The sequence below is a fragment of the Colossoma macropomum genome, unplaced genomic scaffold (genome assembly GCF_904425465.1).
Source record: "Colossoma macropomum unplaced genomic scaffold, Colossoma_macropomum, whole genome shotgun sequence".
Taxonomy (NCBI): domain Eukaryota; kingdom Metazoa; phylum Chordata; class Actinopteri; order Characiformes; family Serrasalmidae; genus Colossoma; species Colossoma macropomum.
Genome location: NW_023494786.1, coordinates 17233785 through 17506655, shown reverse-complemented (window position 1 = coordinate 17506655; position 272871 = coordinate 17233785). Strand labels below are relative to the sequence as shown.

Sequence of the window (272871 nt, the reverse complement as noted above, 5' to 3'; positions counted from 1 at the left end):
ATGAATATTAAGACGTCTGGGTGACTCACACTTGACAGAACAGGCTTCACTGTGCAATCCAGCAGTGCTGATCCTTGCTGCGTGTTGTAGTGTAGGATTAAATCTGAATGATAGTTTCCTCTATTGAAACCACAGTGCTTAATATACTCAGCCAAGTTTTATTTATAGTGCCTTTCCCAAGCTCAAGGTCACGTACTAAACATTTGTGTAGCTGTCCCCACCTCAGCACTTTATATTTATAATGTGATCTACAGAAGCATGTAATGCTAAATTTATTAGTGTTCCCTTAACCTAAAATAATCAAATATCTAAATTCTGCTCTAAAAAAGATCCAGGAGACAGAGTGATTACAGCTACCTTTCGTCTTGTCATGCCAGAAAAACTGTTGATAATTCCAATTGAATTGGTGTCAAATATTTATTTATCCAATAATAAAGTGGGTCAGTGCAATTCTCAAGGACTAACCACACACCTTAAAAACAAGCTTGGTGCTTGTCAGTGAACAGTGTAGTGTTTGCCAACTACACCAAACACCCACAGTAAACTGAGCGGTAGCAGGAACATGTTTGCCCACTAAATGCTGTCCTGCCCGTGTGCTTCTGACTAATTGTGTCATACAAGCCCTGAGCTTGTATTATCACATCTAAAAGCCCCTGTACATTGACTGCTGAGATATTTATAACTCCAACCCAGACAAAAGTAACATTGATCTTTTGTAGCTGGACATGTCTCATGTTTAAAGGAAAGAAAGAAAGACAGAGAGAAAGATAAAGGGAAAAAATAGACAAAAGCATATTTTGCGGGATGTGTTTTTATCATTTTTTTTAGTTCTGATCCATGTCATACATAAAATATAAAACATATTGAACTACCTTTTAATAAACTGTTTTAAATCATGGTGAAATATTATGATGTGTGCACTAAAGAATACTCAGCGTATTCAGCCTTCATTCTGCCTTCAAAAAACTCTTTACTATATAGCAAGTACATTTGTGAATGTGGGGTGTTATTTTAAGATAGACTCTTAAAACTGTAGTAAGAGATTGCTACTTAGGATTTGAGAGCTTGTCAGAAAGAAACTGGACAGGGAAGAGAGAAAAAAATAAATGTGTCTATGATCTACCTTTTTTTACATTTTGTGTGTGAATGACCTCTGTACAGTCCAGCACGTTTCAAAACACTCCTTACTTCAACATGAATAGGTGGGTCTGAACTGCTGTAAGCTGAATAAGTGGATATACGTATTGGTTTTCATGACACTACAAAAATACATGAATTCATACAAAATAAATTTAAAGTGGGCTTTTTTGCAGCTTAACTTCTATATATGGACTGTAAGGAGTTCGGAGTGAATTGTATGTTTTGCAACTTTAACAGTGTTTACATACTGCACCGAAATCTTTTTCTCAAAAAAAACATGTAACACTTGTTTTTCTGCTATAGGGGATCTTTAAATGTATGATTTTATATTAGTGTTCAGGGAATGAAACAACCAAGCTTAAAGAAAAGCTGAAATTAGTAAGAATGCAAGTTTTATTGATGATTGACAGTGTAAAGAATGGTAGCTGCCTGTGGGGTTTTTGATATTCGATGAAGCAGCAGTCATGCTGCCAGCACAATAAGTCATCAACCCCCGAATACATTATCTTAGACAGCTCCAGGTTTGGCTGATGTGGATATCAAGATATCATGACTTTGTAGAAATAGCTCTTGATTCACGAAATAACACTAGCCCTAGCCCTAATGTGATTACTCTTCACCATTCGAGATTTTGTGAAATGTGAAGTCTCTGCTGTTTTGGCATATTTTCCTTTCCAGAAAAGGCTTGTTCAAGCGGCCGTTGGGATTTTCATTACAACAAACTAGACCCTTGTCTAGAATAATCACACCCACCAACCCCTGCATTAGAATAACCACACCCAACAGCCCCTGCATTAGAGTAGTCACACACACCAACAATTACATTAGAATAACCACGCCCACTACCAAATTGCATTAGAATAAACACACCCACCAACCATTGCATTTAAATAACCACACCCACCAACCTTTGCATTAGAATAACCATATCTGCGAAACCCACCTTCACCACTGGCCTCTGCTGCTTCAAAAACATGAATGTTAGTTTCTGCATTTCAGTTCAACTAACATGATGTGCCTTCTGGAAAAATATGTGCATCCCTTTTGCTATTGAAGATGTGAGATCTTGGGTAAGGTCTTGAAAACTAATGCAATTACTAGACCAGCTAGCTAGTGATACATGTGTGATGTTTTACTGAGTACTGAGTTTTCTGGCTTTAATCAGACTAGTGATCCAAAACCGATATGTACGAGAAGTCTGAAGACCTTTGCACACAGATCTATTATTATTGACAGGACTTTATAGGACGGTTAACATTAAAGTCCTGTGTGTTTGCTAAGTTAGCAAGATACAAGCAAGACAAAACCAGACTATGAACATGAACCTAAACTCGTAACATTTGAAAGCATCCTGGTTTGTGGTTAACCCTCCACAGCAGCCTCTTCATGTTCTCTGACTCTGGTTCTTCGTGTTCTCACTTTGGTTCTTCGTGTTCTCTGACTCTGGTTCAAACATATAAGACCACTCCACACCAGACGCATCGCACAACCTCCAAAAATTCAATACCTTGCGCTGACACTGAGCATTGTTCGGTTTCAGTCGTAGCGTTGAGTTGTCTTCTCACAGTGGAAGTGTAACAATGTAGGCAATGAGGTTGGATGCAAGTGTGAGTTAGTTTTACTGACCTAAGATTTAACCAAGAATTCAAGAATTGTTTAGCTGACACAAGCAGAGCAGATATATTCATAGCAAAAGAAGTGGAACAAATGTACAACAAAACAGCGACAAATGTTTGGTTTCATGGAAGATAGAACATCATATAAATAATCACAGAGGAAGACAAACTAAAACCAGAAACCTACAAAGTAACAAATATAAACTAGACATAGGAATTACAAGCACAACTGGTCACTTTGGCCATGTAAGACCAACAGCACTAAGCAAACACAGGGGTATAAATACACTGAGAACAAACAAGAAACACCTTGAAGTGATAACAAGAAGGCGGGACTACAGACAGGATGCAGGTATGACAGAGAACAAGGTAGCAGTACAAAGGAAGAGACAGAAACCAAACAACAACAAGAGCACATGGCTAAGGACAGATGACAGACTAGACTGACCACATAAACAGGACAGGAACAGATCAGGGAAACCATGCCAGGAAGGACAGACAGAAACACACTGCTAATCTGATGGTGACAGTTTTGGTGGTCTACCAGGTCTCATTTTTTGTATATTGTTAAATCATTTTTTGAACTCCAGTTTTGGACATTCCTCTTTTTTCTTTTGCTTTCTTTTCGCTTTCCTTTTCCTTATACAAGTGGATTATCTCATATCTAATCTCCTCAGAAATATCTCCTGAAAAATGTATAACTTACTTAATGACTGTTTTGACTGGCAGTTAATTAAATGAAGGGTGGACTTTGACTTTTGTAGACCTCTGTAAATTTAAAGGTTTTTGTATAAATAAAAGACCATAGGACATGGCGGAGTTAGAAAAAAGGAACTTTATAAGGCTTACCTTCTCAAATTTTCACAAGTGTAGGAATGTTCTAGCTGGGGTTAGGAGGAATAGAAAACATAACATATTCACTATTTAACACATAAACCACTCTGATTTGGTGTATTTGCTTAAAACACAAAGCAATTACAAAAATAAATTGATTATTTGCAGAAACATATTCAAAAGGATCATTAACTTAAATTAATTAGTAATACACTGTAAACATGTATATCCATCACAAGAGAACATTTATGTTAGAGATTTAATGGATGGTAAAGTAGCTGCTGCATCATTTATTTTTAAAATATATACAGTAGATCAAACTAATAGCAAGCAATCAGAATATATTGTCGAGATTGTATAATGAATATAGTTTAAATCTCTTGATCAAGTAATGAACAATATACTATTCATTCATACGTCTGTAGACGCCTACTCATCCAACATTTCTCCTGAAATCAAGTGTAAAAATAGGGAGTTTGTCCTCTCTTTGCTGCAGTAACAGCCTCTACACCTTTGGGAAGACGACTTCACACTAAATAGTGGAACATTGCTCTGAAGATTTGATTGCATTCAGCCACAAGAGCATTAGTGGATGATTAGGTCTTGATCACTCCCCCCAAGTGATGGTGATCTATCATTCCAGAGAATGCAGTTCCACTGTTCCATATCCCAATGCTGGGGGGCTTTATACCCCTCTAGTCACTCCTCTCCATTGAGCACAGAGATCTTAGACTCATGTGTGGCTTTTCTGGAGCATCCCATTCTATTAGCAGTGCTTTTCTATGGATATTATACAAGCTATATTTGCAGAATTGAATACCTGTGTCACTAATGGGTGCATCAGAATTCACTATTTATTGTCTGGATACTTCCCACCTTTGCGCTCAAGTAATGGTCTGCTGAAGTATCTTTTTATATAAAGTTTCATTATTATTTTATTTTATTTTAATTATTTTATTATTATTATTTACTCATTTATTATTATTTGTCAAACATTATTTCATTATTTTTCTCATTCCGCACTTCTTAAAATATCAGCCAGGCTTATCAGGCTTATATAATACTGTTCAATTCTTTAAACATTCCATGGCTCCTTGCCAGTGTTATTTTGAGTACTGAACTTGTTCCCACTGCAGCCTCCTGTCAGAATACTGTTTAACTACTCTATTCAGCTGTGCAGACTAACCGGTTTTCCCTTTTGGTTCAATACTATATTTGCATGTGATATAGCACAGTTAGGTCAAAGGGGAATTCCACCAATTTTTAAAATTTTCTGCATAATTAAATTGTTAAGGTGTAAACAAAGTAATTCAGAGTATCTTGATATGAAATGTGCCATTCTAGAGAAACTTACTGAGTTGGAACTGTTCACAGTGGTGGTCGTGGGAACCAGACATGTGAGAATTTTAATGTCTCTAAAAGTTACATTGCATAGAGCTATTACATTGCTTTATGACAGATTTGCTTTTGATTTATATATTTTTGAACATATATTTTTCATATATCTTGTGGCAGAGATTACATGCCCGCAAAGAAAATAGTACCTGAGACTTAAACACTACTTTACTATCATCAACATTACATACAAAAACTCGGAAGGCACTCTGGTGGTTCTGCGTAGTAAACAAAATGGCTATATTTACATGGTAGACATTATGATCCCTGGTTCCTATCACCGCTGTGAAGAAATCAGTTGTTAAGTTTTTCTCCAATGCAGCATTTCATGCCAAAACAGTCTGAACAACTTTATTTTCATCTCAATTTTGAAAAATTTGTTAAACACGTGAAACCTAGACCTAGTTGGTACATCACAATAGACAATATCTCTGGAAAACGATGTTTGTACAAACTTTGGTATGATTTAGCTGTAGTTTTCAGTACTCAATAGCTCATAAACTGTCTTGCAAAAAGATTTATACGAGACAGGCTCCATTTTGGAGACGACAATTGTAATTGTTTGCTTGTGGAAGGTTTCCATTACAATTTCTGCACTCTAAAATAATGATTTCAGCCTAGCATTCCATACCACCCAGTGTAGTTCTATTAAAATGGCTTATTTTACTTGCCTGAAGTTTGTTTGTTGGGCTATGAGTAGATGGTGAAAGGAGTGGCGATCACTGAGGAAATGACCAGTGTGGAATGGAGGACCAGACTAAATGCATTACATATTGTACGCAAAATGTTTAAGAAGCTAACAAAATTCGCAGTGGGTTTTCAGATGCATTTTGAGCAGATACTGATATCAGTAGCACTGGGTCAAAATGTTGAGTGTAAGGCCTGATAGCAACAGCTGCAATGCAGTGTTACCAGAGTCAATGAAAAGCCTATAGCCACTTGCATATCACAACATACTGCTAATGGCTACTTAGCCCGACTGAGAACAGCTGGAGTGGCTCACCCTGTGCTCTGAATGTCTTATTCAAGAAATGCGATTACTGTTGTTTTGACATATGTAAAGCGAGAGCAGAGGCCAGTAAGGTGGTTATGAATTTGGATTGGCACATGCAGTTTTAAAGTGAGAAACAGGACACTGTTGTGTGTGGCCTGTCAAGGCATAGCTTCAGATGAAGAACATTAGTAGTTCTTTCCTGGAATTCAAACTGAAGCAGTAATGATTTTGTTTTTGCAACAATATACTGGTGAGTTAATCAGCCATGTTTCATAACCACTCTTTTTGTGTCTGCTAGCAAATGCTGATGGTTGTGAAATTATTCAATATAAGTGGAGAAGCATTAGATAACATTAGCTAACATAATTCTCCATTTTCTGCACATTTGTTTGATTTCCACTTTTGTGTTTCTGAATATCCGTGTGCATATTCTGGGTATGAACACTGAGGTGAATGATTTACCTCACCATTGCTATCTATTGTAATCTAATCTAATCTAATGTAGAAATGTTTGGGTTATTTTGAAATTAAACTCTTCTACCTTGTCCTGTGGTCAAACCTGTCACTGCCTTAATGTGATTTCCTGGCACTCCGGCATTTTGAAAACAACACAGAAATGGACTCCATGTTTTCATCCACAGCTCTGACCTCCTTCATATTATGCTTAGGTGAGTATCCGCAGGCTATTTCGCTCAGTGTAATTCCAAAATCGCTGACCACTGAATTGGACTGGAAGGGTAACAATAATAAAAAAATGAATTGAAGATGGTGATTCAAAGCAATCAAGTGGTCTCTGCCTCTTTCCCTGCTTCTTGATGCGTGCCTGTGCAATTAATATTTGGTTTGTGGAAAGCTTTTACCCATCCATCCATCCATCCATCATCTAAACCGCTTATCCTTCTGGGTCGCGGTGGGGTGCTGGAGCCTATCCCAGCTGTCATCGGGCGGAAGGCAGGATACACCCTGGACAGGTCGCCAGTCCATCGCAGGGCAGACAAACAGACATATACATCCACACACACACTCACACCTAGGGGCAATTTACCATGTCCAAATGGCCTGACTGCATGTTTTTGGACTGTGGGAGGAAACCGGAGTACCCGGAGGAAACCCACGCAGACACAGGGAGAACAGGCAAACTCCACACAGAAATGACCCTGGTCACCCGGCCGGGAATCGAACCCAGGCCATTCTTGCTGTGAGGCGACAGCGCTACCCACTGCACCACCGTGCCAAGCTTTTACCCACATTATTTAAATACATTTATTAAATATATTTATATACTTGTTCTGCCATCTTCTCTTCTGACAATCTTGAGCCATAACAACTGTGGTCTACGTCCAGTCCGTACACTGCCCGTGGGATCTTTGGTAGGTCCTGAGGTCCTGTAAATAAAGGTGTTTGGCTTTTCCAACAAGTATTAAGCATAGCACTATGCCAGCGTTTTAAGAGTGGGTAATGAACAGTGTGTTGAGCCTCATTTGCTTGCACTTGTCATGCAGGCATATGAGATCTACAGATTTTGCAATTTCTGTTGTTTCTCTTAATTAATTACTCTTAATATGGAATCAAATATATAATTTGAACATATGAATATATGAAAATATTGTTACTGTCTAAAGGAAAATAAGTAAATTTTCAGGAGACGGCAAAAGCGTTATTTACTTTCCATGTAAGTTAACGTAAAGAGATCAGTGCACACATCAACTCTGTAGTTAAAACCTCTTTTTTCCATCTCCGTAACATTGCAAAAATTCGATCACCACTCTCTCAGTCTGCTGCAGAAACACTTATTCATGCATTCATTTCTAGTCGCCTGGACTATTGTAACTCTCTACTTGCTGGTATTAACTCCTCCCACTTATGCAAACTCCAGATGGTACAGAACTCTGCTGCTTGCCTTCTCACCCGCACCTGTGCACATCAGCATCTTACACCCATCCTGCAACATCTCCACTGGCTTCCTGTAAAATACCACATACAATTCAAAATACTTCTCCTCACATACAAAGCTCTACATAACCTTGCTCCTTCTTACCTCTCTGATCTACTTATTCCCTACAAACCAACTCACACTCTCAGGTCTTCCTCTACTGGTTTACTGACTGTCCCACCTTCCAAACTACATGGGTACGGTGATCGTGCTTTCTCTAGGCTGGCCCCCCGACTCTGGAACTCTCTTCCCTCAAATATTCAACAGGCCAACTCTGTCTCCACTTTTAAATCTAAACTTAAAACCTACCTCTTTTCTATTGCTTATAACTGTTCTCAATCCTAAACCAGCCCTTTGCCAAGTCCTGCTATGTTTTGCTTGTGATGTTATGACTGTGCTTCATGTTCTCATGTTTGTCTTTACTGTTCTGTATTTCGAAAACCTGTAAGAGTATTTGAGTTCTTGAAAAGCGCTATATAAGTATAATGTATTATTATTATTATTATTATTATTATTATTATTATTTTATTCCAAGTGATTCTGGAGCATTTCTATTGGTCCATTCATCATTAAATTTTCACACAGTGTAAGTCTGCTGTGTTCAAATGATGTAGAAAAATAAAAATGGAAAAAAATGGATATGCATGTTTTCTTTGGAACCCAATATGTTTTTTATATCATATACTTACATGTGAAGTGTCTAAAACATCATGTTCACAAGTAAACACGTGATCATATGTGACATCATACCTGAAACAGTACATGATCACTTGTTTTCACCTGTGATAACTTGTCTTTTCATGTGATCACTATTTTTTCATGGTCACACGTTTTTACATGTATTTGAAAAATTACATGTGAGGAGTTTAAAACCACATAAGCTTATTCCAATGTGAAATGTGTTTCTGTGAGGAGAAAAAAGTTTGAAGTTTTGTTTACTTTTATACTACACAGTAAGTCATATTTTATCCCAAAACATATTTACAAGTCTGCAAACCTTAATAAAGACCTGGATTTGAGCAGGTTGAGAAAAGTTTTGAGGATGTATTTACAGAAAAGGTTTGGGTGTCTATTGATTTTTAGTGTTTATAAAGCAGTTTATAAAGTCAGCCACTTAGCTCCAGTGCTGAACTAAAAAAGTAAAATTTGGACACTAAACATTCTTGGCAGATTGACTACATGTGGGGTATGTGGAAAGTGCGTAAATGTGATTTTTCAATCAACCATTCTTTAACCGATGAGTGTAAGGCAGATTGTCAATGATAGACATGCGTACACATTGAGCATGGAAACCATATGGGCTGATTTCTGCACAGCTGACTAAACTGAATGGGGTTTGCATGGATCACAGCTTGTTGTAACCATTATGTTGCTTTAGAAAGCAGCTTGCTCACTCACCAGGTAAAGCCATACAGGATGGAACAGATGGAGCTGTTCGGAGTATTCAGTTGAAGCTGCTTCTTCCAGTCTAACACTATACCCAGCACTAACACCAAGAGAATGGAATGCACATTGCTCACATGAACCCTGTGAACTGAAGAAACCTGTCAAGCATGAAAGGAGAATGGCAGGGGTGATGTATGTGCTGCTGTTGGTTAAACAGTAGATTGTGTAATTACCAAAAAAACTGGCATTAATAAGGCCTACCTAGAAATGTAGACCTTTCAAATGGGTAAACGACACAGCTCCAGCTAAATAAAAATGCTTGCAATGCTGTCTTCAGACCCGGCAGTGACAGTGGAGTCCCTGTGGCTGTGTAAAACTCATTAACATGAGTTGTTTGACAGCTGCTAACATAGACAGGGGCTAAACCTCACATCCATAATCCAATCTGATATCTGCCATGAGCTCATAGGCCTTCACCTGACCATAGTAACGTCAGGTTTTAATGACCAAATCCGATGATTTATGGAAATAACAGTGAATCATCACTCTTCATTATAGGCTTCAGAAAGTGGGACCAAAAATAAAGCATTAGCATTTTCTCACATTCATCTTCTCCAGGAAAATACAGAGCATGAGGACCATTAGTTCGCATTGCTCGGTTCACAAAACAAACCAAGATATGGAAAGGATTAGATATTGGAAGATCCATCGTTTATGCAGACAGCTCAGACACTGACACATTCCACAAATGGATGGATGGAGACACTTGGTATTGGTTTATTCCATTCTAGACACGATTCCAGTCACCCACAGGACATGTCCTGAAAGCTAGAACACAGAGAATTGATTTCAAAAATGAATAGAGGGTTTAAACATGTGTGTTTGACAGCACGGCCTGTCCACCACATTTTGAGTCTTGCCTGGACATGACTGATTAGACGTAACCAAACTTGAAATGGCTTTTCTCTTCTTTTTGAAGTTGGAAGACTGATTCCAGTGTGGTGAAACGTGCAGCCCAGCCTATACCATGTGCTAAAAATCGAGGCTAATCTCATTCTAAACACCCACTCTTCACTTCCCAATAACAACAATCCTCTGTGTGCTGTGTGGCCAAGAGGGGTTACACTCTGGAGAAACAGTGGGGTGTTTATTTGTTATGGTGAACTCTTGCTAATTGGGGTCGAGACAGATACTCTATCAGGATCAGGAAGTGGCCTGAGAATTTGGCCCTTTGTGGATCCACATAGTAACAGTTTGAGGTCATGCACAGCCAAGGCTTTTCCAGTATCAAGTGTGACATGCCATCCTAGTGATACAGAACTGAGGGAATGTTTGCACATTGAACTAATTTTAGTCTGCAAGATTTTTTGTTAAAACTGAAAGGAGTAGCATTACTGTGTCAAGACAGAAAAAAGCATGTTAAACTATGTGTCTGCTGCTGTGAGTCACCCTGTAAAGCCTGAAATAACAATTTAAAAGTCAAATGTTTATGGTTCATTTTTTGCAGGAGTTTTTGGGCCCTCTCATACGTCTTTACATATTAATGTCACCTGCACGGTCTCAAAAACCCAATCTGGCTTGATGTTTAGATTTCAAATGCAAAATCAGTGTTATACTGATGATGATGACAATAGCAAATAATTCACTTATATAATCTGAAAACACGTCCTACACACGTTTTGACTGAGTTCTCTTTGAACACTCTTTCAACACACTCACCATTATCAGATCCATTTTCTTGAAGAAGGGGCCCAAAACACAACCAGTGTTATGAAACGGTCTTCTGCATGTTGTGTGCTGTTACACATTTCTGCCAAATCTCCACAACTTACATGGTGTACACTGTTAGAAATAAAGGTTCTGTGTAGGTACATTTTTCGTTCATCAAGGTACAAACAATTTAAATGTACTATCAAAAGTATGCTCCCTGACTAAAGGTACTGACATATACCCTTGACAGTACCACCCCAGTGACAGGAGGGGTACTGTCCCAGTGATAGTTTCATACCTTTTTTTCTGAGAGTGTAGCTTTAATTATTGGGGCCTCATAAGTACTTTTACAAACGCTATTGTGAAATAAACAGGTGGGTGCTGTAATATTCTGCTAATTTGTACATGCCATGCCCCTTCTGTGCAGGCCCATGCTCAGACATTTTGGTGGGGCAAGGTCTCAAGGAGAAAAATAGGCAACATTTTTTCCCAAGGTTGCCAAAAATGTGACCAAGGATAATTACTACTCACCAGGCTAATTACTATGAACTAACGAGTTATAATCTTATTTAGGAGCTCCAAAAACATAGCATAATCATAGTTTTAAAATAAGAAAAATTTGTTTAGTTATTAGTTATTAGGGCCTCTTACTACCATTTGTTTTAGATGTTGTTAAAAATAAACCACATTATGGAATGAAACACTTTTTCAAAGTGCTTGACAGGATTTCCAGTACTAAAGTGATGAATACAACCGTAAGAGGGTCACAATTATTATACAATATGACCAAGACTGGCACTTGTACAGTCTGAGGACAAACGGCCAGGGGCTTATTGTAGCATATTAACTGTAAACAACAGTAAAACATCAGCTGTGCACTGTGACGTCATAATCAATTGGCCACAAAACTACTTTCATGCAGCTATATGCTGTAATAATCTTCTGGTATTTTTATATATGAACCAGTGCCTGAATGATATTGGTTCACCAATATTATGATTCCACAGAATTCTAGACATCATCAACCCTAAAACAGAGTACGAGTATAGATTTTCCTGATACAAGCATATATTTCTATGTTACTTTTTATGCGGATATGAATGGTTCTCTGTAGCAGAAATAAGAACAGAGCATCTCTTCAAAGATAACCATTCAAATGCTCAGTAATGAGTAATTTAGACACGTAAGTAAGGAGCTTCAAGGTAAGCAGAAGCTCATTTTAATTTTAGCAATAATAGGCTGAACTGTTACACCTGAACATTAAACATTATCATCGTTAACATTCTTGGCCTTTGGCACCATTTCAGCTCTGATTTGTTACAGTTGCTGTCCAGTCCCTGTTAATACTGTGTGGTTTAGTTCAATTACAATTTCACAACTATTTGCACAATTATTTAACAGTGTAGCTGGACGATGCTGTTGTAGCTAATTAAATAGGTAAGTTGGAAATGACAATGTTGAATTTACCATGATGTTGATGTCACAGCCAATCCTAACCGTGACTTTTCATATACATGCAAAATAATTTTTTTGAAATTAATAATGCACTCTAAATTTAGGTATTTTGTGTTTTGCTCTACAATTTCTCATTAGATTAAAAGGGATTGTCACATTCTGTTAATCTAGCAACCCAGAACAGGTGCTATGAAATAGTACATTTATAGGATACATAATTTATTTGGTTAGACATTTACATGAGTGTTCTTTAAATGTATACACTATAATCTACAAAACTTTACTACCAGAAGCTTTCAGAGAGAGACACTCACCAACAGAGTCACAGTAATGTCAAGTGACACTGCTCTCTGAGTCACTGCTTGACCTATTTTAACCGTAGTGTCTCTGAGTATCGTCTGACATACTGTGCTACATTATGTAACAGAGATCTGTCATCTTGTTACTGTAATTTTCATTTATTATCTTTCTGTAATTTGCTGTCTGTATCACCAGAGCAGTAGCTTTACAGGAGAGGAAAAACATTCTTAAATGTCAATACAAGTTAAGGTAAGGAAATTTTATTCCAAGACATTTTAGAGCATTTCTATTGGTCCATTTACCATTAAATTTTCACATGATGTAAAGGATAGCTGCCATGTTTAAATGAAAAAAAAAGAAAATACATGTTTTCATGGCTACAGAAAAAAATATTCTAAGTGATATTGCCTAGAAACAAGCAAAAAGGTGAAATATTGGACTAAAATATTATAAAAGACAAGACTGCTGTTTAACTCTGAGTTTTTGCGGTGTGAGTCTCTTTAAATGTAATTACACAGTTACTACACAATTAATTACATAGTATTTACATTCTTACATTTATATTTTGTTTACTTTATGAATTAACAAGTTAAAGTATGCAATTTCAAATTAGTTCTGTTTGTTCTGTTGTCAGGAATTAAAAATGAAACATGGCAAAAATGTAAAGAATGCCTTTTTTTCCAGAAAAAAGACTATACAACAATGATTTTTAATCAAATTTAAATTATATTAAAAATAAATCCTATTCTACTTACAAACACAAATTTAGTACTGATTGAATGTTTAGAATCCACACTTTGGCAGATTTTCTCCACTTGTGTAAATGAGCTACAGATTCATATGTAGTGCTGTTTGATGTAGCTGACAATAACTGGAACCTCTAAAGGTTAAATAGCTACCTATGTGTGATACTCTTGAATTAAATGCTTGTGGAATCTCCTCTTAACCACAGTCATTGTATAGACTGAAATATGCTAATTGATATCAGCAGCTCATTGGTAATGTTATGCAACTTAATGTAGCTTAACTTGTCAATTGTAGCTGATTTGCACTGATATAATGCCCTTCTAAATCTCTGACTCCACTGATTAAAGGCAAAGTGAGTGTCCCAAAGGGCATGTCTGAATTGCATAAGCTGAGAAATTCACTAGACTGGCACTTTCACGAGTCATTCCTCACCTTATTAATAAGACCACTAATTCCAGTCACATGAGAGGAGGCTGGATGTGAAGCATAGTAACAGAGACAGCTTTTGGTGCCTTGGGTGATGGAAAATGTGTGCAATCAGTCTCTGTTAAGGAGCGTGTGTTGCACTTTAAGTCTGTGAATGCAGGTCGAACCTAAGCATGCTCCTATACTGTGGCCATGTTTAAACACACTGAAAAAGAAACATCGTAATTTGAGCTAGCGTCTTGACAGCTGTGAAATTTTCCATAGCACTACCTTAGTGCACTCTGGCTGACATAGCAACTGTTTCCTTTTTCTTTTTTGATAGGCCCTTGCAATGCCTGAATGGACATAGAATTGAAAATGTTCCTAGAGTTCAAAGCCAGCATTGTGTAAAGGGTCATTAGAGGTTTTCAACCCTGATTTGTTTCAACACTTTAGGGATAATCAGTGTAAGCATAGTAAACAAACACTATTATAAGCTAACCTCCCCTGACCCCATCCACAGACTGTGAGGAATTAAAATGTCACAGATTTCCTCATGTGGGAAGCATTAAGGATTTGTCATGTCAGCTGCACTGTCTGTTTCCTCAGGGCAGTTCCATTTCTCTCTTTCATACAAAAGTCCTGGTGTCCTGGTGCCTCCAGTCATATTTATGACATGCACGCTACCAGTCAAAAGTTTGGGTGCACCTGTTCATAGAAGGGCTTTCTTACTGGTACTATTTTCCACATCTTAGAAAAGTAGTACAATTATGACATAACAGTTAGGGAACAGTTAGGCAGAAACAAAACAAAGTCCGAAGAAAAATCTAAAAAGTCCTAACAAGTGGTCCCCATGCCCTCATGCAGCTTATGTAGGTATATACAGTACATATACAGTACTGTGCAAAAGTCAGAGACCACCTCTCATTTACTTAATTTATAGTCAAAACATTAAATTCAGGTTATGCATGTTCAGGAGATATTTATGTGGAGATGAGATATAAGATAATCCACCTACATAAGAAAGCAAAAATTCAAAGGAAAACAAGTAAAAAAGATAAAACAGATAAACAATTCTTAAAACTTTTATCTTTGAGAGACAGGACAAAATCAAACGCCACTCTTGCTTCACATCTGAAAAATCCTTAGGTGTTTCTGTCCATCTTTCTACTGTGAGAAGACAATTCAACACTATGGAGCTATAAGGATGTGTAGCTTTCGAGAAACTGTTACTGAGAAACGGAAATATATATAACAAAAAGATGAAAAGAAGCTGCTGGTGTTCTCTAAACAATGGCCTATCCACCCCAGGATCCAGGCTGTAACAACATTGGATTTTGGATTATTTGCATCATGAGAAGCAGAAAATGCAACCCACTTCTGGAAAAATCTGCAGCTATTTTTGATAAATGCTAAAAGGTTATAAAAGGTTACTACATCTACAATACAACTACGTATACTACATTCAAATTTAAAAATGTCATATTTTGGAAGTTTTGGAAGCGTAGGCCTCTAAATCTAAATGTCCTTCGCATTATAAAAAACATATTCAACTAGTTCTGTCTAAACCTTTTAATGGTACTGTATATATGCCTAATACAGATGCCCTTGTCCCTAATTAATTTTTTATGTCCTCATTCCCATTATAATTGCAATATGTCTATATGCAAAATGCCTTCTTCCAACTCTGGTAATGTTTACACTAATAGAAATCTATGATTATCTGTGATAATTGTACTTGACAGATAACCTCACGTTTACTTCCTTGCTGGATGCCTATCAGAAGATCCCTACTAATATTTTAAGATCCTTTGGATTGACAAGCTCTTAATCCCTCAGACAACCTAATGGAGTTAGCTGTGCAATTGCAAAACATACAGTAAGGCCCTTGGTATTCAGCTGTGTTTGCAAATATCCGTGGCTATTAATCTCATAAAGCCCAAAGCAATCAGGCTTTGGACCAGTCGCTCCAGACACAACCATTATGTAAGCTTCAGCTGTCTTCAAGACAGGGGTTGACAAGTAAATCGTTCTAATCAATGATGGTTGTCCCGTGCTTGTACAAGAATGAGTATGTATGCCTCAAGCTGGAGCTACATGGAGAAGATACACAGTTTCTGTTTGTTTTCACTGTCACATTTCATCCATCCGCTTACTAGAGTTGAGTTGACAACTATGAATACAAAGCACTGGCCACACAAAGACAGCAAGCCACAGTTGCGTGGTAAGGTCTGTGTACAGATGCTTTGGGGAATGTATGTTAGTGTCAGGTCAATTTCACTTGACTTCTCATCATTGTTTTGGACAATAATTCAACTCCTTGATACAATCTCCCTTTCCTCCAGATCATTCACTTTGGCATTCAGCGCTTTCTAAATGGAGTTAATGGGTGTGTGTGACCATGAAAATTAAATTAGAAATTAGGATTTATTAGCAAAAGTCACTATGCACAAATCCTGCTGCTGATTTAATATCCGATGATTTTCAGGAACAGATTCTCCATCTTTTCCACTTATTTTATGTAATTGAATCCTACTCCAAATAACTTCAGTCTTGAATACCTGTAGAGGTTTGTGGTTAGTTGCTCTGGCAGTTCCAGTGGAAACTATAAGTGAGAGAAGATTCCTCTCTGCAGAGCCAAGCACCTGTCTCCATCCTCAACCCCATCCTCAACCCCAGCAACAGCCTGTTGCCTGTGGTGAAATCTCCCACCTTGCTAAAGTGTTCAGATTGTAAATCTCCAGTATTAAGCCATTGTTACATTCTTACTGCACTGTTAAAAATTGCTGTAAATCAAGAGCCAGTTTTCAATGGTATTATCCTGTTATACACACAAAACAGCTCTTTACTGTAAAATGAATTGTGGCTGTAAATTTACAGCTGTGCAGATGTCATCATGTTTTCATTAAAAACAGTTATTTCTTGTAAAACTAATGCATTACAGGAGTTGCGTGACATGAAGTTAGCATAGCAGTAGCTTATGTCAATGCCTAGTGATTTTCATCCACCTTCATGTTTTACATTAGAGGTTATACAAAACCAGTATCACCAAACTCATTTGCAACATTTCCAACTGTCTGGATTAACATTTTGTAGGAGACTGCTTTTTTGTCCTTTTAGCACCTTCAACAACTAGCCGTCGAATGCTGGCAAGAGTGAATACTGTCTTAGCAGTGCATTTTCCCTTAAGCTTGCCTTTCCTTCCTGAGCAACACTGGACAAAGTAAGTTCCTTTTATAATAATGTCTAGTAGTTAATATATCAATTGCCCAACACCTTTTTTTGTTATATTTGGTTTGTGTTGGCTGAACTTGATTCACATAGGAGAATTCATGGAGAGGGAGCATTTGAGAAGTAGCTAAAATTAGCTAACAACTGAATTCTGTGGCCATGTCCGTGTTTTCTGAAACTGATATCACAATTTTGTTAGAGAAAATGTCTTATGTATTCCATGTTTGGCCTGAGTAAAGTTACATCATCTCTCTGCACAAAATACCACCATAATGTAATTTGGCTAGTTGGTGTCTGAAAGCATTTGCAGCATGCTAGCCTATGGTTGATATTAGACTGTTTCATATAACTAGCTCAGGACAGGGGAAATTAGTGAATCTGTTCAGTGGTGATACTGGTGCTTCAGTGAGGGACAAATATATGTGTGTGGTGCATGCTGTTGTTTTCTGCTTAAACTAAACAATTAAATTGATGTGTTCTAGTTGTTTGCCACTGCAGCTGATGTGAAGAGGATGCTCACCCTACCGGCAACTCCTCAGCTGCTGCTACTTGCAATGTTTATAAAAAAAAATCTGCGTAAGTCAACAACAATTTTGTATTTCAGCAAAATGGCACTATCCTTGCTGCCAGTGGTTAACTCTTCATTTGTTTTGTTTCAGGTGAGAAAACAGCAAGCTGTATTGAATGCTGGATGGTCAGTCATGAGGGACACATCATCTGTTAGGGCATACAGCCAACCAGACTTGCTTCAGTGCTTTCTACATACAGCTTCAATCTTCAGTATCAAAGAGAAGCAGCATTCACACTGAAATTCGTTCAAAGGTTAGGTATTCACACCCATTTCACATGGAACCAAACTTGTAAGCTTTTATATAACTTAGTCCAGTCCAGTAGTATTAAAATATGTTGTATAAATCAATAGTGAGTCACTGTTGTCACAGTGTGATTCATACAGTTGCACTGGACCTTGCACTTGGTTCTTGTCTATTAAGGGAGAAACAGCAAGCACTCTTCCAATCAACCTTCTTAGTTGATTCCAGGTGTTTAGCTTGCCATTTCTCAATCAATGAAGGAAGCCAAGTGCTGAGTCCTGTGCAACCATGTGACATCACTCTCCCAAAGTGCACTCCAACGGCAGTCTACCAGTAAAAGGATTTAGTCTACTTTTAATAATAAGTAAAACTAGAAGAGGGAAATTTGTGGTCAAATTTTGTGTTGACTTGACAAAGCCAGCTGGAGACGCTTAAAAAGTAAAAGTAGTCATAGCTGATGTAACGTGTTGGGAGACGAGAAGGCAGGATGCGCGTATGAGCTAGCAGTTTTATTGTTGTCCATGGAGAAAGTAGCAAAGAAAGAACCAGAAACAAAAGAAAAGCAAAATGAGGCAAGCACTAAAGAAATGAAAAGACCCACCAAAGCAAAGAGCAGAGAACAAAATACATGACAATAACTACTCAAACTAAGAATCAGCAAAACACACTACAAACATACCACAAACAACACCAAGCAAGGAACAGATCAAACCAAGGAGAATAAATAGGCAGAAGAACACATGAGAAACACCTGGGGCTAACAAGAGGGTGGGGCTTCAGACTACACACGGGTGGGACAGATGACTGGGGAGGAGACAGACCAAAACAACAAAAGCACATATCAGACATAAACAAAAGCACATGGAACAAGATGCAGACAGGAAGATAAAGGAAACACAGACAGAAACAAGGAAAGAAAAAACAGGACATGACAGGATTATTCAGCTGTAGACTGTTGTATAAGGATAACTGTTCATGTTTGTGCTGACATGACATCCAAAGAGAACAAGCTTTACAATACATATTTTTATATGGGTAAAGTCTAAGTTAATTTGCTGTTAATTTTCATTTCTAAATGCTTTCCTTTGTTGAAATTACATTTTCTAATGTGAAAAAATGTGCAAATGGTTTGCAAGTGGAATCACCAAGACTTTATTTACAATAAAGCTACACATTTTGCAAGATATGCTCTGCTTTTGTCTCATTTTTTTAACTCACATGATTTAAATTGCCATGTCAACTGTTCGCTGAAATAATGAACCCTTTCACGCATGTTACGTTTCTGGCAAGATTAGTAAGCAGTAAAAACACAATATTTTTTTTTTTCAGTACCAGGAAAGTTAGTGCACCCCATCAAAAAAGGTAATTGTTAACCTCTATCAGTATTATACTGTAAACTTACTAAATTACAGTTATATCCTGTATTTGTAAAAACGGTATTAAACCGTACATTTTACAACAGTAGGATACCATTAATTTAACTGTAAGTTCCTGGCAACCCTGCTGCCAGTTCTTTACCGTTTTTTACAGTGAAATTTTTTTACAGTGTGTGAGAAGTAGAGGTCAGTTTGTCCACATTTATGTGACTGTATCACAAGAAAATAATGTGTTGAGTTCCCAGCCTTCTACTGAAATCCTTGTGTGGCAGCTGAATGTCAGTTATCTCTTTCAAATAGTCAGTGTAACAGTGCAGTTAAAATACTGCCTCTGCATTGTATTTGAAACCAAAAGAACAGCACTTTTTCATTTGACGTTTTATTTTCTTCTTTCCTTAAATGTAGTCAATCAGCCAAGATTGGTTTGTTAACCTGTTACCTTTGTGCAGACTGTATGCCTAAACCATTACACATTCCTCTCAAACCGTCTCATGTTTAAAGAGGAATTGCTCCATTTTAATGAAATGCTGCATCATTTAATCAATAGAATTTAGACAAACTTACTGAGAACTGTTTATAGCAGTGGTGATAGGAACCAGACATCTAAAGCACTTATTTCCTCTAAAAGCAGCCTCACAAAAAGTTATACATTGTTACATTATACATGGATACATTGTCTGTTGCCTGATATGCCTGATTTGAGGTTTTGACCTAAAATTGATGCATTGATCTATCTATGTGACAAAAAGTTTTGTTATTTTACCAATTCTCAAGTATATATTTTGTCATTCAGTTTTGAGACCTTTCTTACAGTATTTTTCTTACATTTTTCATTTTCATATTTTCATTTCACCAGTTATTAAACCATATGCTGAGTTTATGATTCATACCTGATTCTTATAAAGATGATTTATCTGTTCATGATCTGTTAATACAGTGAAATAGAAGTGAATTGCAGTATAGAATTAGCATAATTTCTTTCTTCTTGAGGATGTTTGTGAAAAAGTTTAAAAACTTTTTTCCATCTGAACATTTATAATGTATTCTCACAATGTCATTTTGTATAGCATCTTCATGTGATATTCACTTTATTGAGTACATTCTTCATGCTGTGGCTTACTGAACTCCCCTCTTTATGAAGATCATAAACCTTTGATGAGAAGAGCTTGCACTGACTGCAGATTTACAGTAGGCTGCTTTCGTTTGGCTCCCACGCTGGTCTTCGTGCTGATAACTCCACTCTTGAAAGAAAATCTCCACAGAGGTCTTAAATAGCCCACTAACAGCACATTTCAGCATTGCAGTAATGTGCTGTGGGCTAGAATCGTCTTTGCACTGGAATATGGTGTATTCTGGTGCTATATGATCTTCACACTAGGTGGAAGGTGTGAGTTTCTGCTGTTGAAAACAAATGTCAGCTTTATGCACTGTGAAGAACCTGACAAGCTGGCATGACAGAATCAGGCACTGTACAGATGAACCAAGAAGAAAGAAGATAATGAAATGAGGCAATCTGGGCTTTAGGGTGATTTCAGTTGTAAAGTGTGCTTAACAGATGAATTGATCTGACGATTTTGTGTAATATTAAAGTGTGCATACATTTGCATGAACAGACTCATTACATGACCATGTCACAGATATTTCTTGCATTTTGATCTAAGGCAGTGGGACATGCTCTGGACAATGGATGATATTTTCTTCTGGTATTTCTCTGCCAGTGAATGACTGCCCTCCTTATTTTTTTCTTTCTGCAATCCCATCTGACTTCCTTGCTCTGCTGTTCAAAAGTGCGGAATTGCTTTTCAAAAGTTTGGAATCAATGTCGTCACATGCCATGTTAAAAGAAGCTGAGCTTTACCAATGATGTAAACAAACTAAATTGAACATATTGTCCTGACAGAGATGATATGCTTTGTGGCTCACTATGACTTCCTTATTATTGTAATAGAAATATTATATCACTTAAAAAAACATAAAAAGGTGGATAGGCATTTTTTTAGATGTGAAAAATTCAGTGTTAATATGATTACTGTCACTGTTTAATGAAATATATGTGTAGGGATAAGTGATACACCCTCAGTCCTGCAGGACAGAAGAGGAGAAAATTTATGAGGCTCAATCCCATTTCAAACCTGGCAGGAGCTGTTTCTTGAGACGTGCACCCTTGCGTTTTTCTTGGAGTCGCACCACCACACAGTCCGATGTGAATAATTATTGCGGTCTGACAATCTGTTTCATGGTTGAGCAAGAACCTCTAACACCACTTTCTCCAAGACTATTCCATATTATTACTTGGGTGTTGCCTACGGTAATGGTATTCTAGGAGAATGACTTTGCCCAAAGTTTCAGACATCTGTGCAATGGCCTTTCAGGGCCAAATGCTCAGCAACAGATACAAGCATCACTCTGAGCTCTCCATCTTTCTCTAACAGGAAAGACCATCTAGGAGGTATTTTGAGAAAGTGAGCTCTGTAAACTGCAGTTTAGTGGCACTGACTGCTAGTTAAACTGCACTTTTTAACTAATATTTTGCAAAAAAAACAAAATCTAACTAACTAACTAAATCGTCCTGACAACTCATCCATATAACTGATTGATTTTGGAAATTTGCTCTTGCTGTCAAATAAATTCTTCCATACTTGAGGCATGACAGCAGTCACTCTGAGGAAGGCACAATCTTGTGGAGAATTTCCACAGACAGCTGAGCTGAACTCAAAATAGTTCCCCAAAGCTCAGTGGGAATATAATTTTCCATATCAGCTTTTTACACAACCTTAGCCTTTAGGCAAATCCTCTTTAGTTACTTTCAGAAGACTCCTAGTTTCTTTATTTTTTATTTTTAGGTTCTTAATTTCATCACTGTCATATCAAGAACACATTACTTTTATCTGAAAACACCAGTTGCCATTGTGTGCCCAATTCATGACAAATAGACCAATAAAATGGTCTTTTGTTATTAAATGGTTACATTAACTTCACATCAGAACCTCCACAATTTCAAAATGTGTAATTAAATCACTAAGATGTAAACAAAGTCAGTTTGAGTGTGAACTGTGAACAGTGGTCATAGGAATTGGACATGTGAACCATTAAATACCCCTTAAAGTTTCTTCACAGGAAGTTATTACACAACATGATCGTGAATACACTGCCTTCCCCCTGAGACATTTTTACACTCGTTTTGAGAGAAGATGTTTTCCAATGACGTGTTTTTTTATTCAATTTATTCAGTCCCCTTTTCAATACCCTTAGTCACGGATCATAATTGCATAATAATCTACTGCAATCATGCTTTTTAAGTTGTATTTATCCCAAACTCCCTGTCTCGTCTCCAACCTTTTTTATTTTATTGTTCTGTTTTGAAGAATAAGGTTATGAAAGGGTGAACATATATACCTCTTTCTTGGGAAATACGTACTAAAGGTACACAATTGGACCATAAAACCATTGCTGTACCTTTGAGGTTACATTTATCATTTGTACCATGATAAATGAAAAATGTACCAGGACAGTACCTTTTTTCTGACAGTGTCAGGCAAAATAGTCCCCAAAGAAATCTTATTTGTTCAGATGTCTTACTGTTTTATTATTGTCAACATTACATTTAAAAAGACATATTGGAAGACATATGCAGGTTCACTTGTCATTTTGGATAGAGAATAACATGGCCATATTTGTGCTGTAGACATCACAACTCCTGGTTCCTATCACCACCACAAGTCTCTACCATGCACCACTTCACATCAAACCACTGACTTTGTTTGCATCTCAACAATTGAATTACACAGAAAGTGTTTCCTTCCTCTTGTGCCATCAGCTTTAAATGTCTTGAAATGTTCAACTTTGCTCCATTTTGTCAGCAAATTATTGTATCTCTTATGACATTTGTAATTGTTTTGTTGGTCTTAGATAATCAGACAACAGAACAAGATATAAAGATAGATGAGAACCTTCAAGCAAACTTAACTGGAGTGCTAGTTTTAAAACAGAGGACTTACACTAGTCTTTATGAACAAAAATGTTCCTATAAAAGTCATATGAGTGAACAATGCTGCCAGGTTTGTGCAGTTGAGCATCTTTATTAGTGTCTGAGACAAAGAACAAATGGTGTATTATGTAATAGCTTGGGATGTCATTTTTATTCAGATATTTACAGTTGCTCATGTGGTGTATTCATGAGTGAGCAGGCAATGTTAGGACTGAGTGGGGTTTTCTGCACGTTAGTGCGTTATACAGTATACTGTTCATGACGCACATGACTGAACTACTGTGTAATGATGACCACTGTATATTGATCATAAGCTTGGGGCAATGGAGACTGCCTTGCTCTCCCCAGAATAAGATGCTATGCTGTGGATGAGGAGAGGTTGTTTTGCAGGATAAAACAGAGTGGAACTAACGTGTTTATAAGTGAAGAGTCAAGAAGAACTGGTGAGAGATGAATACAGCTTTACACTTCCTGGGACACCAGATACTTCCTAGGAGACTTTAATGAGTTATTATTATCCTCTCTCAGCTCTGCTCAATTTCAGTTTTGTCGTTGCAAGGTATTACATGCGTTCTTAAGTTTAATAAATTCCATATTTAGCTGTTAGAAAGAGTTCTTTTTCCACTTTCAGCCAGAGAAAAGAAGCCTGTGGTAAGGTGTTTAGATAGTCAGGTAGCTGCCTCACTAACTTTAGTTATTAGCTTGTTGTCCTCCTCATGTGATGAGTCATTTTTGTTATTGAAGTATTTTCACCAATTCATTGCTCCCTTTTTTATCCATCCTAAATTTTATCTATGTTTTCCATCTGTTCACTTCCCAGCCCTCCATTCTTCCATAAACTGCTATTACTGTTCCATAAATGGCTTTAACTCTAAACTCTATAATTAACTCTTTAATTTTTATTTAGCTTGTTATTTAATTATTATTTACCCATTTATTTTCAGCTGAAAATACATGTTGAAACCTATGTGCACTTGTATGCAAAAGTTTGGGTGACACTGGTCAAACTACATTTTGTTCATTTCCTAAACGAAAAACATGTTCTCTACTGAAAATATAAGTCTGCACATTTGAATGCACAATTACTGTTTATTTGCAAATAAATGTAAATTGTATAGACACATGCATATTTCCTGAACATGATGTGTTAACTTATTTTCATAATTAATGTAATTTTGCTGAGGGTGTTTTAGATGTTGGTTACCTTATTTTTTGTACCACTTTAACATGGTTTACAATTATATTTACTCTGCTCTCCTCTGTTCTCAGCTTTGAGTTACCATTCATTTCTCATTTGATTGCTAATGTAGCTAGCTGCAGAGCTTGTAGCCTAAACTGAACAGCTACTGCAACTATGCTAAAGTTACAACTGAATCTAAATCAATAAATCAATAAATAAATATAGAGTTTATATTGTACAAGAGTTAATTATTCTCATGAACTCTCACATTTATAGAATAGCTATGCCGTATGTCATATGTGTGTTGCATAGCTGTACATCTCAAATAGTCAAAGTTGGTCTGGGGAGTGTAGCATCCTGTTTAAAACCAAATACTAAGTGTATGGGCAAACCACAACTGTCCTGTGATCAGCTAAGAATGAGTCATGTCACTGCTGACTGGATAACCTTGGGATGCAAGTTTGTCTGCGTAGAAGGCAGAATCGTATTATCAGAATGTCTCCACTCCATTTCATGATTACACAAAAAGAAAAAGCAGAAAAAATCCTTCTCAAACTACTGAGGTTCAGGGCCTGGCTGAGGCAACAACTGAAGGTATTTTCTTAGAATTTTGTGAACAAAATAATAAACAAATAAAATAAATAAATAAATAATAAATGTAAACAATGATAATTTATTTAAATAGTAAACAAACTACTGTTCTCATACACTGTAAAATGGAAAAGGGCAGAGAATGATTTAAAGTGTCTGTTAGAAATTAAAAAATGTAATTAAGTTTGAACAGATTTTAGAGTAAAACTAGTTAAACAGTTTGTTGCCACTTTACCTACATTTTCTTATTTGAACTGACAAATTCACAGTGTGCTGTCTCATTTAACTTGGAATATTGAGTGATCGGAAAACTGATCAGAAAGCAGAATCTTATCATTGATCTATCTCTCGCACACTTCAGCGCCTTTAGCCTGAGAGGTAAAGGTCTGCTTCTGCACATGCATACGCCACTTCCACTGTATCTTTTTGAAATCAGCCATGCTGCATTGGCAGGTGCCTCAAACTCATGGAGAATGCCAACAGCTCTCCTAAAGCAGCCATGCAGATGCCTGAGCTGAAGCATTGCTTAGCAACAGGCCAAATGCATGGACCCCTTGATGAGGACATGGCCAATTCTATCCTTGGCTATGAACAGTGACACAGGTGAGATTCAAACCTGAAGCACTGATAGCATAAACTATAATGAAAGCCAAATGGAAAGAAGTCAGTTAGACAGTACCATCCTCATTTGCTCATTAACACTGAGATGCCGCTTGGCAGGTGACTCTCTGTGTGTTCGTTCATCCCATCAATTCTAAACACTGTACCCCTGTACACACCCATTTTAATCTCCTGAAGCATTTGTTAATTAGCTGATGAGTTCATTGAATTGCATTAGAGTGCAGGTGTTAGGACTAAGGACTGATATTGGGAAACATGAGTTTATTGGATTTTTCCACTAGCTTATTGGATTCAAGGAGACTTTGCCCTGGAAGCCCTCCACATTGTTCTGGATAATTTTACACCAGCTTCAGCTCCACCCGGGGACTGCCTGCTCAGATACACTCTACCAAACAGAGCTCTTTGGAATGATACCATAGGAGAACCACTTTTGGTTCCTGAAATGACCTTTCAATGAGTTTGAACCACTGTTACAAACGAGATGTGCGAACGTGTAACCTCCACACAAAATCAAGATTCTACATCAATTTAAGGTTTTTCCAAGAACTGTACGTCCAAGCCGAGAACCATTTAGGGACCTCTGTTTTTACACTGTATCCCTTGTTGATAGACTCATCAGGGCTGATAGTGCCCAGCTTTTCAACAGTGTTCAAGCGCTACTGAGCTGTCTTGCTAGTTCCTGTGTGTTCTCTTGCTCCTTGCTCCAGCATTCCTGTGTTTTATGACCTTGCTTGCCTTAAATTAAACCTGACACTTTCTGTACTTTAACCTCATAGTCACTGTTTCATTTCAGATCTATTGTGCTGGAAGTAAAATAACAAAAACTGTGTCACTGTCTAGTTACTTGTGGGTGGCGTTATATGTTCATGTGTCACCTTAAAACTGGGCTATTCAGATTTTTTTAAACCTTCATGAAAATGGATTGGCTCATGTGTTGCTATCACTTGATTTGGTTCTTAGCTTTTAGTAATAAATAAATGTTAAATATCCAGACAAAGGGCAGTGAAAATGACTGAAGATGATTCTTTCCCATAAGCCATTTGAGGAAACTTAATTATTGCTTTTTTACAGTACAGGCAGACACCATTAAGCTTCAGTAAATCAGGATGTGTGGATTTCCTGGGTCAGTATTCAGACATTGGTGTGACTTCATAAATCTGCTGTCCCCCTGTGTCTATTTTTCTCTCTGTCTCTATCTCTCTGTCCCTCTTTCACCCATCTGCCCATGTCTCTTGCAAATCTCTTGCCCTTGTCTGTTCATGTTACCTTGCCCTGACCATGGCTCTGGACAGAGGAAGAATAGGGCGTCAAGTTTATTTTCCTCTATCATGACATATTCCTCTTTATGCAAAGAAAAATGATGCTCATGAAATTATGTTTCTGTCTGCATGTCCATGACATCGATTCTTCATCTGGCACATTAACAGCAACAGCAGATTAATCTAGACATTTGTGCAGAGCTTTTAGCTGCTGCATAGGAATACATACAGTACTATAATATAAATGGCTGCCACTCTGATGAGAGCAGTAACCCTGAACTAACCCTAACCTTCATTTATAGCATTCGCATACCATCAGTTATATATATGATGAGGTTATCTATTCAAGTTTAAAGGAAGGGGCACTTCGGCCTCAGCCTCATTGATTTAACAGAATTCACAGATTTATATTCTTTTTACGTTTTTCAGGAATACATCATTGGTGTCATAGAGTAGAGACTACATAGTAGAGACAACTCCGATGCTGCTATAGGATGCCAGTAAGTATGTTTACAACAGATGTAGCGATGGTTACATTTTTAATTTTGGCCAGCATGTCCTTTAAATCACAATACCTCCTGGTGTTCGGGGTGTCTCATGTTGGCTGGCTACTAACTCACTTTCCACTGAGGCGTTAATGCTAGCTTCAGTAAAATGTTTGGTTTAACAGTTTTTCCTCTGGAAATGCTCTTTTCTAGTTTGAACTCTTGGGAAATTGGGCAAGTTTTCAGATATACAGTGTGCTGTGGCATAATGTAAATTTTTTCAGAGGTATCACAGGCATAGTTACAGTTGCTAGGCTGTCAAGGACCAATTAGATGAACCAATTAGCAACAGCACCACCCTGAAGCAGACCAGTGCTACATCACTAGTTAATTAACAATATCGAAGACAGAGTCTCGCTGAATTTGCATTTGAACATCTATTTTGCTCTAATAGACTGTATGAAGTGATTCGAAATTTATTTTCACTGACCCCTCCCCCCCAAAAATGATTTTGAGACGTTCAGACGATCCAAGACCCCCCAGAAAGAATAAGGAACATCAAAGCAAAAATCTTTTAGATCCTGTGTTCATTTCCCCTGGGGAGCACTGTAAGTCACGCTATGTTTGGCTATGACTCACACTGTGCTACACCCCTGCCTGGTAAGGTGGGGCCCTTAAGCACTGCCTGGTCTATGAAGCCCTATTTCTAATTTACTAAAAGGTCAAAGGGTCAGTTTTGACTCACCCATGTAATTGTGCTCGTTCTCTCTGAAAGTGTGAACCTGGGGAAAACTGCGCATCCATTTTTTCAGTCACAAGCCCTGGCAAAGAGAATGTATATTGCGATGTAATGGCAACAGAAACAACATTTCACTGTCGAAATTGCATGTAACAGCAGCCTGGATAAGAGCAGATTGAAAATGAGTTCCATTTTTAGCCTGTAGATGTGGCACTGAAGAATTCATTAGAAGGAAACCTTCAGGGGAAATAATCTTCAAAACAAGCCAACATATTGTAGTCGGGAGCTGCACAGCTCTGTTTTGACATGTGAGAAGGTGTGTACTCCAAATGACTTGATAAAGCCCTGATCCAATTACATATTTTGTTGATATTCTAAGTGCAAATAAGTGAACAAATCCTCTACAGAGAACACACTTCTGCACATTTTAACACACAATTACTGTTTATTTGCTGAATTTAACATACTGGAAAAAATATTAAAACATAAAATCTGGCCTGTGCAAAAGTAACTGGCACAATTTATGTTTTATGTTTTTCCAATTTGTTAAACATAAATAAACATAAATAAACAATTTGCAGAAAAATGTACATTTTTTATGAAATGCAAGTTATTTATCAGTTATAAAATCAATAAAAGAAATCAATTGACTAGGGGTATTTAAAATTTTTGAATATGAGTTTATGTTAAGTTTACTGACTAAATATAGTCCGGATTCTATTCCTATTTATGTTTGTCACTTCCGTGTTAAAGGCAGGAAAGACTAAAATGGCTTCAACCCTTTGTGATACTCATATTCATTATGGTTCCATAACTTTTTAATAAGAGTGATTACAGAAAAAAATGAAAAGTGATATGATTTCTTATGCTTTGCTGTTCTTATTCTGTTATGAGTAAAAATCTAAAAAATCTGTATAGAGTGAAGCAACAAAGCAGGCAAGGTACTCATTGTAACTGGCTTTTCCAGAGTCTATTGGATCATTTGTTAAGGTTAGATGTAGTGAATAAAGTAGACACAAAGGAGATCTAAGCCACAATACAGTGTGTTTTTATTATATATAGCAAAGTGGTAGAACGGGACCTCGGGTTTGGTGAATGCCTTTACACCACTTTCCTTCTCCATTAGGTACATTCAAAAAGGTGAAATGTTGGATTTTGTCAAAAATGTTATGTCAAGTGGTTTCACACAACTGTGTTAAGTAGAAGATGCTTGATTGAGTAATATGCAATTAACAAATTCAAGTAAAGTGATTTGAGTAAATTCTAATGAACAGGATTGATTATTTTAATGTTTTACCCAAAAGTGAAATGTTGTATTTACTTAAAAATGTCAGGTCAAGTGGTTCCACACAATCGTCTTAAGTAGCTTTTAGATGCTCAACTGAGTAATAAGTTCTCAGCCAATTCAAGTTAATCTCACACAAGTGAGTTGTAATGCACTGGACTGCTAATTTTTCTGTATAACTCCAACATTCAACTTAATATAGTTATGTTCTACTAATTAACATAGAAAAAGAACATAAAGTTAATTATATTAAAAAAGTTATGACTGAGCTGTCATAGAATTACATTCAGCTACATGGTAACTTGCACTTACAACCAACAACAATGCTAGGCAGTTAGATGTGGAGTATAAAAGAATATAAAAGAAACCCAGTGGAAGGCATTCCAGGGCAAAAACAACGACATGAAGGGGGTGAGTAAACCAAGTAAAACAAAATAGATGATGCCAGGAGACAATGGAAAATATTACATTGACCAAAAACACTTGTGATGTTAATGTGACAACTCAATTTCATTGAAACAACTGACTTAAATCTATTTGGCATTTTATTAAACACTTCTATTACCTCTTCTATTAAGAACAGCTCAGTCAGTTTACACTGAAGGCTGTGTAGTTACTGAATAATAAGGCTTAGTATGTAATAAGCCTGGGATTTTAAGGGGTTAAAACAAACAAAAGAGCAGTTTCATATTTTGAGTGTAGGCGAACACTAATACAGGTGCTGGTCAGGGTTAAAATTGTAGTCATGTATCTTAACATCACGTGCAGGCTTGGAAGAGCTGGTCCTGGATCAACAGTAAACACTGAGGCACCCCTTGAAACAGTAAGCATGTCAGTATGCTGATATAGAGTGAAAGCATTATTGTAGATGGGATAGGCAAAAAAGGCATGTTTCTTTATGGCCAGTTGTGCATAGTTCCAATGTTAAACACTGCAACATCAACAAAGGCTGTTGAACAAAGAGGAGTGGTGATAAAGTTCCAGTGCACTAACTCAGGTGATTACAGAAGCACTGGCAGGGTCCCTGGACCACAGCTGAGCCTTCTGATTTTCAATAAACATACATACAATCATAGCTAAAAGGTTGCCATTACCAATGCCTTTATCTTCAAAAGAAATGGTAAAGCTTTGAGGTTTAGAGTGTCTTCTTCTTCTTCTCTTTTTGTTCATGACGTGGCCAGGTCGTTCTGTTTCAGTCACTTGCTTACCCATTAGTCATCAGAAATAACCACACCCTAACACTATTTCCTGCATCAACAGACCATGAACTTAATAATACATTGGTGATATAAAGTAGCGAAGACCTACATGAAAAGTTTTTTATTTAAATAGTACCGACATTAAATGTTAGTTGCAATTACTACATCTGGAATATTTAACATTAATAAACAATGAAATAGTTCATAATAAGACTTAAGTAAGTAATGTTAATAGTCTCACGTAAGATACAAATTCCTCAAATTAACCACCAAGAACAAAAGAATTAAGAGATTGATTTATATTAGTATTAATTAATTCATATTAATTAATCATGTTGGCCATTCAGGTTTGTTAAACAGGTTTATTTGTTGATATTCAACAACATCACTGTATATGATTTGCTACTTCAATCAAAACAAAATAAATAAAAATAAACAATCTGTGCAGTAAACCTGTTCCCTCAGTAAGTGCTAAGACTGTAGTGATGTCCGTGCAGTATGAATGTTTGAAACAGTACACTGCAAAAATGTATCTCTGATATGCCCCTCGGTCTCTTCTGGGGGGGTCTCTCATTTGCTGTCTAGGAGCCCACTGTGAGTGATCAAATCTAGGCATCTGGGCACATCTATATTTCTGTATTGTGTATAGCTCGTAATAAAAAAGATCATCATTCAGCACAAATATGCCACTTTTAATCTTTATTTTAAACACATACATATATATGTGTATATATTTTTGAGTTAAATCAAATTGTGCAGTGTATGATCAGAGCTTCATACATTTTTAACACGATATTTATTTCTTTTTATTAAATCTTTGCATAATTAATATGCAGCCAGGGGGCGAGAGAGGAAAAAAAAACAAATAAATAAATAAACTTAAAAAAGGTAAAATGAACAATAAAATAAACTGATATAGAGAAATGTCAATAAAATGAAGGAGACAAGAAAGACGATACGTTATAAAACAGATTATCTACACAGGGGCGATTTATGTTCTGTACCCTTAAGGCACAAGAACAGTCACTCACTCGTCCATTACAGTCGTTTTCCAGGTGACCCAGTCGCGCGTGAGAATGTTAGCGCTGCTGCACCCCCCCCTCTCTCTCTCTCTCTCTCTCTCTCTCTCTCTCTCTCTCTCTCTCTCTCTCTCTCTCTCTCTCTCTCTCTCTCTCTCTCTCAGAGGGAGTTTGTGCTGAGCGGCTGGCAGGACGTCTCTTTTTCTCTGCTCTGCTGTGGGTTACTTTTAAATGATTATACAGCTCTTTCCTATTCAAATCTGTGAATATTTCAAGACCTGACCGGAGCTGAGTTCTGCTTAAGATAAGAGGACCTAAGGCGCGAGCAGAGGAGATTACATTTCATTTTACAGCCCACCTTCTGTATACCCCTGTAAAGACAGGGGGGGGATCCTCCACTCGGTAAGATGCTGGATTTATGCTAATGTCTATGGGATTTGTCGAGGGTTCTGTCTTGTTCTCTGTGATCAGTTGTCCTCGAGATTAATGAGCTTTTCACTCCTCGTTGCTCGCTTTCACTGAACTGTTTTTACATTAACTTTAGCTAAAACTAGCTTCTCTCAGTTCTCTCTTGCTGTCTGGACGGTGCACGTGCGCCTTTGCGAGCTTAGCTCTTTTTATTATTACAGTAATATTAAGTTCAAGGTCACTGGTAGTTATAAGCAGCTATAATGTGTTATAAACTCAGCAGTACGAAATATCATATTCATACCATGACAGCTGAAAGTTTGTATGGGCTTCTCTTATGCTGTAGCTGGCAGGGTGGATACAGAGGCAGCCAGCACTCCAGACACACAGAAAAGTGGCTAATTTAGGAATGAATTATGCTTTCATATATTTAATAGCATGATTTCAGAACAGAATACTGCTTAGAAGAATGTTGTTGATTTTCAGCGACCACATGTGAGTGGTTCTTTGTCATGCTCTGTAATAGGCAGGTGTACAAGCAAATGACCACAATTAATTGGTCCAGAATACCTCTTTACCTACATGCTGATTTAGCTTATCTCCTGTTTAGACAAAGAGCTAAATAATGTTTGAAATTTTGTAAAGCAGCGTCACCGTGTCCCATCATAACCGAGGGTCATTCTGTCTCACTTCATGGTTTCTTTTGCATGCCGCTGGCACCAAACAGAGGAACAGCACCTCATTTTCCTTTGGACTCAAAGCAGCCTCTTCACAACTCAGTGGTTTCTGTTTTGCTTGGTGTTCTGGCCTGCAAAGCTTTGTTAGACAGGAGATACATGAGTCTGGAACCTCTGAAATCCCTTTAGGAAATAAACATGACACACGGTTCTGTAAACAGCAAAATTCCCAGTGAATAGACACCAACAGTGCTGAATTTACACCTACAGTCCATGAAGATCCAGCTGCACTCTTAAAAATGAAGGTACCGAAAAAGGGTTCTTTGATGTAGAAGAATCACTGTTGGTTCCTTAAAGTACCTTTCAGTGGGTGGTTCTTTAAAGAAGAATTTTTGCAAATGAGGTTTGTGAGTTTTATGAACCTTTTTAAGATGAAATATTAAGATCAGGTTTGTTTGTTTTGTTCTACACACTTAAAAAGATGTTTTTTCAAGGGGTCTTTAGTAAAGAAAATGGTTAGATATAGAAACATAAACACTCAAAGAACCTTTTGCATGATTAAAAGGTTCTTAGCATCGTGAAAGTGTTCTTCCGATTGATGGAGAATGTGCTGCAGATGCTTCTATATAGCACCTTTTGGGTTCTTCTATTTTTACAAAGTACATGTACATGTTACATTGTAACCGTAATAGATTTTTGTGCTGTATAGAACCCTTTTAGAACCCTTTTTTAAAAAGGTGCAATACTGAATCATCTAGAGCACATTCTCCATCAATCTGAAGAACCATTTCATGATGTAAAGAAACTTTCAATCATGCAAAGCGTTCTTTGAGTGTTAATGGTTCTATATAGAACCATTTTCTTTACTAAAGAACCCTTGAAGAAAATCTTTTTTCAAGAGTGGCCTGTTGATGGTTTTCTTTGAACCATTATTTTCAAGAACCATGTAGGAGTGTGGACAAGAATGAGCGTCTGGTTCAGCATTAGGGGTGAATATCTTTTTTGGTCTCAGTATCATTACCTGTATCTTGACTTTGATATTGATATCTGGATGATACATTTTGATCCGTTGATTTGAATTCCAAACCAAAAGCGGCTGTGACTTCAGGATTGAGTGTGAGGTGCTGGAACTTACACGGAATAAATTGAACATGGAATGTAATCAAAAGAGCACAGAATTCCAGAAGTTAGACAGTCGAGCACCACTCAAAAATTTAGGCCCAACATACTCATTGGCCCACTAGTGCTGATAAGACTTAGGTATTGAATTTGGTATTACATGAAAATGGACATTTCAGTACTCTGTATTGAAGTAATTTGGTCAGTACCATAACAGTATTGGATTTCAATACTGAGCTCTACTCAGCACTGGGGACTTTTCTGTGTATGCAACTCAAAAAAGCTTTGGAGAGGGAAGCAGTGCACAGCAGGACACTTCACCTTCAGCCCTCATCATGAGCAGAAAGGAAATACATCTATTGTTCGAAACCTGGTTAATCATAAACATACTTCATACATCACCTTCTCTGGCCAAATGATTGATGAGTTGTGCCTTGTCTAACTGTTGTTTTCATTCTCCTGTTTAAATATATCTTTGTTATTAGCCTGAAGCTAATTTGTTTGCACGTCTGTCGCTTTTGTCCACGGGACACCAGAAAAAAATGTGTGATGATTCATTGATGAAATAAAAATATGTAAATCTGTACACTGGGAATTCTTCAAACAGTAAGATGCTGGATTTATGCTACATGTATACTATAGTTGTGGGATTTTTCAAGGGCTCAGTAGTCCTCTTGTACCTTGAAGAGTTGAATATGAGAGAGAATAAGAAGAGAAAATAAATTGCCCTACCATACAGTGTAGTTATTAAGCTAGTGCCAGGATACTGTCTTAAAATGTCATAAGGCTTTGGCATTATACATACACAAAAAAGAGACAGCACACATGTTTGAAAGACAAGTGAATGCCAGCTGTTTTGCTGCATGTGCTGTGGAAAGTGACAGGTTTTCTGTGTGGGCTCTCTAATTTCAGTGTTATTTAGGATGTGCCCACCAACTTCCAAATTGTTACTATTCTTACAAGTTGACCAATTATTTGTGATAAAATTGCTAATGTCTGTATTTACTGCTTTTGCTTTTGCTTCCTCCACCTGAGAACTTAACTGCAGTGGAAACCAATTTGTAGTAACATTTTACTGCTCATGGGCATCAGCAAAGGTTTATGGATAAGGGGGCTGAGCATGTATTAGGGGAGTCTGGGGGCATGTTCCCCAGGAGATTTTTTTAATGGCCCCAAAATGCCTGTTCATTGTAAATTTTTAAAGTAGCAACAGACAAAAAATGGATATTTGGTGAAGTTGGCACACAAGAGAGCTGTCTCTGTAGTTTGTATTAAGCACAGAACTAGTGTGACTTAAACCCTGTGTCTGTCCACTTACAACAGGTACAGATCAAGCAAAGGTACTGAAGTCAAGCAATGCTCTCTCCTCTCTCTAAGATGAGCTGCAGTGTTCTAAATATATTATTCAAATAAACAGACTATAGATCAGTTCAGTCTCAGTACAATCAGAAAGACTGGTTTTGCTGTGTAAGCATGTCAGAGTGACAAATATTGTATTTTTTCAGTTAAGTGCAGGTAAATTGAGTATTAATTTTAATTGAAAGCCTAATTATGTCTCTCTCTCGCTTTCTTCTTGATCACTCACTTCCACCAGATCTACGCCTTAAGTCCTGTCAGTTTCCTTTAGCTTCTTTCTCTCCCTCTCCTCACCTGTGTTTAGTAATACATTATTTTTATTAATCTCAGATTTACAAGAACTGAAGGAAATAATAAAAGATCAATAATTTTTTTTTCTAGCCGGAATGTTTTTCAAGAGCCACCTCTTAATTTCCATCTACAGGTTGAGGAATTAAGGAATGTAAATAGTGTTGATCATAGTGTTATGATCAACACTACAAAACCTTTCCAGTGGCATTATTTATACTGTAAACAACAAATACTGGTGTTGCTGTTTCCAAATACTGGAGAGAAATATAAAAACAAAGAATATAAAGAGCTGTCAATAATGTTATTTCTATCTCTTTCACTCGTTTCTTCAGAACTTAAAACAGCTGGCTTGTCAGCTAGCTGTTAGCGTACATTCAAACTAGCAGGCAACAAAGGTGTCCAGTTAAAGGTGTTAATTTTTTTCATATCTTCTGTTGCAACAATGAAAGAAGCCAGTTTTGCAATAAGAATGTATTGTGATGTGTTTACTTTCCATATAGAAACAAGGTAAATTCACATTTTTCCTGCCACCACTGAAAAGGTCTTTTTTTGATCTATATCTTCTCTCCATTGAAACCCACAATGATAAGAGATCTAATGGTTCTAAATGTAAATTGTCACAGTCTTGTAAGACAATGCAGCAGACAGCTGCCACAGGAATGTTTTGGTCTAATCTCCTCTATCAAAGGAATAACAAGGCTTAGCCAAACTAAGAATGGCAGCAATAATTCTAGCGAAATTTTCACCTCTGCTGTCAGCAGTCAGTTAGGGCATTTCAGCGGGTTTCACAGCAGCAGATTACACATTAAATTAAATTCATTGTTTGCTTTCCATGATGCAAGCTGTTAAAGAGCCCTTTTTAACTGATCTTTTTCACATGAGGTCCACATATAATGATTGAGGAGTTTTATATATCCAAAACTCTTGTAATTCATTTTACATTACCATTTTACAACCTCTCTTTAGCCATAGAATAAAACTGGCTGTTATTGTTACTGCACTTTTAAGACTGAAATATGTAAATGACCTCTGCTCTGATTGGCTGCCCTGTATTGTGCCTCATTCATAAAGCTGTCAGGGCTTGAACACTCCTTATAACTTCAGCAGAAGTGGGTGGGGCTAAACTGCTATAGGCTTAACAGACAGTTTATATGTAAATTATTTTTTCTGTGACATTGTAAAAACAGTGAATTCAAAACAGGCTGTTTTTAATGCTTAATTTTCACATATGGACTGTATGGACGAGGAAGTGAATGGTTCATTTTAAAACTTTAACAGTGACATTTACAACAAACAGTAAGGAAAATTTATTTTTCCAAGATAATTTCCCTTTAATGTATTTTAGTGTTCATGTTAACTATTTGCGTTCTGACTGCAGCACTTTTCATTTCAGACCTCTCGTCAGCTTTGTTAATGACTGACTAATTAGACATGCAGTCCAGAGTGTTAAGTATTAATTAAAGGGTCTGAAGCTCCACTTACAGGTGACCGTGAACCCTCTGACTTTATGAAACACATATAGTGTTATTAATAGAGAGGGCTGCACTCCTGTGAAGGCTCAGTGCAGCAAACACTGTAAGAAGAGATAGATTTTGAAGCCATAATGGTGATGTTATCAGAGAAACGTTCTGGAGGAGAATCAAGATGCCTTCTTACTTGCTAATGGCTCTCTTTCAAAGCTCCATTTCCTCAGGTTGTTTGTTTCTTTCACTAGAGCAAAGGGCCTTTCTCTGAGCTATTATTTCTTCTGCTTTAATGATTTATCGTCAGTGTGTCTTTCAGCGTACCATCTTGGTGAATGTGTGCTTGCCTTAAACTTTGACCACCAGCTGTTCTTAATTTAATTATTTTACGTGTAACTCTTATAATCTTGCCTGCTCTGTTCTCTCACTCTTACTGAATATCAACATTAGACAAAGTGTTGTGATAAATGCTTGTATTGATTATGTGAATGTAAGTAATGTGACAATCTCATGTTATAACATAGTCTGATTTTTTCTTTTTCAGAATGAGCTAGTGGCTGTCGTTCTTTTGGTGAGCGGTATCTGCCATACTTTTAAATTGTCTCCAAATATTTTCCTGAGGGGATCTCAATCTGCCTTATTTCAAAATCAAAAATAATCAAAAAGTTTTGCTTACATAGTCACCAAATAGGTGAATGGAGTGCACAATTTTCAAGCTATCATTCAAAAAATGTCAAACCATCTATCTGACGATTGCTAATAACAACATTTGCTGTTTTTAGGAGAGAGGAGCTTGTTAGCATTAGCTTAGCCAGCACAACATCAGTTGGCTAACTAAAGCATGGACACACATTTAGATGATAATGATTTAAATCTGAGGAAACAAAGTCGAGCAACTGGCGTTGAAGGGACAGAAGGGCAATGTTGAACATGTTCTGTGTTCTGCAGTCTGATCAACTAACTTAATATTAGGTTAGCGAGCAGGCTACAGACCCACACAGTGGCAAATACCACAGTACAGGTTTGATTCTAACTAACTGGTGTAAATGACAAAAATTAAGTTCTGAGAGCAAAGTTGAGTGACTGGTTGGAGTGACAGAAAGCCAAAATATAACCTGTTCCGTAGTGATTGTGATTGTAGTGTTTTGGCTAAGCTAATGAAAGTTTAGCTAGCAGGCCAGATGTGCCACACAGCCCAGCACAGGTTTACTTCTAGCTAACTGATACTCTTTAAGAGGATACCTGAGAGTGCAAAGAATGGTGCAAGAGTGAAAGCTGAAATTTAACGTGTTCTTTTTTCCTGGCTCTGGTTTTTCCCCTCTTTCTCACCTATTAGTGAGCTCTCACGCCACCAATCTGTGAGCCGCCTTAAAATATAAATGGGTGAAATGTGTGTATTTGGCTGTTAAGATGTGGAGTAGAACTTTGACACATCATAATGTTGAAATACTGCAATCATTTTAAAATACTGTGGTATATTACCGTTATGCCAACCCTAGGACTGTGGTAAAAATATCAATATATTCATACAGTCCTTGAATGTAAATACACTCTGTACAGCAAAAATATGTTCTACCACAGCTTTAAGCGACTGTTCCTAGTGCAAAAGGAGTCTCTTACTGCTTTGGCTCTATTTGGCTCACCAGCACAACAGTATACCACAAGGTCAGGTATTTATACCAACCTTACTCTTCATTTTCTACATTATAAACAAAATCTTATGTAGCATATATTCAACCTTTGAGTGATTCTCAGGATTTTTTTACCTGAATGACCTCAGACTGACTCTCAGACTTGACACACTTTTGTCTCTGAAAATTCTTGGGCTTCATTTTGAGAGATCCACAACAGCATAGCTGTCTCAGCCTGGTGGTCTTGTTGCAGATGTGGCTGAGAGATACAAGGAAGGAATTTTAAACAAGCTGCTTCTAACACATTAAATGTAGCACAGAGTGAAGTCTGTTCTCTCTCTTACAAACATGTCCACTGTACGTCCAGACTTTTTGAGGAGGGAGCTACAGTCAACTATCAAATACTTTGATTAGGAAAGTTGAAAATGTATAAAAACTCAATAATTAGTGATTTTTTTCGTTTATCAGTAGGGTATTAAATGTGAGTCTGTATGGCACCAGTGTTTATTTCAGTGAGTTATTTTGCATTATAATGTAGAGAATGGTTTTAAATGGTATTACTTTTGTATAATTTCTGTGAACTGTTTTGCTTTTAACTCAACCCTGTTCTTGTGGTGTATCCAGATTTTGTTAATTAGGTTAATTGAATTAGGCTGGCAGTAGGAACAACAGTGAGATGGCAGAAATGAAGCATACCTACATGAGGTATGCAGCATGGTGGGCCCAGCAAACGGGTGAGTGGTGCAACAACAAACTCAGCTTTACTGGAACAGAAAAAGGACAAGTCATTATCAATGTAGAATGACGCAAATGAGATTGGCTGACAGTACTGGCCGTGGTCATGTGCCGTTGATCAGAATGAATGTTTCTTTCCCCCTTTGGCTGAAAATGATGTTTTAGTGGGTCAAAGCTAGGGCTGACACTAAATCGTATTTCTACCATTATCATGATACGAGTTTCCCAACATTAAGGGCTGCGGTGATAGAATTGATCAAATTACCTCAAATACCTCAAATTACACACGCAGCATCAAAGTGAGATAATTTCTCAGATAAAACAAGGTTTTCATTATCAATATATGCCAAATAATAATATATAATAATTAATATAATATGGCATATGATGATAATAAAAACCTTTTAATTTGTGTTTGTAGCCTGACTGCAAACATGAATAGAAAAAGCTGGAGGATTCCTCACTGTTTTTGGTCATTGGATGTCCAATTTTATCCACAAAGGGTCAGTGAGGCCCTTCCTTATTCCAATTCATTCCAATTAGACAGAAGAACTCTCGATTCCACTTGTTTTATCAGTTGTTCTCAGTCTTTACTAACTCATCATGTGAGCTCCTGCTTTGTTGGAATGAAAAGCTGCAGCCACTCTGGTCCTTTGCAGATAAGATTGGACACCCCAGTTTTAGACAGAAGCACCTCATGGAACTGACTCTCATTTTGTAGGTTACGAAATCTCAAAGGGGTCGTAATTAGCAGTCAGATAGCTTTGGATACTTCATAAGAGTAGTGCTTCGCACAATAGTGAATAGTGCTTTTGTAATTCTGTATTTTTTTGTTTGCTTAAAGGAGAGGTTAGATTCCTATTTATGAAGAAAAAAGGCTGTATTTATATAGACATCTATTCAGCCTATAACAATTACACTCTGCCCATTCCTGCTGAGGTTATTTTAAGTGTGTCAGACTGTATTGCTTTTTGCAATGAGGCAAAATACAGAGCAGTCAACCAGAAAATATAGGTTGCAAAATGGTCACATGAAAATGCATCATGATTGCTTTTGGTACATAAAACCACACAAATGTCATAAGAAGAAAAATGTAGGTAAGTGTATAAAAGGGTCACTCCAACCAAAATATTAAATGTAGCCATTGCTACATCTGTTGTAAATCTACTTACTTTCCTACAGCTGTGCTGCAGTAGCCTCTAGACTGAAGTTATACAGGAACAAGGAACCCCTGTCTGATGATGCATGTTGAAGGTGGAAGGAACGTTTAAAAATCTGCACCTGCTTTGAGGTGGATTTTTTTGGCTGTTTTGACCTTTTTTCTACAGAAGTGATTTTTTTCGTCAGCTAGTGAATGCAGAAGGTGGGCACATAAGTAGCCTTACTGCTAGGAAGCTGAAAATCTTATTGCACCTGTATAATTGTAGCAGCTGTCTTCAAATCATCATTACAATGGAGAGAATTGATTACTAAAATGACTCAAATGACTAACTAAAAGTTAACAGCAAGGCTGCTACCTGACTATCTAGATGCCTTACCTCAGTTGGCTTCTCTTCTCTGGCTGAAAGGCTAAAAATGTGTCCCTGGTGTTCATTTTGTGCTGTTTTCTGAATTAATATTTTCCCATTACTGATGGATGCTAAAGCCCAAATGGGATGTGGTCCATCTGGCATGTCCCTGATCTGCCTGGTTCCCAGTCTGCCCTTGCTCCTGAGTGATACATGGTACTTCATTCGGTAGAGCTCAAGTTGCAGGTGGTTATGTAAGCAGGCTTAAAGCCTCAGCTAATCTTCTTGCTAATATAGTCCGCTGTCAAGAGGCTGCATAGTGTTACAGTTATCACTGACGCAGACAGTTAGCTCGGCAGGAGCTCCTAAGTGGTAGACATCCATGGGCCAGCACTGATCTGATTACCCCCACAGAGGTCTTCCACAGTCTATAATTTCAAAGCAAAGATGCTGTCACTTCTACAATGTCACTTTTTTCCAGAGGCTTAGAATAGGAGTTTGAGTGAGTTCTTATTTTTAGATCTTACTTCACTCTCTCTCCTGCGTGGTTTGGCCACATCAGTGGCTCGTGTGCATCACCAAAATATTTTCCAACATACTGTAAATCAGACAATAGCACCATAGGGACTATAGCATGTGTTATTCTGGACCACCAAGATAGAATTATGCTAAGCAAGGTCAGGCGATTTGTAAATCTAGACATTTCACTATATCTTCAAAGTTACATTTCACAGTTTTTCATTGGTAAATATCCTTCTTTCTTCCTGAGAATCACATTTCAGCTTACCTGTGTCCTATACATTATTGTTATTGTATCAACGAATGTTCTGAAACTTGAACTGCTGTCTAGTGGTATTAGTAGTGCAAATCTCAGTAAACTTGTCTTGTAGAAGAAGCACATAGAAGTATAGACACCATACAAAACATCACGTTTTGTCATTGAAATCAGTTTGTTTTCAAAGGTTGTACTCTGGTCTGATGCACTAATTTGGCACTTTTAAGTGATATTTACTAGCCAGCATGGCAGTAAACCTGTAGTCATATGAGGACAGTGGTACAGTGATTACATATAATATATAATATATCTTTAATTTATACATAATGCCATAGCAAACCAGTGGTGGCTTGGTTTACTGCATATGTACACATTATGATACATTCACTACTGAGCCTGTTTGTGTTTTTTAAATTATATTATTTTTAGTGATGCACCAAAATGAAAGTTCTTGGCTGAAACCAAAGCCGAAATTCAGGGGAAGCAGGCCAAATAAGCTTTACAATCAATAAAATAATCTTACTAAATGTAGCACAGTATGTAGGCTACAGTATATGCCATCCAGTGTGTATCCTTGACAACAGAGAAAGGTTATCCATTCATTGCAATGACTTCCATTATTATTTAGGTTTTCCACTGTGATTTTTTTTGACCATTGTAAAAACTGAGGCCTTACTATGCATACAGTAACTTTTCTTTCTACTTCTGCTCCTCTTGAACATGAACATTTATTAAAAGTCTCTTGTCTAATTTTCACTACTATTAAATTGGTTTGTGAAGTTTTAGATTTTGACACTTTATTGTAGGCCTTTGTAATCTTTTTTGTAAAAATGTTTTGCCTTTCTTTTTCTTATTAGCCACCAAATATGTCTGGAAGTGGCAGGACTTTCTGTTTTTTGCCTCTAAATATTTGGTACCCTCCTAATTATTTTGCATTTATTTTCAGCATTTCACACCAGAGGAAAGTAGGTACACTTAGGCCAACTAGATATATGTAGAATGAACACTTTTACCATTAAATTATTTTGAATGTATTTCATACATAACCGAATATGAATAAGAACAAACAGAAAAATGTATTGTAATGCATTCTTAACAGATGCAAATACAGAAAGAAAATAGGTGAGACCCTTTCGCTGCGGTTGTTTATTTGTTTTAACTGCATGAGTCCCTTGGAAAGTTTTAATCTGCAGGATGCAGCTAATCAAGTTTTTAATACCCATGGCAGGCATTGTTTTTAATATCCAGTTAAATTTTAATATGTTGCAAGAAAATAAAACCTGCAGTCCTCATAATATCTCACAAACTACTTCCTGTTGAAAAGATGTTAATTTCACATGATTTGCAGGTGCTTTTAGTTGCAAATACAAAGGAGAAATAAAAAATACACTAAACAACAGAGGGCAGATCTCAGGATGGTATTAGAAGAAATTAGTAGAAATATCATACACAAATTATCATATGATCTTATCTTATTAAAGAAAATGCCTGTAGCAAGATGCCAGGCTTTCTGCATTGTTAAATTGTCCAATATTATATAAAAACACCTAATAAAATAATAGATTTCAGTGCAGAATGAGGGCAACTCAATAAGCTCACCTTTCGTTCCCACTTTACACGCCTAACAGACCTGTTGTGTTTCACACTAATGCAGACATCGGCTTTATATATCTAATTTGCATATCTGCATATCTTACATTAACCAGACCTGGGGCAAACTTACAAAATGTGTTTAATATTCAGGGAGCCGTGCAGATGAAGCTGTTGTAAATGAGACTCACTGGGTGCTCTTTGCATGAGAAATGGAAAGACATTAGCATCCAGCTGTGAAGCGCAGCTGCACTGAACTTTAAATAGTTCCATTTATTCAGTGACTTGTTTTATGACAAGAATGTCAGTTGCAAAACAAATGAGAACACAGAGACGGTCCTGGGGGGCATCTTGTTGAGTGTATTTCTCTTGATATAAGTGATTTGTCAAGTGCTGAAAGCATTCTCTTAACTGGCGATACTGAAATGGAAACTTGTTAAAATGTTAACAGTAGTAAGTAATGTAGTAAGTAACCCTACAAACCTCATCCAGTACCCGAAATACATTGCCAGATCAAAACTTTGTGTCTCTAATTATTTACATAATTTGAAAACAACTGCCCTTCACATTGTGTGAAAATCTAATAATGAAGGGAAGGAAGGGATTGTCCAAAATTACTACATTTCAAGTGGTTTGTAGTATATTGGATAACACCACTGCTGTTAATGCAGGTTTGACTTCCAGGCAAGCGCAAGCGTGCCATGCTACACCAGAGTCCTTCAGTAAGGCTCATGACACACATAACACACATTTACCTAATTCTGTAGCATGATTAAGTTTTAAGTTGTTTTTTAAACATATAAATGCACTTAGAATAAAATCTCCTTATTATATTAACTTGAATAAATGGCCATAACTAAAAGGGGTAAGATCATTGATATCTCAAAACAATAGCTAACAGCTTTTCTCTTTTTTCAGAATGAGCTTGTCAGCTTGTCATCTTTTGTACAGGATTAGGTACAACATATATTCAGTGAGGTAAAGTACATGCCAGTGGTTCTTTGTGCAGTTTGCCAGGTCCCCTCCTCCCTCAGTTAGGGATGTGCATTCTGACTAATATTGATATTTAAGTAACCTTAAGGGTTAAAGAATGGATCACTGGTTAACCACAAGAAGGAAAAAACAGCGCAGTAGAAAAAAATGGACATTGGCTGAAATTAATGTAGGGCAGTAGGTTTGCCTTTTTAGGGGACAGCACTCGTTTTGCACAAACAATTAGCCTCATGCAGAGGAATACATTTGAGAACATGTTTTATTATTCAATTAAGGGATACCAAGAGTAGGTTTTCATATCTGATGACTAACGGATGCTGCCTCGGAAGAGCTAATAAGCAGCTAACCAATACAGCATTGGATGCTTGAACTCGTTTAACCACACACAATGTGTGGCTTCTTACAGATGGTCTTTTCTCCACAGTGGACGATGTGCTAACATATCAGTTTGTCAGAGAAATATATTTTCACTGTTTCTGTGTCACGTATCCACCGAGCTCTAAGGTGGATTCGGACTCAATCTCCCAGAATCCTCTGGGAGATCAGATGACTTCTGAGCTTCCCGTAAGTGACAACACCGAGACGAACTCAATCTCCCAAGAATCTCTGGGAGATTACCTGACGCCTCACGTGACTCTGCGCTCCTATCAGCGCTCTAGATCTCCAGAATACTGATGTGAAGCACCTGTGTTATTGGTCTTTAGTTTAGTATTTAAGCCCGGGCTTTAGCTCAGAATAGTTGCGAGGTATTGTATCCACTTTTGCGATCTACTGAGCGTTCTTTTCTTGGAGTATATTTTGTGTATGATCTTTGCCTTTCTTTTTCTCGACTTTGCCTTTTTGCTCTGCCCTTCGGATTTGTTTGCCTTATTTCGGATTACTGTTTTTGACCCATTGCCTGTCTCTTCCACCACGCTGTTGCCTATCCCCTTTTTGGACTGGATGCATTGTCAGATGTATGTTTGTTTGTACTTCCTATGCCTTTTGGATTCGAACCCTGCCTGTTTTGTGACGACGACTTTGAACTGTGATTCTCTCAGTAAAGCCCCTTCTGTATTTTACATCTGCGAGCGTCTGAATCTGCTTGGCACGTTACATTCTGAATCTAATTGTATGTGTGTGTGTGTGTGTGTGTGTCTGCCCTGTGATGGACTGGCGACCTGTCCAGCTTGTTTCCTGCCTTCCACCTAATGACCATTGGGATAGGCTCCAGCACCCCCCACAGCCCAGGAGTATAAGCAGCTTAGATAGTGAGTGTGTGTGTGTGTGTGTGTGTGTGTGTGTGTGTGTGTGTGTGTGTGTGTGTGTGTGTTTCTGAATCTAGCTAACATCAGCTAGAGCAGGCATGTCAAACTGCGTCCAAAGTGCTGCAGAGATTAGTGTTCATCCATATCTAACACTCTTCAGTTCATGAAGGCCTTGCTAATTAGCGGATGAGCTGAATCAGGTGTGTTTAATGAGGCAGTGTGCTGAAGTCTGCAGTGGTTTGGCCTGCGAGGACTGGATCCTGACACAGGCGAGCTAGAGTAACTTATTTACACATGTTAGTAAAGCCATGCTATCTCTGCCTTCTTTGTCACATCCTTAACAGCATGCCCTTGATAATGTGCTCATGCTGAAGTGCTCATGTTTTGGAGTAGCAAAGTATAGTACAATATAGATACTACAAATACAATCAAAATCAAACAATTTACTGTCTTGTTAGAATTTATTATGTTTCATTTATGAAACATAGCAAATAGCTAAATAGTGTTTTTAGTATTTGAATACTGGCACCTTGAATAGTTAAGTACTCAAGTGTCTGTGCACATCTCTACCCTGACTTATCAGCCAGTAGTGTGTCTGCAAAGTCAGGCATTTATATCTAGCTTACTAGATATATCTAGAATTCTCCACCATTACATTATTATCACCATTTGAAAGCACCAGCTGCTCCTTACATTGTGTGAAAATGTAATGATGAATGGACCAAGAGAAATGGTCCAAAATTACTTGGAATAAAATCTTTTTACATTAACTTCCAGTTCCTGTTGCTGAAAAATTACTAATTTTCAGGGTTGGAATGTTTGTTCTGACAGCGGCGATATGTTTTTGGTGCTCTTTGGTAATTTATTAGCCCAGTGATTTTTGGGCTATGATTTTTTGTCACGTTTTTAATATTGATGTCAGTCATTGTAGTTGAGACCAGTGGATTTCATTAAAATTGCTTCACTGACGTTTTGAGTGACACCCAGCCTAAGAGGGATTTGATGCGATGATTCGCAAGAGCAAAAACGTTCCGTCACAGATGCTAATTCTCTTCACTCTGGAAGAAGCTGGCACACAGAGAATTACAATAGATTTCTTTTTCTATTTTAAGCAAAGCAGACAGAGTTATGCTTCATCTCACTGATGGACAATTTATATGGTAGCCTTGAAAGGCAGATAGAAATATTCAAAACCTTCCATGAGGCTCCTAGACTCTTAAATATTGATTCATTTGTCAAAGTGCTGCTTAAGTTTCTTTTGAGCAACTGAACCATGTTCACACAAAAACCAGGCTTTGTTTTGTAATCTGGCTGGGGGACAAGTGGATTTCCTGAGTTAAATAATATCTTAGGAGCCAAACAAAGGAATGTTCAAAGGTGCATTGAAAACACTTGGAACTTGTTGGCTGTTTTTAGTCTCTAGGATAAATGGAGCTTTTTAAATACACACATCTCACTGTTATCTATCATATCTGTGTAGTTCAGAGTTGAAGCATTTGAGTGCACCCACATTCATTTATTTACTCTGCGACAGCGAATTTGTCATGCGTGGTCATGTTTATATTAACTGTGGAATTATCGCTGCATCCGCCAAGATTGGTGACATTTGTTAGCCCCTTTTCTTTTTCTTAGTGCACTTCTCCTTAGAGACAGCTTTAGAGGCAAAACAAAAAGTTTTTTGGAGTTTGTACCATCTGCATGTTTTCCACTCTGCTTAGTATAACATTGCATACTAAATAATTCAAGGTAAACCGGATCATACATGATTTAAACGGATGGGTGGTCTCTGTGGTCTCCAGAGTTAAGAGGTTTGCTCTTTCCTTTGATTTGGCTTAAAAAAGACTTCAGCTAAGTTGATTTTGGAAGGGAGATAAAATGGCTTTCCTCGTCCCATTGAACTCTGACATTGATTTGGCACTGGTGTCTTGACTTATCAACAGTGGGTGGCTGTGAAGGGAGGCTCAGTTTAGCAGCTACTGCTAAACTTTTTTTTTTTTGATCCTGCATTTGTCTCAGGTCTCTTGTGGATTGTTTTACTTTCGCTAGGTAAGGCCTCCATTTAATATCCCTAAAGAAGACAATGCATTTCTTAAATTTAGATGGTACACTCTTAAAAAAGATGGTTCTTCAAGGGTTCTTTAGTAAAGGAAATGGTTCTGTTTAGAAATGGTTCTATATAGAAGCATTTCATGAACTATTTTTAAATGATTTTTTGCATGGTGAAATGGTTCTTCAGACTGATGGAGAATGTGTTGTATATGGTTTCATATAGAACAAGCTGGACATTGTTACAATAGAAGAACCCATTTTGGTGCTATATAGAACCATTTCCAAAAAAGTTCAATTAGGAACCATATACAACACATTCTTCGTAAGTCTGAAGAACGAAATCACAATGCAGTGAACCGTTTAAGTACTTTATAGAACTCTAAATTCCCTACTATAGGACCCTTGAAGGACCATCTTTTTTAAGAGTATAGACTTCAATCATAGTAGATATTTTTCAAAGATATTCTGTCACCCTTCTCTGATATCCAGGTATCAGTATTACCCTCTGGCCATTCCACTGGCAGAATGAAAATTGACCCTGGATATTTTTATAATATGCTTTTTTCATTGATCCTAGTTTTCTTCCTCAATTTAGCCATGTTTAACTCCACCCGCTAATTTGGACTCCCACAATCACACAATACTACTAGCTCTAGGAAGGTGAAGGCTAGCACATGTTTCCTCCAAGTCACATGAAGCCAGCCACCGCATCTTTTTCAACTGCCACGAACACACTGAACAGCTGAATGTGCTTAGAAAAGAACACTAATTGAAAATTCTGTTATGTCAGCTAACAGGCTGGCATTGTGCTGAGTGATAGGGGGAGATGGAGGAACACCCTACCCACCCAAACAAAGCGAGGCCAATTGTGCTCTCTTGGACTCCTGGCTACGGAAGGCTGTTACTTCACTGGGGATTGAATTTGCGCTCTCCCGCTGAAAGGGTCTGCACTTTGACAGTTGTACAACTGGTTGCTGTTGTGACTTTATGTTGAGCTGCTAGCGAGCAACAATGGCTGAGAGTTGAGGGCTGAAAACCCACTCAAAAATAAGTTATTCATTTGACCTGACTCTACTGCTCAAAACTGTATTCTCTAACCCTTTAAAATCCCAGGCTTATGACATACTAAGGCTTATTATTCAGTAACTACACTGTCTACAATGCAAACTAGCTAACAGGTTATTCTTAGGTTGTAGAAGCGTGTAGTAAAACTTTGGGCCCGCTGGCGTATGTGTATGTGTCAGGCTTGCTGTTTATCATGCTGTGCTTTGAATTTTGCTGTTGTAGGTGCTATCTGATAGCCTGCAGCTGTGAGAAGATGGGCGGCTGTGAGTGTGGCTGGGTCATAGCCCAGTCCTGAGATGTTTGGCCCTCCATCCTGGTGCCTGTCTCAGTGATGACGAGCACCCTTGCTGTCTTCCTCCTCACTCTATCTGTCCTGTACAGAGCTGAGGTATGTGACTCCCATCTAACTTACATGTTTAAGCAAATCTGGCAAGGGCATGCTTAAATCTATAAGTCTCCAGTTGTTGTTTAAAAGGCCCAAGGATTAGCATTAAGTAAGCTGCAAAAATAGCCATAATTTGTGTTGAATTCATCAACATATATGGGTACATGTGGCTTGCCATTCAGCCTACATCAGTTTAGCCCATCCATTCACACTGAAGTCATAAGGAGTGCTGTTACTGCAGCCAGTCTGTACCACAGTTATTGGCCCTTTAATTATATTATATTATATTATATTATATTATATTACATTATATTATATTATATTATTATATAATTATATGCATTATGCTTATGCAGTTAGGCCAGATCTGTAGTGTTCTCTATTAGTCATTGTCCATTCATTCACGTGTGACATCATATGATTTGTGTCTTTCAGTGTGTGTGTGGGAAGACAGTGAAGGATACGGTGCAAGAATGGAACAGGTATCGGAACGAGTGCCTTCTGAAGATCAGCTCAGAGCCCACCCCCTCAGGTACCCCCAAAACTCCATCATACTTATATCTACAGCAAATGTACTGTGAAGCAAATAGACATTTCCCACTGTTCTCCTTAAATACTTTGCCAAAACCAAATGACGACTCACAAATGTGTCTCACACATTCCCATAAGGATATTATATAAGCATGTTTACTGCAGTATTCATCCTTTATTTCTTCTCCAGGTCTGTTCTGCAGACGCATGTTTGATATGTATGCTTGCTGGACAGATGGTGTGCCCAACACCACAGTCAAAGTGCCCTGTCCCTGGTATTTGCCTTGGTATGATCAAGGTACTGGCTACCTTTCATTATTGCTCTATGTTTTAATTAGGGCTGTCATGATTACTCCATTAAAACTGATTAATCGATTATAAAAATGATTTGATTAAAACATACATTCTTTATGAATCAGCTTAGTAGACAGCAATGTGACTGATAAATAAGGTATCCACTAGTCATATAAAAACATGTTTAGTTGTTAGATGTTCAGTTTAGATGTTTATGTAAAACTGGCATAAGTTATACCAAACACTGTGTGGGCACTGGACACCACCGCTAGCTTAGTGCTAACAAAACATTGAAATTTCCTTAGATGCAAACATTAGCACTACCATAGTGGTGGTACTCTGGATACTTTTAAAGTGAAAATTTCTGTAGTAAACACTGATGTATAATAATGTACACAGCAATAAGTTCATGAAGTGAAAGACTCAAAGCAGCATTTAACATTTTCATGATTAAGATGACTTAAAATGCATTAAACTTAATTTTCTGATACTTGCATACCTGATAATGCATATTTAAAATTCTTGTACTCTCGCAGAAGCTGATAGACACACATTTTTATGTATTTTGACATATTTTTATATATTTTTGTTTATGTGTTAAGCAGTAATATCTTTTTAATGGTAGATTTTTTTAGTATCTTTTTCAGTAAAATTTATAGAATCTTTGAAAGGCTGTGCACAAATGAAGCAACCAGATCACTCATTTATTGAAATAATCACTAGACTACTCAAATACTAATCTAATCAATTGTGACAGGTGTAGTGTAAATCTCTCAGTGGAATTTATCTATTCCTGCACAGTAGTATAAATTAGGGCTGGGTGATGTATTAAATATTCATCATAAGTAAATGTTATTTATATGATTGTATACCATTGTTGCCTGTATTTCATTGTTAATTCAGTGGAAAACAGACTGTGATGGTTTCTAAATTTTATTATTGAATTATAATTTCTTTTAGTTCCTTTTGTAGTAAATATTTTTATCTTTTTAGGCAATGATTTGCTTACATTGAAGGTTGCATGCACACTTGCAAAAAAAGTTTGAACATTCCTGCTCAAATAATGTGTTTTGTTGTTTTTGTAAGTGAAAATATGTTAACATCCTTTACAACAAATAAATAAATAAATTGAATATGTAATTTTTATGCACATTTTCTATTTATTTGCTGAGTTTAACATATTGGGAAAAATGGAAGATAGAAAATGTGCCATAACAAATGTGCCACATTTTCTGTTTAATTTTTTTCCAATACGTTAAATTCAGCAAATAAACAGTGATTATGCAGCAGAAGTGTGTTCTCTGTAGAGGATGTGCTATTTTCACTTAGAAAATCAACAAAATATGCAATTTAACCAAATCAAAAAACTTTTGCACATGAGTGTATGAGTGCATTTAATAAGGACTGTTTAGTTTAAATTATGATTCTTCTGACTGGAAATAGTCATTCTTCTGAGCCATTTCAGAGAAAATGCATGAATTTGAAAGTAATGTTGTTACCAAAAAAGTAGATACAGACTACAGATAGAGAGAGTTATTATATTACTCCCACACTCTGCAGTGCGCACTGGGTTTGTACTGCGGGAATGTGGTCCAGATGGCCAGTGGCAGACCAACAACACCAGCCGCACCTGGAGAGACCACTCGCAGTGCAACGCTGATGGCAGCAAACAAAGAGAACAGGTATAACTTTATCTTCGCAGTCACAGTGCAGTCTAACAGGGAGGGCATTTTAAAAGACTATACTATCAAATTTCCCAATATTTTCATATTAGGATTTTTCCACAAACACGCTAACATATATCGAATCTGAAGAATGACATTTCACTACTGTGATGAAGACTTATTGGCTTATTGGCTTACTGGTTTGTTTGGCATTTTAGGCTCTACAAGCTCTTATTACACTGGCTTTATGCAAATCAAACCACAGCTCCAATGACTGTGTACTCACTCACATAGTTTAGACACCTTTTATGAGGTGTAGGACAAAAGCTTTGAATAGATGTTGTGAAACAACATAAAACTCATACTTAATCTCTGCTGGTAAGCAATGAATTAAATTCAGTACTTTTATAAGAGACAGAAATGCAATATATTGGTTATATAATTTTCATGCATGACTTCATACGGATTCTTTGAACCAAAACCAGATGCAGCAAGCCATAAAATAAGATGCTTCATATATTTGTCAGTGCCACTGAACTAATGGAAAAAGTTTAATATCAGCATATCAGCATTTCTCTCTTGGTGGTTTGCTTCTTGCACCTCACTTAGATCATACAGACATAAAAATAGTTTTAAAAAGTTAGTGCTCTGACCAAACTGAGTGCAAATACCATTTTACTATTTCATAGTCTCAGACATCATTCATATTTGTTGTATGAAGAGATTAGTGACTCAAATCCCAAAGAAACAGGACAATGTTCTATGCTGTAAAGTCTTACTCATCAAGTTATTGTTATTTGACTTCTGGCTATAGCCAATTGCTTGGGAAGTATCCCACAAATTTAAAAGCATCATTACCAAGCCATGCTCATGGCCCAAGATGTACGTAGCAGTAGACATGCAGGGCAGGGAGACTGTGCCAGTGAAATGAGTTGTGACCACAGAGAAATGAAGCTGTGACATTATGGACACAGAGCAAGTTCATTATCTCCAATCCCTGGTTCCTCTCTCAGAGTTCATCTCAGTAGGCTAGCCGAGAACAGTTGTCGCAGTGTTGTCCAAGGTCTTCAGTATCTATCACAGGCAATCTTGTGCAAAGGAGATGTATGGGGTGTTGCTGTTTTCTTCATCTGTAAAAGAACAAAACAGATTTTTATATTCGCAGACTACATTGTGTTGGAGATATAAAGAGTAATTTGCCAAATGGATGAACTCGGTAATGCAGATATAATGACTGCAGAATCCATTTCTGTCAGGAAAAAGATGAACCTCGAGTTCTGTAAGAATTGAAAAGAAGCTTAGTCACTGTAATGCAGACTGAAACTGATTATTTTTGCTGATTTTCCTCAGGAATATCAGATGCTGATTCTAGCCTACTTTAGGGTGATGTACACAGTGGGCTACTCTTTATCCCTGGCTAGCCTGTCTCTGGCCCTCATCATACTACTTCTTTTTAGGTGAGTCTGAATGGTGTCAATCTTGTCTAGTCTAGTGCACTGTTCTGAATCTTCATTTTCTGAATGGGTCATCTTCTACAACCCCTTTTCTAAAAAGAAGTTGAGATGCTGTGCAAATCATTTAAACCCCATATTTAATTGAAAATAGTGTAACAACATACCAAATGTTGAAATATTGAAAGAATTTTATTGTTTTTGAAAAACATATGCCCAGTTTGAATTTGATGCCAGCGACTTATTTTTAAAAAAAGTTGGGAGAGGGGCAACTAAAGTCTGGTAAAGTTGTGTAATGCTAAAAGAAAACACCTGGTGAATTATTTCACAGCTAATTAGGTTAAATGGCAACAGGTCAGTTGCTGTGTCCACAAATACAGAAGTTAAAACTCCATCATGCAAAGAAAAAAACATTAACAGGGTCCAGAAACGCCGCCACCTTCTCTGGGCATGAGCGCATTTAAGGTGGACTGAGGTGAAGTGAAAAAATGTTCTTTGATTCGACGAATCATACATTGAAGCCGCATTGTCCTGGCTAAAGAGGAGAGGGACCATCCGGCTTGTTATCAGTGCACAATGCAAAGGCACTGTTCATGCTAAACAATGTATACAGGTTTTGGAGTTTCACATTTGACATATTGTCCTTGTACTATTTTTAATTAAATATAGGGTTTAAATGATTTACATGCCATTGCATTCTGTTTTATTTACATTTTGCACAGTATCTTAACTTTTTGGGAAACAGGGTTATAGTAATGATCTTGACCTGACAAGTTTAATTGCCTATGCAGAACACTGGTCCAGCTTGTCATTAGTGACACTGTGGCACTGTTGACAGTGAATAATGTGACAGTGAACATACTGTAAATACAACTGTAAATACATAGTAATGCTTAATGATGTCAGAGTCATATTGGAATGCAATGCTGTACATTTCTAGAACAGAGTTAACAGCTGTTATGTTTTAAGAACTTTCTTATTGTCACACTTCTGCTTCTTTCCACTCACACACACATTTTTATTAGGTTTCTGTTTATTATGCAACACACAGTATGTGGTAGCTACTTAGCACTTCATCCACTGTTACTGATGGTGTTTAAATGTCTTGGGAATGAAGCAGCAGATTACTGATTCTGAAAGAGTGCTTTGAATAGATTTAGAATTAATGTATTAATGCACTGAACAAATGTTAATATTGCATTTGCTAATAAAGCTCTGTCACGGTGCTTTAGTAAGTTAAGTACTGCTTAATAATTTGACAATATATTATTCCAACCTGTTATTTTGGGTAACACTTATATGTGGCTTACACAGTATAGAATCATATGTAATAGGTTAATAGGTTAATAAAACATTGTGTGAATGTTGAAGGGGCCATTTCATGGTAAAATTAATGTCACTTTTTTCAAATAAAAGAGTTTGATGAAGTATGTAAACATTGCTAAAGTTTCAAAACGTACCATTCACTAGACAGCCCATACAGTTCGTATGAACAGTTGCAAAAATGATCTGTTTTGAATTCATTGTTTTTGTGACGTCATGAAAACCAACACATTTACATATGTCCAGCTATTCAACCTGCAGCTATTTAGTCCATTCACACTGAAGTTATAAGGGGTGTTTCAGCCTTGACTACTTTTTAAATGAGACACAAAACAGAGCAGTATATATTCGTACGTCAGTCTTAAAGGCACTGTAACAAAACCAGCTTGTTTAAAAGTTTAAAAGATAAAAAGAGGTTGGAAATAATCCATGCAAAAATCAATTAGACTGTTTGTGTAAAAAACACATAAAGCATCATAGATGAACCTCAGAGAAAAAAATAAAATAGACTGGGGTTCAGTCCCCCTCCTGGAGAAGCACTCTACGCTATACCATTAAGAGTGTCTGCCAAATGATGCGGATAAGAAGATATTATGCAGATCAGATAGAGTAAGCATTTACAGTATCTCTGACTCAGACTATTTTTCTTTGCTAGATAATGTAAAATATGGAATATTTTAGTTTCAATTACTTAATTTGTTCCAATACAATAGTGATATATCATGCAGTGTTTTTACACCTGTAGAGCAGTTTGGGTATAAAGTCAACTGTTGTGCTGAGCTGCATGTTTCTGCAGAGGGGGATGTAAAGAGTTTTGAAAAAGTGAACTTTAAAACTGAAAAATGCTTCTTAGCGATGACAACAAACTGTAAGCCATTGTGAACTGGTTACCAATTCCTCAGCTATGTACTTGGATATTGTATTGCTCAGTGGTCACCTTGTCCTGGAGATCTACTTTTCCTGCAGAGTTTTGTTCCATCCTGCATCTGACATGCTGCCCCCTCACCCTTTACCTAAGAGCAACGCTGTGATTCAGCCAGTCAAGGACGTATGTAGAAGTCAACCCCTTAAAATACCAGGCTTTTGTCATACAAAGGCTTATTATTCAGTAACTACAGGGACTTCTGTGCAAACTGGCTGAGCTATTCTTAGGTTATGGAAGTGTGTAATACAACTTTGGGCCCACCAGTGGGTGGTGGCCATTTAAGGGGATTAGTGAGCTGGAACAGGTATGGCAGATTATAGTTGGAAGTAGACTCTGCAGGAAGGTAAATCTCCAGTACCAGCATGACCATTGATTTGATAAAGCATATGACTAAAGTAAGTGACCAATCCTAAAATAAAAGACCTGGCAGGGAAAGGGGGGCATTTCTGGCAAAATTCATGATTACAGACTACAAAATGAGTCATTGAAGCAGAATTGTGATATTATTCTCTTCTGCCGCATCATTATTTTGTGTATTGCTGCATTGTAGGAAACTCCGCTGCACCCGCAACTACATCCACACCAACCTTTTTGCCTCCTTCATCCTTCGTGCTGTGTCCATCCTCACACGTGATGCGCTCCTCACCAGAGAAACTCCTGAGTTTAGGGACAACAGTGACGTGTCCAGTGTCCTGAGTGACCAGGTCTGAGCATTCATACATCCACTGACAGGTCTACAGACATACATGACCACAAAACAATATACACACATAAATCCCTGTAGTGTACAAAGTTCACAGTCCTGCGTGATGAGATGAGACTCCCCAGACCTGAACTCATACATCAGCTCTCATCGTTTGACCAAAACAAGTCAAGCCAAATGGAAGTCCTGCAGACCTCTGACCCTAAAACCTTTTATCTCTATGCTCTGCCTTCAGGCTCTGTCTGGCTGCCGCGTAGCTCAAGTGCTCATGCAGTACTGTGTCGGGGCCAACTACTTCTGGCTGCTAGTGGAGGGCCTGTACCTCCACAACCTTTTGGTGCTCATGGTGTTCTCTGAGAACAGTTACTTCTGTGGTTACCTAGCCATCGGCTGGGGTGGGTACACAGCTTTACATTCTAATCGTCTGTCATTACACTCAAATATTAAATCATATGAACTTAATTTAATTATGTCACATATTTTAATGCAGTCAAATGGAGTGGAGTCAGCATAAATGGACATGCAATTGTAATTAATGCAAACATATTTTCAGTTTGTAAGTCAAACTGTTTTTTTGAGTGTGTCCATCATGTTTTAGTCTTCTACAGAATAAGTGGTGAAATGTACTTTTTCTCATTTGGCACATCAACATAGTGGCCATTACGTACAGACATATTGATCAAAAAGTCAAATTTAGCAATATTTCAAGCTTGTGTTTATGTCCACTTTGTGCAACACTGGAAATGTGTTTATTTTTTGTTAGGGAAATTAATGAGCAGTATCCTGTTGTAAGAGTTGAAGATTTTTACAGAAGATTTGAATCAAGATTTATTTTCAAGCCAAAACTCGTACTACAAAAACCTACACCAATGGAAGAGTAAATGCTAATATCCCTTTTGAATGGCAACAACAATATCCTACGGGGCAGTAATAATTTAAAACACAGAACGAGCCAGACAACATTTAGTCAGACAACATTTCTTCATTTGGTTCAGTTATTTAGTCTTTTTTTACATAGTCAAGGCCTATACGTTCTATTAATATTTGCATCTGCAGAGAATTCTGCCAAGTATTTGAGCCATCTAGAGCCTCGTGATCTGAGGTCCCTGTAAGTAATCAGTAATTCATACCTTTTAACAAATATAAATACTACAGGCATTCCTTTATATGAGTTTGTTTCCAAAATTAAAAGTTATTATTATTATTATTAGTATTATGATAATATATACTATTTTTTTGCAAGCCCACCCAACAAAGTAACTTTCAGCAGCCCACAAGGTTTCAGCATATAGTGTCTTTACTTCTATCCCAAAGTTAGTAAAAATTTTATGAGCAGGTGTCTCTAAACTTATGTCTAGTAGAACATAAGCAATATATTAAAATATTATTAAAAAAAACACCTTCAATTCCAAACTTCCTTTTGTTTACTTTCTGCTCTTTTAACAAACATCTGAAATATTTATTTGCAACTGTCAGTGTTTGTATTCACCCTTGGTTGTACAGTAAGGCCATTCTTTTCCTCAGGTACTCCTGTACTCTTCGTGGTGCCCTGGATAGTAATGCGCTACCTATATGAGAACACAAGGTAAGCCTCATTAGCTGTATTGCAGGAACATTAATCTTTGCTTCCAAATTCAACCAGCCTCACTGCCTGCTTCTCCCTAAAGGTGTTGGGAGATCAATGAAAACATGGCCTATTGGTGGATCATCCGAACTCCAATCCTCCTGGCTATTTTAGTAAGTATTTATTCTTGATGGTCAATGCAATTCTGTATTAACATCCCTATTTTAATAGACTTTCTAACTTGGCTTGAGGAAGTTAGACATAAGAATATTTTTATAGCAGTAGTTTGTCTCATAATGGAGAATTTGTGACATTTTGGCTGTAATGGTAGAAGAAACACTCTACTAAAAGTGTTTTGGCATGTCTAAGTATCGAAGACCTCTCAATATTAAGTACTTAGACGAAGCGACTACAAATGATATCTTAGTATCACCTGCCAACAAAATACATCTAACATCCTCTTCTGTTGATAGCAGGCTAAATGTACTCCTCATGTAAAATGCATGGATGACATTGAAGGACATAGGTTTTTGTGTTCTAATGCATGTGAAACATTGCAGGTAAACTTTTTCATATTCATAAGGATTATCAAGATTCTCATCTCCAAATTAAAAGCACACCAGATGAGATACACAGACTATAAATTCAGGTAAGACTGTATTTCTGTGAATAAGTAAACACAAAAAGAAAATGCATGTTCTTTATTACTAAATTTAGTATATCCTATTGTTCTGAATTAATATTTATATACCCTTTCTATTTTTGACAAAGTGTTTAACATTTTCTCGTTATTAGTGCAATTTGAAATGCTTAACGTCTTTCTAAATAATGCAGAAAGTTACCACAAACAGTCTTTTTTGATGTAAAGTTTAACATGTCAATTTATACTTGCTTTAGTCTGGTTCTATTCATCCTTGGGCAAAATCTTTAATAAGATAAAATGTAAATTCATGATTAGGGCTGTCTATGTAACCTTTTGAAGTTTCCCTGGAATTAAAGGAAACCTCTTATCTTCTGACTTCAAATGATGCCCTTTGCCACAAAGGGATTTTTAGGAAGCAGTTTGCCTCTCAGAGGAGTTTGTATTTTTATCCTAAGTCTTAAATCTAGCTAGAGTTCACTGGGTAAAACAGAGCTGATTAAAATCTGAGATGCATGATTCACATAAAAATATCACAAGGACAGAGAGCTGTTTGAAGCTTGATTCACTTGCGAGCCTCACAGTCATTTTTTGCCTGATGGTATTCTGAAGAGTTGGACCTGGTAACAGCCTTCTGGATATCTCATTTGATCAAGCAACAGTATTTAAACATAATAATAATAATAATAATAATAAATAAAACATTAAAAAAATAATAAAAATATTTGCATAGCACCTTTCATGCATGTAACTAAAAAGTGCTTCACAAAAGTTTAAAAGACAAAAAATACTAATGAAACCACACAAGAACATAAAAGCAGCTAGAATACACTCTTTAAAAATGGTTCTTCAAAGGTTCTTTAGTAAAGGCAATGGTTCTACATAGAACAAACACTCAAAAAATCTTTTGAATGCACAAATTCATTTTTTATTATTATTTAAAAAGTAGTACTAATAGGAAGTAAGTAAAAATAAAGGAATCATAAAAACAAAGTGTAAAAAAAACATATAACTCTTTTTTGGTCAGTTTAAACATACATGGACATTTACGTATGTGTGTAGGTGATATGTTTGTGGCCGCCCTATTATAACTAAAGAAATAAGATCTTATCACTGTTGTCCTTTTAGTAACTCTAAAGGTAAAATATGAAGATGAATCATGCTTGTGTTTTGAACTGGACCGTTCTTTAAATGCGGCTCTTTAGGTTGGCCAAGTCTACCCTGACCCTCATTCCCCTGCTGGGAATTCATGAGGTGGTATTCGCCGTGATGACGGAGGAGCAGACTGAGGGTGTACTACGCAACGTCAACCTTTTCTTTGAACTCTTCTTCAACTCCTTCCAGGTATAATTGAAATCTTCTACAAAACAGGGCAAGCACACCTTGTCAGTACATGACGCAGCATATAATGTACTCAAACCACCAATTCACTGAAAAACTGTTCTCTTCTGTGTTCTTTTGTAGGGTTTTCTGGTGGCCATTTTATACTGTTTTGTGAATAAAGAGGTAAGAACAAAAAGAGATGAAGCACTCTGAAGTTCCTCCAAAGTCCTAAAAGGCTTCATACCTGCCATCACATCCCAAAACTTAAATAGCTTCTAATATCTGATAAACTTCGATATTAATTCATGTCCAAAGACTAAGTGCTTGAGGACGCAAACCAGTATCATCACCTGCTTGCTGCTGTGATAGATTCATTCAGCAGTGACAAATTCATTCAACAGATACACTTAATGGACTCACAAACAGAGTACTGTGATCTGCATCTTTGAGACAATTATTAATGTGGGCATTTATGATGACGAAATGCAAAAATGCACAAAAATACCCAAGAACAAAACATTGTTCTGTACTTTTACACTATATTCAAATACAGTAATTTCCCGGTACTCATGTCATTTATTGAAGTTTACTACCCCTTCTGGGGCACAGGCCACTAACAGTGGTCCTCCAGAAATCCCTGTCTGACGCTTCATTCCAGCTGGCTCCAGGAGTATTGTCTCCTGTCTATGTTTCTCTAGCTGATTGTTTTATTATAAGGTGGAGTAGCTAACCCCATGACCAAGTATTCTCCTTTTTCAGTGCAGGCTTGGGGCTGGCTTTGGTGGAGTTTAGTACCTATTTCACAAACGTTTGTAGACTCCTAAAAATATAAATATTACAATAGATGGTTAACAGTAATCTCTCACACCTCCATGCCTGTTTAGTTTATCTGTCTAGGAAACTCTTTTAAAAGAGATTTTTCTGGTTAAATATAAGGTATCAAAATAAAAGTTAATTAAAATAAACTGAATTCTGAACCAACTTTATTACAGGCTTTTAAAAGCACCTCATAATTAGAAATACAAAATTATTACAGTAAGAAAACAGAAATGTTACAAAATGACAAGTGGCATGTGATGAAACTTCAACAACTAAATATAGTATCAGTTTCTCAGTATTTAGTGTTTCCACTCTTTGCCTTTATTACAGTTTCCATTTGTTCAGGAAACTTGCTTTCAGTTTTTCAAAGAAATCTGCAGGAATATTTTTCCACTCTGTGGTTTAGTTGTAGAAGTTGGTTGCATTTTCTGCTTCTCCCTTCCCTATGCAATCTCCTTACAAATAATATATGTACACACTGTACAGCAGAGTGCCATACAAAAAGACAATTCTCAAAAACTACATGCAACAGATATCCTAAGTACAAATCAATAAAGGGTCATACTTACATAAATGAACATGTAAATGTAGAAGAATAGACTTTAAAAAGATCTATCGATCCTGATATCTAGGTTATGTTCTCATTCTCTCCTCTTTTTAAACTCAGGTCCAGTCAGAGATCAAAAAGAAGTGGCAGCGATGGAGGCTTGGAATTAGCATGCTAGACGATCAACGCAACACCGGCAGCCACACACCACAGGGAGGCTCCGGGCTCCAGTGCCAGCATGACCACCCCTGCCAGCCTGACTGTCCTGAGGGGAGCGGTGGCCACCTGTGCTTGGACGCTCCACCTTCCTCCGCCCAGCTATCCCTCCACCAGCATCATCACCCTGGAGCTAAGAAGGGCAAAGCCTACTGCTACATCTCTGCCAAGAAGCAGGTGCTGAATGGGTTAGACACGCCACCATCAGGCAACTGCAGGTTAGAAGGAGCAAACAGATACTCCGAGAGCTACTGCTAAGAGCTGTGGACCAAAAGACCTTGCTTGGTGGAGTCTATAAAGTTCTTCAAGATATATTCAAAGGATATTAGACATGATCAAATGGAGTTACTTGGGAACATTCAGTGGAGTTTACAGATACCTCTGTGATGAGGATTTGGATTAACCTTTATCTGAATGATGGAATGGAATGGAAGAACAATGCAGCGGCCGTTGATCTTGAACTTCATCAAGTCTTCAGTGCTGAGGAAACAGGGAGGTCCAAATGAATACCTGCCAACTCTCTTGGTGTACTTTTGTCTATTATTTTTTGTTTTCTACCTCTTTACCTCATTTTGGACAGCACCGGTAATATCAACACTCCGTGTGGACCAATTCTCTTAAGCAAGTCTAGACATGAAAAAGCCAATCCAATAAAAAGTAATGAATTAACTTACTGAAGATTGTCTACTCAAAAACAACAAGAAATTTAAGAAGCTGAATATGTGATGTATACAGATGAGACACACACATCACACTAATGGCTTATGATGATTGAGAATCATATACACAAAGTACTGTGCAAAAGTCAACGCCCTTCATTTATGTAATTTCCAGTCAAAACAGCCAGTACGTATTACTTTTTCAGGAGATATTTCTAAGGAGATTAGTTATTAGATATTCCACTTGCATAAAAAAGGGGAAAGTCAAAAGAAGTAAGTGAAAAAAAGCTGTTTCCAAAACTGGACTTCCAAAATTATTAAAAACATAGAGAAAATTAGGCTATAAATCAGATAATCAAAAAAACAGTGCATAAAATTTTCATCTTTGAGAGAGGAGAAAATCAGGCTCCACTCTTTAATCAAATCTAAAAATTCTGAGATTTTATAAAAATCTAAATGTGTAATTAGGATTACTTGGATGGTCTTAGAGTGAATTTTGGAGTCGTGGAAAAATGTGTGTATTTGCAAGCAAGACTCCTGAAAAAGTCTGATATTATATATAGTTGTTTTTAGCTTTTTTCCTAATCCTGAAAAGTGAGTTGACTTTGGCACAGTACTGTAGCGATCCACAAATTCCAAAATGTCACAGTCAGTAATGGTTTATGCACAGTGGCTGATGAGATTGATATATTACTGTATACCACCTGATATTTACTGATACCTAACAAGATTGTATGGTATGTGATTTGAATATATGCATATATGATAAAGTATATATCAGCTCATGTGACACTTCAGCTGGTGGTGTCACCAGTAGTGTGTATTGACCCCTAAAGCTGTCATTTTGGTTGTTAAATAGGACTTATGTAAGAGAAGACATTACCCTAAAGTCTTACAGTGCTGTATTACATTTACAGGCATTTAAGTCTGCCCACACAACAGGAGTCTAATCCGTTCATTATAACATGGCATTCCACTGAGTGGCCTAACACCCTTGCAGTGCCATAGCACAGACATCAACAGTGCACCGTATTTGTACCACAGGATTTCAAACAGTTTAGCAAAGCTGTTTAAATAACATTAAACCGTAACAACTTTATTTTACCTAGGAAGAAAGATGGAAAACTGACTGTTTCTAATTCTACAGTCTAAGTAGGTTTTGGATCCTGTTTTAACTACAGTTAAAAAGAAAAAACAAGGGCCAACATCACATATGTTCTTTTTGAAGGACCAACATCTGAAATGTTGTCTTTAAAGGACCAACAACTGAAATGCTGTTTGAAGAACATGGAATTTTTTTTTTGTTGTTGTTTAATGGCATTGAAAAGATTTCATCACAGAAAATTTTAAGAAACTGAATTCAGAGAAGTTGTTACTTGTATGACCAATATATATTTTCTACTGATGCACCAGTATGGGGTTTGTGGGCCAGTGCTGATATCCAGTATCTTCATGTGCTATGTCGATGCCAGTGCCAATACATAAACCTTTATAAAATGTGGGACTATATTTATGTGGATTTGCAGTACAGAGAACTATAACATTTATTTCTGGAGGGTTAAAAACAGTGTTGGGGTGGTTACTTAAAACTAATCCCTCACGAAATATGAATTATTCTCTCAAACTGTAATGGGATTCATTTACTTAATACTTCCTGGAAAACCCACTATTCCTTACTGTACTTCTATCTTACTTTCTCTAAAGTCCATACAGTTATCCTTTAAGTATTTTATTTAGGAAGAAAGAGACGTTAAAAGAAATGTCACTATCCCTGCCTTTACTCTGAACAACACAGCTAATTTATGCTTGATTAAAATTATTAGCTTTATGCTGTTTGAAAACCTGGAAACTCGCCAGTAGAAACATTTCAAAAACAACTTCCTCAAAAAAACAAGAAAAAAAGAAAAATCTTTATGAATAAAATGTAAACCTTGGCTGTTACTGAATGAAAATTGAGTGTGGCCTTTTCAGGTGAGGATAATGTTGACATCCCAAAAACAGGCCGAAATTTAAATGCTTATATGCCTCACGCATAATTAATGTTGTTATCTTAGAGACTTATCAGTAATACAAGTAACGTTATTCTTAGACCTGCCACAATTATTACCTAATCACCTGATTGCAATTATTTACACTGATCACGTTGTTTTCCACAACTGTTAGCTTTCAGTCATTTGTTTATCTTGCAAGAAACAAGAATTCAATTGGCTTGACACACGTCACGGGTCTTACGAAAGCATCAAAAGTTCTAACTTCTCTCTGGTCTTATAACACGTTCAGAGGGCGGTATGTTTGTTTATTTGAGCTTAAGTCATTTGGCCACATTAGGCTTGTATTTACTAATACTTTGATAGTTGCATACAATGAACAACACTAGAAAAAACAGTTGTTCATCAAAGTTATTTATATGGGAATTAATTGTCAGCTAACATTTCATGACTGTGACAGGTTAAGTTCATAAATATTATGCGTTACTTTGTTACATGAAAAAGTAATTACATTACTGTAACATGTTACATTGTACAGTGTTACACCCAACACTGGTTACCAATGCAGTAAAATATATAATGTTATAAATATAATATTATATAAAGTTACAAAATGTCCAGTAGGCCAGCGTCACCTAACCATTGTGCTCATCAAATTTCAGTTTAAATTATCAGCCAAATCTAAACACATGCTTTTTTTTTTGGTGAGTATGATATGATTCTGATATCATTGTGTAACCCTGGTATTTTCAGCCCTCAATATTTAGCAAAAAATAATTAAAAAACTGCATTATTTCCCTGTTCATATTCTGATATCATCTTAAGCTTCATGATGAAAAAGTGGACTATGAGTGCTGCATCTACCATTGAACCGTTATAGTGTTGTTGATTGAAGAGGGCTCTTTGTGGCACTGAACAGAAGCTAATTTTTTTTAATAATACATGCACTGATGATGCAGCACACTGCAAGTGTGGGAGGAAAACTAACTGCATTATACACCTTCAATGTAATATCCTGTTCATTTTAAAATGATCACCATTACAGTGTGGTAATATTGGATTTCCCAATGCATTTACATGGAAAAACTGGTTATCAGCATCGGATGCAATTTTTAAAGTCCTTTCCAACATTTTGTGGAGTTGTTTAAGGTCATACTGACGTTATTTCTAGATTAACACGTATGTATTTGCTCTACAGGGCTCATGTTCTCTGCATACCATATGAATGTTTGTTACACAGCGCATTTATTTTTCATTTTTCAGAAGTGGAAACATTGTGCCACCAATTGTGTTGTATTTACCAAAGCCAGTATTTAAGTTAGTACAGACAGTAAAACTCCTTGAACACAGTTACTACTTTCAATATACATGTCAATATACTGAGCTCACAGAGTTCTCTGAGCTACAAACAGAAAAACATCAGAATGTCAAAAGTATACCTGTGAGTGACTCTTATTGAAAATATGACTCAGCTAAAAGCCACCAAACCTCTCTCCTTCACCCCAGCCCAGCTTCGATCTTGCTCTGTAACACAACATAAATTAATTTTCTTCTGGAAGGTATGTAATATTACAGAAGTAAAACACTGCGACCGAGTCTATTGATCTACGATTGAGTAACTTTCCCTGACCCACCACCCAGCTAGTTTATCTTCTACACCCCTCGCCAAGGTCATTCCATATCCAGGGAACAGGCGCCATCTGGTGGAAGCGGGCAGGAACGGACACAAAGAAAGGTATTAGTTTTCCTCCACTAAGTCTTGTATCATCCTTCTGGTTTTGTGTCTGACAGTAATGTTGCCAAACTGTATAGTGTTTGATGGCTCAGTATGAATTTGTATCTCAAAATGTAATATAATGTTTAGTACATCAAAGATGGATGATAATAAAAGATGTGATCTTGATGCTCTCAATGCTTATTTCACACACACATTTATTAGTGACCTACAGTGCAGCACATTAACAATGACATGCTATAAACAGGCAGAAATATGGATTATTATTTTTATTATTAATATGGAAAAGGGATCAAAAGTAAGAAACTTCAGTGACTCAGCTCAACCTGTAAGCCTCATGCTTTCAGGTTTGAAAAAAACTCTTTTCTAATTGTGTCAACTGTCAGATAAAAATGTTTCCACAACAGTGCAGTTCAGCACATAGATATATTAACATCCATTATACCAGGAAATACTATAATCAAGAGCTGATTACATATATTCACACATTTGTGTATTATACTGACATATATTTCTCATATGATCTATTTCTTGGAACCTGGATTAAATCTTAGAATGCAATCAGTCTATCTTTATAGTTCTGTCCTGCACATTTCTGGGCTTATTTGCAATGAGGGAAATGACAAATGCTTGTTCAGTGAGAAGTGGCAGCTCAATTTGCAATTTTATATTCTTTAAATTTCATATATTATCTTATTCCAACAAGATCTATAAAATATAAAATCTAAAATATTGACAACCAATATTGGGAACCTTGTGGATCACATAACTAGGTCTTGTTTTTTCTCAATATAATTTCCTATAAGCAGTTGTTCTTAGTTGTTCTCATTATTAAATCTTATTCAAATCTTTCAGAATAGATTGCTGGAAATGTATCAAGGTGATGGTTATTGCTCTCTATGCCCTCCTTAGAGCATAGCACTCATAGGAGCGGGGCAGGCGACCAAAGCTGCAAATGGCAGGAGTGATGTCAATCTCCTCTGGCGGCTGAGTGGCTCTGAAGGTGAAGCGCTGGAGGAGGGAAGTGAGGAAGATGAAGAGCTCCACTCGGGCCAGAGCCTCACCCACACAGGCCCGCTTTCCTATACAACATACAGACACCACACATACTGTTAAAATGGTTTGTCTGTTCAACCTCAGAAATGTACTTAATGTGATAACAAGCAATTTAACTGGATCAATTTAACTCAAATACATACTTTGAATTAAACAATGCACAGAAAATTTAACTTAGATGAACAAATATTTTACATCAATACATACTAACAAAAGTCTAAATTTGTGGATATATGCACTTTGAGTGTATTAAATAAAAAAAACAATAATCTCTGAAAATATGTTTCCCCTCACTGTATGCACATAAAAATATCAGATACTGGCATCTGCCCACAATTCCCATATTGTGCATCCCCTCTAAAAAGCCCTAATCTGAAAGGCCTAGGTTTATTCTGACATGTTGTGAACGTGATGTCAATAATGTTAATGATCTGTCTACTTGTGAAGTCATGATAAAGAGCATAGCTTTTAGCTCACCCATTCCAAACACAACAAATGCATCACTCTTCTTGAATCGTCCCTCTTCATCCAGAAAGTTCTCTGGGTCAAAATGATCTGGGTTCTTCCATAGTTCAGGGTCGAAAAGCACAGAAGATAGCAAAGGAAGAACCATGGTTCCCTGAAGAAACAACATAGTGAAGCTTTACAAATACATTTATTGGACTTGGATTTGTGTGTGCAATGAACTCTGTACTTGAAATAGGCATGCAGCCCAGTAAGTTAGGGTACCTTGGGAATTAAAAAGCTTTTAAATTCAGTGTCACAGAGCGTTTTATGTGGAACAGCAGTTGGGGAGAGGTCCATAGTGCGCTGAATCTCATGGATGACTGCGTCTGTGTATGGCATGTTCTTTCTATCATCAATGGAGGGGCACCGGTCTGACCCCACCACCTCATCGATCTCCTTCTGGACTCGTGCTATTAGCAATGACAAGAGAGCGGATTAATGACTTCTCTCTACACACTATAAGCTAGTACATTCATATCTGATCATGGATGGATAATAATGTATTTCACAAGCTATACAGGGTGTATTACCTTAATGTTACATAAGCGCGTTAAAGGTAGAAGAAAATTTGCAGTGTAGTTTTGGACATACTAAACAGTTTTGTTCCAGACACAATGTATTACTCCTATATCTCACAGAGTTCCTTTTCACTGTTTTAGTTTAACCCCTTGAAGTTATATACTAAGGCTTATAATTCTGTGATTACATGGACTACAATGCAAACTGGCTTAGTTTATTCCTAGACAATAGAAGTGTGTAGTAAAACTCTGGATCTGCTGGTGGATCCTGGCCATTTAAGGGGTTAATAGGGGTGTGGCTATGTCTTAACTGACAAGCCACACCTCTACCTTAATAAAAGAGTGTGGAACAGTACTGCAATTAGCGTTGCTACTCCAATAAGGAGATACGTTTTCTGGTGAATAAACAAACCTAGGGATGGGAGAAACAAGGCTTTCTAAAGCTTTGAAACAACGTAGCCTTTTGAAAATAATTAATTATTCCATCGCATGGTGAGGACATCTATGGTCAAACTTGTGTAAATGCACCTTGAAAACCCACAAATATACTTAAAACTCAATAATTTGGAAGTTTCATTGTTTCTTGGATGGGTGGTAGTTAAAGGTGTGTTAGTCTATTGAGGATACACCCTGGACAGGTCTCCAGTCCACAGCAGGGCAACATATTGCATAGAAAGTGCATAAATTTGGACACAAGAATTATCTTGGATTGGTATGTAAGTTGGACGGTTTGAATGACTGACTTTACTTAATAAATCAAGTAGAGAAATCTTTATCACTCAGAGAGTCAGGATAAGTAATGCTTTGGACGAACCATCTTCAGAGAGATGTATGTAATATCAGTCAATTGCATTAAACTCCTGTGCAAGCAACAAAGCTAACTAGGTAAGGCTGCAGTTGGATTCTTATTTAGACTTTCCGTTCCCTTCATTTCCTTAAATGCTGCTGTAGAGGCGATATTTGCCTCATAACAGTTCATTACAATGAAAAACAGCCAAGCAAAAACACTTTCAATTATTCGCAAATCCATATGCTAAGTGTTTATAGGCTCATCTTGGACAAAAGAGACACGGGAGTTTGATGCACCCTCTAACCAAACACCCACTGCAGCACAAAGGTACATTTGGAGGTATTCAGATAGCAGGATTAGACAAAAAGTTTCTCTGAATATGTGAAATGTAATTGTATGCCATCATATTTACCAAGCAGAATAAAGCAGTTCTCTGCCAGAGGGGTTGGGGTATTGCAGTGCTCTTTCAGTGTTAACATCCTTAAGCTAGGTTCTTAAAAGTAAGCCCAAGCTCATAGCCATAATTGTCACTGTAATTAACATTTTTGTTTTAGCTATGAAAAGTATCACACTCATTGTGCTCTACTGAGATGTAGGCTATATAGCATATTTTGATCTCCTCTCAAAGAATGTTAACATAATGGCATATCGTGTGTCTAAATAGGCTGGACACAGAGTTGTTGTAGTTCACCTTAATCACTACACAGTAAAACTCACTGCACATCTTTATGAAAGAATTAAGTTAACACAACTTCAATACTACAGAACGTTGGAGTAACTTAATTTGAATCGAATTAACTCAAAAATGAATTATTGATAACGCAGTCATTTTGAGTAAGATTGTTTTTTTCAGCATGTTTTGAATTAAGGTAACTTTATTTAAATTTATTATACTCAGTATTTTTATTGAACTTGACTTTATATGCAAATACAAACAGGCCAATGATGGGTTGTTTTTAGTGTGGCTTAATGTGATAGACAGCACAAATGTTTGCATTTAAATGATTTGAACTTTTGTGCTTTTTTCATAACTTTATTTTGATGATTTCAGACTCAAAGATCCCATCAAACGAGATCTTTGAGTTGAATAAACTTATTGCAATTTAGTTTAGACTTCTCAGCTTTACTTGATAAATGTTTGGTCTGCGCAACTTTCTTGAGTAAAAATCACATCATTCCTATTGGCTCTTAGTACCATATATTTACATGTTGGGCATGTCTCTTCATCTTCTGTGTGTGAACTTCTGTGTTCTCCCCAGCCTACCTTCCCTTGTGTTGACTAGATCTAAATCTGTGTTTAGACAGATGATTTATTTAGTTTCTCTCTGCTGAATGTAGTTATTCTGTGGTTAAATGCCATAGAGATTACATCTGTACTCTAAGCTATACTGTCAGCATTTGGTGAGGTTGTCTGTAGCATTGTTAAGGTGGACAAGACATTGTAACAAATGTCTATGATCATATTTCTGCAATACAGTATGAACTTATCAAAATGATAGCCTAATGGTGGATTTAATTTACAATTACTTAATTATATTGAGTTAAAACAGCTTAACCATAACTCCCAAATACTCAATCATTTTAATATAAAAAATGGATTGGAGTTAGTACAATTTACTCAATTTACTTAAGCATACATTAGTTATTGAACTTAAAACATTTGATGTGAACAGTTTCCTCAAATCATTTGAGTTGACTTAACTAATCAGGTTTTACAGTGTAGAGGTTCTCATATCTTCAATTTTGACTCATGTGTCTTTAATTTTTGTATAAGTAGCATAGGGTAAAGGAAAGATGCAATATGTCTTAAAATGAAACATTACTAGCCTAGGCACTTGTTCATAGCAGTGTGCATGTAAACAAAAATAAACATTTGCTGCACTCCAGCACAAAACTCAAACTCTGCAGCAGTCCACAACACAGCCTATCCAGTCAAGGAATAGGCCACTCTTTTATGGGAAGCATCATAGAGGTCTTCTAGGACCAAAAGCGATGGGCTATTGGGTAGACCATGCATGTCATGCCACTGTATTGTTTCTTGGCGGTAATGTCCTCCCACTGCTTGATACAGAACCAATGACACCATTGGTCTGTTTTTTGCTCTGGCATGATACAGCACTTTTGCACTATTAAAAATTAGCCAAACATGTTCTTAAGGCTGAGTGTGCAATGGGATGTCCCGTGTGATGTTATTCCTCACCTTGGATGTCTGGATACTTCATCATGAGCAGCAGGCTGTGTCTGAGGGTGGAGGAGCTGGTCTCAGTGCCAGCACTAAGTAGGTTTATCAAAGTGCTCAAAAGATTGCTGAGGTGAAATTCTGTATTAGGATTGTGCTTCTCCTGCAAAACACACAAACTTATAGTCTATAACTGTTAGTGACAGGCAACATGACTACCTCAGTCATCTTATCTGTCTTCCCAAGAAGCTGAAATGATCTGAGAAATGTTCCAGATGTACATGGTGGTTATGTAAATATGTGAGTCTTCATTTCAGTTTTATTTGGTGTGAAAAGATCAGATATTAATCATCTATCATCTATAATAATCTATAAGCACACATAGTCTTTCCATGTTTTATTTCTGTTATTCCAATTTGAGATTTAGATTTTTATAGTGTAATATAGTGTTAATATAGTGTTCTCTGTGAAAACCGAAGGCCAGCCAATGCAGAGTATTTACAATGAATAAACATAGCAGAGTGACATAAAGAGCACATGGAGAAAACTTTACCTCCTCCATTCGTATAAGAAAGGCCTCAATGAAGTCCTGTGGTGGTAAAGAAGGATCCAGCGTCTTCATCCGTGCCTCTACCTCAAGTTTAAGAGAAACTTTGGCTTCCTCCATAATCGCAAACATGTCATGGAGCCGTCCAGGGAAGAGGCCAACTGTTCTGGGAAAAATGTTATAGGCCTGTAAAGGAAAAGAACACAAAAGGGGCCTTTTATAGGCAGCAGAGGTAAAGTTGTATAGTTATTAAATAACCTTTGTATTATTTTTATTATTATATTCTGGCAATACAATTAAATCTACTTGCTGAATGGATGTAACAAAAAGGTAACATGTACAGCGGGCTAAATAAATATTGATCCAGTACGAAAAATAAATCTGGTGAAGGAGAACATCAGTGGTGAAAAGAACTATACTACATTTAAGTAGAAGTTGAGTATGCATGTCTGTTTTTTCAGCTCCAAATTGTGACTGGCCACAATCGGTTCTCTCCCTGAAAGTTACTGTAACTGTACTGACAAGCACGTTGATGAAGTAGAATATTGCATTTAAACTGCACTTGCATTAATAAGAAATATCAATTAAAGTTAATATATCCAAAAAACAAACACACAAAAATGGACTGATATTTGTCAAAGCATTGTGAGTAGACCAGTTATACAGGATTAAATTCAAATATTACAGAGGCATACAGTACCTGTCCAAGAGGGCTATTTAGAACATTGAAGTAGGTAGTAATAGCTCTTATCAAAAGCTGTAACTGTGGGTCACCAGATTTAAATCTTTGGCCAAGCATAACCGAGCAGATCACGTTGCACACTGCTTCAGATATCAGGCCTCCGGGATTGAAAGCAGAGTCTGAAGAGGGAAAAAAGATTGTTCTGAATGATTGAATTATGCTAGAAACTACAATTAACCTATCCATGCCTAACCTTACATACTTTAATTATTAGTCCCTCCTGGACCCAACAGCTTCATATTTGTTAGAGTATTAGAAGCACAAAGCATAAAGAAGGCAAATCAATGTTGAAGAAAGTGATAATTCTATTAAGCTTTATTACACCAATTACCCCTGTTCAGGCAGTACACAACTGTTGATTACAATTACATACTAGTTTTCCAAAAACTTACTAAACCAAAATCATCTTACATCTGTTGCTAGGTTTTTATACAGTTATCTAAATGCCTGTGTGCACAAGGCTTCACCCCACTTTCAAGATCACTCCACATCATTTCTAAGGTTTTATCACTTTCAGTGTTATGCAAAACAGCATAACAGCAGTGGCCCAAATTCTATGCCTCATTTAACCATGAACACAAACAATGAAAGAGCTTTGTAACATGAGAAAGTAGTTGAAAGAGTGGACAGACAAGTTTTCAGCTGCTGATTCTTATACTGAACAGCTTATGGTCAAGTCCTTGTTTTGCGATAGAATAAGTAGGGCTGTAATCAAGACCACCTTTGGTGTAGTCACAGTCCAAGAGTATGCAGAGTCGAGACTGAGTCATGACCAAGTAAAAATGATGGCAAGACCAAGTGAAAAACCTGAAAAACCTGAAGTCTTTTACTTCTTCCACTTGGTATTTTCAAATAGTTTGCTGGAGTCATTTAAAGGTGAGCTGTAGCCCTACAGATTCACTTGGGAGGACAGGACTGCCCTTATAATTCTACATTTATTGCTTTCATTTTGCCTTATTGTTTAACTGAAATGATTTAATTACATAATTAATTACATAGTAATGCAATGTATTCCATTCTGTATTGACAGGTGTTAGGTCTGCTGTTCTGATTCTGTCAGAAATTGACACAATCACAGCAAAAATGTAAAGGGTGTGTTTTTTTCTGCAACACAAAACTGTAACTCTTCATCAAATTCACATCATAACAAAATATCTCCTATTAAGGGATGTAGAGTGCTCAATAGCTGATGGACAAGAAGATGGAAGATAAACAACCACATACACTAATAAAGCATATCTTTTCATTCTTTTAATCAATACAAAGTTTAAAGGTAATATTTTAATTTTGTTATTGGTTAGTTTGTGTAACGTCAGGTTTTTGTGGTTAATCGTATACTTTACAGTAAGTGGTGCATTTGGAAGTGATTCATCCTCTTCGTGCAGTGTTTGGCTGTTTGCCTCCACCCTATTTTTCCCCATGAATTAGTTCCCTTCTCTGCTGTTTCAATTAAGAGCATTTTCATGAATAGAAAACTGCTGACTCTGGGTCTTCTTCTGGGCCGACACTAAAGTATGATAGCACTTTCTGTAAAACAAAGGTTTTATCATATGAAGCCAGATAAACAGATAGATTTTAACTAGACACCATATTATCACAATAACGATTTCATTCATGAAAAAATCAAAATAAAGTTGAGTCATTAAGACATAAATTGAGGCCTCAATTTCATTTTAACACTATTGCATCATGTTGCCTCAGGGTAGCAAACTCATTTTCCTTCTTTTACAATGACATGAATCATATACTGTATGGACAAAAGTATGTGGACAACCCTCCTAATTACTGAGTTCAGGTGTTTGAACCACACTCATTGCTAACAGGTATATAAAACAGCATATAGCCTTGCAACCTCCATAGACAAACACGTGCAGTAGAATTGTACCGAAGAGCTCAGTGACTTGTATCTCTGTCATAGGATGCCAACTTTGTCACAAGTGAGTTTGTGAAATTTATGCCCAGGTAAATCTACCCCGGTTAACTGTAAATGTTATTACTGTGAAATGGAAGCATCTAGGAGTAACAACAGCTCAGCCACAAAACAGCACACCATGTAAACTTACAGATCAGCGCCTGCCAATTGTCGAAATGCATAAAAATTGTCTGTCCTCTGTTTAATCACTCCTCCGAACTATCTCTGGAAGCAACATCAACACAACAACTGTTAGCTAGAAGCTTCATGAAGTGGGTTTCCATGGCCAAGCAGCTGCACACAAGCCTAAGATCACTATATGAATGGCAAGCGTCAGTTGGAGTGGTGTAAAGCTGACGCTGGACTCTGGAGCAGTGGAGACGTATTCTCTGAAGTGATTACTCACACTTCACTTTCTGGCAGTTTGATGGATGAAGCTGAGTTTGGTGGATGCCAGGAGAATGCTACCTACTGGAATAAAGGGTGCCAACAATAAAGTTTGGTGGAGGAGGGATAATGGTGTGGGGCTGTTTTTTAAGGTTTGGGCTCGGCCCTTTAGTTTCAGTAAGGGTAACGTTAATGCTACAGCATGCAAAGACATTTTAGACATTTATATGTTTCCAACTGCAACAGTTTGAGGAAGGCCCTTTCCTGTTTCAGCATGACTGTGTAGCTGTGCACAAAGTGAGGTCCATAAAGGCATGGTTTGATGAATTTGGTGTGGAGGAACCCCAGTGGCCTGCACAGAGCCCTGACCTCAACCCAACTGAACACTTCTGGGATGAATTGGAACACTGATTGTGAGCCAGGCCCTCTCATCAAAAACGGGCACAAATTCCCACAGACGCACTCCAAAGAGTCAAGGCTGTTACAGCCGCAAAAGGGGGTCAACTATATATTAAGGTACACAGTTTTGTAATGGGATGACTAACGAGCTCATAGATGTGATGATCAGGTGCCCATATACTTTAGGCTATATAGTTTATTTAATGATGATAATACTTTATAATGAAGGAGAGTTTGAATAAACCAAGAAAACGCTTGCATTTGGTCACACTATTTCCTGGGATGGAGTTTGAACCCTTTTGGCATGGTGCAGCTTGTGACTGCACAAGAGAATTTCTTTCGGAAAAGCAAATGTCCATGACTGTCATCCATCCAAGAACATGATTCATAAATAATAAAGTCTGAATTTCATTTTTTTTAACATTCAGCATCATGTAAATTCATTCTAGAGAGGTAGAGGTAAAAAAGCTGGCACCCAATCATAAAGATAGAGAATAATATGGAAGATGGAAAACCACATAAAACAAGCATATCTTTTCATGCTTTTTTTACACTATTGTGCAATAGTGTAATGAAGTTAGCCAGTAGCAAAGGATCAGTTATTTTCTTTATTGTTTAATTTTTCATTTATAATTAGTTTTTTAAAAAAATACATGAAATAGAAAATAACATTGAATAGATTTTTCCCTAATATTTTACCATGTTTATCCCACATAATTCTGCAAAAAATGTTTCTTTTCAAGACCACCTTTAAAAGCAAATTTGTCCTGGAGGCTTTTGTGTGTGTTTAGGACAGTCACTTCACTATTAATTATCTCTAATTAAAAGTCTTATGTTGGCTCAAAGATTGCAATAATAGACAAAGGAATGGTTGTTCATTGGATGAGATGCCTAGTGTTTTAAGTACTCTAGTGTTTGAAACATTTCACATTAAAAGTGCAACTGGGCTTATAGGGTATGTAGCCTTACTGGGGGCTTTTATGTTATGAATCAAGAAAAAACAGGTGCGATTGCTGTCACACCTGTGGTGGTGTGATGGACCTTTTCTCTTACAGTAAACTATGTCAAAATTAGTTAATGTGATTTTAATACAACAACACAGAATTGCTGGGGACAGATATCACATTTGGAGGTTAAACATTAGGGCAGCAAAAGGCTCAAGACTTAAAGACCTTGAAAGATTCCATTCAAAGATTATCTTACTACAACTTTGATAAAAAAAAGACAGAGAAGTTCAGCAAATGACAGACAGTAGTAGTTATTTACCTCCAAATGTGCTGAAAGTTTGCACCAGACAGCTGGCCTCTTCCTTCACCTTGTCCTCGATGCTTCGGCGGCCCATTCCAAAGTTTTTCAATGTTGTGAGACTGAACCTGCGCAGTTGCTTCCACCTGTCCCCGCTGCTGACCAAAAGACCTGCAGAGCAGGGAGACCTTTTACAGAACAAGCAGAGCAGGGAGCACAGAGTATTCTGACCTGACTGTCTCCATGAATAGAAACAGCCTGTTTACATCAAAACTCCAAAAAGTACATACAGCAAAAATAGTCATTATTCTATCTATTCTTGACTAGAGCCAACTTCAGAAACAATTGTCAGCTTCACAGCAGGCGTTCTTTAGTTGATGAGCTGTGCTGTCATTTTACCAAACATATATTTTTTAATTCAGGCCAAAAACTTCATTTTTTTTCACCAGATGGTTTTGGTAGTTTTCACAAATGTTGTGATAATCTCTTATGGTACTTTTTTGAAGATGAGGGTAGAAAATGCATACATTTGGAAATCAGGTACAGAGCTCTGACTGCAATGACACAAACATAGCAGAGCTTTTCTCTACACACTCCTGTATCGGTGGAGAATAAGAAATGAAAGTGTAATTTCATATCAAAATATATAATGAACATAATGCAGACAGCAGACAAGAGTGTCTAATAATGTACAATGCATATATGCATGTTTTACTTCAAGGAGTAAAGTTACATGGTAATGTTTTGTACGAACTGGCTACACCTGCCAGCATTTAGCCAATGAACTTCAAAACAGGCAGGATCCTGCATTATCTATCTATCTATCTATCTATCTATCTATCTATCTATCTATCTATCTATCTATCTATCTGTTACATTTATCTATTATAAACAACACATTGTAAAAGTTTCAAAAAGGCCTTATTTTGTTATCTGTTCTGAGTTTATTTTTACATTTTTGAAAGTGTAAAATACAAATAATAAAGCCAGCACTAAAAATTTATGTAAATGTATATGAAGTTTCTTTTCATTGTCTCTGGTCTGCATGTTTGTATTTTCCTTAGGTCAAAGACAGCAGCAAACTCACTGTGTACCTGTGTTCTCAGTTTTTTGCCCTTGCAATGTGGGAAAAAAACGTATTTGTTCTAGAAATTCATATTGTAGCATTCTGCTACTGGCAGGCGCCTGAGACTTTGGAGACGAGGCTATGCAGGTGACCACACGCAAAGAATGGCATGCATGCGTCCTCTGGAAAAGGGACTATTTATGTTGCTTATGTTGTTGCCTGTTAGTTTAAGTTGTGTATACATGTTATTTGTGTTTTTAGTGCCGGGGGCTGTGGGTTTTTCGTGGGGTGAATGGTGTGGCTACAGTATGATAGATGTGTTTGGTATTTTTATGTGAATATCTCATTTTTAGGAGAATGTTTATGATTCTGCAGCCAGTGTTTCAATATAGCAGATTTGCTAAGTGTGTTGTGTTTTGAGAGTGTGTGTGAATATATTAGAACAGTCCTAAAAAATGTGTAATCAATCAAGAAAAAAATGTAAAGAACAAAAAAAATAATGTGCCATAATTGATCTTGATTTCTGGCTTTACATCACAAAACCAGGAGTTTCAATAACGTGTTTAGATTGTTTATATTCACTGTGGGCTCCAACCCACTGCACTATTTTGTTTAATAATCACATCCACTGACATTTCAGCATAGAAATAAAGCTCTCAAGCTCTGATGTTATGTACTCTGCTTTGAATGAACTCACCATATCCATTGGTGACCTTCATTAATAGGGGATAGGTTGATCTGCCACTGAACTCTTCACCCAGGACAATCATAGAATCCTTCAAGGCTTGATATCCAGAGATCACCACAACAGGAGTGTTGGCAAACCAAACAGTGAAAACAGGGCCATACTTTTTACTCAGCTGGTGGAGAAAATGGTGAGACAAGATAAAATTTAAAATCATTTTTTCAAGGTTTACATTTCAATGTACTTAAAACAAAAGAAACTCTATAAAACAAAACTGATACTGATCAAAGTAAAAAAAATGCTATATGGAATTTTCTCCACTTTAGTGAACGATCAGAGTGGGAGAGGACCATTTAGGAGTGGAGAAGCCAGTGCAAGGTGTCCAAGTTACATACAGAATGTATGACCACTTATCTCTCCTATTAACACTGTGCTCTTGAATTTAAAGGAACTCAGACTTGCTCTACATGCCTTAAATACAGTTATACCTGATTAAGGTTATCGGACTGCAGGTCAGTGAATTGGCAACAAGGTCATCTCCTTCAAGTAATGATCATTCACATCCAAAGAAAGCTGCACCATTCATAGTTAAGACAGTGTGTTTTAGGTGTTTTAAGCTCTTCTGCTCTTGCAGTAACCAAGAACACTGCATAATACCTGTCTTGACTTTAGTAGCTAACATTTTTCTCAAATGCTAAAAACATTTAAAGAATGCTACCTCATTTCCTCAAGACAGTAAACACAAATCCAAAACTACACACTAATTTGTGTATAATGAGTAAAGAGCCAAATGTGTTTTCGTAACAACCCGTGCATTTTGATTATGCTATTGAAATCTACATTAATTATGTAATTATGTAGTTACATTAAAATAAATATTATCTAATTCCAAATACTTAGTTTTCTGACTGCACAGTGCAGTGCATGTTCTGTAAACAGAAGTACAGTATTTTACACCCATTAGTTTACAGTAATTGTTTATTCTGGGACATAATATACATCCTGATGTTCTTATGGTGTGTGAACAATTATTTTCTTAGTGTTTATCCCTAGGAAATTGTGGGTTCATTTAGTTTCAGGTTAAGATGACTTGAGTTAACTTTATTGAATGCTAATGCTTTCTAAACGAGCACAGTGTGTAACTTACGCTGTATGGATGGATTTGCTTGTAGAGTTTTGCCCAAAAGATTCAACATCTTTAGCATGTGCCAAAATCAGCAAAAGTGTTTAGAGTTTTGAGAAATGTGTCTTTTTCTCTGGGTAGCCGAAGAAATGGTTTGAAATATTGGCTCATAGAATCACTTTTAGCATCAAATTCATTAAGGTAAAGTTAGATAGTTACAGAGGGTCCTGGACACTTGAAGGTGATGGTAAGATCACAATCCAGGCAATTGCACTTTGAAGAAGTCTCAGGGCCTTTTCTAGCTATAAGTGGTAGCTTATGCTCCACGTTTGTCTCCAATCAGCTGCAAACGTTTTCTCATGGCCTTATTCAACTCAGTTCAGTTGTAGTAAAATAGTTTTTGCATAGTAAATCACTGCGTAGTGAAGCAGGTTGTTTTCTGAACATAGCACCTTGAAGCTCATCACTATGGAGACACTTGTTCAAAGCAGATCCCAAAGAGACCAGCCTCAAGGGGTAGCCAAGAACCACATTTCCACTGACTTTCAGCTCCTGAATCCAAAGCAAATCTAAACTGAATGATAGACAAATTGATGCAGTACATGCATTACTTGCTTTTTCTGACATTAATTCACTGGAATATATAATGTTATTTATGGTATTTGACTGGTATTCATGGGAAAACTGTTTTCTGGGATACAGTTTTACATAACAGAAGGAAAACAGCTCTAACAGTTCTATCAAAACTTTGACTGGGAATTGCAGCAAATTGTTGGTGCATGTGCAACAAATGAAGAACTACTGCCACTGTATTTTTGATTTGCATTGCATTGCTATTTTCATGTGAAATTATGAGAGGAGTGACCCGATCTATCTATCTATCTATCTATATATATATATATATATATATATATTACACCCATTAGTTTACAGTAATTGTTTTTTCTGGGACATAATACACATCCTGATGTTCTTATGGTGTGTGAACAATTATTTTCTTAGTGTTTATCCCTAGGAAATTGTGGGTTCATTTAGTTTCAGGTTAAGATGACTTGAGTTAACTTTATTGAATGCTAATGCTTTCTAAATGAGCACAGTGTGTAACCTACGCTGTATGGATGGATTTGCTTGTAGAGTTTTGCCCAAAAGATTCAACATCTTTAGCATGTGCCAAAATCAGCAAAAGTGTTTAGAGTTTTGAGAAATGTGTCTTTTTCTCTGGGTAGCCGAAGAAATGGTTTGAAATATTGGCTCATAGAATCACTTTTAGCATCAAATTCATTAAGGTAAAGTTAGATAGTTACAGAGGGTCCTGGACGCTTGAAGGTGATGGTAAGATCACAATCCAGGCAATTGCACTTTGAAGAAGTCTCAGGGCCTTTTCTAGCTATAAGTGGTAGCAGGTGGTAGGTTCAGTTGTAGTAAAATAGTTTTTGCATAGTAAATCACTAGCGTAGTGAAGCAGGTTGTTTTCTGAACATAGCACCTTGAAGCTCATCACTATGGAGACACTTGTTCAAAGCAGATCCCAAAGAGACCAGCCTCAAGGGGTAGCCAAGAACCACATTCCCACTGACTTTCAGCTCCTGAATCCAAAGCAAATCTAAACTGAATGATAGACAAATTGATGCAGTACATGCATTACTTGCTTTTTCTGACATTAATTCACTGGAATATATAATGTTATTTATGGTATTTGACTGGTATTCATGGGAAAACTGTTTTCTGGGATACAGTTTTACATAACAGAAGGAAAACAGCTCTAACAGTTCTATCAAAACTTTGACTGGGAATTGCAGCAAATTGTTGGTGCATGTGCAACAAATGAAGAACTACTGCCACTGTATTTTTGATTTGCATCGAATTGCTATTTTCATATGAAATTATGAGAGGAGTGACCCGATCTATCTATCTATCTATCTATCTATCTATCTATACATATCACACATATATATATATATATATATATATATATATATATATATATATATATATATATATAAAAACACTAAACACACTATAATGTGTTACCTCAAGGTAATGTTTATATGGCTCCTTTACACGCAGCTGAAGAAAGTTTCCGAGCACTGGAGCTGGAGATGGTCCTGGAGGAAGCCTCTCTAAAGGCAGTCGACGCTCTTTCCCTCGACTCTTCCATAACAAAAATAAAACTGCGGTGAGCATGACTGCAGGCAAAACGTATCCCAGAAAACCGTCCATTTTGTACAAGTTGGGAAAACCCGATGTTAAAGGTTGGCAGAAAGGGTCGCTAAACAACAAATCCAACTGGAAGACGAGCGTCCAAAGTCCTGTGACGAAGCGCTTAAAGCTGTACAGCGCAGTGTGTTAATGTGGGTTTGTAGCAACGACGGACCAGGTGTACAGCTCTGCCCTCTGGTCCTCAGAGGACACGATTCGTTTCACTTGCAAACAATTACATAAAGACAGGATTTAAATGCAGTAACGAGAGTTTTTTAAATGACGAAAAGTGGGACGAATAGATTTTAAGCTGTTTTTGCTCTTTGAGTGACAGGAGACAAGGGAGCACACCATTTAGCTTCTCTTTCCACTGTCCTGCCACGCCAAGAACTTAGATGGCACTTTCCGTGAATTGAGTTCATTTTAGGACTCAAAACTCTTTAAAACTGTACTTTTCTCTTTGGTGGTTTTTTGACAAAGTATTAATTAAAGTAAACGCTATACCGTTTGAAAATGTTAATTTTCCTCCTCAGGCTCTGTTTAGTCAGAAATAGTTCAGAAATATTCTTGACACACAACGCATTCTGAACTTAAATACGTCTTCTCACAGCACAACATTTTACAGCAGAAACAGTCAAGCGCTGCTCTCCAGCAGAGCCCGATAAATTCTTTAAAACAATCAGCGCGCAGTATTCGGGTCACGTGATGCAACATTACCGCTCTCCGTTTTAGAAGATCTTTCTGTGTATGCAGGACCAGATCTGCCAAAATGAAAAATAAACAAAATTAAAAATAAATGATTAAGTAAATTAATATATGAATTAGAACTGCAAAAAATAATGATGATAAATCTAAAAGTAAATAAAAATACACAGAAATTATTATATTAACAAATAAAACCTTACATAAATTAATATGTCTGCATTTACTTATATGTCTATTTAGTAATTTCCCCTCCTCACTAATTTTTGTATTTATTTATTTAATGTGTTTCTTTGTTAACATTTTTTTCTGTTTTTATTAATTTATTTCCGTAACTATTCTGTATTTAATTTCTGTATTTCCTTGTCCTTATGATAATAAAGGGGCTGTTAATCAATGTTGTCACGGTGTCTTAATATTCCTATTGGTTGATCAATATCAGATTCTGTAAGGACAAGGACAAGACCGTACAATAATGGCTGCTTACAGGCAGCAGACCGCGAGAGATCTGAGAGTCTTGGCTGATCTGGCTGAAAATGCAAGTATGGATTGTTTACTCTTCTGTTGGAGGCTGTGGCGACAGTTTGTTCCATTTTGCTGCATCTGCTGGTACAGAGGTCAACCCTGTAGTGTTCAGAACTTTGGAGGAGGTGGTTCATCATCCCAAACATTTAGACACCCTTCTCACATACTGCCTGTGGAAGCCATCAAGAGCATAGGTAGTGTTAGGAGTCTTGCCCAAGGACTCTTATTAGTATAGTGTGGGGTGTTCACCAAGGCAGGGATTGAACCCCAGTCTACAGCGCAGGAGGCAGAGGTGTTACCCACTACACCACACCAACCAATGTATTGGCAGGTTTGTCTGTCTGTGACATTGCAGTTCTTTTTGGAGGTAGTGAAAGAAATAGTTTAATTAATTCTTTTTCTCCTGGGCTTGATTACAAAGATTGAATGTGAAAAACACACCCTCTCGTTATCATCTAAATGAAGAAATACAGAAATAAATAAATGAATTAATGAAAAAATAAAGTAGTAATTGAATTAATGAATCATATAAATAAAGTGAACAATTGTTAAAGATGTAGAAACAGAAAAAAATATAATAATGAACAGACATTAGTAAAAAAATAAATCATACAGAAATAACTACATTGAGAAACATGTAACTGCAGAAAAAGGAAATATGTGTATAATTACAATCAAAATAAGCAATATATACTTTATTTAGTTATTTTTATTTATTAATTAATTTACTGAGTCATTTATTTTTTTTATTTTGTTTATTTTTCATTTTGCCAGATCTGGTCTACCATATCTGCATCCTGCTGAAGGGCTATGCAATGGTTGTCAGTCAAATGCAAGACACCACTGAAACAAGGCAAGGCTTGAAGTGCCATTATTGCTGTCTGTTAAAACTAATAGTACTACCACTATAATTGATTGAATAACGGTAATGATTTAATATGTTTAGATCTGCAAGTGCTGATACACTATATGGACAAAAGTATCGGGACACCTACACTTTACATGCACTGGAGCTTTTGTGACATTCCATTCTAAATCTGCAGGCACTAATACAGAGTTGGTCCCCCTTTTGCAACTATAACAGCTTCCACTTTTCTGGGAAGCTTTTTACAAGATTTTGGAGTGTGTGTGGAAATTTTTGCTGCTGAACTTTTGATGTTGGACAAGAGGGTCTGGCTTGCAATCTCATTTGAGTAACACTTTAAAAATACAAAGATTTGTTCAGGACAGTAGAATTTGGTTTAAGACAGTGAAGTTGGAAAAAAGTTAATGTTGTATTTTAAGCCTTTCTGTTCTTGCACTAGCCAAAAATATTGCCTTAATACCTGTCTTGCCCTTTCTTTCTTTCTTTCTTTCTTTCTTGTATAAGATGGTGAAAAAGCTGCAAAGCCATGGTTCAGACTGCATCCTTTGTGGTCTGTAAATTCCTAATTTTACTATAATTATGGTGAAGTGAAAAGGTCTCGGAGCAACAACAGATCAGTCACAATGTGGTAGGCCATGTAAGCTGAAGTGTGAAAACACGTTTGTCCACAGTTGCAAACACTCACTAGCAAGTTCCAACCCAGTTAACATGTCCAGGTGGCACCCACATGGGTTAACAACGGGCTGGCAACTGGACCCCCTTTGGGCAATCCAGTTGCGGCCCACAAAGATTTGTCTATGAAGTCCATATGTGTATTAGCCCATGTGGGCCACTATTGAAGCCAAGCTGAGCTGCAAAAGGGGCTCAGGTGAGAAATCATCCACTGGACCCACATGGGCCCTTTACTGTGTCCCCTTATATGGGTTAGTAATGGGCCAGAGTGGGCTACAAATGGGGCCCTTATTGGCAAGATGGGCAGCAAACCTAGTCCTCAAGTAAGACAACACATGTACTACATGCAGGCTACTGCAGGCTAACAGGCACAAGTCTGTGATATTTTAAATGGCCCCATGCCTTCTAGTTACAATGCATTATTGTCAACAGGCATCACTTTTCTATCACAACATGATCAAACTGAATGTCAAGCCAGTGTAGTTTCATTAGTGCAGACAAAGAATAAACAAGTAATGATATATTCATCTTATTATGTTCATATTTTAATAACTTATGAATTGAAGAGAAAATGAAACGTCAGCCTGTAGAAATCATGTTTTAATTGAATAATGAAGTGACTCAAGAGTTACATTTGACATTTAATCAGACTTCAGATAAAGTTGCTCCACATTCATGTGCTTCACCAGAGGAAAGACATATTCTAAATGAAAAATCCTCTTGCTCTCAGGTACTTCTCCTAGACATGGTTAAGTCCAGTTTGAAATCAGAGTGAGACTTAAGCCACTTTCTCCTGTTTCTGAAATTTGTCACCTGAGAAATAACCCTCAGATTTTCTCACTTTGATCGAAATGTTGTCACACATGAAGCTTAACTCTTTTGTATCTGACTCACCAAAGTCTCAGCTGCATAATATTTCCACAAGAAAAGTGTGAGATCTCATTGTTTTCTTATACAGCTCTATTCTACATTACAGAACTTCTTCAGCACTCCATCAGTTTAGAAGGACAACTCACGCTTTTCTTCTTAAGCACCAGAATTTCTCACAGTGAAATGTTGATGTTAATCTCATCTTTTTTCCTAAGGGGGGTTTAGGGGAAACAATGTAAAAATCAGTGATCATTTATTAATATAATATTGAGATCTAGATTTTTCTGAGACAATTTTGAGATTTTTTGAGACAATTTTTTCTCTGGTACTCCCTCTGGCTCCTCTCAGCTACAAACCTTTTTTCTTTTTTGCTCATCAAAACAGTATTTGCATAGTAAGTCTTTAAAGTAATGACAAGGTTGTTTTCTGAACGTGCAGCACTGCTAAACAGATCACCATGGCTAGACAGTGGAGTCCAAAAGTTCAGACCATACTGAAATAACATAAACACTAAAATAAACAAACAAAAACCTGACCATGTTAAGGTCAGATTATTTTGAGGCTTATTCCTTCTACTGAAACTTCTATTAAGTCCATGCGCAGTTTGAGTGCATGCTGTCGTTAAGGCAAAAGGCGGACAAACGCTAAAAAAATGTAAAATTCATGTACACGCGCACACACACACACACACACATACACACACGCACACACACACACACACACACACACACACATACACACACATACACACACACACACACACACATACACTGCACTGACTATGTTATATTGAATAGATGACTATATTGTAAACATAGCCATATGTACTGTCTACATTAAGCATGATTAACATAAAATAACAGCTAAAATTCATTTGTTACCTCAAGGTAATGTTTATATGGCTCCTTTACACGCAGCTGAAGAAAGTTTCCAAGCAGTGGAGTTGGAGAGGGTCCTGGAGGAAGCCTCTCTAAAGCCAGTGGACGCTCTTTACCGCGGCTCTTCCATAATAAAAGTAAAACAGCGGTGATCATGACTGCAGGCAAAACGTATCCCAGAAAACCGTCCATTTTGTACAAACTGCAAAAATCCTATGCAGACAGAAACCCAGGCTTCGCAGAACAAGAAATTTACCTCGACGACCTTCCAAAGTACACTGTGCCGAAGCATTTAATCTTTAACGCCCAAATTCATGATCTTGCCACAAACTACGTACGACGACAGCGTCTGCGACCAAAAAAGCAAAGCGTAAAACTACATGTAAAACTACGGTTTAGACTGTTGTTTTTTCTGAGAGGGCATTGTTTACTTCACATGCAAATAATGATGAAAGACTGGTTTTAAACGCATTAACATGTGTTTGCTTCCAAACACATTTCATAAACGTTTCATATTTTTATAAGTAAATTTGATGAGCTTTACGTATTTTATTGCTCCTATTGTGACAGGAGCCAATCAAATGTCACTATTATGACTAACTGACAAAAGGGTTACAACTTTTTAAAGCCATTGTGGTAGGGTAAATTCAGCAAAAGGGTACTTTGGTAAATTCTCCAGGTGCTGATATTTTGTGTTTTTGTGAGTTGTCACATGTCTTAAATGCATTAAGATATATTTAATATAGGTTTATTTGGACATTACAGATGCCACCACACAGTTTGTCACTTCTTTTCACCTTAGTTGTTTTATTTTTCCTTCATGTAAAGTGAGACAGTACATTGTTTTTTAAATTTACAAAAGAAATTTATAATATTTCTGTTTTAGGAGACACTTATGCAAAACATGATTCCTACAACTGTTTTATACAATATCTGATTGACTGGATATGGCCTAGTCATGTTAAGTGGCAAAGAGGCCTGCAGTTTTTCCTTCAGAAACATAGTTAGAATTTGCATGATATTCAAAGAGATCTTAGTTCTGGGCATGGTATAGGGACGAAAACACTCCATATTTGGGCAGGCAGGTGACGCAGTGAACTCCAAACACAGAGCAATGGTGCTTTCTAAAGTGTGACGTTACAGTTGTGAGAAGGCAACAGATTATTTCTGTCCTGTAAGGAGGCCTAAATTTGAACTGAAATGATGAATGTTTGTGACTTCAATGCAAATATGAGCTTAGCTACTGAGCTGTGGATTTCCCTAAGATCTTAGACATGAAAGAAACCTTTGAGATTGGCCTACAATACGACAACTCACAACAATTAATGATTTTGTTTCTTATAATCTTTGTTTCTAACCACTAGTGTAAAGTTTTCATTTCAAGTTAAGAGCTTCAGTAAGTTAAATAAAAACTTGTACAACAAAGATTGTTACTGCAACTGTTGGTTGTTTGTAGAATGAACTGAATGAATTTCCAAAAAAGATGGGATGCTGTGCTTTTGTGTTTTTTTAAAAAATATATGTCCATTTTTATTTGATGCCGGCAACACGTTCCAAAAAATTGTCTCAGGGTTCAAGTTTACCACTTTGCTGCATCACCTCTTCTTTTATCAACACTCTGTAAGTGTTTGGGAGCTGAAAAAACCAATTGCTGTAGTTCTAAAAGTGAAATGTTTTCTAATTCTTGCTTTGTATAGGATTTCAGTTGCTCAGCAGTTCAGTTCAGTTCCTTTGTCATATTTTTCATTTCATAATGCACCAAATGTGAAAGGTCAATAGGTGACAGGTCTGGACTGCAGGCAGGCCAGTTTAGCTCCGGGACTCATTACCTATAGTCATGCTGTTGTACAACATGCAGAATATGGTTTGGCGTTGTCTTGCTGAATTAAATTAGTCCTTCCCTGAAAAAGACGTCATCTGGATGGCAGCATATCGCTGCTGTCGGAAGAAAACCTCATCTCTTCATTTTTGTCGTTTTTCAATTTTTGACATAATTTGAAAATACCCTTTACATTATGTGTAAATTTCATGAGGAATGGACCAAAGCCAGTGGCCCAAAATGACTTGGAAAAAATGCTGGCTCCATTGACTTACTTTTTTCCTTCTCCTGTAAAGTTACCACTTTGGAGATACAAGGTTTTCTTCTGGCAACAGCGATATGTTGCTCCAAGACCTGTATATATCATTCAGCATTAATGATGCCTTCACAGATGTGCAAGTCACCAATGCCATGTGGACTAATGCACCCTTATACCATCACAGATGCTGGCTTTTAAATTGATAACAAACTGGATGGTCAGCACTGTCCCAATTTTTTTGGAACATGTTGCTGGCATCAAATTCAAAATGGGCAATTTTTTCAGCTTCAACATTTGATTTGTTGTATTTGTAATATTTTCAGTTAAGAGTTTAAATGATTTGCACATCATTGCATTCTGTTTTTATTTACATTTTTCAAAGCGACCCAACTTTTTTGGAAACTGGGTTGTATTATTTTATGTTCTGCCTTAAACTCTGATCTACACTACATGGCCAACAGTATGTGGATACCCTTCTAATCAGTGCATTCAGCTGCTGCAGCCACAAAGTGAGGTCCATAAAGACATGATTTGACAAGTTTGGTGGACACCCCCATTGAACACCTTTGGGATGAACTGGAATGCCGACTGTGATCCAGCATCAGTTCCTGATCTCACTAAGAATGTTCTTGTGACTGAAAGGCAAATTCCCACAGTCATCTTCCTAAATCTGGTGGAAATTATCTGTTCATGCAGCAAGATAATTGTACTTGACAAGTAATATTATATTAAAATAAACTGGTTCCAGTCCAGAAAGAAGTAGGCTCTGATAAGTCTTTGAAGGTTTGAAATAAGTAGAAAATGCTGGTTTTTAGGTCAAATTGTTTGAGATCAGACTTAGCACAGTACAATAAATACATAACGAAATACAGTGAAACATTGTATAGAAATACAGTGAAACACTGAATATTAGCAAGTAATTCTTAGTTCAGTTTTTTGCATTTTTAGTTTTGACACACTGAAAAAATGAAGGCCAACAAACAAGAAGGAAATTGGAGAAAGTGGAAATTATTTAATATTACTTAATACTAGTGGAGTATGATTATGCTGTTACTTGAAACAAATTGATTCATCTTGAAATAGGTAGGCCTAAACCCATATTCAATATAAATCTAGTCCTTAATCTCAGAACATACATCTTAAAACAGAAAACTCAAATTTGTGATTTTACTCAAATCACAACCAAAACTGCAAGTTTCCCTTAAACATTTATTAATAACAGAGAGACAGAGAGTGGGAGAGAGGCTGAGAGAGAGACCAAGAGACAGATCACAGTGGGCCATTGAAGAACAAAAAAAGTAATACTGTTTGAAGATTGGAGAAAAAATTGTTTTTGAATGAATAAAACTACACCTGATAACAGGGAATTTTAAAAGCCTCAGCGTAGGAAACCGAAGAAAAACTGTGGGTCTTAGCTAGACAAGTCAGGTACAGGTGCAGGGCAATAAGTGACTGAAAGACAAAAAGAAAAAGTTACAAATTAATTTTTTAAAAAGCTTGGGTCAGCTAAGTTTAAGCAGTGAAAATCAAAGTGTCCTTTCTTGTCCTGGTAGGTGAGGCATGTCAGGTCATTGCCACTAAATAAGAATATATATATTTAAACATGTCTCATGTGATCAAGCAAGTAAACTTTTATGTCTCCAAATCTTGAAACAAGTTTGTGAAAGAGAATGGTACAAATTTGAACTCTAGTCAGTGTAGCTTGTCTTACCATAAAATTACTCAATGTTGAAATTTTCTGACTAACCTGGCCATAAAAGACAAATTCATAATCAATTTAAGAACATATCGTGAATTCAAAGACAGAAACTAGTAAACAACTTTTAAAACAAGATAACTAATCTCATATTTCCAGATGTAAGATTTAGTGGACTTAGTGGACACCATTTAAAGTTACCAAGCTGTTTAAGTTAAGCTTACTTGCTGCAGGAGTGTGGATTACTGAAAATTAGAAATTAACTATAACCTATATAGAAAGTTATTTCAGCTTGAACCTGTTAAGTAACTTAACTTTTTGAGGCAATAGGTTTGCATGATTTTTTCAAGTAAAGTCAACTAATTTAGGTTTATAGTGCAATTTTATATACCCCATAAACATTTTTTACATTTTATGCCATGTACACTGGCTTACCAACCTTAGGGTAATGTTAATATGTCTCCTTTACACATAGCTGAAAAAAGTTTTCAACCACTGGAGCTGGAGACCTGGAGGAAGTGTCTCAAATCTCTTCCATAGTAAATATAAAACAGAAGTGACTATGACCGTTGTATTCCAGTGATATGTTAATTTTTGTCTATTTTGGAAAAAAAAATGTGTTAAAAAGTCAACAAAAAGAAACTGCACCTAAGCAAGAAACAAATGGTACTGAATTTTAAAAACTTTAGTTTTAAAAAACTAAGGAACACTGGACTAGAAGGCCAAATAGAATGCAGACATACAGTACTGTGCAAAATGTTCTGAGAAAATCATATATAAAGCCACTTATCTGTGAATGTTTATTTTGCTAGAATTATGCTGATATTCCTTCTGAGACTGAGAACTATCCAGTTAGAACTAGGGTCATCAAAGCCTCACTCAAAGCCTGCACTATGATCAATGATCAAATGTGATTAAACTATGATAAAACATTGTTTACACAATGCAACAAGATGAATTCTTAATTTTAATCTTAATATTAATATTTTTCTTCTTTTTTTCCTGCTTTTTTTGGAAGAATGTCTGAAGAAATGCTGTCTGAAATTCATGCAAACTGCTTTTTTTTATTTCATTGTGTTTTAAATTTGTGGAATTAGCAAAAAAGGCCACACTGTAAAAACTGCTGTAAATAAACGGTGTAAACACTGCACTATTGTGTTCCTTAAATACAGCAGATGGTGTAAAATGGTGCCAAAGAAGTTAAATGTAAGATTTTACAGTAATCAGCTGTTATTTGCACAGTATTTTAGGATAGTGTGCGGTACTTTGTGCAATAGCTTGAGCCACCTGTCTCTAAATATGGGTGATGGTAGTGGAGCTTCCCGGCAATAGTGTTAGCTTTTGTTAATTAGCTTTTATTGTGTCACCTGCAGCTTATTTTAGAAGACTTTTTTGTTGCTTTGTCTTGACATGCTATTCCTGCCCCAAACTGGTGTTAAAACCATGATGGTGTTTTGTGTTTCAGTTAACTATTTATTTTCATATTTTTATAATTAATCAATATTAGGTTACTGCTACTACTTAACGACTGGTATAAGACTTATACTTAGTGTATGTAGCTACTGTAATGCGATGCTAAGTTCATGATGTGATTGATAAACAGAACCATGCTTTTGTGACAAATCACATGATCGTCCTTTTAACTATGTAAATATGCGTAAACATTCAGGCATTTGCTTCCAGAAGCTAGTAAGAGAGATTTGTTGTGCTTGAGTACATGTTTACATGTCATACTAAATAGAATGTAGCAAAACCGAGGGTCCTCAAACAGCTGTGTGGGCACATTAGAGCACATTAGAGCTGTATGTTAGAAATATAGGAGTGCAGAGGGAAAAATCTGTACAAATACAGTAATCGGGTGTATTTAAGTAATTTAAATTTTATTATACAGTAGCAGATCTGTAAATACACAGTAAAGTACTGGAGAATACTCTTATTTTTACAGTGTAGTAAAATGATCTATGGTTTGTGTGTAGTGGATGTGATTCTGAGCAGAGAAGTCAATCTTTTAAAAACTGTATTTCATGTTTGTGCTGAATTCATGAAAGAAACTCTGTTGGTCTGAAATAAAACATGTAATAGTATCAGTTTACAGATAAACAGCTGTGGTCAGGAAAAAAGGTAATAAGTGACGTGAGAAGGGTGAACGTTAGCCCTTGCCTCTGGTCAAACTACGCATGCAACATCTGACCATGAGTGAAAATGAGAAGACATTCCAGTTTATTCTAGATTGGGGGCATCAAGCTTGGTTGAGCGCGCAGGGGCGATGTGAATGGAGCTCGGAGGAGACTGGTCCAGGCTGGAGTCAGATGTGAGCGGAGCTTGCAGGGGAGTGGCCCGAGCAAGAGTCAGATGTGAGCGGAGCTGCGAGACGACTGGTCCAGGCTGGAGTCGGGTCTGTGACGTAGGCAGGGAGAAGGAGAAGGCGAAGCAGCATCCCCCGTCGTTCAGCCATCCTCCGCTCCCCTTTCTGTGAGCCAGAGCTGAGAACAACGACTGATCAGAGAGAGAGACGAACACCCGGATTCAGTGGCTTGTTATCAGGTATGTGAGATGTTATTTAATAAGACAGCGTTCTTTAGTGTTGGCAGTCGTGAGGCTCTCTGTTCTGCGGAGTGAGGGGACGTTTGTTTGTGCTGCGTGACGGAGCATCCATGTTCTCGTGTTGACACAGAGGAGGGAGGACGGACATGCACGACGCACAAACGCAGTTGTTTCACTGCACCGCCACTGACATGTTTTGTGAACGTGTGCTGTTGGTGTGCTCTTCTGTGGTGTGTTTGGCCTGGAGACCGTGGAGTCAGGCAGGCTGTAGTGAGAGAGAGCAGATGGGCTGCTGGGCGTTTCTCCGCTCTGGGCTTGTTGAGTAACCTGCACGCTCTCCTCGCTGCGTGCTGTGCTTCACCAGCAGCCCATCTAACTACAAACCCCAGTGTTAATACGGTTTCATGTTTTTATTAAATAATCGATCAGGCGGTTTATCACAGTCTGGATTACACAGAGACTGTAAGAAAGAGTCTGTTTATGGATCGTAATAAAGCACCACGAACATTTACTTTGGGGATTTGAACAGTAAAACCTACATGAGTACTTTTGTTGACGATGATCTTTGTGTTATTATTATTATTATTATTATTATTATAGCAAATTGATAATGATAATAACATCAATAATAATAGTTGGTGTGAAGATATATTGTTTCTAGTATTTAAGCCCCCAAAACATCTCTTTATTGTAGTACGTCATGCTAATATAGGCCTTATTATCATTATTTTTATTTTTATTATTATTATTATCATCGTTGCTGTTTTATTGTTGTTGTTCTGTTGTTGTGAATAACAACAATAACCACAACAACAACAACAACAACAACATAATAATAATAATAATAATAATAATAATAATAATATTATTATTATTATTATTATTATTATTATTATTATGATTATTATTAATATTATCGTGCTGCTTTATTGTTGTTTTGTTGTTGTGAATAATAATAATAATAATAATAATAATAATAATAATAACAATAGGTAGTGTGAATATATCAGTGATTTATTATTATTTATTATTGTTGCTGCTTTATTGTTGTGAATTATAATAATAATAATAATAATAATAATAATAATAGCTGGTGTGAGTGTCGCTGGTGAGTTATTGTGTAATTGTTCAATAATTAGACTTTAGGCAAAAAACTATTTTTTATTGCACTGGTTTGTTATGCAAATATAGGCTTGAAGTTTCAGAGTGGTGGTAAATGTTATATCTCCATTTTGTCTTTTTTCATAAATATCATTTGAAAATGCCAGCTGCTCTTTACACTGTCAAAATGTCATGATGATCAGACCATTAGAAACCATGCAAATTACTTTATTTATTATTTATTATGTTTACTGTAGATACAGTTGATTCTTAATAATTCCGGTTTACACTGAATTATATTCAGAACAGACAGTACAGAGAGGTGCCTGTTCACTGAGAATGAGACACTCAAGCCCCTTGTGTCGATTCATAAAGCCTTTTTGATCATGTTTGTTGGACATAAACACCACCAAGATATCCTTCAGTGTGATGCAACACCAAGAAAGAGTGAAAGCTTACGGAGCCACAGACGTGTGGACCAGTTTTCCAGATACAGTTAATATATGATCTGTCTTTTTGTTTACAGGCTTAAAAGGATATGGATCTTGGTGTGGGTGTTAGGTAACAGTTATGGAGTGTTTAATTTAATTAGGGATTAGGACATGATACAGAGGGAAAAAAATATGCTTTAACAGCATAAGAGGTTAAATATTCCAGATATTCTTTGATACAGACATTGCAGTGAGCAGTGGTGAATGTGTGGAGGAACCCTTGTCAGTCATTTATAATAGGCATGCCTTAGGTCTGTCTTATTTATCTACAGTTTTACAAAATCACAGTATCACAAATTGCTCATTAGATGATAAAGTATCACAAGGATGTTTAGCAATCTACTATTGTTTGTACCAGATGCTGTCTAGTACATTCTGAAAGAGCAATATAACACTTAGTTAAGATTACAGTGTTGTGGAACTGTGAATGTGAACTGATTTGGAGATCAATTGTTCTTGCTCCTTCGGACTAACAGACAGCAGTGAACTGATTGGCCTGCGGTGTCTGTTCTAGATATTTCTGGAATTCTTGTCTCTTTATGGTCATAATCTATTACAGAGCATGGGTCAGATTTGGAAGGCACTGGTAGTCAGTATTTAAATCAATTCTCACATTATTTCTCAGCTCACTTGTCTGTCGAAGAAAAATCTTTACGTTTGTGTAATATCACACTCCTAGGCTCTTCTTCTTATTTTCTAAGCAATGTTAATAACACTACTTTTCATCTCTGTCCATTAACAGTCCAGAGCTAATTTAGGATTCTGCAGGTCTGTGTGCTAAGTACTGTGTACTTAATCTCTGTCATTCTTGATTGCAATCCACTTTGCACTCCTGTTAAATGGCATAGTGGCTTCTTGTAAGGCTTGTGCGCCCTCCTCTCTAAAAGGGAGTGCAGTGATCAGTGACTCACTCCCTGTTTCACCAGACTCCAGACTGCAGGCTAAACTTAGTGCCTTCTCAGGAAGGGACATCTGCAGGCTAGAGGCTCATCTCTGCCTCCACTCCCAGGGGAACTCAATATTCATACCTTTCCTTTACCTGAGGCAGGTAACAGCAAAGATGTGTCAGTATTGGCGAAAGAACATGTACACAGAAATCATAGCAGCCATTGTGAATTGTTTGATTTTCCCTGGTATGCTAGAATTATCAAGCCTTCACTCTTAGAAACAGAGATGCCAAAATGGTTCTGTGGAGTTATGCAATAGAGGAACCATTTTTGGTTCTAAATAACCTTTCCACTACCGACAGAACATATTGTATAGCATCAAATTGTATTGCAACACATAGTTTTGAATCATATTGTATCGATGCATTGTGACTAGCATGTTAGTTTGTGGCTGGAGCATTAGAGCGAGACAACATGAAGCACAACTTCTGTTTAAAATTTTTACCATATAATACTGGATGTTCTAATAAACTCAAAATGTATACATTAGCATATTAACATAAAGTGCTTTACATAGTCATTTTCGGCCACTGTATTTTTGCTGTAACAAAAGTGCATTAAATTGAGACATCACTGTACTGAATTGCATTCTGAATTTTTAATCATTAAATAATCTTTTTGAAGAACCTTTTTGTAAATGACAACCTTTATATAAAGAACACCCACAAAATATAAATGTTATTTACCAACTGAAGTTTTTTTCTAAACTCATACAACCAAGCTAAGAACCTAAGAACATCTAAATTCAGATTTTTGTTTGGATTTTAATGCAAAAGCCAAAGAACTCTGACGAAACAATATTTGGGCAGAGCAATTCTGCTTGCAAAGGGGGATCTTCCAATGACAAGTGGTATTTCAGAGCAGGGGCTTTCAAGATTCATGGAGGCAAATGCTATTTAACTCATTTAACTGCACATAACGGTCTAAATGTATAGTCTGTAATCATGGCAGGAGTAGTTCTTTCATTAAGATGATGGGAATTTAACAAGACAGAGATGTAATGCACTAATAACAGCATTTTTGCTCTGTTACTTTAGTGCTATGGACAAGCTGAATACTTTCATAAGAATTCAAACTGTCAGATGCTGGCCTTTTGAAGTAACCATCTGATGTAGCAGAGTGTGAATCAGTAGCATACATAAGTGTGGATTCATATTTATTTATATTTGTAGCATAAAATAAAATAATAAGCCAATGGTCTTTAAGCTAATGGCTGCTCATTTTCACTTTCCTGTTCAAAACAACTCGGCAATTTGGTCTGTGTAGCAGCGATGCTAATGAGCTCATCATTTGTGAAGCCTGTGGTAGAGCTAATCAAATTTTTATTTCTGCATCTATCATATTACTTTTGTTTTTACTACTATTGGTAGACCTATGTGACCTCACAGGCCACTGAATTAGTAATAAGTGTTTACACCAGCCTGCTGTGTGACTCACTGTGTGCTCTATTTGCAGGCCCACATATAGCAAAATGACGAAAGAGGAGACCACTGAGGTAGAGGAGGCTCAGCCCACCTCTGAATTCTCCAGCCCCGTCCATGAGCCCCGCAAGAAACCCATGGTCCATCCGTCTGCCCAGGCCCCGCTCCCCAAAGACTACGGTGGGTATCTGAGCCTGTTTTCATCTTCATGAACCCATGCTTGGCAAAGAAATGTGATATTTGTAGATTCACTACAAGAGAAGTGCTGACAGTATTACTGTCATTTTGGTATGTTGGACTCAATTACATATTCATTTGTATGTAAGTACGTGATTAATTACATACTTTAAATAACTACATTATATAATCAGATTAATTATACATTGCATTAGTTATATAATGAATTACGTTTACATTTGTGTAGAGTATGAAGTATGTAGGGCATCGTGTAGCTTATCTACTTTTTTGTGATGTGAAACAATGACAAAAAAATTGTCAAACATGTTAAAGATGTTTTTTTTTTTTTTCACCAGCAAGATTTTCATCAAATTGAATCTTCTTCTAATTACAAACACTAATGTAGTATTAGGGTGGGCAGTATGGCAAGAATATTACATCACAATACTTCAAGGCATTTTTAAAGACACACAAGATACATCACTGTGTGTCATTTTTCTGAGGTTGGTAACAAAAAATAACTAGTACTGCTATGAAGTAGTACAATATCCATGATTTGCTCAGGAAAGCCTGTGACGTAACGACCTAATTTGTCGCAGATAAATATCATCATTTTGTCCACCTTTGTGTGCTATTGATTGAATGTTTAATTTTCCCCCCTTTGACAGGATTTCTCCATATTTCAATTACCTGTGATGTGAAAAAAGTTCATATACATTCGCATGTAATATTGCTGGTGACAACTTCGACTTTTAAGGGTTACAACAAAAAAGCATTGTCTTTTCTGTCAATGAAAATCTTGCTATGTTCCTTGTTTTGCTCAATCACTATTTCAGCCTTCACGTTCTTCGATCCAAATGACCCGGCCTGTTTGGAGATTCTGATGGATCCACGCACCACCATCCCAGAGCTTTTTGCCATCATCCGACAGTGGGTCCCACAAGTGCAGCACAAGATTGACATCATCGGTGAAGAGGTGAGAGTCAGCCTATGGCTGTGCATCAGCTCTGATGTGACATTTAAATGCAGGGTTAAATATATTGCACTGGAAAAGATGCTGATATTTTGTGAGTTACTATGGGCAGAACAGACGTCTTCTTGCAGAGATGATTTTCGCCTGGCTTTAGTGACTAGTATTACATAACTGTAATATGCATATGCTGCATGGAAGCCTCACTTACCATGTTGCGCACATGGCAGTTGAGCAACCTCCACTAATGAATACATTACGCAGAACAAAGTTTGTGATTGATTGAAGGTGGATTCAGCTTTCCACAAACCTCACAAGCTTTGTTTAGCTGAAAGTATATTGAGGCCTTTAGACATCTGAGAAAATTTTATATGCAAAAAACAAAAAAAATACATAAACAAACAAACTCCATAAAACATACGGAATAGGTTACTGCAGGTACTTAAAGCAAAAAAATCTGAGTATAAATGGAGTGGGAAAATTTAGATTTGTGAACTTTTATCTCTGGTCCCTAATGGTATGAATGAGGATTTTAATCTCAGTTGATTTCTATAAAAAGGCTATCTTTTATCAATGTATTGTTGTTGCATTTGATATGTAAAACCCCCAAAAACAACAAAAATTAATTGATTTTTATTTAGTTTGCCTCTTAAAGAATAGCTTTGAATTAGCAAAAATACATGAATATAGGTCATACATTAGTCATGGTTTATTTTTACTCTGATGTAGAGGTGGGTAATCTTGTACAAAAAGAAGAAAAGGATTGTTCCAACTGACTGGCTTCTCTAGTTTGCTCAAAGCAGCAGCAGAGGTCTTTAGGCAGTTGGAACAAACTCCTCGGGAGGGTTTTTACTTTCTGGACCTGGATAACCCACCTTTGCTCTGATTAAATAAAAAAAGTGCTTACTGATCAGAATTGAGCTCTGGATGAAAATTGCTCAGATAAAATCACTGTGCATCCAACAGTAAAAGAAGTCTCGTGCATCTATTATACAGTGATAGGAACTCAGTGGCATACAAAAAGCTCACATTGTACACACTGTCATATTTTACTGTGGCCAAAATGGCATGCACACACTGCAACTCCTCTGCCTGCAGATTTAAACAAGTTTAAGGGACCATTGCTAAATTCTCAGAATGGATCACTGGCGAGATTCTTGGTTCAAAAGGTTTAAATCAGATGTGCTGCTGGTGGAATTTAACAACTCCATGCAATGGGTGTAGTGCAGCAAGAAGACAGGAAACAAACTTGTCTTCTTCTAACTGTATTCTTCCAACCAACGTATTTATAACTTTTTTAAAAATCAAAACATTCTTGTTATATAGTGTTTTTACTATCAGAAACACTATATAACATTTTCTGCCCAGATAAATAGTTTTAAATGTTTTTCTTGGTTGCCTAAGTCTTTTGCACAGCCATATATATTAAAGCTGCACTATGTAAGATTTGGAGATTTCCACATCTCTGGTGGAAATATGTAATCGCACGCAACATGCAAATGAACATTTTATAATGTCAGCTGTGCTTCAAACCGCCACGAGTGGATGTATCTGATGCTTGAGAGCATGTTGAAAGAGTATAGAAAAAGAATTTAAAACTTGGTGAAGGACATGTCGATAAGAATGTGAATTATCTAAAATTGTCATCATATACTCATTAGCATAATGTTGATTTTGCATTTGAGGCCTAAACATTGAACCAGACCTTTTTTTAAACAAGTGTGTGATGGTAATACATAAAAACGTGTGGTGTCATCTGATAAACCTCTGCAAAAATGGCCCGGCACCTCTGATTTTTAGATTATTATTTATAGATTATTACTTTTATTATGTATTTATTATTATTTATTATATTTAGATTACTATTTTTCTTTTAGCCTTCATAATGCTACTTAGGGTACATTGAGCTACTGGTACTCTACTTGGTAGAGCTTTTATCTTACATAGTGCTGCTTTGATAATTAGTCTAAAAACAAAGCATAGAATTATCTATGTCAAAAATAGATTTATATATAGCTTTATATGTACCAAATCATGTTTTGGAAGGGATCAAATGCCCATTTTTTAAATCAAAAGGTTTCATCTCTGCTTGATTACCACTCACGTTTTTCATACTGCTGGTGTCAGCTACAGTTTGCCATACTCTTTATCAATTACATGCGCTGTTGCCTTGAATTGATCTTGTATTAGAGCCAAGGTCCAATGACATTACACTCACAGCAGTAGTACAATGGTTACAATACAATCAAGTCTTCAAAAAGCTCTCAACTTCATTTATACTGTTTTTTTAGCAAATTACCTCCTACCTGACTGGTCATTCTCTGTGTGACTGACAAGGACTGTTGCCTTTTGGCTTAACCTTCAATAAGACTGTCTCCATAAAGCCCAGCTTGTTTGTTACCAAGTGCCATTATTGCAGCAGAGGAGAGATGTATTGATTTGGTGCACAGCTACACTGAGCTTCTGAGAGGAGTCAAGTTTCTGGGTTTGTGTGGAGTGTGGTTTGTGGTAACATGTCATCTTTCTGGACCTTTGTGGTGGGATCCAACCCGTTTGTTCTAGCCTGTGCAGGTGCATGTTACATTTAGCTGAGGAACTGTAACTATTTGATGAACTGCTAAAGCAGAGTGAGAATGAGTTGTTCTTCTGCCAAGCAGATGAGAGAATGTGATCTATAGCTCATTCAGTAATGAAGCCTTTCTCTGTAAAATTGCCCTTGTCACAGTAACCTATTTTCATTATGTGAGCTGTGAGGAGGATGAAGGTCAAGGGCTTGCTATCTCAATGCAGCAATTTCTGTTCTATTTCTACCATGTCTTTCAGGATAAAATGGAGTGTATTTTGCTAATGCATAAAAGTATTAGTGGTTGATATCATGCTGAAATCTTGCTTTCAAGTATGGAATCTCTCTCTGTCTCTCTCTCTCTCTCTCCCTCTCTCTCTCCCCGCCTGGATTAGCATCACAGAAATATATAACATGTATTTATGTAGAGATGCAGTACAATTAATAAAATGCAGATATTTTAGCACAAATATTGGTTTGAAATATCAGCGAATTATAAACACCTATCTGATTGTTTTTTTTTATTATCAAATATCTGCGGAAACCTATTTGATTCCAACATCATTGTTCATCCATATTCTCCTGGTCTTTTCCCAGTGAACAGTAGGAGTGTGTGATTGGAATCAGCCAGGAATGGAACTGGCCTATTGTGATTGCCAATCAATTTTCTTTTATTTTAGTTTATATGTGTTGCAATTTATGACATAAATAGAGGGCCTTAAGCCACAATCTGTGATGCAAGTATGAGCTTTGGTTAAAGAGCAAATAAACATTGTTTTTGTATTTCTTGTTATTGTCTTTGTTTCTTTTTTTTGGCTAACATAATTCAGCCAAAAATGCTGCTGTCAGCCTCTAAAGAAATCAGAATGGGCCATCAGAATGAAAGATCAGTGTGTCCCTAATGAATAGGGATGCACAGTGCTGTTGCTATGTTGTCTCTAGAGACTCAGCGGCTGCAGGGATGGACAGCTCGGGTGATAATCCTCCCCCATTAGCCTGACTGAAATCTAAATTGATCCTTACTCTAAATCACTGCTCTCTGGGAAATCTGTGAGAGGAGCACCTCTCGCTGGCTGCTTTCCTGAAGCCAAGAGTGAATCCACTGGGTGCTTTTGTCTCAGTAAACCCCCAGAGTGGAAAGATTCACTTGCTGTCGGTAGTGGATACACTGTGAAAATGATTTGTTGTATCAACTTCAGTAACCTAGTTGCTTGAAAGCATTGAAACTAATATAGAAACACAGACTATTTTATATGAACACGTTACTGAATTTAATTTGACTTGACAAAGATGAAAAACATTATGATAACTTTTAAATTCTTTTGGCAATTTATGAAGTTTGACAAATTTATACTTTTTCTTTTAACAATGTTTGTAATTTCTTTTTCTTTTTTTGTAATGACTATAAAAAGCATTTCAAATGCGTTTTGTCCTGTTCTGAAATGAAATATCTTAAGGTTTCTACCAGGTTGTTGTACACACCCCCCAACACACACAAAATGGCTGCCAATTCTCTATGGAGGTCTCTGAGTGGCTGGTGGAAAGTGAAGTGGAAAGTGAAACAGTAGTGTGAATGACTCAGCAAAAACAGCCCCCCCTTTCATCCATCAGTAGTACTAATTCATCGCATCCTTCATTATTAGACATGAAGACATTAAGAGTTTATCCTGCCTTATCTGGGGAAGTTTATATGAGAATTCCCCACTCAGTTTTATGTCAGTCAGCAACATATTTCTCCTCTATTACTGCCTGCTGCTTTCCTACCATGTCACTACTCTTCATCTAGAAACTATGAGTTGTGCTTTTGTCTTTCAGATTTTAAAGCGTGGTTGCCATGTCAATGACCGTGATGGGCTGACCGACATGACCCTCCTGCACTACAGCTGCAAAGCAGGGGCTCATGGAGTGGGTGAGTAATTGGCCAAGGACTTATTCACTTGATCTAATAGTATAATAGGTCTCTGTCAAGTAAATCTGTGTTAATTTGACCATGTGTTTTAGATTTTCTAGAGTTGTAAGCTTAAAGTTACATAGTTACCATATTTTTAGGAAATAGAAAGTTTAGTTTTGACAGCTACAGTATGGTGCACTCTTAAAAATAAATGTGCCAGGTTCTTTGCATGGTGTTATAGAAGAATCATTTTTTGCTACCTAAAAAAACTTTCAGGGAGCCATTTTTGTAAATGAGGTGTGCAGGTATAAAGAACCTCCACACATTGTAAAGGTTCAGAATTGGCACAGAAGTCATTTACTCTTAAATATTAAGATACCAAATGGAACCACAAAGGGCTCTTTGCCTTAGAAGAACAATTTTTGTTTCCTTTATGAATTTTTTAGTAGATGTGCCTTTAAAAAAACATTTTGGTAAAAAAAATATGTGCAAATATGAAGATCCTTTTAAAGTTAAGAACCGTAAACCCAAGCCAAGATCCATTTATTTTTAACAGTTAAGTACATTCTCATGGTACAGTCCCCTTTACATAACAATTAGCTCTTCCATTTCTTAAGTTTGCAATAGGTTTTTGGTCATTTGTTGATCTTTTTGTGTAAGTTTGAAGCCGACACATTAATTTGCCTGGCACAGACACAGCTGTTTTTAGGTTGTATATGGCTGGAAATATTGCATTGCATTGTGACATATTTCTTGATCTTTTGTATCCGCGTTATCGTGAACACATTCAGCATCTCTCTGTCATGTTTTCTTTATATATATAAAGTAATTGTAACAATGAAAACATTCTCTCTGTCCTTTTGTCTAGTACTGGGTTTTGTATGAACTCTTCCTTGTGTATCCAATGTCAGGTGACCCTGAGGCTGCCCTCAGGCTGACCAATCAGCTGATTGCTCTGGGTGCAGATGTGAGTCTGCGCAGTCGTTGGACAAATATGAATGCGCTACACTACGCTGCATACTTTGATGTGCCTGAGCTGATCCGGGTTTTGCTCAAAGCTGCTAAGCCTAGAGGTCAGCTCACACACACACACACACACACACACACACACACACATACAAAACAGAGTTTAAGAGAGCAATAGAAAACAGGCTTTGTGTGCGCTGAATTATGAGTAAATGTCCTTATATGCCAAAAGTTCTTGTAATGCTGGTGTGTATATGTATATATAAACTAAATACAGTACTGTGCAAAACTGAGTAGCCAACCTGTATTTATTTCCAAAACTTAAAAAAAAGATAAAAACTTAGAGTAAATGGGACTCCAAACAACCATGCAAGACATGGTAGACACCAAAACTGTTAGCATCAGATAAACAGATAAACTTTCATTTTTGAGAGAGAGGAGAAAACCAAGCTCCACTCTTGCTTCAGATCTGAAGAAATGCACAGATGTTTTTGTCCATCCTTCCACTGTGAGAAGACAGTCAGCACTGTGGTTCTAAAAGGATGTGTATCTGTTCAGAAGCCATGAATGAGAAAAGGAAATGGGCAAAAAACAATGGACTGATTAACCCAAAGTCCGGACCTCAACATCACTGAATGTGTTAGAGATTATATGGATTGTGAGAATCAGAAAATGCAACCAACTTCTAAGACTGAACTTTGGAGGTGTGGAAAAAAGGTGTGGTTTGAAAAGCTGGCAAGTCTCATGAAAAGAATGGAAGCTGTAATAAAGGCAAAGAGTGGACACACTACATACTGATAGAATAATATAATGTTTTTTGTTGTTGTGGCTTTTCTGTAGTTTTCTATTTTCTGTCTTCTGTTTTTTTTTTGTATGCTGAAAAATTGATAACTTCTACTTAATAACCATTTAGACTAGAAATTAAATACATGATGGGTGGTGTCTGACCTTTGCACAATAATATAGACCAGTGTATGTATGAACACATACACAAGGCTTGTGACCTCTTTATCTCAGCACTGCTCTGTCAGAACTGTGCCAAATCGATTGATTCCTAGCCTGATTCATTCTTACTGCCTCAGTGTATAGCCTGCCCAGCCTTTTTTATTAGACTTCTTTGGCTGTGCCCTTCCAGTGAATTCTCAGAAATGATTAAACTCAGTGCGTCTGAAAAATGCTCTGGGTCTTACAGACAAATAGTCAGAAGCATACATACTCTCACAATCTTGCCCCACTGTGCCCATTTCATTAACCCATGTATTGATCTCTCATGTCCCCACGGCTTCAGTGTAGAATTGGCCATTGATTTGCTACTTTCTGCCTTCATAGTGTCGTTTTTACAGCTCTGGGTCTGATCAGGAGGTGTTAGTGGAATGTGAAGTGCTAGTCTATGTGGTAGCGCTTTCTTCCACAGCTTAAAAAGTAGAGTCTTACAGTTTCAACATATAAGTCCATAATTTAATTGCACATGTCGTGCATCAGAAAAAGCTGCTAATGAAGTGGCTAATGAGGATTGCAAGCTGTGGGGCATCTCATTATGATGCCCTCTAATGAATCAGCAGGAGTTTGTAAACGTGCTTACTGGCCTTTTTTCCTCTGCAGTGCTGAACTCCACCTGCAGTGACTTCTATCACGGCACTGCCCTGCACATCGCCGCCTCCAATCTCTGCCTGGGAGCTGTCAAATGTCTTCTAGAGCATGGAGCCAACCCCACTGTCAGAGTATGACCCAATTTAATTGTTGACATTAAGTCCATTCAGTTCTGTTTTAGCAGACACATTTGTTTAATCATATCAGATCTAGACATTTTAACCCTTGTGACAGTCATCATCAATGAAAATAAAAGCACCGTGTAATTCAGTATTAGTTATTTCTCACTTGTAGTTCATTGAAACAAGCAGAAACATGAAAGAAGTATGGATTCTAAACTTTCATTTGTGTTGATAAGTAGAAAAAGAGATATTTTATTATGAATGTGATGAAAAGTTAATGTTGTGATGTAAGTGATGTTTTGTTTTGTAGAAATAACTAACATCTTTTACATTTTTCAAATGTAAATGTAGTTCATTTGTGGCTGGCCACAGCTCACTGTGTAGCTAAAATGTAATTATGCACATATATTGAATGAATGAATGGACAAAACTCACTCTACTTTCTCTAAGGCTTCTAAGGGTTAAACAGAGGTGTAGTCTACTGTACATCTGTAGATACAATGGATGACCTCTTTTTCTCCTTTTTAAATTTTGTTTCTCCACATCCTTTACCATGTACAACACGACTTACACCAAACTAATTCCTTTCCAATGCCCTCTCCAGAATGATAAGGGCCAGGGCCCTGCTGAAGTGGTTCCTGACCCCATGGACATGAGTCTGGACAAGGCAGAGGCAGCCATGGTGGCCAAAGAGCTGAAGCAGCTGCTGTTGGATGCTGTGCCGCTCAGCTGCAACCTTCCCCGTGTCACCCTTCCCAATTATGACAACATCCCCGGCAACCTCATGCTCTCCTCCCTTGGCCTCAAGCTGGGTGACCGCGTGGTTCTGGATGACATGAAGGTGAGGGAGAAACAAGCAGAAAGAAAAGTTTAATGAAAAAGAGCAAATGAGGGATGATGAGAAAACAGTTGTGAGGAAAAACAATCCGTAATAGTTGCTTGAAGTTTTAGTTCCTGATTAATTCCTACAGTTTTTCTTGCAACATTTGTTCAGCACATTAAATTGTATATAATTACTGGAAAATAGGCACAATAAAGAACAAGAAATGCTTCTTAGAAGTGAGCACTGAGCTTGACTGTCTAATAAAACGTGGAATTGAGATCCACAGTTCAGAAGCATAATAACAGAAAGAGGCCTCTCTGCATTTTTTGTATTTTATGAAAGGTGTTTGCAGAAGGCCAGCGAGATCTAAGATCATAAACTAGAACAGAAACAGATAGACACTCTGTGATGTAAGCAGGTTCTAGGTCATCTAGAGCCTTAAAAACTAATCACAGAACTTTAAAATCTATTCTAAAAGATGTGCCAGTGCAGTTCCTTCAAAATGGGAGTGATATGAGCTCTCTTTTTTTGTTTTTTGTTAGGATCTGTGCTGCCGCATTGTGTACAAGTTGTAAAGGATGTATTGTTTTTTTAGGGAGTCCAGTAAGTAGAGCATTACAGTAATCAACTCTGCTTGTAACAAATGCATGAACACGTTTCTCAGCGTCGCTCTGACATAGAAAAGGCCGAACTTAGCAATATTTCTCGATTGATAAAAAGCTACTTTAGTGATTGTGTTTACATGTGGGATAACAGAGCTCAGAATCTAAGATCACACCGAGGCTTCATACTTTAGGTTTGGTATATGAAGCTAAAGAGCCGAGTTTCTCATAAAGATTTTTCTCTGAGTTTTAGTACCAACAATCAGTATTTCAGTTTTTTCTGAAAGTAGTTCTAGAAAATTTTGTGACACAGGTGGTAAGCCTGACTGCAGAGTCTTTATTATCTGAAGTAATGGAAATGTATAATTGATGTGTCATCGGCATAGCTATGAAAATTTATATTATATTTCCTAATGACATCACCTAGAGGTAACATGTACAAAGAGAAAAGCAAAGGCCCTAAAACTGAACCCTGTGTGACTCCACAAGAAATGTCATTTTTTTAATGAATCATTGCCCAATGAAACCAAGAAATGTCTAATCATCAAATATGATGTAAACCATTCTAAAACTGTGTCTGATAGGCCTACCCAGTGTTCAAGACTGTGGATTAGAGTCTTGTGATCAACATTATGAAAGCTGCTCTATGTTCACTATGTATGTAGACAGCCACAGACAGTACTATCACCAGTTGTCGTGCACAGATCATTGTCTACTCTCTACTCCATCCATCACTGGTCAGTTTCTGACCACAGGGCTGCTGTTAACCAGTTTTAAAGGGGTGGTGCACTAATCTCAGCATAACATTAATGCTGACATGGTGGTGGAATGACAGTGTTTGTGACAGTGGTATGAGCATTTCAGGTACAGCAGCATTACTGAGGTTGTTATGCATCAGTGTCTTTGCTAGGTTAACATCCACCACCCAAAAATATCTAGTACTGTGTTCATCCATGAAGGGCTGGAGGATGGCTAACTCAAACTGTGCAATAACAGATGGACTAACACCAGCAGCACTGCTGTGTCTGATCCACTCGTACCAGCACAGCACACCACATCAGTGTCACTGCAGTGCTGAGAGTGATCACCACCCAAATAATACCTGCTCTGTGGGGGTCCTGACCATTGAAGAACAGAGTGAAAATGGGGCTAACGAAGTATGCAGAGAAAGAGATGGACAACAGTCTGTAATTGTAGAACTATAAAGTGCACCAATGTGTTAGGAGCTGATAAAATGGACACTGAGTGTACGTACAAGACAGGTCTACTTAATAAAGTGGCTGGTCTTATACCGCAGTTCAAATTAAAAGGGCATGGTTCCAGGCTTGTGGAGAATATTTTTAATCAAAGCACATGCATCCATCTTTATGTAGTCTCTGTTTCATCCTCAGACCGGCACCCTCCGTTTTTGTGGCACAACTGAGTTTGCCAGTGGTCAGTGGGTAGGCATCGAGCTGGATGAACCAGAAGGCAAGAACGATGGTAGCGTAGGCGGGGTCCGCTACTTTATCTGCCCACCAAAACTGGGTAAGCATCTTCATCTACCTTTTTCTGTGCTTTTCCTTACCTGGGTTCCTTTGAGTGAGTAAAGAGATCTTACAACATGATTGACTGATACATTCAGTAATTGACTTTTTTATGAACTCTGCCATCTGCTTTCCAGGAATCTTTGCCCCTGTATCCAGAATCAGCAAAGCTGTCGATCAGACCCCCTCTTCAGTCACCTCCACACCCAAAACCCCACGGATGGACTTCTCCCGCGTCACTGGCAAGATCAAGAAAGAAAAGAAGGAGAAGGATCGTGAAAAGGGTGAGTAAAATATTCAGTATATGTCAATACATTCCCAATACATATTTACACCTGTATTAGTGCTTCTATTGTGCTTTTATAAGGGGAGCTAACACCTTAGACTCATCAGTTAATTTAATGGAAAACACAGGATTTAGATGGCATTACATGACCTACAGAAATGCTCCAAATTCACTTAAAATAGAACCTCTTTGCATTCATTTACATTAAAAGTTATGCTTTTTTGTCTTCTCCTGTAAAGTTACTGTTTTGCAGATACATGTTTTCTTTCAACAGCCATAATATATGCATTTTCTCTCTCATAACAACCATTATTCAAATCTTTCTCCTCCAGCCATGAGGAAGAAATCTCTGTCAGTGGCCAGTCTAGATCCTGATGGAGTGAAGGTTGAAGTGGGAGACCAGGTTTTGGTGGCTGGACAGAAGCAAGGAATCGTCCGCTTTTACGGGAAAACAGACTTTGCACCAGGCATGTCCACTACCAGAATAGTTACAAGCTATTTTGAGAAATCAGGCAATGCAAATACCCTTTAGGACCCTTAGGATGGTCATAACCATACATAGACCATCAGTGGCCAGTTTATTAAGTACAGCTACTGCCATGTCTTTCACAGTGAATTATAAACTGCACTCAAAAGATGATCAATAGCTAAGGGTAATTTGCTTTGTATTGTTAACATTAAGGAAGCACTTTAGTTCGTTCACTTTAGGATATTACTAGGATGTAAGGGGAGACACACCATAGGGCCTGCTCATTTTATGCTTATACTATATTTGCAAATGTTTGCATAAACAGAATTTAAAATGTTTTAAAATGTTCAATGTTTGGTTACTGATAAAAGATTAAGCCTTCCACAAGCCACAGTCCTTCAGTGTGGTCAGTCAAGTGACTTCTGAGTACAAAACAGTGGTGTAAAAATTATTTTGATTACCTCATTACCACATCATTTTTTGGCAACTGTAACAAGGTTGGACAAGCTTTACAGAACATTGGCAAAATATCTACGTTATAACTATATCAATGTTTGTGTGGGTTCTTTCAGGTTACTGGTTTGGTGTGGAATTGGAGCAGCCCACTGGAAAGCATGATGGCTCTGTCTTTGGAGTTCGCTACTTCACCTGCCTTCCCAAATACGGAGTGTTTGCTCCACCATCTCGCGTTCAGAGGTAAGAATTTGACTGAACATTTAATAAATTGTAACTGTTTCACTAAAAGAGAAGACAGAAGGGTTTCCGTCTCACTAATAATAAGACAATGCCAGTCAGCCAGATATTAGCATGTTTATGTGGCATAGGCAGACAAAAAGCCAGAAACTGACCCTAAAATGTGAAGTGATCATCATTTAAATAATAACACTAACAATAATAATAACATGGCAAAGTAAAACGTGTTTGTTGTCTGTTGAATTAGCTGCTCTTGGATCAAGGTCAGCTCATGTTTTAGGACTTCAGTGCAAATGTCTGATATATATAGCTGATTCTGATCCATGTAACGCTTTACATTACACCAGAAGGCTACATTAATCTTGTCTTCAGACACAAATTAATGCACAAGTGGATGCTATCAGTGTGATAACAAAATTAAGCACTTCAGCATCACTGGGTCCTTTTTAATCTGCAGAATTGGAGGGCCAAAGGATTCCCAGGGTGATGGGACACTGGTGAAGAAAGTCCACCAGGTGACTAGTAAGTATAATGATAAAGACTATACTCATGTTGTTATGTTTATAGATGAAACATTGCAGACAAATGACAAATCTGACAAATCTCACCAGCTTCACATCCCATTTGTGTGCTCTTCACAGAAAAATATTTCATATGTAAAATGTTTAGTGCCCCCTGTCAGTTATAGTGTGTAACAGACATTGTTACATGTTTTTGTAATTCCATCAGATTTAGCCACAGACTGTATGGAAATTATAAAACTAAAATGCTTTTTATAGAATACAGACTGTGCTTTGTGTTATATTGTGTTTTTAAAAACTGATAATGGTTGTTAACAAAATTGAATTCTTACTATTGAATATGTACTGATGATGATTCTGTCTTGCGTCATTCCTCAGTGTCCCAGCCGAAGCGTAACTTCAACGCAGTGAGGTCTCCCAAAGACATCACATCTGAGAGCTCTATATCCAGGTATGCTGGGCAGTCATGTGTTTTAAAATGACATATGTGCTCATTCCATGCCAACTTACCTACAGCCTGTTTGGTCACATCATGGATTCTAGTTAAAAGATTCAAGTACTTCTGTTTAATTCATGTAACCATTAAAATTTCATGTGCTCTAATTTGTTGTCTAGTTATGAATTTTTAAAGTTTGACCCATCAGGTTCTAAATTGCTCATTATACATAAAACCTAAATTTTGCAAAAATTATTTTGAAAGCAGACTGAAAGATTACAATTCAAGAATGTGATACTGCACAATCTGACACATGAAAGTACATCCTCCAATAAATTAATCTGTGGGCATTTATTAACACAAAACTAGTTGATTTAAAATTAAACATTAATGTTAGTTTTAGTATTGTATTAAATTCCAGTTTCAATTCAGCTCAGTTCAGTTATTCGTTATGCAGTTAAACTCAGTGTTTATGATGCAACTTAACTAAAAAGCTAACTGGAGTACAGCTTTGAAATTTTTCATGGTCACACAAATTAAATAGAAGTTTTTGCTTAAACCTTTTCATGGAAATCCATGACAAGACTGGACAGGCCCATGGTGTGTGGGCATAGAATAAGCCATATTCATTTCCAGAGACTCTGCAGACCCCCAGTTCACACCTGTGACCTGTTTCTTTGTTTCAGCAGGTTGCTGTTCTGTTGCTGGTTTCCCTGGATGCTCCGTGCGGAAATGCAATCCTAAACGTATTACTCACTACCGCTCCTTCCCAGCTTTCCATTCTTCCCCAAATGAAAAAACACCCCATCACTGTCTATACATCATTCATTTGTGCTTTTCTCTGAGAATCACACCGATTGTCAAAGGCACAACTGTGCGTACCCCTCTCCAAACCTTCCCCTTTGACTGCAGTTAGCAAAAACTAGTGCCTTGTAAAGTAACTAATGTCCTGCATTCCGTTTATTAAGCGAACAATAACAGAACAATGTTTCTTGAATTCTGAATTAGGGAAACATAACCCTAACAAAAGCCATTTGTTAGTACAGATAGATTTTTTTTATTTAAAGTTAGATCTTTATTTTTTTGTCAAAATCACCCTAAAATGAAGGCCACAAAAACATGCCTTTAAATGTCTTTGTGGGCTTTGCATGCGTGTGTTTTTGTTTTAGAAAAACACCTTTTTGAGTTTGTCCACATCTTAGCCTGAAATACATCGTGGCTGCTGCTGCTAGAGTGTGCACTCTGTCTTAATTTCAGTATTCTATAGGAAACTAAGCTTTTAAATGCCTTTTCATTAGTTATCTGAGTATTTAATCATACGTAGATGGTTAATGTCTGTGTAAAAGTTGTTGAATAGCCTTGCACCTACACCTGTTATATTGTAGTAGGAATAAATGCAGATTTACCTTTAGCCTGACATTATCTTAAGCTGCCAGGAAAAAACATTACAGGGTTTATTGTTTATATCGTAATTGTCTTTCCCAGTGCAAGTGTGGATTATAACTGTATTAACATCCGCCATGCAGGCTTGTGTACAGTAACAGTGTGTACATGTGGATGGACATACTGTGTGAGCCTCTATATCTCTTACATAAGATAATGAATCATCCTTCCTAAATCTTATGTCAGAATGGGATTAGTTTAATAATCTCATGAAATTCTGTGCCAAACCAAATAGACAAATATTTCCCCTTTGGCCTAATCACAGGAGATAAAGCCAGGTCCATAAATAGTGGACGTTGACAAAGTTATTGTTATTTTTGCTGTCTACAGCTTACTGGAACTGAAATTAAACAAAGAGCATGAGCTCAAAGTACAGGATTTCTTTAATTTGAGAGTATTTACATTCAAACTGGATGAACGGTGAGCAGATCTTTACAGTTCTGGAACAACATCATATGGACAGATGAGACAAATATCAATTCATACAGAGTGATGGGAAGGGAAGGAACTGCTCATGATCCAAAGCATACTATCTCATCTGTCAAGCATGGTGGAGGTAGTGTTATGGCGTGGGCATGTATGGCTGCCATTGGAACTGGGCCCCTTGTATTTATTTGACGTGATTGCTGACAAAAGCAGCAGGATGAATTCTGAAGTGTGTAGGGCTATACCATCTGCTCAGATTCAACCAAACGCTTCAAAACTCATTGGATGATGCTTCACAGTGCAAATCTACGATGATCTGAATCATACTGCAAAAGCAACCCAAGATTTTTTAAGGCAAAGCAGAGGAATGTTCTGCAATGGCCAAGTTGATCACCTGACCTCATTCTAAATACTCATTCTGAATATGCATTTCACTTACTGAAGATAAAACACCCCAAGAACAAAAGAACTGAAGACAGCTGCAGTAAAGCACTGGCAGAGCATCAGCAGGGAAGAATCCCAGCATCTGGTGATGACTAGGGTCCAGACTTCCGGCAGTCATTGGGTATAAACAATTTTTACACTTTTAGCTCATATCACTGCTTTATTTTAACTCCCATATGCTGCAGTAGACAGCTAAAACAACTGTAATTTTGTCAATGTTCAAATATTTATGGACCTAAAGAATAAGCATAATCAATTAATTCACCAGTCAAAAAAAAATCACTCTGTATATTTGAGATGCTGTAATCCATACTGAATTAAAGGTATGCATAAACGTAAATTAGTCATAATCCAGGTCACCCTGCAATTCCTTGGTGTAATCTAAAAGACAACGCCTCTTTTACTTCTCCACCTGACGTTTCCTTCTCTCTTCCTATATCTTTCAAGTTTAATAGGTTTTGTAAATGGTTTACTTCAGCAACTCTGATAGTCAAGAAGGTATGTGATTATATCTATGTAAACAAGCGTTTAGGTATAAACAAAAAAAAGCAATATCTAATCTACGTCAACTTGCTTTGTGAATATGGGTGGTGTCTTTGTCTACGTAAGCACAGCATGAGTAAGAAAAGCTCCAGTCTCTTTCTGCCCCTACCTGATTAAGCTGCTTTGGGCTCAGTTCTCTTAACTATACCTTTCATCACAAGCAGCATTAAGAGAAATGACAAGACTGATCCCAGGTCTTGCTGTGGGCAGACTGTGAAGGGAAAAAACATCTAGTATGGCTTGTGCACTCTCTTTAACAAACCTTTTCTGTGAACACCCTGACGAGCACTGCAGAATGTAAGGGAATGCAAAAAAAAAGAAAACATACTGCTTAACAGATCTACAAAGGTTTGTGTTTCAGTCAGCATAATGCTAGTTATTCATGTATTATTGAATTTGTGTAGTAGTGCAAACATAGCCTCTGTAGTTATACGAGACTAGTGAAAGGCATTTTAAGATGGAGTGCAAAACTTACTTCATACTGTATAACCAGTGGTAAACATAATCATTGAATTTAGTGGAATCTGATCATTTGTGACAGTTGTATTGTTTTAGGGTGACTTTCTAAGCTGTCCGTGTTCCATCGAAATTCTGTTAATCAAGATTAACTTTCATTTCTTATCATCTCCATTTCCAAACACATTTCATTTAAATGGTTAAAAGAATTAGTGGGTGATTTTAACTGTAAATTATAGAGTGTATTTAGTATCTCTCATGGTCTCATTCCCTACGCTTCCCTCTCAGTATCAGATCAAGAAGAAAAAAAATGGCATTTTAAGTAGTTAACGTATTCTGTTATTCTACCCAGTTGTGTAGCCTACTTAATTTGTAAACATTTCTTTGTCCAAAAAGATATATTTTAATAATTTCACTATGTATTTTTTAATGTGCATCAGTTGGACAACCTGGTGACAAATATCCACGTTGGTGTATTCATGTGAACTATCTTCTGTAAGAAAGATTTTGTGAGGATTGTAATGCTGGAGTCAGTTCTGGTTTAGTTAACTAGGCTACTGCATGCTGTCTTTATAAATATGTGCTTTTCTTTTTTCAGCCACATATTAGCATGTTAATTCCCATAAAGTGAGAATTCTACTCTTGACTAATGGATATACAAATAATAAACATTTGGTGTTTCGTACATAGCTACCCTGTCTTCTTTTTTTGGTAGAAAATGAGCAGGATTAAATAAGCACATCACAACAATGGGGTAAATTTAATAAAACTTTATTTTGTGTGTACAAAACAGCAGCTCACGCCAGGTCCGTTTGGGGAGGGTCACTTGAGGGCTTCTGTCTTTTCCTCCTTGCACGACGGTTTTTGAACCACACCTGAAAGAGAACAACAAGATTCTGAGTGCTGTATTCTAACAAGGATATAAATAATGATGAAAATAAGAAGTGACTATTAGATATATGCAGTGTTGAGCAGTAACAGACTACATCTGTTCAATCTGTACAATCTGGAAGATGTGGTCTAAGTAGGATATCTTAGAAAATAGGTGTAATCAGATTACAGTTACTTATGGATTTCTATTGCATTTTTTGATTAGACAACAATCAATGAATAAATAAGTCTATTTGTTCTTAATTCACTGAGTGTACCTATAAACTGCATAATAGCAAAATGTTACAATGACCGCTGGAGAAAGAGGGCCCTATAGGGCTGATGGTTGAACTTTGTGAAAGCCATTAACCAATTATGAAACCAAACAAAGCAGTTAGATCAGAAATATTTCAAAAGCAATCAGATTAGATTAGGTTCTAAACTTGAAATAAATTTAAAATATTATGTTGCTTATTTGATTATTAGTCGTTTAATCTGAGTACATTTCCTAAGTAAGCTACTCAACACTGGAAACACAATGCAAATGTTGAAGCAGAGCCTCTAAAAACGCTAGTTGTCTTACCCGGACTGTCTCCTCGCTGAGGCCGGTGTTTCTGGCTAGCTCTGCCCGGGCCTCCACACTCGGGTACTCGGTGATGGAGAAGAGCTGGTCGAGCTGCTTCGTCTGGTTCTCTGTGAACACGGTTCTTATCCTGTTCCTCTGCCTCTGTTGACCACTCTGGTAACAGTGGGCTTCCTCTCTGTCGCAATCTGTAGACAATTAAACAACAGATCACATTAATAAATCACGTGAACTTTGTGGATTTAGTTTATCAGAGTTATCAGGCTGATTTAGAAGCTAGCTTACCTGGATGGGGGTGAAACCACCGCTCACTGCCGTAGCAGTTCATGTTGAAGTTAGCTTGATAGTAAGTGACCGGTCCACAGCAGTTGAAGGTGTTGTAATAAGGTGCTAGGTCGTAGATTCCCGGGCACGGAGGCTGAAGACCCATCATAGCGCCCCCTCTGGTCTGAGAGTTGAAGCCGCTCGATGGCAGCAGGTTCATTTCACTGAAGTCTCCTCTGAAGACCTGCGCAGCTCCAGGACTCTGCACCACTGGCTGCGTGTGAGGCGTGTGAGTGTTTTCGCCCAGGATGTAGTCGATGGTGAAGTTGGAGAACTTGGAGGCGTCCATGTTCTTCTCCTCTCACTTCAGGCGCTGGTCATGTAAAGTGGGCTCCTGCAGGCTGGATCTGTCTTCTAACTCCTTCCTCAGCTGTTCTGTCTCAACAATGAACTCCCTCTCGAGTAACTCAGTATTTATTCTCTCCACCATCTTGACTTCAAACTGAGTCCAGGGCTGGTATTAATAACTCCATTATTGGTCAATTAACACCTCTTGTGTTCACAGTGGAAGCGCAGAGGTCGTTCAAAGGCAGTTATCTTTTTGATATAACACTTTAAAGAACCTAATATCCTTTGTACTTTACAGTTTGATTACTTTGATACTTTTAAGTTCAAAGGAAAGTTTGCAGAAAACGTTTATTATAGCCTAGGCTACGTGATTGAATATTTAATAAGGGAGCTCGAGCGTCCAAATGTTTGGAATCACAGCTGAAAAGTTGGGAAAAGTTAGAAAAATGTTGCAGATAAATGTATGAAATTAATCTATTATGGTGTTAGTACTCTACAACTTAACAAACTTTAACTAATTAGTAGGGAGGAAGAAATGTGAACTGTGTCCAGACTGTTGGACAGAGATGTAGATTCTAAAATAAAGCTGTAAAACATTGCTTCGTATTCGACACGTGATCAGATCTTAAGGTAGATAACGTATAAAGAAATTACTTTAAATACAATACAACAATAAAATGTACTACAATAATGATATTATACGTTATTTAACTTTGACACTGTATAAAACTGAATAAAATAATAACAATTGAAGATTTTAATTCTAAATTGCTTGTAAGTCCAATTGTAACAGTTTTGGATATATCGAGTTTAATTACAGCTGACAGCTGATATATAATGGAAGACATTTTTATTCTCTAATAAAGGTGAAATTAATCTTGATATAGCATTGATAGTTCCTCTATATGTGAAGCCCACTCCCAACAACATATATCATGAAAAAAGAAACTTCTTAAAGGTGGTCTATGATGCGTTTTGAAAGCTTCAGTTATTGACATGACAACTGATTCCAAACTTTTTTTTGGAAATTTTTTTTTGGAAAATTTTTATTTTGCGTTAGCATAATCCTGAAATATTCCCCCTTTAGGCTACTGAACATTCCTTCAAGTTAATAGGGCTAATAAACTGTGTGAATTAAACAAACCCAGCAGGTCTGACGGACGCAATTTATCATTTCACTGTCAGCATGAGCCTATCAGCTACAGTCCATAACTATATTCAGAGTTTCAACACAACGCAGACAACGTCGAATATGCTGTTAAGGAACACAGAAATTAGACTGTTTCTAAATATGAGATGGAAACTAAAACGTATTACACAAAGTAGCTCACTGAACACAGCGATGTGATATCAGAGCATTTTCAAACTTCATTTTTTAGAAGATTTATCGACTTGTTTTACATATTAAATAAAAGACCTGATGAGGAGTTCAGCCTCTGATGAGCTGTGAGATGATGACGTCACGCATTGATGTCCGTGTTCAAAGCACGAAAGTGAAACTCCGCGTCTCTGAAGTTGGTCAGATTAAAGTGGACCTGTCGCGTGTGACGCAGTTTATGATCACAGTCAATAGGCGAGGTTTGGACATGCTCTCTTTTACAGTCGGTTTGTTCTATGAGCGATTCAGCACACATTAAACTGGAGTTGGTATTTGTTACTTGTTTCATTTAATGAGAGAAATAAGCCTCACAGTGACCTCTCGTGCACACGCGCGCCTGCACACTGAACGTCCAGTCCAGCCACAGGCCTGTATGTATGTATTTAACTCCATCACACACCTCCATACTGCCACACACACACTTGTAATTAAAGCTGAAAGATGAATCAAGTCGCCATTTGAAAGAGTGCAAGAAATGCAGTTTTAATTAGACTCTATTCTCCACACTGTTGTCTTAAGTTTTAAGTGGAGAAATAAATTTCACCTAATGGCACGGAGCTTGTGAACTGCCTTTAGATGAGTTAGACCTTCCCAGCCCTGCTCCTGGAGTCCTGCATAGTTCAGTGTTTTCTCTGCTCCCAACACACCTGATCCAACGAATCAGTTCATTAGTGAACCCTAACTGAGTAGAGCTGTGCAGGGCAGAGGATCCGCCAGGACCAGGGCTGGGAACCTGTGACTTAGATCAATCAAAAACAACCACACACACACACACACACATGCTGTGTACAACCCAAACACTAAACTGGCAGTAAATGGCAGCTTTCAAGTCTTAAACCAGAAAAAGTGATCCTTATTCCTAATTTGACAATTGAAAAGCTGTAAAAGCTCTGACCTTTCCAACAATCTTAGTATTGTTTCATCAGTTTTTAGTTATTTTCTAAATTGTGTACTTATTTTATTACTTCATCTTTGACTATTTGTGACACTCTTGGTACTGTTTCATTAGAATTGTAAATATTTCCTTAGTTATATATTTAATGTTGACTTTGTTTTTTTTTCTTTTTTATTATTGTCATTTTTCCCCCGTTTTTTCTGTTTCTATCTTGAAGTCCTCTTTTGTTATAACATATGGTGGATATTCTGGTCTTCTTGGCCAAAACAACAGGCACTTCATTTATAAAATATAAGCACAATTCAAATCACGGTCACAAGATTGGTCAGATCACAAATTTCCCCAGTTTTGCTCAAATGGTTCAGACCTATTTGTAATAATTTCTTTACAGTGTTTTTCATAGACCTCTGTACTTCTGAAGGTACATGTTGCTGCGCATGAACTTTAACTTTGATCCTAGTAAACAAAGATAGATCTTGTAAAAGCTGAATTTTGTGTAAAATGACAGAATTTGCTATTTTCTCTTTCAGCTGTCCAGAAAGCTTCATGTAGCATCTTATATCAGCCCCATGTGGGTGATTTATTTATGTATTTATTTATTTATTTAGTCACTCAAAATGGACTTAAATTTGTCAGCAATTAAACACAATTCTGCTCTCAGAGGAAAATAGAAGCGCGTTGATATTTTGCGCATGCCGTCAAAATGTCGCCATCTTTTGGCTGTAGGTGGTGCTGCATGTATTTAAAGAGACAGCAGCTCGAAGCTGATAAACAGCATAACATAACGTAACGTGACTGTTGGAGATCTTGGCTCATATACCACTAAACTGCATAACTAACATCTGTGTCCTGCTTTTAATAGTGTGGATATTTACACAATATAATGTGATGAAGAGATTTTAATGCTGTACTACTTTTTATTATGCAGCATTACTGTGCTGAACAGAATTGGAGAATTTGCCTTTCTTGGGAAGTTGTGGAATTCATTAAGAAAGTGTCATAACTGTAGACACGGTATATTTTCAAATAATAATAATAATAATAACAACAACAACAATAAAACATACAAATAAATTGAGGTTACCTCAAGATTAAATGATCAAGGATCACTTTAAACACACAGATCAGGGATGTTACTAATGGTGCATCAGATAATACATAGGGAATGTACATTTTACAAACTGACAGATTCCACCAACATGACTGGGTTTATAACGTCAATATTCAGTTGCTTTTTTAAGCTACTTGGGTTTACAAAGAAATCATATGAAAATCCCACTGAGCGGATATTGGTTTTTTTTTCTTGTTTCTGTGCCAAATGAGATCATTTGATAATCCGCAGTTGCCCACTAAGAAGATCGTATACGTAGTACTTAGTACAAATACCGTGTCTTCCTGTTCTGGAGCAGTTGTTTCAGCATCCGCCCTCTTCTTTCTGAAAGAAAAATGTGGTCTCGACAGTGCAGAGGGGTTTTGGCCCTATTATTACCCTTCACCCTCTCGGGCTTAGGGAAATATCCTGTTTTACCATCTATAGATGGAAAGAGAATAACGAAACTAGAATTATACAGCTAAATCCTAAAATAGTGCAGCATTTCATAGAGACTTCATGCAATTTTGTAGCCAAAGAAACTGAACGGGCACATCTTCCTTCAGTGGAAAATGTAGAAATATGCTAAATGTGGTACGACTCTTTCAATGGTTAAAAAGATGAATGAGTGCATCACATCAATCAATCATACACAAGCTTAATAGATCAAAAATATAACAGCATCAACTGGGTAGAGCTAAAAAGATCAAAGCAACTGCAGCCCACTCTTCACAAACATCAGCATTCATCAAAGCAGCAGAGCTCACAATGAAGCCGGCACAGCACCACACTGGAGCTAAAGAAAATCTGTGTCTGTGCACAGCATTGAATTATGAATTGATGCGACCCATTTTCGGTCTTGCACTACACATTTTTGTCAGTTGTAAGCATAAGTGAGCATCCATCTCTGAAGCCAGAGATTTGCACAACGCAACTGACAACGATTGATATGATTTGGGCCAATAGGCAATTAGCAAATGCATGACCTCTCCCAAGCCTAGCTGCCTGCTCAGCGAGGGCTTGCAGCAACGGCTCTGCCAAATCAAACTGATCTGAGCATGTAACATAAGGTCCACTGAACTAGACATGAATCCAAAAAGGCAAAAATAAATACAGCTGCTCTAAAACAACATCTAAACATATTTGGGCCAAACACAGAGAAATGAGGGGAAAATTTTGATACGATAACAGATTTAGCCTGTTCTGATCTCAATAGCTTTGATAGTGAGAGTACCAAGACTGACAAACAAGTAAGTTGAAGTAAGTCTGCTTACAGGTAAAGCTCCTTTTTAGAATGCATCTAGGCCAGAAATGCTGTAGTCGTGTGAAACAAAATGGACCAAGTTAATGGAGTTTGAAATTGAGATTAGCTGAGTCATACAGTGGTGCTTGGCAGAGAGAGAAGAAAACCTGAAGATGTCTTTTGAATAACTGAACTCGTGTAGTGACGCATGCACTATGTTGCTGCAGGGAGAAACATTTCACCAGAAAAGAATTCAAAGAAAACAAGAGAACAAGGTCAAATAACACGGTCGAAAGACAACTGATTCTGTTCTTCCACTCTTAAAAATAAGGGTTCCTAAATGGTTCTAAACTTGGATATGCAGTTCCAGGAAAATGCTTTAATTAATGTAGAGAAGGCATGTCAAACTGGGGACCTTGTGGTGCAGGTGGTGTAGAGCATCATCATGTGAAGATTCTTTAAACCTTCTTTTAAGGTTCTTCACACTCACACATCTGATTTACAAAAATCATTTGAGAGGTTCTTTAGGGAACATTCTATGGCATCACTCCAAAGAATTCTCCTTAAAACATTTATTTTTTAAAGTATATACAGTCATATGCAAAAGTTTCAACATCCACAGCCAAAAGACAATTTTTGTTGATTTTCTCAGTGAGAATTAATGAACACATCCTCTACAGGGAACAAACATAAATATTTTCTGCAAATTATAGTGCACAATTTCTATTTCTATGAGTTTAACATATTGGAAAAAATAAAACAAAAAAATGTGTCTTAACAAATAAACAGTAATTAATAAAACATTAAAACGTGCAGAAGTTGCTTACAAATCAACAAAACATGTACTTTGACCTCCCAGACCTCTGCATACGACTGTTTAAGAGGTTCTTCATGGGTTCTTTAATAAAGGCAATTGTACATAGAGAATCATGATTATTTGGTTGCTTAAATTGTTTTTTGTATGGTTAAATTGCTATACTTTATGATGGACAGCCCTGATTGTTTAAATGAACTTAAATATAGCACCATACAGAACCCTTTTTGCTAAGAGTATAAATGAAGACTAAGCTTAATTTGAGGCATGTATCACACAGGGCCCATTTCCTACATTTTTCCTGTATTTTATTTTTCCTGAGGTCCATTCATGATGTTTATGTTGGTTTATTTACCAAAGAGAGTCATAATTTCATTTTTACATGACCATTTTTAGCTTCTCTTTATCCCTGTATAAAGAAGGTATTTTTGTTACTGTACCTTAAAGGGCCCATATCCTACATTTGACTTGTATTTTATTTTTCCTGAGGTCTGCTTATAACATACGTGTTGTTTTATGTACCAAAAACAGTCATAATTCACTTTTACATGACCATTTAGCAACCTCTCTTATTCCTTAGAATTAAATGGGCTCTTTTGTTACTGTGCCTTTAAGACATAGATATATGTAAATGACCTCTATTCTGATTGGCTGCCCCATATTGTGCATCATTCAAAAGCAGTCCAGGCTAAAACACTCTTTATAACATAAACTGGCAGGGCTAATCTAATGTAGGTTGTATAGATGATGAGAAAAATCTTTAATACTTTAAAATGGACATATGTAAATCTCTATGTATATTCATATGTAGATATCTTTTCTGATTGGCTGCATTTTATTGTGCCTCATTCAAAACAGCAGTCCACGCTGAAACATTCCATATAACATCAACATGAGTGGGCGGGGCTACATTAGTGTAAGCTGATTCGGTGGTAATATGTAAATCTTTTGGTCTTTGTGACATCACAAAAATTCAGAACAAGCTGTTTTTGCAGCTTAATTTCCATATATGGACTGTATGGACTGAGAAGCGAACAGTACATTTTGAAACAATTTTAACAATGTTTGCATACGACATCAAACTTCAACAAAATGAGAGAATTTTGTTCTTCCCTGATATGGGCTCCTTAAATTGTGTTCATGAGTCAGCAGGTTCATACAGTAGATCTTGCTCTGCCTTGATAGTCTCTACATTCTGATAGTTTAGGCCATCGTCCGTGTAAGGCAGACGTATTAAAGGCCAAACTTCTCCTTGACTCCTCCAGATGGCTTCAGAAGCAGGTCACATCTCATCCCAGCTAAGAGCCTCTGTGTCAAGTCAGTGTGATTTGTAGCCTCCTTACAAAGCAATTAGAATTATGAACTGTGTAGCACAGTTCGGTCAAGCGTCTGAAGGTCAGGTTGCCAAACTCAATCCCACACCAGCTGCCTCGGTTAGAGAGAACAGATCAAATGTCACTCAGTGAGTGTAACCTATATAAAAATGCTGTATCACAGAATGTTGGTTTCAGGGTCACCCTCTATTACCCTACTGACCACTTATTTGTATAAGTTTGCTTTGTAGAACTGTAATTGACACACATATGGGTTGCCTTTAAGCCTGGGGCAAATGTTCCAAATGATTCCAAAAGGAAACAGAGATGTAGTTCCAGTTCTGTCTCCAACTGGAATCAGTTGAAATAAACATCACTGCCAACTGGAGTCTTTCACTGATGCTGACATTGTGGCGACAATTAGTCATCTTTGCTGGCATATTCCAACCTAGTATGAACATCTGACTACTTGAGCCCTCTCAGGGTTGCATGAGGACTTTCCTGAGGAGGCTATGCTAAAATATTTACTCACCTAAGACAAGATTCGAGAAGACAATTGGCTGTTTTTTTAGATGTTAGCACTTATCCATTTTCTTAGCTGGAGAAGCTTAAGGTAGGCTGCAGGATAGTGACGACCTAATTATGTCTGTGTAGGCTCCTGACAAAGCTTCTCCCTGCCCTCTGAAAACCTGCAAAATAAGACATCTTAAGTTATCACATCCATTTAACATGCCTTCAGGCATATAGTACACTACAGCCATGGTGAAGGCTCAACATCAAAGCAGATCAGCAATATGTGTCATGCAGTACACAGCACAGCCATGAGGGGGGGACATTCTATTAAAAGAATGCCATACTGGTGAGGCATTACATAATTACTACACAAACATTGAATGATTCATTGTAAGAATGGGGCTTACTCAAACAAGCTGTGTTGTGCTCCCTCTACAATATTCAAATCCTACTCATAGAGAAATGTCTACTGACGTGGCACTGAACAAATATGAAACTGCCAGCAAGGTGAAGTCCGTTTTGTTAGAGAAGGGGGTCAGGCAAACATTTTGTATGTCCCAGGGGAGGTCGTCACAAATAGAAGGAGCATCTGTGTGCCTGGCCTGCTGGTCCTACCCTGAAGTACTGCTGCTCTGGGACCAAAGCCCTCCCAAACAGACCGGCCCACACACATGAGCACGTTTACACACACACACGCATACACACACACACACACACACACACACACACACACACACACACATATATATTCACTGAGAATTATACAGCATTTGCCTTTAGTACAGCTTCCATTCTTTTTGGGACACTTGCTTTCGAAGAAATCTGCAGGGTTATATTTCCACACCTCCAAAGTCCAGTCTTAGAAGTTGGTTGCATTTTTTGCTTCTCACAATCTAAATAATCCCAAACAAACTCAGTGAAAGTGAGGTCTGGACTCTTGGGTGGTCAGCCCATTATATATGTTCTTTTTTTGAAGACACATTGTCTTCTCACAGTGGAAGGATGGACAGAAACACCTGTGGACTTTTTCAGATCTGAAGCCAGAGTGAAATTTGATTTTTCTCTCAAAGATGAGAGCTTTAAGTACTGTTTTTCTGATGGTGATAGTTTTGGTGGTCTGCCAGTTCTACATTCTCCTTACTTATGCCAGGGATTATCTTATATTGAATCTTTAATCCTAAAAATATTGCTGTCTCTGTATGTACACATATACAGTCCCAAAAGTTATCCTTGTAAGTTTTTCACTTTTATTAATTGCTGAGAGTGATCTTTATACACACAAGAAATGTCTATGCTATAATATGATTAATATCTGATTAGTATCATCTAACCTTGACTCTAAAAATCAAAATGTGCTTTCAGAGTGCTGAGCTGTAAATCCTTTATACCTTGTTATATCCAGAATTGTTATAAATTAATACACAGCAATGATCCCCCTTGATGTAAAATAAAATGGGAATATATGTAAACCTAAACCCCCAGTTGATAAATCTCAGTTAATCCTGTTGTTGCCCTTCAGTTGAAAGTAACATGAAGCATTAGCTTTAGTAAAAGTCAGAACACTTTTGCTGGTCCTGATATGCTATATTAGTCCTGTTTCCCTTGTTTTGAAAATGCCTTGAAAATGTACAAGCAGGCACATTGTCAAATGCTCACCAACACAATGTTCATACACCAAACCAACTACAGGCCCGTATGTATTTCTGCCGTAACTCCAACACCCAGCGCAACTGTCCCTGACCCACTTCACAAACCACCATATGGCTACTTAGGCCCATGAAGCTACCAAGTCATGGGAATATGGCTATTCATCTTTTTTTGACTGTATGATATATATTGATGGAAGGTGTTAGATCTAATTTAAGTAACCACACCTCTCTCTCTCTCTGTCTCTCACATCAGATTCAGAAAGCCTGAACTTCACCTCTGCCCCTATTCTGTAATGAAGCCTGCGGCCTCCTCACCTTTCCACCTCACTGGACACATGTGCGATTGTTCTGCTGGACGGGCCAATTTGGGAGCTCTTCTTGCTTGCATAATTAGAGTGGGGGTACAGCAAATAAATCCACTCCAGTGCATAATTACAGTGTGTTTTGTTCATAATTAGCAGAGTGAGTAATCCTTTCAGACGGGCCCAGTGAATTATCACAGAAGGAAAGGAACCCTCCCCGTGCAGGGAGATGAGTGAGAGCTAACGCTTTCTCCTTTCTTTGGGCAAGAAGGAAGACACATAGAGGCTGTCTTCGCGAGCGGTCTGCTAGTGAAGGTTGGCTGACAGATCTCGGAGACCCCAGTGTATTGGCACACTCTTCTCGTCTATTTTGATCAAAGGAGCTAAATGGTGTCACTCTGTCTTGCCATGTGCTTGCCAGGTTTGCATCCAGTGCCTGTCAGACAACAGGGCATGCCCTTGAGGGTTCTTCCTTTGTTCCTCTCTAATCAACACAGCAAAAGCCTTTGGGAAGGTTGCCTATTAATACACTTATTCCATCTCTCTGGAAAGACATGCCACATACACGCTATTCTTCAGTGGGTTGCATCTTCCTTAGAAGAATAATAGAATGACATTTAAGATCAACCCCGTTTCATTTTTTGTATTCCAATGTGTGTTATCTGTTTTGTTTATAAGCATGAGATATTGTCCCAATAGTTTGTAATTTTCTACAGCATAGTTGCAGTTTTTATTTGTAAATGTGAAGTTATTACACAAAGAGGTTTTATGTGATTCACAGGAAGCTCCTTTGAATTCTGCCCTTACGTAACTGGTCCAGAATACGTCTTCATTTGAATATGCGTATTACGCTCCTAACAGGCCTATCAGCGAGCCTCGTGCATGCAAATAAATCCATGTGTTGATATGCCACGCTGATTTAACACATTCTAAAGGTGAATTTAAAACGGATGTGCTTTAAAGCAGGTTATTTAATTTATAAGGTTGATTTAATTTGGGAAATAAGGCAAGGGCACCCAGTGTGACAGATGCAAAGCCCTTCTGCTTTGTCACACATAACTGGCCTAGACATGACTGCACATTTTCAGTCCATTAGCTGGCATGTTATTTACATGCCTTCACTGAAGACTTAACCAAGACAGTGTAAAGTTCAAGGTTATCTAGGTTATACTGGTGTAAACAGGACTTTGGGAAAACGTTTAACCTACAAGTCAACTTACAAAAGTATAGCTATTACAGTCATACAGCATTCAACTGCTTAGTGGTTTTTAGCTAAAAACAATACAATACAAATAAAAAATAACTTTAACTAAAAGATGTTTTACCATGTTAGCTACCGCGCATCTTACTTGTATTTGCGTTGATGGTATGTTATCCTCACAATACAAAAATTGGCGAACAAAAAGGGGATGCAGAAAGAATATTTAGCCAATTTCTGTATCAACAAGGACTATATTGCTAAATAAAAAAATTAACACATTAAATGCCTGTTTCAGAAACTGCAAATCAATCAACTGGTATGGCTAAGTTTTATCATTTACTTTATCATACAAATATTAAATTCAGTCATTTAGTTACACGAGACTGCTGATTTTTAACAAATCTATAGAAAATCCAAACTTGTTTGTGAATAAAGATATGAAATTTACATCACAAGTAATAAAAAGTTTTAGACATTTAGCCAAAGTATAACTACACAAAATTTAATCACTTCAGACCAGGCGCGGAGAATGGTCTCGAGAGGCCCCTGGACAGAAAAGTCTTTGGAGGTCCCCCACACTCGTAATAAATGAAAATAATATGATAATTAAAAATTAAAGACCTGAAAAGTGAGATCAAACAATAGTTAATGTTTGTGTGTATGTCCACTGTGAACAACACTGCACTTCATTTTTTGCTGTTAAAAATTAACAAAATTAGCTTTAGTGATGTGCAGTATTCTACTGTGTCATCTACATCATAGGATTCAAATATTTAGATATTATTTTCATGCACCAAAAACAATTAAAACAGAAATGTCTTCATATCATATTTCTTCATTTAATTAATTAATATATTCAAGGGCCATTTGTGTAACTAATGTTTTGCAGTGGACCATCCCACATATTTGACCTATCTTGAGCCTTGTGGTCTGAAGCCCACCGAGGCCCCAGGCAGACAGAGGCCCTTGGGCACTGGCCCCACTGGCCCAGCCAGTAATCCATCTCAGCTTCAGAACAAGTTCTGTGGCACTTTTCCTTATCGCACTAAATGTAGTTGTTGGATATGATAAAGTCTTACGTCTTAAACATCATTTTATACAAACACTTTTTTAGGGGAGGCGGAGGCTATAAAGTGCTATGTTCTTCTTCTTATTATTTTTATTATTATTATTATTATTATTATTATTATTATAGTCTCTGATGCAGATGTCTATTAAAATGTAGGCTAATAAAAGCAGTTATACAGATATACATGCACCTGTAAGCATCCCAGTGTTTCACTATGTTATTTATGAAACAATAATCTCCAACAAGTATCAGGAAAAAGAAATAAATAATGAAAGAAACAAAACTAAAAAGTCAGTCACGTGCTCCAGAGGCGTGGCTTTAGCCTACCTGTGTCAGGTGGTAATTCAGTTTACCTGGAACTGCCAAGATTGTGTTTCCTTATCAGTGGGGCTCGGAGCATTTTGGATTTCCTCCGTCTTTCGCTAAAGTGGGAGTTTGTGTGGAGGTTTTGCAGAGTGAGTGCTCAGAGGTCGAGTGTGGATGTAAACTTGATGCTGGTATTCAGACCCCGGGGGGGGTTCCTGAGGCACCTGAGGCACCTGAGGCACGAGCTTTCGGAGAGCTGCATGAGTGAGTCAGGCAAACCTACACGTAAGTGCAACGCTCACTCCTGACTGTTATTTCTGCTGTTCCATCGACACCCGTTTTGTAATGCAGTCATACAAGACCCACTTTCAGACAGACTGCAGAGTTCACTTGTGCGCGACACGTTAAAGTTTTTTAGGACGTTTGTGAATTGCAGTGTTTGTAAAGTGCGACTTGTGCATGGAAACCAAACAAGTCTACGTGTACGTTTATAATGAGATTCAAACTTTAATATTTCGCAGGCCTACGTCATTAGACGTTATAGCACTTGTTAGTTGTTTCTACGTGTTTGCTCGCTTTCTCTACACGAACACGTTCAGCACGTAAATAGTTCCCCTCCGTAGTTCCAGGCTTTATTATTCGCTCTTAAGGTTAATGTTTAGTAATGATAGCCTACCTGTGGTAAAGCACGCATGACTCATGGTTAAAGCAGCATGTCAAGCCATCCGGTTACCTGCTTCGTAAGTGTCTGCTGGCCTGTTGGCCTGTTTGTCTTGGGCCTATTGTGTGCCTCACTGAAATGTGATGCTGAAACGCTCTTCTGTGTGATCAAGCACCATAGTACAGTGCCCTGTGTTCATTTGGAGCTGCGTTTTACTGTTACTTGAGTTTTCATGTTAATAGTGATAGTTCATCAAAGGATATTATTACAACACTGTCAGTGTCAAAATGAATTGGCTATAGTCTTGAAATGCGTTCACTCATTTTATTCTGGCACAAAGACATCAATGCTCTTTCAGTCATCTTTCAGCACACAGAGAGGATAAGTACTCAGGATATGTGCTCATTGAATTATTCATCTTTGCTTTTGACACTTTTTCTTTCCCTCTGCTTTGTTCAACACACATTTTTCCTTTTAAAAAATGAGACTTCATTCGCATCATTTTTTTTTTATTCTTTACAAAAATATATAGTGCATGTATTTCCTAGACAGCTCTGGCAGGGGTAGTTATGGTGGGCGCAACAGCAAATACAGAGATTTTCATATCCATATAATTCTTCCGTGCTCCAGACTGCAAATCCTCCAATTGTCACTTCTTGGCCGCTCATCAGCATGAAAATGGAGCCTGATCTCTAAGCCCTATCAGCAGTTAAGAGGGAGAAGAAGTAAGACTAGGCCGTACCTTATTGAGCTGGTTTATGGAACACTTAGCGTGGGCCGCTCACATGATGATAGTGATCATCATGAGGAGAGACGCTACGCTTATGCAAATGTGCTCAGCTGACGGTCAGAAGCAGACTGCAGGCAGCGGGTTCAAATCCTTTCTCTTGACTGCCTTGCTATTAGACGAGTATCTCAGCTCAAAGCTTGAATAACCTCACAGTGCCAGAGTTTAATTTCTCTGCTTTGTATGGTCTACAGCCTCTGCTGAAGCGGATGAGCCGTTTACCTGCTCTTGTCTCAGTCCATCAAAACTTTTTTTTTCTCAGTCCGGCCTTCTTATCTCATCCAATTTTTGCTGCTGTGATTGATTTGATTAAATATTTACAATTGTTTTAGTCCATTCTAGGCAAGTAATTACAGAGGGCCCTGGAAATCACTTATTAGGCCTTGCTCAGCAAGGACCTCCCCAGTGCAGAACATAATTTTTTTTCTCTTCTTGCAAAGAACTTAAAGATCAAATGAAGAGTGATTTTATGGCATTTATTATGGATTTTTAGACCATGTGAGTGGTCAGTTCAGACATAGAGCAGAGTACCCTGAATTACCCCTCTGTTGATTCTGTTCATGAATGTTGTCCTACACCAGAACTAATTGGCCTTTCAGTCTCGTGTTCATGCTTCTTGGTTCTTTTGGCATCCAGTGTCCTAATGAGCACTCACTTCATTGTGGTTATTGGCCAGTTTCAAGCGTAGTTGCCTGAAACTCCCAGTGCTTCTGGCCAGAGCTCTGTTTGAAAACTCAGATTTCACCAACACAGCACTGTGTTGCTGCACACATACGCCTCCTTTGTAAAGACTGAGTGACGAATAGGGTGTTGTTCCAACTCTGCCTGGAGGCCATGAGGGTAATGTGATCTGCCAGAGCATTTGTACAATTCTATTAATGAAAATAATCTTTGTTTTCTTAGACGACTTAGTTTTTTTCCTTTTAAGTCTTCGCACTGATCTGAGAGGCACACATAGACGCTCTCGCCCACTCACCCAGTCTTTGTTTGTCTGGCTCACTCTGTCTATCTCTCTCACTCTCTACTGAGAGAATGCCCTTGCTTCAGGCTGTGATGGCTCCGCGTCACAGACAGACATTCCGCTGAGAGAAACGTGCTGTCTGTCCTTGAGTGAATCCTCAGCCATCAGGTGAATGAGCTTGGCTTATTCTCCCTCAGCTCTGCACCTGCTACGAGCCTACTGGCAACAGAAGCAGAGTAGATAACCCAGCGCTCCATTCAGTTTAAAGCTATTCACGTGTTTTAAAAGCGAAATAGCACATGTTCTAAGATGATCAATGTTCCTTTGGTCCCCTAAATGTACTCTGATCTGGCGAAAATCCATGATTTTATGTTCAAACAGGGAACAACTACTAGAAAATGGGCTAGTGAGGAGTGAGCAGTCATATGACGCCATGATTTAGCATACAGTGAACCACACTCAAAGCTAGCTAGTTAGCTAGGCTAAAACTTTGTCATCATATTCCTGGTTGTAAATTTTATTTTATGAGGTGTGATGCAAATGATGCATGCTTGAGAATATCTGGAAAGCTAAACAGAGCAATATAAAACCTTTTGTTTATGCCACCAACAGCATTTTATTATACTTCATAGAGTTGGACTGAACTTTCAGTTTTAGGGCCTGGTGAATGCCCAAGTTCCTTCATGCTGTGTTTGCTCTAGAGCTGCACGGCATGGACATAAAATACAGAAAAAGGGCATTGTACAGACATTTTTGTGTTCACAAAGGTACAAACAATGTAAATGTGCTCTCAAAACTGTAACAATGACCTTAAGCACCAATTGTGTACCTACATTCACTTTCCCAGGGGAAAGATGCATATTTGCACATAAAATAGAAAAGTACAATGAAAAGGCTGGAGTCAATGCAACATAAAAGTGTATATATATAGTACTGAAGACGTATCTTTGAGCCTCCCACCCCACTGACCGTTTACTACCTTTGCTACCTGTAATTTATCATGCAGTGTGCAATAAAGTTGTTGGCTATTGCAATGATATGACGAATGAAAAATTATGATTAAATGCACTGTCCGTTTCAGTGTGTCTCTGACTGCATGAGCAGTAACACATTCTTTTTGCTGTGTAATTAAACCAAAATCATATTAGCTGTTTTTTAAGTTTATTCAGCAGCAGATAACAGTAATGACATCACACTGAGTGTATAAATTTTATTAATTTTTGCAGCCCAAGTTAATACTGTTGTTATTTAGCCTAAACCACTGATACTGTCACTGCAACTCTTCTCTGTCTTTAAATTTGTCTTTTGAAGGATTTCTGAAAGTAGAAACAGCGACTGGTTTTGAAAGTTTTTCAGGATTGTTGGCAGATAGAAAGTGTTGAAAATGGGATTAAAATGCAATTGCTCTGCTCACAAGTGCACAAAAGACTTTTGTGAGAACTGCCAGATTCAACAAGGTAGTTGACAGTCTTGTTCAACCTAATGAGAAACTGAGCACAACTGGTTTAGAGCTAAGTTTCAAGTTTAAAATGCTGTGCTACCATGTCAGGAAAAAAGATACTGTGCAGGTACATTTTTGCATCTATCAAGGTACAAACAGTATAAAGGTGGATTTAATGTCTAACTGTATACCCTAAAAGTTTTTCCCAGGCCAAAAGTATGTATTTGTACCCTTTCATAACCTATTTTTTTAAGTACATCAATCAAATTGAAAGCTTGGAGTCACAACAGGAATTGTGGTGTCAATACAACTTAAAAAATGACTGCAATGAAATATGATAGTTATGTTCCCTAACTTAAGGTGCTAAAGATTTACCTTTGAGGGCAGCACCCCAGTGATGAGGGTAACACCCCAATGATGAGGGGTACCACCCCAATGAGAGTTTAGTACCGTTTTTCTGAATGTCCCCTTCATATTCATAGGTCAGTTAGCTTTAGAGGGCTAATAAAACCTCTACAAAGCCACCTTCAGTACAACCCTACAGTGCAGACTTAAGCTGAGCATTCAGATCAGATCAGTATTGAGGGTCTGTCTTATCAGTGTAGGACCTACATTTTCTGTACAGAGACAATGATTTATTTTAAGTAACACCCAGGGGGCAGGAGGAGTTGAAATGAGCTTGCTCTACTTGTTGCTCTCCCAAACTTATCTTCTCCTGCATAGCTCGGTCTCCATGGGGACTGAACTGGGGAGGGGGGGGGTGAGGGTGCTAGCTGGTAGTTTGGTTCATCTCTAGCTTTGTGTGCATGCTGGATAAGATCAGGTGTCCTGGCACTGGCCTCCCCTCCCTATCCGGATGCTGAGAAAGACCCATTTGTTCCCTATTTGGGCCTGTGGTACTAAAGAGACAATGAGTGCAGTCTCTGAGAGGATAGGGAGGAGGGGGCAGGAATCTGGGCTGATTGGAATATGGGTGTGTGGAGGAAGAGTGAATGCAGGGTCCCTCGCTCCACCGCCTCTCCAAGCCCGTCACCGGAAATGCAGATGGCCCTCAGGCTCCTCTGCTGAGTGGTACAGACAGGAGTGGGCGGAACTCTGCTTTACCAGGGGTGTTTACACACATCTCGCATTAAAAATACCTTCTCAAGACAGATCTGGATATAAATATTTAGCTATTTTTGGTTGCGATGAGCCCCACAGTAAAATGTGTTATCAGGGCTGCACAGTATATTGTTTGCTAATCGGTACTGTAATATCCAGCTTCACAATACTGATCGCAATAGTTAGCAATATGCAAATAAGCTTATAACTAATCACTGAGGGGCCTAATGTACTAAGCCTTTCACATTAGTTTCAGGTGTAAATAGGGTGCATTCTGCCCACATGTTATGTACACAACCGGCACACAAGCCTAAATGCACAGTTTATGGGTCATATGTATGAAAAAAATGCAAACATACACAGTATGAATTTAAGGGAGGATTGTGCAAAAAAAAATGCAAAAGGAGGATTGAGAGGGGAAAAAACAGGTGGAGACTGGAAGTGCAGATTATTATGTATATTAGATTTGATTTACAAAAGTTTGCGAAGCTAGTGGCAGCCAGTTTTGTATAAAAAAAAAAAAAGTTTAGGCCTGTCACAATCATGAAAATTTAGCTAATGATTACTTGTCATATACATAATTGCAATTAACAATTTAATGGTCATTTTTGTTGTATGCAACTATAAAATCATAAGTCTAAGGTGGCCACTGCTTCCCTCTAAACAGACATTTGTTTTCATAAGATTTATGATGTAAAAGTGTGCCTCGACCCAACTGTTTGTTGTGACGTAAACGTGATTGCAAAAGCTAACAACTGGGAAAATTAATTGTGCTCAGATTTATCGCAGGCCTTCCTTTAATCAAGTCACATCACTGATTCACCAGTGTGTTTTTAGCATATTGCAAGAAATATCATAATTGCTGTGTGAAATTTCTCCATAAACAAGATGCTATTAACAAAACGATAAGACAAATGCCCCAAGGGTCATTCACAGGTAACACGAACAACAAATAATGTTGATGTTCTGCAGTGTACATAAATAACAGCTGTAACTCTCAGTAAAAATCTTTTGCAGCAGCAGTCTGAAGAGTTAGAAAGGGTTTAGAGATAGGAGCTAGTGCTCCAGAGTCTTATGGCTTTGGGTTGGAAGCCTTTAAATCTAGAAGTACAGGCTTTTATGCTTCTGTATCTTCTGCCGAGGGGCAGGGCAAAGAAAAGTGCAGTCCATGGTGGTTGTAATCCTCAATTATGTCACTAGTCTACCTCATACAGCAGTTTTTTAAGATAATTCTGTATGGATGGAAGTTCAAATCCAGTCCACTGTAGCTTCACTAAATCAGGTCATTAAAGAAAAGGGTGGCCAGAGCCTAAAGCTACTGACCATCTCCACAGCCATTTAATCATGCTGACCATCTTTACTGATATACATCGGAGCATGACTTTTTTTCCTGCTGCCTGAAATGATCAACCAGCTTTTTAGTTTTACTGACTTTAAGCGAGGTTCAAGGTTGTTGTGGCTCATTTTATTTATTATTTATTTGTGTGTGTGTATATATATATATATATATATATTATATATATATATATATATATATATATATATATGTATATGTGTGTGTATGTGTGTGTGTATGTATGTATGCATGTGTGTGTGTGTGTGTGTACATATGTATATGTCTGTGCATGCCATAAATAGCCTAAACCAATAATTAAGTACAAGAATTGCTACTTCTGTCAAATAATGATGGAATATATTTGACCCTTCTTCTCTTTTTAGTGCACATTTTGTTTAAATTAATGATAAACCTCAAAAGTAAAAAAATATTACCAATCATGAAAAAGTACATAAAAAGGAATTAGTAACTACATAATAATGAGTGACATGTAACATGAATCTCTAAAAAGAGCACAATAAATTCCTTTCCTCACAGATATACTTGGAACTAAATAATCATAGTCATTTAAAAATACCCAGGAAAGTGCAAATTCATAAAAACTTTACTTAAGTACATGTATCCTTTCCTGTCCTGTTCTTTGCTCTCAATTTTTGCTGACAGTATTGAATTAAAGACCTCAAGACTGTCTTTTAAATATACTCATCATGTGTTGCCTCTGTTGATCAGTAAAATGTGGACAGAAACCTTAGTTTACATTTCAAAGAGTGCATGCTGAGATTCTGCAAATGCTCTTGGCTGGGCAGAAGGCTCAGACTTTGTTTATTAGCTGTGACGTATGAATAACAGCATCAATTGGAGCTTTCTGCCAGCCCTGACCTTTTCACTAGCTTTTTATAATCTTTCAGAGCTCGTTTTAAAATGTTAAGAAACAGCTCATGCTTTTGTCGTTGACCTCCGAATACAATCACAGTTAAGCTCGTGTTAGGGGGCTCTTTCTATGTCAAAGTAATTAGGTCATTTTTATATGCCGTTCAGAAGCAACACTGATATTCTCAGAGAGAGTTTTTTGACTGTGCAGATGTGTGTGCTCTGCGTCAGTGCAGGCATAAGAGGTGATCTGCAAAGCTGGCTGATGCCAGGCCATAAAACCAGAATAAGAGGCACAGAGTGATTTGGACTTCATTGACGCACTGAGCCCATCATTATTTTTCATTTTTCTCACTGAGTGAAGCCGAGTCATCTCTGCTTCACCTTTTGTCCAAGGCGAGATTTTTTTTTTTTCCATCACAGACAGCAGTTTGAGTGTTTATTCATCTCGGGCTCATTCAAATGCGGGCCGTGTTATGGAAAAGTACCCAGATGCACCTGCTTTGCCTAAGCAAAGCCAAACCAACAACAGTGACTGAAAGGGATTATGAAGAAATAAGGTATCCGTGATGTTTGGACATTACATACCTTCTGATGATGTAGTGTTTGCATCGGTTGTTGGCTGTGTTTGATGACTGTGTTGCACCATGACAGCAATTGTCAAAGGCTTTGTACTATGTTTACCATGCAGGGCAAGTTGGAACCAGCCATGGTCATTGAGAAATGGAGAAACCATACTCTGTAGTCTGCATTGACTGGCTTCTGTTGGTACATCTGATAACTTTATCATGGATAGTAAGCCAGCACAAACATCTCCAGGGACCGAACATGCAGGTCTGTCGAGCATAGACTAGAAAAGGGAGGACCTTAAGAGTCTGATTTGATTCTGCATGCAGTCATTATGGAACACCACACCTGTTGATGTCAAGTGAGTGGGCGTTTACCACTGCTCTTCCACAAGGGACATGTCACTAAATCGCCAGCGGAATGGAGGGAAAAACCCTACAATCCAGTACACTCATACACCCATCTTGTTCTTGGCTTGAATATATGGTTCTAGAGAAGATATTTTATTGGTATAGAACCTTTACATCTTCCTGACATCTTATTTACAAAAGTGTTGAAATCTGTTGAAAGAGATATAGAGAACCAAATGCAATTCGTCTATGGCATCTCTCCAACAAAAAAAACCTTTTGCACCTTTTTTTATGTCTATTATATATGTAGCATGTGTCACTCAAGTATTGTTCATTAGCAGTTTCAAACAGACCATATGAGACAAGTGTACTCGCACATCTAATTTATAAAAACGGTGCTTTAACAAGCCATTAAAAGTAGTAGTCACCTGTAATCAATCAGTTGTCTGGAAATTGTTTTGATGATTAATCAGGTAATCTTTTTTTTGGCTTATTTGAACAATAACATACTATGCAGAGCCTTTCAAAGATTCCAGAATACTGAAAAAGATAGGAAGCCTTTGGGGAAAAAAAAACAATATATGGCAAAAAATTTAACTTAATGCAGTTTCGGGCTTTTAATACTGCTCTGCTTAGATCAGCTCTGCTTAAACACAGACATTTGAAGCTTCTAACCGATTTTTGTGTTCTTTATTTTGTATGTTGCAAAGTTTTTTTTGTTTTACAGTGAATCCTTCAGTAAACTTAACTGAATATTATTAGAGTAGCCTGTCATTAGCTTTCTGCTGAGCTGTTCAGTCTAGACAGTTAAACAATATTGTTTCCTTCATATGCACATATACTTCACACAGTTTGTAATGTCAGACGTTTAATTTTACTTCATATATGCAATATTCGTTGCTACAAACATATGTCCCTGTGTAACATCCTGCTGGTGTGGTTTCCTCTGTTTCAGTGGTGCATACACAATGGAAAATTGAGTGCTAATAGCCCTAATAGCCCCTTTGAGGAGAATCTTGAGCCTCCCAAATGGCTTTATAATGACCTGCAGATACCCTGTTTATCATTTAAATTGCAGACTTATTGCTAAGCTGAAGTGTAAAGTTTAATCGATTCATTTTTTTAAAGTGGAATAATCTGTTATAATCGAGTATTTGTGACAGCCCTAATTGAAAGGCTCTTTATGGAACCCAACATGGTTTTTCTATGACATTGCCCCAAAGAACCTATTTTGGTACATTTATTTTTTTTTTTATTATTATTTTTAGAGTGTATCTGATTGCTCACTGCTGGAGAGGCTATGAATGACGTGTGGACAGTAGTTATATTCACACTCGATTTCTCTTTCAGGCATGATCAACACTCTTCACAGAAAAACAATACCACTGCCTTCGATTTTCAACTCCGGTGCCTCGGGACTCAGTCCAGTGGCTTAATGTTTTCCGCTGGGGGGAGTTCACAGTGGAGCTGTACCTCCAAACCCTGAGAAATGACCGTCATTTCAGCAGAGGCAAACGCCTGAGTATACCTGGGGTGGAGGTGGCTGAGGTGAAAGGCAAGGTTGCAGCTAAATTATGGCTGTCTTGCTTTGAGTTATTGACTGGGTTGGAGCTGAAGGCTTGAAGGGACCATTCTCTCCAAGTGAGGGTGGAAGACAAGTCCATTCATAAATCCAGACATGGTCCATTCTGTTATTCCTGCATGGGGTGTGACTGAGAGAGAGGATTCGCTTTGTGCTTCTGACTGAGACGCTCTAAACCCTCCAGAGTGCAGGAGAGTTGGCTGTGACTTTAGCCCTAGGCACTTGAGTGCATCACTTTTGATTGACAGAGGCCGTGGCCCCATGTGGCTGACCTTGCTCTGCCAGACGCATTTTTGGAGGTGTGAGAGCGAGGAAAATCTATTTGGCTTTTTCCCCTGCCAGGGTTGGGGTGACAGCCTCGTAACTCTTTTGGGTAACGGGTATAAAGCTGATTTATGGGCCTTGATGGCTGAACTTATACCCCAGGGCCCAAAACCCTTTTTTCATCTGAGGTGTCTGAGATTTTGCATCAGGGCCTGTCATGCAAAGGCCTAGTGTTTATCTAAGCAGACACAGTGAAAGTTATTTTGTGTGCATTTCTGAGATTTGGACTGTGTTCTGCTAAAACAACTTTTTGGAGGAAATATAAACCAATCTTTTTAGGATCCAAACATGGATTTTCAGGAAGTAAACACTTGTCTTATGGGGTTACATTGATATGCATGATTGTTTTACAGACACATCATGTAGACAGATGCTAGGCAGAAGAGGAATTTTATTAACTGCCATTTGGCTTCCCTCCATGTGCAAGTGAACTTTAAACCTTTCTGTTTACTTCAGCTTGTATGTGTTAGCGAGTGAATGAGTGGGAGAGAGAGGGAAAAGGAAGTACTTAAGTTATTAATGGACTTGGCCTTAATGCAAAGGACCAAACTGTAGCTGACCTAACTAACGTTTGGGCTTCGTTATCCAGGCTTAGCTAACTAGCTAACTAAAGATATCCTCTTACCTAACGTAAACCTTTTCTGATGCTGTCAACATGAGTAGTGAGACTACTTTAAACTTTGCATAACATAGCATAAGATCTTATATTGAGAACCAGGGAACTGCTAGGCTTGGACTGTGGGAAGCTTGACTTTTACCTGACATCTGCTCCCAGCAACACCAGCTCCTTTTTATCTGCCTCCAGGCCAGGATAGGGTCTTTGACTGCTGGGTGATGAATATACCTTAGTGGGTTTTTAGTGGGTAATTTGAGAACTCTTATTGTGTCTCCTATTTGCTTGAGGCTAGAGATGGCAGACAAAAGGGAACTGAGCCGATACCTAGTATTAGTATCGGGCCGATACCAGCAGAAAATGCTGGATCAGATATCGGAGAGAAAAAAAGAATGAATCTGATCTGATTCTGTAACAAATATAGCCTGAACGGTAGCATGACAATTCCTTTTTTTTAAATGGTCTAATGTTACCTGCATTTGTGCTGTGAGTGATTTGATATAGAGACAAAACAAATAGTAAGATTTTGATTTTGTATAAAATAGCTATTTATATGGCCAAAAATATGTGGACACTATCCTAAGTATTGACAGGTGTTTCAGACACTTCAATTGCTAACAGGTGTATAAAATCAAGCACATCGCAATGCAATCTCCATAGACAAGCAGTACAATGGGTCATTTGGAAGGGCTCAGTTACCTTAAATGTGGCAGTGTCATAGGATGCCTCCTTTGACACAAGTCAGTTTATGAAATTTTTGCCCTGCTAGATTTGCCCTGGTCAGCTGTAAGTGCCATTATTGTGAAATGTAGGCATCAAGGAGCAACAACAGCTCAGCTATGAACCACACAAACTCCCTGAACAGGGTCGTTGAGTGCTGAAGCATGTAACAAATGTAAAAATGAATCCTCAGTCGCATGATTTACTACAGAGTTCCAAACTGCCTCTGGAAGCAACATCAGCGCAAGAACTGTGCTTTGGGAGTTGCTTGGCCCTGGGTTTCCAGGGAGAAGCAGCTGCCCAGAAACCTAGGATCAGTATGCACAATGCCACATGCTGGCTGGAGTGGTGTAAAGCATGCCGCTTTGGGACTCTGGAATAGTAGAAACATGTGGTCTGGACTTATGACTCACACTTAACTATCTGGTAGTCTGGTGGATGAATCTGAGTTTGGCGGATGCTGGTAGAATGCTACCTGCCAGAATGCGTAGTGCCGAAAGTAAAGTTTGGTAGAGGAGGGATAATGGTCTAGGACTGCTTTTTAAGGTTCCGGCTCGGCTGCCTAGTTTAGCTGACGGGTAATGTTAATACTACAGCATACAAAGACATTTTAGACAATCACATACTTCCAATTTTGTGGCAATCATTTGGGGAAGACCCTTGCCTGTTCCAGCACAACTGTGTCCATGTGTACAAAGCGAGTTTCAGAAAGACATAGTTTTGACGAGTTTGATGTAGAGGAACTCCAGTGATCTGCACAGAGTCCCTTTGATTCAGCGTAGGCTCTGGGCTGATGTGCCTGTAGTTGAGACACTATGAGAACCTGGTAGAAGCTCATCCATAAGCCTGAAAGTGGTCTTGGAAAAGCAGCAAGCACTGGCCTACATCAGCACACATTGATTAAGCCTGACGTTGGAAAAGGAGCTAGGGAAATTGAACTGGTGCTCCAGTAGCCCCCAAATGAGTCATTCTGGTTCTCTCAGTAACTTGCTACCTCATGCAAAAATCCAAACCATCAACTTTGTAACACACAGCAACTCAAAGGGCCTCCTTTGACAAGGTCACATAGCTTCTCTATAGATGTACATGCACATAGAAATATTCCATCTAACACCAAAGTAATTTCTATTTGTGCATTGCAGATGATACAAATAAGCACAAATGAGGCAAAAGCACAATCATATTCCCATGCACATCACGTTGTGGCGTGTGTTGCGCAGAGTTTGTTCTTAATAAGCTCACCTCCTACCGTGTTCTTGCCAACAGGTGACGCTTGGTGATGCCAGTATGCCTGGAGAGACAGCACTCAAAGCCAGTCGCCATGGAAACACCCAAGTTTGCCCCACAGGAAGCGATGAAGAGGAAGATGAGAAGCAAAAGCACACTCCTCACATGATTGCTCAAGCCGGGTACGGGTCTGTACCTGCAGCCCACTGAAGCACTTTACTTAGATAGAGACCGCCTTGCACAAGATGATACGAAGGAAGACTCCAAAGAGTGGATGTCACTAGCAGACTTGAGCCGCGATGACTCCTCCTGTCTCGAAGGCTGTGTGCAGTAAGTAAACTTAAAAATGATTACGTAAAGTGAGCATGCTGTGCATAGACAATGAGTAGCATATGAATAGAGATGGCATCCGTCTGATATCCAGCATCGGGATCAGTCTGATACCAGAGGAAATGCAAGTTTGGCTATCAAAGGAAAAAAGAATGAATTCAGTCAGATAGTTTTAAAAAGCACATGCTAGCTTGTAGAGCAACATTATGTGAAGTAAAGTAGGTCATGTAATAACAATAGCCATATATAATCTAGAATTCAAATTCCTTATTTTAAATAATGCAATTTATATAAAAATATAAGAGAAATACACAAGAAATATAAGAAATATAAAAAAATCTCAGTTGCATAGTAATATTTCTGTTTTTTTTTTTGTTTGTTTTTGTGAAAGTTTACGAGTCATCTTCATTTGTCATGTTTTTGGCTATATATTTCTTCATGTTGGGTAATGAAGTGTTTTATCTGTTAGTTGGTGACTCATTATTAAAAGGAAAGTGTAATCCTGGGGTCTGTCTCATGGAGCATGATTTTTGCTTAGTCTCTAACTTTATTCTTTCTAACCCTGAATTTTCTGTCTAACAATGGTGGATCACTTTTTTCCTGGTTATATTACCATGGTAACACATGCTACATGACTAACCTGCTCATTAGTCATTCATTAAAAATCAAGTTAGATGTAGTATGTAGATGTTAAAGCTTCAAGATGTACAGTCCATACAGTGCAGATGTGGAAACTAAGCTGCAAAAACAATCAGCTCTGAATTCATTGTTTTCGTGATGTCATGAAAACCGATGCATTTGCCATATAGCCATCTTTTCAGCCTCCAGCAGCTTAACACTGCCCATTTACATGAAGTTGCTTTTTAAACGAGGCACAATACAAATCAGGCAACCTGTACCAAGCTCATTTACATATCAGTCTTAAAGGCAAGTAACTAAAACAGCCTATTTAATTCTAGTGGATACAAAGAGGTTGGAAAGTGATAGTATAAAAATAAAGGTACATTTTCTGGTACATAAAACAACACATATCTCAAAGTGGACCTCAAGCAGAAAAAATAATATATACAAGAAGCATGCAAAATATGGGTGCTTTCATAGTTTATAAAAGAAAGAAAACATCAGGTTGGTATCAGCTGATATTCAAAGTATTGGTAAAAAAAGAAAAAATTCTTGTGCCTTTATATATGTTTGAAAATGTGATGCATGCCTGCATGCATGTGTGTCAGAGCGGCTTCTTAAAGCATAGTGACAGTACTGTACTTTGGCAGTAGTGTGTGTGTTTTTGTGCAATAGTCCATACCTAGTGGTCAGTTTCTCATTGGTCTCTGTACCTGTCCATCAGGTTAGAAAGGAGGTGGATGCTCTGGCACGAATTCATGAAGGAATATTCTTCATTGGACGACTGGCTTCAGTCAGCAGAGAAATTGGCTGCTTCCCCAAACTCCAGCCATGTGCTGTACATCACTGCGAAAGAGGAACTGCAGAAATTTGAGGTGAACTGAACGCCACACTAACACTTCCACAGCATCTTTCTTGCTATTTGCCACCACATCTTAGAAGCTCACTATCAATTCCCCACCTCCCCAAAGTGTTCTTTTATCCTTCACTCCTTATTATGTAACTGATCCACAGTCAATGCGTTTTAGTCATTTTTGCACATTTCTTTTTTCCTGGTGAGTGAATGCTGGCAACCATAGTAAGACTATCGTCAAAGTGTGATCAGTAACACATGCAAAAAGCACATCTAGTAAGACTGTCTAAAACCCTGGGATCTCTTCCAATGGAACGTAACAACACCAAATGGTAATCGAACTCTTTGGCACGTCTCCTAAGCACTCTGCTGCCTGCAGGAGCTCCCTGGCACCTCCCTTTGTACCCACCCCCACCTCCCATTTCACATTCAAACTAACTGATATGTGCCAATCTGAAATAAGTTTGCTGTTTGTCTTAAAGGATTTAAATCTCTCAGAAGTATTACGTTTGATTACAGTTTGTAGGGAAACAATTTGTGTGTTACATAATCTCGAATTTCATTAAAATTTGGTTCAATCATTTTGACTTTGTTGAATTCTTCTTCAGAAAACACTGCATACATGTGTCCTGAGAAAGAGATTTAGTTTTTATTTTTACATTCGAAAATAGCCTGAGAAATTTATTTTGGCCAAAAATTAGCACATTCTTTATGGAATATTACTATAAACGTTTAAACAATTGATTACACCAAACATTTAAAAAATTGCAAAATTGAAGCAGTTAATCATCACCTTCATATCGATACATCATGATGTCCTGATACATTTTTAACCCCCGTTCTTAAGGCTTAGGAGTAGGAATTGGGGTCAGATCATTTTACCCGTAACCCTGTGTCCTGTGTCCCCAGAGTCTCCGCACTGAGGCTAGGCTACGCTTGGCCCAGCTGGACAGCCTGAGCCAGAGGAGCCGCATCCTACTGGGTCTGTTCAGGGGTGCCATGAGAACCCGATTGGTAGAAATGACCAAAGAATGTGGACGGCGTTGGGACCAGCTCAGCACCACTGTGGACTCCGTCTGCCGCCGGCTTAAGGTACACTGGCCTCCAGCGCTTCAGCTTGAGCTGTTTGTAAAATGATGTAACTCTGCATACTGAGACACACCACCTACTGTGCATGTGGTGTAGAGCTGAAACTCTTGAATCACTTGTTGATTGTTACTGCAGTATATGACCCTTAAAGCACTAATATTATAGAGGACTGCAATAAACAGTATGTGTTTTGTTTGCATGTGAAATGTTACACTCTACATACTTTTTTGGGTGTATAATTGAATGACTGTTAGCTTGGTGGCAAATACTTGTTTTCAAACTTGTTGTGTTAGCTATAACAGTAAAATCCAGGTCTGTAGTGTAGTATTTTAAGCCAGAAACTCAACACCATGTACAAACCGGATTCCAAAAAAGTTGGGACACTAAACAAATTGTGAATAAAAACTGAATGCAATGATGTGGAGGTGCCAACATCTAATATTTTATTCAGAATAGAACACAAATCACAGATCAAAAGTTTAAACTGAGAGAATGTATCATTTTAAGGGAAAAATATGTTGTTTCAAAATTTCATGGCGTCAACAAATCCCAAAAAAGTTGGGACAAGTAGCAATAAGTGGCTGGAAAAAGGAAATTGAGCATATAACGAACAGCTGGAAGACCAATTAACACTAATTAGGTCAATTGACAACATGATTGGGTATAAAAAGAGCTTCTCAGAGTGTCAGTGTCTCTCTGAAGCCAAGATGGTAAGAGGATCACCAATTCCACCATTGTTGCACAGAAAGATAGTGCAGCAATACCAGAATGGTGTTACCCGGCGTAAAATAGCAAAGACTTTTAAGTTATCATCATCATCAACCATGCATAACATCATCAAAAGATTCAAAGAATCTGGAACAATCGCTGTGCGTAAGGGTCAAGGCCGTAAAACTCTACTGGATGCTCGTGATCTCCGGGCCCTTAAACGTCACTGCACCTCAAACAGGAATGCCACTGTCAAGGAAATAACAGAATGGGCTCAGGAATACTTCCAGAAAGCATTGTCAGTGAACACAATCCACCGTGCCATCCGCCGTTGCCAGCTGAAACTCTACAGTGCAAAGAGGAAGCCATTTCTAAGCAAGCTCCACAAGTTCAGACATTTGCACTGGGCCAGGGGTCTTTTAAAATGGAGTGTGGCAAAATGGAAGACTGTTCTGTGGTCAGATGAGTCACGATTTGAAGTTCTTTATGGAACACTGGGACGCCATGTCATCCGGACCAGAGAGGACAAGGATAACCCAAGTTGTTATCAACGCTCCGTTCAGAAGCCTGCATCACTGATGGTATGGGGTTGCATGAGTGCTTGTGGCATGGGCAGCTTGCATGTCTGGAAAGGCACCATTAATGCAGAGAACTATGTTCAGGTTCTAGAACAACATATGCTCCCATCTAGACGTCATCTCTTTCAGGGAAGACCCTGCATTTTTCAACAAGATAATGCCAGACCACATTCTGCAGCAATCACAACATCATGGCTACGCAGGAGAAGGATCCGGGTACTGAAATGGCCAGCCTGCAGTCCAGATCTTTCACCTATATAGAACATTTGGCGCATCATAAAGAGGAAGGTGCGACAAAGAAGGCCCAAGACGATTGAACAGTTAGAGGCCTGTATTAGACATGAATGGGAGAGCATTCCTATTTCTAAACTTGAGAAACTGGTCTCCTCTGTCCCCAGACGTCTGTTGAGTGTTGTAAGAAGAAGGGGGGATGCCACACAGTGGTAAAAATGGCCTTGTCCCAACTTTTTTGGGATTTGTTGACGCCATGAAATTTTGAAACAACATATTTTTCCCTTAAAATGATACATTCTCTCAGTTTAAACTTTTGATCTGTGATTTGTGTTCTATTCTGAATAAAATATTAGATGTTGGCACCTCCACATCATTGCATTCAGTTTTTATTCACAATTTGTTTAGTGTCCCAACTTTTTTGGAATCCGGTTTGTAGCAAATCTAAGCTGTTCGATTGAATGGGTTTTTTCCAGCATTCTGTAAAGCTTGTAGATTCTGGCAACCGTTGCTATGAAAGATGGCATTTATGAACAGAACACAGATAGATCAGTTAACGATTGTCTTTAGAAACTCTTACATCATACATACATACATACATACATCATCTAAACCGCTTATCCTTCTGGGTCGCGGTGGGGTGCTGGAGCCTATCCCAGCTGTCATTGGGCGGAAGGCAGGACACACCCTGGACAGGTCGCCAGTCCATCGCAGGGCAGACAGACAGACATACACAATCACACACACACACTCACACCTAGGGGCAATTTTAGCACATCCAATTGGCCTGACTGCATGTTTTTGGATTGTGGGAGGAAACCGGAGTACCCGGAGGAAACCCATGCAGACACGGGGAGAACATGCAAACTCCACACAGAAATGACCCTGGTCACCCAGCCGGGAATCGAACCCAGGCCATTCTTGCTGTGAGGCAACAGCGCTACCCACTGCGCCACCGTGCCACAGTACAGAGAGTCTACTCAGAAACTCTTGATTAGCTTAATAATGTGTGTTAGATTTGTGGTTAAAAGTGAAATCTGTAGTGAGGTAGACATCCAGAGGGTGAGCTGGTTACCACTGCTCTATTTTAATCCCTATTTTCTCTTCACCCATGCACCCTTCCTCAAACAGCCCTCTGCCCGGCCTTAAATACATGTCGCAGTCCCACTCTTTCACCCACAGTGGCCTCAGAAAGCCATTAGCCTAACCTGAGCCTAACCTCAGCAGGCCTGCCCATGACTGAACTTCAAGCCCATGTGTTGTTAATGTCAGCATTCTTTTGCCCTTGGGTCCAGGACATTGATTTGTCATGTTGTATTTTTGATGACTCTCTTCTCAGGCCTTGCCCAAAAATACTCACTGTAAGACAGTGTAAGTGTGTGTGTAAGAGTGTAGACAGTCAAAAAGAAATTCCTGATGTCCTGTCTGTGTGCCTGTGTTTGCTGCAGCACTTTGTGCTCCAGCGAGAGGACTTTGAGAGGCAGAGGGAGGAGATGGCTGTCTGGCTGGCAGACATGGATCTGAGACTGACCGAGGTGGAGCACTTTTCTGAGAGGAACACCTGTGCCAAGATGCGGCAGCTTCAGGTAGGCATTAATTTTTCACCCAAATATATGGGATACTCTCACGTAGTATGAGGGAGCATATGAATATTTCACATGCATCTGTGTGGGTGCGTATCAGGGCTTCCAGCAGGCAGTGGCTGAAAGTGCATGTCGTCTGAACGCATTGCTCGAGCAAGGAGAAGAGCTGATCCAGCGGAGTGAGCCGGCTGATGCTCAGTCCATTGAGAGCCAGCTGCAGGAGCTGCTGCTGTACTGTGCTCGCGTCTTCCAGGGCCTGGGCCGCCTTCATACACGCCTTCTCAGCATGAGACTGGTGACTACCATCAACCACTCCTACAGACACAAACACACAGCTTTATTCAACAGTTCACTTTAAGGGTCAAGTTAAAATTGATACACTGATTAACTTCATGCTGGTCCAGCTTGACTCTCAGCTGCTGTACTGTAGATGCACCGAAGTGTTCTCTGAAATTTAAATTTTCTCGCTGTTACTTTTCAATGAAGTGAGGAACAATAATATAAAGTTTAGCTATTTGCCAGTACTTTGTGGTGTTACAGCACAGCTTTGTGTTCATTACTGTGTCTTTCAAACTAAACTAAGCACAAATTAAAATTCTTTTGGTCTAAAGGTTTTTATACTGCTTAAAGGTTATAGTGCTGATCATGGCTGACATTACAATAGGGGGATGAAATTCATAGGGGTTTGCATTAGTCCTGAAATAGTTCAGTCATGAATATTGTCACAAACATATACATATAACATTGTTTTCCTCAAAGTAAACTTGGATAGTCAAAAAATGCAAAGACAGTGAAGCTAATGTAAGATGAAGGTGCTCAGTGAAGTGAGGTTCAAAGTCATGCACAAAAAGTAAACATCCATGGCATTTTTTTTTAGAGCCTTTACTAAAATACGGCTATGGACAATAAAAAAAAAGGCTCCCTGCTGTGTTCCTCTGTGAGCCTTTATCATGCAGAGTATTTAGAACAAACACGACAAAGGTGATATAAATGAGTTCGTCTGATCAGTCACATGACTTTGCCCAGTACCAAATCAACATTTCACAAAGCAAAATATATCATGTTAAAGGGGAATTCCACTGATTGTTTTCAAACTGTCACAAGTACACAGTCTTTTGGAGTGGTTTGTTGTAAAATGTGCCTTTCTAGAAAAACTTAACAAATCAGAGTTAATGACAGTTGTGGTGATAGGAATCAGACGTCTCTAAAAGCTGCCTCACAGAAAATTATTATATGAAATGGTTATGAATATGTTGCCTGATGCCCGAGACATTGCTTTATCATAGTTTTGAGAGAGATTACATAGATTTTGGCCTAAAATTTCTTTTAAAATCCATTCTAAATAGTGCACAAAGAAATGTGTTCTCTTCAGAGTTACTGCTGTTTTAACTTTATCAACATTACATATGAAAATATCATAAAACATGTAGGTTCACTGATCGCTTTGAGAATACAGTGGCTGAATATAATTTACATAAAATGGGTGTAATTATGTAGTATTTATGTAATGCTAAAACAGTGCCATGGATATTCACTCAGAACCTATTTAGTCTTTAATATGTTAACTTACTGCAGAGTGATTAAGAAAGCATGATCCTCTGTATGAAAGAAATGACCAAAACTTTTGACAAGCAGAGTAAATCTTTAGTATTTTAGAAGACCTTGTAAGGAACCAACAAGTCTGGTTTGGTGGTTTCTCTGTTGACAGTTATGCTCTGTTAAGTTTTATTGTAGTTTTCCAAAGCATTACACCACAAAAATGTCATGGTAGTCTGTCCCAAAGTCACATGTTTTTGAGCATTTCAGGGTGAAAAATCATGAATATGTCCCTGAAATAGTTTAAATAGTTGTCTTGAAGCCAAGCAGCCCCTGTATAATACATGTACTGTCCATGTGAACAAGTTCTCTGTATGGGCCATTGTTTCTGTAGGCTGGAACAGATCATGCTGAAAATGTGCTGCATTGACGCTCGTTATAAAGTAGGCATGTAGAGGTTATGGAGTCACACACCGGACATCCAGTAATGAATCGGCAGTGTGTGTGTGCTTCCCACAGCTTTGCACATTTTTGCGTGAGAGGTTTTATGTGTGAATACTGGAGTGGAAGAGTTTAAAGGGAAGTCATGTGAAGTCATCTGGGTGGGAGAGAATGCAATTTGAATTTTTGAGTTTGAGTAATGATTTTATTCAGTGAAGCCGTGATTCAAATCTACTGGTCCTAAAACTTGGCTTCTGAGACTCCGTTATGTAATCAGAAAAGAAAAGAAGTCTTAACTTCTAAATTAAGGAGGCAGCCTCATAAGGCTAGATTATCCTTCCTCCGAGTTCTCTCACAATTAGCGATGTTCAAGTCAACCCTTCTGCTCATCTTATCCTGAAGCACAGTAAAAACTTCTTAGTATGTTTTTTTTTTTTGACACATGAAAGGAGGTGATGTGTCCAAAACGTTATTGTAACTGAGGGGGTTAAAATGCAATTTTCAACACAGCCTCTATGTGTCTCCTATAGATAAAATTTATTGCAACTGATTCTGACTGAATGTGACCAACTTCTCAAGTACTGTAACTAAAATGCCCAATCCCATTTCTTATTTTTACCCCTACCCCTTGTTTGAGTTTTACCTGGCCCTGAATTACAAGGGGTAGTGGTTGAAATCGTCCCCTACGAAAAGGGACAGCCCTCAAATAAAAATGAACATTACTTCATTAACAGGCTACTAGTGGCGCTTTGTAGGCGACCCTGACCGTCTGCAGTGACAGCAGAGGAGGGTTAAGTTCAGCAACCTCACTGCTGGTCTTTAATTAATTTTTGGGGCAACATATGACCCAAAGAGGGGGGATGCGACAGTTATTTATCATCGCCCACCCATAATTCTTTGGCGATATGAAGCTGAAGTCAGCTATTCGCCAGCTTGTTGTTCGAATTTTCCTGTTACACCTTAAATGGAGCAGCAGTTCTGATGCCTGAGGTGCCAAAATATAACAACTGCACCATTTAAAGTGGAATGGGAAATTTAGCTAGCTAGCTACCGAGACATCAGCATACTACTTTTTATGCTTGTTAAGGAAGAAAAATATTGAATCGACATTAAACTAAAATAATACAATGGTTATCGTAATTTTTTTAACTTAGAAAATACTCACGTTTGTGGGTTTCTTTTGTTGCATGTGCAGCCATTTTGCTGTTTTTTCTTTTTCCTTTAATGACACTGTTTGGATTGTGCCTCTGAAAAACCTCTGTTTGGAGGGCCTTGTAGCCCTAACACTTCGCCCTACCCCTCTATCTCGACAAAATTCGGGACACCCTACTCCTAGGTGTGAACGTGCAAAACTGAGTGGTAGGGGCGAGGGGTGAAATAGGATTGGGCCTAAATAAGATTGTAAATTAGAATAAAATATGAGAAATTCTAAAAGATAAAGTTAGAAAACTAAGATAAAAATAATCTGGCAACAAAAATTGTCTCTTGGTTATAAAATGTCTGTGAGAAAGACAGATACACTCAAAATGCATCAGATTTTGCACTCCTGCACAAGTTCCTGTACAAGTCATGCACTCCATCTGATAATGTCACTTTGGATCATTTCTGTTGGTCCATTCATGATTAACTGTTCATATAAAGTCATGAGATTTTCTTATGACAGCAGTGATCAGTATCTGTTGACTGTCTTTCAGGTGTTTGAGGAGGACTGGCCTTTGTGTCCTGACTCAGGATGCCCATCTGAGACAGTGCTGGAGGAGGATGCTGTGGTTGATCACAGTACATCTCCTCCAGCTCAGAACAGCACTGCTCAGCTCTGCCATGAGCACCTGGTCCTAGAGTGGGACCCCTCAGTGGACATCGGGGGTTCCATCTCCCACGATGATGCAGACTCCTCTTACTTCAGTGCTAGTGCAGGTGAGCTCTGGACTGTAAAATGTTAATTTTTTAAATGCAAGGCTATTTTTCCAATCATTCTGATGTGTTCTGAATCATTAACAACCCAGTACTCACACTACTGTTCTAAAGTATCACTGTTCAGAAGTTTGGAATCAATATATAAAAACTAATCTGGTTGGTAATAAATGTGTAAAATATGTTTTCAGTTCGGCTTCACATTTTTTAAATGATTAGTAGGAAGCTGGACAGTCACAAAGAAATAAATAATAACTAGAAAGAAAAAGTTCATGAATGAACTTGAAGTTGGCTTCAAAAAGCCTGCTAATTACGTTAAAACATTACATTTTTGAAGGACTGTTAATGGTTGTTAGTGTTGCTTAGATGTTGTGAAGCAGTTGCTATGGTATCCAAAGTGGTTGGTAAGGTGTTGCTAGGTGGTTGCTGTGGTGTCCCAGGTTGTTGCTAAGGTGTTGCTAGGTAGTTGCTATGCTATGCAATACACTGGTGCCTTAAATTCAATGCCACCATAAATCCACTGTTACCCTAAATCCACTGCCACCATTTTTTAAAGTGTGGAATAATAATAATAATAAGAAGAAGAAGATAATGAAGAACAGTAAGTTGCCTTTTCCAAACTAACTTAATTAAAAAAATAATTATTTTTAGATGTATCTAGAATGATGAATGGCACTGCAGATGATTCTAATGACTGAGGAAGCTGTATAGCAGCAAGAATTAGGTTAGCATTACATTTGTGCTGGTGTTCAAATCTCAGAATTATTTTTAAAAATTATTGGAAATAACAATGACAGTAACTTCAACTTTTTGGTGTTCCCGAAATAAATAATGAATTAATGAATAAAACCTCAAAACAAAGTAGATTTAAATAAGTTATTATTGCATTAAAATAAGTTCAGTATTTCCGTGCATTTGAATCCATAATGTGGTCAATATCTACACAAATTTATCTTAAACTGCCACGATAGCATAAGGTCAGAATAGTTCACTGACAATAGTAAAATAATAAAATATAGTTTCTCGTATTTTGATATTTTGTTTGTAACCTGTCTGAAAAAGTGGATGAGGTAGAAGTGAGGGAGGAAACAAGGTCATGCATTGAAAATTACAGTTTTAAAAAATTTGATACCTACATTATACTTATGTAGTCAGCATCTACTGTGAACCTATAAAAACAGTTTTTCTGTCGTTCTGTGATGGCAGTTCAAAGGTCTTGTTTTGCTGTTGTAATCAACCTCTTTCACATGCTAGTTATGTGTTTCAGGCCCAGTGCCCTGTATAATCCTCTTTTCACGCATGTCCCCGTGCAGCGTATCAGTTTATTATTATCTAAACGAAAGGCAAATCTCCTCTGACTCATCGAGGGCATTAAAGGTTATCTTTCTTCTTTAGGTGTCTGCAGCGCAGAGGAACTGCTTACCAAAGATCCTCTGAGGAGGAGAGCTTACCTGAGTCCAGCGGACTCGCGAAAGGCCCAAACATGTGTCCAGCAGCCGGTGAGCATCCCCTGCTACTGTCCCACAGCTGGGTCCAGCCAGCTCTTATTTAGATTGTGTACAGTGAAACTGCAGTTAGTCAAGGAGATTGAATAAGCTAATGGTAATCTATAGCGACATAATGTATGTGCATACATTTTCCTGGAAGCAACAAATGCAATTGAAATGCAAAACCGAAGGGAGGGGTGCATGCTTTGAATTTTTATATTGATAATGAACTGTACTCACAATGAGTAATGTGTCAGGCATCCATGCATCTGTTGTGTGTGTACCATGTGTTTAGCACGCATATGGGTTTTTGCATCTGTACATGTGGGCACCAGCCAGAGCGAGAACTCAGGTGTAGTATATGGGAGGTGATAATATGACAATGTTATTGTTATTGTGATGAGTTATGTCATGACTCATTTTTAATGTACATCATAGATATTATCAGCGCTTCTAGAACACTGAACGACTGCATGTATCATAAAAAGACAGATCTAGGCAAGTTATAGAGAGCTTGTAAATCACAACTATAAGTGCATAGCAACTTTAGTAGCTGATTGGATGTCCATTGTGCCATTATATTTATTTATTTGTTCCACTTATTATAAAAAATATTTCATCAGGTCAACCTAAACACTTCATATGGTAACAAGCAAAGTAACTGTTTCTATTCGTCAATTAAATGCTTTAATTAAAGCAAATCAAAGTAAAATAATACTTCAGGTAAACAAAAGCAATGTTTTAATCAGTCTGTCACTTTTAATCAGCTTCCTATATTGTACTTTTTACAGTGCTTGACAGATTTTTCCCTCCTCTTCCTTTTTAAAAGTTTGTTTTTGTTGTATATTAGCATTGAATAAAAAAATGACTACATTTAGTTTTTGTTTAGTGTTTAGTTGAAAATATCCTCATGTATCTTGCTGTCTTTTTTTTGCCTTTTCAAAATAAGCTTTATTAGAGATTTCAAGTCATTACATCAATATTAATACATTCAATCTTTAGATTGTTGATAGTTGTTTAGATGTTGTTGCTGAAACATTTGTTATTAATATTCTTTATCATTTTGTATATGCTTTTGCTTGGTAAGCTAGCCCAGTCTGTTTGCAGTACTTCATATTTTAAGGTAAAATCTCCAAATAATAGCTTGTATTATGTCAGGATTTGTCTAGGTTTTCATCTTTTCTTGCACTTTTTTTTTAAAACCTACCCAATAGCACTTTGTTTTACTAAAAGCAGTTTTTAGTTTTAAACCATCATCTACTCCAAGGCTATGTAGTTTTGTACTCCATTCATTTGTATATGATTAGTCACCTCACATGATGATTAGTCTGTGATGATTTGTATATGATTAGTGGCATCACAGCAATAGGTTCTGTTGACCACATACTGGCACTCTGTGATGTTTGTGGGGTTTTTTTGTGTTTTAACATCCTCTTTAATTGCTTATGAACAATGTAAGCATTCAGTCTTAAATACAGTTCCTCCTGTAGTACAGTCCTAAACACTACTTGGGCCTTTCTGGTGGTTTTTGATTCAGCTGTTTACAACAATGATGGTATAAACAGTTGGTAAACATTCAGATAAAGGTTCATACATTTACTGACTGTTATTGACTGTTTTTTTTACTACTATCATTGAAGTTGAACATTTTTGTAGTTACTGAAGTTGAAATGAGGCTGAATTTTGATTGTTGCCTCCTTTTCCAGGTCACAGAGAGGAGCTTAGAGGGTGTGGCTCCACCCCGGGCCCCGGTGCCAGGTAAAACCATGGCTTCTGATTGGTCACTGCCGTAACGATGCCAGTGAAGGCACTGCTTATCACAGCTTAAGACGTGATCAGCGTTAGACAGCTATGTGTTATGGGCTGCCCTCATTATGGCTGTTTTTCCAATAGCCTTAATCCGAAAATCTAACCAAAGTGGTTCATCGTGGTTCTCAGCATACTTCATGTGTTTATCAAACTTTTGGATTACATTATCATAGAAATACAGTAGAAGTTTTTAAAGGAGTTCTATATCCTGAAGAGAGTAAGTAATCCAGGCACAGCTATTTGTAGAGCAGATCCAAAGCCACATTTTAGAAAGGCTCCCCATCCTGTACTGTTTGTTTGTCCTGGCAGACGCTGGCAGGCTGCAGTACGATGGGCTTTGGAAAACCTCCACTCCAGACTCGCACTCGCCTGAGCCTGTCACCTTTGACCCTGAGCGCATCAGTGCCTGGCTGGGCCAGACGCACAGGCTTTGCTCTAAAGCTGTCCAAACAGAGCTCGCTCCACAGGTACTGTCCACACCCTCAACCAGAATCACTGTCGTCCTGTTTGTTTAATGTTGTTTGGACTTGACTGTTAAAGCACCAGGGGTGGAAAAAATACAGAGAAATTAATGAAAGTTTAGGTACTGTGTCAAAATCTTACTTAATTAAAAGTAGATGTCTGGAGCTTAAAACACTGGAGTGAAAGTAAAAAAGTATTGGCATTTGTACATGCTCTGGTATAGTAAAGTAAAACATATCTAAATGTTTTAACACAGTACAAGCCTTCCTTAATACCTAAGTATAAGAACCAAGTACAAATACTCAAGTATTTTCTGACCCTGTAAAGCAGTTGATGGTTGATGAGAAGCCTCTTCATGTTAAGTAACATGTTCATCAGTGTTTATTGGCGCGTTGGTATATTGCATCAGTTATTACATTTGTTTTGCTATACTATTCAAATGTAATTACATTTGTAATTACATAGTGAGCTATGCAGTGAATTACATTTATATTTGATGTTTGAGTGTGCTTGTCTTCTTACTTAATTAAAAGAACACTGGAATGAAAGTAAGTACCGATATGCATGGCCCCCCCACAAACCACCCTGGTTTGTTTGGATGTCGATACCAAAAACATGGCAAAAATGTAAAGGCATTTATTGTGCAAAACAATAACTTTTTTTGTCAATTTATAATCATATAAATATATATTCTTTTCAACTTACAAACACAGAGGTGATATTTAATTTAAAGTATAGAACCTGTACTTTTGGCAGAATATTTACTCTTAAAAACCAAAAAGTAGGCAAGTTCTTCTAGCAGTTTTCAGTACCCTGCTAATATTGTGTGTTATGTGACGACAAACTGTAACATATGAAATAATCTGTTTATAATTTCTCATACCTGTTTTCTGTAAACTGTCCACTCTATAATTACATCAGATGGAGCTGACTAGAAACATTAAATCTAACTTTTAAGGTTCTTCCTTTTCTTTTATTTCTTGTTTATAATTCCTGTGGACATTTCAGTAGACATGGCATTCTCCTTCATCTTAATGCTAATATGTTAAACTTCTCAGATCTTTTATCTTTCATTTCATTCACAGTGACTTAACTAATATTATCACCCCTGTCATGGGATTGCATGTTTAATTGTTTGACACTCTTAAATGGTTAATGTAATGTCAGTGCTGTGATGCAGCAGTGTAGATTGTAGGCTGGGTGTACAGTTGCATGGGGAATTCTCCTCAAATCACATTATGGCAAAGCATGCAGGCATAACGTCACGTGATGCAGGCATAACGTCAGCGCTTCGGTCTCTGCTTCATTATGCCCACCGCACTTCTTCTCTTCTGCCTCCATTTTAATACATGTCACAGTGACTCATCAGACTCATGTTTACTACCTCAGCTTGCTTGTAAACATGTTTATATTCCGTCCCCTAAAAAGCTCATAAATTAGAATGGCCTATGTGAGGCAAAAGCTGTGTTTTAGAAGCACCATAAAAAAAAAAAGAAATACTCAGAATATGAGAGATTTTTTTTTTCCGACCCACTAATTAAGCCGTTTGAAACAAATCTACACCATCTTGACTAAAAAGCACTGCGTTTGTTGGAGGGATGGAGGGTGGTGGGCTGGGGGGTGTTCCTGGGAAAGAAAATTTGCTGGGCTGATGCAGAGGCCGATTGCCCGCTCTAGACTTGGAAGAACCTCGGCGAGAGAGAAGCCATTTCCATTTCAAAGAGGCTCTCGTAATTTCTCAGCGCTGGCGGTTAATTGGCAGCTTTACAGGGCTGGAAAAGGGAGCCGCAGCGCTAACTGGCTCTTTAATGGCTGCCGTAATTGTGGGCGCAAACATAAAGCAGCACACAGCGATGGGGCAAGAGCGCCCGCTCTGCAAAAAAATCACCAGGAGGTGTTACTGGAGGGGCGGAGGTTTATGCATACATCCTATGAGAGAAGTAGAATCTGTAAGTGTGAGAGAGTGAAAGAAGGAAAGAAAATGGAGTGAAACCCCTCATTAGTTAATGGAACCAGGCTGTGTTTGTTTACGCCTACTCTTTTGTAGCACAGAGATGCTGTCACATGCAGTGATTGCCATGTTGTCCGGCTCTTGGAACTCTGGGCCTGTGAGCGTTTTGTTCTTTGTGTGCATCCTCACAGCAGTGCTCCAGTTTTACTTCATCACCATCCACCCAGGAGGAGGAGAGGAGGAGGAGGTGGGGGGAGTGGAGTATCTGGAGAATGTGCTCCCCAAGAGGCCCCCCTACTCATTGCAAGCACAAAACATGTGTTCCACTCAGTCAGGTGACCTTCCACCTCACTCCAGCAGCTGTCATCCAAACCCACAGGTGCATTTCTCCTCCCTCTCTCTTTCCCTCTCTATCTCTCCCCCACCCTCATACAGGTTGTATTCTCTCTCTCTCTCTCTCTCTCTCTCTCTCTCTCTCTCTCTCTCTCTCTCTCTCTCTCTCTCTCTCTCTCTCTCTCTCTCTCTCTCTCTCTCTCTCTCTCTCTCTCTCTCCCCCCTCCCTTATATATATTGTTTATTCTCCTCTCTTCCTGAACTCTGTAACCTTGTCCTTCCAGCCTGCAGTAACACTGTAGGTCATCGCAGACATGTTTGTCTAATGGCCATTTTTTGCAATTGTCTGAAAGTTTGGAATTAAAGACCAGGGTAGTGGAGTATGGCAGAGTTGACTCCTTTCACTTGATGCCACTGATTTTATGATGCACTTTGCACCTCTAAACCCCCTGCATATAATTATACTCGTAATGTTTTCTGATTGCAAATTGCTCATAAACCGCCGAGTCCCTGTGGGGTTCCTTTGTTAATCTCCTGCCATTCCAATCTTGTCTCTCACTTTCACTAGTGTTTGAAGAGACCGTGCTCCAGTGACTCAGAGGAGGATAGCAGCCGCAATAAGACGCATCGGTGAGCGAACGTTTAAGCGCCAAATCTGTCATTTGTGGAACAATATGTTGCTTTTATGATGTTGGTTTTAATGGCCTATTATTCATTTACTGTGTTCCTCCCACTGTTTACATACTTACTTTTGCTAAATTAGATTATTGGTTTTTATGTGAATGAATGGAGCAGTTGTCATCACTATACTAGAATTAGTCATTTATTTATTTATTTATTTATTTATTTATTTATGGGTGGATGCTAGTTGTTCATCATTATCGCAACTTGAGTTCCCAACTAACAAAATAGCCAGTTCCCATTTAAGACTTTTATATATTCAAGACTGAAGATAATCTTGACTGGTGGAGTCACACGTTGTCCAAATCCTAGAAAAAAGGTACTTTTCAGATGTTCTTCACTGAGCAGAGAAAATGTAATGAGAATGATTTGACAAAGTGAAGTCATATGGTTTTCTTGCCCAATGAATCCAATTTGCTCCAAAAATCAATTTAACTTTAATATGACATTAGGCCATATATTGGCTTGAGCATGGCCACATCATTACGCACTTAAGTGACAGAGTAAAAGTTCTTTAAGGACAACGTGACTGTTTAGGTTATGAAGAGTCTGGTTGTTCTTAAGGAAACATTGTCTAAGGCTAAATACTCATTGGTGCTCAAGAGATTTGCTACAAGAGGAAAGTTATTTATCAGTGATGTAGTGGCTAAATGAGTGTAGTCATCAGATTTCCAGCTCAGGAAAAGAAGTAGTTGAGTAATCCAGCTAACATAAGCATGAAGGTTTATGTTATATTTTCCAGCCTGCATAGTTTTGATTGGCCAACATAGACAAACAGGGTAGCATAGCATCTTTTCAACTGGTCATTCAACAGAGTGGCCTACAATTTCTCATTAGGTTGAATTGAATTTTTTTTGCCAGTGGTTTGTAAAAACTTGTCCAACTTGGCAACAGTTGCTACAAAAGACTGCAATGGGGGTGGATGAGCTCTTTAGCTGAGAACATAAAGGGGATATTTAGAGTATCATCCAGGGCAGGAGTATTCAGCTCTTGTCCTCAAGGCTCAGTGTCAGTTAACAGATGAGTGGAATTTGATGTGTGTTTGAGCAAGGAAATGTTCAAACTGTGCTGGACACTGGACCTCCAGAACCAGAGCTGAACACCCCAGATCCAGAGTATCATCAAAGGCCATAACTCTTTTTCATAATACGTGTTGCTGACACAGCATTTAGAATGATTGCAGTTATCTACTTCTATTCTCCTGCCTCTCTCTCTCTCTCTCTCTCCCTCTCTCTCTCCCTCTCTCCCTCTCTCCCTCTCTCCCTCTCTCCCTCTTTAGTGGTCAGGTGGTTTCTGCAGATCGTTGTGGCCCCTGGTCCCAGAGAAGCTTCAAACTAATGGATGTGCTAAGAGCCCCAGCTCTGCTCTATGTTCTGCTGGCTCTGCTGCTGGTTGTGGTGATCTGGCCCCCCGCAGTGCTCCAAGACAACCAGTGCCACCGCTCCAACTCTCTGGAGCGCTCTTTTCACTTTGCCCTGCGCTACGTCAACGGACCACCTCCAACCTAAGGACAGCAGGATTGTTCCGTACCTTAAAAACAGCAGCTTATAATGTTCTGAAAGGAGAGCACTGGGACAAGAGCTGTGTCTGCCATGTGGCATTGGTCTTATGTATATTTGTTGTACTTGACACTGGCACGTTTAGGCTCAGAAACTCAAGGAGTGTGCTTATTGATTGAGATTGGTATTTGTGTAAACTAAATTTTGAGCCGTCACACTGGCAACATTCTCTTCGTTTACCTATTAAGGCACATCTAACTAGATACATGTAGATTTGGTTAAGTAAAGGCCTGTGCATAAGCCAAACATTCAGTGCTAAAATGTCCTGTGTAAGTCTAATTTGTGGGACCAGATTTCACAAAAATACAATTGGGGAAATGTTATGGGCATTCAGCACTGTGTTTACAAAAGCAACTTATGGCATTTGGGAATGAAGATGACTGAAGAGTTGTATAGCATATTATAATTACATACAAATTATTTATTAATATTTTTAAAAGTATAAATAATGTCAATTAAAATGTAGCCTATTGTATGAACTGTTTGAGAAACCTCCATGCAGAAAACCTGCAAGACAGAAAACCTTTTTTGGGTACTGCAGAAAAAAGAAGCAGAACCACTACTACATGAAGCATTCTCTGTTTACTATGCTGTCAGTAAACTCCTTGTGCTGTCTGTGGCACCAATTCAGCAACATCGGACTTAAAATCATGTGTTCTCCTTTTTTCTTTTTTTCTTTTTTTATTTCTGTCACATCAACATCCTGCTGTAGAATTTCACTGTTTTGGTCTCTATGTGGAAATTTGGAAGTGTGTGAGGCAACCTTTATATGATGCACATATGGAATATATGCTCAGCAAAAGAGTTGCTGCAGCATTTTATTCCCTGAAGCACAGATTTCACTTACTACATTGCTCCAGCTAGGGCTGTCACAATCATGACGTTTTAATTGTTATGAATGCTATATGAATAATTGCGATTAACAATTTAATGATATTTTAATGTTCATCGTAACTATAAAGTACAAGCCTTAAGTGGACAAATTAGCTGATAAGCTGTTGATACTTTGTAGCTCCCAACTCATGACAGAAACAGCTTGAGCTCAAATAAGCATAAACATTACTCACTGCTGCCCTCTGAATGTGTTGTACCACCAAGTCAGAAGTTAGAGCTCTTGCTGTTTTTGCATTCTCTTTATTGTGGTGTAAACATGATTGGGAAGGTGTGGGAAAACAAAATTCTTGTGGTCTGCTAAAATAATTGTGATCTGGCAATTGTGTAATAATTGTGACAGACCTAGCTCCAGCCTCAGCAAACACTGTGAACTGACACTGAGACAAATTACTTTATATTCACATATTCTGATATATCAAAACAGACAGATTTGGGACATATTAAGAGAAAATAAGAGGCTTTGTCAAAATGTGTGGTTGTCCAATATACTTCCACTTTAGACTCATGGAGGAGACCTTTTTGTGATCAGTTCTGTAGCAAAGAGTAGTTTTAGCTGGGTCAAACAGCCATGCCATGTGACAGAATAATTTCAGAACCATTTAACCATTTGACTTGAGCATTAACTGTTTTGTTTTTTTTTTTTGTTGTTTTTTTCTATTTTGTGGTGAAAGTTAAACTGCTGATAAGCTCAAGTGTGCGTATAGGTGCTTTAATATGTGCAGTCTTTTTACGGCTCCTGTCATGCCACTATGCCAAAAGAGTACACAAAAATGTAGCTTTTACTGTAAAACCATTTGAGTGCCCTAATACTCCGTTTCAAGCGCAAGCTGAAACCAGATTTGTTTTTTTGCATATATTTTTTAAACCTGATTGTTGGATTTGCATGTTTGTACAAGCGCTCAGCTTATGAGAATTGACTAAAAATTATAAATGTGGTCCAAATTATGATCAGTAAGATCAGATTTTTGTGGTTGGAGTTGAAGTAAAAGAGGAGAAAGTGGTATCAGATTGAACTGGCTGCTTTAGCCTTGGGCACTGGAGTGTTATGCGTGGTATGTGTTGTGGTAGCAGCCTTGAACCACATGATGGGGAATTGCTTTATTAGATATTACAAAGCAGTGTGAAAAATACAACTGGGGAAATTTTATGGGCATTCTGCACTGTGTTTACAAAATAATTGTCATGTAGCAAAGCTTTAAAGAAGACCGTTTGTATCAAGAGCAGCTTTTTGCACCGTTTTTATTACATTTAAAATAAAGTAAATGAGTGAAAACAAGCGGTTGATTGTAGATATTTTAACTTGTTTGGAATGTGAGTGGAACGATGCGCCGTGTGATTCTCATTGGGGGGGGTACGGTCAGTGTCCCTCTCTTTGTATCTGGGTTAGTGGACACATTGAATGAGGGTTTTGTGCTGCTGCTGGAGAAAATGCCCAAGAACGTTTCAAATTCAATTAGCACACAAATGTTCTTAGCTGGAAGAATTTGCAGATGGCCTTTCAACCCTACAGCAATCCATTCAAAGTATGCAGAGAACTGTGTGTGTGTGTGAGAGAGAGAGAGAGATTTTTATGCAAGTATTTAAAAATAATAAATAAAATGAATAAACAGGGTGCAAGATTAGACTATAGAGCTACAGCCAGCCAACAGCCTAAGTAAATGAATTCTGGTATCTACTTTAGAGGGCAAAAACAAAGAAAAAATGTGGAGGAGCACTTTGCCAGTTAAACTTTTATATGAAACAGCCTTTCGTTAACATTCCTAAGGTGCTCCACTGCCCCTGATTTTCATGAAAAAGTTGCATGCAGTGTAAAAAGCTCATGTCAGTTCTCAAGTCATATAACTGAATCAGACCTGAGCAATTGTAGGGACCTTTTATAAGGTAACACATTTCTGTACTGTGAACGTTAGCAGGGGAGACGTGTATTAAATGCATCCAGAACCTTCCATTTGTGTAAAAGCATAGTAATGTAAAGTAATGGCTTTTATAATCAAATATAAGCATTGACTGATGCACTGCCACCCATTGTGTAACCTCACTTTTAACATGAATTGAGGTATAACTACATGCTGCTCCTCATTCTCTTAACCAGGAGAGAAGCAACAAGCTGAGAGGGCAAATATGTAAGAGCAATTCTGTAAAAAATAAGATTTGAGACGACCTGACTCTGATTAGGTAGCATTGCTAACTCAGTTTCGAGATGGTTACTTTAGATTAATATGATAACGCCATCCATGGCCTCTTTTGTGCACATGGAGAATGGTGACCATAGTGGAGGCCTTAAAGCCCATTACTTTCAATTTCTGTGTGTTTCAAAGTTTGTTTTAAACCATCAGAAAAAGGTACTGTGCAGATATGGATTTCCTTCATCAAGCTAGTTTTTAGGTCCAACTGTGTACCTTAAATAAGTTTTTGTCCCCACTTGAAAGATAATGTAATGTATATGTAAATGATCTCTGTTCTAATTGGCTGTTTTGAGCCTTGTTAAAAAAAAAAAAGTCCAGGTTTAAATGCTCTGTATAACTTCAGTGTTAAATGTGAAGGGCTGGGGCTAAACTGCTGTAGGCTGAATAGGAGGATATATGTAAATGTGTTGGTTCTTGTGACATCACAAAAACCCTGAATTCAAAACAGGCTGTTTTTGCAACTTAGTTTTCATACATGGAACAGCAAGTGCATGGTACATTTGAAAAATTTAAGTGTTTATATACAACATCAAACACGTATTTTAAATTTATTTCATTACCTCTCTGGTCCATATATTGTAACTAAACTGCAAAAACAGCCCTTTTTCAATTCATCTTTTTCTGATGCAACAAACACCAAAGCATCAACCTATATCTACCTGTTTAGCCTACAGTTTAGCTCATCCATTCACGTTGAAGTTATGAGGAGTGTTTCACCCCAGGCTGCTTTTTGAATGAGGGCAGCCAGTTGGCACAGAGGTCATTCACATTTATCAGTCTTAAAGGCACAATAACAAAAACAACCTGTTTAAATCTAAAAAAAATAATAAGTTGGGAAATGGTCCTGTGTAAAGGATTTGTAACCGTTTCTGGTACATAAAACTGCAAAAATGTCAAGAAAATGTGCAAGAAAAATGTGGGATATGGGGCCCTTTAAATTATTTGCTTCATAGTACCACCTCCAAAAAATTAAAGCACTTGAATGAGTGCTGTCTGGTTATATTTGTGGAGCACCTTTCAGTGCCACCAAGATTTTTAACTGAATAGTTAAAAAGATGAGAGCGTCTCTCCTTGAGAGATGAGCAGGCGCTGCATATTTATTAATGTGATGAAGCACTATGATTCTGCCTGCTTGAAAATCACAGGTCTGTGCTTCTGTACAGAAATGTAGCTCTCATTGCTACAATGTAAATCCAAATGTTAAGCTTTTTAAGACTTTTCAAACCTGTGACAGTGTTTAGCTGAGTTCCCCTATTTGAGAACAAAGTGGCGAAAGCTTGAATGCAACATTGATGAAACACCAGTGCTTAAGTGCCATATATTTGTGGAAAATATTTCTTTAGTACTGGTGTGTCATGTTGCAGTCCAGATTTCAAACATGGGAGCTGTTCATGTAGACACTATGATGTATTTAAAGGGCCTTTATGTAGCATATTTTTTTGCATATTTTTCCCCTGTGGCCCAATTATGATATTTGTGTGGGTTTATTTACCAAAAAGTTATAATTTGTGTTTTACATGACCATTTTCAACCTCTCTCTATCCCTTTTAATTAAACCAGCTGTTTTTGTTACTGTACCGTTAAGACTGATATAGGTAAATGAGTGGTGTTCTGTTTGATTTTTTCTGCATGGTGATTCATTCAGAAACCCTATAACTTCAGCGTGAATGGGTGGAGCGAAACTGCTGTAGGCTGAAAGGGGGATATATGAAAATGTGATGGTATTTGTGACATCACAAAAACAATAGATTCTAAATGGACTGTTTTTGATGCTTAGCTACCATGTACAAACTGGATGTACAAAGCCCTCGCAGCCTTGGTCAATGAACAGTTCTGTCCCCTCACCTTGTACAGAGACTATATAGTGAAGTTCAGCCATCGCAGTGCATGTTGGCAGTATGTAGTGTTTGGATCCTTCGGTGTCTTCATCCTGTGCCAGCACCAATGGGCAGAGGCACTAAACAAACATAATGAGATAGCATGGAGCTAATCGACAGGATGGATCACCATTGGCTGGGCTCTTGGCTCCCTCCCACATCTCCCCCTCCTCCCATGCATCAGGGCTCCACCATAACAACAGCGGTGATCGAGATTGACAGCCTGTGCACACATAAAGAGATTACGTAGAAATCCCTTGGAAGGCAACACTTTAGGACAGCGAGCATTTGGAGGGCTATAACAGCTGCAATTCAAAGGTTGCCCATGCATGAAGAGAACGTTAGCGCTAGCCCTTCGTAGTAGGGGACGCGTTAACCAATCGGTCACATCAATAAAAGGTCAATGAGCTGTGCAGACGCTCCCGACTGGCCGTCGGGGTCGAGTTTGTTAGGCTGAAAGACCCAAACACATTTGAAAACACACCGGACAGGAACATGGCCGGCCCTGGCCGAAAAGGTGCTTAAGAAGCTGGCAGGCTGCCATAGCCTACCTTCTCCTGATCATGGCTCACTGGAGCTTGTCTCAACTGAACAGGTGCATATCCTCTTACTGCAGCACTATTGTACCAGTGAAGACCAGCCATGCCCACTTCCAGACCCAGCTCTGGTTATGATGACTCATAGGTGATGTAATCTCCAGCCGTTGGGGCTGATGAATGGCTTTTTGGGGGTGCTGGTGAGGAAAATAATGAGGCCAAAATAATGCCACACTTATTGCACCCAAACTTCTGCTGCATGGGCACAGAGTGGATAAGAGTGAAGTATGCCAGCGCAATCTATTTCACATGGTGTGGCAGAAAACCTAATTACACCGATTAATGTCCCATGGAATGTGCCATTACCTAAATGGCTCCCCAAAAAAAGAGAAAAGGGGAAGAGAGACTGTGCTTCAACAGTGCGAATTTTCAGTCTAAATGCTAATGGATGTCTCAAATCTAGATTAGAATATGTATGTCCTGACTTTCCCCTGTGCTGGGGGAGTAAGATTTTGAGCAGTCTTTAATTCCGCTACAGGAGCACTTGAGTTGACAATGACAGTAAGCCTGGCTGAGCCCCCCTCCACTTCTTCCCCCTCCCCCACTGTACCCTGTTCCCTCCTCCCTCTCTACTCCTGGTCCTAATTTGTCTGAATGGATCTTATGAGAAGTATTTCAAACTCATCATGCCAGGGTAGAGAGACCTAAGGCTCTCACTGACAATTTGTTCTCTCTCTCTTTTCCATTGCACCTGCCCCTGCTTCTGTTCAATAAGAGTTTACAGCTACTAAAATAATCTTTTTCATGATCTTCCTCTTACCCCTAACAAAATCGATTGTCTAAGACAAGTTAGATTTTTTAGTTTTGCACTATAGTTAAGAGGGTAATATAATATAAAACCATGGAACTGTGTGAAGGTCGTTTTTTTCTATCCTGTAAAAACGGCCTTTAAGTAAAAGTTAATTATTTTCTAGTGTAAAGAAAAAAGTAGAAAACATATTTAACAGAAAATAACATAGAAGCCTCAACAACTATATATATATATATATATATATATATATATATATATATATATATATATATGTATGTGTGTGTGTGTGTGTGTGTGTGTGTGTGTATATATATATATGTATATATATATATATTGTTTAATTGTTTAGTGTGTCCACCCTTTGACTTTCTTACAGCTTCAATTCTTTTACTGAATCTTGCTGTCTGGTTTTCTAAGAAATCTGCAGGAGGGATTTTTTCACACATCCAAAGTTCAGTCTTAGAAGTCAGTTGCATGTTCTGCTTTGGGTAATCATAAGCACATTCTGTGATTTTGAGGTCTGGACTCTGGAGTGGTCAGTCCATTCTTCTGAGAACTCCAGCAGCTTCTTTGTTTAATTTGCAGATTTTCTCTTTATTGTGTACAGGTTCTTGACAGCTACAAACTCTTCAGACTCATAGCACTGATTTGTCGTCTCACAGTGGATGGACAGAAACACTTGTGGATGTTTTCAGATCTGAAGCAAAACTGGAGCTTGATTTTATCCTCTCTCTCAACGATAAACGCTTTAAGTACTGTTTATCTGATGGTGACAGTTTTGGTCATCTTACAGGGTTGTTAAAAGTCCCTTTTTCTCTTTAGCTTTTAATAGTTTTTTAAAACTCCTGTTTCACAAACATTTTGGGTGACATAGACTTTAATTACTTGTTAGCCATATTAGCCTCACAGCTCCAGTGCAAGAACTACAGAAGCAAACTTTGGACTCCAAACATGTCTTGGCTGATCAGCTATGTTTGAGATAAGGGGAAAATTCTGTAAATCAGATTTTTCAGTTAACCATTCCTTTAAGTGGTGTGTCCCGTTCCCTTATCAATTAGTGTACGTGCTCAGTTGCATGCTCAGGGCAAAACAGAAGGTAGTTGCCACTGAGGAGCCACCTTAGCCCTGTATGTCCTAACAAACTCGCTCTCTGTGCTGCTGATGGGGGCTGATGTGCTTCGTCCGTAGCTTGGTGTTTACAGCTGCATGCTGAGGCACGTGGTGGTCAAAATAAAACCCCTGCATGGCGGATGGGTGCGCAGGAAATGGACATGACAGGCTTGTAGCCGTGAGCTTGACACACACAGCCTTCAGCTGAGCCTGTCACAGGGGCTGCACCCCACCCCCACCTTCCACACGTCACCCCTCCTTCGCCAACACACACACACATCGGCTGTCACCAGGCATTAGGAAGACACACATACACACACACACACACAGTCTGGGTCATTCACAACACCAGCAGTGCTCGGCTTCTCCCTGTTGGGCCCACACTGGATCCCTGAGCTCGCAGGACATCAGCCATGCACTTGGTTTGTAAATGCGAGCAGTGAAGCTTGTCTGGAGTCCATCTTTGAGCTTGTGCTGGGGAATTTGTGCCGCTTATGCTTGAGCACGGAGGAGAAGATGACAGTCTATGTCTGTGGTCTGATCAGAGCGAGCAGCTGATGATACAAAAAAAGCATCAGCCCATCTCACATGCTGCCTATATCACTGACTTCCAAATGACATTGAGCTCAGGATTGTCAGGAAAAGGAGATGCATAGCCTGCTCTAATTGGATCAGCCACTGGTGTAGAGGACGAACGATGGCACGTTCATCTTGACCTCATTTGGCTGGTTATGGGCAGAAGGGCAATATGATGTTTTAACCAGGGGCGGGAAATACTTACAGCGGAATTTCACCAACTTTCAAAATGACTGCGTCATTAAATCATTAAGATTTAAACAACGTTATTCAGAGTGGTTTGATGTGAAATGCTTCATTGTAAAGACATTTACTGACTCAGTGGTGATAGGAACCAGGGGTGGCAATGCCTACAACTCAATGTAGCCATTTAAGTTAATATCCAGTGAACCTACATATTTCTTCTGAGTTTTCATGTAATGTTGATAATGCTAAAATCATGGTAAATCTACAAAAAACTGTATTGCCTTACAATGTCCCGAATGTATCTCTCTTCCATTAAAATACTGACAAAATGAATTTTAAGCCAAAATCCTGTCTCAAAACTATCCTAAAACAATGTCTCAGACATCCGGCATTCTATAGAGCATTACACATCAAACCACTTTAAATGACTTTCTTTACATTGTAACCATTTAATTATGCAACAATTTTGAAAAATATAATTTTAAGTGACTGCACTTAATTACGATCAAATATTTAAGTAGCAGAATATCTACAATGTGGTGGATTTCTTATCTAACTAGCTTTTTAAGTAGGGCATGAATATTATTCATTAATACTGTTCGTCTAAGTATGATTTGTAGAAAACAGGTAAGATAAAGACTTGCTAGTCTAGATATCATAGAGAGTGGGGGAAAAAAAAACATGCTCTGACCAAGGGTGGATTACTGACCTGGCCAGTGGGGCTAGTGCCCAGGGGCCTCTGACTGAAGGCCCGAGGTGGCTCAAAGACTAGAGACAGTCCACTTTGATGCAAAAGTTAGATGAACGAATGGCCATAATGTATATATTTGGCCATAATGTATACAGGCACTTTTTCCATCCTCTGTACTGGTTTTATTCCATTTAACTCAGTCTAAGAAAGGGGACTGTGCTCTAGACTCATGATAGACATGAACAGTCGCTAAGACTGAACAATCGTATAAAGCTTCATGGCATATGACATGAATGATATGAGTAGGCTACAATAAAAGTCCTGACAGCAGCACAGGCCTCTACCATTGTCATTCCTGCCATGAAAAAAAAACAACATGGCTGATTCAAAGAGCAGCTATGAGCACCACAGGCTCAGTGGCATCCTCCACAAGGAAATGAAAGCTCAAAGAAGGAGCACATAGTGTTTTTTGTGCGGATACTCTGTCTTATAAAATATGAATCACGGAACAATACATTTCCAGTGCAAACGCACATTTTATTCTTTCCAGGGGGCAAATTTTGCCCGATATTAAACCAGAGACAAACAGTGTGTTGGCGTAAACCCAGACTGCCTGTCCACTGTTCACCCCTCTACTTCTGCCCTCGGGCTCTTCGATAGTGTTTTTGTGAGTTCTCTGCTCAAATGCTGTATTTTTCTCTCTTTTCTCCTCATTCAGGTTGACCCCAAAGCACATGACTAATCAGAGAGACAAAAGACACCGTGTTTACGTGCAGCCTAGAGATGTGCCCTACCACATTCCTCTATAGTGCACTCCGAAAGAAGATGGTTCTTCAAGGGTTCTTTAGTAAAGACAATGGTTCTACAAAGAACCATGCACACTTGGAGAAACATTTACAATCTTAAATGGTTCTTTGCATGGTGAAATCGTTCTTCAGATTGACAGAGAATGTGTTGCATATGGTTCTGTATAGAACGTTTTTGAAAAGGGTTCTATATAGCACCAAAAAGTGTTCTGCTATTGTTACGATGTCAAACTAGAAGAATCCTTTCTGGTGCTATATAGAGCCCTTTTCAAAAAGGTTCTATACAGAACCATATACAACACATTCTCCATCAAACTGAAGAACAATTTCACCACGCAAAGAACCTTGTAATCATGCAAAAGGTTCTTTGAGTGTTCATGGTTCTTTATAGAACTACTGTCTTTATTATAGAACCCTTGAAGAACCATCCTTTTTACGAGTGTAGGAGTGGGCAAGATGACGATGTGTTGTCATTATCGTGATAAACTACATCACTATGATTTTCTGAGTATATGTACGTATCAAATATTTTCTGAATATCTTATAAAAAAATCAATCTTATACCCTGTATTTGTCTGTCTAACCGCTCAGTAGTGGCCCTAACAAATCAGTTTTCATACAGAGACAATGATGTAATCAACATTATGGGTAACAGGGCAGCAGAGTATGTAAAACGTTGGATAAAATCATTAAATTCAGTGATTTTTGAAAGTTGCTTTATGAAATGTTGCACAACTTGTGTTTTTTCTGTTCCAGCCTATCAAACCTCAGAAAAATTAAATATCATGATGTACATACACCTATCTAACTGCCAGAGCTAAAAGCCAAGCCTACTTTTTTTATCTATCAAATGTTTTCATTATCGCTTTTTTTATATTGGCTAATGTACAATCATAATTAAATGTTTTGGGCATCCCAGGTAAAAATTAATATTTTATTGATTTTCTAAGTGAAAATCACATTCGTAGCACATTTTAAAGCAGTTACTGTTTATATATATATATATATATATATATATATATATATATATATATATATATTTGTATATATATTTGTATATATATTTATATTACATAGTTATATACATATTACGTGTTGCTATAATTGTTGTTGTTGACATTTTTATAGCTACCATACTTCATATGTTTTTTATGCAACGTACTGTGAGTTACATTAGCCTAACCACTTACTAGTGACCAGTATCATTCATAGGCAGTAATAAACATGGCTTATAGCTTATCCTAATCATTATTTGTATCATTTTTCTAGATATCTATTAATTAATCTAGTTTCAAATTTTCTAAAAATATATACAATTAATAACCATTTTAAAATCTTATCTTCTCTGTGTAAGATTCTACATACCAGTAATAACATGTCTTTACGCAGTGATAATAACAGCGCGTGGCGGCTGCGGCTCTAACGTCACCGCCTTGTTTTCCACCCGTTGGAGGCAGCGGCTGTTACTCCAGAGCAAAATCATACCCAGTTACCCCCTCCCCCGCCCCGCCCCCCTCCATCTGCCCCGGTACAGTAACCCCTCTTAGGGCTGGGGGGCAGCTGCATGGTTGAGGCTGCAGCAGGGTGGGGGGTGGGTGGGCTCCCTAGTTGCTAAGGGCAACGGGGTGAGAGAGATGGTGTGTGTGTGCGCGTTTGCGTATGCGTGTGCGCGAGCGCGAACGCGCGCTCTTGTGTGGATGTGTGTGCGTGTGCGCGCGAGCGCGAGGCAGCCCGCGCGTCCCCGCGCGATTCTCCACACTGGGTTGGCTGGCTGCTCGCAGGCTCGAGGATGCGAGCGGGGATTTAGTTTCAGTGTCTTTTCCAGCCCGCGCCAGATTGTTATTACCTTTCAGCGACACGCAGGGACGGATTTAGCCTCACGAAACAAGGTAGGGAGGTCATTCCTCACATCAGTAGGAAGAGTTTTTAGCCTTTCTGCGAGGCTTAAGATGTTTTATGTGCGTGTGTGTGTGTTTACTATGTTTGTCTTGACGCGTAAAGCTTTAGTTTTTTTGGAGGCTAAGTCTGATAATGCAGCTCCAGCTCGCTCTGCTCTGGTGAAATACACGGTTTTGTGTTTGGTGTCAGGTTTGTGCAACAGAGCTGTTTTTTTTTTATTCCTGGCTGATGTGAGGTGAAAGTGTGGAGATTTAGATGGATGGAGATGAACGAATGCGTCCTGTTGGTTGGATGCATGGCCATCAGCTCTGGGGAAATTCACCGTCATTGCTGGCTCACATCTTTTCGGTTTGGAAGCGCCTCCGTCTGTTTTATGGCTTTGTTCGGCCGAACAGACGGCTCCAATCATTCCATCAACTTCGGCCAAAACGCGCCAGACTGTCTTCGAGCGCATTGTAATCAGACTCACTCGAGTGTGAACGCAGATACGAGGGAAAACATGAATGAATATGCGTTTCTATTTCTCATTTGCGTCAAAAACGACGGTCTGTTTTGCCGTATAAGCGGCGGGGACTGCTCAGCCGCAGCAGAGATTTCGAGAACGGAGCCTAATCGGTGGCTTTACCACAACACGCCGCGCTCCCTGCCGCTCGTGTGGCGCTCCGCTTGCTGTTTTCCCGCTGCATGTTGATTTTCCTATTCCAACCGCTGTCTTTGCGCACGTCTAACGGGGACACTGCGCTCCAAACACAAAGATTTCCGCATAATTCTGTATTTTAGATTATTAGAATCAGTCTTTCTGATGAGTATTTGCCCAGAGTGAACCGCTTCAATTATGAATCCACAGTTACGCATCTGCCCCCATTGTTCAGGATGTTTTTCCAGACGCAACACAAGCATGACTCATTGTCCTTTCCATACGTTTGGGCAAAGTTGCTCGTTCCGCGGCGCTCATTTAAACGCCTTAAGCAGCCCATTTGCACAACAGCATTGTTTATATCAAACGCAGACATTTTTTTTTTTTTTTGCAAAATGCAAAAATGTCATTGCTCATTAGCAATGCAAATGAGCTTCTGAAAAGCACGGACACCTGCTGTCTTCGGGCATTTGCATTGCCTTTTTTATTCTCCGCTCATTAGAATTACGCTCTACTTCTACAGACGCGAGGTTTGAAGCCCACAGTTGAGCTCTATGGCGGGAGCCTCTCCAGACGTCTCCCGCGCTCTCTGCTCGCTTTAGCATAACAAAGGGCGAGGGAGGGGGGCTCGTCTATGGAGAGAGAGAGGACAAAACCGTCCAGGCTCGATTGTCCCCATGGCTGTAGGACGGCGGGCGAGCAAACGGACTCGACGCCACGCGTAAAGACACTGCGCGGTCCAATCAAAACGTGCCCCTGCACCGCGCTCCCAGCAGGGCCACGAACGAGTCGTGTGGGTCACACTGGACGTTCTCGGGGTGCCAGTTGAAGCTGCATATGCAGGTGCAAGCTTGCGTGGATGTGGACACCCTTGGCCTATGTGTCTATCATGAGGTGCATCCCACCGCAGCAAAACAGACCCAGATGCAAAGGGAAATGTGAATAATTTCCAATCCTCAAAGGGTGTTTCAAAGAAAACGGGTTCGAGCTACACAGCGAATAACAGATAATCGAGCTACATGCTTTAAAAAACGAGAAAAACAAGCCCAGTTTTGAGGAGGAGTTAAAGTTGACCGCGGGTGAAGAGTTTTTAATAAGGAGTCCCATTGTCAGTGGTGTAAAGGACTGTTTTAACATTTCCCATTTCTACCCAGTTAACACAACATAAATGCTTTAAATTCATTTAAGCGTGCAGCTCTCCCTTTGTGAATGTTTTCTAAGTTGTAGCATGCTGGGTAATTTCACAAGCTGGTTTATGGAAAATTCACTGTCATCCCATTTGCTGTTGTTCTACTACTGTCAGGCATGTGAGCTGAGTTCTGAAAGGATAGTGTGCACCAGCAATAAACCTCTCAACCAGTGCTGATTACTAAACAAAATCACTGATCCACTTATCTGAGTAGCAGTGCCCCAAACATAGGTGACAGGAGTCAAGCCTCTCATTAGATTATCAGGAGCGTCCTCCATTTCCACTCCACACAAATCATCGTGATTTATTTACCCTTTGCGCATACATGCATTTATTATTTGAGATTACTAAATCTGTCATCCCACTAAAGTTGTCTTCGAACTGCAATTTTGAAAATGCATATGAAAAGCATCTATGGTTGCCCTCTCCGTTAGAAAGGGGGAAAGTGCAGCATCTGTGAATGTTTTAATTAAACATCCTCTTACTTTTCTCATTCTAGATTTGAGGCCACTCTTCTCCACACGGAATATGATGCAGAATTCATTATTTCTTGTGGGAATACTATCAAACACTGCTGGTCATCAATGAACTCGGTTCCATAAAGAATACAAGAGAACAAGACAGTGTTTAAGGGAAGGAGATCAAAGAGCACTTTTTTTTGATATGGCAGCAACAGAGGCTAACACGGAGCCTGTCCAAGCGGACACCGTGGAGACCAAAGCTGAGGAGGAGCCTGCAAATGTGGAGTCAACCCCTGCTCCAACTGAGGAAACACAGCCTACCACTGAGGCGCCCCAAAGCACGGAGCAACCAGCAGACAAAGTCAAGCCAGCCTCAGAGAAAATCTGGGACTCTTTTCTGAACAAAAGTGGGCTTGGAAAAGTAATGGGAGGGAAGAAGAAAAAAGAACATAGTACAGTAGCTGAGGATGCTGCTGGGGAAGAGCCAGATAAGGCCACTGCCACAAACCAGAGTGATCAAGGTGATGCAGCAGATCCTAAGGTACAGCCAGCTAGTCAGTCGGCAGAGGCAGGTGAAACTGCACCCGAAGGTCAAGCTATTGAAAAAGTACCAGAAAATGAGGAGGTCGTCCAAGAGCAGAAGATGCCTGGTGCCAAGCCAAAGCAAGGAGAAAAGTCCAGTGTACGTGATTTCATCCGCAAGCCTGTTGCCAGGATTTTCTCCCACAGAAGCACAGAGAAAAAGGATGGTACAGGGGAGGTTCAAAAACATGGGAAGGTTCGGTCAAAATCTCTTGACAGACTGGAGGATGCTGATGCCAACACAGTTGTGGTGGATCAAATTGAGGACCCACAGGCACCAGAGGAGCCAGACAAGTCAACCTCCCAAAGTACAAAACACATGAAACGCTGGCACTCCTTTAAGAAGCTTATGGCACAGAAGAGCCACAAAAAAAGCACTGATGACTCCAAAGATGTGGAAGGAGCAGAGGGTGTCAGTGCAGATGCACCAGGGGACACTGGGACCCTGGACTCAACTACAAAGTCAGAGCACACCGGGCAAAAAAGATGGAAACTGAAGAGGTCGTGGACATTTCAAGGTCTGAAGAGAGATCCATCCATTGTTGGGATCCACAAACCAAAGGATAAAGACTCTTCAGATAACCTGAAAGATGAAAATGCCCCAGAGGGAGAGCAGGGGGCCACACGAGTGTCTGAAGGCGATGAAGAAAATCAAGAGAAGGCCAGTGCAGAGGGAGAAGAAGAGAAAGGGGCAAGTGCTGCTACAACACGGGCAAAGTTTGTGGATCAGCATGCAAACGAGATCTGGACCTCGTTTAAAAAACGAGTAATTCCCAAGTCAAAGAAAGCAGCAGACGCGAGTGGAGGAGAGGAGGAACCAGCGGGTGAACAAGAACAGACTGACGAACCACAGGCGGGTAAAGACTCAAGCAAGACTGCCAAGTCTAAAAGGACACATTTCAACCGTGCTGTGTCACTAAAGAATTTCATACTGCGCAAGGGGAAGAGTGCTAGCATGGATATGGGGGAGGGCACAGCAGTACAGAAAGAGGGCGAAGGGGAAGCTAAAGAAACGGATGGCCCTGCAGACACAGCTGGGTCAGCTGACCTCCCACAGGGTGGATCAGAGGACCAGGCTGCCACACAGAGTGGGAGCGACAACGGAGCTCAGGTGGCAGACGAGCACAAGAGCGCTGATGGAGAGGAGAAGTCCCTACCAAGCATACCATCTGGTCAACAGTCAGACATGCCTCACTTAGCATCAGAGGGAGGAGGCCAGACAGAGCCAACAGTGGAACCCAAGACCAATGGTGAGAATGGATGTTCAGATGCTGCATCAGAGGACACCACAGCACACAATCATGAGCCTCCTGTCCAGAATGACGATGGAAAGACAGAAGAGACCAACCAGGAGGACATCAACTCTAGTGACAAAACTTGTCCAAAGGATGGGAAGATCCTGAATCAAGATGGGAAGTGCGGCACTGGAAAAGCAGTTGCCCAAAGCGGTGAGTTTGAAGCAGAAATTGACTCCAGTGACCTCCAAGAAAAGGGAGTTGGCAAGGCAGAGTCTTTAGTAGGACTAGGTGCTAGTGTTGAGTTAGAGACCGAGGTATACAGGGGTCCTCAAAATGGAGGGTCCTTTTCTGAGTCAACAAAGACCAGTGATGTGCCAGATGACCCAGATGAGGCCCTGAAGAGGATGTTGTATGAGGCTGCAACTTCCATCGTTCGAACTGCAGTGTCAGCAGCCACTGAGCAGTTAGCCAAGGAGAAGGACCTCCTGGACAGTAGAGTGAAATGCTCTCAAGCAACAAACAATGGCAGTTACACAGAAATTGATGTTGGTTACTGTCATTAGGCAGTTAATAAATTAGGGGGCCCTTTATTTATTGATCTCGGGTGCCGATTTCTTCCTGGCAATGATCGGAAAACTGTTGTGCCAATGGACAAGTGTCAAAATCCATTGACCTGTTATAGTCCAACTGACCCGCATTCCACATTCTTGTTTAATTGCTGGTTTGTGTTGTTTTTATTATGGAGAAAGAAAGCAGAGGTGTTTTCCCAGTGCCAGTTATGTTTTATGTTCGGTGGAACATATCCCTAAATATCACAATTGACCAAACTAAAGATACTTAGCATGTATTTTTGTGTAGGCCTAGCACTGCTTACAAGAGTTATTTTATTTCAAAAGTTTGTGTCTACATTTTGAAATATGGTGCAATGTGTAGTATTTGATGGTCCTTATTGTGGCATTATTTCTAGTCAAACACTAAAATATTACAGAAAATGTATTATTAATCTGTAACAAAATATGTGCAAAATTAAAATGAATGTTATATTTGACTATATATTGTAATATATTTAATCTTCTCTGTTATCGTTCACCAGAAAAAAAGGCGGGAAACGTGTGACGCTACACAAAGAGGATTAGATCTGCATGGGATTCGTTCAGCGAGGAGCTTTGCCCCCCCCCCAAAAAAAAGGAGTAATCACACGTTTACGTCACGATTCACCATGGTGAGAAATGCAATCCATATAGCTAAAAAAAATACTCGAAAAGCAATAATTCAGTCATCAATCAGCGCATTCTTGCTACCATTCCATCACTGTAAATGTTTTGCTTGTCTTCTAGTGAGATTTTATATTGTCAAAAATGACATTCCTTTGAATTGTTAATCTCAGCGATCTGCTGTGATCATAAAGACTGTTAGTTTTATATTAATTGCCATTCTGTTTGTAGTTTTCCTTTCACTAGATATATCAATGTGATACATACACATTTGAGATAACTCCAGACTGCCCCTAATTGTGAATTCAATGCGGAATGTGCTCTAATCTCTGTGTTTGTTTTTAGACTGTTATCTTGTGTACATGAATAAACCACAATGAAATCGTATGTCACTCACTTGGCTTTCTTGTAAGATTTATCTTTACACAGAAAACTGTTGATCAGATGTGCAATTTCCAAAAAAAAAAAACAACAAACATAAATGGATAGTTATCACAGCATCAACCATTGTAGCCAATACCAGTGAAGTGGCAAATTTTAGTTTTTATATATAAAATAAAATAAAATAAATAAATAAATAAATTCCATACAGCGTTGAAGGTCTAATCTTGGTAATACAAGCTCCTGTTATGTAAGAGACTAATTGTAAACATTACAGATGTTAATAGCAGATGTTATTTCCTACTGGATTACATAAATGGAACTCTTTAACAGCAATGTTGTCTGACTGCAAGCTGATCTCTCACTTTACCACCATGTTAGTATTCAGCTGAGATGCATATGATTGCATCATCCTTGACAACCACAACTCTGTTGTGTGTTTATGTAATTTTCCAGGATATTATTACTAATATGACAGGCCTTAAAATGACTAAAATAACTAAATTGTGGTTATCAACAGGTATTGAGACAGAAATCCCAGCAACTTGCTGAAAAAGCCATAACTGATGAACTGAGTAAGAAAGGTCAAAAATAAAAAACGGCTTTAACGGGACAAAAAAGGACAGAGGTTGACTGCTACAGTATTGGCAAATAATGCAGACTGATGCATAATGAATGTAGCCTTAGAAGAAAATCAATTTATATTGACAGCTGAAAGCTGGATGAACTTCACTGAGTCTGGAATGTTGATGTTTTGTTACATCAACACCTCTTGCCCTAAATTACCTACTTTCCTCTACAGATTTAATCCATAGATTTACATACAGATATACAACCCAGGACCAACCAATCAAACAAAAGGCAAAACACTAAGCAGTCTGTCAAATGACTGCTATAAATTAGAATACATATGTGTCAATAATACTAGTATTGAATTGACAGAGAATTCAGTCACAATGCACATTTTGATAGAGAATTTCCATTTTGAGGTAATTTTTGAGAGCAACAAACTCAGACATTCAATTTTTAAATAATAAAAAAACAACAACAATATGTAACCCAATTTTTCCACTGTTGTCATTCTCGGATGCCCGGAGGCAGAGTGTGCATTGACTATAATGCACGAATCATTAAACTCATTTTAGATAATATTCTCTTGAGAGGCAGTCTGTTCAATGGGTGTCAAACCAGCTAGACTTAAAGGCATTTTAACTCAAAACAGGTGACAACAGGTTGGGAAATAGTTTTTTGGCTTTATCTGTATGTTAAAGATGAAAACTGCTGCACAAAAGATATTTTTTTAAGAAGTTTAGACTAGTGTTTTTTTAATCACATTTCGCATTTCAGATATGTAAACAAATGTCAAACAAAAAGGCGATATTATAGTTTGTGTTAAAGAAACCGACACCATTCCAGTGAAAATATAAATACAAACAGGCAATACAGGCAATACAAATAAAAATCATTCGGTTTCTTACCCCTCATTATCAACATCACACGTATTTACATCCATCGCTTACAAAGCTTATATTTCGTTAAAACAACTAGTCACAGACATTGGTAATATTTACAATATGTACACATATTGTGGCTCTATTCCATTTTTGACATCTCAAACTTTGTCGTCATGGTTTCCTGCAAACAATGATGGAAATATGACAGGACATATATAAACCCTGGCTATATATATTTTATGTATATAAAACTGCCTTTGGAATTATATCCTCTACATGTGCAGGACTGTTGCATTAACACTATTTTGTTGTTTCCTAAACACTGTATCTATCAGCACTGTTTAATGTCCGCTTTCCTCTTCTGAGAGGTAAGTCTACTTTGGCTGTGATAGCAAACGCGCGTCTCCAAGGCAAGCTTAAGAGTGCTCTTATTAGTCAGACAAAAGCTCCAAAGCCTCTGTGCTCCCATTGTTCCAGGCAGAAAGAAAACAACCGAAAGGGAGAGAGCAAGGATAAACAGTGTGACGTGACTGGCTGATCTCTTCATGCTCTACTTTAAGAACTCGGAGATCGCCCACTTATGGCCACTCATGGTATTACACAAAAAAAGCAAATAACTTGTATAACCTACCTCATCGGAGTCCAACAGAGGGGGCAGTGCACTACAAGACAAAGAAGGAGAAGAACTTATATGTATGTGGAATGTAAAAAAGACAACTAACACCCAGGTAAACAATTACCATTTGACTATAAAACGTACAGTACTAATGTGTGGTTTGTGGCACACTGATAATGAGTGATTTGGTATTACTGTTTATAACCGAAATCATTTCAATGACATCATCGCTGTCGTCACAAGACTTACACGTCAGCTATTGAAGAGGGAATGTTTTCTTCAACCCATTTCAGATCTTCATCCTGAAGAAACCATAGGTTATTTTTCTGACAATATTCATAATCTACATGTAAGTAATAATCAGAACCAAAGTTGCAGTTTTAATCAAAATGCACTGGATCAGACGAAGCATCATATTGTAACAGTGTTACTGTGATATACTGGCATGCATGTTTTCATCTATAGCATTTATTAAACCAAGTGGCATTGCAGTTTGTACAAGTGGTTGCTCATCATGGTCAGCTCATCTTGAGTCGCTGAGAGCTGCTCACAGCAAAGCTGATCAGAGTGAGCCATTAAAAAGCAGCAGTTGTTGCCAAGTGGAGCAAGTCTTTCATGCTGCTCTAAAATCGTTCTAAACATCTAAATATTCGACTGATGAGGTGACATACAGTCCACTATGGGAAAGACCAGTGAACATGGCAATGATGTGCCGCAAAAGGCACAAAGCTGCACAAATCAGTAAATGGCTGCTAAACAGCTGAAAAATGCCCAATAATTAAAAAGTTTAAAGCAATTGGAGATGTTAAGAATCTGCCCAGAAGAGGACATATGTCTATATTTACTCCACACACAGTGACGAGGATGGTTAGAGTGGCCAAAGGATCACAGGATCACAGCTGGGGAATTGCAAACATTAGTTGGGTCTTGGGGTCAGAATGTCTCCCAAACTACAATCAGACACCACCTACACAGCCACAAGTTGTTTGTCAGGGTTGCCAAACGAAAACAATAAATTCAAGCGCCTACAGTTTACTAGGTGTTACTGAAACTTTCAGTGGGACTATGTTCTACGGTCAGATGAAACCAAAGTTAAGCATTTTGGCAGTAAACACCAGACATGGGTTTGGTGTAGCCAGACTGAAAAGTACCTCATCACTGCCATGAAGTATGGAGGTCAATTTGTGATGTCATTGGGCTGTTTTTCTTCCAAAAGCCCTAGACAACTTGTTCGGACACATGGTATCATGGACTCCATTAAGTGCCAGCAAATATTAAATCAAAACCATACTGCCTCAGCCAGGAAGGTTAAACTGGGTCGTGACTGAATCTTCCAGCAGGACAGTGATCCAAAGCAAACTTCAAAATCAACAGAAAAATGGTTCACTGGCCACAGAAGTTTTGCCATTGCCATCCCAGTCGCCTGACCTAAACCCCATAGGAAACCTGTAGAATGAGCTGAGGAGGACAGTTCACAGTGTGGACCTCAGAAAGTGAAGGATCTGGAGAGTTTCTGTGTGGTGGAATGGTCTTGGTTCTTTTGCCATACGTTCTCCAGTCCCATTAAGCATTATGAAAGAAGACTCAGAGCTGTTATCTTCACAAAGAGAGGCTGCACAAAGTATTAAATGAAGTGGTACCAACAACTACAGCACAAATGAATTTGAAGAAAATATTTACTTCATAATAAGATTTAGTTATTTTCTTTCAATCCAATCATTGTACTTCAAATATTTGTTAATATTTTGAACTCAAGGCCAAAAGGATAAGCAACGAAGAATGTTTTTATTATATTCTCTTTTTGCGTTTTGCTCATGTTTTCCAAGGGTGCCAATATTTGAGAAGGCCACAACCCATGCACACGCACACATACATACACTATATGGACAAACGTATTGGTACACACCTCTTAATCACTGAGTTCAGGTGTTTCATTCAGTTGCACTGCCACAGGTGTATAAATCACCTAGCCATGCAGTCTGCCATTACAAACATTTGTGAAAAAGTGGGTTGTTCTAAAGAGCTCACTGAATTTGAGCATGCTACTGTTGCATAAGTCAGTTTGCAAAATTTCTTCCTTCCTAGATATTCTACAAACAACTGTGAGTGGTATTATTGAGGAAGCGTTTAGTAACCACAGCAGCTCAGCCATGAAGTGTCAGACTATATAAAGTTACAGAGCAGGTCGCTGAGTGCTGAGGCACATAGTGCATCAAAGTCGCCAACGCTCTACTGACTCAGTAACGGGAGTGCCAAACCTCCTCTAGCACTAACAAAAGCACAGAAGCTGTGCCGGGAGCTTCATGGCATGGGTTTCCATGGCTGAGCAGCGGCATGCAGGCCTTACATCACCAAGTACAATGCCGAGCATCAGATACAGTGGTGTAAAGCACACCGCCACTGGACTCTAGAGCAGAGGAAACGTATTCTGTGGAGTGATGAATCACGCTTCTCTATCTGGCAGACTGATGGACGAGTCTGGGTTTGGCGAATGCCAGGAGAACGTTACCTGTCTGACTGCAATGTGGCAACTGTGAAGTTTAGCTGTAAAGCTGTAAAGGGGGGACCAACTGCATATTTAGAATGGGATGTCATAAAAGCTCCTATAGGTGTAATGTGTAGGTGTCCCAATACTTTTTTCCATATAGTGTACCTACATATAAGCCCATTTTTTAAAACCATTTATCTCAGCAGTGTTTTAAGAATATATGCAAACAAACATATATCCAGTAAAAGTAACAAGAATGATTTGTTCTTAAAAAAGTAGTTGATATGTTGTGAGCTAGACTCAAAAACAAAGTTTGTTTCCAGGTGTCCCCAGCCACCTCATGGATTTGTTAAATTATTATTATCAGCACACTTGATTTAACATAATTAAGTATTTATTTGCTAAACCAGGTATTGGATGATGACTACTAGTAATACTGAGCTGCCAAATAGAGATGTTTGGAAATGGAAATGGTTAAACAAACACACTGACATGTAAAATCACTACTTATTGTCCCAATATTATTTGTATGTACTGTTTAATATTAATGTTTCTTTCTGGACAAATAAATGATGACTGCCCAGATAAACAGCTTTTTAAATGTAATTCTTCTCGGGTCCCTAAAACCTTTGCACAGTTCTATATGTGACTGACACAGTTTTAATTTAATTTACAGTGGCTCAGCATACAAATGCCAAGTGTTCTCAATCTGAGTGGCTCAGATACTTAAGCTGTTGTTTACCTCAGTTAAGATGTGGGTTTATTTTTTCTTACACAGGAAGTCTCTTACCACTTTATTAGGCTTCGCACTTCCATTGGCCTCTGATTTAATACCCCTCATTTTCACACCTTCTGTAAATTACAGAATATCAGTTAAGAGTTAATGACCACTAAAATAACCAAAATTAGAAAAATAAACAAGAGACTGCTTGATATCATTGACACTTCAGCCAATGGAGAAATTCACTTCACAATTCAATTTAATCTAGAAAGCTAATAAAGTACAAGCAGAGATATTCTATGGCATGCTAAAGACAGAAATATGTTTTGATTCTTACCAAAGGCTTCATTCATTAGTTGCTCCGCTTCCTCCTCATCACTAACCTCATCCACCAGTGGGCTGAAGGCATACCTGGAGGGTTTAGAATGAACTCCCATAAGTAATTCTTAGATGTATTATTACATTCACCATCAGAACAGCTGTCTTTTACTTAAGAGTTAATATCACACTGATTATTTTGCCAGTCTTTTATAAGAGTGAAGCACAGGGCTTCAAAGGTTCTCTACACAATTCTTTTTAAAAAAGAGAAACATCAAATGCAGAAACACTTTATGTTTTGCTTTTGAAACATAAATAAGGCAGCATGATTGACATGCAGCATGCAGCTGTCTACGACACTATTTATAGCTTGCACTAAAATGCATACCTAATTGGATTATGAGTATCCAATCATGACTACTTAGATGTATAAGTTAAGGTGCATCCAGGTGTGAATGAGCCCAGAGAAAGCCATTACTAAGACTGTGTAGCTGTCACAACAAAGCCGTGTTATACACAGAAAGGTTGGCTTAGCATTTTGGAAAGATGGCACAATATACATATTTCTAGATCTATTCTTTACAGATTGTCATCAGCATCAGTTTTCCGCATTTGTACCACCTCAAAGACAATGTCTGAGAGTGCCTCTATGGAATGAAATGTCAGGTTAGCACCAAGCTAACTGCAGTGTCTATTCACTGTTCCAATGGGCTTAATATCTTCTTAACTTTGCCGTAAACACGGACATCTGAAACTTGTAAGACTCATTCATTTTCTTTACTGTTTATCATGCGGTTTTACTGTGAATCCTTCTTTAGCTTAACCTAGTGTGGGGTTCATACCGGGGTGGGGGGGGGCATTGGAAACCTGGCCCAAAGAGTATTTGATCTGTGAGAATGTGGCTGCAGGTCAAATCTGTCTGATGACCCCTGAAATGCTCTATGTATGTATTCTCTAAAATACTTTTAAGATACTAAGATGTTTGGAAATTTTACCTTGGCCTGAACAACTTAATATGACAGAAGTGAAATATGATACAAAAAATGTGCTCTGGTTTTAACTTAAGATGTAGAAAGTGGCTTAAGTGGTTTGAGAATAGTGCTCCATACTTTCCAGTCTTAGGGGAGACAGCAAGAGAACAGAATAAAAGCCTGATAAGTGGTTCCTTGGAACTGTTGTTACTTGGAAGTGTTGAGTGTCCCCACCTCTGATTGTTGGCAGATGGTCTCCATAGGAACATGATGACTAGCAGGATAGTAGAGAAGAGGAAACGCCAGAAAGCATCATCTATCCACAACTCCCTCCAATCCTACAGAGGACAGGAAGCATTTTTTGTAAGAACAGTGTAGGTTTAATTAATGTTTAATTTCACTGCTTGTTAAACAAAATGAAATAAATCATACTCACAGACTGGCATTTAGATAACCTGAAGGTCTTTGTTGTCCAAATAATGAAAATGACAGAAGCTGAAATGTAGTTAGTAGGTAGATAAGTAAGTAAGTAAACAAATAAATAAATAAACTTCTCTTCATAATGATTCCAATATAGAGTAAAAGAGTAAGTCTATAATGTTTCCATAGATGTTTACCTATGACAGCAAATATGAGGGTGTTGGTGAAGTGGCGGTAAAGGGAAAGCTTCACCACGTTTCTCCTAAGCCGCAGAAGTTTCATGGTCTGTGCCAGGCTTATGAAGATGTAATTCAATGTCAAGGACTAAAGCATTAGTTGACAGATAACCTAACTTAAAATATTCACATTTATTTACAACACATAGCTGAAAAAAGACATTCACAAACCACTATTATTTTTTTCTGGCATGGCTTAGCAGCAGCCAGTAGTTTTGGGAGCTATGGCAAGTGTCAAGATAAGCAAAGAGTTTAATAGATCTGTGGTAAGATGCAAGGAATGACTGAGTTGATTCAACTTCTGATTCTGGACAATAAATTACCTCTTATTACAGTATTGTGCAAAAGTCCAAGACCACCCTTTCCATTTATTTAATTTCCAGTCAAAACGGCCATTAAATAGAATTTCACTTTCAGTGCAAGAACAATTACATAAAAGCCTCCAAGACTAAGTATAATATCAAATTATACGTATTTCATTTGTTCACTCTTTTATTTTTCTGCACCCTACTGCCACTTTAATTCCTCTATCCTTCCAGTCTTAAAACCAACGAGCTACGACTGTGTCCTCCCAAACAAAAGCTGCTCCCAAAAGAGTCACTGACATTATATTACCCTTTAAAGAGAAATTAACATTCATCTTAAATGGCTAAAGATATTTCAGAGGAGATATAAGATAATCCACTTGGAATTGCACTAGAACACAAAAACTGGACATCTGAGGTGTGAAGTAAAGTTTTATGGACATCGGTCTAACTCTGAGCTCTTTGGAAGCAACAGAAGATAGTATCTACCCCACCAGAGCAAATAAAGACTTTTCAGACCAGGTCTACAACCGTCAGTCAAGCATGTGAGAATCAGAGCGTGTGGGGGCATATAACAATATCTGGAGTTGGTAATTTGTTTTTCGCTTAAGGCATCGTGAATGCTGAAAAGTATTTTTTTAAAATATATCAGGCATTACCCTTTAATTGGGAATTGTCTGACTGGGAACAAATTCATTCTACAGCAAGAAGACTGTTAGCTCCCTTTTGCCCTGTTCTTCAATGGTCTGGACCCCCACTGGACCACCACAGAGTATTAATTGGGTGGTAGATCATTCTCAGCACTGCAGTGACACTGATGTGGTGGTGGTGTGTTAGTGTGTGTTGCAATGGTCTGAGTGGATCAGACACAGCGGTGCTGCTGGAGTTTTTAAACACCTCAGTGTCACTGCTGGACTGAGAATAGCCCACCAACCAAAAATATCCAGCCAACATCATCCTGTGACCACTAATGAAGGACTAGAGGATGACCAACACAAACTATGCAGCAACAGATGAGCTACTGTCTCTGACTTCACACCTGCAAGGTGGACCAACAGGGGAGGAGTGCCTGATAGAGTGGACAGTGAGTGGACACTGTGTTTAAAAACTCCAGCAGCACTGCTGTGTCTGATCCACTTCTACCAGCACAACATACACTAACACACACACAGCAACAGTCAGACTACAGTCTGTAATTGTAGAACTACAAAGTGCAGTTATATGGTAAGTGGAGCTGATAAAATAGACTGAATGTAGAACAAGGAGGTGGTTTTAATGTGGTTGCCGGTCAGTGTATGTTCACATGTTAAATCAATAACTTTAACGCGTAACTTACTTAATGATCCTTTTAACTGGCAATTAAATACATAAAAACGTATTCTCAGATTTTTGCACAGTCCTGTACCTAAAAGCAATGTTGAAAAATCAGACTCATGTTTTCACCTTCTTACTGAATATAAGTAGACAGCCAACAAGGTTGCATTTATCTAAAGCAATGTGCTAAAAAAAGGGGGAAGCAAAATTAGCAGAGCAAAAGCCAGATGAATAGAAAAAACAACTTACAACCCATATGCAGAGGAAGTTTTACATAGCCGTTAAAGTAGGGAGTGAACGGGCGGGAAAAAAAGAGAGAAACAGACAGTGCAATGCAAGATATCCACCAGCAGAGGGTAGAGTCGAGGACAGCCAGTGGGATGGCAGCCAGCAACACCAGGTCATCTTCAGCCTGGCAGGACAGAGAAGACGGGTAGAGAGAAAAAAAGAGCAGGAGAAAAAGAGGAAGGGTAGCACCGTGATACCATCACCAGAAGGGGTTGTGCACACACACACTTATAGTGCAAACCCAGCCATAGGGTAAGCGATAGCAGTTACAAAGTAAGCTTAGAAGGCAGTTTGAAAAGGAAAAGGGTTGACGTGCCGTTTCCCCAAATGTTAAGTGCCAGCAATAAAGACATAGCTACCGCAATGAGTGTTTATGTAAGAATATGTTCCTATATTAGTAAGCTATACCCCCTTGCTGGACCCATTACAGCAATTGTGCAGCAGGGCTCCACAGGCTCCACATAAATATGATAGCATCACATAACTTCAGTGGATAACACATTAAAGGATATCCACCACGCAATGCAAGAGTCAGTGACAGCCAGAATAATGTCACACAGTTGTCTGCTGGAGCCTCCATGCTCCTGTGAGAGAGACAAGTTTGCTTTCAGGAAATTTATCAGGAACATAACATCAATGTCCTCCAATTGTTCAATTTGGAAAAAGAATAGAATTGAAGGGGTTGGCAAAAGGCTGCTTGGAATTTCTAAACCTGTGCTAAAACTGGTAAAGGATTAATGCGGTGGGTCACTTAACCTTCAGTGGAATTCTGAAGTATAAATATTCAGGAACTAGATGTAGAGCACTGTGACTTACCGAGGTGACTCTAAGGACCCCCTCTACAATGGAGAAGCTGAGATAAAGCAGTCCTACTCCCACCACCCTGTGCAGCAATGCTCCAAGCCTAGGCCTACAACAATAAACACATTCACCGATATGTTTTAGTAAGAAGCTTACAATTTTCCATAAATATCAATAAAAAATATCAATAAAAAATCTGAAAATGTAGCAGTAAAAACTAATGTTTGCCATCATAGTGACTCACTTGACAATGCCGTAACCAAGGCTGGCAATAATGACAAGTACTCGAGCCAGAGTTCTCTTCACAGCAGAAAGCACCTCAGCAAACACCACCGCTCCCTGGACTACAAAGAAAAACAAAGCCTACCAGGATCAACGGGATGGATCTTGAATCCGTTAAAATGTTAGCCTGTTTTGGCAAAATGGCTACAACACCTCTTGCACTTTGGCTACAAGCCAAAAAGGCAGCACAAATGATTTCCCAAAATTGTGTGTTTGGTATTCAGCATTGAGCAAACTTAGCAGATAACTACATTATCTAGATTATCAAGATAATTTGTATGAGAATGAACACTGTGACAAGATATCCTTCCTCATCCAATCTCCCCAAGATTCGCTGCTGATATGAACTCAGCTTTGATCTTTGTTTGTTCAAGTGTAATAAACTGTTGAATACTGGCCATCTACTAAATGGCACTCCTTTAATTAAACAAAATTACTGTCTGCTAACACTCCTACAACTACAAGCTGTTCTCCAATTATATGGTTGGTCATCTTGATCTAATTGCAAAGACAGGTTCTTCCACTTACCTGAGAGGCCGTCATACCGGATGCTCTGAAACTCTGCATAATAGACAGCCTTCTCTAGCATTCCTAAGAAGATGACCCCGCCAATCCAGAACTGGATCCGCAACAAGTCTCTCCAGTAGCAGGCAGAAAGAGCAAGCCACAGTACACCAAGCACCACGTATATGATGCACATCACCATGTAAAACTGAGGAAAAAATTGAAAAAATGAAAACAGTATTTATGATACATATGAACTGAAGGAAATTTCAATGGTCCTTGCGGGCAGCTCTCATAACAAATAATCACTAACAGGCAAGAGCTGTGAATTTTTCTATACTTACAATCATCAAAGGCCACTCAGACGCTGAGATATACTGATACGGCCCCTCCATGCTGACTTCCACTGTGAACAAATGAATGTATTACTGTATAATAAATTAATGCAAACTAAAGTTCATTATGTACTGACTGTCACCTCTATGTCACGCCTGAGATTTAGAATCTTACATTCGATTTCCCAGTTCTCTTTCTCTTGAGTCGGGTTCATTTGAAAAATGCGGATGATAAACATGTAAGGGCTGTCCTCCCATGTCTGTGCCACCGCATGATGTGTAGGGATCTGAAATGACAAGAGAAAAAACGGTTTACTAAAAGAAGAAACGCCAGAGAGGTTGCAGAGTTGTAGCTGTCCACACTCATCTCATCTTTTACCAGTGCTGAAGTTTTGTCTTTGCTGTCCCCATCCTTGCCTGACTCCTTGGCAGCAGGAACCAAAACCTGCAAAAAAAAGAACATTTAAAGATGCTATGGATCAAATTACTTTATATAAATTGCTAAATGAAGTACACCTCCAGCTTTTTACATTCAGATTACGTAATGTACATTTAGACTAAGAATTGCTAAAAAAAATTTTCATCTTCTCAATATTCTGTTTCACTAAAATGGATTAAATACTTTATCATTCGACTCATCTCCCTCTGAGGCCCTCCTTTTCCTCCCTGAAGTGCCTGATGTTGTCTACAATACAAAGACATAGTATTTGTTCAGAGGTCAGTTTGAGTAAAGCATGATCTCTATTATGTACAGATAATAGTTAACAACACTGTGGTTCATCTCACCGGTTGTTCTTCAGATCTCAGGACTACAGGCTTATCAAGTCTCGACAGTTCCAGCTACAAGTAAACAAGAAATAAGAGTCAGATCATCTTGAGTCTGGGTAATGATATAGCCCAGGCATGCGTGTCTATTAATATGCAAGGCAACAGTTACAGGAAGAATCCTTTTTAACTTTTTCCAGAAAATAGTAATGAAATTTCAACAATCTAGTAACGGACCACATACATCATTGTTGGTCATGGGCTGATGGCACTCAATCGGACTGTACTGGTGAGAGACATAGAAACCACTACCACCCTCCTGATGCACTGCATCAGTGTTGAAGTATGCTTTCGCCTTTTGAGTCTATCAAAAAAGAAGAGACAGCCACAGATTCTCGATGGCACATACTTTTTAAAAGTGTTAATAATACTTTTATAAACAGCCTGTAATACGTAAATAAACAGCATACTCACATCTAGGACGAACACCTCATCATAGCAACGAGAGCTACGCAGATACCATGAAATACTCAGGTTTACAGGAGGGTCGCATTGTTCTTTGAGCCCTGAAAATACATTTTGAGATGAGACCTGTTAAACAGTGGTTGGATTAAAAGAGAGAGAGAGAGAGAGAGAGAGAGAGAGAGGGAGGGAGGGAGAGAGAGAGAGACCTTGTACTTTGTATGGCATAAGTTAGATGCGCTACTACACTGAGAGCGATCTCAGCAGAGAAAGTGTGACCTGCTGCACTGTATACTTACATTTGAGTTTAATGAAGGTGTCATTAAACATTGTCTTTGAGAAATGGAAGTATTCCTCGGAATTCTGTAAAGCAAAAAAAAAATAAAAAATACATCAAGAGCAAATGACATTTCATTTATATGGGTCACCGCAAAGTTACAGTGTTATGATTGTGAAAGACCAGTAGGCAATGACTGCCAACCAGTCAGCTTTTTTGACACTTAGCTAGGCTGCTCTAACCATGCATGGCTCATCTTCAAAGAGAGGAATGGTGGGTTATTCTTCGTGTCAAAGGCTTAAAATCATTTAGCAACAAAAGTTATGAAACAGCGGCTTCTTCTAAACAGTTCTCAGTGGACAGGGAACCAAGTGAACCAAGTTAGCTTGCTAGCTGGCATTAGAAACTCAGCCAATCTTACGGCAAGAAACAAATGCTTGGTTTGGTATTACTGTCTTAAACGTCCACTGATCCCACTGTCACAGAATACACAGAACACAACACTTCAGGTGAAAACGTTGCCCTGGAATAAGCTGCTGTGGGGACTGAAAGCTAGCGAGCTAATGTCATTAGCCGGGTGCGCGCGCATGTCAGGAAGGCAGTTCAAAGGGACTCACGCTGCTCTTCACAGTCAGGATCCATTTCCCCGGCTCGGACACGGCGCTCAGCGTCGGGAGCACTGCTAACCCCAGGAACAGCCGAAACAGCACGGTTTTCCGATGTGCCCGTAATAAAGAGTCGGTCGCAGCAGTTGCCATCTCTCCTCTCGTGTTGCTGGAGGGGGCGGGGGGCTTCGCCACTTCCCCGTCCAGAGCGACGCACGGCGACGTCACTCAGGAGGCAGACACTGCTGCGCGTGAACAACAAACACAGACCAAGGGGCTCATTAACAAGAACAACAACAAGAAGAAGAACAACAACAATAATAATAATAATAATAATAATAATAATAATAATATTAATAATAATATGCAAGAAAAATTGCTACCAATGCACATTTACGACATTTAGCACGGGAGACTGGCCGGGCCAGAGAAGTTATAAATGAGTAGATCGGCCACTGGTTGAAATATGGAAGGGGACGCTCGTAACGCTCAACATGGCGTCTGTTTACAGAGAAGGTCCCACCTTTCAAGAAAAAGTGCCAATCACCTTGCTGGTTATGTCGCGACCGTCCCGCCCCTTTAAGAAACAGAGCCAATCAGCTTGCTGTTTACGCCGTGAGCGGGGAAAGCCCGCCCTCCTTTTGGAGAACTGCGCAAGCGCGGTAGCCAGAACAACCCGAAAAATGACGGTTTTTGTGCCTTATTGAGCCAAACGCTACAAACTGTTTATGAAGTTTTTGTCAGATTTTATCAGTGATATCAAATATGTCTTTGAAACGGTAATTTGACCTTCGGTTTCGAATATCTAGGTCTCTCCCCATTCAAAGAGATAGGAGTCTGGTCTTCTACGGCTCGAAATGACTGCTCGACGGTGTTGCAAAGATGGCCACCGAGTGTACAGACTTTCCTGTAAGGGCTTTGGCTGGGAACACATCTGAGCACATCTGCACTTTACATACACATATAATTTTATTTCATTATATCTCCATGTTTTTATATTTTATATTCTTCTTCCCTTTCTTTTTTTCTAGCTCATAATTTTCTGTTGTATATTCTGTTTTTCGTAGCAACAGATAGTCATATAGGCATTTCACTGCACAAACAGTGTATGTCTGTGTGTGCGACCAATAAAGCATGATTTGATTTGATTTGATTTCTGGTGATGTAAAGATCCGGGTCTCAGTCCAGTTCATGGTAGAACTGTGGTTAATTATTTTTTTTTAAATAACCTGTGAAATGTGCAGTTGCTACTTTTCCCCAATAATTAAAGTCCTTTACGCAGTTTCTCTCCCTCTACAGCAGCCTTTTCTATGTCTCCTCTTTAATGTCCTGCTAAAACTATTTTTCTGCAGTTTTTATATGTTTCAGAAGCCGAATAGTCATTCAGTAAAAATTTTCTAGCCTAAAAACAAACAAGACTTTTTAACTTAAAAAGTCAACAAATCTGACTTTCATTAACTTTGAATTTAATCAAATAGTGAACTAACTTAAGCTACTGTTACATGCAGCAAGGACTTAGAGAACTTAGCATTTTAAAACAGCCACTTCACTTTTATGAGTTAAAATGTTTATTGTTTTACAGTGGAGTAGATTTGCCTTGTTTACAGTCTCTCTTTCTCGTGTGCAGCTGTCTCTCTCTCTCTCTCTCTGTCTCTCTCTCGCCTTCACCCTCTCTCTCTATATCTCTCTTTATTGTTATCATGATCATTTTTGTCATTGTGATACATGTATGCGTTACTGATCATATCGTGGATATCGTCACTACCTAAAGAACACAGAACAGCTGCATTTTTCACGACAAAGAGGCCATAGCCAGTCCTGTTTAACTGGATGCGGCTCAGTATGTGAAAGGTTGAATGGTAGTCATTATATTCATAGTTTCTGATCGCATTTTTAAACATGACACTGACACATTTTGTCTGTGTGTCTAAATATTGTGATGGATATTGTGTGTCATGAATTGTAATATACTACTTTTTTCCATATTGCCCAGATGCCCAGCCCTAACACTGGGAGTGGATACAGAAGTGCTGAACCTGTTGAGTGGCTGGTGATTTGTGGTATTTAGCATTTAACTGTCGATCCCTGCTGCTGAAAGTAGAGCTGCAGGTACTGTGTAACAGCACAGAACACAGAAATGGGCTGTGAATGCAAGAGCCAAAGCACTGAATGAACATAGCAAACAATCCAGAGCTGAATGTGTAGTAGAGTCACAAAAGCAGGCACTAACTTATGGTAAGGCCTTCCAAATGACTCTTGGGCAGGGTGTGGTCTTTTTTGCCTGTGATGTTTGTATAAAGACATCTAGAGATACAGAATCAGGTGTACCCAGAAAAACAAGAAGGTGGAGGGGTGGGTGATGGGGGGTGTGGTTAGAGCTGTAGCAATCGTGGTTGAGACTGGTGTTACAGAGTATGGCACATAGTTCCTCTTTTTATCCATGTTCAGTATACGTCCATCATTTTCAAGGCTGCTCTTGACACTTTAAATAATTTTGCCCAGCTCTGATGAGCAGTGCACCTGCAAGTGGCCTCTTTGAACTCTGTTGGTTGCTTTGAAAACTCACTTATCAAAGTACTGACCTCTTTTATAGCTGACACACACTGCTAATTGGCATTCAACCTAGTATGACTCACAGCTGTCTGTGCTTCTCCAGAGTTAAAAGTCCATTTCATGCAGTGTTTCCTTTATTTTGTCCACCTTGTTTTGTTTATCCCCAGATTTGTAGCTCAAAAAGACAGTAAATAGCCATGGATTCACAACAAAAGGCCTCAGTCCCATCATAATCTGACAGAAATGACAATCTCATCACATTTAGACTAGTAATAAACTGCATTCTTTCTACCTGCACTACAGTGAATATGTATAGTTATAGGACCCTGAGATTTACCGGTGCACTTTTTTTAGGGCGGGGAGCACTCTAACCATCAAGTTCTGGTAGAGCAGGTTTTTGCAGGGTTAGTTAACATTGAAACAACTTCACAGCCTACTTTTTTGCATGTTCCTTTCCACTGGAGCTCTCACTCGTCTGATCTAGTAAGTCTCGCTTCACATTTGAGTTCAAATACCTTATAAACTCTACACTGCTGCTTTTGATTTGTTTTGTGTTGTCATTGCAGAGAAGGAAGTTAGAGTACTATGTCACTAAGAAGTGTGCAGGCGTTGCATTTGCTTTTGCATTTACAAAGTTACTACCACTCTGAGGTTTCTTGTATCCTGTTTCTGATGTTTGTCTGTGATGATCATAGCAAGATTAATGATTTATTTCAACTGTCTATCCTATTCTGAAACTTCCACAGCAGGGAGAGGCTTAGAATTAGGTAATGCAGCGATGTAACATATGAGTGTCAAAATAACAGCCTGTTGATACTCGAGCATCAGTAAAAGGTAAAGGCTAAAACAGAATGCTGGGTGTTCAGGAAGTGAGTAGAGAGCATTCTTTTTCTAAAGCTCTGTGTTTGTTGACTGAAGGGACTTCACCAGGGAAGCATTTCCAGGCTTACAAATGCTTATTATAATGTCTTTACAGACGTGCCTTTATCTTCACAACCACCATGTTTCTGGCCCAAAAACTCATAGGAGGGGTTCTGGATGTTGTCAGGTTAGTAGCATGCTTCAGATCAAAGTTTTCTAATGTTTGCATACCTCGCTTTTAACTTCTCAGCCTTTACCGTGGCTGCTATGGATCAGTGGTAGCAGAACATTTACCTGCTGCCTCGTTTCTTCTGTTTACTGCTGTTTAACAGTACTTGTCATTTCTTTCTCCTATCCAAACATTTCACAGCAATATTGACCCTGGGCAGTTTACTCCCTCTGCTCCAGTAAGTTACTACCATCATTTTCCTTTTTCATTGTCGTTCTTTATAGTAACAGATTAATGGTTGTGTAAAATGTCTCCAAAGAGAAGCGACTCAACGGAAAACTTTGCCAAACCACCCTTAGTTGTAGTTGTTTCTCACAGTATGTGTCCCCACTCTGTATCCCAGCCTCCTGCCAGAAGCCCACTAGTACACAGTCAGGCTCAGCAGAATGAGAATGAAGAGGAAAGACAGTTTCGCAAAGTTTTCCTACAGCTCGCTGGAGATGTAAGTACTTCATACATCTAGGCCTACAGAGGTTAAAGAGACCTTTAACCTCTTTAACCCTCAAGTCCTTTGTGTGGTCCCACACATCACTTCCTCACTCTCATAACTACATAACTTACATGTTAGCTTCATGCTTGTAACCGGCTAATTCGGTGTACAGTTGAATGGCTTAATAGGGTGTCCTGCCCTTCAATCTTTTTGTTTTATATTGTTGTCATGTGCATTGTTCATGTCCTACATTGTAAATATCAGCATGCCTGGTCATGTTGACAGTAGATGTTTAGAGGTACATTAGATGCCCACAGGAGATATCCTTCCTGCAAAGTTCCATGCATGTAAAGGCAAGTTTGACCTTCTGTATTGGATCAAAATAGGTTATTTATTCACCTTTATGCCAGACCTACTGTGATGTACACTTACTAAACTATAACATAAAATAATATAAACTGTATTTAAAATGCAGTAATCTCCTTTACTTTTACATTATGGCTGCAAAAGTAATGCAACTCAGTAGCCAGCAGTTTACTGTAAATCTACATATAAAAAAGACTTTTAACTTTACCAGACCTATAAATACAATTGATTTTAAAATCAATGGAAATATTTATTTAACTTGTTTTGCGCTGTATACACACAGAATTTCTCAAGTATGCATTTTTCAAATGCAGATACAGATTTAATATGTACATTACACACTCATTTGCACAAGCATGACCAAAAACTTATATCTGTCAATACCAATAAATAATAACATTTTTGTCAACGGCTCAGTTTTCCACAATTTAAACAGTCAAAAAACAACAACAACAAAAAACAGTGTAAAACTGGATTTAAAACACTAAACCCTTAAACCTTATTAAAATGTTTAGACCTTTTTTATTTTCAATTGCTCTCATATCACATAAATACAACCTCAGAGCAATTTGCTGTTTTATGAACAGTGTATGTTTTGTGGCTAGTCTAGTTACCTTGAATCTAACTGATAATCCAGTCGGTTTGACTGATACTGATATCTGATGAAAAATATAAGGCAGATAGAGTTCTTGTAGTGTTTATCTGGCTTTTTAGCGACACCCTTTTGGCAAAGAATTTCATGTATTCCACTATGTTTGTTATATGTTGATCTGAGATCAATTGTGGGTCTGTTGGTTAGTTCCTGATCTTCACACAGAAACTAAGGGAGTGGTTTGAACATGTAAATCCTCCCTGATTCCTCGGTTAGGGAGCATGACTGGTTCCTCCACTTTAGCACATTCCTGCCATTGTGATGTGAGGTGGCTCAGGAGGATTTGTTGTAAAAATGGGTGGGGCTGGTGTGATGGCTTATGGGTTTGGAGTGTCTGTAATGTGTGGGGCATGAAGAAAGCACATGTTTTTTTTTTCATATTTTTTCATATTTTTGTTTTTAATTAAAGCCGATGCATCATGCTGGAAAATTCAGCGATGTTTCCTAAATGTGGAAATATTGGTATATTGCCTACATGTTTTCAGGGTACAGACACATAATTTAATGCATGTATTTATGTTGCATCTCTTTAACTTTACAGCAGAAGGATAAACATCCTTAATTATAACATTTTAATGTAACAATGTGATTGTTAGTGTGAGTAATCAAATAGCATAAAAAATAGATACTGAAACAAAATTAGGTTTTTGTATGACAGCAAATTCATGCTAATTTCGGATTGATTGATTGATTCATTCATTCATTCATTGGAAGCAAGAACATTTTTGTGCCTTGTAATTCTCTTGTCCCTGTCTCTTGAAGAGATATCATGAAATGACTTATAATATAAACTGTCCTAGGCTACTTAGTAGGAGATTTCAGTCATCTGTGTGTATTTAATGTATTTCAATTGAACCACAAAATAACCAGAGTTTATATTGGATTGTTGTTCTATTATTTCACAAATCTTAAACCTTGAATATTTCCTTCTCATTCCAGGACATGGAAGTGAGTGCCAATGAGCTGATGAACATTCTCAACAAGATTCTCACCAAACGTGAGTGTACATAGCTTGAGCATCAACTGTGCCAGAGCTGATACTATTGCAAAGGACAAACTCACAACTGACAAATGTTTTTTCAATGTTTTTTCATTGCTAAATCATACTCTGAATTCTCCTAGCCATAAGCTGATAATGGTGAATGACATAAGGCACAAAATTCAACATTGTGTCTTTTGCCCACGTCTAGATCACGACCTAAAGACTGATGGTTTTTCGATTGAGTCTTGCAGGAGCATGGTGGCAGTGATGGATGTATCCTTTATAAGAGCATGAGAAATTGAGGAGGACAAACATATGATGGGTATTGTGCAACACACTGCAAATACTGTGCAATAGCAGAAGTAGACCTTTTTTCTATTTACCTTAACTCTTCTCAAACAGAGTGACAGCTCTGGAAAGTTGGGCTTTCAGGAGTTCAAGTACCTGTGGAACAATATCAAGAAGTGGCAGGTATCAGACCTGTTACTCTTTTTAACCTAAATTATTTAGGTTTGACTTAGCAGACAGCACAGTTCAAAATCATCTCCTGAAATTATCCAACAAATAAAATCAACAGTGGTAAATGAAAGACTTCTCCAGATAAGGCCAGTATTTGACTGGATGATTGATTTTTTAATTCTTGTAGTTTTAAAGAGTTTAGAGTTTAAGGCAATATATAAACGATTTTATATATAAATATATAAAATATGTTAAAGTTTCAAAACATACAGTTCACAGAGCAGCCAAACAGAATAGAGGTCATTTACACACACACACACACACACACACACACACATATATATATATATATATATATATATATATATATATATATATATATATATATGTATATATATATATATATATATATATATACATATATCAGTCTTAAAAGCACAGTAAGAAAAACAGCCTGTTTAATCTAAAGGATAAAGAGAGGTTGGGAAATGGTATGTACAAATGAATTACACCTGTTTTTGGTACATAAAATCACATGAACATCATCCTTGGACCTCTAGAAAAAAGTAACATACAAGAACAATGTAGGATGTGGGCTCTTTAAAAATGTTTCCTTATGCTTGAATGTCACAAAAGAAAGTATAAGGACTTCAACATATAACAAAGAATTGAATGAATTTGACTTCTGTCTGGTACAGGGCATCTATAAAACGTATGATGCAGACCGTTCTGGGACGATCGGGGCTGATGAGTTGCCGGCTGCATTCAGAGCAGCAGGTTAGTACAGCAGGCACTTACTTCAGCACTAGGCTTCATACTACTCTGAGTGCTATGAAGTGAGCACAATCCTACAGCAGTTAGACTATCAGCAGGAATTAAAAGGTCTTCCTCCTCTCTCCTCAGGGTTTCCTCTCAATGACCAGCTCTTCCAGATGATCATTCGCAGATACAGTGATGAAAGTGGCAACATGGACTTTGACAACTACATTGGGTGCCTCGTGCGACTGGACGCAATGTGCCGTAAGTTGGCTTTCCTTGCGGTCTCAAATTCTTAATCACTTATTTAATATATACTTTTTTGGGCTTGACTTAATGCAAGACATACATATGCATTTGCAGGTGCTTTTAAAACGCTTGACAAAGACAACAGCGGTTCTGTCAAAGTTAACATTAAAGAGGTATGTGAGCTATATTCAAATAGACCTGGATAAATCTGTAAACAGTAGCAGCAGAGGCTCTTATTAACCTCTTGCTTCTTTAACACACTGCTAAAAAAAGTTTTATATAAGTTTCTAATTTTTTCTCTTTCTTTCCACAGTGGCTGCAGCTGACTATGTACTCCTAAATCAAGAGTAATGTACATCTTCTCTGTTCAGTTCCATGTTATACTTTTTCACTAGTTCATCATAAGAAAATGTCTCTCTGATTTTACAGACTTTTTCGCTTCATCAAAAAAAAAAATCTTTTATTGTTGCTTAATTAGGCCTGATAGCCCAAATGTTGTCATGTCAATTTAGATCATGTAAAGTCTTGTCACTAGGGGGCACCTTTGTGTTTACATAATGCTTAACTCTAAAGGCTCCTACAGTTGGTTTTGTTGTTGAATGACACCATCTAACAGGAGTACAACTCTGTGCAACAATGTTATTTTGAGTTCAGCACATCTCAGGACTACATAAAGTTGAATTTAATTTGTTAATTCAGTAATCTTGTAAATATATTAAGCCATTCCCAGTGGATATTGGTAAACACTCCCATTGCTTGTGGATTGCATAAAACCAAAAAATGAATTAAAATTGTTTACATTCCATTAAAGCAAAATTTGTGACTTTTTTGAGGCATTTTGAGTGAAGTACTTCTTCTACACCTGTGTTCTGAGGAAGGCAAAGATGAGAAGTCATAAGATGGGATTGTAGTCAGAAAGTCTATATTGTTGGAGACAAAGCTGCAAAAAAGATGAGTGTGGATTCAGGTATTTTCATATGGAAGAAAAATATATGTCCACATGTTTTCTCATATTAAAAATCTACCATCCCTTGTCTTTCATTTTATTTCCAAAATGATAACTTTACAGGAGAAGGAAAAACATACTTAACCTGTAATGGAAGTTAATGTGAAAAATTCCCATGTAGTTTTGGACCGTTTCTATTGGTCTGTTCATCATGACATTTTAATACAGTGTAAAACTGTGAAGTGGAGTTTTCAAATAAAAAAAAGAGAAAAATACAGATACAGATACAGAGATTCAAGATTTTTGTGTGACAGCAACAATACGAGTAATATATGTGATGTGATATGTTAATCTAAATATTTTTACAGTGCATTTTTTTTAAATATTTGAATATATGCTAATATATGTACACAATATATGGCAATATATTGAATTATATGCACATATGTAGATGAAATATATGTAGTAGTGTCAATTTTTAATGTTTATGTATGTGTCAAACATATTTGGAAACATATTACAAACAGAAATATATACCTTCGCATGAGTTATGTGTAACACATAAGACATATACATTGACACGCACACATTTACACTCACATTCACACCTAGGGGCAATATAGCATCTCCAATTCGCCTGACAGCATGGGACTGTGGCTACCCAATGCACCACCATGCCACCCCAGACTCAATATCCCAAAATAATAACGAGAACAGTGAACAAAAACATTAAAGATTACAGATGGCTGTTGACAACTTTGTTGACAGATTAATTCTTTGAATCTTTGTGTTTGAGAGCTCTAATCTGGCTGGTTGAATGCAGGGCAGAACTAGCCAGTCAGCTTGCAGGACTCTGGTAGCAAAAGATTCAACTAGCTAATTAGATTTCAGTATTCAAACAGTCATTCAGAGTAAATATATAAGTATACGCACACTGTTGTAATTTCCCTCTTTAAATTATTTGCATTAATAATTAATAATTAAATTATTTCGATCTCTATGATCTCTCCCTTACGTATGTGTCTAAGAGAGCTATGAGAGTAATGGAACGGCCGTTAGAGTGGTACGGCTTGAGAATCGTGTGTGTAACCATACAATGAGTACGAGCATAAAAGGAAGAAATGGGGTGTGGACTGGAGTGGACAGTCAGTTTGAAATCCATGGGATCTGTTTTAGCGCAGCCTTAAACTTAAGAGGGCAAGCTTCTATGGTGTGTGGAAATCAATGTAGATTATACAGGATACACATAATTAATTACATTTTTAATGTCTTCATTTCATCTAACTCCCAACTTCACTGCAATTCCTGTTATCAGGAACTGAAACAGCCACACTTCCACTCCTCTTTCCATAAAATATGCTGAAATATATATGCCTGATCCAACTAACCAACTGATGCTTGTATTACAGCAAGGAAAACACTAGAATGTGCAGGTCAGGGGAACTCCAGGACCAGGACATTGCTTTATGATAGTTTTGAGATAAGATTTTAGCCGAAAATATATTTTTGCAGTCCATTTTTGGCAGAGAAGTACATGCAGGGCATCGAAAGGCAAAACAATCCTAAAGAAAGCTTAATTTTTTCATTATTATTTCATTTTGCAATCATTAGCATTACATATAAAAACTCAGAAGACACATGCAGATTCAGTAGTGGTTTTGAATGGTAAATAAAATGGCTATTTTGCATTGTAGACATCGCAACCCCTGGTTCCTATCACCACCACTGTAAAGAAATACGAGTCGATCAGTTTCTCTGCAATTAATCTTTCACATCAAAACATTTACAATGTTTCAATGACTGAACTATTCAATTATTCAAGTTTTGAAAATTTGGTGGTGCTCCCCTTTAAAAGACAGATAAGTGCTCAAAAATGTATTTCAAATAATGCCCACGTGACTTTATGAAAGTGAAAAGAAAGTAGTACACCCACACACCCACACACACACGTTTTCTAAGCCGCTTAAGAAAGTAGTAGGGTGTTTTTAAATTTATAAAACAGCCTGTTATTATTTATGTCATTTATAAATGTATATAAATGCATGTAGTTAATACATAAATTCAGGAATAAGTCTAAGTTAATAAGACTAAAACACAGATCGGAGTATGAGATAAAGCTGGCTTTGAGGAGGAAACTAGTTAGCCGTTACTGGGCAACCACAGACTGCGGTCTGACCTTCGCTGGCAGTGATTGACGCCTCAACAACCAATCTGCGTCGAGACATCACGAAAACAGCCCCCAATAGCAGAGCGGCGCGGCGGGTGGGCGTGGCTTCAGCTTCACCTGAGCTGGAGCAGAGCTGAGTGAGTGGACGATGCTAAAATCAGATTCGTGAGCAAACACAGGTGCTCGAGCGCTCAGGAGAACAACTGCTTTGTGTGAGCGAGCAGGTAAAGGAAGTGAAAGCTTCACAGCCATCCAGTTTTCCCTTTTTTCCGAGAGGTAAGTCCGTATGAATTCCACATATTCGCAACTTTATAAAAGTGTGAGCTTTTTTGTAGCGGTCTGTGTGTGATTCCTGTTAACGACACATACGAATTACGCACAGATGTTACGGCATAGCTGGTCATGTGACAGTCTGTGCCGCTGTGTTTATTGGAAGGGTTGCCATGTAAAGGGAAAGTTTTTCCACTTGCCTTATACAACAAATAGATGTGTAAGATCATAATTACATCGAAATGAACTAGATTTTCAGCGAAATGGAGATTTTTGTGTGAGGAGAGTGATGTTTAGCGTGGTCGTTTCTGTTTTGGTCCTGATTCTGAAGCTCTGCTTGAGGAATATGAAATATGAAGAGTCCACCTGTGGTTTTACCACCAGTCTGGAAGCCGGTCTGATGAATTATACAGGGGACTGTTATACCCTGGGGAATGCTGTAGACTCAGAGGAGTACATCTTGCCCTTTTCAGAAGGGAATCAATAGGTGTGTTTAGGGATTTGATGGTGACACATGAGAAGATGCTTCATAACTGATGGGTGTGTGCACCACTGACATCAGATATGTTAGTGGAAGACCAATTGGCAGGTGTGTTGAACAGGAAAATTGGTTGATCGGTTGAAGTGTAATGATATTTTGGCTTTCGTCACATTTGTAGAGAAAAGAAAGACATCAGAGTGAGACTACAGGCACTCATAGGTTTTTATTTTATCACTGAAGCTTTAGCTGAGATGTGAAGCAGGTGGGTGGAGGTTGCTCAGTATCTCCAGCTGTTTCAGCAGTACAAACGTCATCTTAGATGTCCAGAATTATAAAAGTCCAGGTTTCAAAAGCACTGTCCTTTAAAGCTGTAATAAGGGGGAGGATGAGGCAAATGCATATATGCCCTAGTCAAGTTTACTGAAACAAATCCAAACCAAAAGAAGAAATGGCAGCATCTAGACAGGAAAACAGACTACGAAGAAATGATTAGTAATGGAAGGGCTGAACACATATGCACACCAGCATACGTGGTATCTCCTGTGTATCTCCTACCCAACTACCCCGTGTGAGAATCAGAATTAACATCAGAATCTTTATTTGCCGAATAAAAGGTGTAGCCTACAATTAATCTGTGTTAGTGAAGGTGTCCACATAAATTCCAAAGAAAATGTAGAAAAAGAAAAAAACAATCAAGTTACTTTTTTGCCACTTTTTTAGTGTTTTCATTGGCAAAAAAACACACATACTGCCAAAATAAAAAGTTTTAATAATTTAAACAGGACTTATGCAAAGGTACTCTGCTATATAATATTAGTGCTATTTATATTGAACTATAGCCATTTTATGTATCTTTATCTATGTACACTATATAGATAGTTAGGATATAGATATAGATCCAGATAAAAAGCACAGTAGACAAAATAATTTCCAGGTAACATAAAAGATGCCCAGTGTTATAAACATTATTGAATTTATCTGTAAAGTATAGCACCACTGAGCCTCATAACGTCCATTGATGGTTTCATAAATAGACACTTGTACATCTATCTACTTTAAGGCTCAATTTCTGCATAATTCAATCATTGAGATGTAAACAAAGTCATTCATGTAAAATGGTGCATTATAAAGAGACTCACCAGCTCAGATTTCTTTGCAGTGGAGCTGATAGAAAGTGTTGAGATGTCTACAGTAACAATATAGCTATTTTATTATGTTGATAATGGTAGTATTGCTATTTTGGCTTTACAATATTCAATGTCTCAGGTATATTCACAACCATTTTCTGTCATAACCATTTCCTGCTTTTAGAAGTATTGAACTCTTCAGACAACTTTTTAGACCACCACTGTGGACTCAGTAACTTTCTTTACAATGAAGCAAAAAAAAGCAGTACATTTTTGTATTGGACATAATTTGAGTAAATACTTGCAAAAGTACAGTGTTGAGTCAGTACACTCACTATTGAGCACTATTATGACACATTTTGCGTCAGGCTCATCATATCTGTGCCACAAACTGTCCAATTAAAACATATGTGAACACAGTGCCTGTCCATGCTGAAAAAGACACCACATCGTGTTAGAAGTAACACAAAATGTGTTGTCCTTAACTGGACACACAGATGTGTTAAAAATAAGACACCACATGTTATTTTAATATGCCTGTTTAGAAAGTGTAGGCATTATATCAATACATAACTGCTGTAATGTACACTGCATGTTACGAACAGTGTAGTCAGTAAGTAATTGCACAGTAAAGCAGTTTTGGTTGTTTTGGCTCTATAGTCAAGCACATTGGATTCTAAATGAAACGATAACTATGAGGTTGAAATGCAGAATGTCAAATTTAATTTGAGGGTATTTAAATCTATATTGGGTGATATAGGCATCAGGACCCTTTTTCTGCTCAAGCTGTGTCTCCCAGCATGTTGCCTTGGCAGAGACAGTCTGTAATTAGGATGTAATTATACCTGCATTCAACCACAGCATCTTCAGCTCTTCTTTGTGATATAGCCCGCTCTGCATATGATCTAAGATGAATGAAGCTTATTGTTTTAGTCTTAAATTGAATGCCATGAAGCTACAAGCCTGATGCCAGTGATGCAGACTTAATATCAAAACTGAAACCTTTTTAATCTTGTCAATTATGTTCCTGGTTATATTAAGCGCAATTTCTTATATTGTCTAAAAAACTAAATTCTTAAGTGCGTTTACTTGTACTTAATAATCTGATAACTGCAGAAAATCAGATTTTATCAGTAATCCGATCAACACATTCACATGCACTTGACTAATCACATAATGGGAAAACTCTGGGTCTACATGAGACAGGCAGTAAATGGATTTCTGCTTTGCAATGAGCCAAAAAACTAACATAAGAAGATGTGACATGAAATGTAAAACTTCATGTCGCGTTTTTTTAAAACATTGAGCAACTTTACTTGAAAATATGAACATACATCATCTAGAAGATGAAGAATATTTACATTTACTGTTTACAGCGTTTAGCAGACACTCTTATCCAGAGTGACAAAAAAGTGCTTTGTTTTCTGCCACGAGAAATTACCTTTGCTAGTCTTGAGCTCAGATATTGCTAGAAACAAAAGCCCATGTTGATACCTAGAGAAAAAGAAACTGAGTTAAAGTGCAGTACTTTTCAATAAGTACAGTACATTACAATAAATACCTAACTTAGTGCTCATTTAAGTGTTAATATATAATTAACATTAAATTAACATTTAAGTGTTTATATATATATATATATATATATATATATATATATATATATATATATATATATATTTAGTGCTATATATATCAATTAAGTAATATTTTAATTCTTTTTATCAACCATGTAGTTGGTCACAGCGTCGCTCCAAAAGTGTTTTTTTTTGCCATCTCATGGCAAGACTGCTTGCTTATTTCCAGTACCATGGTCTGTTTTCACGCATACGCAGACTGAGAAAATCGAAAGAAATCCGAGTAAGAGTATACATGCACTGAGAAATCTGATTCTTATTCTGATCTAAGAAATGCTGTTAACATGACTATTTGAATAATCAGATAACTGCAGAAATCTGATTAGGATTGGATTATTGAGTGCATGTAAATGCACTTCTTGATTTCCCATAATATTCCATCAAAGTGTAGTGACTTTTTGCCCACCTCTAAAAGGTTTTCTGATTCAGCATCTTCTGATTGAACTGTTCACCAGCTGGCAGAGAATAATAATATTAAAGAAAATAATACCATGTTTCAACTCCCTCTCCCACCACACTCACCTATCATCAAGCAAAAACACTAGATCAGAGTCCCTCCCTAACAGAGTTTCACCATCCTAATACCATGACTCACCACCCAATTAATACCTGCTTTGTGGTGACCAATAAAGAACAGGGTAAAAGGGAGCTAACAAAGTATTTAGAGAGACAGAAGATGGACTACAGTCTGTAATTATAGAATGTGCACGTATATGGTAAGTGGAGCTGATAAAATGGACAATAAGTATAGAAACACAGAGATGGTTTTGGCGTTATGGCTGATCAGCGTAAATAAAAGAAAACGCAAAACACATTTAATGAAACATCGTGGGTCTTACAAAAACAACAAAAGTTCTAAGTTCTGACTTGGTGCCATGACATCTTTAGAGGGCAGTGATGAGTAGTGTTTGTTTATTTGAGCTTGAGCTGTTTCTGTCATCATTTAGGAACCACTACTAAGAAGCAAGAAAGCTAATCAGTCATTTTTGCCTCTTTAATACAGCCTTGTACTTCAATACAACTTAACTGCCTTGAACAAACTTGTTCAAAATGTCTGGCTTTTCAGACTTTCTTTCACTGAATAAAGGACCATTTATTTTACTTTTGCCTCAAAAATAATAGATTTGATATTAATGTTTCTCTCTTGTCTCATGCAAATGTTCTGCATTTGGTGCTGTTGGTGAAGGTGTTTGGTCATTTGAAGTTCAATAACAGATGTTGCAAAATAATTCAAGGTTCAACATGATCTGTAATTTACCACTGTCACCATTCTTGATTTGTTATTCACCCTGCAATTAATAAATGATGACCGTTGTGCTGCACGAGGCAGAGTGCAGTATATCTAGACACTGCAGTAGGTTCAGACCTGCTGGGGTCTTATTTACTTAAGCGTTTACTTTATCGAGTGTTCTGTGCTTTCATCCGTTGTAACAGGCCAATTATACCTCACAGTCTGAAGCCGTGGTGCAGTGTCTCCAGTCTAAGAATAACTATGCTTCTCTCCTCCCTTGTTCTTTCATTTTGCCATATAGCACTGAATCTAAGATGGCTGCCGACTCCCCCCTGAGATCTGAGGCGGAAGAGCTCCAGAGGAGGGCCAACCAGGTGACAGATGAGGTAACACCACCAGCAAAAACTTTTAAGTATCATATGATGAAAAAAAGTTTGCGGTGAGATGAGAACAGCATTGCTCATCACCTGAAAACTGGTCAAATGTGTTTTTTCACACTGTGGGCCAGACTAAGACACTTAAACTTCAAAGGTCTAAAAGTTACACTGTACTGTCCTATTAGACTATTGTACTATGGAAACATAATTACATAACTACATTTCATTACGTAGCTAGGCATGCAATGAATTACATTTATCTTCGTTTTAAATTCTGTGTTTATTTTCTGTATATCAACAGGTTTGAGTCCTTACTTACAACTTTTTCTCTGTTTCTATGTCAAGAAATAGCAAAAACATGAATATTTGTTCCTCCCACAAAACAAGACTGTATGGACAATGTATCGACTGAAAGTTTAGAATCTGCACTCCCAACAACATTTAAAATCAAAATTCTATATTAGATAGCGATAACTGTAACTTCTAAGGATTAAGCCCTGAACCCTAGGCCTACTACACAATCTTAAGACTTATCATTATTTATTTATTTATAAAAATTATTTTGTAACTATGAAACAGATATGTAAGTAATGTGAAGAACGGAAAAAGACACTCTGGCCTAAATGAAAAATGTAACTATTGCTCTGTCTGTTGTACAGATGCCTCCTGACCTTCTACAGTGGTGCTGTAGTAGTATCTAGCGTGAGATTTCCTTATTGAAAGCCTTGGAAAACCCCTTCTGATAATGTCTCCAGAAGTAGAAATAGATTTTGAAAGACTGCTTTTGAAAATGCTTTGGGTAGGTGTTGGGGGCAGATTTTGTTCACTAGCTGACTAAGTTATTCCTTTAACAAAGGAAAACGTTTGATGACCACTTGAGGTGTTCGATCAAATGTATTTTTTAGCCTTTAGATCGGTGGCTAGCAGTCGGGATTTGTTTAGTGCTGTAAAGATTCCTAATGGTTGTATGATGTATTTGCGTAACACATTCAGGGTACATTTTTGTCTGATAAAAACAAGGCGAGAGGCTGATGCAATAAATTTTGGTTGGAACCCTTCTTATAGTCACTCCGATCAGTGGAGATGTATTATGACTCCTTGAAAAACCTATTTGTTATTGTTGAAATCCGTGACCATAAAATCCAAATAAATGATTAACTGGCAGTTAAACATCACTGGCTGCTGCTAACAAACTCTCTTTAACTAGTTTACCTTCATATTCTCTTTATAACTGGGTATATTCTGCCCTCACTAGAGCAACTTAAGGTTAGGCTTAGCAGCTCATCAGAAAGCTAACCGGCTAATGATTCAATTAGCCAGTTAGCTTTCTGTAATAAAAGACAGAGTGAAGCTTTTAAAGAAGTAGCTAGTTAGCATAATGAAATGTTAAAGAATATGTTGTTCGTGTGCTTAAAATGTTTGCACTTCAACTATACTGGATTTTGATGCCAGCTCTAGTTTAAATGCAGTCATATAGAGCTGATTTCAAAATCCAGTATAGTGCCAAGCTAACCCTGCTACTGTACTGTATGATTAGGAGATAAGTGAGTGTACAGGTCTCAATTATTACTGTTCAGTGGACTTGTCTAGCAGCAGTGACATCACCTCTGCCGCTCCATTAGGTAAAGGTTACTGCAGTTCTCCTCTATTCCCCACTCATTGCTCAGCAGGGAATATGACATGCTCTGTAATCTCCTGCATGAACAGCGCTAGACGTCATGAACAGAGCCGTGCGAGCAGCTAAACAGGTGGTTTCTGTGAAACAAATAAAACTATTAATGACGATTACTGTACTTTTATACCTAGTCAAGCAGTTTGATCCATGGTAAATCATGCCATTTTGTTTTGATTTTTGTTTTCTCTTGTCTCCAGTCACTAGAGATCACCAGAAACATGAGGCTTCTTTTAGAAGAGGTGAGGTCCTCCTTCACTGTGTTTCCAATTTCATCTAGAAGACACTCATTATTATTATTGGTCATTATTGATAATAACAGGCTCATTTTTATGTCAAACTTTAATGTAGTATCTGACCACCTTATCTTGCAAAAGCAGGGTTTTATTGAAGTGAACAGAGAGCTCAGGCTACGTCAATGGCATTTCCCTTCTGCGTGTGCTCTGAGTTTATTACCATGCTTGTGAAAAGCTGTTTTATGTATCCAGACACGTTGCCATAATAGACGTGAATGAGCAATGGCTCCAGTTCTTTGTTTTCTATAAAATAGATCCTTTGTGTCAGCCCCTGGCCATAGACACACACCACGCTGCTGGAAATAAGAACACCTGTGATGTTTATAAACACACATATACATGCGCACACACACTTTGTAATTAGGGACAACCCCACACAATATTAAATCTGACACTTTCATCTCCATGTAGGCATACAGTGTGGTTATCCATGCCATAGTACAAGAATATATGGCAACACTTTACTGTAGGGCAGTGTTCATAAAGCAGCACCACACCTACATAAGCCCTTCATGACATAAACCTACATAAACACTTATAAAGGCTTATTCTAACAGGCATCATAAAAGTTGAGCATTTGGCAACTTTGATGTTGAGTTGACATAATGTCTGTATCAGGTGACATAAGGTTGTGCTCTGATACTTTGGGAGTTGAACAATATGCACATTGCGCATTATGACAACTGAGTCTGTAGCTCAGTATATGCTCCAGTGACATAATACTGATGATGACATAGCTTGCCAAGTCTGGATGGTTGAACAAATGTGAGCATTTTTTGCGGCGTTTAGGTAAAGTGAGTTACATTTACCATTTATAAGGTTTCTATGAATACTTATGCATATTTTGTGACACTGTAGTTGCTGAGTTATGTGTTTTGTCTAGCCTTTAGGTTTAATGAGTTTGCTGTTGCATATAATACTTCTATGATTTCCAGTGTCAATACCATAGCGCTGTAATGACACAGGTAAAAAATGACATTAAGCGTCATAGTTTAATTACATTTTAATTATTACTGAGAACAAAGAAATGAGTTGTGTATACAGAGTTGCTAATGTTTTTTGAAGTGATTGATTGACAGGGAGGTTGTTGAGTCATCTAGGGACTTCTAAACTCAAAAGACTCACAAAGCTGGCCAAACTTACTTTACACTTCATATTTGTTGTACAAGAAGTTTTCATGTCAATGTTCCCACAAAATGACAAGTACTAGAGATACTTCAGAGCATCTTTTTAAAGTGCTCACTATTTTTTAACAGTATACCTATACGCTTTATTGTGGAACAGTCCATTAGCTTGAACACATTTATTGTATAGTTTAATTTACTTTCACATTGTATATTCATTAGTATTCCCAAATATTGATTCATTTTATTTATTTGTTGCTTAATATAATGTACTTTCTAATATGTTTTCAACAGAGCAAAGATGCAGGGATCAAGACGCTGGTCATGCTAGATGAGCAAGGCGGTAAAGACATAATCATTCTCTCCGTCTATATTTGTGAAAGCCTTTTTTGGTTAATTTACTAGCTACAATTTTTGTAACTCTATAATAAAAGGATGCTCAGTTTCTTCTTAGTATTATATTAGTAATATCTCAGTAACTTAGTATTATCTTAGTAATATCTCAGTATTTCAATAGTCATAGTTACATTTTTTCACAGTTGCATATTTGTATGTATGCTCATATAGTGTACATAGACTCATATTCAGTTTCACGTAGGGGTGGGCAATATCATTATATTTATCATTGTCATGATACTGCGTCACCGTATGCTTCCCTGAGCATATCATGGTATCATCAGTATTTCACAACTCTTGACCAACTGCAACATTAGTCCTGTTTAATTAGATATAGTGCAGTGCAGTATTCATTAATGTATTCATTTTTTTGGTGCTATTTTTTTAAAATGTGGCTCTTTTTTTTACTCTTCTTTTTTCTCTGTTCCAACTTAAACCTCAGAAAAACTAAAAATTGAAATGCATATTTTGTATCAAAAAAGTGTCTCAGTAAATGATGCTATATCTTTGCCATGTTGCCTATCCCTAATTTCATATTGACAAAAGTGTGTTTATGCTTAACCCTATGAAACCATTTTTTTTCTTTTTTTCAGAGCAACTGGAGCGGATTGAAGAGGGGCTTGACCAGATCAATCAGGATATGAGGGAAGCTGAGAAAAATCTCACAGACATGGGCAAATGCTGCGGCCTGTGCTCCTGTGATAAGTATGCCATATCTCTGTCTTCAGTTGCATGTCTGGATGCCTTCCAGAAAGCTTTACATGCAGTAGTTTGATGAAAAAGTAAATGTACTCACTTTTCCTCTTATCCCAAATCAGCCATTTTTTGGAGTTTGATTTTTAATTTTGTACTGGAGCTTTGCAGCTAATGTAGCTAACAATTAATGCAAGCTTATATTCTACTACTTAGCACTGTGCAAATATATGCCTAAATCATCAGCCTAAACTTGCCTCAAAGTGTCAAGGTGTAAAGTAATTTCAAACTTACTGGTTTATGTTGTTTATACCATTTTCATCTATAAAAATACATATATTACAGGCAAAATCTAGACTTCGAGATGGCTGCTAACTGCTGTTTTAGCACTGTGATGTACTTTTTACAATTTTTATAGGTATCAGTAAGTCATATTGTGTTAGAAAAAAGAAGCAAATTGTGTACTTTTGATTTATCACTTTAAGCTTAGTCAGTAAAGTTTCAGATTATGCTAAACACTAAATATTAGTCAGTCATGAATAGCGTCATGAATTTAACTCTTAATTAGACTGGCAGATGACCAAATGACTGGTAGGTTTATTAACTGTCTTGTCACATGAATGTTCCCAGGCTGAAAGACTTTGAGGCAAGTGGAGCCTATAAGAAGGTGTGGGGTAATAATCAGGATGGCGTGGTGTCCACTCAACCCCCATCCCGTGTGGTTGATGAGAGAGAGAAGATGACCATGAGTGGTGGATATATCAGAAGGTCCTAGAATGTTGCTTTCCTTCAAAACGACAAAGACTCAGACTTTTGGTCCAAAGTGACTTGACAGTGTGTGTTTGTGTGTCCACCAGAGTGACAAATGATGCCCGAGAGGATGAGATGGAGGAGAATCTGGCCCAGGTCGGCAGCATCCTCGGCAACTTGAGAAGCATGGCACTTGACATGCGGAATGAAATTGATACTCAGAACATCCAGATTGAGCGCATACAAGGGAAGGTCAGTGTTTTTTTTAGGTTTACTTTTTGTTTTAATTTATAAAATTGTTGTTTTAATTTATTGTCCTATTCAGGCCATTTTAACATTTGTAATCCATCCAGCAACATGAACTATTAAAACTGTGTTCTTGTCCCATTCTTTTGTAGGCCATTGTCAACGAGTCTCGCATCAATGAGGCCAATCAGAGGGCTAACAAGCTAATAGCAAGATAAAAATGGAGAAGAGATGGCAATTGGATAAACAAGTTTACAAGTGTACACATCTGGAACACAAAATACAGCCCCGAGGCTTTCTCTCATTTTGAAAGCAACTGACCATAGAATGTTGTTTAACATACGTAACCATGTCTGTTAAGATTAACCTAGCTGGATTAATTTATTTTCTACGTTTGTAACTTTCCATAATAATAATAATAATAATAATAATAATAACAATAATAAAAACATTTAAGCACATTTACTATAGTGTAAACCAGTTCTTTGGATGCTGTTTGAAATGCTTTGTCATTGTATTTTATAGTATCTTTGTTACTTGATTTCATGTATGCATATTAAAGGTAGCTACATGTTAATGACAACCTATGTCAAAACTTTACTTATTGGCTACAAATAGCAGAGCAAATGTGTCAGTAGCTTATATACATGTGCCTCTTTGAACTGGCATGAAACAGTCAAGCTCAATGCAGATTAGTGTTCTGTTGTGCATTCTCAAATTACTCTTGTGGAGAGCATCATGCCAAGAAAAGGCTGAGTGTAACAAGTGCAAAACTGATTAAGCCTGTACATTGTGGCTTTCCATTTGTGTTTTAACAATTATTCTGCATTTGTTTGTAATAAATACTACACATTGTGCAGTAGGTTTGTACATAGCTACTGCCAAGAAATGCATGCTCCTTTGCCTTCCTTGAGTAATTATGGCAGATTTGACAGACCCTCGCTAGCCCCATCTGCTGGAGAAAAGGTGAACTCAAACGCTGCTGTTGACCTGCGATGAGAGGCACAAGCTCAAAATGGAGGCCTGTGAGCATGTTTGTTGTTCGATGTTTGCTTCTGTAGTTTTGAACCTGAGGTATGGAGGCTAATGTAGCTAACATGTAGTGGAAAATGTTACCCTGCCAAGTATTATGCAAACTGAATGCCTAAATCATTACGTACTTCCCTCAAATCATACGTTTTTTTGTCGAACAGACTCGCTTATTTCTTACACTGAATGACATACTGTTATGTATGAAGATGTAACCCACCACACGCTAAATTCAGGCTTCAATATGGCAGCTGCGGCTATTTTCAACTGCGAACACGCAATTTTTGAAGATAACAGTGTACTATACAGGGTCAGACACCATATAAGCCAGTTTATTTGAAATCACTTAACAACTTAATGGTCTGAGGCAAATTTGTAATGATTTAGGCACGCAGTCTGTATGATGCTAATTGGTGGGGTATAATTTCGTTATTGGCTGCATTAGCCCCAGTGCAAAACTACAGAGGCAAATTTAGGACAACAAACGTCTTCATTTGGTAGAAGGGCGAAATTGTGTGCGAAATATTTTTGCCAGACTGCTCCTTTAATGAAAAACCTTTTTATGTGTCCACATACGTGAACAGCACGAAAAAATGTTTGAGTGATACTGGGAAGAAATCAAAATTATTATATTATGATTGTTATTATTATTATCATTGTTGTTATTATTATGATTATGTCTTTTTATTTAATGTGCGAAAGGATTTAAAAATATTCTATCAACCCATAATTAAATAACTAACATTTGTATCACGGTTAAATTCATAGCAGAACAGCTGCTGTGTCCGTTATAAACCGCCTAGCTAGCCTGCGTGAATTCAAAGTGTCATGGTCATTATTAATGTAATCAGGTACACTGTTCGGTACTAAAGCACCTATCATTACTCAGACTGTCATTCAGAGACTTACGACGTTTTAGCGTCACATGGGCTCAACCCCTTCCTAACAACAAAATTATTTCGTTAATTAGTGCGCAAACTATTACAGAGCGCAGTTATTTTATGCGCAGTAACCAAGGAGACCGCGCAGTCCATGTCAACGCCGTTAACTTACGCTGGTGAATGTGCGCAGATAAAGGGAAAAAATGACGTAGCTAGCTGAGTCTGCGCGACGCGGGGGATCTCTCTGACTGTACGAAGTTTTCGGACATGAAACCGAGGGCGTATTCGTCCATTTGGCGATAATTACGGCAACGCCGAAAGGTTTATGTAGGTAAATGGGAAGTTTGTTACGCTCTGTTTTAATCCCCATAGTAAAAATTCGTCTCGAAAAAAGAGCATTTCGTGAAGGAGCTCTTAGTAAAAACCCGTTCGTTGGGAGCCTCGGGACCTTGCTTGCTTGCTATCCTAGCTAGCTAGCTGCGAACACGGCAATAACAACAACAGATCCTGCCCTAGCAGTAACCTGGTTACCCAGCTGAAGTGTGTACGTGTCCGACAGAGATGACCGGCATGTCGGGGACAGCGAATATGTCCCAGCATCACTCTGCCTGTCTGGTTCACCTTTAAGACTGAACAGTGACTGAGTGAAGGCTAGGTTAGCTGTGCGAGCGCCCGACTGCGATGGCGTTTGTCGGTTTCTCGATATTCCTCAACGCAGCGAGCACAACAAAGAAGCAGGAAGCACTGCGAGACCTGACGAGGCGCTGCGCGCGCGTGTGTGTAGTGTGCGAGTGTGTATGCGTGAGTGTAATCACTCAGCAATTAGATGTAACGCTTAATTTAAAGCAAAACGATCCTGGAAAAGTCGCATTGTCTGCTTGAATCCTCCCTAAGCTTCGACTGTGTTTTTAAGGATCCGCCTCTCCACCACACACACAGCAGGCACATGGCATTCATTAATAGGGGATTTCTTTTCGTATTGGTAATAAATTCAGTTGCGTGATGAAAGCTGATGTGGCTTAAATTAAATCCGAGGACCACACATCTAAGCAAGTCTGACTGCCTAATTCCTTCTCATCACATCCACATCCCAGTTTGTAGGCAGAATTTAGATATACTTACAGATTCTCACGTTATGTTTGTAAGATTGTTTTGTTTTGATCAGCGTATAGTCTTTAAAAATCGTGTAAGGAATCTCTTAAAGCAAAAATATGCTCACTTTGCAGGTTTTTTCCCCTCCAAATAACATTTCTTTACACCAAGCCCAGGGATTGATTCTGGACTGTTCTTAAGGTGGAATGTAACGTACTGCTGATGAAGTGATGTTCAATACTGTAAGAAAATGAGAAACGAAGCTTGCCACATGTTGCTACTTCTAACCATGTTGTTTAAGATGATGTACAGCAGTGGTAAATGTTGAATGGGCGTGGCATTTAAGGGAGAAGGCCCTAAATCATATAATACAATCTAATGCTCTTATAGGGGTCTGTGTATTTGGGGAGTAAGAGATTTGTGTGACGGAAGATGTCTGGCTATCCCTATTCATATGGTGGGTCAGCAGGGGGCTCAGTGCGCTTTAAGAAAAGGAAGTCACGCTTCACCTTCCCTGAAGTCCAGCTGCTGCTGACTGAGGTCAAGAAAAATCGCCACATACTGGTTGGTAAGTATGAAGGTTCATATTCACATTGAATTCAGTTTCTTTCCTTGAAGATTTCTGCCACATGCAGTGTGCATGCATACAGATATTTATGTGTGTAGACGTACAAAGTGATGTTATACAGGTGTCATGTCCATCATGTTCCATTGATACATGTCTCCAAACAGGTAAATTTAACCAGGGTGTCTCAGGTGATGTGAAGAAGCGAACATGGGCCACCTTGACGGCTCGCATTAACGAGATCAGCGAGTGTCACAGGGAGATCATTGAAATTATTAAGAAGTGGTCAGACCTCAAATGTGACACCAAGCGCAAAGTTGCAGCCATGAGGGCTTCTGGGTTTTCAGCTGCCCGCATTGCCCAGGACCTTTCGCCTATTGAGTCCATGGTGCATCAGATCCTGCAGATGCCCCCACCTGCAGATAAATTCGCACTCATGGCAGACCACCTCCCAGATGAAGATGAGGACAGTCAAGGCGCCCTCGGGATGTCACAGGACTCCCCTAGCGTGGCAAACGGCAGGCTGCCAGTCCAGCCACTGGGCATACCTGTTCTACCTCCACCCCCACTGCCCCTGGATGTAATGTACAGTAGTGAGTGCTCCACAATTCACATGATTTGTTATTTTTGGGGTGCATGAGGATGAGGATGGTAGCATGTTATGTTCCATGGTATTTTATGCTGTTACATTGTCATAAATTGTTCTTGACTTGTCTTAATAGATGACTCTGCAGTGCCCCTTACTGACTTCCCATTTGAACCATCAGGTACAGAAGGTAAGCTGTAGACAAAGATATTTGACCCTCATGTTATAGGACTTATCGTGTTTCTGTGTTGGATGCATTAGTAAAGAATTTATTTTAATGATAACAATAATTAATAATACATACCTAGCAGAGACTGATACCAGCTTAATTTTGCATTAAAAGTTCACGCTGTAATCCACACATGAAATGAGTATAAGACAGGTTAAAACTCTGAAGATGCTAGCTGCTAATGCCTGCTGCCATGCATTCTTTGGGTTACACAGTTAATTGTGATGAGCTTTCAAACGACACTATGTGTCATTATGTGTGCAAAAGCCAGAATAAAAACTACTCTAATTACTATATTAGGCTAATAATAGTTACATTTTCCCATTTATCAGCAAATAATACTTTGGCCGCTGATATATTGTGTATCCATGTACAGTGATACTCACACTGTTGCATCCTTCCTCCCCAGACCAAAGCCAATTCAGTGAAGCTGGACGCCAATCTGATGGAAGTGCCACTTTTCATGAACCCTCTAGTGCTGACAGGGAATGCATCAGAACTGAATCCCAGCAGCAGGCCTCCAGCAACAGTGCAACTCAAGCAGGAACCTCTTCCCACATAGCGCCACCTTGCCCGCCACCCCGACCAGCCTCAGTGGGCCCGGGCAGCCTGCAAGAGCACCTGGCCAAGAGTGCCTCTCTCAGCCTGCAGGAGCAACAGGCCACCACTGTGCTGATGGGGACGCTGTCCCGATCCCTTGAGTCACTGTCCGAGTCGGTGCAACGGCTAGTGCAGACGCAGCAGCAGTTTGCCAGGGACACTCTGCGTCTGCAGCGAGACACACTACATGTGCTGCGTGACTTTTCCACCACCACCCTGGCACTGCTGCAGGACAAAGACAAGGCCAACGGCCGGCCTTAAGACCTTCCCTTTGTCTCACTTGATGTGGTCTACCAGTACCCACCCTAGCAGTGAGCTATGTGCCTCATGAGCTGTAGAGAAAGGGGGGTCACCAATGAACTAAAGCCCGCAGCGCACCAATCCAACATTCCTTAAAACCAGGTTTGCACCAGGTTTGCGTAGGTTTATACTTAAGTTTGGGCATAACGTCTTTACTAAGTGCTTAGTTAACACTAGTTAGTTTCCAACTTCCTTTTACTACATTTGGTTGCGCCGCAAATCTGTAAGTCGTGTCTTAACTAGTAACAACTAACTAGCGCGTACATCACTTTAACATGACAATAACATGTTCAGAACATGTTATCGTCATGTTCATCATGACGAAAACATGTTCATCAGTAAACCTGCTGCCATTTGGAAAAAATATCCAGCATAGAAGAGAACAATGTGTACAAGTTAAGCTGAATAAAATTGTCTGTAGCCACTGTCTGTTTATATTTAATATTTCCCTGAGAAAAACAAATATGCAGCTTTTTAAATGATGGCTTCTGGAAAACCAACACAACAGCAGCCCCAGTTTAGCCGTTTGGGCAGCTGCTGAGTCTCACTGAGCTGGAGCTGTGGGTGTTTAGCTTCACGCTCTGTGTTAAAACAAGGCTGACGATTAGAGCTGTAAGTAAAATCACAGCATATAGAGTTTAGAATTATTAGCTTAGTTAACCAAAAAAAGTCATGTTCTTGGTCTTTTTTGTACTTTCTACATGGTTTCTGATGGTTTCCTCAAAACCTACACCTGCTCAGAGAGAGGTGTAAATAAGTAGTAACTACTAAGCTCAACGTTAAAACTAGTTTGTGTGGTGCAACCCGTTCTGATTTAGTAAGACATAAATCTGAACTTAGTAAACACTTACGTTACAACTAGCCTGTGTTTCAACTTACGCACTGCTGGTGCACCCGGCCACATGGGCACTTCCGTTCCCAAAAACACCAGCAAGCCCAAATGCGGGTGTACTATAGCTGTTTGTGATTGTTGGGAGAATCTAGAATGTTCTTCTCTTTTCAGACTGTTCTAGAATGTTCTCACACTGGTCCATTTGAGTAATTGGTTCCTTTTTTTCAAACTCTCTAAAACAACCGCCAACGTTAGAATGTTGGGCTGTGACTGAAATAGATCAATACTCCCTCGTTAGTATAGAACTATACGGGCAAGAACTATTTGTACTAAATAGAGATTCAGAAGCATGAATCACCAGCACCTAAACATAAACAAACCGACATGTGTGGCATGTGAGGCTGAAGTTGGCTTCTTATTCGTAGCCTTAGACATGAGTGTAACATTTGGAAAAGTGCAGAGACAAGGAAAAAGCAAAAAAATTATAACTAGGCTATACATTTAATATTTGATCCATGACTGCAGCCACCTGCAGCTACCAGACTGTTTGGTGAGCAACGTAACAGTCTTTATCACTGTTTTTTACAGTGTTTCTACAGAGAGTTGAGAGTGTCTGATAGGTTTTGTTTTCAGACCACCTTTAACAAGAGAGTCGCAGTGCACTTTGGTCCACATTCAGCTAATGTAGTGGTGTATGGTATTCACTAGAAAATATAAGAAATGATGCCCCCATAATTACTCTGGAAATCCATTTCCAATTCTGACACTAAGAGAAAAATGGCCAGTGTGATCGAGTCACAGCCACTGATATTCTACTGTTGGCAGTCAACTTACATGTTCCAGAATAAGAACTGAAAAAACGGTCTGAATGGAGGAGAACATTCTAGAATAGTGTGAATGTGGGAGAACCTTCTAGACCATTCACACAATGATATGGCACACCAAACATTTGGATCTGTTGGTGTTTGTTGGGCAGTGTTGAGTCAGTGTGCTCTGGGCTTGAGTTCTATGCCTCAGGAGGATGTTCTGCTGTAGTGTCATGAAACTTCCCTTGTAGGAATTGATTCCTACATGCACTAAACCCTGCTTACTCTGTTCAGGAGCCTTTCAGAATGAAACCTCTCATATCTCCAAATACCAGAAATTGAAGCGTGAGAGGACACGTCAAGGATATTGTATGGAAAAGTAGCATTAGTAGAAGAAGCTGTTATTCATATTAATAATTGTTTATTACAGGTGGCTCTGTGGTTCTTGTTATTGACTGTTTGGACAAGTGAATTAACACGGTTACTTTAAATCGACAAAGCTTTATTTAATGATGCAATTGTAATGTAATTAAGCTAATTTAAGAATACTACAATGGTTGTAAATTATGAGAGTGATATCTTTATCTGAAGTGCTCAGCTTGCAGTACTATGAAATAGTCACCATGTGGACCATACTGTCTAGATTGGATTTTTTTTCTTTCTTTCTTTATGTGCCAGTTCTCTGGTTTGTCAGAGTAAAACCTTTTCAACACTTTCTTCCTGACCCAAAGGTTATGATTCAGATTTTAAAGAAATGTTTGGACTTTATGTGGAGCACTGGGTTTTTACTAAGTGTGTGGCTCCTTTAACTCTTACCTTGGTTTTTCTAATTACCTTTTAACTAGTCGTTACAGTAACGATTGTTACTGGCTGGTTGATTTGTTTCATGTTGCCTTTCCTGTTAGATTATTGTATAATTCTTGAAAATGTCCAAGAAGGATATCTTTGATACAACTTTCATGGAGTCTTTCTTGGCTGCTCTTCCAATAATTTAAAAACACTGTTAAAGATGTTCCTGCTGTGACAGCTACTGTAAAGATTGGAACAGATGAAAATAAACATCTTGTTACAAATGACTGAAAGTGTTTTAAAGACTATCAGTGCTCTATATGCCTGCTGCTGTGGTGCTCTTGCTTTAAGACACAGGTAACAGCCTCTTTGTAACTCGATCAATGGTTTTAATTATTAATGGAGCATTTTCTGGGCTCTCTGTAGTCTGTACAGTTGTTGCTGTTTGCTTGTTTGAAGGACGGAGACATAACAGCATTTAAGGAAATAAAGCAAGAATCTTCTCCTTTCTGGAACAGTGCCATTGAGTGGCTTGAACATGAATCCTGAGTAGTGAGTATACTGTAGTCTGGTTGTTGTGGTGTGTAGCATGATGTGTTATGTTGTGTAGGTGATTGAATTTACTTCATTTTGCTGTTCAGGGTCATAAGCTCTGGCAAAGGTATAAAAAAGGAAGTGCTTGGGTCACAGTTCAGCTTTATTTTGGGTATCCTACTCTGTGTTAGCCTTATGCCTTTAACATAGAGGTAGTCCTTATGCCAGAAACTTCCTGAAAGAAGTGTTTGCTGAATTATGGATGAGTAAATGTGTTGTAGATAATGATATTGCCAATATCTACATGAATGCAATTTAACTCACATGTGAACATAATGTAATATGTTTATAATTTATTCCAAAATACAGATAGATTTAGATGTGTTACATTTCTGTATAGGCTGGATGTAGAGATAAATGGAAAAGAATTCTACGCTGAAAAAGGCTTGTTTGTAACAGTATCATGTTTTCTCTTAGTGACTACCTGTTCAAGCTGCTGCTGATTGGAGACTCCGGAGTGGGAAAGTCATGTTTACTGCTGCGTTTTGCGGTAAGTGAGAAACATCCATTCATGTCCTATATATGTGTTTGATAGGCACTGTCTAAATCTAAGACTAGTGTATGATGTTTAGATAAACACACTATTCATTTTGACCACACTTCAGTGTTGGTAATGTATGTTGATGTCAACAGGATGACACTTATACTGAAAGCTATATCAGCACTATCGGGGTTGACTTCAAAATCAGGACTATTGAGATGGACGGGAAGATAGTTAAACTGCAAATTGTGAGTAAAGTTTATGAACAGTTTATTACACTCAACTATTCTGCTTCTTTTGCCCAGCACAGTAGCTTAATGTCTATTCAGGTTGTAGGATAATAGATTCTTCTGTTGGTCTATGAGTTGACATAGACGTTAGACATAAAGTTAGACATAAACATAAAGACAAAGTTTTTCATATTTCTTAAGCCAAACTCCCATCTTTACCATGATATTGCTATTTTGTGATATACAGTAATGGTACATATTAGTATATGGTACATATTAATCAATTAGGTTTACATTGCCTAATCCATATGTCATTTAACTTAAAAAAATCTATTTTTTCATATTTTCATATTTTCATATTTCTTCTACCTTACAAATTACATGCACTCTTTTTCTTACTGCCTCAGTGGGATACAGCTGGTCAGGAGAGGTTTCGAACTATAACTTCCAGCTATTACAGAGGTGCCCATGGTATTATCATCGTGTATGATGTTACTGACCAGGTAATGGCCATCTAGAGAGATGAATGAGTTATCATGTAAGATGTTCATAGATCTAAGACTTCATTGTGCTTGCAGGAGTCCTTCAATAACGTGAAGCAGTGGTTGGAGGAGATTGATCGCTATGCTTGTGAAAATGTCTCAAAGCTGCTGGTGGGGAACAAAAGTGATTTAACTTCAAAAAAGGTGGTGGACTTCACCACAGCAAAGGTATCTGCTCAAAGCTGTGTTTCATCAGAAGCTGATCCACACTGCCCTCCATAAGTATCCTAACCAGAGTGTTAAAGCATCTGTTTTTGTTATATACTGAAGCTTGTGAGTCATAGGTGACAAGATCAATACGAGACCAAAGAGCAGAATGTGAGCTTATAGGCTATTTATTGACATACAGGCATTTTTGGGCAGATGTGCTTTGTCATTTTAACATGGCTTATATCCAAACCCTCCACTTTCTGTGAGCATTGGGACAGTTGGCTGTACAACAGCATGTTAACTGGTTACTTGTTTCCATGTGCATTTACTGAACACACAAAAAATAGGTGTATAGTCTCTTGGTTCTTAACGGTGCCTGGCTTTAGTGTTAGTAAGCGCAAATAATGAACGCTCAGTAACTGTCTCTTAAAGAGCAGCACGCAATCTGGATGCTTCCTGCCTGTTCGCATTAAAAGGTGATTTTTCACCAACACAATTCAACTGAGATTTAAAAGTCATTCAGAGTGCTCTGATGTGAAATGGTGCGAACCAGAGGTCTCAAATATAGCCCATTTTATTTGCTATTCAAAATGACCAGAGGACCATGTGTGTTCGTTTTCTATGTAATGCTGATTAGGGTCAAATAGAAGTGGTAAATCCAAAAAAGGCCTTATAATTGCCCTGCATGTATTTTAAAAATAGGTTTTAGACCAAAAGCTCCAAAATTATGGTAAAACAACTTCTTAGGCATCAGGCAACATATTCATAACCATTTCATGTAACAGAATCCAGTGATGTAGCTTTTAGACGTGTTAAACATTTCAGTTGTAAGAAACTCAGACTCAGTTAGTTTCTCTAGAGTTGCACATTAGACATCAAAATACACTGAATGACTTTGCGTCTAAACTATTTAATTATGCAGAACTGACAATACAACACATCTGCCTGAAAATACATAAAATAAATAAAGTTTTATGTCTTCAGTTCAATATATATGATTATTAATATCTTGATTCTAGTCCTATATTTAGTTGTACTGTGTATTCAAACAGTTCACATAGTGCATTGAATCTTTGATAATAGGCTAAGTATTGACTTTTTATTTATTTTTTTTACACATTTTTTCCCAGGAATTTGCTGAGCCACTTAAAATCCCATTTCTTGAGACAAGTGCAAAGAATGCAAGCAATGTGGAGAAAGCCTTTTTGACAATGGCCTCTGAAATTCAGAAGCGACTTGGGGCAGACAGTGTTCAGAATGAGACTGTTAAAGTGGGAGCCAAAATAAACAGCGCTCCCCTGTGGCCTGGAGGACAGAGCGGGACAGCTGAGGAGGTCAGCACCTGTTGTTAGTGCTCACAGGGTCTTCCAATGTTAACAATGAATATTTTGTGAACCAATATATTTTACAGTTTATACTGATGAACGGTGGCCTTACTGACCCATGAGCAGAGTTCTGTGTGATTTATTACTATGTTTTGCTTCTTCACTGTTATGTTTAATTTTGAAGGCCCTACACATCAGATTAAACAAGTAATGGTGCTTTTGTCTCCAAATCCTGCCAGTGGTGTTTATTATATAAGCCAAATTATGTGTGAGCAAAAGTTTGAGCTCTTATCATCACCCTTGTCAATATAAACTTGCGGTTCTGTGGGAATAAGTGCAGACTGCACAGTCTGGAAACAACAACATTGCTGGTAATGTAGGTCAATGACAATCAGTTATGACTAAATGATTATAGCAATCATTAAATTGATTTAAAGTATAAATATCTTACGTGTAGGACCTTCAGCTATTTCAAAGCAAATGTCTCAAAACAAAGTTGTACTTATTTTTACACATTTCTAATGATGAGTTGTTCAACAGCTTATTTATCAGTAAAATCCACACCACAAAGGATTTATTCACAATGTTTTATGCATTTATATATTGTTCACATAGCTCATGCTTAATACATAGTGAATAAACCTTTTAGGATCATGGATTTTCTTAAGCAGAATTAAATCTTTAACTAACCTCTATGTGAACAGTGTTCTCTATGTATTTCTTAACTAGATTGATGTTAGTTGCTTTGGACACTTGATGCTTTTGGCATCAAATCCAACACTACCAGAGTAAAAGGTTTCCAACCATCACTGGGTAGTAATGTTCCTAGCACAAGTTTAGCAAATAAGAAAAAACATGGTGACTAAACGTGTGTTGGTTTAAATAAGTTTACTTCACAAAATTGTTTATAATTCTTAAAATAAAAAAATATATATATTGTAATTGTATTGTGTGTTCATAGTCTGTTGAGATTTCTGCTGGGGTACATTAGTAATAATGTGTGAAAGAGTGAAAACACTGCCCTCTCTTGGACAAAGCTCAAACTATCATGTAAACAAAAGGGAAAATACAGCACACAGACTACAACATGCACCCAAATCAAATGATGTATTCTAAAAGTTACTAGCTTTAAAGACATTGGTGATCCAGTGCAGCAATATCACTTCACAAAAAGAAGCTTTGGCATCCTTTTTACATCTTTCATTCAATTCTCTCATTTTCTTTTTACAAATACTTTGCAAGGATATATGTGTAGTCTAAAGTAAAGAAGACAAGAGTAAATAACTATTTTATAGTTTTTAGGTTATCATTACATATCTCCTTGTTTCCTTGAATAAACTTACTTCATTTGTAAAAATATATATATGTAAGCAATTGCAATTTGAGAGCTTTGGAGGTTTTGTGAAATATCTTGTTATGCAGTGCTGCAATGTTGAAGTAGCTCTACAGTACAAATCACAGATTGCAACTACATGTATGAAACTCTGCTAACTTATTCTACAGTGCTATACAAACAATGAGACAGTACCAGTCCATGCAATCTGAGAAGCAATAAGACAATATCAGGGACCATGTCGAGCATTTTTACTGACAGTGTAGTTCATTCACTATCAGTTCCAGTCATTGCTTTAGGCCCACTCCCAAGTTCTAGATTATAGAAGTCAGAATTCCTAATTTGTAAACGATTCAATCATTAAGATGTAAACAAAGTTATTCAGTAGGGTTTGAGGTAAAATGCTGCACTGTAAATAAACTTACTAGCTCTAGCTCTGACCTTACAATGTTGGCCAATAGAACCAGAGGTTGCAAAGTCTACAGTGCAAATATAGCCATTTTACTTGCTATCCAAAATAGCCAATAAACCCATATGTCTTTGGAGTTTTTATGTGTTGATAATAGGACAATTTTAATCCAAAAAATTAAGTTTTCTTTGTGTGCTATTTTGCTTTATAACACCCTGCGTGTATCTTTCCACCATAAATGTATTTTAAAATTTAACCCAAAAGCTCATGTCAAAACTATTGTAAAATAATGCCTCGGGAACCAAGCAGCATGTTCACAACCATTTTGTGTAATAGCTTTGAGTGAGGGAGCTTTTAGAGGCATTCACCACTTTGGGAGTCTGGTTCCTATAACCACCACTGTGAACCACTCTGACTTGGTAAGTTTGTCTGTAACAGAGCAAGTAACATCAAACCACTCTGTTTACTTCTTAGCGGTTGCATTATGCAAAATGATAATTATAAGTTACATTTATATAGCGCCTTTCACAATCCCAAGGTCACTTAAGAATACAGCAAAGAGCAGTAAATTTGACTTGGTTTCCTCCCAGACCTCAAAAATCAAATTCTTGAGATGTGCTATAATGCTATAATACTACATACTATGTACATATTACTGTGGCTCTCATACCAATAATGTTACTGGAGTTGCTGTCAGATGGAGTTGGCAACCCTAGGTGACTCATAACCAAGACTTCTTGCTGCTCAGCCTAGCCATGTTTGCTAGCTTTAGTCTCATGCGTTCTTTTTCCTCCGGGTTCCTCTTAGAGGTGCACTCTACTGTGGAGTCTGTCTCAAAAGAAATGGCTGGTGCGTGGGACAGCAAGGTGGTGGCTGTCTTCTTGTGGGACAGAGTGGCTGTGTGGGGCTGCAGGACCAGCCTGCCTCGCATGGAGTGCCTGAGCCTCAGCAGCAAAGGATTGTGGGGAGAATACAGCTCCGTTTTGGGCCTGCAGCACAAGAAGCATGCAGTACACAGCATGCGGAAGATGTAGACCCAGCCCAAATAGTGCAGCTCCGCAATGTTGAGGAGGAAACAGCCCAGGCTGATGCTGAACATGAAATTCAGGAAGATGGTCTTTTCAGTAGCACGCGAGACAAAGCAGTCGGTCTGTGTTGGGCAGGGATAGGTTTCACAGCGATACAGATGTGGCACCTCGAAGCCAAACAGGTAGTACTGGCCCACCAGGAAGGTTATCTCTAGGATGGATCGAAGAACCACATGGATGATGTATATCAGCAGAACCTGGCTGGAAAGTTCCGTAGGGTCCTTGCCCACCTCTCTGTAGTCATCCTGCAGAAGACTCTGCTCCACACATTCCCCCTCATGGCCAGCCCACTCCTCACCCTGCGGTCCGTAGGAAGGTTTTCCTCCCTGATAAACGTCACCTTGCTCTACGTATTCTCCAGGTGAGTTCTTGACCCTAGCCTCTGCCCTCTCTCTCTCAAGTTTCTCATCTTTGGTGATTTTATGGAGAACGTAGACAATATAGAAGATGGACGGAGTGGAGACAAGGACAATCTGGAATACCCAGAAGCGTAGGTGGGAAACAGGTGCAAAGGTATCATAGCAGACGTTATTGCAGCCAGGCTGGAGGGTGTTACAGGTGAACTTGGACTGCTCATCACTGTACACAGCGTCTCCCACCAACGTCACCAGCAGGATTCGGAAGATCAGCAGAACCGTCAGCCAAATCTTGCCAATCACCGTGGAGTGGTTCTGAACCTCCGCTAGGAAGCGACCCAAAATTGACCAGTCTCCCATTCCTCAAAGACCAAAATCCAGTGGGTGGAAAAAAGCAGAGTAGCATAGTCAGTGTCTTAATAATATCTGCTAAAACCAAATCTAATTTTGTTGCTCAAATTATACATGAAGATTAAATGTCAGGTCAATGTTTAGTTTCGTGTTAGAAAGATCTGGCTTGTTACTCTGAGGTTCAGAGAATGTTACATAACATATGTCTTATATATAATGTTCTTATATATCATTATATTACATAAGAGGGTACAGAATGACAGAAATAACTGCTCTGTTGTCAGTTACATTTATACTGTATGTCCATAACATCAACTTGCATAGCAATTATTTTCTTTCTGTGGTAAGGTAATGTGTATTTACTAAAATAAAGATCAAACGACTTTCAAATTTAAAAAGGAAAAAGGCACAAAGTGAGAAACTCACCTTTGGGTAATTTGCTTCTATTTGATCCAAATCTGACAATATGCACAAACGTGCCATACGCATTTCTACATTTGAAGAGAAGCTTGTTGTTGCAGGGAATGAACTCCACTGAGCGAGCTCTGGGAGAATAGGCTGACCCAACGTATTCAGGCCTTCCATCCGAAACCCTCATTGTACTGTATTCAAACAAAGACTCCCAATATACAGCGTAACAAAGATTCAGAAGTACAATGAGAGGCAACTTCTCTGAATGTCCATGAACAGTGAAACAAGAACTTGCTGGAATAGGGGAACAATGCTAATACTTATTCTCTTTTTCCTTTTATCTTCCCCCAAAGAAAAATAAGAATAATTTTATAGATATATATATATAGATATATTGTATATGTATGTATATATATGCATTATTATTTTCACTCAGATTAGTGATGGAAGGTGCTGTTTGCTGTGAGCAAGTGACAGTAGTCAGTTTATCACAGCCCTTCTGCACTGCGGCTCTGTGGAAAACACCTGGACTGTGTGTTTCAGCTAAAACAACTTAGTTGAGGGTTTTATATATTGAAAACTTGATTAGGTTGCGTATGTAAATAACCTTCAGGATATCGATGAAAAATATAACTAAATATATCTTGCCTTGTACTAATGTTCTAGGTAACGTGGATAAAATGTTTATTTCATTTTTTTGTGCTAATACAGAAAACATATTACAATAGACAGTGGCCTATTCAGAATAAATGAACATACAGACAGACAAATCTTACATTTTAAACATAAAATTTTTTATTTATTTCTCCTAGTCAGTCAGACATATAGCTATACAGGCAGATAGATAGATAAATACAGTCATAAGTTTACATACACCTTAGCCTCATTCATTTAAACTTTGTTTTTTACAATTCCTGACATTTATTCACACATTCCCTCTCTTAGGTCAGTTAAGATCACTACAATATTTTAAGAATGTGAAATGTCAGAATAATACTAGACACAATGATTTATTTCAGTTTCTCACAATAAGTTGCTGGAATTTTGGCCTATTCCTCCTGACAGGTTTGTAGGCCTCCTTGCTTGCACACACTTTTTTAGTTCTGAGCTCTGTGATGGCCACTCCATTACCCCAAGTATGCTTGGGGTCATTGCTCATTTGGAAGAGCTATTTGCGCCCAAGCTTTAACTTCCTGGCTGATGTTTTGACAGGTTGCTTTAATATCTCCACATAATTTTCCTTCCTCAAAATGCCATCTATTTTGTGAAGAGCACCAGATCCTCCAGCAGCAAAGCACCCTGACAACATGATGCTGCCACCCTCATGCTTCACAGTTGGGATGGTGTTCTTTGGCTTGCCGCCCTCCTCCTTTTTTCTCCATACATAATGATAGTCATTATGGCCAAACAGTTCCATTTTTGTTTCATCAGAATAGAGGACAGTTAAGAAAAAAGTAATATCTTTATCCTTATGTGCAGTTGCAAACTGTAACCTGGCCTTTTTATGGCGATTTTGGAGCAGTGGCTTCTTTTTTGCAGAGTGGCCTTTCAGGTCATTTCAATAAAGGACACGTTTTACTATTGATATAGATACTTTTGTACCTGTTTCTTCCAGCATCTGTACAAGGTCATTTGCTGTTGTTCTTGGATTAATTTGTATTTTCCGCACCAAAGTATGTTCATCTCTAGAGATGAACAGAATTTGTCTCCTTCCTGAATGGTATGATGACTGTGTGGTCCCATAGTTTTTAAACTGGGATATTATCATTTGAACAGGTGAGCATGGTACCTTCAGGTGTTTGGAAATTGTTCCCGAGGATATACCAGATTTGTGGAGGACCACAATCCTTTTTTTAACTGATGTCTTGGTTGATTTCTTTTGATTTTTTCATGGTGTCAAGCAAAAGGACAACTAGGCCTCGAAGGTAGGCCTTAAACCACTGCCACAGGTACACCTCCAATCAACTTAAATTATGTCAGTTAGCCTATCAAAAGCTTCTAAAACCATATCGTTTTCTGGTGTGTGTAAACGTCTGTCCCACTGGAATTTTGAAATAGTCAATTGTAAGTGAAATAATCTGTAAACATTCATTGGAAAAACTGTTTGTGTCATGTACAAAGTAGACATCCTAAACAGCTTGCTAAAATTATAGTTTGTTGACATGGAATCTGTGGAGGGGATAAATATGAGTTTTAATGACTTCTACATAAGTGTATGTAAACTTATGACTTCAACTGTAAATAGATAGATAGACAGATAGATAGATAGTTAGATAGATAGATATATAGATAGATAGATAGATAGATAGATATTACATTTTAAACATATATTTTCTTGCATGATTTTTTCTTTTTTTCCCATACAGACAAATAGACAGACATTTACTAAATTTTCAATTTAAATGTTTTAAAAAACATTAAAATAAATGTTTTTTTTTTTCTCAGAGACCTTTTTTATTCTCATTAAGACTAGATAGATAGATAGATAGATAGATAGATACTGCCATACAGACATTTACTACATTTTAAATTTGAATATTTTTTCAATTTTTTTAAATAAAGGTATTTTTTTTTTCTTAGAAAACTTTTTTCCTCATTTCGATACAATAAATTAAAATGAACGGCAAATACTACAAATTCAGTCGTTTTTCCGTGTATTTGATCTCCTATACTTAATTTTATTTGAATAAAAAATAATTAAATAAAATAATTTTAAACCTATAAGAGAGTCTAAATGAGCCGCAGTCGGTGCGGCTGCGGGCTGTAGACTGTGCTGTGAGCTCCGCTCTGTTGGTCTCCGTCTCTCCTCCACTCTGACTCTGACGGTCCCCCCGAAGGGTTACAGGAAGTTGGAGCCGCTGCCATGTTTAGCTGCTTTGTTGTAGATTTCTTGTAGGTTTCCTGCAGATTTTTTTAAGTGTTGCAATGGAGCCGAGCTGGAGTTCATTTTTATTTCAGGTGAGTGAAACGTTTTAAACGAACCGCAGCGAATCGAAATCGGTCGCGAGCCGCAAAGCCCGCGCTCACCGCCGACATTTTATGTCTACAAAAACATTAATTTGAGGTAAATCTATTCAAGCAAAACAATGGTAGCGTGCTAACGTGCTAACTAGCTAGCGTGCCAGCTTACATTAGCTAGCGAGTTGCGCTAGCAGGCTGGCTACATCAGTTCCAGACTCCCAGCTGTGAAGTCCGGGGGAGACGATGGGCTCATTCTCATCTGTTTTTCTTCCTTTTATTCTTTCTCTACACTCTCTCCTGTTCGCTTTGCTTGTGTTAGCTAGCCTAGCCGGCTGCTTACTTTTGCTCGGCAGCGTTTAGCTACTTTTAATGATGCCCGTCATTGATTTAACAGTCGCATGGTTAGAGCAGAGCAGAGCCACCATGTCGAAAAATAAAGAAAATCACACGTCGTCACGCAGCAAAGCGGCTTTTCTGCCCACTTTAATCGACCTAAGTAGGCGTAGTTATCACGGGACATGTGTTAAAAGCAACTAACTTTTGTGTGGTAGCTTTTTTATTTGGCGTTTCATCCACACTCGTGCTCTCCCCCTCTTCTTTATAACGCCGAGCGTGGAGAAATTGGAGTAGCCTGTGTAAACGTGCAGTCATCTACAGCCCGCCTGAGAGTCTGTACTTCTCTGCGAAGCACAGCCTTTGGCGGGCTTGAGATGGAGCCAAAACTTCTTTCCCTTTGCCCCCTCGACCTCTGCTCGTCAAAAAACCAGCATCCACATGGAATCTGAGCTATGCTCGGGCTGCTTCGGGCTCTGCTGCCGATTCCCGTGGCCAGTGCCAGCAGCCCTGCCCTTTTACACTCAGTACAGCCAGACTAGCCACTTCATTAACTTTACCACAATACAGCCGAGCTGCAGCGGACTGATTATTGGCGCATAGCAGTGGATAGTGTTTGTTTATGAATTCAGGTTTGGCCGGAATGCGACTCTTTTTGCTGTTGCTAAAGGATGAATATTAGTTCAGCTTGTAGAGAATTTAGACATGGTCCAAGTATGATGAGAGATTTGACATTTCAGGTCTGCTCCGCTTGTTAGGTTTAAGCTTGGAGGCAGAAAGGAAGACCTTATTTTGGAAGTGTTGTCTACCTCCTTTTAACAACAGTTTTGTGATACCTGAGGCCCTCCTCCTGGGATTCAACAGTATTTCCTTAGAACTGGAGAGTGAAATAAAAAAAAAACAAAAAACAAGCTGGCACAAGCATTTGACTAATATATGGCAGGGCCTTGTATCTGCATATTGCAGATGTAGGCATTACCTGGAAAGCCCCTAAAACTGACTGAAACCTACCCCCATGCTGAGATGTTTGATCACTGAAGGTTCAACTTTTCACAGCTAGAAATATGTCCTGTTCTGATCAGTTAACACGTAGACGAAGTTAACTGACTGAATGACAAAACACTTTCATTTTAACCTAGTTGAAACATATTAGTGTAATATTTATCATGATGGATGTTGTTTGTTATTAAAGTTAAAGAACAAATAAATCTTTGAGTCATTTAGGGATCAGTTTTTTTGTTTTTTTTTGTCCTGGGAGAAATTCTGAAAAGAAAGCGCATCAATTGTTCTGCTTGATTCCACCCTTGTGATGAAGCATCTAATGAGACAGCGGTGTATCGCGTCACCCGCATTGTTCGGGAGGCGTCTGAGGTTATTCATAAGCGTGGCATTGTCCAGCTCCCAACAGGCGTCTCTTAATCCGGCTGTAGCAGACAAGAAACTTAGTGCTGCAGTGGAGTGAATTCAGTCACTGTTCTGGACAAAGAGCAAATGAGTAGAAAGAGGCAGGTGAATAAGCAAGAGAAAAAGATCGTAGTCGGTTTCTTTAAATGAAGCGCAGCTTGAATGCACATCGCCAATCAAGTCGAAACTAGAGGTTAGATTGAGCCAAACTGATAACTAGTGATGAGGCAGTAATGTTTATTTGGTTTCGGTTTCTTTCTGTTTCTGTGTGATATCATTTGTATCAGTGCCACCCAACAATATTGATTTTTAGCAACGTTGATTAAAAAAACAAAAACGAGTGCTATACTCATTATAGCCTTATGTTCCATAAACTAGCAGCATCCCTGTTCACTTGCTGATAAATACGCTGTGTAACGTTCCTTTCGGAGTAAGTTTAGTTGACGACCGACAGCCCATCAAAACATGCTATGTCATGTTTCTGAGTAATGCTGTTAGTAGAGAGTAGCAGTTCTCAGTACGAATGGGGTCATTAACTTTATTAATGCAAGCTTACATATAATTTGGTGCCATAATAGTGTTATTTTTTTTTGAACATTGAGATATTTAATTTCTTCAATGCTGCCCAGCACTAGTTTTCATGCTCTGCTCTTCTGCATTATTATTGATGTTGATGTTCAGCCTTCTGAGTGGATTTGAATCTGAATCATCAGAGCAGCGAGGACTCTCAGCAGGCTGCCCTGCCACTGGCGCAGTCTGAAGTGTCTGTCTGGCTGCTCCATCATGCATCAAGCTTTACACATAGACACACTCACACAGATCCAGTCAGATACCAGCATGCTCTTTAATGGATTCCAGCCTTATTAATAACAGCCCTTATCTGAATAATAATAATAACCACTTTCGGAAACTGGCAGACCTGTCTTACACAGAGCACTTCACTCTCGTTCAGTCAGATTTTTTCCAGCTTGAGCAGCAGGACACATCTTGGAAATCTGTCTGTAATGAACAGTTTATGTCACATCCAGAGAGTATGTTCTGGGTGAATTTGCATGTGTTAAAGTGATTTTGTGTTTGTGTTGAAGTGTCAATCATAGTAGTGTATTGTTGGGCAGATAGGGGTTTAGATAATCTTGTACATTTGTTTGGAAGCCATTTTAACTTTACAGTCCAGTAGTTTTAGTTGAGAAATGCTTTACTGACTGATGATTGTCTTGTAGCACTGAGGGAAGAGCTTCCCAGAGTTCTTGGTGGGTTAGAGTTCTATAAATTACTTTTGATTTTTCATTATTTCTATTCATAGAAAGGTTTTTTGTTATAACATGCCATTCCCATGCAAAAGGTTAGTTTGGGATACATTTGACATGTTTTGTTATTTCAACCCTGGATATTTTTTGACATGTTTTGTTTTACCTGTTTGGCCTGTATCGCTGTCATATCATTAAACAGGTTGAACCGCAAATTGGGCTCCCAAATCCTACACACACTGGCCTGGAACAGAATATGCAGTGGCAGAAGGGTATTGAGGATATTCTAATATCTAGAAACAGTGTTCAATGCTAAGCTGAAAATGTTTGGACTAACATAACTCAGCACTTTATTTTGTCTTGGGTCATCCCAGCTATATAGAGCCTCATAGTGCAGGTTGCATGTTACTGTAAGCCTTACTGTTTCTCACAGTGGAATACTTGTATTTGTGAATGCAATTCTGTATTTTTTTTTGTTTGTTTCTTTGTGTCTTTATTTCTCTCTCTCTCTCTCTCTCCCTCTCTCTCTCTGGATACCGTGACCAATGGCACAATGCAGGCAGCTGCAGAATAGGCAGGCTTTAATGATAGTGTAGTCTTTCAACTTGTGTTTGCCCTCTGTTCAGCCCTGGACTCCAGAACCCCTCTTGAGCATATGCACTGTTGACCTCTCTTTAAAGTCTTCTCAAATGTAACAAGCAATGTTTGATACCTGAAAAAGTCCACACAGTCTTACTCTAGGGAGAAAAATTCTGGTTTCCTCTTACATGCACGTCACAACAGTAATGAGCAGTAACACTGTACTGATTTGTTTGATTTGACTTTATGAGCAGTTTATGTGGAGTTAAAGGGAATTCCTGCCACGTAGTCTTCTTACGCATTTTCTGTTAACTATCTTATGTGTGATAAAGCTTCTCACACATCTTATCTATCAGTTCTATCAGTAATCAATGTTACTTTGATGTAGGGCTGCAATGATAAATCAACTGCACCGGTTATAAAAAAAACTGTTGATGTGGATTTTTTTTTGTTATCAGTCCATTGGAGCACTGCAACTAGACAATTTTCATAATCGATTAATTGGTCTGTTATGACTTCAGTTAATTGATTAGTTTGGAAACAAAAACCTGCAGATGTTAGTCTGGCAATTACAAGTATTATTCTTTCTTCATTAAAAAAACATAACACCTGTACACTTATTTATATTTTCTGAAAGGTGCTTTTATCACAGGGACAGCAACAGATTGAAAATTATAATTTTGAAAGGTGCAGAAACAACACTAACAAATGGTAATCAAGATAGGCCTGTTTTCTGTAGTTCTTCTCTAATGATAAAGCAAAAATACATTTAAATGCTTCTCTGTGGTCGATAATGTCATGTAATGAAATGTGATATGATATTAGAGATCACACACTCCAGTCAGTAGCCGTGTCAGATGCAGAGACCTAAAGCAGCTCATCCCGTATAAAACAGCCGCACACTTGATGTCTGCGTTTTAAAAATATATGTTTTATCAGTCCACATTCAAATACTGAAAATGGAGTTTAAAAAAACCTCAGTGATTTAAAGCTCTATATTTGTGTGGATGTGAAGCTAAAACCTGGAGAAAAAACTGAAAACAACTGAGCTAATTTGTGTGCATTAGCGGACAAGCAGTCCTGATTACCGTGTAGGCTAGCCAAACAGTTTATCTTCAGCTTATCTACTAAGCAGTAAACTAAAACATAATTAGCTGAAAAGCGGACAGAGATGCGTCATGTTTTACTTTTGACAGCAGTTGTAATAAGATATTAGTGTTTCTCAAAGCCGAGTTTCTGCCATGAATGCAGTGTATTTTCTCTCTCATATTCGTGCCTGATGGTTGTGCTGCCCACTGAACTCGATTTTACATACTGTACACAAAAAATGTTTTTATAGTTTTTGATTTTTTTTGGTTATGCACCATACTGCAGTCTGTATTTCTCACTTTTAATCACATGACAGGATGTGCAAACATCAAGACAACCGATTGATAACATGATTTGTTGCCATCAATTTTTAGTTATCAGCATTATCAAACATGTTGATTTGTTGTTGCAGCCATTATATGTTGTTTGCTTAAAGAAAACCCCCTGTAATGTTCATATGCATATTAACTGAAAAATTTCAGTACACTCTACACACACGTGCACACACAGGGGCAACGTGGTTTCTTTTCTTTCAGTGCATCATAAGACGAAATTGTTTGGGTCACAGGAAGCTTTAAATTATTTGGCAGCAGCAGAGAGAGACAAAGTCAAGAAAGCAAGACCCACAGAAATCACAGCGTGCAGAGCGGGATATGCAGAGGTAGTGCTTGTAGCTAAAAAGCCTAAGTGGCTAAAGTCAGCACAGTAAATGTAACATTAAGCTATGTTAATGCTGGAAAACAGATTGACTTATGGAAGAGACAAACATTTCAGTGATGTTAAGTACAGTGTAGTAAACCTAATGCCATACTGAGGTAGCAAATCAGTAATCCAATCATAAGGCTCTGCCCATCCGTCCCAGGGAGGATAAAAATGACATAAGAAGTCTGTTTTAGGATGCTTTTGGGATGATTAAAATCTATAAAATTACAAGTCATAAAATCACGAATGTGACCACTATAGTTATGTAATGCAGAAACCTTTAGCCACTGTTTTACCAGACACTGCCTCCCTCAGAATCATAAACAGCAACAACATGATAATTAATTAGAATCTAGAACCGAGAAAACAGGAAAGATAAGTTTAAAAAAATAAGTGATAAGTGAAGAAGCAATGTAAAGTTTTTATATTTAGTACCTGTTTGAAGACTTTAATCAAACATTAAAAGCTTTCCTTTTTATTCATTACATAAATTATTTCTCACAAACAGAAAGCAGTGAGAAGTAATTTATAATCATTAGTCTCTTAATCATGAAAAGTGATTACAGAAGTGATGGTTAGTTGCAGACCTATTTTATTCAAGTAATCTTAGTGTTTTTGGAAAGGCCAAAGAATAAAAATCACAAACCATGCAAAGCCTTTCAGACACTGCAAAATGCTTTCTGGGGCAAAGGGAAAAAGATGCGCTAGGAAGCCTTTAAAAAGACAAAAAACATGTTTTTATGAGGCAAAAAGACCAATTGGAGAAATTAGAATATGCATTATTATGCAAATTGCAATTGTAGATTTATTAAGAAGATAAGGAAGATTTTATATTTAGTTTTAATCAAATCATTAATTAGTTCTCATGACGGTCTTACTAATTCAGTAGTCACAGACTTGTAAACTTTTTTGCCATGTATGTTGCTTTCCTGCATGGTGTTCCTCTGTAGTGTAATCTATAACACATAGAGTAGGTAGGTTTGACACGTCTCCCCTCAGTCAGAACAGCCTGTGCCCTGCAGGGCCAGTCACATGAGGAATTGCTTTCATCACAGCCAGAGATCACTTTACACGCTACAGATTTAGGTGCCATAGTGGCAGCATGCTTATGTGTCTTTTTATGCAGAGGTGCCATAGGCTCTTGGATGTCCCGCTCGTAGGCCTTCTCTACCCAGTGGTGATTTGATCTATGTACAAAACATGTATGTCAGAGTGTAATTCTGTGTCTAAAATTGTTTTAGCAATTTACCACCTGGGTGAGCTCAGATTTTGATGTCTGACTGAGCTTAATTTTTTATATGTATAAACTCTTCAGCTGTGTTGATAAAGCTCTTTGGAAAGATAAAATGTGTGTCTATCTCTCCCTCTGTCTGTCTAACTCCATCTTTTTCTCTTTCGCACGATTGCTCATCATTCTTTATCTTGCTGAGTCTCAGTCAGAGCTGCTTGTTTTCCGAGTTGCACAGATGCTCTGGAAATGAGTCACTTTCTATTTCTGATAGATTTAACACGGTCAGTCTGCTTTGGGCTTGACGTCCACACACTATCAGATAATACCACTCAGTCATTATTTTGTATTTAGTTTACCTAATTTATTAATGTGATTCTTGTTTCAGTATTATTTCATAAAGGTGATCAACAAAAACTGTGATAAATTAAGCTAAGATGTTAAGATAAGCTTAAAATGTTATTTAAAGGCTAGAGCTCAGTTTGTCTTCTGTCCTCCTGCCTGTCTGGAAGACATGTTGTCTAGTGCTTTAGTACCTCATTTATAAATCATTCATATGCACGGATCTGATCTTGGAATGATTGTGTTTGAAAAGTCACAATTTTTCCTAAATTTCTGGCGTTCAGTCGTTGTGGTGTAAACATTCAGAGTGATTTGATTTAAAATGATTTATTGTACAGAAAGTTACCGCTTGAATTTCTTTACAATTGTGACGATAGAAACCATGTTTTGCGTTGTGTATAACATAAATATATAATTTTATTTGCTAAAATGGCCACTGAATGTACACATCTGGGGAAAAAATGTTGCATGTGCCTCTTCAACATTAAAGTATCTTTAAAAATAAGTTTATAAACCATTTTAAACCTATTGTACAACATTGTCTCAAAGATCAGGAAACACATTCATAACATTTTTGTGCAATATCTTTCTGGGATGTAGCTTTTAGAAGCGTTAAATGGTTCAGCATTCTGGTTCTTTTGTTCAATTCTGATTTTTTATATTTCTTTAGAACGGCACACTTAACATGTCTGAATAACTTTTATTACGTGTTAAATATTTAATTATGCAGAAATTTTGAAAAATCTGTGTAATTGTCCTATAAGAAGTGATTTTAGAAAATTTGATTTTGATGCCAAAATCTCTGTAGATAAACATACACAAATGCTGAGAATTTATCTTAGAATGAAATTCAGGCATGTTTTATAAATGTGACCCCTGGTGTTTATGTGTGGTGTCTCTTCTTATTTCCAGCAGGCAAATGAAGCGCTACACCACCAGCACCAGGTGGGTCAGAACAGCCTGCTGCCCCTGCTCAACTCTGGAGCTGAACCACAAGACCAGAAGCCTGTGCTGCCCATCCCGCTGGACCAGAAGCCTCCAGTCAGTGCCACAGAGCTCCTTAAGGACAATGTGGCCAGTGGGGCGGGTGGAGGTGGGGGAGGAGGAGGCGGTCCAGGTGGAGGGGGTCCGGTGGTGGTCAAAAAAGAGCCCAAATCCAAGACCCCCTTTATTTGCGGCTATTGTAACAAGGCCTTCCGGGACAGCTACCACCTGCGGCGGCACGAGTCCTGCCACACGGGCATCAAAATGGTGTCACGACCCAAGAAGACCACCACAGCGCCCACCATGGTGCCTCTCATCTCCACGGTGCCACGGGACAACAACGGCAACCCCTCCTACGTCTCTACCGTGGCAGGCATCCTCACAACGGCCACCACCTCGGCCTCTACGGCGGTTGGCGTGATGTCCGCCCTACCCCAGCAGCAGCAGCAGCAGCCCAGTGTGCCTAAAAAACCTCCCAAGCCGGTGAAGAAGAACCACGGTTGCGAGATGTGTGGCAAAGCCTTCCGAGACGTTTATCATCTAAACCGGCACAAGCTATCGCACTCGGACGAAAAACCCTTTGAGTGCCCAATCTGCCACCAGCGCTTCAAAAGGAAGGACCGCATGACCTACCATGTGCGCTCACATGATGGGGGTGTGCATAAACCTTACATCTGCTCTGTGTGTGGGAAGGGCTTCTCCAGGTAGGTGGAGCATGTGATCCCCAGGTTTGGATTAACCCGCACACAAGTAGTTTTGACCACTCTAGATAGTCAAGACACAAGTGTTTATCATGATCAGTGTAATACTATCACATTCGTGTTGTTGCTTTCATTGCATAAAGGTTTGAGAGTGACATAAGAGTCTGAATACTTCTCAGTTTATTGTCCTTTAGAATGGAGAAATGCTCATTTCTGATGAGTTGCTATTGCTTGCTGTGATACTGATTTACATTTGAATGTTTGTTCACAGTATTTTGGTGCTTCAGAAGTACATGTGTAATTATACTGTAATTACTGCATGTGTAATTATAATGATATGTTTGCCAGAGCTGAGATGATGAATCTTATATTTTATATAGACATATGTTTTAATAATTTTGTGTTCCCCTTGAGCTTAAAAGAGAAGTTTGAGCTTGGTGTGTCTCTCCTCATTCATTTCTCTCTTCTCTCTCTCCCCCTGCAGGCCAGATCATCTCAGCTGTCATGTTAAGCATGTTCACTCCACAGAAAGACCTTTTAAATGCCAAGTAACGGTAAGAGGGCACGTTTCCGTTACTGTCTTGTTTTTGGGCTGTGACAGTTTTGGTTGCTAATGGTTACAGCTGTGGGGAAACTTTTTCTCCCGCCTCTTCAGTGGGATCTGTTTATTACACTAGTTACAGTCATCCAGCAGGTATACTGTTTGGTAGCCCTTGCTGTGGTTCTTAATGGGTTCTTGCCATCAGTTCAGTAAAACTCATTTTAACAACCTAAAATCACTTCTTGTTAACATAAGTTTTAGCTATATTGTTATTTTAAGTAAGTCTATAGGTTGCTGTTATTATTATAAGCCTTTTGGACTAGCCTATATTAAATTTTTTTTTTTGTGTTTAACAACACTGATGTAACTACAGCTTCAGAGTCGTTCAATCCCACATTTGTTTGCATGACAAAATATACGTTATATGTGTGTGTGTGTGTGTGAACTTTTATTGTTCTATAGCATTTTTTGTTATGAAAATTAATAAATTGCTAAAATAATCTATAGATTAATTACTATATAACTGTTAGTTAGTAGCAGTCCTAGAGTACACCAATAGGTGCGTCTACGTTTTGCACATTTTGGGTGCCAAAATGTGGTGTTTTTGGTGAGCTGATGGCCAAAAAGACAAAACAATATACAAATAAAAAAGGTAGGTAGATTTCAGATGGAATTTTAAAAAATGTATGACATTACATTTGCACTATATTTTGTTCACAGTTAAGATTGTAAGATAAAAATTAGTTCTCACTTTGGGGGGGGGCCATATCTGCTTTATAGCATTCTGGATAGTGATAATGTACAGTGCCATTAGCTGTGTACTTCTTCCAGGAGAGAGCTATAATAGTTAAAATGGTAAGGCTATTTTAGCTGAAATTGTATGACTTGTAATTGCAGTGTGCATACTGACAGGCATACTGATATGCTGATTGCTTGTTTATGGGCTGTGACAGGCTTGCACGTCTGCTTTCGCTACCAAAGACCGTCTGCGCTCGCACATGATCCGCCATGAGGGCAAGGTCACCTGCAACATCTGCGGCAAGATGCTGAGCGCCGCTTACATCACCAGCCACCTGAAGACCCACGGCCAAGCCGGCTTCACCTCCCCCTGTAACAAAGGTACGCCAGCCCTCGCCCCTAACTCCTCCTCCTCTACTACCTCCTCCTGGCCTCCACTCGCTCCAGCCTCACCAAACCAGGACGCCACACACTGACACACTCAGGTGGGCATCTTCGTTTGCCACTGTGTCGTCACTCCTGCAGGGAGCTGCTCCCGTGGCCTCCCTCTGCCTCAGCCTCACTATTGATTGATCACTGCTCGTTGTGACCACTGGCTGTTCTTATTCGGCTACTTCAAGGTTTTTCTGATTACACGAACAGGGTTCAGGTGGTAAAGGAGGTTTTTCCCAACTGTTTTATCATTTTCACATTGTCATTTAGATTAGGGTTGCACTGATCATTACTTTTTATGCCCGATTACAGTTTCTTTATAGCTAAATCCGTTTTAATAGTGAAAGCTTTTTGAAAGCAACAGGTAATAAAGACAGCAACATTGTTTATTTGTTCTTCACTTGAAACTTGCACTCTATGGGCTAAATTAATGTAGTAAAACTAGGGGGTAGGCCAAACACATCCACGTATGTTCGCCCTTTAGACAAAACGTTCAGAAAAGCAATTAGAATTTTAACAACGACTGGCTAGGATAAAGATACATTGAAAGATTAGTGTTGGGAGCGGATATCATGCGATTCTGATCCTGGGTTATTCTGACCGTGCACCCCTAGTATAGATTGCAGAATTTCTTTAGTATTAGTGCATGTTTGGTTGTGTTTTGCTCCATGTTGTTATCTTGGTTAAATAACTGATGAACATTTATGAATAGCCAAATAGACTCCACCAGTTCTGTAAATTGAAAGAAAAATAAACATTTTTTTTAAGTTTAAGAATTATCAAAAACATGGATTTTTTTTTCAATTGGTGAGATGCAACACTGCATCTGTAAGAATTTTACGAAACAAATATTATAATGATATCTATAAGCATTATTCATTTTTGTCCTGCTACATTTTCTTTCAGACACTAACAACGTGTGCAACTCTGCCTCAGCCACACCAGTCACTGCCTCGGCTGTCGCCAGCACTACGACCATGAACCGTGGCACGGTCAGCAATCCAGTCACCATCGCCTCCAACACAGTCAACATAACGGCGCCGGTCAGCCTGCAGCACCCGGTCACCATCACTGCTCCTGTGAACATCGCCTCAGTCAATATACCAGCCACGGCGCCCATGAACATCGCTCATCCAGTGGCCATCACCACACCCATGCCCATGAACATCACTGGCCCTCTGAACATCGCCATGAGGCCAATGGAGAGCATGCCGTTCCTTTCCCAGGTCCTGCCTTCTTCCCCGCCCTGGTAGAACCGAACGTCCACTCATACACGTCCAACCCTCGTGTTTTATTTTAAAACATTGTCTCCTGTTCTGGTCTTCCATCAGTAGCATGGGTCCTGTGTGAAGAAAGGGCATGGAAGGACGTGAGGTAGAAGCTACAAACTAGTGCGGACAGACCGCAGCAGCAGCAGATGAGAAGAAGTGAAGATCTAGTAGATGTTAGATGGCACTCTGGTTATCCTTATTTTTGGCTAAAGAGTAAGCCAACCCAGACTGTCTAGAATTTAGTGAAGTTGCTTAAGAAAGGAAAATAAGTAGTTAATGCATGGAGTGGAGGCCTAACATGCTGTATGTTTGGTGATTTCACTTTGCTAGTGCCAGAAAATCTCTGCCAGTAGCCATTTGAAGAGGAGCAAATTGCTCCATCAAATAGTTTGTGTGACTGGTATTAACGGTTTTATGAACTGTGAGGACTTTATTTTTGTTATTTTAGCTTGCTCATCAGTATTCCCTAGTTTTATGCATTGAGTCGTGTACTACAAAAGGGACAGAGGCTTCCATTTTGTGGAAGATGGTTGTTATTATTATTATTATTATTATTATTATTATTTTTTAACAATACTATCTACGTAAGGAAAGCTGTTCCAAGGATAAGTGGTTTTACTTTTCGTGCAGACCACTTAAAACTGTAGCTGTTTTTCTAGTTTTGACGTAATTTCTGGAGATGGTCATTCCTGGTAGAAGAAAAATTGTAGTATTGTTTTGAATAGCTGGGATATCCTTCTGCTTAGTGGGTGATGGACATTACAGTAGCGATTTGACACAAGTCTTGCACTGAAAACATATCTGATTGGTGATATCCTAATGGCAGTATTATGAATTTTTTTTTTGTTATTATTTTTTTGGTAGTTAAGCTTCCTTATGTAGATGTTTGGTCATCTAGTGGCTTCAATCAGCACACTGAAAATGTTCCCCAAGATAGAAACAATATTTTTAAGAGTGTTAAGTCAATGAGAAATCTCTACTCTTCCTTCTATAAGGATGAGGGCTGAACTCCATGGACCTTTGCTCAGGTTCTTTGCTGAGAGAAACCCACTCATTTGACACTCATATTAGTAGGATCATGCCCAACACTTTTCCAACCTCCTTTTTTAATACACTAAACCATTGTCTCCTTATTTTCTGAAACTTTGAAGTCCCTTGAAGCTGCCACTCATCTTTGTCAGAATAGCTGTCTGTTAGGCCTGTGCCTGGTGACGGCTAACCGAGGTACTGCGATAACTGCCACTAGTGAGGGTAAAAGCTCATTTACTGCAGGTTTGAAAACAAATGTTCATTTACTGACTTATTTGAAAGACACTAATATTTCCACAGGTGAACATCATTTTTAACTACTTTGATATTTTAATACCACATTTATTGCACCTAGAATAGATGAAATTGTTGTAGAACTGCGACTTGAGTTGCGTTGGTTGAGCTGCACTGGTTGAATGTGCTCGATGCTGCAGGCAGATGTCATGCCTTCAAAAAGCCCTCCGAGGATGTACATTTTAGGACATCCACAGGCCACAGTGTCAGGTTTCGGACAAAACGGCTTTGGGTCTCAGGAAAAGCGTTATCAGCAGGTGTCAGACTGCAAACTTTCCAATGACAGTCACAGTACCATTCTTTATAACTAGATTACACTTTTGTGGCCAAATTAAAGATGACCATGTACTACAACTTCAATTTTAACCAAGCTAAGCATATAATTTTCTTTTTAGCTTTAACTCACACTGTGTTTGTTCTTGCCTCTGCTTCAGAGTTGGAGGCCATCTAAAAATTAAGGCAAGATAAAGATTTTGCTATCATAATATTAGTAGTAGTGGTAGTGGTGGTGGTAGTAATATGTCTGAGTACATCTGCAAGTGCTTCTGGACATGTTATCAACAGTGTTTCTGGAAGCATCAGCTACACCTACAGAGATAAAACTAATAATAATAGCAGTAATAACACTTCCAGTAATTTTTAGACAGTTATCTTCGCAGTTATCTGAATAAGAGCATCCTGTAACCGGCACAGGCCTACTGTGTATTATGAATGTGCTTCAGTTTATTAGGTTTACTTTTTTTGTTCCTTGATTACGGTTAAACCAAAACTGCCATCTGTTGTTCAGGGTTTGTTGGCTTGGTGTTTATCCATGACACTCACCTCTGCTCCAAATGACTGTAGGAAGTTAGTAATGAACCAAGGCAAAGTATTTCATCCTTTATGGATGGTAAAAGCAATATCTAGACTGAACTGCTAACCCATTCCATTCCTTTCTGACTTAGTTTGTGAAGTTACCCTCCTCTTGATTGTGTGGTCTGTGTTTTAGGGGTGAGTCTGGACAAACGAGAGAATCAGCTAAATGTGCCCATACTTTAACAGTCAGGGCTGCAGTTGTGGCCCAAATATTATTTTATTTTAATAACTAAGGCTGTGTTTAGACGGCAGAGGAAACGTCCTAAAGAGACTCCAATTTATTTTTATCCTCTATGACCCAAGGCTGGGGGTTTGAACATTCTGCTACCTTGCTGAAATGACTGTCAGCATATGAATATGGTCAAAACTGGAACTGTTCTAGTTAGATTTAGAGAATTTGAATTATTTTCTGGTCACAGTGATTGAAAATAAACAGATTTGACCGCAAATATGTGGCTGCAAAGAAATCAGACTGAGTTTAAACAAAGCCTAAAACCTACTGTATGTTTTAAATTCCTTTGGTATTAAACTGTCTCCCCATTTCAACTTGTAGCAGCATTTTCATACATTGCATGAACTTCCCAGTGAGGAACGTGGTGCCTGAAGCGATTTCCTTTTCGTTTGTCTGTCTGTGTGTGTGTCTGTCTGTCTGTCTGTCTCTGTCAGAGAGCGTTGCCTTGTTTAACAGGGGCATCTTGTTTGACTTTGAAAACTGGAATTTGAGGAATGGGACTGATGTGACTGGTTAAAATCATTACAGAACATTTGGGTTTGGAGTATGCTTATGCTAAATGTTTGTCTCTCCACAGTGGCATTAATTCTGTGCCTGATCTGAAAATGTCTGAAAATGCCACAGTGTGGAACATGTCAAATGTGTGTGAAGATTTAAGAATTGTTTTGATTTGGACAAAGTCACATTTGAGGAATTTGTCATGAGGATTTTCCTGAAGTATTGTCTTTTAAACGCCTTATGCACCAACAGTATCTTTTTAAAGAAACATGTTTGATTACTAGTGAGGGAAGACATTTATTTTCCGGTTTGGATTGGAGAATGAAACTGTAGTTCAGTCCTTTTTAAAAATTTTGATGAATTGGCAAAATCTTGTGAATGCCAGTGAATGTATATCTTTGTACAAAACAGTTAGCTCAGAGGATGTGGTAGATATGTTAGACATGTGCAAGGAAAAACGAAAACAAGTAAAATAACCTTTTATAAAACTTTTTGTATTAGAACATTAACATTGATAATTTTGTATATATGAAGACTAGGCTTTTTTGGTTAGCAGAAAGGTAAAACATTCCTACATTTTTTAAATGTATGTATGTCAAGAACAATTATGTAAACACGATGCGCAATGTTTAATGTGCCTTTTATTTGGGTTGTCTAAATAAAAGAAAATTGTAAAACATGGATTTAGGTCATCCTTGCACATTAATCTGATCTAAACTGCTGATCTAAGATGGGTGGTGTGTGCTTGATGATTATACTAAGCGCACATTTTATTAAATTCATTTGCTGATTTGAAAGAGATCTTTTTCAAAACACTGTCATTTGTGTCTTTTCTGTCTCAGTCATGTGACCCTGGGGTTCATAAGCAAAAAAAAAACAAAACAAATAAAAAAGGCCCTACATCAAACACCGCATTTTTGTAACATGCATACCAACCACAAAGTTATTTCGAAGATAACATGAGTTGGAAATAATGGCACATTTTCCTTTCATACTGTGATGTACGTAGAACTGCTGTGTTAGGGAGTATCTGAGTTAGCCGAATGTTTTTGCTCAGTGATAGGTGAAGGTGTGTAGAATGAGAGATGGAATACAATATCATTGCTTAATATTAATTTACCCTGCTGGCTTGTGCATAGTGACATAATCAACACTCATGTTTTAAAGATGGGTAAAAAGTAATTGATGGGAAGGTTTGTCCCTTCTTCTCTAAAACTTACTCAGAATCACCACCTAAATCAACTGAAAATAAACCAAACAACATCCATCCATTTTCATATTAAATGAAATGTAATATCATTCTAATCTGCTCTCAGAGGATGTTTGAATTTTGGAAGCAATAAACAAACAATTTAGTTTAGCCATCATGGAAAGAATCATTTAGGTCCTCAACTGGCAACAAACAGCTTTTATTTAAACATACAGGGAAAGGACTGTCGTTCTGTTTGAAGGTATTATGGATGTTCAATAATGATGCCTCAGACGGAGGTTTTGCAGTTGGCTGGGTATTGAGGGCAAGTTCTCGAGTACTGCAGCACTGTGGTGTCACTAAGATCAGAGTGTTTACAAACATCTCTCTGAACACATAAGCCTTCACATATATCAGCCTAAGGCAAGTTAGCCGGCCCACTCACACTGAAGGTGTGTCTAAGGGGTTTTTCAGCCTGCACTGCTTTTTGGATGATGCGTAATACAAGGCAGCCAATCAGAACAGATTATTTACACACAGTGGGGTCCAAAAGTCTGAGACCTCACTGAAATCTGTTATCCATTTAAACCTTGAAATGAACAACGAAATGTTTTACAGTTTTGAAAAACTATAAAGTTATGACAAGTAAAATTAAGAAGTATTCAAGGCTCTGCAATCTCTAGATCACTATTCGAATTTAAGCAAATATGTTACATGTAGCATATTTGCTTAACCATGTAAAGGCCTTTGTACAAAAAAAGTAAGATTTTTAATCTATTAATTATTTATTTTTACTTGTTTCCTCCTTTGAAGCTAATATTCAGATGACTCTCAGGTGGATTTGATCTTCTCATCCAAGGCTTGTGGAGCGCATGCCAGCTCGAATGCACAGTCATTAAGGCAAAAAGGAAAGAAATTATAAATTCATGTTAATATTTCAAATTTTTACTTTTCACTCAAATTGTTATGCTGATAACAATTTGTAACAAAAACTTTGTATTAAATTTGAAAGAAATTCAAAACAAGCAATTTCACCAGTGCTCTCATTTACATCTTAAAGGCACAGTAACAAAAACAGCCTGCTAAATTCTACACACTTCAAAAAGATGGTTCTTCAAAGGTTCTTTAATAAAGGCAGTGGTTCTATTTACATTCCTGAAATCTATATAGAACTATTTCATTAATAAATGGTTCTTTGCATGGTGAGATGGTTCTTCAGATTAATGAAGAATGTGTTGTGTATGATTCCATACAGAACCTTTTTGAAAAGGATTCTATATAACACCAAAAAAGGTTCTTCTTTTGTGGCAAGCTTGACATCGTAACAATAGCAGAATCCTTTTTGCTATATAGAACCCTTTTCAAAAAGGTTCTGTATAGAACCACACACAACACATTCTCCATCAATCTGAAGAACCATTTCACCATGCCAATTGTTACTTTGAGTGCTCATGGATCTATAAAGAACCATTGTCTTTACTAAGGAACCCTTGAAGAAGGTGGTGATTTTTTTAAGTGTATAAGGGAAAAACAGAGGCTGGGAAAGGGTCCTGTAAAATGAATTATGACTATTTTTGGTAACAAAACCCATAAATGACAGAAGTAGGAAAAAATGAAATAGAAAAAAGGATGGAGCCCTGCTGGTGACATCCTGTATGAATAAAAATACTGCATGGCCATGACTTAGTAAGGCAGGGGAATGAGATAGTTAAGTCGTGGCCATGACTTAGTAAGGCATGGGAACGAGATAGTTAAGTCGTGGCCACGACTTAGTAAGACATGGGAACGAGATCATAATGCATGGCCACGATTTAGTAAGGCGTGGGAATGAGATCCTAATGCGGGGCCACGACTTAGAAAGGCATGATCTCGTTCCCATGTCTCACTAAGTCGTGGCCACGACTTATCTCAATCCCACCCTTATGCATTAGGATCTCGTTCCCATGCCTTACGAAGTCGTGGCCACGCGTTATTTTTATTTATACGGAATGTCACCAGCAGGGCTCCGTAGAAAAATATAGGGCATTTGTACTTTAATTCCCAGAATACTTTTTGTGAGTGCAGTGATGAGATTGCATGTTTATCCGGTCATGGTGGTGGAGAAATCCGGCTGCATTTCTGCTCTCTCTCCACTAGGAAGCTGTCTGCCCCTTTGTTCCCCCCGACTCTCCCTCAGCCGTTTCCCCTCCTCATCCCTCCTGATTCGAGCAGACGCACAACGGCACCATGTCGGGCAGCGGGGGCTGCACACTCACTTAGTTCAGGATCGCTGCACTTTAGAAATCGTCGCTGTCAGCGCCCACCCTCACTCGGAGCCGAGGAGAGGCGTTTTAATGCTGATTTTACTCCTCGACAGACTGGAGGAGAAGTGTGGGAGAGGAGGAGAAGAGGATCTGTGGGTCTGATCGGCGCTGCTCTCGCCAGCTGCTGCTGTCCGCCGGAGTGAGGAGCCGAGCGGTGAGCTAACCTGCTAACCTTTACTGTGAAACCTTCCTCCACAGGCTGTTTTTATTACTCACATTTCACGACTAAACACACTTACTTCTAAACTGAGCCGAGCGCTTGCTGTTCGGTTTCATTCCCCTGTGCCTGTTTGGGATCTCGGGTCCTGTTGAGCTTTTCTGTTTGTCCAACTCGACTGTGCGCTTGTTGTTAAACTGGAGCGGCCTCCCTTCACTCCCCTCACAGCGGCTAGGAGGCAACACGAACACCTCATATTTTAAAGACAGAAAGGAGCACACGTCCAGTCTTAAACAAGCGCTTATGCCAGTTTGCAAGCTAAGAACACGCGACAAGATATTTATCGTCAGTTAGCGTTACCCATCCACTTTTTCCTTTCTTTTTCCCAGGGTGTCCCTGTCCTGGCTAGGCGCTAACGCTAGGCTAGTGGAGGATCCTGCACTGTGGGCTGCTGCATTGATAGCATATGGGATTTGTTATGGACTGGGGATATGAGGAGCCGCTGGAGTAGATAAAGCTCCCCACAGAGTTATTTCATTCATCTCATCGATACAAAGGTTGGTGGATTTAGCTTTTCACCCCCCTTGATTTTGTGCGTGCTCTCGTGTGGGTCATGTAAGTTAATATGAATAGGTTTCTATATTAATCAGAGCTTCTTTATGAGGTCTTGTCAACACAAGTAGTTGACTAAAAATGACATTCATTTCTGGGCACTTTTCAATGTTATCCTTGTCTAAGCCACTAACATTTATTATAGGCAGTTATTCTGTATGTCCTGTTGTCTCTTTAAGGTTTCTGTGCTTTTAAAAAAATCTTTTTAGGAAGCAGTCAGAATCAACAATAATAAGTCTTTACAATCTGAACAGCAGTAAAATTCGCTCTTTAAATGGTATCATGAATCTGGTGGTACCTTCTTGATGTCACCATCTAAATAACTAGATGCATTCATATGAGTTGAAACTGGTTATTATTCAGTTTTGTTGTTGATTGAAAGGCAGTAATAGAGGAGGAGGTCCTAAAGTCCTGTGTGGTAGACAGCTGGTGTCAGTCCTCTCCCCACTGAAGGGCTTTGAATCGTGTATGGCCACTGATCCTCTTTTTGCGCTGCTTAAAGACACCACAAAGGCGTATGGACCATAGTATAGGTTCTCAAGCTAATCCAGCTGCATGACTGTGTCCACCACAACAGTGAGTGGGGGGCTTGGAGATCACTACTGTTATATATATATTCTTCTTCCAGTATAGATCAATTTGTAGTTGCCCAGTTCTGCCGTGTGCCATGCAGACCCAGAAGACTGTATTGTCTGTTTTTTAAACGACCGCATGACCAATCAAATTCTCAGAGTTAGGACTCACTTCAGTGCAAAGAAGTGCTAATTTATCTCATTTTACTCTTAAGAGTTCTCTGGTCGACCGTTATTTGTGTCACCTTGGATGGGGTCAGACGTTGTTTAAACCCCTACCAGGTTTCTCCTGTGGAGCTGAATAGAGATCTGTATTGATGGACATTAGTGTAAGGCTGACAGCAGGAAATGCAGGATCGGATATCACAGGGTAAAAGAGAATGAACCTGATCCAGTTCTGTAACAAATCCGTCCTGAAATAGCACACTGATGTTTTTAGCTGTGTACTGCTTTCTTTCTTTAGGGTAGTAGAGTGTTTAAGTACTTTGAACATTATAGTTTACTTATAGATGGCAAAGTGTTTTAATTAAAAATAACTAATTTAAAGTGTAGTAGTTTTTAAAGCCAAAATAGCGAATCATAGTGGTGTGACGATTCATTCAATTTGTCGGTTCCCCCAGTGTAAATTTTAATTACTGTCTAGAACGACTTGTGAGCCTGCATGTGTCGTCTAAGTTTTTATATGTACTATTGATGATGGTGAAATAGTGATAAATACACAAAAAAGTTGTACTGTTTTGCCTAAGAACACCTTGCATGCACCTCTCTGCCATGAATGGGTTTTAAAATATATTTTAGGCTAAAGCCTTATCACAAAACTATTATGAAACAATGTATCGGGCATCAGGCAGTGTATTTATAACAATTCAATATCATACTTTTCTTTGAGGAAACTTAAAGGCATTAACTGCATTAAAAGCTTCGGATGTCTGGTTCCTATCATTGCCACTGTGAACAATTCTGACTCTATAAGTTTCTTTAGAATGGGCCATTTCATTAACCACTCTGAATGATTTTATTTCCATGCTAATGATGTAATTACACAGAAATTTTTGAAACTCTTTGGAAATTCCCCCTTAATTCAAGTGTCTTAACGGGCTGCATTGCTTTTTATAGGCAATTCAAAAGGTAGCATTTCTCTGTGCTTGGTTTAGCCTCCCAGGAGAAGGCGGCAGACTTCTGTTCCCCCTGTGGCAGATGGCCCAGGAAAGGGCTGCTAAGATCATTGCCATCATTATTAATTTTATGGCACGAATCCTGACAGATGCACCAGGGGACACACTCTGGAGACTTTCATGAAGCTGGGTATTCAAGTCATGCACCTGAAATTAGATTTCTCCCTTCCTTCCTCTCTCCAGTCTCTCCTCTTCCGGTCACTCCCAAATAATCCTATTATCAAAAACCTCCAGATTCAGCCCTTGTCCTTCCGTTGTTGTGCTCATGAAAGTGTACTCCGTGTGTAATGAGGGGTCCTGTTTCCAGAGTGAAGGAGGGACAGAGGATCTGAAGCACTGCGTGATTCTTTGCTGTCATTGCTGAAAACGAGGAACTTAAAGTACAAGGTCAAGACTAGGGCTTCATCAAGTATTGCTGTGGAAGCCTCAAGATAGTGCTGGGCTGTGGTTTGTTGCCACATGACAATATAAATATTCAGTTTTAGCAGCGTTGATAGATGGGTGTTTTAGGTAGTTTGGAAACATTTGTTCAAAATACATAAAAGTTTACTTTCTGAAAAATATAATAATGTGTAAGATTCCCTTTGGTGTAATTATAAAAAAGGAAAACAGAGCAAAACAGTTAAATCAATACAGCCTACGTCAGGTTTGCAAAACATTCTTTTTGCACAAAAGATTCATTAGTGCAAGCTTATAATCTGATACTGTAATATTTTTGGAAAATATTGTGACATTGATTTTTATCAGCACCTCCCAGCACTGCCTTAAGGAAGACGCCAGCCAATCAAATAGTTCCAAATATGAAAGATGTAAATATAGATTTCTACTGATATATGATTTAGTTCAGTATACGTGATTTTTAATCCTATTTGAGCATATCTGGTGTTGAATTTGTCTAGGTGATATCAAATAAGGGGCTGTAACATTTTTAAAGATTTATTTTTGTTCTGTGCTTGTTCTTGCTGCATGAAGCAAGTGTCACTCACCTTAAATAATAATCAGAGTGACAGCGGAACTGTCTGTGGGTCTGTCTGACTGTCTCGTCTCTCTCTTTTCTGTTTCTTCCGAGTTGCTGTCGGCCAGTCAGTTTCACTACTCCTTAGAAGCTTTTTGTGCATTTCCCTGATCCAGAGTCAAAAATAACAATACACTGTCTTGCCTTCCTTTCTGAAATCTTAGATCAGTGAACCAAACCATAAACCTTGAATAAGCCATATTACCACTTAAAATTGTTTTGCATTATATATTAACTCAGGGATGGATTTTAGGTTAATATAATGTGTGTTCATTGTAAAGAGGCAGTTTCATGCCAATGCAACTCAACAATTTTCATTATGTGCTGTGAGCATATTGAAAAGCCTCAGGCGCTTCAGTTTCTATGGGTGTTTTATTGAAAAAGGTATTAGCGTGGATACAGGAGACATAATAGTTTTGGTCCATTAATGCTGGTTGATGAATGTTGTTAGTACTTTTCCTATACCAATAGTATCATGCTATGCCTATTGTCTTGATTCTGTGGAGCTTTAATTATATACTACACAGAATGGTATGGCTCAGATTGGATGTCGCTGCCCTCTGACATAATAAGCCCCAAAAATTACAATGCATTTGTTGGCATCTTTAGTTGAAAAAAAAAAGTAATTTGACTTTGGAGGCATGCGTAGTATAAGCCCCTTCCCCAGCCCACCGGCATTACTCTGGTGCCTAGTTTTGATCACTGACAGTGGTTTCCACAAAACAGCACTTTTTTTGAAAGTATGGAAATCGTTACACCTTTTGATTGTGTAACATGTCGCAATCACAAGATGTAACAATGTAGTCGCAGTACTGCAGTATTAATGATTAACTGATTAATCAGTAGCCAAAAAACACATAAATGTTTGACCAATGCTTTTGGTTAAAATGTAAATTTAAATTCAGATAAACAGTTGATATTCGAATAGGTGGTTGTTTCAACTTGAGGACAGTTTTTTAATTGTACGCATATTTGTTTGTTAACTAATGTGTTATAAAGGTAAGTAACTAGACGACATTTCGTTACTGTCATATTCGTTACACTATGTTTTTTCATTCAAAAAAGCCCAAAGACCTGCGTGTATGAAGCGCAGTGCTGTGTCTGATGTTTTCATGGGTTGGGTCTGTGATTTTATTTATTTATTTATTTATTTATTTATTTCGGTTTAATAACGGTCTGTTGTCAAAGGAATTTGCCAAAATTTGCATCTTTAATATAGATTGTACTTCTTTTATGTCTCTTGCCAGGCAAAAACAACAAATATTTAACTTTACAAAGTTGATATTCCATTCAGTGTGATTCACAGCATTGGTTTGAATGTCTTCCGCTTTTCAGTGCTTTCAGCGTGTCCCTAAAAAACCCAGCAGCACAAACCTGGTCCCCGTCTCTCACCGCAAACAGCCTGGCTTCAGAGTGAATGAGCACTGGCAGCCAAACTTCCCCAGACTGTGTGATTGATTATACTCTGTCTTAGCTCTGTTTTGCAGTCAGTTAGGTCTTGTCCAGACGCCAAGGCGTTGTAGTGAAACTGCCTCGCTCCGTGTGGAGAGTGTCAGAAAATGTGTGGAAACTGAATCGGAGGGACGCTTTCCAAGTCCTCCCCAGTTGGCCTGTTTTGTTCATCTGTTTAGCAAACAGCCACATTTTCTTGCTTCCGACTGCGCTTTTCCTGCTCTTTTACTTGATTATTTTCCAGCGGATCCGAGGGTTTGACAGTAGGACCTAGTCGGCGGTGTCATACATATTATATTACCCTTGTTCCATTTTTGTGACATGGTGCTCAAACTGATTCAGCCTGTGGTGCATCATGGCTTTTCAGTAGATCATCCAAATTTAGATAGAGGCTATTTTATGTAGCATACTGCTCAAATGACTGCCTCTTACATCCATGTTTGTTTCTTGCTCTCTTCGCTAAAATTCCAGCTCTTTTTTTCCTGCTTGTTTCTTCTTCTCTTAATTTCTGCTTTCTATGGAATGAGGAAGGAGTAGGCGGGGGGGTCATTCTCTTGTTCTTAGTTGTCTTTCTCACTTCCTGTAATGGTGTGTCTGTTGATTGATGTAATTTGAATTGTGTTGTGGTGGTGTATATGTCAGATTTACTGGCAACGTGAATGTGAATTGGGTGAGTTCATCAGTTGGGTTGAGGCAAATACATGTGTGTGTGTATGTTTGTAATACATGTGTGTGTGTGTGTGTGTGTGTGTGTGTGTGTGTGTGTAATACATGTGTGTGTAATACGTGTGTGTGTGTGTGTGTGTGTGTGTGTAAAAAGCACAAAACAGTTTTTTAATGAGACACCATATGGGTCTCACAAAAACAACAACAATTCTAACTTTTGACTTTTTGCTTTAACACCTTTCAGAGGGCAGTGTTGAATAAAATTCAAAAATAAAATCTTAGCCTGATTAATTAGTAACGGTAAGTGGTCCTTCGAAGTTATTCAGCCTGCACTGGTGTTGTGGTGCTGTGAAGGATTTGGCGCTGTTTTAGGAAGTCTCATTCATTTTATGATAAAGCACATCTTTAAAATGCCTGGTCCAGGCCTGTGAAAACAGACCTTCCAGTCTCTGTTTTGTCTTTGTCAGCTGTCAAAACAACATGAGCTATGGCCTGTTTACAGAGGAGCAGGACAAAAGTGCTGTCCTGAGTCTGGAGGGCTTGTTGGGTCTCAAAGCTGGCACCACTGTAAAAATGAGAAGCAGGGAAGAGTAGAAGGGGAATAGGATTAATGTTCACATAAGAGTCAGAAGATATTAGTGTCTTGAGTCCAGAATGTTTTCTTGTTGGGACTTATTGTCCCTCTGAGACTCACTATGAGGGTGAAATAGGGATGGGCTAAAATAGAGTAGGCCAGTAACCTCTACAGTGTCCAGTTTTATTTCATCTTGACACTTCTTAGATTGTTGATTCATACATTATATTGAGCTACTAACAGGAGGGGGCAATATGATCGGGCCTGCATCAACAATTTATTGGCCCCTGGATGCAGATGTTTGGTGGGCCCCTACCTGGCTACCTTTTTTGGGTGTTTGTGAAGTTTTTTACTATATTACAGCAGGTTACATGAACACTATGCAGCACCACGATGGTGGCTCACAGATCGCAGTGTTGGGCACATCGTCACTGTAAGCACATTTTTTTTGGTCAATTGAGACAAAACAAGCAAGATTACACACATTAATAGGAGAGCATTATCAAAAACCAGTGTGATCAGTGCAACTTCCCTATAAAGTATTTGTTCTCTCTTGACAAAGCAAAACATTTACCCAGTGAAGACAAAAAATAAAAATCAGACAGCTGAGATGTACATAATAAAAATGGAAAACAGCAGCAAACTTAAAAACCCAAACCTCCAAGCATACTGCCGCAGCTGGCGAGGAATTTTTTTTTTCCATTTTTATTTTCTTACCTCTGTTGACTTGGAGTGTGTGGAAGTTGACACTTTGCAGATCACTACCAAAAAGGACAATGCAGCTTTCTATATTAACTGACGTGTTATTTTCGGCTTTGGAAATGGGCATCCTCTACTCTTCCCACCACATTTTTTCTCATAGTTGCTTGCTCGGGCCCCCCAGGGCACACGCCTGTAGAACCCATGGGATGATTTGGTATATATCCTGGTATAGAGTAGTGGGCTTATGCCAACAACAGGTCTTGGACAAGATTTCTAATACTATGTTTGCCTGCCTCTGTAACATGATTAAATTGTAAGTTGCTCTGGAAGATAACGTTTGCGAAGAGCATTAATGTAAATAACTAAAATTTGTGTCATGATGTTGTCTACTGTCCAGATAAGAACCAAAAAAATTATACCAAAAAAAAATTAAGCCATTGATTAAAATCAGAATGCTTACGTGATTTCAGTGTGCATATCAAAGCTTACTGATTATGTAATCCTATCCTCCCCCCTTTTAGAATAAAGCTGAAAGTCGTAAATGAGAGACAAAATATCTAGTTAATTATGTGTCGACGGCACTCATGGATTCTTTGTGGTTTTAATGGTGATGCTGGCCCAGTTGCTCTCAAAGCCTGCTTTTCTAAATGGTGTTATTTAAGTACTGCAACATCTGGTTGTCTGTTGGCCAACTGCCAGCCTGCAGACAGGATGTGATGTGATTTTTTTTTCCCGTAATTTACATCATACATTCTCTACAGTAAGAGGTCGTCCACACTGGTGCATGAATTTACTTGTACTGTCTCATGACAGTTGCAACCTGAGAGGGTTGTGTTTTTATTGGTTCACTTAAGTTTTTCCAAGCATTCTAGCCTACATTCCGAGCAGCTTGACCTGCTTATATTGGTTGCTTCAAAAGCCCCAGAGCAGGCAAGCTGTTCCTATTAGTGTTCAAGCCAGCACCTTTACTGTTTGTTGTAAATGTAACTTCAGTGTGCTGCATCTCTGCTTTATGGTCTCTCACATTTCTGTGTGATGTTTGTGAAGCTGCTATACACAAGATACTAAAACTGCTGTACACAGATCACTTAGATAAACTAGGCGGTACATGTTACAAAGCAGCAGGTCTATTAGTTTTCCTCTTGGAAAGAACTCTCAGCCGCAATGGCTATGATGTATTTCCTATACTGTAGGAAAATGGTAAAGAAACAGCTATGAAAGTGTCATACAATGTGAACAATCCTGAAAATAGAAGGTTTGTCCCACAAGAAAGAATTTGGAGAAAATGAATGAATGATATGAATATTTTGATAATACAGATTTTCTCTGTATTTTGGCCACTAATCCACACGAAAACAGCATTTTTGTTCACTAGAAACAGATTTTTTAAAATGCTCTCCAGGTTGGAGAAAAATATGTTGAAAATTTTGTTTTTAGAGTTTTTGTGTGGCCGGGCAAAACACAGCTTTTGAAAACGCTGACATCACGACACTGATTTGTGCATGTCTGTTGCTGTTCTCATTTATTGAGCATGCAGAATTCTGATATGACTGACAACTGGGTTGTTTCTGTGGCTCAGAATTTTTTAACAGAATTTTTAGGTGATTTGGGAGTTGATGACATTTATAATTAAATTTATTATTATTTTATTTAATCACCGTCTACTTTGAGCTCCACCTTCACATGGCAGTGGATTAGTTTAGAAATTTCACACTTTTTGTTTTCTACCGTATGAAGTCTACGGTCCTACATTTAGCCCAAATCTTTCATGGTTGTCCACAGGTACTTATAGTAGGTTAGATAAAGCACACCACACATACATACGCTTAGAAGTATATTCTCACATTTAAGAAAATGTACTCTTATTTTTACCTAAAAAATCTACACATTATTGATTGTGGAAGCCCAAACTTGCTACACTCACCAACCAATGAAACAACACACCCAAACAGAAAGACCATACCTACTGCTGGACTATTGTGGCCAGTCATTCTGGAGTTACATTCACTTAAATGGATACTACTTTTATTTTTTTTAACACTATTAATGCTATTTTTAGTTGGATCGACTGTACATTACAGGTCACAGGCCTGCTTGGTTTATTATGGTCAGATTTGAAAGAGTAGGTTGTATTTTGCCTTTATGTAGTTGGAAACACCCAGCCAACTTCTTAGTCCTCCAAATATTCTGGCCAAAAACACACATTACACTATACTCCTATAGTGTAATGAATACACTGCTATAATATACTCTTTTGACATACTGTTTAGTGTGGTGGTATGTGGTTTTTTGTTGTAGGCTCTTTCTCTTCTGAATGCTAAGATGAGCTGCAGTTGTGGTGTAAGGCAGTAAGGGTAGTGGAATTAATCTTTTTGGAAAAATCAGTTTAGTTCGATAGTCCAGGCCTGTCTTGGCTTCTGAGTAGTTCTTGCCTCTGTGTTACTGATTTAATCTATTTGGACACAGTCTGGACAGGGCAAGCCTGCTTCCGTTTGATAATCATCTGTGTCTATGTGATACATTTCTGAGTAAAGAACAGGGAAGCCATAGGTTTTTAAAACATGAACACAGTGCTGTTCTTTATCCTTTATGTGTCTGGTATATATTGACGATTATATTGACAAAAAAAAGTCCCAGCGTCTCTCGATGGAACAGTCTGATTCTAATTGTAAGGATGGTATTTATAATCTCGTTGCATTTAATTTGACAGTTTTGTTTTTAGGTCCCTTAGATTAGTCAGCAAAGCTTACAAGGAAGACGTGGCTGCAGCATGAAGACTTTGTGAAGTGAGTAAAGACGAAGCTTCACTCTGAAGCTAACAGGAGCTCCACTTCGCCATTGCTGTAACAGCTTTAGACAAAGAGCTCTGGATTCTATTGCTAAATATAGCAGGATCTCAAACGCAGATTAATATAGTGTTGTCTGAACAACTGGAGAGTGCATGGCGAGGGCACAGTGAAGCTTTCAGTCTGGTCTTTCAGCACTGATGGAACCTGACAAGTGTTTTTAAGGCCGTTTCCCAGTGTCTTTCATAAGTGGTTTCTTTTTAAACCAGGACTGTTCAATATTAGACTGAAAATCTCAAGAAGGGCCCATCAGTAGCCTCATCCTTTGTTAGTGTGTATCAGTTTTGTTCTTCTCGAGTGAATTGTGGTGTGCTATTAGAGGTTGATATAAGTCATTAGCAGTGTGTCTTTTTTCAGCATGTTGTGTGGATGTATCACGTTCCACATTTTAGCATACTGTGTGGCATCCTGTTTCCCATTTCCTGCTTCCTAAGGCAGGAGCCCTTTTAAGGCAGAGTTTCCTTGTTGAAATATCCATTAGAGACAGAGAGCTACGTATTTGTGTCAAAGGGGAGCGCAAATTTTCAAACACTAAGATTTAAACAAAGAAGCTATGTAGATGTTAGCTTTTGTGTGGAAGTGTAAAAGATCTGCGTAGTAAAAGACAGTTTTGAAAGGTTAAATTAGGAGTGGGCAATAGGACGATATTTTATCGCTCTCGTCATGCTGCAGTATAGGTTTAATATGGTCAGAACAATATCAAAACACTGACCAACTGCATGTTCCATTACAATTTTAGCATAATTAGTCCTGTAAACTATTGAATAAAAATCATTTTATTCATAGTTTTGATAGTATGTGGCACTTCTGGTTCTTTTTTCCTGTGTTCCAACTTACCAAACCTCAGGAAAACAAAATATTCCAGTGAATATCATGTATCTTGAAAATGTCTTTCCGTGATATTGTATTTTTGTCATGTCGCCAACCCCCAGTTTGAATCGAACATACTTGGAGCTCCTTATGAGTTTATAAATAAATGGAGTTTACTTCGTAACCTGCACTGATCTTCAGGAATTGTTGTACAGTGCTGTTTAAGTTACCCTTTCTAAGGTAGTAATCAGAATACAGTAACTTTTTACTTTTTTAGGAGACTGTTAATGTTTGTTTTTCAGTGACAAAAGAGTACTGTAACTTCATTTACGTAAGAGAATTTTTCATGAAACAAATTAACAGAAGAATTACATGAAGAAACCTGCCAATGAGTAACAGCGAGGAACCGTGTGAATTAAATAAAAATTTCAGCAGCAGTTTTTCCCATGTGACTTACCAGTTTGTATTCTGAATACATTACTTTTTATGTATTGTGACGGAATACATTACTGAATACATGTAGGACAGTGTATTTAGTATTCAGCCATCATTTCTTTTTCAAAGTGTTTTGTCTCACTCTGATTGTTATTGACCTGAATCATTGCTTTGTTATGCCTAGAAAAGAAGACATTTATAAAATCCTCTAATTTATTTAGAAACTGCTCCATTTTTTATTATTTTTCCTTCTAATTGAAATTAAATCTTGCCAGTAATAGATAAAGTGCTCATCCTTTCCTCTGTTGAACTTGTTGTTGGTGGCCTTTCTCTCTAAAGGCATCTTCGTGTGTTGTCAAGGCATCATGGTGCCCAAACAGAATGATTAATGAGATGCAAATCGGAGGCTTCCAGTTTAGAATCTCAGACAATACAGAGTAAATCTCAAGCCTCAGGCATGGCCAGGCAACTACAGCTTGCCTCACAGCTTCACAGCTCTGTCCTTAAGAGACAACTTCAGGACACGGACTACATATTCTCATTTTGCACAAAGCATCCTGTTTACATCATAAAGTATCTCCATGCCAACGAGCGGTTGGCAAAGTGCTCTGGGTCCTGGCAGTGCCATGTGGGCCTGGCTTCAGCTCGGCTGGGTGCATTGTTTCCCCAGAGCAGGGATTTCTCTACCCAGCACTGAGAAGTGGGGGTTGACAGGGGGGGGGCACTGAAGTGGCCAAGGGGAACAGAACAGACCATCACAGGGAAATTTCAATGACCTCTACAGACTCCCACATTTTTAGAATTCCTATTTTGACATTCCTGTTGGAAGAAGATATGGGCTGGCCTTCTAGACGGTGACAGAGCACAAGTGGATATTCGGTTTTAGTCAAGGAGTAGATAAAGTGCAGGTAAAGCTAAATATGCGTTTGTTTCTGTAAAGTTTGCCTTTTTGATATTTGATATTTTCTTTATTATTTTATATATATATACACACACACATCTATCTATCTATCTATATATAGTGTGTGTGTGTGTGTGTGTGTATGTATATATATATATATATATATATATATATATATATATATATATATATATAAAAATAAAAATAAAAGAGAGAGAGAGAGAGAGAAAAAAAAAATTGGTTTTCATATATATACACCCCTGTTGATTCATTGTTGAAAACGTTTTAGGGAAGAACATGTGCCATATATACTATATACTATGTATGAATATGCAGTTTGAAAATGTTCGCTAGCTTTGCACACTGCACATCTATTGGGCTGAAATGCCACTCAAGCACTGTGTATTTTTCCTTCCGTAATGGCTCACTTTCAGGATAATGGATCACTTGTAACTGCAGCTGTTGCTCCTTGATCTGTGCTACTAAAATGCAGTGTTAGCCAGCAGTTTCATAGACACATGTTTGGCCTAATACTAATCTGATGCAGCCCAGTGTGAAAAAAAAATAAATAAAAATAATAATAATAAAATTAATAATAATCTCAGAAAAGCCAAACACCATTTTAGGTGATCTAAGCTAAGCTCTTCTTCTGTGAGCTATACCTTTGGTTCTTTTGATGTTTAACCATAGTGATTCACCAGTGTGTTTTATATATATTTCTATATATATATGTGTGGGTGTCTGTGTGTGTGTCTGTGTGTGTGTCTGTGTGTGTGTCTGTGTGTGTGTCTGTGTGTGTCTGTGTGTGTCTGTGTGTGTGTCTGTGTGTGTGTCTGTGTGTGTGTCTGTGTGTGTGTCTGTGTGTGTGTGATGGTGGCAAATTCTGTTCTTTATTACTAGATGGATGTTCTTGGAAGCATCAGCAGAAGTACTCACAAAAATGATAATAGGATACATATTAATAGCAACATGTTTTCTTTCAGTAATTTTGAGAGTCACTCTGAAGTGGAGGCAGGAGAAAAGAAAGTTATTGCATGTGATTTTATTTGTAATTTTGTCAAATAAAAGGAAAAGCCAAAAGAAAACCACACTTGCAAGACAAGCATGTAAAATATTATCCCTATGGGAAGTATTCTTTTTCTTCTTATGCTAAATGAACTTAAATGACTGCTGTTAACCATTACAGAGCAAAATGGCCTGATGAATAGGCCACGCTGATCTCATTTTGATAAACGGAAATTAGCTGGTTATTAAATTATGTGGGCTAATTTTCATCCTAATGGGTAACAAGTCGACTACTGCACTGCAGTTTAGAAAGCCATGTTCTGATTTTGGTTCTTGAATGCTTATGGTCCTAAGGTTTCCTGTGGAGATTGAATTTAGGAAACAAGGATGTTTTAAGTTGCTTTGTAACTCCCTGAATGATCACTCACTGAAGAAGTGCTTCCTGGGGAACACTGATGTACATATTTTTATTGAATTTCTCACTCTGTTTTTTTCCCACCTTGTAGAGAAGGTGACTCATTAGAGGTTTTGTGCTTTTAGCCTCTTTCCTTCTGCTTAGTTCTCTATGCACGTCATCAGTTCTGTTCTCCATGGATACAGCACTTTGTAGAATAGTCTGTCATAGTCATGAACCTCAAAATAAACTGTTTTCCTAAGCAAGCAAATGAGAGATGAAAAATCTAAAGAATCCAAGTCCCAGTGTCCTAGGTTCTTTTGTCTTATTCTCTTTCTCATCTGTTTTGTTTTCCATTCTGCGTTCATTTATAGACCCAGAAGAACTGATGGAGAGCTACTGGCAACGTTATCTGGAGGCCTAGGCCACAAGACATTGGACGCCATACTTTCTCCTTGCAGCCATTCCGTTACTATTATATTGGATGCAGCTGAACAAGCAGAAAAAGAGAAAGAAGGCCTTCTCTTTCCTCAGTGGACTCACATAATTCCAGAGTGATGAAAAAGTTGGCTTGAAAAGCTGTGGTGCTTTGAGACAAATCCAAGTGGATACACAAGAGAAAAGTTATAGTTAGACTCGTTTTGGCGCCATCACTTTGTGGGTGGTGTAATCTCTCAGGCAGGAAACACGTCCCTGTAGGATGACCAGTCTCTTTCGACGGAGCAGCAGCAATGGCAGCTCTCGTGGCGGCAGCGGAGGAGGCTCGACCACCGGAGAGCTCAATAATAGCAGGTCCAACCGACAGGTGCGGCGGCTGGAGTTCAACCAGGCCATGGAGGACTTCAAAACCATGTTCCCCAGCATGGACTACGAGGTGATCGAGTGTGTTCTGCGCTCTAACAATGGGGCGGTGGATGCTACCATTGACCAGCTGTTGCAGATGAGCATTGAGGGCAACGGATCGGACGATAGCTCAGACTCTGACGACAGCATCCCACCAGAGGTAACACACCATATGCTCTTGTCCACTAGGACAACTATGCTAGAGCTGATATGATGCTCATGACCAGTCATTGGTTTATCACAATTCATGACTTTTTTGCATTTTCCAGTTTGCAAAATTTTGACAAGTCCTGCCTCCCTTTGTTAGTGTTGCAAGCTGTCCAGACTGCCTGGTAGTATGTGCAGCACACTGAAGTGTATTAACAGATTAAAAAGGTTCGTTAGCACAAAGTAAAACTTAGAAACACACGAAAGCATGTTTGAGATTTGAAAATATGAATGTAGACCAATTTAAATTGAAATTGGTCTTTGGACACCATGTTTACATTAATCAGAACAGGGATTTCAGCAGGTTTTAATGTTTAATAAGGTGAAAGTTTGAGCTGCCTCTTTGGATGAGCTAATGCTGAAGCTTACACTGAACATAGAGCATTGTTAATGTAGCTTTACACAGAATGTTTTTAATTGCAGATGTGAACACTGTACAGTCCAGTTTAATATAATTTATCAAGCTAACTGTCAATAGCTGAGCTAAGAACTGATCTAACTTGGCTAACTGATCTTAAATGTTCTGTAACATTATTTATCATTAGACATAATATTAAAATTGTTTAGCAAATACAGAAACCAAAATAAAGTTTAGCTTACCTTAGAGCCAATATAAGACTGCCTATTAATAGTGTTGCCACTGAGCTGCCTGTGTGGTCTTCTGTGTAGTTTAAATTTTAACTTTTTCAGAAATGAATTAACACACCACTCTCCAGATGATCAGGATAAGTCTGAAATAAATTTTACTCAGCAACACTTTAAGTTCCTCTTAATGGCCTAACCTGAGAGCCTGATAGCCTAATAATTCTGACTACTGCCGCTCCCGTTCTCACTGCGGGTTTGTTCTGAGGACTTGTGTCAAAGTTTGTCTTTCACTTCATGGAGGAGGTAGCGCTTAGAGACGACAGTGAGAGGCATTATTTTGCAAAGGGTAAATTGGATCACAAGGTGTGAGGGAAGTAATTACTGTTTGTGCCTCTGGTCAGATGGTAATCTAAATCAGTTTATCACTTGTTTAAGTAAGCAAACTATGCCTGAACCATAGGGCAATGTGATCAGATATCGTTGATGATATGAAAGACTATAACAGTACTGTTAATTAGGGATGCATGATGATATCAGATTCATATTGCTAATGTCAGATATTTGTTTTAAAAAATCATTGACATCGGACAGATGTTTAAATTTTACAGATTTTCAACCGATATTTGATGATAGTTTTTGTCCTCTAGAATAGCGGAATGTTTAGGCGATGCTGGGCTACTGTGATAAAATGCATTTTATTCATTTTAATGCATTTGTGACCCTCTACAAAACAAGTGTTACATTTCTCTGTACCACTAATCCAGGTGGGTTTTGTCCAAATTTTAATGTTTTATAAATGTTTATGGCATCAGCAGATAAATATGAAAAACATCATAGAATTCCTGTATCAGTGCAGCATCCTTAGTGCTTCATCCTTGTGGTACACAAGCTTCATGCAAGTTTTTCTGAGCTTATTCAGTTGAAAATGGTAACATAGGCTAAATTCAGCAAGTCTCTTCTCATCTATCTCATTATTCCGCTGAAGTGAGTGTGATTATGATCGATGTTCTCCCAAGCCGGGCTCTCTCTCGCCTGTCTCCCCTGATTTCAGACACTGTTTGAGCAGCTATGCTCATACACTGAAACCTTTCCATGCTGAGACATGCTGCAGCCTCTCTCTGGCTCTGCCGTCCCCGCATTCAGCACTGCATTAGTCCTCTCTTTCATGGCTCAGTGGAGATGCTGAGCCATGACTTAGATTAAATCCCCACTCAAGCATGAACTGCAGTATGTTTTGTATGCATGTAGTGTCTTCATGATTCACAATGAGTACACAAAAGTTGTTGCATTTTTTCCTCAATATTTAGGGGTTTGTTATTGTCTCCTTGTATCATTCTGATCTTTTAGGAGATTATGTTTTTCTGTTTGAATACAGTTGCAGCCTTTGGCAGTTTTACCTGTATCATAGTAGGAATGTTTTTCTTTTTTTATTAGAGAGAGCAGGGCACAAACAAAGGTACGAGTAAAGGTACATGGTGTGTGTGTGTGTGTGTGTGTGTATATATATATATATATATATATATATATGAAAATATATATATATATATGAAAAAAAAAATATATATATATATAAATATAAATATATATATATATATAAATATAAATATATAATTTTTTGTTGTGTAGATATATTCGTTTATTTGCCGTCTTGTTGGTTGAAATGTAGCACTGTTTTGAAGCAACTCACCAAAAGAGCTAGCCAGGCTAAAACACAGGTTAGTTGTCAAATTTGTAGATAGATAAATATGCAGTAAAATATATTTCAAATTTTGGTGCTGATATTTGATCTTCTGTTTTGCGGTGAAAAATAAATTTGCCACATTACTCACATTATTTATTATGCAGATATTTTTATGTATTTGGGTTGGAAATCTCCTGGTTTCAAACAACATAAAATTGTATTGAATTAACAGTGTTTGCATCATTTTACTAAACTTTTAGCAAATGTTACAGGTAGCCCCTCTGCCTCTTACAATGAAGCATATCTGTTGTACCACTTTTGGCTGAATTATTTGTGAACAGAAGGTGCCAGAAACAACATTCAGGTTTTCGTTTGTAGCAGAGATCTGCTTTTTTTTGTAGTTATAAAGGTTTTCTTATGATGGTTTCACAGAAGGCAGTTTCAGATCTCTCTTTATTTTGTTTGGCATTTGAGAGTTCTGAAGGCTAATTGCATATCCTGTTCTTTGTTTTGTGTTGTATGGCTCTCTAATCTACATCAGATTCTAGAAAGAACCCTTGAGCCAGACAGCTCAGACGAGGAGCCACCTCCAGTCTACTCTCCGCCCGCCTATGACATGCATATATATGACAGGAAATATCCTAATGCTCCGCCTACTCCACCCCCCAGGTAAAAAAACAAAGAAAGAAAAAAAAGGATGATGTTCTCTGTTTCTCTGTTACTGTACATTTTATTCTGAGAAGAAACATTTTGTATCCAATCTTTGTTTTAAAATGGAATCAAACTGTAAGCATAGTTCTTTAGATCACAGAGTTCATAAAATTGTGGAATCTCTTCTCTGGGTCTGGATGTAATGGGGCTACCAAAAGCCACAGAACGCATTTTTCTTTTAAGCTATTTCTCTTCTGATGCCACCTGGTGTTCATAAGTCAAACTGCCGGGAGCCTGCAGTTGGCCTTCAGTCTTAGTGTGTGTGAGGGGAATAATTACTGTTTGCACAGGATCAGATAGTAATCAGTATCTGTCTCAATCAGTTTATTCATGGTACAAGTGCCCATGAATTAGTGGTTAGATAGAGGCCAAATAACTAAACCACTTCAGGCACTGCTAGTGGCTATTGTGCAGTATGAAAATGTACAGGAGTGGGGCACCTCCTCAGTTCCTCACTCTTATGACTACATAACTTTATTGATTTCATAGTAGCTACTAAATAATTCATAGGATATATAGTAGTTAATAATTCATAATAAGTCTTAATACCAGCAGGAAACAGAAAACATAATGTATAATTTCCAAGTCAACCACAATGTCATGAAAGTGGAGATGATGTTATTGTTCAGTATGACTTTTCTCGACCTGCTCTGCCTTTGTTACATGCCTAAAATTGGAAGAATTTTTAGAGGTGGGCAAGAGACACGTTTTGATGGAAAAAAACAAGAATTTTGTCTTGGAAAAATTATACTGTGGATCATGTTTAATAAGACCAGGGACATGAACTAATGAGGTGAAAAAAAAGTCACTTTTGATTTGAGGTTGACTTTAAAATAACTAAATAGAATAGAATTGAATGCTTTTATTTTTGCTGCACAGCACTACAATGAAATGTAAGGTGCAGTACCAGATGGTGCAAGAAGTGTAAAATTACTAAAATGTATTATAACATCTAGTTAAGAAAGAACAACACATTAACACTATTCACATAGGAGCATGCATAAACCCTACATACTAACAATTCCAAAATTAACCAACACATTCATGCATCATTATTGCACATATTGCATCAACTACAATATAATAAAATAATAAGCCCATGGTTCAAGGAGTTCAAGGGTTAGTCTATCTATTCTATCAACACTCCTGCCTGTACAGTTTTAATATGTGAGCTTGCTCTTCCACTGAATACAGGTATAGTAAATCAGTTTTTAATTTTATGTCACTGCAGGTTTGAAGCCCAACCCCCTCCATCACAGCCCCTTTCATCACAGCCCGCTCCAGCACAGCCCGCTCCAGCACAGCCCGCTCCAGGGCACCAGCAGACCCGCAGTTACAGGAATTGGAACCCTCCATTACTTGGCAACTTGCCGGATGACTTCCTGCGAATTTTACCCCAGCAGTTAGACAGTATACAGGTGCATTAGTGTAAATTCACTGTAACTGAAATAGTCGCTCTAGCTTGTATCATTACATGATTGACTTTTATTTCTTCATCATAATTTTAGATAGGTCTGTAAGTGGTGTGCTGATCATTTCATGTTTCACTTAAACTCTCACATTCCTTCTTGTTTTTCTCCTCAGAGCTCTCAGAGTGGTTTCTCTGACCCCTCTTCTTCCTCAGCGTCTTCCTTGTCATCAGTGCCGCAGCGGGCTGCCTGCGCCGCTGCAGTGTCTGGAGCGTCTGAGCAGGAGCGAAAGCTGAAGCAGTACCTGGAGGATGAGCGCATCGCTCTCTTCCTGCAGAATGAGGAATTTATGAAGGAGCTGCAGCGCAACCGGGAGTTCCTTATCGCGCTGGAACGAGGCACATATACTTCATCTCTTTGTTTCTTGTACATTCATGTACTCTCACACATGCACCCTACATTTAAGAAAAGTTTGGAGTTGTGGTGAGATATCATGAGGCTGCGAAGAGGGTGTGTAGAATTAAATGTTACACACCAGAAGGTATTTTTAGATGTATTTTTTATTTCATATTTTAAAAATTTTAGGAAAGAGAATAAGCTATGAAATTATAAATGTGCTGTAATTTTTTCCCAAAATTCAACTATTTACAATTTTTTGTTAATTGACTCGTCTGAAATCTGATGCATTCTCAATGTTAATTTTGTTATAGCTTCATTCTTGGTACTGTCTAGATTTCTTGGATTTCTTAGATGTCTTATACAATTTATTATAAAAGTAGAATGAACTATTATAATTTATACATTTTTCTGCAGCCATATATTGAAGATATTGCTTCCAAACATTTATATGGTGACCCCAAGCTTTGAATGGTAGTGCAATTGTGAGCTTCAGAATGGTCAACCTTCTTCTGTCCATGGCAGCTGTTTTTATCAGGACATCTTTCTTTCTTTTTAGATCGGCTGAAATATGAGTCAAAGAAATCCAAGTCAGGTCATTCATCAGCTGGAAACTCAGCAGGTAAATATCCTCCACCTGCGCCATACAGTATATGTGGCTGTCATTTGTTTTGGTTTATTTATTGTTATGTGTACAACAATAGTGTATGTGTTGTTCTTAATAATAAGTAGCATCTCCACAACTCCACTGAGAGGTAGATTATGCTCCTGATTAAATTGAACCAGCTTAGATGCTTTTCTTATGATGCGGTGTCATAGATTATTAAAGTTTAGAACCAAATGCATTTTTCATGATTCTATGCATCTTCATTGCTCCAGGTGACCACCACTACACTCCTGGATCCATAGAGGGAGTGTCAGATGATGCTTTGTTCAGAGACAAACTCAAGCACATGGGAAAATGTGAGACCATATCTCTGAGAAACTGAATTTAGGAATTTAGGGAAACACTCTTTCTTAGAATTCCAAAAGGACAGTATAAGCCGTTTCTAATTTCATATTTGCATCTCTTTCACAGCCACCAGAAAGAAACTGTTTGAAATTGCCAAAGGGTTTTCAGAAAAGACAAAGCGAAGAAAGTCCAAAAGGAAAACACTCCTGAGGCATCATTCGTATCCTTCACACAGCTCATTTTCAGCATTGCGTTTTAAGACAAGTGTGGAGAAAGTATGAAGTAACAGTAGATAAAATTTAGGTGCCAGTCAGCCTCCAAAGTCATGACTAGAATTTAATGTTTTTAGGAATTTTACCCATTTTTCCCTCAATTACACATGGCCAGTTCCACCCGCTGAGCGCGTTGACATGCACTCTAATCTGATTGTAATCAAATTTCTGCAGTTATCTGATTATTCAAATGGTCATGCAAACAGCATACTCCGATTTCTTAAATTGGAGTAAGGTCTAGAAATCCGATAAATAGAGCTGGATTTTAACTCAGTAATCAGATCTTTCAGTGCATGTAAACTCTTACTCGGATTTCTTTCGGATTTCTCAGATTGCGCGTGTGCGAAACAGACCGGAAATAAGCAAGCAGCGTTGCCGCAAAATAGCAGCAAAACACTTTTGGAGCGACACTGAAACCAACTAAATGCTTGACGAAATTAAGGATTTAAATTTTCTTCGTCTTCTACAAGATGTGTGTTCATATTTTCAGGTGAAGTGGCTCAGTGTTTTTAAAAAAACCAGCAGGATGAAGTTGAGTTGTGCATTACGTTTACATCACGTCTACCTGTTAGTTTATTGGCCGGTTGCAGAGCAGAAATCCAATTACTGCCTGACTCATGTAGACTCTGAGTTTTCATTATCTGATTACTCAAGTGCATGTAAACATGTTGATTGGATCACTGACAAAGTCTGATTTTCTGCAGTTATCAGATTATTAAGTACATGTAAACACACACTGTCTAGGTCTGCTGATGAAACATTGTCAGAAAAAGGTATTGTACAACTACATTTTGTTTATCAGGTACAAACAGTGTAAATGTACCCTCAAAGGTACAACAGTGGCCTTAATGTAAACTACATTTGCTTTCCCAGAGGAAAGGGGCATATTTGTACCTTATCTTAAACATTTTAAACAGAAAAATATAATAAAAAGCCTTGTAAAATAAAAATATATACTTGCAATGGAACATGGTACGATTATTTTCCCACAGTAAAGGTACTAAAGACGTTACCACAATGACCAGAGGGGTACTGCCACCCCAGTGACAGTTAAGTACCTTTTTTCTGAGAGTGTAGCTACTAGCACTTTATTCTATGTTTAGTACTGGCAGTACTCAATTAAGTTTTACACTGTCATGTTAAAAACTTTGTCGAAATAATATAATGTATGCTTTTTGAGTCATTAGGCGTCCTGGTATTTCTGCACATCTTTTGAAGTTTGTCTTAATCAGTCTCTCAGACTAGGCACTGCCAACTCTACTGCCAATTTATTGGATGATGTGGAGGGAAACCCCTGTGGTAAGTGAGACACTTTGCCAAAGCATGTATTTCCATGGGCCATTTTGAACTGGTCATCTGGCCAGGATAGATAGATCTCATCACCTCAGTCACACAAAAACAAATGTTGTGCTGTAGCTGTAAAAATTTTTTTACACCAAACCTCACATCAGCAAGAATCTCACTGAAGTACTTTTTGTGACCAAAAATAAGTAGGTATTCTTTCTGTACTCCAGCATTTTGCTATTTTGACGTGTAAACCCAAGAAAAAACACAAAAACAAAAAGCTGATAAAGGGAACAGATAAGAGACACTCTCTTTGCTAACAAGTAGAAGATAGCAACAGTATAATGCTGTTATCTGTGTCTGTGTTTAGAGGAAGAAAGTCAGCTCAGAAGATTGGCCACTCAGGAAGAAGAGCGGCCCCACAGGGAAGCGCTTTCATGGTGAGTGGTCATACCACTGTGCAGAGAATCTGGTCACTTTTCTTAGTCATTGTTTTGCTTGATACAGTGAATTAAGCATTTTCACACCGTTCACTAGAAGGGTTGTTTAACATTTATAGTTTGTCAGTTAAAGAGTAAAGCCATGTATCAAAAGAACTATATCTAGTTTTCCTGGCCCCTGTAATAATATAAATGCACAGAGCAAACTGTTTACATCAGGAAACATACAAAACAGCAAGAGTGTTGAAATTTGCATTCTTTTATTATATAGGAATGGAAGAAGGATTTTGGGAAAAATTAACTATAGATGGTTTTGGGGTTTTTGTGCTTTTGTTTGAGCAACATGTGCCTGTACTGCATTATTCAGTTTAAAGTCTAAAACATATGCCAGTATTGTAGGATCATTCTTTATTTTAGCTGTCAGTTCGTTCATTTGTCTTGCTTGAACAGGCAACACAAATCAAATCACATTGTACAAATTGCTGCCAAACCCCTCACGTGCCTAGCCTAGCACAGTTCACACAGATGGCACTTGTTAAGTAAAATACTAATTTCAGGGTTGCTATTTATAGTCTATCCTCCCAAGTTTACCAAGGAAGGGATGTGGTTATCCAAGAAATCCAATGTGAACACTGTCACTAATGCAATAAAGACAGTACAAAAAATTAAACAAAGCAAATAATAAGTACACTAGGCTGTAGGAAACACTTATGGAAACAGTAGTACACTGTGCAGTCTTCAGTAGTGCTTGAAACTTATTGACAGTGTTCTCTTGCTAGCTTCTGTTCCTGTGTTGTCTTGTGGGGGGGGTCACTGCAACTCTTGATTGCTATAAAGCAGACCAAACATCAGAGTTTTTAGCAGTTGTTTGTTAATGGTGTTGTTGGAACATTTAGGTAACATTTGGATTATTGTGCACTTCAAAACAAATTTTGTTTTAAAGTGCAGTTTTTCAGGTTACAATGTTTAAAACTATGTTAGGAATCCTGCAAAAATCAAGATCATTTTGTTCAATCAGTTGGTGTGGGTAATACGGCTGCCCTTCTCGTAGCAGAATGGGGTTTGATTCCCTGCCCAGGCAAGTGACGCTATACCTTGAGCAAGACTCCTAACAATGCATTCTCCTACCTCAGTAACTGTTTTTAAAAAGGATTTCTTAGGGTTTTTTAGGGGGCATCATCTGTGAAATTGTATTTGCTTGAAATGTGTGTGTTTGGCTGTTCAGCTTGAAGCTTAAAGAAATACTCTGTAACATGAATAAATTGAGTCATTCTGGGTAAGAGCATCTGCAAAGTGCTTAAAAGTACATTCAAAACATTTGCAACTCTCAGATGTAGAGATTGCTGCGTAATTCTTGTCACAGAAGCATAGTCAGTAATATTATGGATAAGACCTTCACTCAGCATGTGTTATTTGTTATTTCAGATCCCTCCAGCCATTTGGCATATTCAAGGTTCCATGGTGACAGCAGAATGACCCATGGCAGGTGGTCCTGTAGCTCTGTGGCTCTTCCCTTTATTTCAGAGCAGCCTATCACAGGCTCCAGAGGAACTGTCCCCGCTCACACAGAAAGGAACTGGTGATTCTGAAGCAGCCTTGTAACGAGCATATAATTATCTGCATTATATTAACTGTATTATAACTATTTGTTAATATATGGTTTCATATGTAAAAATGAACAGATACAGTATTCATTTCATGATTTTTTTTTTTCTCTCGGAGAATCCCTGTATAATGAAAATAATTGATTTGTACTAGTTTTTGTTTGTGGACTAATTTTTACTTTACATATGATTTTTTTTTCCCCCTAGTTATTTATGATTTGAGCAACATGTGGCTCATTACTATTTGAAAAGAATGACATTACAGAATTTCTAGATATTGGTCCCAAGTATTCAATCCAACTAATGGACATAAGTTTCAGTGCATTAATGTGGAATGTTTTCAACAGAGCATCTGACTGAATCCCCAAGAATCCAACCCTTTAAGTATTTGACACATGAAATGTATTTACAGTGTCCACATCTGATTAGTCAGTCCATTCTTACTGATTACAGTATCACCAAAATGCCTTCCTAATCCATTTTCTGTAGAATAGAGTTAAGGGCATATAAATTGGTTATTTCAGTGACCTCATGCCTCCACACTGTACAACCACAAGCAAAACTAATGGCTAATTCAGCCAGTTCAAATGGCAAATTCTCATCCTGCTACACTATGTTCTCCTGTGTAGACAGATGATGTGCAGTCTGTGATGCTGTTACAATGCTTAAATAATTCCTATTTTCCAAAATCAAATTTCAGAAGTGTTTTTTTTACACAAATATGGGCAAGGGCACAGATCTATGTGTGACCTTGCATCTCTACTTGCACTGCCATATCTGTTTCATAATGTATTTTAATACAAAGTTTCTTTTCTAGCTTTTCTGGGAGAAAGATACATGAAAAGGTGAAGCCAGTATTAAAATAATCTAAACAAATTTAATTTTATGCCAGTAAATTTTTTTATTCTAATATTTTTTGGATCAGCAGAATGTGTTGCTGAATTAGGTGCACAGAACAATTTGACTGATGCTGTCATTGTTAGTTTTATGGGTAGTTGATATTTGAAATGATTTGGGATTCTGTGTAGAGCAGTGCGATTCTGCAGGGTGGGAAAATGTCTGTGCTGTGCAAGAACGCGACCTCCTGTACCATTAATATTTAGCACCAACTCAGTGTGATACTAGCATAGTGGGAGATTACTGTCTTTGTGTTGTCATCACCTGCTTCCGTCAGTTCTCTGTCAGGAAAATTACTTGTGCCATCCACGTAGTGTGTCATTAGTAAATTTGACCTGCTTTTACAAAGGATCTCTTAGGTTTTTATTATAGGGGAGCTCATCTAGTGTGTTTGAAACACTGTTTGGCTGTCAAATTTTGAATAGACATTTATATTTCACCCTTACTGGTTCTAGAAAGCACATTTCTTCAGCTCTGGTCATGCACAATTCAGTGTTTTCCCTGTTATAACATTCTTGGTTTAGGTAATGATAAGCTTAAAGGTCTACTCTAACATTTTTCAGCCTAAAATTAAAATAGCATGGCTGCAGCACCTGTGCATTGGCTCCAATTATGTGCTTACGGCCAACAAGTGTTCTGTTATTTTACTAGGCACAGCAAAACATGTTGAAATTGTTGTCCTCAGTAATCATCTGTATAGATGCCACAAATAGAGACTAGGTTTAAAAACACTGGAATATTCCTTTAACCTATTAATATCTGAAAGATTACACATCAGTTCATATGTTCTCTGAGCTTATGCTCAGTTTTGTAAATGACTCAAACCATATGGCTGCAAAAGGAGTTTTAATCACCTAAAGTTAAAATAAACCACAGTTAACGATTCTGGAGAACGATTATTGATATTTGAACAGCAAAACAAATACACCCCTCTCTTCAGTGCTCCTTCAGAAGCTCCATCCCACAAATTCATGGACAGGCATTGCCAAGGTGAACTACACCTGGTTAGCAAACTTGTCTTTTAGGTCTTCGTGGTCATAAAACCGTTTGCAACTGTTGTATAGACAAATGCCATGATAATGTTAGAGTGAAAAACGACACAGCAAGTAATGTAACAATGTAAGAAACATTAGCTAGGTTGTGGATTAGCAAACTCACTACTGTTGCTGCCATTAAGCTAACCAGTTGTTATTAGCTGTCACAAACATTAGCAAATGGGACAAAACAATACAGACCTGGTTCTGTGGTGCAGCAAAAATAAGTTAATGTTACCCACCTGTCAAGCAGAAATAGGGCAATCCCTTTTCATGCCTTTCAACTCTCGATGAAGCTGAAGTCAGCTTCTTTTTTGCCAGCTTCTTGTTTGGATTTTCCACTCCACCTTAAATGGTGCAGCAGTTACATGTAACTTACATGTTTTGTAGTTGTGTAACTGCTGCACCATTTCAGGTGGAACGGAAAATTCAAACAGGACACTGGCAAATAGGAAGCCAACTTCAGCCTCATCAACTCTGAGGTCTCTCAACTGTTGAAATGCCTCAATGATGTTAAAACGGCTCTTTGTCCTTGTCTGATCTAAGAAGTTCTCTCTCAAACTTGGTTCTTCAGATCTTCTCCTCTTTGGTTGTTTTTTTGGCCATCTCTCCTTCTTGACAGTGCATGGAGTTCAGCACGTAGCCCCTCCCCTTCTCCCTGTCCTGTGTACGACCATGATCGGCCAGTGTTGTCATTCGGGTCAGAGCCACTTTGTTCCCCATTTACAAAGCCCGAGCTGTGTATGAACCAGATTTTTTTCCAGTGTGCACATATTACAGACAGCTAGCGGACCGTGAGGAGATATTCGCTAAATATCTTAACAAAAAAAGTGTATTGGATTATTGGATTGGCTTACTTCACCTTTTTTGTATTAAATACAGTCCTTTGGTCCCATTGGACTACAGATTTTTAACAGAACAACAGTAATTACAAATTTAATTGTGAATAACAGTGCGCACTGTTAGATGTTAATCCAAAGTAAAACTATACAAATTTTCATCCCTGTAGACCAATCAGAACTGCCATTATCATTCTAAATTTAGTTGTTAGACATTAAAGTCTGTCAGAGATGTTAGAGCAGGGAAAACCCTGACACAGAAGTCTCAAAGCTAAGGATGCAGCTGAGGAAGGCTGCATTTTTTGGCCATTATGTCATTGAAGCCTGTCCCGTTTTGTAGGATTCTTTGAATGTGGCTGAGAAACACACCCTTCTAAGAATTTGACAGATGCAGCTGTTGTATCCCTCAAGACCTTCAATCACCCGTAATCCATCACACGCAGCGTAAAACCATGTTAAAATGGCAGAGACAGCTGTAAGTGGTGGGATGCTGTGGACCATCTTGATTGTGCGCGAGTGAGCACTGAGTAGGAGTCTTCTGATACCAGTGCTGTCAAGGTCTCTCCTACTTCAGCTGCAGCCTTCACTTTGCGATGTGACTAGAGAGTGCTGTGGTCCTCTAGGAAATGGATAACCCTGTAGTCAGGTGTGGCAGTGCGTCAATAGTAGCATGTGTAGAAATATCTAACAGAAGATTGCCAGTGAATTTGGAGAACAGTTACTTTGTAAGGAGCAAGATGCTTATATGAAGTATTCAGAAGGTCAGTAGAGGGTGTCCAGTACTTCTTACAGTGGTATATGTTTTAATTGTTTGTAAGATCGTATGCTCATCTGCACAGTGTAAATTGACTGTAAATTCATGCCGCATTAACATGTGTAACTAATGTGTTATACATTAGTGTGTCTCCCACCTGGCCTGTTTACACTAGCACATTTATCCTCTCAGGGAACTTGCTCTCATTTAATCATTTGGTACAAGCATAACTTGAATGGACATAAAACTGATAGTGGAGCAGAGGCTGTTAGAAAGGTTCATGTAGCACACTTGGATATGCTTTTGTAACGCAATAAAAACTACAATTCTAACCAAAAAGTTTTTTTTACAACATAAAGTGGGAATAAAATATTGAAGGACTTTTTGTCCTCCAGTATGTTCACGTGTTCCTTTTTTATTTTGGCATGTTCTGATTTCATACCTAAATTCTCCCCAAAGTCCATTAATCTGAATGATCTTTATGAAGGGTGAAGTTAGGTTGAGTCTGTTTACGTGATGGAGAAAGTTTACTATGTGCAGTGGTGAGTGATGTAATGATCAGTGGAATGTAGTCTTTGTGCTTTTAAGTAGAAGAAAATCTTCACCTTTCGTCAAATCGGATGGCCTGAGTTAAAGTCATTTTAATAAATTGCTTAATGAGATACATTTATTACTTTTTTTATGATTTCCTTTTTTCTTGGACTGACTGTACAGCCCCACCATTAAGTGTGATGGTTCTGTAACCATCAATACTGTTTCCAAATTCAAACCTTTCTTACAATCCAGAGATGTTTTAGTTATTGAAATGAGTAATAAAATTGTTATACATTATTGTCTTATTGTCCTTATTTCAAATATCCCATATGTTCCACTGTCATAACAAAAATCTCAAGTCTAATTTTACACATTACCACACAGTCTTTACATAGTTTAGCCTGTAGGGGGCAGTGTAATCTTATCATTAGCAAATGAGACCAGTGAAAAGCCCAACCCAGCTTCACTTTCACTGCTTTTATTTCATTAGTCATCAGGCTTTAAACCAGTGTATTTCCATGTGTGTGTTTTAGTACCATGCTGACCAAGTTTAAAATCGTTTTGTGTTTTTAATACAATTTATTTTTGTTCTACATTATTTTCCTTTTTTCTGTGAAAGTTTAATTTTACTTCATTCAGGTTTTAGGTTTAGTTTCAAAATATATATTTTATTTCTAAATATTCTAGCTTTACGATTCTCAAGTCTTTTGGCCTTGTAGCCGGTGATTTACATGGTGTGCATATCATTAGTATTTTATAGACCAGGTTATTTTCTCATCACAATTTGAA

The 272871-nt window shown here is 38.3% G+C and overlaps 14 protein-coding genes across 23 annotated transcripts; 10 read left to right on the top strand and 4 right to left on the bottom strand.

The window, feature by feature from the left end:
• Positions 1-31868: 31868 nt before the first annotated feature.
• On the top strand, positions 31869-61329 carry gipr (gastric inhibitory polypeptide receptor). The gene is made up of 14 exons (XM_036562761.1): positions 31869-32102; positions 48830-48995; positions 49428-49524; positions 49714-49821; positions 51378-51499; positions 52832-52938; positions 55731-55884; positions 56119-56278; positions 57408-57468; positions 57551-57620; positions 58008-58096; positions 59293-59431; positions 59552-59593; positions 60897-61329. The coding sequence occupies exons 2-14, from the start codon at positions 48939-48941 to the stop codon at positions 61248-61250; spliced, it is 1560 nt and encodes a 519-aa protein (XP_036418654.1). The 5' UTR covers positions 31869-32102; positions 48830-48938; the 3' UTR covers positions 61251-61329.
• A 22-nt stretch (positions 61330-61351) lies between these two features.
• Positions 61352-85519, bottom strand: LOC118802254 (cytochrome P450 2M1-like). 4 transcript variants are annotated; one of them, XM_036562748.1, is made up of 12 exons: positions 85245-85519; positions 80562-80681; positions 77420-77582; positions 75678-75827; positions 71672-71832; positions 70978-71157; positions 70446-70587; positions 67160-67347; positions 66908-67049; positions 65079-66456; positions 61559-61619; positions 61352-61472 (listed from the first exon to the last, which is right to left on the bottom strand). In XM_036562748.1, exons 1-10 carry the CDS (start codon positions 85431-85433, stop codon positions 66272-66274), a joined length of 1620 nt encoding a protein of 539 aa, XP_036418641.1. In that variant the 5' UTR covers positions 85434-85519; the 3' UTR covers positions 61352-61472; positions 61559-61619; positions 65079-66271. The 4 variants fall into 4 exon arrangements, with proteins under 4 accessions (XP_036418641.1, XP_036418634.1, XP_036418627.1 ...); XM_036562741.1 differs by lacking the exon at positions 61352-61472 and having other exon boundaries at positions 61496-61619; positions 65079-65163; positions 65274-66456; XM_036562734.1 differs by lacking the exon at positions 61352-61472 and having other exon boundaries at positions 61496-61619.
• Positions 85520-91302: 5783 nt separating this feature from the next.
• clip3 (CAP-GLY domain containing linker protein 3) lies at positions 91303-113155 on the top strand. Of its 2 annotated transcripts, none has more exons than XM_036562725.1 (14): positions 91303-91559; positions 95554-95699; positions 96533-96672; positions 101045-101138; positions 102032-102193; positions 103689-103807; positions 104403-104639; positions 106615-106750; positions 106887-107033; positions 107368-107502; positions 108077-108200; positions 108655-108719; positions 109097-109169; positions 109841-113155. In XM_036562725.1, the coding sequence occupies exons 2-14, from the start codon at positions 95570-95572 to the stop codon at positions 109896-109898; spliced, it is 1620 nt and encodes a 539-aa protein (XP_036418618.1). In that variant the 5' UTR covers positions 91303-91559; positions 95554-95569; the 3' UTR covers positions 109899-113155. The 2 variants fall into 2 exon arrangements, with proteins under 2 accessions (XP_036418618.1, XP_036418624.1); XM_036562731.1 differs by having other exon boundaries at positions 91304-91559; positions 109844-113155.
• An 88-nt stretch (positions 113156-113243) lies between these two features.
• Positions 113244-114532, bottom strand: dharma. The gene is made up of 3 exons (XM_036598785.1): positions 114205-114532; positions 113920-114107; positions 113244-113341 (listed from the first exon to the last, which is right to left on the bottom strand). Exons 1-3 carry the CDS (start codon positions 114530-114532, stop codon positions 113264-113266), a joined length of 594 nt encoding a protein of 197 aa, XP_036454678.1. The 3' UTR covers positions 113244-113263.
• A 16614-nt stretch (positions 114533-131146) lies between these two features.
• On the top strand, positions 131147-157652 carry si:ch211-137a8.2 (uncharacterized protein LOC777613 homolog). Its single transcript, XM_036596875.1, has 16 exons — positions 131147-131225; positions 135751-135926; positions 138884-138952; positions 139014-139174; positions 140520-140670; positions 141558-141740; positions 144703-144840; positions 144938-145132; positions 148509-148731; positions 150124-150227; positions 151922-151973; positions 152334-152491; positions 154629-154816; positions 155124-155142; positions 155339-155400; positions 156731-157652. The coding sequence occupies exons 1-16, from the start codon at positions 131147-131149 to the stop codon at positions 156957-156959; spliced, it is 2187 nt and encodes a 728-aa protein (XP_036452768.1). The 3' UTR covers positions 156960-157652.
• Positions 157653-168415: 10763 nt separating this feature from the next.
• On the top strand, positions 168416-173868 carry si:ch211-137a8.4 (midasin). The gene is made up of 3 exons (XM_036562698.1): positions 168416-168572; positions 170908-172899; positions 173783-173868. Exons 2-3 carry the CDS (start codon positions 171072-171074, stop codon positions 173803-173805), a joined length of 1851 nt encoding a protein of 616 aa, XP_036418591.1. The 5' UTR covers positions 168416-168572; positions 170908-171071; the 3' UTR covers positions 173806-173868.
• A 1094-nt stretch (positions 173869-174962) lies between these two features.
• zgc:162698 (uncharacterized protein LOC560165 homolog) lies at positions 174963-187908 on the bottom strand. Of its 3 annotated transcripts, none has more exons than XM_036562714.1 (22): positions 187830-187908; positions 187459-187691; positions 186864-186927; positions 186577-186668; positions 186347-186466; positions 186124-186177; positions 185960-186022; positions 185717-185782; positions 185513-185624; positions 185347-185408; positions 185027-185210; positions 184461-184560; positions 184232-184325; positions 183471-183539; positions 181470-181578; positions 181289-181347; positions 181087-181190; positions 179901-179974; positions 179633-179694; positions 176604-176656; positions 176370-176400; positions 174963-175919 (listed from the first exon to the last, which is right to left on the bottom strand). In XM_036562714.1, exons 2-22 carry the CDS (start codon positions 187597-187599, stop codon positions 175878-175880), a joined length of 1755 nt encoding a protein of 584 aa, XP_036418607.1. In that variant the 5' UTR covers positions 187600-187691; positions 187830-187908; the 3' UTR covers positions 174963-175877. The 3 variants fall into 3 exon arrangements, with proteins under 3 accessions (XP_036418607.1, XP_036418602.1, XP_036418614.1); XM_036562709.1 differs by lacking the exon at positions 183471-183539 and adding an exon at positions 183928-183999 and having other exon boundaries at positions 187830-187900; XM_036562721.1 differs by lacking the exons at positions 183471-183539; positions 187459-187691; positions 187830-187908 and adding exons at positions 183928-183999; positions 187084-187412.
• A 2438-nt stretch (positions 187909-190346) lies between these two features.
• Positions 190347-196214, top strand: capns1b (calpain, small subunit 1 b). Its single transcript, XM_036562688.1, has 11 exons — positions 190347-190482; positions 190976-191047; positions 191231-191267; positions 191433-191531; positions 193477-193534; positions 193728-193792; positions 193922-193990; positions 194677-194755; positions 194882-194998; positions 195098-195156; positions 195297-196214. Exons 2-11 carry the CDS (start codon positions 191001-191003, stop codon positions 195321-195323), a joined length of 657 nt encoding a protein of 218 aa, XP_036418581.1. The 5' UTR covers positions 190347-190482; positions 190976-191000; the 3' UTR covers positions 195324-196214.
• A 2086-nt stretch (positions 196215-198300) lies between these two features.
• zgc:101731 (SNARE_SNAP25N and SNARE_SNAP23C domain-containing protein) lies at positions 198301-208825 on the top strand. Its single transcript, XM_036598774.1, has 8 exons — positions 198301-198372; positions 203141-203225; positions 205089-205130; positions 206603-206651; positions 207298-207409; positions 208028-208165; positions 208255-208399; positions 208546-208825. The coding sequence occupies exons 2-8, from the start codon at positions 203154-203156 to the stop codon at positions 208609-208611; spliced, it is 624 nt and encodes a 207-aa protein (XP_036454667.1). The 5' UTR covers positions 198301-198372; positions 203141-203153; the 3' UTR covers positions 208612-208825.
• A 1675-nt stretch (positions 208826-210500) lies between these two features.
• Positions 210501-216383, top strand: zgc:113149 (uncharacterized protein LOC541363 homolog). Of its 2 annotated transcripts, none has more exons than XM_036562678.1 (5): positions 210501-210630; positions 211786-211963; positions 212128-212553; positions 212683-212736; positions 213185-216383. In XM_036562678.1, the coding sequence occupies exons 2-5, from the start codon at positions 211828-211830 to the stop codon at positions 213634-213636; spliced, it is 1068 nt and encodes a 355-aa protein (XP_036418571.1). In that variant the 5' UTR covers positions 210501-210630; positions 211786-211827; the 3' UTR covers positions 213637-216383. The 2 variants fall into 2 exon arrangements, with proteins under 2 accessions (XP_036418571.1, XP_036418564.1); XM_036562671.1 differs by having other exon boundaries at positions 210501-210634.
• Positions 216384-216546: 163 nt separating this feature from the next.
• Positions 216547-220094, top strand: zgc:171927 (uncharacterized protein LOC100124616 homolog). The gene is made up of 6 exons (XM_036562663.1): positions 216547-216654; positions 217114-217186; positions 217330-217425; positions 217815-217910; positions 217986-218117; positions 219230-220094. Exons 1-6 carry the CDS (start codon positions 216641-216643, stop codon positions 219449-219451), a joined length of 633 nt encoding a protein of 210 aa, XP_036418556.1. The 5' UTR covers positions 216547-216640; the 3' UTR covers positions 219452-220094.
• A 1793-nt stretch (positions 220095-221887) lies between these two features.
• On the bottom strand, positions 221888-222970 carry LOC118827407 (gap junction delta-2 protein). Its single transcript, XM_036598762.1, has one exon. The coding sequence runs from the start codon at positions 222968-222970 to the stop codon at positions 221888-221890; it is 1083 nt and encodes a 360-aa protein (XP_036454655.1).
• Positions 222971-226096: 3126 nt separating this feature from the next.
• Positions 226097-241515, top strand: vezf1b (vascular endothelial zinc finger 1b). The gene is made up of 5 exons (XM_036562651.1): positions 226097-226330; positions 234170-234945; positions 235427-235496; positions 236437-236602; positions 237560-241515. The coding sequence occupies exons 1-5, from the start codon at positions 226298-226300 to the stop codon at positions 237904-237906; spliced, it is 1392 nt and encodes a 463-aa protein (XP_036418544.1). The 5' UTR covers positions 226097-226297; the 3' UTR covers positions 237907-241515.
• A 2633-nt stretch (positions 241516-244148) lies between these two features.
• cuedc1b (CUE domain containing 1b) lies at positions 244149-270246 on the top strand. 3 transcript variants are annotated; one of them, XM_036562627.1, is made up of 12 exons: positions 244164-244478; positions 244871-245038; positions 258015-258643; positions 261498-261625; positions 262899-263085; positions 263252-263474; positions 264032-264094; positions 264352-264435; positions 264551-264644; positions 265937-265995; positions 266351-266420; positions 267846-270246. In XM_036562627.1, coding segments are annotated over exons 3-12 (1212 nt in total). In that variant the 5' UTR covers positions 244164-244478; positions 244871-245038; positions 258015-258340; the 3' UTR covers positions 267847-270246. The 3 variants fall into 3 exon arrangements, with proteins under 3 accessions (XP_036418527.1, XP_036418520.1, XP_036418534.1); XM_036562634.1 differs by lacking the exon at positions 244871-245038 and having other exon boundaries at positions 244149-244478; XM_036562641.1 differs by lacking the exons at positions 244164-244478; positions 244871-245038 and adding an exon at positions 256097-256248.
• The last annotated feature ends 2625 nt before the right edge of the window (positions 270247-272871 follow it).

What these genes read in the sequence shown, in the direction of transcription:
- gipr (XM_036562761.1), top strand. Translation starts at nt 48,939, where the DNA reads ATGACGAGCACCCTTGCTGTCTTCCTCCTCACTCTATCTGTCCTGTAC. An exon ending in CCAGTGTCCTGAGTGACCAG is followed by an intron (nt 55,885 to 56,118) that starts GTCTGAGCATTC and finishes CTCTGCCTTCAG; the next exon opens with GCTCTGTCTGGCTGCCGCGT. An exon ending in TACCTATATGAGAACACAAG is followed by an intron (nt 57,469 to 57,550) that starts GTAAGCCTCATT and finishes TTCTCCCTAAAG; the next exon opens with GTGTTGGGAGATCAATGAAA.
- LOC118802254 (XM_036562748.1), bottom strand. Translation starts at nt 85,433, where the DNA reads ATGGACGGTTTTCTGGGATACGTTTTGCCTGCAGTCATGATCACCGCT. An exon ending in CATATAAACATTACCTTGAG is followed by an intron (nt 80,682 to 85,244) that starts GTAACAAATGAA and finishes TTGTTATGGAAG; the next exon opens with AGTCGAGGGAAAGAGCGTCG. An exon ending in GAAGTATCCAGACATCCAAG is followed by an intron (nt 67,348 to 70,445) that starts GTGAGGAATAAC and finishes CATTGCTAATAG; the next exon opens with CACGAGTCCAGAAGGAGATC.
- clip3 (XM_036562725.1), top strand. Translation starts at nt 95,570, where the DNA reads ATGACGAAAGAGGAGACCACTGAGGTAGAGGAGGCTCAGCCCACCTCT. An exon ending in CAAAGCTGCTAAGCCTAGAG is followed by an intron (nt 102,194 to 103,688) that starts GTCAGCTCACAC and finishes TTTCCTCTGCAG; the next exon opens with TGCTGAACTCCACCTGCAGT. An exon ending in GAGCCAACCCCACTGTCAGA is followed by an intron (nt 103,808 to 104,402) that starts GTATGACCCAAT and finishes TGCCCTCTCCAG; the next exon opens with AATGATAAGGGCCAGGGCCC.
- dharma (XM_036598785.1), bottom strand. Translation starts at nt 114,532, where the DNA reads ATGGACGCCTCCAAGTTCTCCAACTTCACCATCGACTACATCCTGGGC. An exon ending in GTGGTTTCACCCCCATCCAG is followed by an intron (nt 114,108 to 114,204) that starts GTAAGCTAGCTT and finishes AATTGTCTACAG; the next exon opens with ATTGCGACAGAGAGGAAGCC. An exon ending in TCAGCGAGGAGACAGTCCGG is followed by an intron (nt 113,342 to 113,919) that starts GTAAGACAACTA and finishes GTTCTCTTTCAG; the next exon opens with GTGTGGTTCAAAAACCGTCG.
- si:ch211-137a8.2 (XM_036596875.1), top strand. Translation starts at nt 131,147, where the DNA reads ATGCAGGGTCCCTCGCTCCACCGCCTCTCCAAGCCCGTCACCGGAAAT. An exon ending in TCAGGCTCCTCTGCTGAGTG is followed by an intron (nt 131,226 to 135,750) that starts GTACAGACAGGA and finishes CACTCTTCACAG; the next exon opens with AAAAACAATACCACTGCCTT. An exon ending in AGGAACTGCAGAAATTTGAG is followed by an intron (nt 140,671 to 141,557) that starts GTGAACTGAACG and finishes CTGTGTCCCCAG; the next exon opens with AGTCTCCGCACTGAGGCTAG.
- si:ch211-137a8.4 (XM_036562698.1), top strand. Translation starts at nt 171,072, where the DNA reads ATGGCAGCAACAGAGGCTAACACGGAGCCTGTCCAAGCGGACACCGTG. An exon ending in AAAAGCAGTTGCCCAAAGCG is followed by an intron (nt 172,900 to 173,782) that starts GTGAGTTTGAAG and finishes ATCGTTCACCAG; the next exon opens with AAAAAAAGGCGGGAAACGTG.
- zgc:162698 (XM_036562709.1), bottom strand. Translation starts at nt 187,599, where the DNA reads ATGGCAACTGCTGCGACCGACTCTTTATTACGGGCACATCGGAAAACC. An exon ending in TGAGATCTGAAGAACAACCG is followed by an intron (nt 186,023 to 186,123) that starts GTGAGATGAACC and finishes TTTGTATTGTAG; the next exon opens with ACAACATCAGGCACTTCAGG. An exon ending in GAGATGAGTCGAATGATAAA is followed by an intron (nt 185,783 to 185,959) that starts GTATTTAATCCA and finishes TTTTTTTTGCAG; the next exon opens with GTTTTGGTTCCTGCTGCCAA.
- capns1b (XM_036562688.1), top strand. Translation starts at nt 191,001, where the DNA reads ATGTTTCTGGCCCAAAAACTCATAGGAGGGGTTCTGGATGTTGTCAG. An exon ending in TCCTACAGCTCGCTGGAGAT is followed by an intron (nt 191,532 to 193,476) that starts GTAAGTACTTCA and finishes TTCTCATTCCAG; the next exon opens with GACATGGAAGTGAGTGCCAA. An exon ending in GCATGGTGGCAGTGATGGAT is followed by an intron (nt 193,793 to 193,921) that starts GTATCCTTTATA and finishes CTTCTCAAACAG; the next exon opens with AGTGACAGCTCTGGAAAGTT.
- zgc:101731 (XM_036598774.1), top strand. Translation starts at nt 203,154, where the DNA reads ATGGCTGCCGACTCCCCCCTGAGATCTGAGGCGGAAGAGCTCCAGAGG. An exon ending in CCAACCAGGTGACAGATGAG is followed by an intron (nt 203,226 to 205,088) that starts GTAACACCACCA and finishes TCTTGTCTCCAG; the next exon opens with TCACTAGAGATCACCAGAAA. An exon ending in TGAGGCTTCTTTTAGAAGAG is followed by an intron (nt 205,131 to 206,602) that starts GTGAGGTCCTCC and finishes TGTTTTCAACAG; the next exon opens with AGCAAAGATGCAGGGATCAA.
- zgc:113149 (XM_036562678.1), top strand. Translation starts at nt 211,828, where the DNA reads ATGTCTGGCTATCCCTATTCATATGGTGGGTCAGCAGGGGGCTCAGTG. An exon ending in AAATCGCCACATACTGGTTG is followed by an intron (nt 211,964 to 212,127) that starts GTAAGTATGAAG and finishes GTCTCCAAACAG; the next exon opens with GTAAATTTAACCAGGGTGTC. An exon ending in TGAACCATCAGGTACAGAAG is followed by an intron (nt 212,737 to 213,184) that starts GTAAGCTGTAGA and finishes CTTCCTCCCCAG; the next exon opens with ACCAAAGCCAATTCAGTGAA.
- zgc:171927 (XM_036562663.1), top strand. An exon ending in AGATAGTTAAACTGCAAATT is followed by an intron (nt 217,426 to 217,814) that starts GTGAGTAAAGTT and finishes TTACTGCCTCAG; the next exon opens with TGGGATACAGCTGGTCAGGA. An exon ending in TGGACTTCACCACAGCAAAG is followed by an intron (nt 218,118 to 219,229) that starts GTATCTGCTCAA and finishes ATTTTTTCCCAG; the next exon opens with GAATTTGCTGAGCCACTTAA.
- LOC118827407 (XM_036598762.1), bottom strand. Translation starts at nt 222,970, where the DNA reads ATGGGAGACTGGTCAATTTTGGGTCGCTTCCTAGCGGAGGTTCAGAAC.
- vezf1b (XM_036562651.1), top strand. Translation starts at nt 226,298, where the DNA reads ATGGAGCCGAGCTGGAGTTCATTTTTATTTCAG. An exon ending in GGAGTTCATTTTTATTTCAG is followed by an intron (nt 226,331 to 234,169) that starts GTGAGTGAAACG and finishes TCTTATTTCCAG; the next exon opens with CAGGCAAATGAAGCGCTACA. An exon ending in CTTTTAAATGCCAAGTAACG is followed by an intron (nt 235,497 to 236,436) that starts GTAAGAGGGCAC and finishes GGGCTGTGACAG; the next exon opens with GCTTGCACGTCTGCTTTCGC.
- cuedc1b (XM_036562634.1), top strand. Translation starts at nt 258,341, where the DNA reads ATGACCAGTCTCTTTCGACGGAGCAGCAGCAATGGCAGCTCTCGTGGC. An exon ending in CCTTATCGCGCTGGAACGAG is followed by an intron (nt 263,475 to 264,031) that starts GCACATATACTT and finishes CTTTCTTTTTAG; the next exon opens with ATCGGCTGAAATATGAGTCA. An exon ending in ACTCAAGCACATGGGAAAAT is followed by an intron (nt 264,436 to 264,550) that starts GTGAGACCATAT and finishes TCTCTTTCACAG; the next exon opens with CCACCAGAAAGAAACTGTTT.